Raw genomic sequence first — 252,300 nt, 5'->3', positions numbered from 1 at the left:
GTGGTGTTGGTGATGATGAGGGCGGTGGAGGAGGTGGTATCCTCTTAAGCAACAGGTGCACTTCATGCACCAACAGTCAAAGCATTATACAAGGTTTCACTAACTCCCAGTGCAGTGTAATGCTTGATCACGTACTGTATCTACATAGTAGATTACACATAACACTTTTACGCACGTAATCTCCTTTTGACACTTGTAGAATGATTTGAGGTATTCTTATATTTAATGTTTTGTGTTGCATCATAAGTGAAAGAGGTCTGGTACCCACTCCTATAATCCAATGGGCATTGATTTGAATCATGGTAATGTAACTCTGTGTTACATTGCTGTTTCTGGGAAATGTTAAGTGGATGACATTCATTTGTTAATGTGTTGAAGGCCGAACAAAGTTTTACAGAACAAAGCAGCTGCAGTTGCGACACTCAAAAACATTTGATTAAGTTAGGACAAATGCCACAGTGAGTCCTCTGTTTTGAATAATATACAAACTGCTTCTGTGATGTTATTATTAAAATATATCACTGCTGTAGATCACAAGCACAGTTTTTAGTTACATCAAAACATATGTCCATGTGTCACAGTGCTGACTTTTTCCCAATACCTGCAGCAAAAGCCTCTACCCCGTCCTCTGGCTAGGCAGAGTACTTTAGGATTTTAGTTACTTCGGTGTAACAAGGGCCTTGCCGTGTTGGGTTTGTTCCTTCTTTCAGTTGTCACTCCCTTATTTTCCGGTCTAGTATGAGGCCTTGGATAGATATACTCCTATTTAAATATTCTTAAGCGTTACAATTCAATGGTTATACAGTTTCTCAATACAACAATAATGCTCAATCAATCCTTAATGCTTTAAGCTATGCCAGATAATATTGCAAAACTTTAAATGCGTTAACACTTCTAACAATATTGACTAAATAGCAAAAATAGTTCAATTACCTTAAATGCTCAGCCCCTTGGTCACTTTCCCGTAATCGGTATTCTTACAGCTATGACGCTAGATTCCGAATTCCAATATCTCTATACACTTCCAACTCTGTGTATGGACTCAATATATTGTAACTGGTACTTGGCTATTTTTCCTTGAATTGCTAATCACATCTGGTTTCTGGTGTCAAAAATGCGAACGCCCGCTTTGCCTGTGTGATCAAGAGGTGGTTAGACCTCTGTTTTTCGGAGACTCAGTCGGGTTCACAAGATTCAACCAGCTTCTTCAGAGTATGACCCAATAAGTACTTAAGCACAATTATCCGGTTCTCAAAATATTGTTTTACTCTATCAAAAAGTGTATAGTGCAATAGTAAATTTACCTATGATGATTCTCCATATGAAGTCTGTTTCATATGTTAGTGAGGATCATGCTGTCTTATGATCTCTGTTCTCTTTATATACCTTTTGTCACGTTCTGACCTTTATTTCCTTTGTTTTGTCTTTATTTAGTATGGTCAGGGCGTGAGTTGGGTGGGCAGTCTATGTTTGTTTTTCTAGGTTTTGGGTATTTCTATGTTTCGGCCTAGTATGGTTCTCAATCAGAGGCAGGTGTCATTAGTTGTCTCTGATTGAGAATCATACTTAGGTAGCCTGGGTTTCACTGTGTGTTTGTGGGTGATTGTTCCTGTCTTTGTGTTTGTGGCACCAGATAGGACTGTTTTGGTTTTTTCACGGTTCTTGTTTTGTAGAATTGTTGTACTTTCATCTTTATTAAAGATGCACAAAACTAACCACGCTGCATTTTGGTCCGCCTCTCTTTCCCCAGAAGAAAACCATTACACCTTTTTACAGGGGAAGTTCCCACTGGTGCTGTAGACCTACATAACCTTAGGCCTGTGTGTTAAACGGAAGCTTCCTATTATTACCATTTAAGGTCATGCACTACTGACTCTCACATTGCTGCTTCCGTGTTACTGTTGGCTGATTCTACTCAATCATACCAGCTGGTTGTTTCTACCACTGGAGGTGGCGTAGGTGGTATGTCAAGCGTCAGCTGGGAGAAGTCTATGATAGGTATGTCAAGCGTCAGCTGGGAGAAGTCTATGATAGGTATCTCCTCTGCTTCTCCCTGTTGTCTAGTTTCTGCAGGTGCGGTCCATGGTTCCATGAGGTCGCGGCAGAGTAGCCTAGTGGTTACAGCGTTGGACTAGTAACCGGAAGGTTGCAAGTTCAAACCCCTGAGCTGACAAGGTACAAATCTGTCGTTCTGCCCCTGAACAGGCAGTTAACCCACTGTTCCCAGGCCGTCATTGTAAATAAGAATTAGTTCTTAACTGACTTGCCTGGTTAAATAAAGGTAAAAAATAAAAAATAAAAAAATAAAATGGTCCCGTGAATGCCCTATGTTGTTGTCCCCATTGCTTGATGGAGTGGGCAGATTCTTTTCATCTCTTGTCACACATGTCTTTGAAGTAGTGTATTCTGCTGTAGATCGCGCCGAGTGTGCGGCGGGTACAGTAGCCTAATAGTTAGAGCGTTGGGTAAGTAACCGAAAGATTGCTGGTTAGAATACCTGAGCCGAGAAGGTGAAAATGCGTCGGTGCCCTTGAGGAAGGCACTAAGTCCTAATTTGCTCCAGAGGTGCTGTACTATTATGGCTGGCCGTGTAAAACAACACATTTCACTGCACCTATACAGTGTATGTGACAATGCAACATCATTTTTTGTATTATTATTTACAGGTTATGTACTGTACCGTAAAGGGCCCATATTACATTGCTATCTGATTAAGGTTATACATTGTGTGGAATTCAAGAAAGTAGCTGGCATCTTATAGTTAACAGATATTTTTGTTCTCGACTATTCACTTATCCATGTTACAGTATTGGAAGTAAGAATGTGTTCACATTCTTATTTCCAATGCAGGCCTGGCAAAGTATTTGTTTGGGAAGGCATACTGTTTAAAGAGAATAACGTTTTCTCTTTATTCATTATGGCTAGTGTTAATTAGTATTTTAAATAGAACAAATTATATTTGAACCAAGGTAGAGCCCTCAATAGAGCGCTATTAGTGAAGATCCATTGAGATTGAAATTACAGTATGTCCTATGGAGATTCACTTTTAGGAGCTTCAAAAGCATGCCTCAAGCATCAGATTGGAACCGTGGTCTTCCTTAACAATATAGACCATATTGTTCTCTTGACATTTAATTATCTTCAAGTAATGTATTCTTATTCAGTTAAGAGGTTTGCTGTTTGATGTTTGACTAGGTTTTCAATATGGCTAAGACATAAAAAATGAGATTGTAATGTCCATTTGACATTTTGGTCATTTAGGAGACACTCTTATCCAGAGCGAATTACAGTCAGTGCATTCATCGAAGGTAGGTGTAACAGCCACATATCAATTGGCCTTTTAACCCAACTCCCTGAGAAAAACACACGCACACACACATGCACACGCACGCGCACACACACGTGCACACACACACACACACAACCTGAGCAGTCGGAATGTAGGTTTTATTATCATTTTTTACAGCTCAGTGGACCAATCCCAATCGATTAGAGACTTTTACAAAAACACATACAATTGACAAATGGAAACATGAGAATGTCATGAAACTGTAAATAAGTTCCTTTCTCAAGGTAGGTGGCATCTAGGATACAATTGCTAGCAAACTTTCCACACCAGATTTGGGATCTCTAACCTCTAGGCTAAATACAGTGCCTAGAGTATTCAGACCCCTTGACGTTTTCCACATTTTGTTACTTTACAGCCTTATTCTGAAATTGATTCAATTGTCTTTTTCCCTCATCAATCTACACACATCTACACACAATCATGATAAAGCAAAAACTGTTTTTTAGGAACGTTTGCTAATTTAAATAAAAAAACTGAAATATTACATTTACATACGTTTTCAGATCATTTACTCAGTACTTTGTTGAAGCACATTTGGCAGTGAATACAGCCTTGAGTCTTCTTGGGTATGATGCTGCAAGCTTGGTACACCTGTATTTAGGGAGTTTCTCCCATTCTTTGCAGATCCTCTCAAGCTCTGTCAGGTTTGATGGGAAGCGTTACTGCACAGCTATTTTCAGGTCTCTCCAGAGATGTTTGATCTGGTTCAAGTCCAGGCTCTGGCTGGGCCACTCTTGGACATTCAGAGCCTGGTCCCAAAGCAACGTTGGGTCGTTGTCCTATTGGAAGGGGAACCTTTGCCCCCAGTCTGAGGTCCTGAGTGGTATGGACCAGCTTTTCATAAAGTATCTCTCTGTATGTTGCTCCGTTCATCTTTGCCTCGATCCTGACTAGTCTCCCAGTCCCTGCCGCTGAAAAACATGATTCTGCAACCACCATGCTTCACTGTAGGGATGGTGCCAGGTTTCCTACAGACGTGACGCTTGGCATTCAGGACAAAGAGTTCAATCTTGGTTTCATCAGACCAGAGAATCTTGTTTCTCATGGTCTGAAAGTCTTTAGGTGCCTTTTAGCAAACTCCAAGCGGGCTGTTATGTGCCTTTAACTGAGAGGGGCTTCCATCTGGCCACTCTACCATAAAGGCCTGATTGGTGGAGTGGTGCAGAGAGGCCACTGTGTTCTTGGGGACCGTCAATGCTACAGACATTTTTTGGTACCCTTCCCTGATCTGTGCCTCGACACAATCCTTTCTCGGCGCTCTACGGACAATTCCTTCGACCTCATGGCTTGGTTTTTGCTCTGACATGCACTGTCAACTATGGGATCTTTTATAGACAGGTGTGAGCCTTTCCAAATCATATCCAATCAATTGAATTTACTACAGGTGGACTCCAATCAAGTTGTAGAAACATCTCAAGGATGATCAATGGAAACAGGATGCACCTGAGCTCAATTTAGTGTCTCATAGCAAAGGGTCTGAATACTTATGTAAATAAGGTATTTCTGTTTTTATTTTATGTAAATTAGCAAAAATGTCTAAACCTGTTTTTGCTTTGTCATTATGGGGGTATTGTGTGTAGATTGCTCAGGATTTTTTTATTTACTCCATTTTAGAATAAGGCTGTAACGTAACAAAATGTGGAAAAAGTCAAGGGGTCTGAATACTTTCCGAATGCATTGTATATACCTACATTTAAACCATTTAATTAATTAAAATGGTAGTGTTTTTCTCCTTCTGTGTAATGACAGAACAGAGCAAATACCCATTTTGTGTGTCAGTACAGATATAGGATCTGAATTTGAGCCAGTTTGCTACAGCAGGAAAATTATCCTGAAGCAACAGGAAATGTGAATTATTATTTTGATGATAGTTCATGAAAATATTTGTCGGGGTTGATACATTTTTCATAAGGTAAAATCCAGAAGCCTTTTTAAACCTCAAATACACTACAATTTTAAAATGTCATGCAATGGACAGTTCTCCTGCAACAGGGTGATCAAATTAAAATCCTACACCTGTACAATCATGGATCGTTCAATGCAAGTGTCACGCCCTGACCTGAGATATCTCTGTTTTCTTTCTATTTTGGTTAGGTCAGGATGTGACTAGGGTGGGTATGCTAGTTTTGTATTGTCTATGGTTTTTGCATTGTCTAGGGTTTTTGTATGTCTAGGGTTTTGTAGGTCTAGGGGGTTTTGTAATTCTATGTTGGCCTGATATGGTTCCCTATCAGAGACAGCTGTTTATCGTTTATCCTCATTCATACGACGAACGTGACAGCAAGAATGAGGATAATGTACAGGTTAACCACATTTTTTGGAGCTCCACACTGTTACCTTTTGATTGTCATTCTGTGGGTTGTTGACTATAACTCTACCTCTTATCAGCTCACTCTGCATACCAGCTGTTGGCATAGAGAGGCTTGCACAAGTAGCTAGTCATCCACACTAAATCAAAGCTAGTCATCCACACTAAATCAAAGTCTTACAGATCTCCTCACACACAATGCAACATGATCCATTACAAATCAGTGATCTGTTTCTCACATCTTGATCTGCAGTACTTAAAACACAACTCTACTGTTTGCTTTTGTTGTTGCTCTTGTACTGTTTGTCAGAATGTGCTAAAAAGTCCAATAGAATTAGACATTTTAATGCATTCAATCTCTAGATGCAGTTATATGTAGTTCATTCTATGTACTGCCTGTAATGAGGGGGTGATTGAAAGTCTAACTGGTTCCAGTTATCCATGAATAATAGAATGTGTACTCATGGAACATAGTTTATTTTCCTCTTGTTCCTCCACTGTCTCTCTCTGATGCCACACACACACACACACACACACACACACACACACACACACACACACACACACACACACACACACACACACACACACACACACACACACACACACACACACACACACACACACACACACACACACACACACACACACACACACACACACCTCATACATACACACACACACCTCAAACACACACACTTAATATACCCACACATCAATCACACACACACACACACACACACACACACACACACACACACACACACACACACACACACACCTCATACACACACATATACACACACACACCTCACACACACACACACACACACGAACCTCATACATACACACACACACACACACCTCAAACACACACACTTAATATACCCACACATCATACACACACACACACATACACACACACACACACACACACACACACACACACAGACACACACACACACACACACACCTCATAAACACACACATCATACACACACATAAACACAGACTCATGTTCTCATATATACACTCGCACACACTTTTTCTAGTTTTTTCATATTATTATTTGTGTACTGGTTTGACATTTTTACTGCATTGTTATAACATCTGCCAAATTGTGTACACGACCAATAAACTTTGATTTGATTTGACACACACACACCCTTATGAAAAAAAACATCAAATTTGCAGTTTCACATGTGAAATAGCTGTTTTCACATGTTGAGCCTAAATTTCACGTGTTACATTTAGAGTTCACATTTCAACACCAACATGTTTTCACCTCACATGTGAATTGCAGTTTCACATCTGAAATTTGTGGTTTCACTTTTCACATTTGAGAATTAGATATGCAGTTTCACATGTGGAATTTGTAAGGGCACACATGCACCTGTGAACACACACAAACAAACTCTCTCTCTCTATTCTCTCTCTCTCTCTCTCTCTCTCTCTGGGTTTTTCACCTCTGTGTACTAAAGAAGCACTTACAGAGACATATAGATTATCCTCTTCTACATTGCATTACTTGCTGTTTGGGATTTTAGGCTGGGTTTCTGTATGAGCACTTTGTGACATCTGCTGATGTAAAAAGGGGTTTATAATTAAAGTTGAGTTGAGTTGATTTGATTTGATCCTCTTAATTTCCTTGCACCGATAATAGGGGACACTAGGGGAAATTGTATTAGTTGCATGCTCGCTATTAGTAAGAGGGGACCGGCGGAAATGGTAAAATATTTAGATTTTTTTAATCTGTTATTCAGAGACCAGCTTTGGCCATGCATTTTTTCATCATACTGAATGACTAAAGAATCCATATGTTCTGAAATATGAACACAGAATCCATATGTTCTGAAATATGAACACAGAATCCATATGTTCTGAAATATGAACACAGAATCCAAACATAAACACAGAATCCATATGATCTGAAATATGAGCACAGAATCCATATGTTCTGAAATATGAGCACAGAATTCATATGTTTTGAAATATGAACACAGAATCCATATGATCTGAAATATGAGCACAGAATCCATATTATCTGAAATATGAACACAGAATCCATATGTTTTGAAATATGAACACAGAATCCATATGTTTTGAAATATGAACACAGAATCCATATGATCTGAAATATGAGCACAGAATCCAAACATAAACACAGAATCCATATGATCTGAAATATGAGCACAGAATCCATATGTTCTGAAATATGAGCACAGAATCCATATGTTCTGAAATATGAGCACAGAATCCATATGTTTTGAAATATGAACACAGAATCCATATGAGCACAGAAATACAACTCTTATTATAGTAGAAATCTGACAAAATTACAATCATGATCTTTGATTGGACTTGCATTGTTCTGGTCTTGACTCTGTCTCCCTCCAGTCTCGATTAGCTCCGGTCCTGGTCTTGAATTGGTCTCGATTTGCTCCGGTCTTGGCCTTGACTTGGGTGTTGCTTTGGGTGGTCTTCTAGAGAACACAACACTGCATGTTTGTAACCCTAATCCCAGGGGTGCTGGAGAACCTGCCTTTTTGCCCTCCTATGAAAAATGTTGGTGGCGCTAAAACAATAATGACCTTTCTCTTTTAGTTTATTTTTTTTCTTGTAACAGAACAGGTTGAAATCTATGAATGGAATTATGGTAATTGTTTAGAGGTGGGGATTTTGTCCTTTTTCACTTTGAGCACCTGCCCCACCAAAGCTCTGTGCACAGCACTGACTCATGCTAAACTATTTAAGGAATGTTATAGAGGAAGGGCAACTACTTTCAATAGTTTCCCCTGTCCAGCAGATCGAACTTAAAGACGCTGCAAATGTTGTCCTCAGTTCAAATTGAGTTCAAGGAACCTGTGTGGAAAAGCAATTTAGGAGACTCAATGAGCCTCATTACAGCAAATTCAAAAAGTCTTCATTTTTACAATAGAACATCCTCATGAATGGAGTTCTCGTTATTGTCATATTCTATTTAGTCTGTGACTGAAATGCAATGTTAATTTGACTAACAACAGCTTAATAAAAAAACATTTTATTACTAGATATTTTAGACATAATACTCTCTTATGTTATTCTCATTACATATACTGGGGTGTTATGTCTGACCATTTTAAATAAATCAGATCTACTTTCAAGGTCCATAAATTCAATTATCACTTTTCCCAAGTTAGAGAAAAGCAATCTTAAAAAGTTGGTCAGCAAGCATGTAGACAGGATTTTTTATCTATCCGTGACTACTTCTTTCTTCTTCACACTATAGTTTTAAATGACAAGGGTTGACAGCTCCAATTTGTCAGTCTGCTGTGTTATAGCTTTACCATGTATCACACAACCCCTTTGGTAATATTCTGCCCTGGGTTCTCACTATTACCACTGTCATTGAGTTCTTCAAAGTGCTCAAAGGTTAAGTCCAGCAGGAGCAGCAGTCCTGGATATGGAGTATGAGTTAGTGCTAACAAGGTCTCCATGATCACGATTCACAGAAAACAGAGCACAATGTTCTTGTTGCCACATTAAGCTGGTCACCTGACTGTTTTTAACAACCTTTGAGGTGAATGCGGTTGGATGACCAATTAGATGCTAAAATAATTTTGGTGCCTTTTCTTTTGTTTCCCCGGTGAACGTGATGAGGGTGACAGAGTTCAGATCACAGCTTTAAATTCTTCCATTCCACATTGTTCCAAACAATCTGCAGAGTGTTCTGAGTTTACTCATCTTGGACAGAAGTCTTTCTGTTTAAGTAAATATTTAGTGGAAAAACTGGCGTAATAACAACATCATGTCATGTTCATTGTCTAAATACAGTCAAACATTTTATAAAACAGACTAACAGACCCACAATGACTTTGCAGCAAATCTCCTCAGCCTCATGGTTTCTAAACTCTAGTCTTCCTCTATTTTAACCAACTAAATGGTGTTGCAAAAGTTGTATTGCTATTTTTATAGCTGGATTCATATAAGCAAGTCATGCTGTCATGCTTCCCCAACTATATTATGGGAAAGTAATGGCAACCAGCACTTCAGAATGCTTCCTTTGCATGTAGGCTACTGTATAGTATTGCGAAGTTAGTATGTAAAGGATCATGCTTTGCTTCAATGGTAGAGAAATTGCTGTGTTTTTCCCTGCCGGGTACATTCATCTTCAGTGCTTTCATTTGTCACTACTGTGCTGCCTGGTTGATAAAACATTACATGTGGTGCTCATCTAATGCAGACTGGCCAGGGAAAGAGGACGCTGCACTTCAGTGTTCCAAGAGACTGCACACACTGCACTGCTTAGAGAAACAATCATTTTGATCCAATGGATGGACAGTCCTTGCTCTGTCTATGAATTTGAGAGTGGTTACATTTCTCCAACCCAACCCCATCCCTCAGTGTTTACCAAAACAGTGGCTGGATGAACGCTTTGTTGTTGTTTGAACAGCAGATTGCACTTTTAATGATAGATCGTTATTACAGTATTGCTATTATGTATTCATGACTTGCACAATGGCTAAATGCGTCTGATTAATTCAATCTTTCACTCAATGTCATAGGAATAATTATCTTGAGATACTGCCTGAACCCAGGCAAGAGTATATTCATTCAAATGAAGTCTTTGGATTATTATTTAAGATTACAGTAATACAAGGAGTTACGCTATTCAGCAACACAGAATGAAAGCCTTGGAGGCAACATTCTGGACAGTAACTACAGTACAGAGGCAAATCAGAAGGAACTGGCAACCTAATCTAATCCACCTAATTTAGACTAAACTCATATACTGTGTGTCATTTTTCCTATCAAACAAACAGGTAAGGGATGATAATGTTGTTCCTGTTGGCCATTGTAAAACATTGTTCACCCTGCTTAGAAGCAATTTATGAATGATGATGATAAAAGTTAGCTATACTGTATATCAAGAATACATATGAATGGAAGGTGTGTGTGAGTGAGTGAGTGAGTGAGTGAGTGTGTGTGTGTGTGTGTGTGTGTGTGTGTGTGTGTGTGTGCGCGCGTGTGGGCCATGTGTTCATTAGTCTACTTAGTTACAAATGCCCTCCATCTACAGTATATTACTCTAATCAGTGTGTCATTACTGAATGTCCCCCTTGAAACACACACACACCCACAGACACACACACACACCCACAGACACACACACAGACACACACACACCCACAGACACACACACACACACCCACAGACACACACAGACACACACACACACACACACACACACACACACACACACACACACACACACACACACACACACACACACACACACACACACACACACACACACACACAGACACACACACACACACACACACACACACACACACACAGACACACACACATGGGCATCATGCACCCATTATTTTAGAGGACAACTGTGTCCTGTCGTACCAAAGCCCATGAAGTCTTTTAAATACATACAGTTGAAGTTGGAAGTTTACATGCACTTAGGTTGGAGTCATTAAAACTCGTTGTTCAACCACTCCACAAATTTCTTGTTAACAAACTATAGTTTTGGCAAGTCAGTTAGGACATCTACTTTGTGCATGACACAAGTAATTTTCCAGCAATTGTTTACAGACAGATTATTTCACTGATAATTCACTGTATCACATTTCCAGTTGGTCAGAAGTTTACAGGATGTCATGGCTTTAGAATCTTCTGATAGGCTAATTGACATGATTTGAGTCAATTGGAGGTGTACCTGTGGATGTATTTCAAGGCCTACCTTCAAGCTCAGTGCCTCTTTGCTTGACATCATGGGAAAATCAAAAGAATTCAGCCAACAAATTGTAGACCTTCACAGGTCTGGTTCATCTGTAGAATTAATAGTACGCAAGTATAAACAGGAAGGAGATACATTCTGTCTCCTAGAGATGAACATACTTTGGTGTGAAAAGTGCAAATCAATCCCAGAACAACAGCAAAGGACCTTGTGAAGATGCTGGAGGAAATAGATACAAAAGTACCTATATCCACAGTGAAACGAGTCCTATATCGACATAACCTGAAAGGCCGCTCAGCAAGGAAGAAGCCACTGCTCCAAAACCGCCATAAAAAGCCAGACTACGGTTTGCAACTGCACATGGGGACAAAGATCGTACTTTTTGTAGAAATGTCCTCTGGTCTGATGAAACAAAAATATAACTGTTTGGCCATGTTTGGAGGAAAAAGGGGGAGGCCTGCAAGCCGTAGAACACATTCCCAACCGTGAATCACGGGGGTGGCAGTAAAGGTCGACTGATTAATCGGAATGGCCGATTAATTAGGGCCGATTTCAAGTTTTCATAACAATCGTTAATCAGCATTTTTGGACACCGATTATGGCCGATTACATTGCAGTCCACGAGGAGACTGCGTGACAGGCTGACTACCTGTTACGCGAGTGCAGCAAGGAGCCAAGGTAAGTTGCTAGCTGGCATTAAACTTATTTTATAAAAAACAATCTTAACATAATCACTAGTTAACTACACATGGTTGATGATATTACTAGTTTATCTAGCTTGTCCTGCGTTGCATATAATCGATGTGGTGCTCGTTAATTTATCATCGAATCACAGCCTACTTCGCCAAACGGGTGAGGATTTAACAAGCACATTCGCGAAAAAAGCACTGTCATTGCACCAATGTGTACCTGACGATAAACATCAATGCCTTTCTTAAAATCAATACACAAGTATATATTTTTAAACCTGCATATTTAGTTAATATTGCCTGCTAACATTAATTTATTTTAACTAGGGAAATTGTGTCACTTCTCTTGCGTTCTGTGCAACAGAGTCAGGGTATATGCAGCAGTTTGGGCCGCCTGGCTCGTTGCGAACTGTGTGAAGACAAATTCTTCCTAACAAGGACTGTAATTAATTTGCCAGAATTGTGCAATGTAACAGCAACATTTAGACTTAGGGATGCCACCGTTAGATAAAATACGGAACGGTTCTGTATTTCACTGAAGGAATAAACGTTTTGTTTTCGAAATGATAGTTTCCGGATTTTACCGTATTAATGACCTAAGGCTCGTATTTCTGTGTGTTATTATATTATAATTCTGTCTATGATTTGATATTTGATAGAGCAGTCTGACTGGGCGGTGGTAGGCAGCAGCAGGCTCGTAAGCATTCATTCAAACAGCACTTTCGTGCATTTGCCAGCAACTCTTCCCTGTGCTTCAAGCATTGCGCTGTTTATGACTTTAAGCCTATCAACTCCCGAGATTAGGCTGGCAATACTATAGTGCCTATAAGAACATCCAATAGTCAAAGGTATATGAAATACAAATGGTATAGAGAGAAATAGTCCTATAATTCTTATAATAACTACAACCTAAAACTTCTTACCTGGGAATATTGAAGACTCATGTTAAAAGGAACCACCATCTTTCTCACGTTCTGTTCTGAGCAAGGAACTTAAACGTTAGCTTTTTTACATGGCAAATATTTAACTTTTACTTTCTTCTCCAACACTTTGTTTTTGCATTATTTAAACCAAATTGAACATGTTTTATTATTTATTTGAGACTACATTTATTTTTATTGATGTATTATATTAAGTTAAAATAAAAGTGTTCATTCAGTATTGTTGTAATTGTCACTATTACAAATATATATATGAAAATCGGCGGATTAATCGATATCTGATTTTTTTGGTCCTCCAATAATCGGTATCGGTATCAGCGTTGAAAAATCCTAATCGGTCGACCTCTAGGTGGAAGCATTATGTTGTGGGGGTGCTTTGCTGCAGGAGGGACTGGTGCACTTCACAAAATAAATAGCATCATGAGGCAGGACAATTATGTGGATATATTGAAGCAACATCTCAAGACATCAGTCAGGATGTTAAAGCTTGGTCGTAAATGGGTCTTCCAAATGGACAATGACCCCAAGCATACTTCCAAAGTTGTGGCAAAATGGCTTAAAGGACAAGAAAGTCAAGGTATGGGAGTGGCCTTCACAAAGCCTTGACCTCACTCCTATAGAAAATGTGTGGACAGAACTGAAAAAGCGTGTGCGAGCAAGGAGGCCTACAAACCTGACTCAGTTACACCAGCTCTGTCAGGAGGAATGGGCCAAAATTCACCCAACTTATTGTGGGAAGCTTGTGGAAGGCTACCCGAAACGTTTGACCCAAGTTAAACAATATAAAGGCTATGCTACGAAATACTAATTGAGTGTATGTAAACTTCAGACCCACTGGGAATGTGATGAAATAAATAAACGCTGAAATAAATCATTTTCTCTACTATTATTCTGACATTTCACATTCTTAAAATAAAGTGGTGATCCTAACTGACCCAAGACAGGGAATTTTTCCTAGGACTAAATCTGTGTATGTAAACTTCAGACTTCCACTGTACATTCTTGGCATTACAAATGATCATAAACACAATTAGATGCCTTCTCATTTCTCTTCACAACTGTGTCTTAGGGCTCTTACATTATTTATCATGACAAAGGGCTTAAAAGGCACAGTGTAGTTCAAATTCAGTTTTGTAAACAAGATCAAATGTCTGCCCTGCGAGACCTGCCCCGGTCAACCGTAAGTGCTGTTATTGTAAAGTGGAAAAGTCTAGGAGCAACAACGGCTCAACCGCTAAGTGGTAGGCCACACAAGCTCACAGAACGGGACTTGCGAGTGCTGAAGTGCGTACCGTGTAAAAATCCTCTTTCCTCAGTTGTAACACTCACTACCGAGTTCCAAACTGCCTCTGGAAGCAACATCAGCACAAGAACTGTTAATCGGGAAATCAATGAAATTGTTTTCCATGGCCGAGCAGCCACAAACAAGCATAAGATCATCATGCGTAATGCCAAGCGTTGGCTGGAGTGGTCTAAAGCTCACCACCATTGGACTCTGGAGCAGTGAAAATGCGTTTTCTGGAGTGATGAGGGACAATATCTGGGTTTGGCGGATGCCAGGAGAATGCTACCTGCCCAAATGCATAGTGCCAACTGTAAAGTTAGGTGGAGTAGGAATATTGGTCTGGGGCTGTTTTTCATGGTTCGGGCTAGGCCCCTTAGTTCCAGTGAAAGGAAATCTGAATGCTATTGCATACAATGATATTCTTGACAATTCTGTGCTTCCAACTTTGTGGCAACAGTTTCAGGAAGGCCCTTTCCTCTTTCAGCATGACAATGCCCCCATGCTCAAAGCGAGGTCCATACAGAAATGGTTTGTCGAGATCGGTGTGGAAGAACTTGATTGGCCTGCACAGAGCCCTGACCTCAACCCCATCGAACACCTTTGGAAAGCTGACTGCGAGCCAGGCCTATTTGCCCAACATAAGTGCCCGACCTCACTAATGCTCTTGTGGCTGAATGGAAGCAAGTCCCAGCAGCAATGTTCCAATATCTAGTGGAAAGCCTTCCCAAAAGAGTGGAGGCTGTTATAGCAGCAAAGGGGGGATCAACTCCATATTAATGCCCATGAATTTGGAATGAGATGTTCGACGAGCAGGTGTCCACATACTTTTGGTCATGTAGTGTACATACTGTATAAATAGGTAGAACGTGGAGTATCCCTGAGGTAAATTTATTGAAAAATAGAAGCAAAGCTTAATACTTGTCAGATAATGGCCGATGTCACTCATTGATACTTGTCATTGGTGTCTACTGGATTCCAGCACTAACAGAAAATTAAGTCAATGGCCCTCCCAGTCAACACCACATAATATTGCCTGCTGCAGTTGTTTGAGAGGTGTCCAGTTTGCAGCCGACCAGCAGCATAGAGAAGACCAGCAAGGGGGCCCTCATCAGCATCATGCAGACATGCCCTCGCTGTGAGCATTCCTATGAATGGGACAGTCAGTCACATGTTGGCAAGTATCTAGCCAGCAACCTTCACCTCAGCCGCAACAGCTTTCACAGGCTTATCATTTGTACAAATACAGAAGGTAGACAACTTAATTAGTTTGATACATTTGATAACCCAATTCTGAAACATAATTTATGTAAACTGACATTATTTGTTTCTTATTTCCTACTTATTAGATGTATATAATGTCCAGGGCATCACCTAGCCTGGTGGAACGAGTCTGATCGCAAGTGAAATAGAAAGGTGAACACAGGATCAGGTTGGTTCCACTAGGCTAATCAAAGCCACCATTGATAATGTATTCAGTGTTCTGTGTCTGTGTGTGTGTGTGTGTGTGTGTGTGTGTGTGTGTGTGTGTGTGTGTGTGTGTGTGTGTGTGTGTGTGTGTGTGTGTGTGTGACTGACCAGTAGCTGATCTACACTGCCATGCCCATCAATGGGGCTCTGGCAAGACCTTACCTCCATTCATTCTACTAAGCTAACATATATCATTGTTCTAAGGTCAGATTTACAGATTCACTACATGGAACAACAGATAGTAAAGATATATATAATGTCTGCCCTATATCTAAGGTATATAAGAAAGATCAGGAAACTATATATATATTTTTTACATGTATTTAACCCCTTATTTTTAGTACTAAACTATCTCCATATATACTTCCATTCATATTTTTAACTGTTAACTGGGTACCTTCAGACAAGTCTTGTGAGGCTTGTGGGCGTTTGTGAGCGTCTCACCTTTCCACTGAGGGGTCGTATTAGTGTGTAGTCCAAAGTAATGTGCCAGAGGGCACGTATTAGTGTGTAGCCCAAACTGTTAGGATGCTACAGACAGAAGTTGGCAGATCGGCTGTACCGACTTCAGACAAGTCCAAAGATGCTTGTGGGGGTCGTAGAGCAAAACGCAAACACCATCGTGTTCGTGAGATTCTCATCTTTCCATAGATTAAATAGTTTGTTGGCTTGGTAAGAAGACCAATTTTCAGGATGTCTCGTGATTTGGCAAACACCGCTCTAGCTCTGTCACCTTTCACAGCAGATGTGGAAGTGCGACATCTGCGGATGTGGTGGATTGAGACAAAAAACAGATATCTCTAGTTTAAACTGGCAGATTTTGATGAGGATGTTTTTATTATGCTAATTCGATTCCCACAGGGCAAACTTTAGGGGGTTTTAAGGTTAGATAATAAACCATGTGTGGTTATGGTCAGGGTATGGTTAGGTACAGGTTAAATAAACATTCTGAAGCCAAAACTAAAACTCAACTAAAACATGTGTATGGCTGTTACCTCACGATGTAGAACATCTTGGGCAAATGTTTAACGGAGAGCTGCACTTCCTGATTTGGCCTAGTTTTTTGGCTTGATCATTAACCCAACAAGGTTTTTAGTATCTGGATATATCCTGAGTATCCTAATTTTGATGAGTGAATGTACTCATTTTGACAAGCTTTGTCTCCTCTAAAGAATGTACTATTGCAACGTTACAAAATCCGATGTGTGCGGCCATTGGATAAACATTCAATATCAGCCAGAGCTTGTGTGATTAAGCTGTTCTCAGAGGATTCTGCTGTAAACTATTTCTAATTGATATGTCTTTGTCTTTTTTTATTTGGATTCAGCCTGGTTAAATAAAAACCCAAGGCTGCTTAGTGAGTATTTGGCATGGATCCTGGAATGAAAATGAAAGAGGCAATCAGAAAAAAGTGATGACACACTAATCAGATACGCTCCCATTTCTCCAGTGACTCCGCAAGGCCTCAAGCAAGAAGCCCTTTTCAAGGTCAATGGGAGAAATGGGAACACCATCAAGATCACCTGGGGTGCGTTCGATAGGTTAAACTTTTTGCTACTTGTTGCAACTGTATGTACAGAATATCAAATTTTCCTAAAAAATGTGCACTTCAAAGAAATGTTTACCAAAATAAAGTGACTGGGTGACTGTTTTATTGTTATTTGAATTACAGACTGCAGCTTTAAGATTCTAAAGTGTGAAGCTTAAGAAATCAGGACAGTTTCACTAACTAAGCATTTGCACGCAAGCAAAATTTGCATCTAATATTTCAGATGGAAAAAACAAACCAAACGAATGGCACAGTCTGTTACTTCTCAGAGCTTATCAAGGCCTGCACTGGGTTTTCTTTGTCAGTACTGAATAATATGAATACATTTGGGGGAAGCCATAGTCTGTTGAACAAGAAGGAAAAAAGGGAAAGAGTGTAGGATTAAACACCATATTTGGGCCTCTCTAGCGAGGCTTTAGATTCCGACTTTGTATAATGTAATGATACAGGGATTCAATCACATCAGCCATGCTGTACAGCCCATTTTTGGAAAATTGGATTATATCCTTGGGAATTAGCCTCCCAATCAATTACACATTGCTCAGCAATTTAACCGCCCCCCTTTTTATCTGGTTGTCTCCATGGAAACAACACTGTGGTTCATTGCACTCATATGCATCTACTTCAGCTAAAAATGTAAATAAAAGGAGTATTGTGAAGTATTTCATGATTTCTAGGAAGAATCCTTATGAAGACAAATGCATGTAATGGGTAGCAGATGGTCTAGTAATAACTTTACAATTGGTGTCTTGCAGGCACTTCAACAGATGGGGCTCTCAATTAGGCAGTCTGACTGGTGAAGTTGGCTCTTGTAAACTGTAAATTTGTCAAGGAACCTATCACTCTGAGGATGGAGACCATCTTTATCCATCCACCAGGGGGAGTCTCAATCCACACATTTGCCGATGTTGCACTTCCGCCTCTCCAGTGAAAGGTGACAGATTTGGAGCGATGTTTGTCAAACCATGAGACATCCCAAAAATCATTCTTCTCACAAAATCGTATGTAGTGTCCGAACGGTTTGGCCTACAAATTACTATGACCCCTTTACGACCCCCACAAGCGTCTTGCTATTCTACCCACAAGCAAGCATACAAGGCCCTCCCTCATCCGCCATTCGTCATTTCCGATCATGACTCTGTTCTCCTGCTTCCTGTTTACGAGCATAAACTCAAACAGGAAGTACCCGTGACTCCAATGAGACATGGTAATCAGAGATTATGCTACAGGACTGCTTTGTTAGTTCTGATTGAAATATGTTTAGAGACTCCACCGATAACATTGACTAGCTAGCCCCAACCGATCCATGCGTGACTTAATATCAATTGCTCGCCACAGTGCCCTCACCCACCTAGATAAGAGGAAAACCTACGTGAGAATGCTGTTCATTGACTACAGCTCAGCGTTCTACACCATTGTCCCCTCCAAGCTTGTCCCCAAGCTTAGGACTCTGGGTCTGAACACCTCCCTCTGCAACTGGATCCTGGACTTCCTGATAGGCCGCCCCCAGGTGGTAAGGGTAGGTAACAACACATCCGCCACACTGACCCTCAACACGGAGGCCCCTCAGGGGGGTGTGCTCAGTCCCCTTCTGTACTCCCTGTTCACTCATGACTGCACACTCCAACACCATCATCAAGTTTGCCAATAACACAGCAAAGTTCTGCTTTTCTGATGTATCAAATACTTATGTCATGCAATAAAATGCAAATGAATTACTTAAAAATCATACAATGTGATTTTCTGGATTTTTGTATTAGATTCCGTCTCTCACAGTTGAAGTGTACCTATGATAAAAAATGACAGACCTCTACATGCTTTGTAAGTAGGAAAACCTGCAAAATCGGCAGTGTATCAAATATTTGTTCTCCCCACTGTATTACAACAACAAAAATACCATGCTATTGTTTGAGGATAGTGCACAACAACAAAACACTTTTATCACGGTAACTGGTTTGATACATTCACCTCCGAAGGTAAATAATGTACTTACATTCAGTAATCTTTCTCTGATTTGTCATCCTGAGGGTCCCAGAGATGAAATGGAGCGGCAGGTAGCCTAGTGGTTAGAGCGTTGGACTAGTAACTGAAAGGTTGCAAAATCGAATCTCCGAGCTGACAAGGTAAACATCTGTCATTCTGCCCCTGAACAAGGCAGTTCCTAGGCCGTCATTGAAAATAAGAATTTGTTCTTAACTGACCTGGCTAGTTAAATAAAGGTTTAAAAAATGTCGTTTTGTTTGAAAAAATATATTTTTATATTCAAATGTAGGAACTGGGTTAGTGTCTTTTCTGTAAGGAAGCTAATGATCCATCATGTATGACATTCCTGGGAGTGTGTAAACTTAAATCTTTCATTACCATGACATTTTTGTATGTTCTCTATATTGACCAATTCTGCACTTTTGGGCAAACTCCTGGCAGACTTGATACAAAATGTTGTGTGGTGAAGTAATTCTTCACAGGACTAGTCTGAAACTTTGCACATACATTGATACCATCTTGTGGACAACATAACTAAATTACACATAAATCCTATCTGAGTGTATGGCCTTTCACTTCCATTTCAAGGATGAATAGAAAACACATGTTTTTTGTTTGTATGATCTATTTCCAGATCTAATGATTTATATTATCCTACATTAATTTCACATTTCCTCAAACTTCAAAGTGTTTACTTTCAAATGGTATCCAGAATATGCATATCCTTGCTTTAGGTCCTGAGCTACAGGCAGTTGGATTTGGATATTTTGGCGAAAATTGACAAAAGGGTCTGATCAGCAACTTTACTTTGATACATTTTTCACTGTTTTTCCATGTATGAATCTGTTATTCAATGCATTTCTATTGGCTAGTAGCAGTAAAGCCAAATGTTATGTTTCATCAAATCATTTTGTAATCTTTTTTGTATACCTAAAGGGGTCCTAAAATTCTAAATCAAATAGCAAAATTATCCTTGATTTGACCATTTTAAAACAATTCTATATGTTAGCTATACCCCCCCCCCCCCCCCCTTGCTTAGACTCAAGGATTAAATCAAAACTGTAACTCAGACACTCAGGAACATTCACTGTTTTCTTGGGATCCAACTCCAGTGTAGATTTGGCATTGTGCTTTAGGTTATTGTCTTGCTGAAAGGTGAATTTGTCTACCAGTGTCTGGTGGAAAGCAGACTAAACCTGATTTTCCTCTAGGATTTTGCCTGTGCTAAGCTCCCATCCATTTATTTTTCATCCTGAGAAACTACCCAGTCCTTAACGTTCACAAGCATACCCATAATATGATGCAGCCACCACCATGCTTCCCCCCAAAAAATTATGAAGAGTGGTATTCAGCAATGTGTTGTTTTGGATTTGCCCCAATCATAACACTTTGTACTCAGGACAAAAAGTGAATTGCTTTACCACATTTTTACAGTATTACTTCAGGGCCTAGTTGCAAACAGGATGCATGTTTTGGAATATTTGTATTTTGTACAGGCTTCTATTCACTCTGTCAATTAGGTTAGTATTGTGGGGTAACTGTAATGTTGTTGATTCCTCCTCAGTTTTGATCCTATCACAAACATTCAACTCTGTAACTGTTTTAAAGTCACCATTGGCCTTATCGGGAAATCACTGAATGGTGTCCTTCTTCTCCGGCAACTGAATTAGGAAGTACACTACCATTGAAGTGACTGGGTGTATTGATACACCATCCAAATTGTAATTAATAACTTCACCATGCTCAAAGAGATATTCAATGACAGTTTTTTTACCCATCTACCAATAGGTGCCCCTCTTTGTGAGGCTTTGTAAAACTTCCCTGGTCTTTGTGGTTAAATCTCTGTTTGAAATTCACTGCTCGACTGAGGCATCTTACAGATAATTGTATGTGTGGGGTACAGAGATGAGGTAATAATTTTTTTAATCGTGTTAAACCACTATTATTGCACAGAGTTCATGCAACTTATTATGTGACTTATTAAGATCTTTTTTTACTTTTGAACTTATTTCAGCTTGCCATAACAACGTGGTTGAATACTTATTGATTCACAACATTTCAGCTTTTAAATGTTTTATTAATTTGTAAAAATTCAGAAAAATATCATTCCACTTTGACATTATGGGGTATTGCGTGTAGGTCAGTGACTAAAAGTTTAATCCATTTGAAATTCAAGCTGTAACACAACAAAATGCGGAAAAAGGGGGTCAAGGGGTGTGAATACTTTCTGATGGCTCTGTATACACAGGAAACACTGAAGGTTGACTGCACTGGGCATTTAAGCCCATTGTCTTGATAAATAATGCAGAGCCCTCAGCAGATACAGGTTGGGTAGGCTACCTACATGATGAGATTCCTATCATTCCTATTATTTGTCAAATGGCAGCCAAGCATCAATCATCATGTCACCAGAATAAGAAATAAGACGTACCCTCAATATTTATTGGAAAGCAGCATCTAGCTCATCACCTTTCCCTTTCACCACCCTGTGGTTATTTCATCTGTATCCTGATAAACTCCATATTTGTTCATCCGACATGTACTTTACTCGCATAAAAAGGTTGGATGGAAACCTAGTTATTGTTGTAGATTAGGTTAGAGTAAGACCAAAATGATGGAAACGCCATGCCCGCGTCACCCCTGTAGGGGATAGATCCAGAATCTCCTCATATCCTCATTAAATTGGCTGTGTACCGAGGGTGCTTACTGCACTCTCCTCCCCCGTAACCCCAGCCACACCGCTCACTCACTTGAGTGGACCACCCTGTCCGGCAGTCATGCCCCACATGCCAGCGCTATCTTGGACACTTAGCTGGAAATTCTCCCTCAGCTTAACCACAACGCAATGTTCACCATCTCAGGGCTGCTGAGCTGTCACCCATCCCTACCCCTACCACTCCCAGGACCACCAGACTGCACACAAACACAGTACAAAGAGCAAAAGCAAACAAAACCTGCCTGTGCTCCACAACTGCCGACTCAGTGACCCAGATCTTGCCGACTACGCAAAATGTCAAGAGATGGAAAAGTGACAGGTTCTTTTAGATCTGAGTTGAGTAGGCAGAGTGAAGTAGAGACCAAACAAAGGACCAGTTTCAGCATTTAATAAATAGGGTTTACAAGTTCCCTTTTTTAGCAGTGGCCTTTCTCACTGGCCCAGGAACATTCACAAACCATGCAATCTTCAATGAAAATAACAAAAAGGTCGGTGCAGCTCAGGAGACAGGGGTCCATCTTGTTTCGCTCATTAAACTCACAAGACTCCATTTCCCTCATACTCCCGGAAACCACCATACCTCTGGACTGCATCACCTCCCCTAAAACATAAAGAAACAGGGGTTTAATACAAGTCAGAAACCACAATTAACCAATGAGATTACTTTGTTAGAGTTAATGAGGCAATCAGTCACACCTGTGAAAGTTACCTATTATCTTTATAGTGTATTACTTTTTATCAGCGCCCTGTGAAAAGTAGTGCCCTACACAGGGAATCGGCTGCCATTTGGAACACAGTGTTGTATTGTAAGGAAGGCTACTGGCTGACCAAGGGAGTAGCAGCATCATAACGAGTGTTGTGAATTATAATTTTTTTGCCATTTCTCTAGGTTTGTTTACGTGGCTACCCATCCACATCACCAATTGCCACGCCCACTAACGTTTCTTCTCCATGATGAGTCTGGACTTGCCTCTCTCCCCGACGACTTCTGGAACGCGAACACATTCTAACCGTTCTGATTGGTCCCAGAAACCAATGAGTTTGCAAGAACTGGCCTACAGGATGACGTTATCAACTTTGATACTCTGATTGGATGGATTTTTTAGAGACGATCCAATTACTGATGAATTTGTTTTGTACAACGCTCATCATTTTGACATCACACAAACGACTTCTAGGGTGGCAGGTTCAGACTGAATGTAAATAAAGATCAATAGATCAGTGGAATTAAATTCAGGATGAATTGTCAGGCAATAGATTCGTAGAATTCAGGTACATAATGTCAATTCGGCTATCATTGTCCTTAAGATGCAGTTCTATGTTTGTCAACACAATTCATGAGGAATTTATACAATCCTTTGATAGAAGCTAAGCTAATAGGGTTTCTTATCCTAGAGGACTAATATCAGCAACAGAGAAATATCTGCCTATTAGAGATTACAGAGGACAGAACATTTGTAGAAACATTTGCCTTTATACACTGAACAAAAAGTCTTGGTCCTATGTTTCATGAGCTGAATTAAAAGATCCTGTAAATGTACCATAAGTACCAAAAGCTTATTTCTCTCAAATTTTGAGCACAAATTTGTTTACATCCATGTTCGTGAGCATTTCTCCTCTGCCAAAATAATCCATCCTCCTAACAGATGTGGCATACCATGAAGCTTATTAAACAGCATGATCATTACACAGGTGCACCTAGTCCTGGGGATAATAAAAGGCCACTCTAAAATGTGCAGTTTTGGCATGCGGGCTGCAGAAATTAGAGGTCGACCGATTATGATTTTTCAACGCCGATACCGATGCCGATTATTGGAGGACCCCCAAAAAAAGCCAATACCGATTAATCTGCCAATTTTTTAAATGTATTTGTATTTGTAATGACAATTACAACAATACTGAATGAACACTTATTTTAACTTAATATAATACATCCATAAAAATCTATTTAGCCTCAAATAAATAATAAAACTTGTTCAATTTGGTTTAAATAATGCAAAAACAAAGTTGGAGAAGAAAGTAAAAGTGCAATATGTGCCATGTAAAAAAGCTAACGTTTAAATTCCTTGCTCAGAACATGAGAACATATGAAAGTTGGTGGTTCCTTTTAACATGAGACTTCAATATTCCAAGGTAAGAGGTTTTAGGTTGTAGTTAATATAGTATTTATAGGCCTATTTCCCTCTATACCATTTGTATTTCATATACCTTTGACTATTGGATGTTCTCATAGGCACTTTAGTATTGCCAGTGTAACAGTATAGCTTCTGTCCCTCTCCTTGCCCCTACCTGGGCTCGAACCAGGAACACATCGACAACAGCCACCCTCAAAGCAGCGTTACCCATGCAGAGCAAGGGGAACAACTACTCCAAATCTCAGAGCGAGTGACGTTTGAAACGCTTGTAGCGCGCACCCCGCTAACTAGCTAGCCATTTCACATCGGTTACACCAACCTAATCTCGGGAGTTGATAGGCTTGAAGTCATAAACAGCTCAATGCTTGAAGCATTGCGAAGAGCTGCTGGCAAAACGCACGAAAGTGCTGTTTGAATGAATGCTTACAAGCCTACCATCGCTCAGTCAGACTGCGCTATCAAATATCAAATCATAGACTTAATTATAACATAATAACAAACAGAAATACGAGCCTTTGGTCATTAAAATGGTAGAATCCGGAAACTATCATTTCGAAAACAAAACGTTTATTATTTCAGTGAAATACGGACCTGTCAGGTATTTTATCTAACGGGTGACATCCCTAAGTCTAAATATTCCTGTTACATTGTACAGCCTTCAATGTTATGTCATAATTACATAAAATTCTGCCAAATTAGTTCGCAATGAGCCAGGCTGCCCAAACTGTTGCATATACCCTGACTCTGCGTGCAATGAATGCAAGAGAAGTGTCACAATTTCACCTGGTTAATATTGCCTGCTAACCTGGATTTCTTTTAGCTAAATATGCAGGTTTAAAAATGTATACTTCTGTGTATTGATTTTAAGAAAGGCATTGGTGTTTATGGTTAGGTACAGTCGTGCAACGATTGTGCTTTTTTCACAAATGCGCTTTTGTCAAATCATCCCCCTGCGTTGCATCGATTATATGCAACGCAGGACACGCTAGATAAACTAGTAATATCATCAACCATTTGTAGTTAACTAGTGATTATGATTGATTGATTGATTGTTTTTTATAAGATAAGTTTAATGCTAGCTAGCAACTTACCTTGGCTTCAACTGCATTCGAGTAACAGCCAGGCTCTTCGTGGAGTGCAATGAGAGGCAGGTGGTTAGCGCGTTGGACTAGTTAACTGTAAGGTTGCAAGATTGAATCCCGGAGCTGACAAGGTAAAAATCTGTCATTCTGACCCTGAACAAGGCAGTTAACCCACCGTTCCTAGGCCGTCATTGAAAATAAGAATTTGTTCTTAACTGACTTGCCTGGTTAAATAAAGGTGAAATAAAAAATAAAAAATACAATAAAGGTCAAGACCCTGGTGAGGATGACGAGCATGCAGATCAGCTTCACTGAGCTGTTTTCTCACAGTTTGTGCAGAAATTCTTCAGTTGGTCAAACTTAGAAATTCATCAGCTGTCCTGGTGGCAGGTCTCAGACCATCCTGCAGGTGAAGAAGCAGGATTTGTAGGTCCTGGACTGGTGTGGTTACACATGGTCTGTGGTCGTGAGGCCGATTGGACTTGCTGCCAAATTCTCCTTAACAACTTTGGAGGCTGCTTATGGTAAAGAAGTTAACATTAAATTATCTGGCAACAGCTATCGTGGACATTTTGCTAGAAGTCGACCGATTAATCGGAATGGACGATTAATTAGGGCTGATTTCAAGTTTTCATAACAATCCATTTTTGGACACCGATTTGGCCAATTTTTTTTTTACACCTTTATTTAACTAGGCAAGTCAGTTAAGAACAAATCCTTATTTACATTGATGACCAACCAAAAGGCAAAAGGACAAAACACACATCACACTACATAAAGAGAAACTTAAGACAGCAACATAGCAAGGCAGGAAACATGACAACACAGCATGGTAGCAACACAAAATGACAACAACATTGTAGCAACACAACATGGTAGCAGCACAAAACATGGTACAAAAATGAATGGGCACAGACAACAGCACAAAGGGCAAGAAGGTAGAGAACAATACATCACACAAAGCAGCCACAACCTGACTGCAGCTGTTGTAACCGACTTCAGTGGGCAAATGCACCTCCAATGGCCACTGGCACGCTGGAGAAGTGCGCTCTTCACAGATGAATCCCGGTTTGAACTGTACTGGGCAGATGGCAGACAGCATGTATGGTGTTGTGTCGGCAAGCGGTTTGCTGATGTCAAAGTTGTGAACAGTGTGCCCCATGGTGGCACTGGGGTTATGGTATGGGCAAGCAAAGGCTACGGACAATGAACACAATTGCATTTTATTGATGGCAATTTGAATGCACAGAGATACTGTGAAGAGATCCTGAGGCCCATTGTCGTGCCATTAATCTGCCACCATCACCTCATGTTTTAGCATGATAATGCATGACCCCATATTGAAAGGATCTGTACACAATTCCTGGATGCTTAAAATGTCCCAGCTCTTCCATGGCCTGCATACTCACCAGACATGTCACCCACATATAATATAAAGAAAGGTAGGGTTGTGGATCAGAAAACCAGTCAGTATCTGGTGTGACCACCTCATGGAGCATCACATATCTCCATCACATCGACTTGATTAGGCTGTTGGTTGTGGCCTGTGGAATATTGTCCCATTCCTCTTCAATGGCTGTACGAAGTTGCTGGCTATTGGCGGGAACTGGAACACGCTGTTGTACACTTCGATCCCGGGGCTAAGGTGGGGCTTGACCGATACGTGGGGGTGCTAAGAAAATAGTTGATTTTCATGACTTCAGAGTTATAAGAAAGTTCTAGTTTTTTCAATAAAAGCAGATATGGCACACAGCACATGTAGTTTAATTGAATTTGGCCAAAGAATATTTAACAAAATAGCTATAAGCCTAATACAAGTGACCACAAGTGCAAGAAGTGCAATGCATTTACCCTATGCCTGTTAACTGTGCACTCACTTGTAAAACAAACAGGCTATCATCACAAACTTAGTGATTATATTTCTATTGCAAACAAAAATAGGCCAAAGATATACATGCGTCCTGCTATGAATTGGTTATAATGTTACGGATTACATGTCTATCACAACATCGGAAATGAAAGGGGTAATATCCACAGTGCAGCCACATCGAGAAGTGCATTTACCCTATGACTGTCAACTGTGTTCACACAGTGCAAAACGAGCTGGCTGTCATCACAATCTTAGTGATTATATTTCTATTGCAAAAATACTTGTAGGCCGACTGGTCGACAATATGCATGCCGTCTTCTTATTCCATCCAGATCCAGATCAGATTGAATCATGTTCCCACCACCAGACAGGCGCTCTGTCAATAAATTAAAGGCCTTTCAGTTACTCACCAAGTGTTGTTTTATAGAAGGACGATGCGTCTGTTGTTGTGGTTCAGTGCAAATGAGTGTATAATCTTCTGGACATCCAGGGCCTTGGTTCATTCTGTGTGTATGTGACAGGCAGGCAAGGTTGCTGAGTCGAGGGTGTGCCCAGTATTTCATTCTGTATATCATGACGCGTGTACATAGCATCCCTAGTCTTATCTGAGATTTTCTGTGCAACTGTTTTGTCGAATTTGCCTATGACCTGTAAAAGTTCAAGGAACTATGTCTTTTCTATGTCTCCTCTCTGTGAAAGTCCCTGGTATTCAGTGTAACACAATGACTCCACAACTGCTCTCATATACTCTCTGTTCTCTCAGACTATTTTCGAATGTCCATCACTTAGAGCATTGCATATTGTTGAGCCAGACTCTTTCTGAATAGTCCACTCATTCCACGCTCTCATTGCATATTTATGCTCTTGAACGAACTTGTCGCATTCTTCCAGTTCTGGTAGCCATCGTGGGTAAATGCCGCCTTCCCTCCACCATGGTTTCCTGGACGTTGAAAGTGGCGGTAGGCAAAGCAGATAGAAGGGTCCTTTGAAATAGAATATTCCAGCCATTTGTAATCCTCATACCATCTACGATTGAAGTAGCTAGATAACGCTGAAGAAGAGGGCGTCTTGGTTCTTCAACAGGTGACTGGCTTAAATCAGAGGGAACGGTGGCTGTGCTAACAGTGCAGCTAACATTGGCTGTGGAGCAGCTAGCAGCAACGAACCGCTCTGGTGCTCCCTCACGTCATGGCTCACGAGTTTCTCTCTTTGACTCATCTTTCTTATCTCTTTCTTCTTATTTGGCCCCCTTGGAGACATGGTCTGGGTCTGGATTTTCAATTTCTACCCACACTCTTCTCTCGATCAGAAAACGGTCCAATACAATGGGGCGAGATGGGCGACAAGCTAGCTTGAAGTTAGCTCACATAACGTAGTAGCCTACCGTGCGCGAGCACACATGTTGTTGTATTACAACCTGAATTACAATTGATTAAATTTAGATTTTTTTTGTCACTGGCCTACACACAATACCCCATAATGTCAAAGTGGAATTACGTTCCTCAATTTTGGGGAAAATTACAGTGTATTCGGACAGCATTCAGACCCCTTGACTTTTCCCACATTTTATTATGTTACAGCCTAATTCTAAATGGGATTAAATTGTTTTTCCCTCATCAATCTTTTTTTTATTTTACACACAATACCCCACCCATAATGAAAAATCAAAAACAGTTTTTTTCGAAATATTTGCAAAAAAATAAGAAATATTACAAAGAAAATCACATATACATAAGTATTCAGACCCTTTACTCAATACTTTGTTGAAGCACCATAGGCAGCGATTACAGCGTCAAGTTTTCTTGGGTATGAGGCTACATGCTTAGCACACCTGTATTTGGGGAGTTTCTCCCATTCTTATCTGCAGATCTTCTCAAGCTCTCTCAGGTTGGATGGGGAGCATCGCTGCACAGCTATTTTCAGGTCTCTTCAGAGATGTTCGATTGGTTTCAAATCCGGGCTCTGGCTGGGCCACTCAAGGATATTCAGAGACTTGTCCCGAAGCCACTCCTGCGTTGTCTTGGCTGTGTGTTTAGGGTCGTTGTCCTGTTGGAAGGTGACCCTTTGCCCCAGTTTGAGGTCCTGAGCGCTCTGGTGCAGGTTTTCATCAAGGATCTCGTTGTACTTTGCTCCATTCATCTTTGCCTCAATCCTGACTAGTCCCCCAGTCTCTGCCACTGAAAAACAGCCCCACAGCATGATGCTGACACTACCATGCTTCACCGTAGGGATGGTGCCAGGTTTCCTTCAGAAGTGACGCTTGGCATTCAGGCCAAAGAGTTCAATCTTGGTTTAATCTTTTAGGTGCCTTTTGGCAAACTCCAAGAGGGCTGTCATGTGCCTTTTGCTGAGTGGCTTCCATCTGGACACTACCGTAGAGGCCTGATTGGTGGAGTCTTACAGAGATGGTTGGCCTTCTGGAAGGTTCTTCCATCTCAACAGAGAAACTCTGGAGCTCTGTCAGAGTGACCATCAGGTTCTTGGTCATCTCCCTGACCAAGGCCCTTGTCCCCTGATTGCTCAGTTTGGCCAGGCAACCAGCTCTAGGAAGAGTCTTGGTGGTTCCAAACTTCCATATGAATGATGGAGGCCGCTGTATTCTTGGGGACCTTCAATGCTGCAGACATTTTTTGGTATCCTTCATCAGGTTAGTGCCTCAACACAATCCTGTATCGGAGCTCTACGGACAATTCCTTCGACCTCATGGTTTGGTTTTTGCTCTGACATGGACTGTCAACTGTGGGATCTTATGTAGACAGGTGTGTGCATTTCCAAATCATGTCCAATCAATTTAATTTACCACAGGTGAACTCCAATCAAGTAGTAGAAAAATCTCAAGGATGACCAATGGAAACAGGATGCACCTGAGCTCAATTTCGAGTCTCATAGCAAAGGTTCTGAATAATTGTGTAAATAAGGTATTTCTGCTTCTTATTTTTAATACATTTCTAAACATTTCTGTTTCCGCTTTATCAAAACGGATTACTGTGTGTAGATTGATGAGGAACATTTTTTATTTAATCCATTTTTGAATACGGCTTTAACGTAACAAAAAATTGAGAAAGTCAAGGGGTCTGAATATTTTCAGAATAAACTGTATGTCTTTATAGGGATGTTGGGATTACTGCAGTTTCTCAGACCAATGCATGGGTCACCATGGTTAGAAGCAAAATAGGTACAAATGGGAAAATCTGGCCTGGTTCCACGAAGGGACTAAAGGGGGCTTAGCCCCCTTAGTTCAAACTTGAGCCACCTTAGTTTTAGTTTTATGTCCCTTTATAAAAATGGCAAAAAAGTTACAAGGATTTAGTGACAGGTTGGCGCAAAAAATGTATATATCTCCGTGACAGGGCACACTGAAGTGTGTTCAGGGGGTTATGGAAATCCAGTGATTACTCCTTTGGGTATCCATAAAAAGCTGAAAAAAACTATTCTCATCTGGGGGGGCCCTATGTAACTGCAAGGGTAAGGGCTAAGCATATAAAATCTAGGGGTTCCCCTAACGTAACTGCAAGGGTAAGGGCTAAGCATATCAAATCTAGGGGGGCCTGCTAAGGTAACTGCACGGGTAAGGGCTAAACATAACAAATCTAGGGAGGCCCTCTAACTTAACCGCAAGGGTAAGGGCTAAACATATCAAATATAGGGGGGCCCCCAAAGGTAACCTCAAGGGTAAGGGCTGAACATATAAAATCTATGGGGCCCCCCTAAGGTTACTGCAAGGGTAAGGGAGGGCTAAACATATCAAATCTAGGGGGTGTCCCCTAAGGTAACTGCAGGGTTAAGGGAGGGCTAAAAAATCAAATCTTGGGGGGCCCACTAAGGTAACTGCAATGGTAAGGGCTAAAAATATCAAATCTTCCATAGGAACCTTTGACTTGAAAAAATTATATTTTTCAGTGGTCTGAGCCCACTTACTTTAGAGCTGATTACAACAACAATACAAAACATAAAAAACCTGTGTTACTGTATGCATTTTTGAACAGTTACCAAAAAGTAAAGTTGATATTGATAGTTGATATTTCCCACTATCTCTATATTTCCTAAATGCTTTAAGATAATATAATGCTGTGTGTGTATGTGGTGCAGACAATTGACTAATTGTATTGCACATTTTTGCAATATCAGAGCAAGCAATATTGTGCTACATGAGCGTGCCATGTAGCATCATCGGTGTGCCATGAAGACGTTGCTCTCTGACCAAATACGGTGTCCTATAGAATATACTACACCCCTAATGATATAGTGAAGTCTTGTTAAGTTCTAGAATCTCTGAGGAATACATACGAACGTGATTTGACTCGTTGAAACAACGTTTAGGTTGAGATTTTCACAGAAGATTCCTTTCTTTGCAAATGGACGAGTGGAAATACAAAATCGATTGTGCATGCAATATGGACCTTTTTAACATATGAAAAAGGATTTTTATCTCACAAAACGATACTTCATGTTATCTCTGGGATCCTTTGGATGATAAATCAGAGCAAGATTTTAGAATGTAAGTATACATTTCATCTTCATAGGTGAATTTATCCACCTATTGTGGTGAAAAAGTGTTTTTTGTTTTTAGGAGCTCTCCTCAAACAATAGCATGGCATTTTTTTTCTCAGTAATAGCTACTGTAAATTGGATGGTGCAGTTATATTAACAAGAATTTAAGCTTTCAGCTGATATAAGACACTTATATGTACCGACATTTGTTGTTTCTCTAAAATCTGCGATGGTGACACAAGATGCTGCATGATTTACAACTGTCCCTTTGACGGGACGCCAATCCCACTGTTCCTAGGCCGTCATTGTAAATAATAATTTGTTTTTAACTGACTTGCCAAGTTAAATAAAGATAAAATAAACATGCAGTACACTCTTAATACACTGACACATACAGAACACACTGACACATACAGTACACGCTTAATACACTTACATTAACACTAACACTGAAACATACAGTACACTCTTAATACATTAACACTGACACTCTTAATACACTCACATTAACACTGACACACAGTACACTCTTAATACATTAACACTGACACTCTTAATACACTCACATTAACACTGACACACAGTACACTCTTAATACATTAACATTGACACATGCAGTACACTCGTAATACACTCACATGAACACTGACATTGACACATACAGTACACTCTTAACACATTAATATTGACACATACAGTACACTCTTAATACACTCACATGAACACTGACATTGACACATACAGTACACTCGTAATACACTCACATGAACACTGACATTGACACATACAGTACACTCTTAATACACTTACATGAACACTGACATTGACACATACAGTACACTCTTAATACACTCACATGAACACTGACATTGACACATACAGTACACTCTTAATACACTTACATGAACACTGACATTGACACATACAGTACACTCTTAACACATTAATATTGACACATACAGTACACTCTTAATACACTTACATGAACACTGACATTGACACATACAGTACACTCTTAATACACTTACATGAACACTGACATTGACACATACAGTACACTCTTAATACACTTACATGAACACTGACATTGACACATACAGTACACTCTTAATACACTTACATGAACACTGACATTGACACATACAGTACACTCTTAATACACTTACATGAACACTGACATTGACACATACAGTACACTCTTAATACACTTACATGAACACTGACATTGACACATACAGTACACTCTTAACACACTTACATGAACACTGACATTGACACATACAGTACACTCTTAACACATTAATATTGACACATACAGTACACTCTTAATACACTCATAGGAACACTGACATTGACACATACAGTACACTCTTAACACATTAATATTGACACATACAGTACACTCTTAATACACTCACATGAACACTGACATTGAGACATACAGTACACTCGTAATACACTCACATGAACACTGACATTGACACATACAGTACACTCTTAATACACTTACATGAACACTGACATTGACACATACAGTACACTCTTAATACACTCACATGAACACTGACATTGACACATACAGTACACTCTTAACACATTAATATTGACACATACAGTACACTCTTAATACACTCACATGAACACTGACATTGACACATACAGTACACTCGTAATACACTCACATGAACACTGACATTGACACATACAGTACACTCGTAATACACTCACATGAACACTGACATTGACACATACAGTACACTCTTAACACATTAATATTGACACATACAGTACACTCTTAATACACTAACATGAACACTGACATTGACACATACATGGAAAGCCAGTGTCAGGTAGCAGTAAATGTGAATTACTGAGGGGAGCAATTTTCTCTAGTGAGGGATGTTATGGGTTTTTAATCTGTGTTTGTTTTGTGTAATATAATTATGTAGAGCTAATAAATGTGTTGTACTTTCACTATTTGTCATCTCAATTAACTATTCAATCAAGTTGGTAATTACAATGTGATATTGTTGATCCCAGCCTTTCATATCTATAGCCCATGTTGTGATGCGGTTGAGTAATGTTATGTTTTACAGCCATTTAAATAATTATGGAGATCATTTCGATTAAATTTCAAACTTCTTTCCAAGAAATTACTTTTCCGTTTCAACTGCTAATTGGTATTTTAGAATTTGATAAAGCGAGAAAGTGGCTATGATGACAGACACACCAGAGTGGATCTGGCCTCCAGGGAGCACACGTCGTTTGTCAGTCATCTGACAGCTAGAGTCAACAGGTTTCCCATGGCTGCTCAACACCCTCCCTCCCACCCCCTGTGGGGGCAGCTTAGCCCCATTGGAAGAGGATTTTCAGAGTTTTAATCAGTGTTTTTAATTAGGCTTTTTAATCACAGAGCCACTTTTCACAGAGAGTCCATGAGTGAGGTAACTCTTGAATGGAGACGATAGGGGAAGTTGAGCACTTGTCAATGTTGCCCTTTCTCTCTCTCTCTCCCAAATGGGATTCCAAATGCAGGAATGTTTTCTAGTTTTTGTGAACGCATGGATGCTTTGAGCCAAGAACTGAGTTTTTGTGAACGCATGGATGCTTTGAGCCAAGAACTGAGTTTTTGTGAACGCATGGATGCTTTGAGCCAAGAACTGAGTTTTTGTGAACGCATGGATGCTTTGAGCCAAGAACTGAGTTTTTGTGAACGCATGGATGCTTTGAGCCAAGAACTGAGTTTTTGTGAAGGCATGGATGCTTTGAGCCAAGAACTGAGTTTTTGTGAACGCATGGATGCTTTGAGCCAAGAACTGAGTTTTTGTGAACGCATGGGTGCTTTGAGCCAAGAACTGAGTTTTTGTGAACGCATGGATGCTTTGAGCCAAGAACTGAGTTTTTGTGAACGCATGGATGCTTTGAGCCAAGAACTGAGTTTTTGTGAACGCATGGACGCTTTGAGCCAAGAACTGAGTTTTTGTGAACGCATGGATGCTTTGAGCCAAGAACTGAGTTTTTGTGAACGCATGGGTGCTTTGAGCCAAGAACTGAGTTTTTGTGAACGCATGGATGCTTTGAGCCAAGAACTGAGTTTTTGTGAACGCATGGATGCTTTGAGCCAAGAACTGAGTTTTTGTGAACGCATGGATGCTTTGAGCCAAGAACTGAGTTTTTGTGAACGCATGGATGCTTTGAGCCAAGAACTGAGTTTTTGTGAACGCATGGATGCTTTGAGCCAAGAACTGAGTTTTTGTGAACGCATGGATGCTTTGAGCCAAGAACTGAGTTTTTGTGAACGCATGAATGCTTTGAGCCAAGAACTGAGTTTTTGTGAACGCATGGATGCTTTGAGCCAAGAACTGAGTTTTTGTGAACGCATGGATGCTTTGAGCCAAGAACTGAGTTTTTGTTTTTGTTGGAGGGATTTTCTTTCTAATTTGAAGCTTCTTTTGCATTTCCCTTGATAGCTAAGAAGTTAATACAACAATGGCTTTTGAATGCATCCGTATGGTTTCAAGTTATATGCTTGAATTGGGTGAGAATAACTGTCCAGACATGATATCCACAAGAAAAGGATAAGTATCAATGATTAAGGACAAATCTTTTGTTTACACAAGGACATTTAAAAGTGAGATATATTGATTTGCAACAGAGGGATGGTATATTATAAAGCAATGCATTTGAATGCTTTGGTTTTGTTGTTAAACAAATACATGGTTATCATCTCTGCTCACATTTGGGAAGAGCCAATAGTGGCAGTTTGAGAAGACCCAATAGTGGCAGTTTAGGAAGGGCCAATAGTGGCAGTTTGGGAGGGACCAATAGTGGCAGTTTAGGAAGAGCCAATAGTGGCAGTTTTAGAAGGCCCAATAGGGGCAGTTTAGGAAGGGCCAATAGCGGCAGTTTGGGAAGGGCCAATAGTGGGGGTTTAGGAAGGGCCAATAGTGGCGGTTTGGGAAGGGCCAATAATGGCAGTTTGGGAAGGGCCAATAGTGGCAGTTTGATCTTCAGTTTCTTGGCAATTTCTCTCATGGAGTAGCCTTCAGTTTCAGAAGAAATTTCTTAATTTCTGGCCATTTTGAGCCTGTAATTGAACCCACAATTGCTGATGCTCCAGACACTCAACTACTCTAAAGAAAGCCAGTTTTATTGCTTCTTTAATCAGAACAACAGTTTTCAGCTGTGCTAACATAATTGCAAAAGGGTTTTCTAATGATCAATTAGCCTTTTAAAATGATCAACTTGGATTAGCTAACACAACATGCCATTGGAACACAGGAATGATGGTTGCTGATAATGGACCTCTGTACGCCTATGTAGATATTCTATAAAAAAATCTGCCTTTTCCAGCTACAATAGTCATTTACAACATTAACCATGTCTAAACTGTATTTCTGATCAATTTGATGTTATTTTAATGGACAAAAAATGTTGTTATTTTTAAAACAAGGACATTTCTAAGTGACCCCAAACTTTGAATGGCAGTGTAGGTCTCTTCTCCACATTCCTCTTTCAGTTTTGGCTGCATATAGGCAACTTACAATAAGCCCATAAAACAGATAAGGACTTCACTTAGTGTATGGGTCGCACAGGTGGGTGTCTAAGGTATAGGGTTGGGGACCGTTTCATCATGATAGGACAATAAATAAATAAGATGTATAATTTCTTTTAATATTGAAAGCTCTCTCTCGCAAACCCTGCTCACAGACACACATTGGTTCTGGGATACGCGAACATATCCTTTCTGACTCACTTAATTCCACACTTTTCCAAACACACAAAAAACCACCACACCTTCCATCACAATACATCCACACATACTGTGCCTTCTATGTCTTCTGTTTGCTATGTTTTTATCTCCACCATTTTGGTTGAGTACTTTTGTGTTCCAATTTGTTATTTTTGAAGATGTATTACTTTGCTGGTTATCCTTTCTTCTAATGCCATCTTATCCATTTATAAAATACTGTAAATGGTAAGTTAAAGAATTATTTTACAACACTCCCCATCTTGAATGGTATAGTGTAGTTGTAGTTTAACAATTGTTGAATTCTATTGATGTTCTATCTATAAAAAAAAAAAACATTATTACAATCCCTACCACAGCTAGTATTTGGTGTTCCATTATTTGACTACTCTATGAGAACTTTGTAATTTTTAGAATAGCCATGGAGTAGTCTTTGTGTCTCGGAATATTTGGTTGTCAATATACAGTTTATGGACAACGAGAGCTACACACTTCCCTTTTAATCTATTCTCTTTGAAGATTGTGTACAGAACTTTGCTCCCTTGTGCACACTGCACTTCTGATGATTACCATATTACCAGATGTGCAACGTTCAGCCACATGACCAACAACCACAATTTAAACTGGATCCAAAACCACAGAAGATGCTGGCGCTGTGTCGGAAACCACCAGGCTTGCAAATGTAATTTAATCACCCCATGGACATTGTAACGATTCTCATTGGTGGAAGGAGAGGAGGACCAAAATGCAGCGTGGTAAGTGTTCGTCATATTTTAATTGAAAAAAACGGAACACTACACAAAATAACAACAAAGAGAAAACTAAACAGTTCTGCCAGGTGAACAGACACTAAACAGTTCTGCCAGGTGGACAGACACTAAACAGTTCTGCCAGGTGGACAGACACTAAACAGTTCTGCCAGGTGAACAGACACTAAACAGTTCTGCCAGGTGGACAGACAGTAAACAGTTCTGCCAGGTGGACAGACACTAAACAGTTCTGCCAGGTGGACAGACACTAAACAGTTCTGCCAGGTGAACAGACACTAAACAGTTCTGCCAGGTGAACAGACACTAAACAGTTCTGCCAGGTGAACAGACACTAAACAGTTCTGCCAGGTGGACAGACACTAAACAGAAATTAAACACCCACAACCAAAATGGGGAAAATAGGCTACCTAAGTATGATGCTCAATCAGAGACAACGAACGACACCTGCCTCTGATTGTGAACCATACTAGGCCAAACACATAGAAATATAACAACATAGAAAAAAGAACATAGACTACCCACCCCAACTCACACCCTGACCAACCTAACACAAAGACATAAAAAAGGAACTAAGGTCAGAACGTGACAGACATGGGGTGATTAAAGGTTGTCACCCACAGATCTTCTGCTAATCCATCGCCAAGCCCAAGAACCAAGTCAAACCCATTCTAGACCAAGTCCATGACACTTTCAAGAAGGTGGCTGTTGTGAAGGCTCATGCCCTCACCCCTAACCACATGTTCTCCAACAAATAAAAGGGACTCGCACACCCTCTCTCTCTCTCTGTCTCTCTCTGTCTCTTTCTCTCACTCTCTTTCTTTCTATTTCGTTCTCTCTCTCTCTGAAAGTGGAAAAATGAATAATAGATAAGACAATGTGTTAATGCAACTCATATATTTGAAAAGGGGATTGGATTTGGCTAGTCAGAGAAAATCTGCAAGAAGAAATTGCATATCAGAAGAATGTTGTTGTTTAAAGCACAGAGAGTGTCCTCAATAATAAATGATGTTCTCACCATTAGGGGACATGCCCAATGATGAGAAGGATGTATATTAATGAGGTGTAGGAAGAATCAAGAGATCATTATGTAAACAGGGGATTTATGCTAAACATTCAAATGTTTTTAAGGCAGAATGAGTGCAAATGGGAGGCTGCAAAATGTGTTGTCGTGTAGTTGTGTTATCATGCGGTCATGTCATATAGTCATGTAGGCATGTAGTCATGTTGTCATGTAGTCATGGTGCCATGTAGTCATGTTGCCAAGGGGATGATGGACACCACTCAGTAAAACCAAGGGGATGATGGACGACACTCAGTAAAACCAAGGGGATGATGGACGACACTCAGTAGAACCAAGGGGATGATGAACAACACTCAGTAAAATCAAGGGAATGATGGACGACACTCAGTAAAACCAAGGGGATGATGGTCACCTCTCAGTAAAATCAAGGGGAGGGATGTTGGACACTCAGTAAAACCAAGGGGATGATGGACGACACTCAGTAAAACCAAAAGGATTATGGCAAAATAGAAACTTGTTAGCTCTACAATAATAAAAAATGAATAATAGTTTTTAGTTTGCAATCTTTAGCATTTACTCAGCTTGCATTCAACTGTTTCTCTTTAATTTTGAATCAATGTGTTCAGAAAAATGGATGACTCTCAGAGAAAGAATCGCTGAAGGAAAGTTTTGAAATGCCCAAGTAATTTAATTTACAGTACTTGCTTCATTTCAAAACAATTCCTTCAGTGAGTCTGAGTCATTGAACAATAGGAGTTGTTAAAGATGATGGACATTAAAGACGATGTCACTGAGGAGATGATGTCACAAGTGATCTTTAATGTCATCGAATGTCCTCGTCAGGATGCTCTCATGCAGAACTATTCAGGTCAGGATGTTCGGGTTATGGAGGGACCATGGTTAATGTCAGGCAGTCTGCAGTTCAAACATTAAAAAAGCTGTCACACTGCAACTGTTTTGGTAAATAGCTGAGGGATGAGGCTGGATAAATGTAACCAATCTCAAATTCATTGACAGAGCTATGGATGCAAGAACTGGCCATCTATGTAATCTAAATTAAAGTTTAAATAGCTTTTGAGGCTATACCATTGGTGACCGGAGCATAGAACAGGTGGAGGAGTGTAAGTACCTCACTACAATAGTTGACAACAAGCTGAACTTTGTGGGGGAGTGTTATCTAAATGTCAGTCCAGACTGTACTTCCTGTTATCTAAATGTCTGTCCAGACTGTACTTCCTGTAATCTAAATATCAGTCCAGACTGTACTTCCTGTTATCTAAACGTCTGTCCAGACTGTACTTCCTGTAATCTAAATGTCAGTCCAGACTGTACTTCCTGTAATCTAAATATCAGTCCAGACTGTACTTCCTGTTATCTAAACGTCTGTCCAGACTGTACTTCCTGTAATCTAAATGTCAGTCCAGACTGTACTTCCTGTTATCTAAACGTCTGTCCAGACTGTACTTCCTGTAATCTAAATGTCAGTCCAGACTGTATTTCCTGTTAACTAAATGTCAGTCTAGACTGTAGTTCCTGTTATCTAAACGTCTGTCCAGACTGTAGTTCCTGTTATCTGAATGTCAGTCCAGACTGTACTTCCTGTTATCTAAATGTCTGTCCAGACTGTACTTCCTGTAATCTAAATGTCAGTCCAAACTGTAGTTCCGGTTATCTAAATATCAGTCAAGACTGTACTTCCTGTTATCTAAATGTCAGTCCAGACTGTACTTCCTGTTATGTAAATATCAGTCAAGACTGTACTTCCTGCCTAAACTTAGGCTGAGTATTAGTATATGTTTTACAGTCCTTTTATAGATGTTTTATTGAACCTGTCTTAACATTTATTGTAGTTGCCTGGTTTGGCTCCCTCACTTGGACAAGTCACAATACCGCAGGTCAGTGGTAAGATTGTAGGGAGAAATCAACAGGTTCTCCGAGACATTACAAAGACCGCACACGTAAGAGGGGTAAATAAATAATTGTGGATCTTACACATTCACTAAACAACCAATGTAGTAGGTAAGGTAGCCTAGCGGTTAAGTGCATTAGGCCAGTAACCGAGAGGTTGCTGGTTTGAATCCCTAAACCAATTAGGTGAAAAATCTCTTGAGCAAGGCATTTACCCTAACCGCTACTGTAAGTCGCTCTGGATGAGAGTGTCTGCTAAAAGACTCAAATGTAACCGCCATCAGGGAGCAGACTCATAAAACCAAGAGAGCCACTAACAGTTCTATAGTGGTATCAGTATGGCTTTTAAATGAACATATACAGGTATTGTGTGACCTACATTTATCTTGCATTGCACAGCTTTTAAATTAAACAGATTTGTGTGACTTTATATTGTATATATCTTGTCAGCATTAGCATCTGTCATGTATGAATGTTGCTGTTCATATGTTTACAATATATATCTTTATTTTTATCCTATCCGACTTGCCCCAACTGAAGTTCCTTCTGGAAAAAATTAATAAATCAAGTCCTTCCTACATCATCATAATGATGCAAAAAACATCATATGATCCAAAACACATAATCATGGTGATGTGGCTGGTGATACTTTGGTTCTTGAAATTCCAATATCTTGAAAACTTAACTGCTGATATGCAAAACATTTTGGGACTAATCACTGAAAACATCCCTATAGTTTTTGAGTGGATTTCCCCTTTGAAGTTAAGTTATAAAGGTGTGATGAGCCACTGGAAATCTGCTGCCTCTGTCAAATAGATAATCCATCATGTGTTGTCATTTAATCTGCCAAAACAGCAAGTAAGACAATATCAACATTTTTTGGGAAAACTATTACTAATTTAATTTCTCTCTTTGAACACATTATCCTATCTCCTCAATGTGTAACCTTCTGAAAAAGAGTCCATGATGTCGTTTTATGTGCTGCATTGTACGTTTGTGAAAGTATTGCAAAGTGCAGGGATGTTGGTCTGTACAGCGGAGTGCAATTTTGTATTTCAAGTGAAGTTTGTTTTCAATAAAAATCCATTCAGTGCTATAATGGATTAACAATTATGCTTTCAATTTTATGCAGCTTAAAATGGTAATGAGTGGGCTTTAGGTGCCAGCGTTGTCAAGGTGACAGCTTCATCAGACTGAAATAAATGTGAGATGTTCATGAAGGAATAGCCAAAGCAAAACATAGAAATCAGAGTTATCTTATATTTTGTTAGAGAGTTGAAAGATATTTAAAATTCTGTTTGCTAACTGCATTGCTAAAAGCAATAAAGGCGACTTGTGTTTTGTACTAAGCATCCTTAGTATTTCATTTTCATCGACTTGAAACAAATCCATCCTTTATTCCTCTTTCATTGTGAGTACTTACCAGTTATGTGATACATTTGATGCATCAATTAATCCATATATTAATAAAGTCTTCCATACAGTGCATTTGTAAAATATTCAGACCCCTTGACTATTTCCACATTTTGTTACGTTACAGCCTTATTCTAAAATGGATTTTAAAAAAGAAAACTCAGCAATCTACATACAATACCCAATAATGACAAAGTGAAAACAGGATTTAGAATTTTTTGCAAATTTATTACAAATAAAAAAACAGATATCTTCTTTACATAAGTATTCAGACCCTTTGCTATGAGACTCGAAAATTGGGTTCAGGTACATCCTTTTTCCATTCATCATCCTTGAGATGTTTATACAACTTAATTGGAGCACCTGTGGAATATTAAATTGATTGGACATGATTTGGGCTCCTGAGTGGCGCAGTGGTCTAAGGCACTGCATCTCAGTGCAAGAGGCGTCACTACAGTCCTTGGTGCAATTCCAGGCTGTATAACATCCGGCCGTGATTGAGAGTCCCATAGGGCGGTGCACAATTGGCCCAGCGTTGTCGTCGTCCGGGTTTGGCCGGGGGAGGCCGTCATTGTAAATTAGAATTTGTTCTTAACTGACTTGCCTAAAACATTGGAAAGGCACACACATGTCTCACCTGTCCCATAAGGTCCCATAGTTGACAGTTCATGTCAGAGCAAAAACCAAGCCATGAGGTCGAAGGAATTGTCCGTAGAGCTCAGAGACAAGATTGTGTCGAGGCACATATCTGGGGAAGGGTACCAAAATATTTCTGCAGTGTTGAAGGTCCAAAAGAAAACAGTGGCCTCCGTCATTCTTAAATAGAAGAAGTTTGGAACCACCAAGACTCTTCCTAGTGGTGGCCGACCAGCCAAACTGAGAAATCGGGGGATTAGGGCCTTGGTCAGGGAGGTGACTAAGAACCCGATGGCCACTCTGACAGAGCTCTGGAGTTTTTCTGTTCAGATGGGACAACCTTCCAGAAGGACAACCATCCCTGCAGCACTTCACCAATCAGGCTTTTATGGTAGAGTAGCCTGATGGAAGCCATCCTCAATAAAAAGGCACGACAGCCCGCTTGGAGTTTTCCAAAAGGCACCTAAAAGACTCTCAGACCACGAGAAACAAGATTCTCTGGTCTGATGAAACCAAAATTGAACTCTTTGGCCTAAATGGCAAGAGTCACGTCTGGAGGACACTTGGCACCATCCCTACTGAGAAGCATGGTGGCAGCATCATGCTGTGGGGATGTTTTTCAGTGGCAGGGACTAGGGGACTAGTCAGGATCGAGGGAAAGATCAAATCAAAGTATAGAGAGATCCTTGATGAAAACCTGCTCAGGACCTCAGACTGAGGCAAAGGTTCACCGTCCAACAAGACAATGACCCTAAACACAAGGTCAAGACAACGCAGGAGTGGCCCAGCCAGAGCCCGGCAGCAACGCTCCCCATCCAACCTGCCAGAGGTTTAGAGGATCTGCGGAGAAGAATGGGAGAAACTCCCAAAATACAGGTGTGCCAAGCTTGTAGCTGTCACGTCACACCTGGACTCCATCACTTCACTGATAACCTCCCCTATATCTGTCACTTCCTTAGTTCCATTCCCCAGGCAATATTGACTATGTGTTTCATGTCTATACACTACTCGTGTTTCTTTTATTGGTCTATGTTCCATTTATTATTAAACTCACCACCTGCACTTGTTTTCCGACTCCCAGCGTATACGTTACAGTAACGTCATACCCAAGAAGACTCAAGGCTGTAATCAAGGCTGTGCTTCAACAAAGTACAGAGTAAAGCATCTGAATACTTATGGATATTTCAGTTGTTGTTTTTTTATATAGTTTTGCAAACATTTCTAAAAGCCTGTTTTTTCTTTGTCATCGTGGGGTGTTGTGTGTGTAGATAAAAACATGTTTTAAATCCATTTTAAAATAAGGCTGTAACCTAACAAAAGGTGGAAAAAGTCAAGGTGTCTTAATAATTTCCAAAGGTACTGTATATGAAGAAATGCTGTATGCCTCATTAACAGTTGTCGTGGAATAATCAGAATTTGTTGGTAACATATGTAAGATGTTTTATATTCATCAAATGTGTGTAAGTTACTTCTCATCAGAATGGTATTTTTGTATAATACTGTGGCGGGGTTGCAGTTATCTGTTCTATGTCAAGACTAAGTTGCATGGGCCGCAGAGAGGGGAGAGGTCAAAGTGTCATCATGTGTAAACATATCTTTTACTCCCTACCTTTCCCAGCGGGGAAAGGAGGGTGGCAGTGTCTGGAATCATTCTATGCTGCCTCTAATGTTGTTTCTATCTTAACCTATAGCCTCATTCTCCTCTCCGTGAGTTTGTCCAGGATTGGTTGTATTTAGAATTGGTTGTATCTAAATGACAATTTGATATATGCCTGTTGATATGGAGGGTTGGTTTATGGTTCTGAGTTTGAGAGAGGAGACAAAGCTGAACAATGAATTATGCCGATGCTGTCTTATCCTGTGTATCTTTGCTATAAAGGATCCCATTTTGCCGTTGTGTGGGGACTCTCAACTTTTCATTAGAGATACTGAACTGTTGAAAGTCAAAAGGCTATTGCAATGTGGAAGGGGCTCTCAGAGAATTCATTGAGAGACACTGAATTACCTGAGAGTCACCGGATTGTGATAGAGCTGATATAATTAAAGATGGACTTTGATAACTAACTCTGACTTGTGTGTGTGGTTTGCTCCCATGATTTGGTAAATAGAGGAAATTTCCACGACCCAGTGTAGATAGGTAGATCTACACTGAGTGTACAAACATTAGGAACACCTCCATGACATAGACTGACCAAGTCAATCCTAGGTGGATCCTTCTTAAAAGGCTGGAAGACAAAAAGGAAAGTCAACCACAGAACATTTGAAATGGTTTTGTTATGTGTATCGAAAATGACATCTGAATCAATCGAAATGACAAGGTCTTTCACAACTCTGCAGCCATGCAGAGTAACTCCCGACAGCTCCATATGGATTATCTTTCTTAGCCTAAAATCGAAAACTCTAACAAGGGTGTGGCCTGGGGTGATATTTCAAGATACAGAGGATAAATTGCTGTCTCAAAATGTATTCTAAGGTCAATGTCTTAGGAAAACATTTGTGAGGCTCTCCTATCTAATAGGCATTCAGCGAACAGAATCAGGACCCATGGTTAAACATTTCTCAAGGTCCACTCCTGGATCTGAATCAATGTAAAAAAAGATATATATATTATTTGTATCAGTAGGCTTTATCTTTATCTAAGTGATGGTTGAACTGGGAACTTCTGTGAAAAAGTTATATGTGCAAAAAGCTCAATTTTTCCGTTCTTTAGCAGCCAACAGCTGACTAGTTTTCACCATTTGGTTTCAATGGCTACCAGCCTTCACCAGCATGAGTGTCACACCCTGACCATAGTTTGCTTTGTATGTTCTATGTTTTGTTTGGTCAGGGTGTGATCTGAGGGGCATTCTATGTTGGATGTCTTGTTTGTCTGTTTCTGTGTTTGGGCCTGATATGGTTCTCAATCAGAGGCAGGTGTTAGTCTTTGTCTCTGATTGGGAACCATATTTAGGTAGCCTGTTTTGTGTTGGGTTTTGTGGGTGATTGTTCCTGTCTTTGTTACACCAGATAGGGCTGTTTTTGGTTTTTCTCTGTTCTTGTTTTTGTATATTGTTCTATTGTCATCTTTATTAAAGATGTATCAAAATAACCACGCTGTGTTTTGGTCCGCCTCTCCTTCAACAGAAGAAAGCCGTGACAATGAGAGCATACAACAATTATGAACCTCTTCTTACCTCTACTGCAATACCTCTAAGTTAGGAAATATGAACCATTATAGCCCCCTGGTATGCATACCACTGTATTTCATATCAAATAAAACATTAATTAATATGTCATGTATTGTGGATGGAACAAACTGAGTGAGATGTTTAACAGCTTCATATTGAATCTTCTGTCTAAGTTTCACACACTACAGAGCCGGTCTTGAATAGGATTCATACAGTACCCTTGTAGCTGAAGGGAATGTTTGATCCAGGCCCAATTGAATAGTTTTAACGAATGTATTTATATAGCCCTTCGTACATCAGATATCTCAGAATGCTGTACAGAAACCCAGCCTAAAATCCCAATCAGCAAGCAATGCAGGTGTTGAAGCACATAATCTAGTGCGTTTATCACAGTCAACACATCCATATTTTACATTTTTTAATTAGCTTTAAAAATGAAAGATTTTCTCTCAGCTTCATGGCAAAATGTGTAGAATAGCATAAGATTAGCTATAAAACTGCAAATGTTCCTCTTTGCCCCATGGCACAATGTGTAGAATTGCAGGAAGTTAGTTGTTTTCCCCCATCATAAAGAAATATAATTTGAAGGTAACAATGCACATTATTACTGGGTCATGTTGGGCCTTGGATCTTATTGTGTCTGCACCCAAGTCATCATGTAGGTCAAGTGATTATCTTATGATATTAGAGGGGTTCTGGTGTGGGATGGAGTGCTTTACCGTGGAGTGTCTGTAAGAACACTACCCTCCGAGCACACTATGTCATTTCAGCATAGATAATTGGGTAATAATGGTTGTGACTTTGATTTGATTACAACCTATATTCATCCACTCAAAAAGACAGCCAAAAGTTAGTTGAATTTCCAATGTGTCACTATGCTTTCAATCATCTAAAAGCACAACCGAATTCCAATGGAAAAACAAACATCTAAGTTAAAGAATAAGACTAAATAAATCAAACTTTAAATGCACTATCAATAAAGTGTTGATTTGATTTAGTCCTATTATTTAACTTAGATTTTGGTTGAGATGGTGATATGAATCCAACATATCAATGATTAATTTGTAGACATGCTAGAATTAAAGCCAGACTAAGTCAGTAGCACAGATGTAACTATCCAAGACATCCATACTGCTGGGTGTCAATCTGGCGTAGGATATAGGTAAGATCCCATTCAGTGATAAAGCTCTCTTTGCTCAGAAAGTTAGTGAGATGTCTTGGATTCAGGTAAGGGGACCTCTATAGCTTATTTTCATTCGTCAGGAACAATGCCCTCTTGTAGAGATAAGTTAAGAATGCCAGCCAGTAGTCCAAGCTCAATTCATTTGCAAACTCCTTTATTAGCAAACCCCGTTAAGCCTTTCAGGTTTTCACCTTCTGTAGCTTTTTGTAGACTTCCCAGGGTTGGACCGTTGGAGCAGGACATGCTGGTAAAAAGGAGGGCAGCAGTGCTGGGTTGATGGGTGGTAGGGACTGTTTTACTTTTGATAGTGTTTTGTTTATTTAATTTGCTGTACCATGCCTATCGTCTGGTCTAAGACCCTCTTTGTGGAAGGTTTCCTCAGTTTGGGAGAGGAAGGCTAAGTCTTTGATGTTCTTATGCCACTTGGCATAATGAAACAATATTCACTGTTACTTAACTACTGTATTGTTTACTCTATATTAGGCTTTAAAAATTAAAAAATGTATTATAAATATAATAATGCTTCTATAATTGCCTCTTTGAGTTGCACAAAATATATAGGCTGTTCTTTAAATGAGTCACATTATATAGTAACACCATGCACTTTAGAAGATAATTTCAATTGCCCTCCATTCAACAACAGGCATGATTCACCAGTTGTATTTCTCGGAATGAGAAGGCAACATGGTTTTGATGCCTCCCAGTGGAGGATTAGAGCAAACATTTGTTGCACTTCCCATCTCTCACAAGGTGAAACTGTAATGTCCACTGGCAATGATACCTCATACCCAGATATTAGACTACCAGTCAAGTGTGATGGAGGGCCTTGAAAACACACATGGCTCTTATTTATCTCCAGTGTAGAAAACTCTCATTCCCATTTATATCCAAATTATTACAAACACCCCCTGCAAATAGAGATAAAATACAAAGCAATTATGTTAAAGGTGGGAATACTTCATATTTTGCTACAGCTTAACAATTGGCCAACTTGGCTCAGAGAAAGTATTGCATATATCCCATACGCAAACACATGTTTTTGTTTCAGATCCCTGAACTACGACGAGCCAATGCTTAGTAAGATCAGAATTACCTTCTATCTTTCAGGCTACATCAAGGCGTACCAAGGAGAACCCTAAAAAATAGAACAACCAACAAATTACAGAAAATGTGTGACAGAATTAAAGCCTCTGCAGCTTTAGGAGTAGGCAGCAATAGCCACTCTTCATATTTATTATGGCAATTAAGAATACTTAAATTATGGGATATTTATAATGGAATACTGTATGTTAAATATATTTAAAATGACCTAAAACAACATATTGTGTAAAAGTGCTGAAGGCTGTGCCCAACAGAGTGATGATGATCTTGCATGGCATCAAAACATGTTCCAACATACACATACCAAGCCCACTTTTTCCAGTACTTGATAAAGAATTTAAGTAACCACTTATGTTACAAGAAACATGTGATATAACACATGACGTGTCATTCGTCCTCATTTACAAAGTCGCAATTTTTTAACCGGGGACAGTGGCTGTCTATGTGGCAAAGACACTAGGAAACGTACAATAAATGCTTCAATATTACTACCTCCATCTTTGAAAAATCAATGTAGCAACTCAGTTTTCCCCACCCTGCAGCCTGGCCAGCGTGAGTTGACAGTGACAGCAGCACGCTTGCGCAGTATGTCCACTGGCTCGGAGTCGGTGCTGAAGTTGGGCGGATGGAAGAAAAACACCGCCGATGGAGATTATAAGGCAGGATGCATCTTTACTGTGCGATTTAACAAGCATCAACATAAAACACGTATAAATGAACCACTACAGAATACTGACAACCAGAATTAAAAGGGTAAGATTATGGATATTCTTCATTCTTCTGTTAAATGTCCCACGAGCTAGCACTAGCCATGCTAGTTTCATAGCTAGCTCTTCATAGCTCTTCTTCGCAGCACAGAAAATGAGAGAACGGTCTAATGTTAGCTAGCTATACAGAAATTGGGGGTTATTCTTATTTTTGTTGATGTGACAATAAGGCACTATCGTAGTTTTCTATTAGTTTTGCATTATCATGCGGTGTCTTGCCAAGCAGAATCAGATTGTCTTTGCAGCTAACGTTACATGCAATGTTTTAGCTAGCTAGTTAGTGCAGAATCACAGCTGCAGATGCTTCGAATCACAGAGAACCACGCACAACACCCCAGGAGCTGCAGGCAAGGACAGCTATGATGCGAATGTTTTAGCAAATTATGGCAAGCATGTGATATGCTGTTAAGTGTATTTAGTTAGCTAGTTCTAAAATGTACGATTTTACCACTGCTCACTAGCTAACTATGTCATACATTTCAATTGGCAGCGAGTCAGTTTGCTTGGTATGGCTGAACTAGGCTACCGCTCCAGCCTGCCGTTTTCCATATGGAATATAAGGGGAGAATCTCAATTGGTTGTGAAGAGGGAACTTGGAAACATTAGAAGTCATTAGAAATGACTCCTCCACTAGCACATGATCAGGCAAATTACCTTTACAGAGGTGGAATGCCAAACTACATGTGTAAAGTGGTAAAAATAAATGCGGAGGTGTGCTAGACATTTTATTAGATAAAACAAACCATAAGTAGCATATACTTTTTAAATGTGTATATGCTTTTCTCCTTAGAGGAAACAGCTGGCACTGTTTCCGCATGCTAACATTTTAGCATTTGTGGCACAAATCCAATTTAATTCATGGGACCAATAATAGCATGTTTTTCATGTATCATGTCCAAATCATCCGAAAGTACACTACATGACCAAAAGTATGTAGAAACCTGCTCTTCGAACATCTCATTCCAAAATCATGTGCATTAATATGGAATTGGTCCCCAAATTGCTGCTATAAAAGCTTCCACTTGTCTGGGAATGCTTTCCACTAGATGTTGGAACATTGCTGCAGGGACTTGCTTCCATTCAGCCGCAAGAGCATTAGTGAGGTTGGGCACTGATGTTGGGCGATTAGGTCTGGCTTTCCAATTCATCCCAAATGTGTTTGATGGTCTTCCACACCGATCTCAACAAACCAATTATGTATGGACCTCACTTTGTCATGCTGAAACAGGAAAGGGCCTTCCCTAAACTTTTGTCACAATGTTGGAAGCACAGAATCGTCTAGCATGTCATTGTATGCTGTAGTGTTAAGACTTCCCTTCACTGGAACTAAGGGGCCTAGCCCGAACCATGAGAAACAGCCCCAGACCATTATTCCTCCTCCACCAAACTGTACAGTTGGCACAATGTTTTGGGGCAGGTAGTGTTCTCCTGGCATCCCCCAAACTGAGATTTGTCAAACGGACTGCCAGATGATGAAGCGTGATTCATCAATCCAGAGAACACGTTTTCACTGCTCCAGAGACCAATGACAGCGAGCTTTACACCACACCAGCCGACGCTTGGCATTGTGCATGGTAATCTTAGGCTTGTGTGTGGCTGCTCAGCCATGGAAACCACACAGGCTTACAGAACGGGATGCAACCTCCGCACAAGAACTGTACTTCAGGAACCTAATGAAATGAAATCGCAGCTGAGCTGTTGTTGCTCCTAGACAATTCACAATAACAGCACTTACAGTTGACCGGGGCAGCTCTAGCAGGGTAAAAATCTGACTGACTTGTTGCAAAGGTGGCATCCTATGATGGTGCCATGTTGAATTCACTGAGCTTTTCAGTAAGGCCATTCTACTGCCAAAGAGGTCCATACAGAAATGGTTTGTTGAGATCGTTTTGGAAAACCATCTAACACATTTGGGATGATATAATATGTGTATCTTACGTTGATTGTGAAGCTCCCGAGTGGCGCAGTGGACTAAGGCACTGCATCTCAGTGCTAGAGTAACACACCCTGCATCTCAGTGCTATAGACACCCTTGTTCGATTCCAGGCTGTTTCACAACGGCCATGATTGCGAGTCCCATGGGGCGGCGCACAATTGGCCCAGCATCACCCGGGTTTGGCCGGTGTAGGCCGTCATTGTAAATAGTAATTTGATCTTAACTGACTTGCCTAGTATAATTTAGGTGAAGTATCTCTTTAACAAATTGACAATTGAATTAGAGCACTAGCCTAATCTTTGTATCGGAGTCATTATGGCGACTGTGACCGCATGGGCAGTGACATTGAGGCTACCTCAATTTTTTTTAAAGTAGATTTGTGCATTTGAAAAAAGTATAAAGCTAATATTAGTGATTTACCTCCACCTGCAGTGCTGGAAACCTGAAACAAATCTTCTGTATCAGTCATTTACTGTGGCCACTAGATGTCGGTAATATAGCTCAAAGCCATTTACTATCTAGGCAAACCAATTTAAAGAAGGCAATGCTATGATCCATTGACTGATCAAACCAAACCATAAGAATTAGAGGTTGACCGATTTATGATTTTTCAATGCCGATTATTGGAGGACCAAAAAAGCCGATACCGATTAATCTGACGATTTAAAAAAAAATATTTTTTATTTGTAAAAATGACAATTACAACAATACTGAATGAACACTTATTTTAACTTAATATAATACATCATTTAAATCTATTTAGCCTCAAGTAAATAATGAAACATGTTCAATTTGGTTTAAATAATGCAAAAACAAAGTGTTGGAGAAGAAAGTAAAAGTGCAATATGCGCTATGTAAGAAAGCTAACGTTTCAGTTCCTTGCTCAGAACATATGAAAGCTGGTGGTTCCTTTTAACATGAGTCTTCAATATTCCCAGGTAAGAAGTTTTAGGTTGTAGTTATTATAGGAATTATAGGACTATTTCCCTCTACCATTTGTATTTCATTAACCTTTGACTATTGGATGTTCTTATAGGCACTTTAGTATTGCCAGTGTAACAGTATAGCTTCCGTCCCTCTCCTCGCTCCTCCCTGGGCTCAAACCAGCAACACAACGACAACAGCCACCATCGAAGCAGCGTTACCCATGCAGAGCAAGGGGAACAACAACTAGAAGGCTCAGAGCGAGTGGCGTTTGAAACGCTATTAGCGCGCGCTAACTAGCTAGCCATTTCACTTCGGTTACACCAGCCTCATCTCGGGAGCTAAATAGGCTTGAAGTCATAAACAGCTCAATGCTTGACGCACAACGAAGAGCTGCTGGCAAAACGCACGAAAGTGCTGTTTGAATGAATGTTTACGCGCCTGCGTCTGCCTACCACCGCTCAGTCAGATACTTAGATACTTGTATGCTCAGTCAGATTATATGCAACGCATGACATGCTAGATAATATCTGGGAATATCATCAACCATGTGTAGTTAACTAGTGTTTATGATGAATTGTTTTTCATAAGATTAGTTTAATGCTAGCTAGCAACTTACCTTGGCTTACTGCATTCGCGTAACAGGCAGTCTCCTTGTGGAGTGCAACGAGAGAGAGGCAGGCCGTTATTGCATTGGACTAGTTAACTGTAAGGTTGCAAGATTGGTTCCCCCGAGCTGACAAGGTGAAAATCTGTCGTTCTGCCCCTGAACAAGGCAGTTAACCCACCGTTCCTAGGCCTTCATTGAAAATAAGAATGTGTTCTTAACTGACTTGCCTAGTTAAATAAAGGTATAAAAAAAAATCGGCACCCAAAAATACCGATTTCCGATTGTTTGAAAACTTGAAATCGGCCATTCCGATTAGTCGGTCGACCTCTAATAAGAATCCCAACACAGTTAACTACTTTAAAATGATGGCAATGTCCATGCTAAAGTTAATTATATCCATCTAGAGTCCTATATATATCTCAATGGTATTGACACTCCTACAATATAGCGACTCCGTTTCTGCGCAACAGAGGATAGAAGGACGGAGGAGCCAAGGAGAGGACGGACTTATGCCCAATTGAGAAAATGCCATAGGCTTTCACACAAACAGCCATGATGTAAAATTGCCATGCATTCATTCCAGTCTAGCTATTTAATTGACAGGTACTGTAGTGATGATGGACTATACCTTGTCAATTTCCTGGGAATGTCAACCCGATCATGCAAAATAAAATGTGTTTACATTTAATTTTTAATTTTTATTATCCTTAATGTCTAAATGTTGGAGTACAGACTTTATTTGACCAGTTAAAGTAGAAAACTGCATGCATTTTGGACATTACGAAGTAGGAGGCCAAGTCTCAAATACGTTTTTTCAGTCAGTCATATTTCATGGCTTGCCTGAAAGGGCTCCCAGAGCTTGTTAGGGCTGGGCTAGTCGATTGTTTTAGTTGATATGCTGTTGGTCAACAGATAAAAAAATAAAAAAATAATAATAATTACATTAAATTGTAGAGTAGACACTTTTTTTTTCATGGCTCAGGAGACTCCAGCCTTATTTGTGCTTGGATGGCACAGTCCATCACTCTAAGACTGGCATCTGACAAGTAAGACAGTATTTGCCTTGGCACGCCAAGCAATTTGATAAAGTTGATAAAATAAGTGAAATTGCATTTGTTTAAAAAAAATAGCTACTGCTTTGGACATGACACCTTTTGTAAGTGTATTCCTTAGGCCTACAGTATGTGTGAAGATAATGTGTCTTTGAAATGTCAGGTCAAGTAGAAGGGGATAAACAAGTTGTCTAATGCGCTCTCTCCCACCAATTCATGCGCACCAATTCAATTTCATTGTGTGAATTGTATGCTCTTTGATTATTAGTCTATCAATTCCTCATCACCAGTAGTACATTTACTGTTAATCCCCATTTCCAATCTACAATGTTTGTTTGGTTAGGGTCATTTCTGTTAATGCTTTAATTATTTTATTATACCAGTATTTTGCGGTTCTCATTGTCAGACTGGACATGTGTTTTTGCAGAGCTCACAACCTATGCTACACTTGTGATGAACAAGTTTTAGTTTATTTCATTCCATTTACTCATTAGCTTTTGTTTGAAGCACTCTTGTCAGTGTTGAGCAAGGACACGCACCTGATTTATGCATAGAAGTAGGCATAGGCTACCTAGACTGCGCGCAAATGTATAATTGTGCCCATTTGTGGATCTACTTTTACATTTAGCAGATGCTCTTATTCAGAGCGGTCCTCTATTGGGACTGAGGAGAGTCCTGGGGATGAGTCCTCTGTTGGGACTGAGGAGAGGTCCTGGGGATGAGTCCTCTGTTGGGACTGAGGAGAGGTCCTGGGGATGAGTCCTCTGTTGGGACTGAGGAGAGGTCCTGGGGATGAGTCCTCTGTTGGGACTGAGGAGAGGTCCTGGGGATGAGTCCTCTGTTGGGACTGAGGAGAGGTCCTGGGGATGAGTCCTCTGTTGGGACTGAGGAGAGGTCCTGGGGATGAGTCCTCTGTTGGGACTGAGGAGAGGTCCTGGGGATGAGTCCTCTGTTGGGACTGAGGAGAGGTCCTGGGGATGAGTCCTCTGTTGGGACTGAGGAGAGGTCCTGGGGATGAGTCCTCTGTTGGGACTGAGGAGAGGTCCTGGGGATGAGTCCTCTGTTGGGACTGAGGAGAGGTCCTGGGGATGAGTCCTCTGTTGGGACTGAGGAGAGGTCCTGGGGATGAGTCCTCTGTTGGGACTGAGGAGAGGTCCTGGGGATGAGTCCTCTGTTGGGACTGAGGAGAGGTCCTGGGGATGAGTCCTCTGTTGGGACTGAGGAGAGGTCCTGGGGATGAGTCCTCTGTTGGGACTGAGGAGAGGTCCTGGGGATGAGTCCTCTGTTGGGACTGAGGAGAGGTCCTGGGGATGAGTCCTCTGTTGGGACTGAGGAGAGGTCCTGGGGATGAGTCCTCTGTTGGGACTGAGGAGAGGTCCTGGGGATGAGTCCTCTGTTGGGACTGAGGAGAGTCCTGGGGATGAGTCCTCTGTTGGGACTGAGGAGAGTCCTGGGGATGAGTCCTCTATTGGGACTGAGGAGAGTCCTGGGGATGAGTCCTCTGTTGGGTCTGAGGAGAGGTCCTGGGGATGTGAGTCCTCTGTTGGGACTGAGGAGAGGTCCTGGGGATGTGTAACAGCATGTTATTGGTAGTGGAATTATTTTATTTTCTATTATTATTATTTTCTATTTGAGATTCTTCAAAGTAGCCACCATGTGCCTTGATGACAGCTTTGCACACTCTTGGCATTCTCTCAACCAGCTTCATGGGGTAGTCGCCTGGAATGCATTTCAATTAACAGGTGTGCTTTGTGGAATTTCTTTCCTTCTTTATGCGTTTGAGCCAATCAGTTGTATTGTGACAAGGTAAGGTTGGTATACAGAAGATTGCCCTATTTTGTAAAATACCAATTCCATATTAAGGCAAGAACAGCTCAAATAAGCAAAGTGAAATGACAGTCCATTGCTTTAAGACATGAAGGTCTGTAAAATTTCAAGTGCAGTCGCAAAAACCATCATGTGCTATGATGAAACTGGCTCATGAGGACTGCCACAGGAAAGGAAGACCTAGAGTTACCTCTGCTGCAGAGGATAAGTTCAATAGAGTTACCAGCCTCAGAAATTGCAGCCCAAATAAATGCATCGCAGAGTTCAATTAACAGACACACCTCAACATCAACTGTTCAGAGGAGACTGCGTGAATCAGGCATTCATGGTTGAATTGCTGCAAAGAAGCCACTACTAAAGGACACCAATAAGAAGAAGAGGCTTGCTTGGGCCAAGAAACATGAGCAATGGACATTAGACCAGTAAAAATGTGTCCTTTGGTCTGAGTCTAAATTTGAGATGTTTGGTTCCAACCGCTGTGTCTTTGTGAGACGCAGAGTATGTGAACGGAGGATCTTCGTATGTGTGGTTCCCACCATGAAGCATGAAGGAAGAGGTGTGGGGGTGCTTTGCTGTTGACACTGTCTGTGATTTACTTAGAATTCAAGGCACACTTATCTAGTATGGCTACCACAGCATCCTGCAGCGATACACCATCCCATCTGGTTTGCGCTTAGTGTGACTGTCATTTGTTTTTCAACTGGACAATGACCCAAAACACACCTCCAGGCTGTGTAAGGGCTATTTTACCAAGAAGGAGAGTGATGGAGTGCTGCATCAAATGACCTGGCCTCCACAATCACCCGACCTCAACCCAATTGAGATGGTTTGGGATCAGTTGGACTACAGAGTGAAGGAAAAGCAGCCAAAAAATGCTCAGCATATGTGGGAACTCCTTCAAGAATGTTGGATAAGCATTCCAGGTGACTACCTCATAAAGCTGGTTGAGAGAATGCCAAGAGTATGCAAAGCTGTCAAGGCAAACAATGGCTACTGTGAAGAATCTCAAATATAAAATATATTTAGATTTGTTTAACAATTTTTTGGTTACTGTTATTTAATAGTTTTGATGTCTTCATTATTATTCTACAATGTAGAAAATAATACAAAATAAAGAACAACCCTTGAATGAGTAGGTGTGTCCAAACTTTTGACTGGTACTGTAAGTCTATTTTTTGTTTATTGGATAGGACCTGAAGTATAGAGGAGAGGGTGCTGAAATAGCAGTGGGCCAGATTGGAGGGTACTATACAGAGGATCAGAAATAGCAGTGGGCCAGATTGGAGGAGAGGGTGCTGAAATAGCAGTGGGCCAGATTGGAGGAGAGGTTGCTGAAATAGCAGTGGGCCAGATTGGAGGAGAGGGTGCTGAAATAGCAGTGGGCCAGATTGGAGGAGAGGGTGCTGAAATAGCAGTGGGCCAGATTGGAGGGTACTATACAGAGGATCAGAAATAGCAGTGGGCCAGATTGGAGGGTACTATACAGAGGATCAGAAATAGCAGTGGGACAGATTGGAGGAGAGGGTGCTGAAATAGCAGTGGGCCAGATTGGAGGGTACTATACAGAGGATCAGAAATAGCAGTGGGACAGATTGGAGGAGAGGGTGCTGAAATAGCAGTGGGCCAGATTGGAGGGTACTATACAGAGGATCAGAAATAGCAGTGGGCCAGATTGGAGGAGAGGGTGCTGAAATAGCAGTGGGCCAGATTGGAGGGTACTATACAGAGGATCAGAAATAGCAGTGGGCCAGATTGGAGGGTACTATACAGAGGATCAGAAATAGCAGTGGGACAGATTGGAGGAGAGGGTGCTGAAATAGCAGTGGGACAGATTGAAATTCCTAGGCCAGTAGACACTTTTTCCTGACAGAGTTAACTTTGACTTGTAAGTATATGGAATAAAGTGTTTATTGTGAACCTCCTGATCCTCTATAGTACCCTGCCTTGCTGAGGTCTGTCAGTGGCTCTCCCCAGGCCATGTTAGGAACCAGATGAGAAAGGATCTCTGTAGTTGTCATGGATATGACCATCTAGACCTCTTCAGTCATGTGTTTGCAGTAGTTCTGCAGTATAGGCCCAGGCTATAGCTAGCCTAAAACTGTGAAACACAACTCGCATGTGGGAACAGTCACTTTTGAAAAATGTTAGACTATTGCCTCCATTATGCACAGTTTCATTTTTGGAGGTGTCGAATAAGAGACCAACCAGGATTTGTGGTGGAGTTCATCAACAGAGTGAAAAGTAGGCCTAATGCAGGGGTGGCAAACTCAAATCCTGGAGGGCCATGTTTCCACTTTTTATTTAATTTTGAATTTTTAACCAATTAAGACCTAGACTACTAGGTGAAGGGAGTTCCTAACTAATCGATGACCTTAATTAATCAATCACCTGCAGACACATGGTCCTCCAGGAATTGAGTTTGACACTCCTGGCCTAATGGTCAAAGGTTAATATAAACCTACTATCTGTCTGTACAATATTACTATGCACTGTATTTCTGTTCTTTTTCTCAGATGGTATATTTTTGCTCCCCTTGCACGCAACACTGCAAATGGTCCACCCACTGAGTCCCTGAGCTCTGCTGAGACCCAGGGCGGAGACTGCTGTCCTCCTCATCCCTCCTCACCACCTGGCCCTCCATCAGTGATGGTGAGAACAACGATACTACTCTGTAGACACACCCTAGTGCTTTACTTCTGAACCCACCCAAGTTCAACCAACCATTTACCTCAGCGCCATGACTCTCCTGCAGTGTCTGTCTGTGGAAACAACTGACTAATTCTCATGGTAGGTTACTTAGGGCAGAGTTCCATGTCCTTATAGTAGTGAATGTGAATGTGAATGCTAAGTTTCATCCTACATATATCTGTCCACCATTTAAGGAAATTCAGTATGCTCCTATTGGAATTCTCAAAATTCTATTCAGCTGTATGCATCTGACAGACTCCTATAAATTGCTCTGGAATAGTGTTTGCATTATGGGTAGAAACTGGAGTGGCAGGAGGGCCGGGACCCTTGGAGGCTGCTTTAGATCGGCCCTATTAATTAAGCCTACAGTACCCTATTAACCATATTAAGTCTACATTACCCTGCTAAGCCTATTAACCCTATTAAGCCTACATTACCCTGCTAAGCCTATTAACCCTATTAAGCCTACATTACCCTGCTAAGCCTATTAAGCCTACATTACCCTACTAAGTCTATTAAGTCTACATTACCCTACTAAGCCTATTGAGTCTACATTACCCTGCTAAGCCTATTGAGTCTACATTACCCTGCTAAGCCTATTGTGTTTACATTACCCTACTAAACATATTGAGTCTACATTACCTTACAAAGCCTGTTGCGTCTACATTACCCTGCCAGGCCTGGCTAGGATCACCAGCTGTTAATAATGAGTAAATTAGCTGTAGATTTAAAATAAAATCATATTTGCCATTGAACAAAATAATTTGTACTGAGTCACCAGTACTGAGAGCACACTATTAAGGAATGGCAACCACAAAATGCTTTCTGGATCTTCCCACTGAAACAACCAACCAAGGCCCATTGAAGAAAGTAACTCCAATACCACTCCTCTGCTGTATTTTCTACTTAGAGCTGGGCGATATGGACAGCAAATGTACCCTTTTATTTTCAATCATTCTGTATTTTCTACTTAGAGCTGGGCGATATGGACAGCAAATGTACCCTTTTATTTTCAATCATTCTGTATTTTCTACTTAGAGCTGGGCGATATGGACAGCAAATGTACCCTTTTATTTTGTTTTGCGATAACTATAATTCAGCAATAATTAACAATACCATTGTTTTGGGGGGGGGGGGGGGGGGGGGGTGCTTAAGCTGGACAATATGGACCAAAAAAAAAAATGTGATAAAGGTTACTATTTGACTCGATAGCAATGCCACGATATAACAATCAGTATTTTAATGGACCGTTACCTTACATTAGCGGCAGGGCTCAAGACAAAAGTTTTCAGTGCCAAGTAAGATAACAGATGGTAGCCTCAAAGTTAGCTATTTCATGTAACATATCCAGGGAAATCAGGATTTATGTTTCGATGTGCAACCTGTCAAAAATAGGATCCAGAATTTGAATATTTAATTTCTGGTTCTATAGAGAATTTGCCAACCTCTTTGTCGTTATTGGCCTAAAGGCTGTTTTATTCACCACCTGAAGAAGGGGGAACTCAACACTTATCTAGACTACTAACTCTGAATATGATATTGTTGCTGTATAGGCATGTAGGCTAATTGATTAATCAATCAGTAAATGTAGGCTAATGTCCTACAAAAACGTTGTAGGACTGCATCTCTCCCTACACTGTGTGCACAAGTGGAGGGGGAGTGAGAGTAGCTCTCACACAGCAGCCAACAGCGAAACAGGCACAGGCAGATACTCTCATAGCAGGAATCAACATAATGCATAAGTTATTACTTTTGACCAAATAATGGTTTTCGAAAAATCTATAAGAATGTTGTGTACGAAAATCACTCAAACTTTTGCGACGTACGCAAAATGAGGAAGGCAATGTTAGTGTCGGTAATTTTCTCTTTATCGTCCTATAGCAAGATCAAAGACAGTACATTTCCCAAATGGCTAATGAAATATAAATTATCCTCACTGTAGTTTGACAGTAGAAATACAGTAAAAAATTAATCCTGGCCAAAATGTGATGGAGTTGCAGAATGAAAAGGAGGTTCTTTGGCTAAGCCTATATTTGTGTTTCCACATGGAGAGTTTATTTGCATTTCTTTTCAGTGGAGTGGACGTGTCCCCAGCTAGAACAAAGGTGTTTGTCACTGTATTTTGCATCAATGTGCATGTTTTCCACCGGTGGAAGGTGAATAAACCGATGGCTGCTCAAGTGGTCAACTCAGGATTTGCATATTTGGCCTATTGGTCCATGTGTCATCATGGATGTTAAAGTTTAGGCTACTCAGAGAGACAGGGAACCTCCTCACTGATCATTGATAGTGTCCATAAATAAGGAGCAAAAGTTGAATGATGACTTTGCAGGTAAGATGATCCTTTATTTAATAGTTTTTGGATTCAAAAGAAAAGTTTAAAAGTAGTGAAGTAGAATCACAGGAGAGATTAAATGAGGGCAGAGAGGAAATGTATTTTTAAATGTTAGCCTAAATATATATTCTCTATTAATACTTGGTGCTCGTGCTCCACACCCAGATTATGATTATTATAATTATAATCTGTTCTTTGGGATTGATTTGAAACAAGCATTATTGTACCATTCAGCACCAGGATGTTAATAATAGTGGTGATTGTACCAGAATGTTTTCATTGTTGGCTCACATCTTTTTACGTTTGCTCGTCTTATTTACTAGGGATGTTCCCAATAGGCTCCTAATTTTTTTGGTTGATTGACCGAATGTGCTTGATAGGAAGTAAAACATTTGACTTTGTATCCTACTTTTGTTGGCTCTCACAATGGAGATATTCAAATCAAATTGTATTTGTCACATGCGCCGAATACAACAGTTGTAGGTAGACCTTACCGTGAAATGCTTACTTACAAGCCCTTAACCAACAATGCAGTTCAAGAAATAGAGTATAAAAAAATATTTACTGAATAAACTAATAAATTTTTTTTTTTTTTAAATCTTCTTTTTTTATCAATCAAGAAGTAACACAATAAATGTACATAACAATTACAAGGCTATATACAGGGGGTACCGGTACCAAGTCAATGTGCGGGGGTACAGGTTAGTGGAGGTCATTTGTAAAGTGACTATGCATAGACGATAAACAGCGAGTCGTGACTGGGGGGGTCAGTCAATGTAAATAGTCTGGGTGGATTCATATTTCAGGAGTCTTATGGCTTGGGGGTAGAAGCTGTTAAGAAGCCTTTTGATTCTAAACTTGGTGTTCCAGTACCACTTGCCATGAGGTAGCCCATAGAACAGTCTATGACTTTGGGGACTGGAGTTAACTTTTTGGGCTTCCTCTGACACCGCCTAGTATATATGTCCTGGATGTCAGGAAGCTTGCCCCCCCCCCCCGGTGATGTACAGGGCCATACGCACTACCCTCTGTAGTGCCTTAGATGCCGAGCAGTTGCGGTGATGCAACCGGTCAGGATGCTCTCGATGGTGCAGCTGTAGACCTTTGGGACTCATGCCAAGTCTTTTCAGTCTCCTGAGGAGGAATAGGTTTTGTTGTGCCCTCTTCACAGCTGTCTTGGTGTGTTTGGACCAACTTAGTTTGTTGGTGATGTGGACACCAAGGAACTTGAAACTCTTGACCTGCTCCACTACAACCCCGACGATGTTAATGTTCGGCCCTCCTTTTCCTATAGTCCACGATCAGCTCCTTCGTCTTGCTCACATTGAGAGCGAGGTTGTTGTCCTGGCACCACACTGCCAGGTCTTATCGTTGTCGGTGATCAGGCCTACCACTGTTGTGTCGTCAGCAAATTGAATGATGGTGTTGGAGTCGTGCTTGGCCATGCAGTCGTGGGTGAACAGGGAGTACAGGAGGGGACTAAGCCCAAGTGTTAAGGACCAGCGTGGCAGATGTGTTGTTATCTACCCTTACCACCTGGAGGCGGCCCGTCAGGAAGTCCAGGATCAAGTTGCAGATGGAGGTGTTTAGTCCCAGGGTCCTTAGCTTAGTGATGAGCATTGTGGGCACTATGGTGTTGAACGCTGAGCTGTAGTCAATTTCACACAGCTATTGCGCTGCAACCTTTTAGGCTAGCTTATTTTCTTCCCCATTACTCACATATAGGCCTAGTAGGCTATAGAGCCCTCAAACTACACCTTGGAATTCGAAGCCAGTTCCACTGCATTTTTTTCATTGTTCCCCTCTAATCAGGGTCTGATTTAGACCTGGGACACCAGGTGGGTGCAATTCATTATCAGGTTGGCTCCGGACTTCGTAGGGTAAGTATTGAAAACCCTTTATCCACATATAGACCTAGTAAGCTATATAACCTTTACTCACATATAGACCTAGTAGGCTATAGACCTTCTAGTCACATACAGGCCTTGTAAGCTATATAACCTTTACTCACATATAGACCTAGCAAGCTATACACCCTTTACTCACATATAGACCTAGTAAGCTATACACCCTTTACTCACATATAGACCTAGTAGGCTATACACCCTTTACTCACATATAGACCTAGTAAGCTATACACCCTTTACTCACATATAGACCTAGTAGGCTATACACCCTTTACTCACATATAGACCTAGTAAGCTATACACCCTTTACTCACATATAGACCTAGTAAGCTGTACACCCTTTACTCACATATAGACCTAGTAGGCTATACACCCTTTACTCACATATAGACCTAGTAGGCTATATAACCTTTCCTCACATGTAGACCTAGTAGGCTATACACCCTTTACTCACACATAGACCTAGTAGGCTATATAACCTTTACTCACATACAGGCTTAGTAAACTCTAGACAGTACCTCCTAGACTTTGTGGAAATACAGAACATTATTCTTTGCTCATGGTCACGTCTTTGCATGTGGAGGTAGTGACAATGATATACTTACATTCTTATACTTACTTGCCTAGTGTAATTTAGGTGAACAGCCTGGAAAGCCTGGATTCGAACCAGTGACTAGTGACGCCTCTTGCACTGAGATGCAGTGCCTTAGACCGTTGTGTGTATCTATTTAACTGTACTGGAATGCTTAAAAGGCCGCTAAAATGTTCAATATCGGTTATCGGTATCGGGGTTGTTTTTTTTTGGCAAGGAAAATATCGGATATCGGTATCGGCCAAAAATGTGATATCAGTGCATCACTATCCCTTACCAATGTTGTGATATTCATCCATCTATTAGGAAGATAGGATTGTCCCTAACCAACTTGTTTGGGTTTCCTCCACAGCCCCGAAGTTTAAGCGGAGTTGACATGAGAAAACGGCAGCAGCCACACATTGAAGGACGTCCCCAGGCGCCTGGCCACCCACGACCCAACAACTGCTGCATGTGCTGGTGTGGTTGTTGTAAATGCCTCTGGTACGTCTGTCCCCATGTCTCCTCCATTTTCAATAGGTCAGGGTTCTCCAAATAACCTGAAGTCCCTGCTATAGACTGAATAAGAAACATTACTTTCATGACCACATCCCTTTCAACCTCACTCTAAAAATGTTTTGATATAAGTGGGGGAAGAGTAGTGTAAACTAGAGGCAGTTTTCCCCCCTTTAAGTCAAAATGACCAATATTTATACATTATTGCCTTTATCCACCAAGTATTAAGGCCAATCACATTGTGTAGAGATCAAGGTAATGAATGCTGAAATACTGTAGGTCTTTTTTCCCCTCAGTGTTTTCAGTACTATGGGTGCATAAACAATGTTTCAGACCAATTATCTGCTGCATGGGGAAATAATTTAATAAGACACTCCCATATACTACTGCTTACTAGGGCCGGGAATTGCCAGGGCCCTCACGATACGATATTATCGCTCTACTTAGGTGCCGATACGATACTGTATTTATTGCGACTCACTCACGACTCACGACTTTTACGATTCTATGTACAGTACTAGTCAAAAGTTTAACTATTTTCTACACTGTAGAATAATAGTGAAGAGTATGAAATAACACATATGGAATCATATAGTAACCAAAAAAGTGTTAAACAAATCAAAACATATATTTTAGATTCTTCGAAGTTCCACCCTTTGCCTTGATGACAGATTTGCACACTCTCGCCATTCTCTCAACCAGCTTCACCTGGAATGCTTTTCCAACTGCCTTGAAGGAGTTCCCACATATGCTGAGCTATCCAGCTTCATTCTGCGGTCCAACTCATCCCAAACCATTTTTTAATTTTATTGTTATTATTTTTTAAATTTGACCCTTTTTCTCCCCAGTTTCGTGGTATCCAATTGTTTTAGTAGCTACTATCTTGTCTCATCGCTACAACTCCCATACGGGCTCGGGAGAAACGAAGGTTGAAAGTCATGCGTCCTCCGATACACAACCCAACCAAGCCGCACTGCTTCTTAACCTCTAGTGACACCCCATCCCGTGAACGGGACCGTTGTCATCATCTGACTCTAATTAGCATAACGCAACGGACATAAATATTCCTAGAAAATATTCCTATTCATGAAAATCACAAATGAAATATATTGTATATTATATATACAGCTTAGCCTTTTGTTAATCACCCTGTCATCTCAGATTTTCAAAATATGCTTTACAGCCAAAGCTAGACAAGCATTTGTGTAAGTTTATCGGTAGCCTAGCATAGCATTTTGTCCAGCTAGCAGCAGGTAACTTGGTCACGGAAATCAGAAAAGCAATCAAATGAAATCGTTTACCTTTGATGAGCTTCGGATGTTTTCACTCACGAGACTCCCAGTTAGATAGCAAATGTTCCTTTTTTCAAAAAATATTATTTTTGTAGGCGAAATAGCTCCGTTTGTTCTTCACTTTTGGCTGAGAAATCGCCTGGAAATTGCAGTCACGAAAACGGCAAAAAATATTCCAAATTAGCTCCATAATATCGACAGAAACATGGCAAACATAGTTTATAATCAATCCTCAAGGTGCAATTCGATTTTTGGAAAATACTGTGTTAACAAAAGGGGGGACCGTTGCATCCAACCCGGAAGCACCAATGTGTCGGAGGAAACACCTGGCAACCTTGGTTAGTGCACACTGCGCACGGCCTGCCACAGGAGTCGCTGGTGCGCGATGAGACAAGGACATCCCTACCGGCCTAGCCGTTCCTAACCCGGACGACGCTAGGCCAATTGTGCATCGCCCCACGGACCATCAGAGCCTGTGCTGTTGGCACAGCTGGCGCTGCAGTACAGCGCCCTTAACCACTGCGCCACCCGGGAGGCCATCCCAAACCATCTTAATTGGGTTCAGGTCGGTTGATTGTGGAGGCCAGGTCATCTGATGCAGCACTCCATCACTCTCCTTGGTCAAAAAGCCCTTACACAGCCTGGAGGTGTGTTGGGTCATTGTCCTGTTCCACTAAGCGCACACCAAATGGGATGGCGTATTGCTGCAGAATGCTGTGGTAGTCATGCTCGTTAAGTGTGCCTTGAAGGCAAAGGGTGGCTACTTTGAAGAATCTCAAATATATATTTTGATTTGTTTAACACATGATTCGTTATGTGTTATTTCATAGTTTTCATGGGGTCACTATTATTCTACAATATAGAAAATAGGAAAAATAAAGAAAAACCCTTGAATAAGTAGGTGTGTCAACTTTTGACTGGTACTGTATATTGTGATTCGATATTGGGATCTCTGTTCCAAACATATTGCTCACTGTGTGTCTGCTGCAGGGAGACGAGAGATATGTTGTCCACAAATAATATTGCAATATGTAACTCGTTTTTTTTTACCATCACTAATGCTTAATACTCTTCCTCTTTCTGTGGAGCTAATGTGAATTGAACATTGTACATTTTACTGGACATCATTGGTTGTAGTTTGCACATCATCCCATTATTGTATTCATAAGCCGTCCTTTTCATTTACATAAAGGGGGTGAAGTTTACGATGACAAAATCAGCAAACAGTAATTTAATACATTTACAAACTGATCAAAGGTTATAAACAAAGCTCTAATACTACAAATGATATAATATTTGATATCATATTTTAGGGCTTAGAATAAGTCTGTTCTCATATTAGCCTGGAGTAATACATCCATCAACATCCATGATCTATTGTGAAGACTCTGGGGTTTTGAGAAACTCTTTGATGTCCTGGATGTAGAGGGAATATGTCATGTGTTTGGAGGCAACTGATGTTTGGAACACAACTTCTGAGAGTTCTACCAGTCAGTTGCATTGCACATTGTCCCTAGTGTGCATTACTGACCTGAGAAAGGCAAAGGCAGAACGACTTGAGAAACACTATAGTTTTGAAACTGTCATTCTACACATCAGGACAAGTTCCTCCTGTCCATATAATTAGGATCCAAAAGGATCCTAGGTTTGCACACTTGCACTAAGACGCTTCAATGGGAAGCGGTGCTCAATAAAAACTCAATGCGGAGATGGGCTACTATAAGGATGTGTTATGCTGTAAGGCTACTATAAGGATGTGTTATGCTGTAAGGCTACTATAAGGATGTGTTATGCTGTAAGGCTACTATAAGGATGTGTTATGCTGTAAGGCTACTATAAGGATGTGTTAAGCTGTAAGCCTACTATAAGGATGTGTTATGCTATAAGGCTACTATAAGGATGTGTTATGCTGTAAGGCTACTATAAGGATGTGTTATGCTGTAAGGCTACTATAAGGATGTGTTATGCTGTAAGGCTACTATAAGGATGTGTTATGCTGTATGGCTACTATAAGGATGTGTTAAGCTGTAAGCCTACTATAAGGATGTGTTATGCTATAAGGCTACTATAAGGATGTGTTATGCTATAAGGCTACTATAAGGATGTGTTATGCTATAAGGCTACTATAAGGATGTGTTATGCTATAAGGCTACTATAAGGATGTGTTATGCTATAAGGCTACTATAAGGATGTGTTATGCTATAAGGCTACTATAAGGATGTGTTATGCTATAAGGCTACTATAAGGATGTGTTATCCTGTAAATACAGTACTTCTATTGGGTAATAATGTTATATTCTATAACTACATGGTATCTGTCTTTAAAACTACCATGATGTAAGTAAATGATTTCAGCAGCACGTAATATCACGTAGGGCTGGCCGGTATACCGTATTTTACGATATACCAGTATTAATGCATGGACCAGTTTGGGTTTTTACTTTACCTTCTACAGAGGTATTTGAATGTTTGGTTTGTAAAATGTGATACGCTGTGTGTAACGTCCATTTTTATAGTTCTCTACTTGAGTCATCTCTCTCCGCTCTCTCTGTGTCCATGATGCTTTACACACAGACTGATTTAACTAGGCAAGGCAGTTAAGAACACGTTCTTATTTTCAATGACGGCCTAGGAACAGTGGGTTAACTGCCTTGTTCAGGGGCAGAACAACAGATTTTCACCTTGTCAGCTCAGGGGATCCAATCTTGCAACCGTACAGTTGCAACCGCACAGTTAACTAGTCCAATGCTCTAACCATTGCACTCCACGAGGAGCCTGCCTGTTGCGCGAATGCAGTAGAAGCCAAGGTAAATTGCTAGCTAGCATTAAACTTATCTTATAAAAACAATCAATCATAATCATTAGTCAACTTCTAATCCAGTTTAGCAGGCAATATTAACCAGGTGAAATTAACCATTTCAAACGTCACTCGCTTTTAGATTTGGAGTAGTTATTCCCCTTGCGCTTTTGTGGAGCACGATGCTTCGAGTGTGGCTGTTGTTGATGTGTTCCTGGTTCGAGCCCAGGTAGGGGCGAGGAGAGGGACAGAAGCTATACTGTTACACTGGCAATACTAAAGTGCCTATAAGAACATCCAATAGTCAAAGGTATATGAAATACAAATGGTATAGAGAGAAATAGTATTTATAGGACTATATTAACTACGACCTAAAACCTCTTACCTTGGAATATTGAAGTCTCATGTTAAAAGGAACCACCAACTTTCATATGTTCTCATGTTCTGAGCAAAGAACTTAAACGTTAGCTTTTTTGCATGGCACATATTTTACATGGCACACATTTTTACATGGCACATATAGCATATTGGCAAATATTACTTTATTCTCACACTTTGTTTTTGCATTATTTAAACCAAATTGAACCTGTTTATTTATTTGAGGCTAAATGGATTTTATTGATGTATTATATTAAGTTTAAAAAAGTGTTCATTCAGTATTGTTGTAATTGTTATTATTACAAATAAATAAATAAAATCGGCCGATTAATCGGTATCGGCTTTTTTGGTCCTCCAATAATCGGTACCGACGTTGAAAAATCCTAATCGGTCGACCTCTAGTCTGCATGGTCAGTGCAGCACATGCAACAATGTTCATGACAACGATGCTGTTTCCACTTCGCTTCTTAATTAATGAACTACACTATTAGTCTGTTTCTTACATCTGCAAACAGCTAGTTTGTCTTTTCTTAGCAAGTTGGGCCAAAATTGTGTTAGCCACTAATGCTAGCTAATGTACTGAGTCAGAGCAAACGTACTTCGCTGAACAGCCTGATTATACCACTGATGGTGTAGACCTAAATCAGCATTTCTGTGCAACAGTATCTTCGATATCATAGAGGAATACAAAAAGCATGAATATTTTAATTACATGAAGTAGCATGAGAAAACATTACATTTAGCCAAAGATTATAGGGTCACCAAGGAAACACTTATGAAAACTTTGGTTCCTACCATGTCACAGTAACTCCTCCCTGGCATTTTCATTCATTGTCATGTCAAACACTATTCAAAGTGCCCACTATTATATTCTAACTATAGAATTATTCCAACAGTTCACCCAAGTATTTTGATCTAAATCGCAAGTGGATAAAAACAAGGCCTAGATTGTTTGCCCATATCGTGCCACCTCCAGATTATCTGAAATTAGTGCTGGAAATAAAGAAATTTATGAAAATGCAGAAAATTATTTTGGGTTGAAAAAACAATCAGAATGAAGAAAGACTCATTGAAATCACTTAGAATGTGTTGCCACTCTAGGATCACTCACTACTCATAAAGCAAATTTACAACTTATTATTCAAAAGCATAAAATACCATCATGCCGTCCAATTTTGTTTTTAATACCTTTATGATATTTTGGGCATATCGCCCAGCCCTAATATGAAGTGGGCCCAACTTATGAAGTAAACTTGTAGTGACTAGTTTGAATCTTTTGAACCTACTGTAAGCGGAAGATGGGGGCTGAACAAAGCAAGCTTGAGGACTCCACCGCAGCCAAGTCAGTCTTAGACAGTGAACCCACAATATAGGTCTACAGAACTATGGCCCTGTTTCTAACATGCAGCCCCCACAAATCTCCCCAATAATATGGAGGCCTCATCTAGTCTAGGAACAGCCAGCCTATTCCTATCTTCACATCACATGCAAAACAGTTGTGACGAACATGTATATTTAGAGTCAGCTCAGCAAATGTAAGAGCCTGTGGCTGGTGAGCTCAATTATATCAGCACAAAGGATACTTTGATGAAGATGCTAATATTGACCACTGTGCGACTTGCAGTTAAATGGGAGATAACAAATGTAGGAAGAGACATGCCATATATGGGTACAGATGAAGATTAAGAGGGGTTTTCTGAATGCTTTGTGCTCAACCTGGAACCTAGCTGCATGAAGGGCTCAATTCAATTGATTGGTGGGGGGGTTCCTGTGGTAATTTCCTGTCACTGGTAGATGCTTTCAGAATAACATACACTACCGTTCAAAAGTTATGGGTCACTTAGAAATGTCCTTGGCAGCTTCATTAAATAGTTACCCGCAAAACACCAGTCTCAACGTCAACAGTGAAGAGGCGACTCCGGGATGCTGGTCTTCTAAGACAAGAGTTCCTCGGTCCAGTGTCTGTGCTCTTTTGCCCAACTTAATCTTTTCTTTTTATTGGGCAATCTGAGCTATGGGATTTGGTCCAAACTCTTAAAAGACACCCTGTCCTCTCAGCCCTCAAATGAAGTGGACACTTCTGATGATGTATCATGACGTCTGACGAGTATACACTTGCAGGTCAAGGGGTGAGGAAGGAATGAATGATTTTTAAATGGACCGCCATTGGCCGGAAATTCGTTACTCGTTCATCCCGTGATGATTGTGTTTTCAGCCACCTGTAGCTTGTGGTTGCTTTAGATGCGCTACAGTCAATTGAGTGCATGTCTACTTATATTAAATATAGAATTATTAATATACGTCTACTGTATGATAGCTAGCAAATTAATTGGCTAAATAAAGTTAGCCTGCCTAGCTGGAACTTGACTTCTTACGAGACCGTGTTTGTGCCGTTATGTGCATTAATAGCACAATTTCTAACTTATTTGCATACATTTTTACTTACACTTGTAGGTTGACTTCTACATTCATGTTGTTTTAAGTTTTCGTGGACTTTTCTTAGCGGATGTACATTCTTCGCAAATTGAATTATGGAGGGTTTCATGTCCCGACGTGAACATAATTGTACACTCGCAAGCCGACTAAAACCGAGTGCTGAGGGGCTTACGTTGCAAACGTCCCTTGTTTGACTAATAATTTGGACCACCCTCCAAGATGGAGACGGGGATTCCCCCAAGGGCATAAGTGGACGAGGGTGTGTCTTTTTAAGTGTTTGGACCGCATCCATAGCTTTTTCTTTGCAACTCTGCCTAGAACGCCAGCATCCCGGAGTCGCCTCTTCACTGTTGGCGTTGAGACTGGTGTTTTGTGGGTCTATTTAATGAAGCTGCCAGTTGAGGACTTGTGAGGTGTCTGTTTCTCAAACTAGACACTAATGTACTTATCTCTATTATATTCTGGTTAGGGCCAGTTTGCGGTGTTCTGTGAAGGGAGTCGTACACAGCGTTGTACGAGATTTTCAGTTTCTTGGCAATGTCTCGCATGGAATATCCTTCATTTCTCAGAATAAGAATAGACTGACGAGTTTCAAAAGAAAGTTATTTTTTTCTGGCCATTTGGAGTCTTTACTCTAACCCACAAATGCTGATGCTCCAGATAGTGGGGCAAAAACGATTTAGTCAGCCACCAATTGTGCAAGTTCTCCCACTTAAAAAGATGAGGCCTGTAATTTTCATCATAGGTACACTTCAACTATGACTGACAAAATTAGAAAAAAAATCCAGAAAATCAAATCAAATGGCTTGTTTGTAGGTGACCAAATACTTATTTTCCACCATAATTTGCAAATAAATTAATTAAAAATCCTACAATGTGATTTTGGGGATTTATTTTCTTCTCATTTTGTCTGTCATAGTTGAAGTGTACCTATGATGAAAATTACAGGCCTCTCTCATCTTTTTAAGTGGGAGAACTTGCACCATTGGTGGCTGACAATACTTTTTTGCCCCACCGTAGCTGTGCTAACATAATTGCAAAAGGGTTTTCTAATGATAAATTAGCCTTTTTAAATGATAAACTTGGATTAGCTAACACAATGTGCCATTGGAACACGGGAGTGATGGTTGCTGATAATGGGCGTCTGTACGCCTGTGTAGGTATTCCGTTAAAAATCTGCCTTTTCCAGCTACAATAGTCATTTACAACGTTAACCATGTCTACACTGTATTTCTGATCAATTTGATGTTATTTGAATGGACCAAAAATGTGCTTTTCTTTAAAAAACAAGGAAATTTCTAATTGACCACAAACTTTTGAATGGTAGTGTAGGTCCACAAAGTACACAGGCTGTAGTTTGTAAACAAATATGTCTAGTAGTCTAGGTTTATTAGGTTTGACTGGACCATGGCTAGTTTAATTTATACAATTTGATATAAAGAAGAGGAACTACTCATCACTTAGAGAAACGCTGCTGTTACAAGAGACTGTCCCTGAGGCGGTAGCACATAAGAAGAACTCGTCATCTGAAGCTCTTGGAGAGACGCTGCTGTGTCGAGGCTATACCTGAAGTGGAAGCCCATGAGGATTATAGGAGCAGTTAGCAGCATGGCGCTAGGAATCTGCTATTAGAGATGGAGAAGTCAATCCAATCTGACTATGGCTATGCCCTGTGTTTGTGTCAACCGCTGTACTTCCCTGCTGCTATGTGATTTGGCACCTCCCTTAAGCCAGTGTCTGTTGGAATTCCCATATATTAGATGGGGATCCAAGATCATATTCTGCAGGCCCAGCTTCCTGTGATTGGAAGAGCCAGGCTAATAAGAGGAGATACTTTTTTTTATTGGTTTAGGCCGTGGTCTCCCCAGCCAGTCAGTCAGTTCATTTGATGACATCATTTCCCCCCATTTGAAATAAAGATACAGTACATCTTTGTTTGGGGATGAGAGCTGAAAGCTCAGTTGGTATGAAACATGTATTGATCCACACACCTGTGTGGATTTTTACTGTAGCTTCTCTAAGGGTATTTTAATGTTTGATTTGTTACATTAAATAATGCAGTTATGGCAGTCATCCGTTGTTATTGCCAGTAAGAAACTGCTAACAGCTGAGAACTGCTAGCTAACTTTCTAACACAATAACTTCTGGAAAGCAAGCTTTCCAAATGGAGACCCTCAGAAATCACTGAGAAAAATACTGATTAGGGACCAGTATCATTTTTGCAAGCAAAAATAAAATATATATATAGGCCTATTTTAACACTGAAAGGCTTTTTCTAAATGAAATAAAACGTTCCTTGTGAAATTGTTACATACAGTGCATTCGGTAAGTAATATGGCTTCTTGACTTTTTCCACATTTTGTTACATTACAGCCTTGTTCTAAAATTGATTAAATAAATGTTTTTCCTCACCAATCTACACACCCATCATGATGAAGTGAAAACAGGTTTTTAGACATTTGAAAATGTATAAAAAAAATTAACTGAAATATCATATTTACATATGTATTCAGACACTTTGCTATGAGACTCAAAGTAGAGCTCCGGTGCATCCTGTTTCCATTAATCATCCTTGATGTTTCTACAACTTGATTGGTGTCCACCTGTGGTAAATTCAATTGATTGGACATAATTTGGAAAGGTGCACACGCCTGTCTATATAAGGTCCCACAGTTGACAGTGCATGTCAGAGCAAAAACCAGGCCATGAGGTCGAAGGAATTATCCATAGAGCTCAGAGACAGGATTGTGTCGAGGCACATATCTAGGGAAGGGTACCAAAACATTTCTGCAGTAATGAAGGGCCCCAAGAATACAGTAGCCTCCATCGTTCTTAAATGGAAGAGGTTTGGAACCATCAAGACTCTTCCTAGAGCTGGCTGCCCAGCCAAACTGCGCAATTGGGGGAGAAGGGCCTTGGCCAGGGAAATGACCAAGAACCTGATAGTCACTCTGACAGAGCTCCGGAGTTCCTCTGTGGAGTTGGGAGAATCTTCCAGAAGGACAACCATCTCTGCAGCACTCCACCAATCAGGCCTTTATGGTAGAGTGGCCTGACGGAAGTCACTCCTCAGTAAATGCACGTGACAGCCCGCTTGGAGTTTGTCAAAAGGCACTTAGACTCTCAGACCAAGCAAAGTACAGAGGTCCTTGATGAAAACCTGCTTCAGAGTGCTCAGGACCTCAGGCTGGGGCAAAGGTTCATCTTCCAACAGGACAACAATCCTAAGCACACAGCCAAGACAATGCAGGAGTGGCTTCAGGACAAGTCTCTGAATGTCCTTGAGTGGCCCCGCCAGAGCCCGGACTTGAACCCGATCAAACATCTCTGGAGATAGCTGTGCATCGATGCTCCCCATCCAACCTGACAGGGCTTGAGAGGATCTGCAGAGAAGAAATGGGAGAAACTCTCCAAATACAGGTTTGCCAAGCTTTTAGTGTCATACCCAAGAAGACTTGAGGCTGTAATTGCTGCCAAAGGTGCTTCAACAAAGTAGCATGTAAAGGGTCTGAATACTTATGTAATGTGATATGAGCCTTGAATTTAAAAAAACATTTGTTTAAAAAGCTCAAATTTCTAAACCTGTTTTTGCTTTGTCATTAAGGTGTGTTGTGTGTCGATTGAGGGGGGGAAACGATTTGCTCCATTTTAGAATAAGGCTGTAATGTAACAAAATGCGGTAAAAGTCATGGGGTCTGAATGCTTTCTGAATGCACTGTACAAGGATATACCATGCCATTTTAGTTTTTTTTATTTAATAACACAAACATTTCAATGTAGTTTTTATGACGTGCACTGTATGCCCCATTAAAAAGACCGGTAACCTTCGTGTAGCTTGTTGTTTGTTAGCCAATCAAAGCCACAAATATGCTCTGTGGAGTGAAAGTTCACTAATGCAATGCAAGATGGAATGAAATGAAAAGTTAGTGAAATGAGAGTGTAGGCTACACCGAGCAACCAACTGGTAGGCAGTTGTTTTATTGGAATGGGGTTGGGGAGAAAGCGCAGCATGTGGCCTCAATTAGCCTAGATGGCTATAGCTTCTCCAGTCAAGACAAGCACTGTTATTTGGGATGATAAATAACATTGTAGCTGCTACAAGTTAGCTAGTCTTGGCTGTAGCCAAGTTGCCTTGACATCCCTCTCGCCCTCTGTCTGTTTGCTCCCATCTCATCCCCTCCACAGTGGCAGCATTAGAGTGCCAGACTCCCTCATGCCCTCTGTCTGTTTGCTCCCATCTCATCCCCTCCACAGTGGCAGCATTAGAGTGCCAGACTCCTTCATGCAGCAATATAAGTAAAACAATCAAAATAACACAGCCAACAAAAATTCATGATACTATTAAGTGTTTTTTTAAATGTTATTATTATAATCTCCAATACATCCCTATCTGAAATTTGCTATGCGTACATTCTGTTTGCATGGCATGTGAAATGACTTGATTACCTCTTTCCAATACATTTGTAAACTATTTAGGAACAAAAAAAATGCACCTCCAAACTAGCTTTTCAGGTTTTTGTGAAAGGAAAGACCGGCGGAATGCATTGTTAATGTGTTGCAATTAAATTTGTGTTACAATAGTTTGTTATTGTTTATCCAACATGTGTTTAACATGTACATTTCCTGCATAGGGATTTCGTAAAGGTTTTGTGAACTGTAAATAGCAGGGAGCCTCACTCCCCACACAGATTGTTTTCATGTCAAGCTTTCACTGGTTTTTAGAAGAATGCATACCTGTTCTCAGGCAGTAGTTTCAACAAAGATACCACATTTAGACTGCCATATGAATAAGTATGTTTGAATATGGAAACTGTTTGAAAGCATTAGTAATCTCTTTCTGCTTCTCCTGTTCCAGGAATGAGGACCTCATGGAGGGTTCCGAACGGACATGCACTAAAATGGATAGTATTGAAGCCACGGAAGAGCAGTACGTTGCCAGCTATGCCTTTTTCCTTAGGTTGTCTCTGAGAAAATACCAAATTGTTTTGATATCGTTTCACATTTTTGGTCATTTAGCAGACACTCTTATCTAGAGCAATTTACAGTCATTCAACTGAAAGTAGCTGGGTGAGACAACCATGTGACAGTAAAAACAGTCCGGAACATACAAGTTAAAGTGTTAGTGCCAGACAGGGATAACAGTTTTTTTGTTGTCACATAAGTTAATGGCCAATGGTCACTTCTGTTCTTCCTTGTTTTTGCAGGCATTGTACATAGACATTAGGACAGGTTACCTCAAGAAAGGATGCCAGAAATGATTTTATTATTGCATGCAAAACATTTGCCAGAATCCATGCCAGTAATGTTGTAGTCTAATTATTTTGCCCAATTTACTGCTTTGGCCCATTTAATTTTCTCTCCTTACGTTGCTGCTGTGTCAATATCTATTCCTGTGTGTTGCTCACTCGTTTGCTGTGTTAGCCAATTAGAGCATGAGTTTTATTTTCTCTCCACCTCTCCCATGATTTCAGTTATTTGACTGAAACAGCTGTTAACTGAGGACATAATTTCCATCCACCCCAAAGGAGCAGGTCCATTTATATAGAGTATAGTGTTCAGCTCTGCAGTGTTTTGTGTGCTTATTATTTCTGTGATATGTAGTATTGTTGGATTTCAGCATTCAACCGGATTTACACGATGTAGTCTTTCTGGCTGCTCAGACAACTGTGAGCCAAATACTGTTCTCACACGGCTGGGGCCATGGCACGGGATTCAACCTTAGGCTCTACCTTGGAACACTCATTCTTCATGTTGTTGTTCTTCTAGCTAGATGGATTTCTGGTCCGATCACCTGATCCTACTGTAATAATATAAATCATGTTTTGTTGATTAAGACATGAATATAACAGAAAGACCTGCACATAATTGCTCCTAATTACCAACCTTTAATGACATTTCAATGGGTCCCTGTAGCCATGACTCTCAGGTCAAACAAGTCCTGACAAAGATGCTCCCGTTCAAACTGATAATTAGTAAGGCTAGGAACTGCCAGGGACCTCACGATATGAAATGATCACCATGCTCCGGTGCCGATACGATATGTATTGCAATTCAATACTGTGAGTTTTGATCAGTCATGGAAATGAAAGTGCTGAAACTTGTTGACTCACTATTTAAAAAGAAGATGGAGAACAAGCTATAGGATAAAAATACATATGGGTACTTGGAGTCAAATATCGTCCAAAAATAATATTTGCCAAGTGCAAGTCATTTCAAAATGTTCACGCTATAACAATGGATTTTTCCAAATCACTCCACCTGGCTATCAATCTTCAGGTTGAGACGACTTGCAGACGTGTCATCTTACAGTACAATATGTAACCCTGGAGTATAAACTGTCATGCTCAACTTATTGATGCAATGGTAGCTAAGCTGGGGAGAGGACTGTCCATAATAAGCGCTGCTCTGCTTTCTTGATATTGCTATCAATAAAGCAAATTGTCACAACTGGACTACTGCCCAGTTGTAAAATTAAGTGCCCCATAGAGGGACATACAATTGGCCCAGAAGAGGGCAGCACGGCTGGTCCTTAAATGTACACAGAGAGACAACATCAATGACATGCATGTCAATCTCTCCTGGCTGAAAGTGGAGGAGAGATCGACTTCATCTTTGTGGAAGGTATTGACATGTTTTATTCACTGTAATTGGGAAGAAGTTAGGTAATAAAATAAGTATGGGGAATAACAGTTCTGACATTGTTGCTGACAAGCACACTAATCTGTTTGTTTTGCTGTGTATCGTGAGAGTCCAGACTGCTGACACTGGGTTCCTGGTATCGTGTGTTTAGGCAACCCACTCTAGACGAGGTGGTGGCCTGGGCCCGTAGCTTCGAGCTGGTGATGCGCTCCTCAGAAGGCAGGGAGATTTTCCGAGAATTTCTGCGCTCTGAGTACAGCGAAGAGAACCTGTTGTTCTGGCTGGCCTGTGAGGAGCTGAAGAAGGAGACGGACCCGACAGCGATCGATGAGAAAGCCAGGATCATCTATGAGGACTACGTCTCCATTCTATCACCGAAAGAGGTAGGAGGCATCAGGTTGGAAGCAGTTTGACTGGTACCTAGTATTACTCAGTATCACATTGTTTCTTGATTTAGCTTTAGGGTTACTTTAGAGTTGCACTTACGGGACTTCCATTGGTTCCGTTGTGGAAAATGAAAGCAAGTACACCCAAGTATTTTGACTATATTTGACATGCATGTATTTGACCCAGGTCTGATTCCAAGACATATTGAAACCCCCATCTCAAAGTGGGTGAGGAGGAGGTGGGAGGTGAGCTTATCTCCATTGATAACATGACCGTGTAGCTCTTTGAGTGATTGCATTGTCACTGTTCTCTCCCCCTCCTCTGCTCCCAGGTGAGCCTAGATTCACGGGTGAGGGAAGGCATCAACCTGAGCCTGGCGGAGCCTAACAACGTGATGTACGAGGAAGCCCAGCTGCAGATCTACACCCTGATGCACAGAGACTCCTACCCCCGTTTCCTCAACTCCTCTGTTTACAGAGACCTTCTGGACAGCAAGAGAAGCTCCTGCCTAGACACCTAAAGTAACCCAGCCCCCCAACAAACAAAACAGAAAGACAATCAGGTGCCAGAACTGGGTTAGATATTTTCCTTTTTTTTGAAAACCAGAAAATAATGAATAGTTTAAGCAATTTCAATTGTCTGCTCGCAGGTGGCCCTGAGGGTTAGTTCCTGGTTTAACTGCAGATAAGAGCTCCTCAGGCTACTGTTACAAAGACAAACAAAAGGAAGGGTAGACCCATTGTTCCTGTACTGTACTTTTGAGAGTTCTCCTTTTGCTCGGCCTCTTTCATTCTCTCTCTTGGTCTCTCCTTTTCTCAAATTCTGTCCCATGCCTCAGACTTTTTACAGTACAAAAACAATGCCCTTTTTAAGATAGCTGTAGAGTTGACTGTGGTGAGCAGGAAAATCACTGACTTTGCATGTGACACGGTAATGGAATTAGCTCTACACTGGCTTGGTATGTTAGCAGTGGACAGCAAAGGTTCTTGAATATGAGATGTATTTTCTTCTGTTCTAGGGATTTCCCTGTCAAGCTCTTGATGTTTTATGTGAAGGGAATATCGATATTTGCCAATTAGCTTGCAGTTGTTGATTTTGAGAAGGTTGAAAGTTTTACAGCAGTGTTAATATCCAAGCACTTGCCTTCTTTACAACTCTAAAAGAGAAGGAGGCCTGGAATTGTGGTCGGGCAGCTAAATATCTAATGAACATGACTTTCCACGGGAAATCACAATGCCTTGACGAGAAAAGGCGGCACAAGCGCTGCTTGTTATGGTAACAACCACAGTTTAGTAAACACAGTACAGTTCTACCTGTCTTTCCCTCACCATCTCAACCTAAGAGAAGCACAGGTTATGTCAGAGGTTGGAAAAAACAAATCAAACATTCAATTAGTTTCAGACAATAAATCATGAATACTTTCAAGCTCTCAAATGAAAGAGAACTGTAAACTTTTTCATTTTTCTACTGCATATAATATAAATGGTAGTAATCAAGCCTTGGTTTGGAAGGTCAAGTATGAGATGGTGGTATGTCTGATGCATAGCCATGAGGTCTAAGAGGGGTCTGCATTGCAGAGACATGGAATTATGAAGTATGCCTATGTGGCTTCTGGTTTTAAAGCTGTAGCTAGTTCTAGACTGAAGGGGGTCAGTGCCAGCTAAGGAACAGCCCAGCTGAGAGCAGAAGAGGCCTGGTGGAATCGTGTTTTCTATGGAGGTGGTTTGGAGGTTTACAGTCCTGTTCACCAGATGTATGTGTGTCTGTCTTTAAAGGGGCAATCAGCAATTGCTACATTAATTTTTGGACTTATAAATTAATGATCATTGCTTCTTGAAGAATATAATTTATAAATGCCTCATGAGCTTAGTTCAACTGTTGTCCACCATCAATACCCAAAATAGAAGCTTGTTTAACTCCAATGTTTGTAAACAATGTAAACAAACACTGTATAGCCTCCAAACATGGTTCATACAGCCTCAAACATGGTTCAAACTGTCATGTTGGTATCATGCATGGTCAGTCCTTGCATCTATTGCTCTTGTTTATGAATTTGAGTGGTTAAATTTATCCAGCCCAATCCCTCAGCTTTTTACGAAACGGGTGAGGAGAACACTTTGCTATTTTGTTTCTACTGCTGATTGTCCATTTCAGCCTGGCTAGCGAGGTGCCAGTAAGATGCTTGGAACATCACTGAGCCCCATGCCTTTAACAGTCTCTCTGCTTCCCAGGGATGGCCAAGGGAGGTGAATAGAGACTTGAGACAATTAGTTATTTTTCCTAAAATTGCCGGCATGCATTAATGTGTGTAGCTGCCGTCCAGATACACACGTATCAAACATTTTAAATATGGTAAAGGTAGACTCAGCGAAATGACATCGCCACCGTAGATATTGCAATGAGCGAGATGCAAGATGTTCTCCTACACAGTCATACACAGTATCTGCGCATGTGCATGGGTTCAGTTCCCTCTCTTATAGCCTGGTAGCCAGGGGACCAAAACAGTGGGGAAGTTGAGCCTCGCGCTTCAACGCTCTTAGTTGTTGTGGAAATTAACCCACTATGCTGTTTACTTTCTGTGTCGACATCATATCGCTGAGTCTACCTTTTTAATGTCCCATGAGCATATACTGTAGGTCTAAAATATATAGTACCAGTCAAAAGTTTGGGCACACCTACTCATTCAAGGGTTTTTGTTTTTAGAATAATAGTGAAGACATCAATACAATGAAATAACACATATGCAATCATGTAATGAAATCAATATATTTTATATTTGAGAATATTCAAAGTAGCCACCCTTTGCCTTGATGACAGCTTTGCACACTCTTGGCATTCTCTCAACCAGCTTCAAGAGGTAGTCAACTGGTTTGCATTTCAATTAACAGGTGTGCCTTGTTAAAAGTTAATTTGTGGAATTTCTTTCCTTAATGCGTTTGAGCCAATCAGTTGTTGTGACAAGGTAGGGGGGGGGGGGCATAGAGAACATATCCCTATTTGGTAAAAGACCAAGTCCATATTATGGCAAGAACAGCTCAAATAAGCAAAGTGAAATGACAGTCCATCATTACTTTAAGACATGAAGGTTAGTCAATCTGGAAAATTTCAATAACTGAGTTCTTTCTTCAAGTGCTAAAACCATCAAGCGCTATGATGAAACTGGCTCTCATGAGGACCGCCACAGGGAAGGAAGACCCAGAGTTACCTCTGCTACAGAGGATAAGTTCATTAGAGTTAACTGCACCTTAGACTGCAGCCCAAATAAATGCGTCACAGAGTTCAAGTCAAACACATCTCAACATCAACTGTTCAGAGGAGACTGCATGAGTCATTGTTGAATTGCTGCAAAGAAACCACTACTAAAGGACACCAATAATAAGAAGAGACTTGCTTGTGCCAAGAAACACAAGCAATGGACTTTAGACCGGTTGAAATCTGTCCTTTGTTCTGATGTGAGATTTTTGGTCCCAACTGCTGTGTCTTTGTGAGACACAGAATAGGGGAACGGATGATCTTCGTATGTGTGGTTCCCACAGTGAAGCATGAAGGAAGAGGTGTGGGGGTGCTTTGCTGTTGACACTGTCTGTGATTTACTTAGAATTCAAGGCACACTTATCTAGCATGGCTACCACAGCATCCTGCAGCGATACACCATCCCATCTGGTTTGCGCTTAGTGTGACTGTCATTTGTTTTTCAACAGAACAATGACCTAAAACACACCTCCAGGCTGTGCAAGGGTATTTGACTAAGGAGAGTGATGGAGTGCTGCATCCAATGACCTGGCCTCCACAATCACCCAACATCAATGGTTTGGGATGAGTTGGACCGCAGAGTTAAGGAATAGCAGCCAACAAGTGCTCAGCATATGTGGAACTCCTTCAAGACTGTTGGAAAGCATTCCAGGTGAAGCTGGTTGAGAGAATGCCAAGAGTGTGCAAATCTGTCATCAAGGCAAAGGGTGGCTACTTTGAAGAATCTCATATTAAATATATATATTTCATTTGTTTAACTTAACTTTTTTTTTTTTTACCCTACATGATTCCATATGTGTTATTTCATAATATTGATGTCTTCACTATTATTCTAAAAAATAAAAACCCTTGAAGGTGTATCCAAACGTTTGACTGGTACTGTATTTTCAATTCAAATTTTGTGCATTCTTTTTTCTTTCTTTTTTTAAAGATAGACAAATTATTGTAGGCCTTTGTCACCTGTTGATGTGCAGAGGTCTGTGAGTAAAGTATATTGTGAGAGTTGTGTGTATTATCACCACTGGTGGGTAATGATATTCAGGTGTCATGGAAACCACTGTTTTGTAAGAACATCATTCTGCCATCAGGTCTTACTACCTGAAGTTCATGTGCCAAGGCCAGTTTTAATAAAGCCCATATACTGTAGGTTATTGAAGTGCAATTGGATCAGATGTAGAGTATTTCCATTTTTGTAGTCATAAAAATGAACATATAGCATAGCCTAATGATATCAGCCATTTTGAACATCCAACTATATTCTAACATTCCCTATATTTAGTTCACATTCAGCTACCTTTATAGAAATATTTCAACAGTGTTTGCATACAGTGCAGAGAACATGTTATATTTTGAGTGAATGACACAGTAAAAGTGATCCAGTATGCATGCACCACAGTGGTTAGAAGATACCTTTTTATGTCGCTCTATTAATGACAACTCACATTTTACAAAATAATTACTTGCTCAGTTTAGATGTTATTTCAGCTGTAACTTCACAATGTTTGACCAAGCAGACACTGAAATTATGGTGCAATCAAACCAAGTTTACATTTGTACGGTGAGCAATTGTTCCGCAAGAGAAGCCAATAGCAGATTTTTGGGGGGTAGGAAAATGGTTCTGAATGATTTGAAAATGAACATTTTACGATGGGTGAAGAGTAGTATTGTGTTGTCTGGGTGTACTGTCTTGTCTTGACTCTGAGTAACTAATTATTTTCACTCCATGGAAGGAAATGGTTGTTCATTTTACTGGCATTTCAACAAGGATTTAACTATTCATGACGAGGCGGTATCATAGCCATAGTGTCATATCTGTTCAAATGTTGACTTCAATGCAGAATGAATGGCTTTGAAAGGTGGCAGAGGTTTGTTGACAGAGAATGAATTTGATCTAAAGTGTCATATTTGATGTGATTTAGAGAAGCATTGGCCTTATTTGCTTTGTTTCTCCTTTGAGTGTCATTAGTGTTTTCACTACCTCTCATATTGGTTCCTTTATTTCACATCTAGTTGTCAATGTACACTTTGTTTTTAGATCTACTTGAAGCCTAAAACACTGTAAACAAAATGTGCACAGGAAATATGTATTGAGCGTTAGGATGATTAGCCTAGTTTACTTTTATGTTTGTTTGATTGTTTAATTGTGTTCAACTGGAAAAAGATTTTTAGATATATAAAGAATTCAGGAAATACACTGTTAAAAGGGCTAATCTCATTTTGCCTATGCAAATATGTTACTGTTGAAATGTGGGAAAGGGTAGGTTAAGTTACCTTTTTAGCTAAGTTTGATGGAACATGGTTTACATTGCCCTTTGCTGGTATTCTTCAATCTTATTCAGCAAAAATGTACCCGTTATTTTTGTTTCTATATAAATATATAACAAGTAATATACAGAGAAAATAGTATATGCCTTCGTGATGATAAAACAACACTTGATAAATACAAATAAATATGTGTGTTGTCAGACCTGTGGCTGTGTTATGAGATGACAGTTCACTCTGTAAGATACACCTGTTGACTGATCGACTAGTCAGAGACTTCATCCATAGAGGCTTTATTATCCATTCAGTGTTTTCTTTCAGGCCCATGAGCATCTCTTTATCCAAGGAGCCCTTCAACGTCCTCATTGCTGTACGTAACCCATTTTGTCATTTGCAGTACAACCGTTTCTACAATCAAGAGGCAGTTTCTGTCTTGTTTCCAAGTGTTCTTCATAGTCAAGTTCAAAGGTTGAAGGGCTATTTTAGGAACTTGAACAAATATGTAAAAATCACAAGAACAGAAACATCTACCTCTTGGTTGCTTTCCCAATGAACCCGATGAACAAGAGCCAGGTTGTCGTGGTAAAACATTAGATATAACGTTATGTGACTGCACACAACATTAACACCTTAATAACACATGAATAATGATATTTTGAGCTTAACTGATATTACGACTGACTGGCTGACTATAACATTCTCAATAATTATGTTCAGTAATAACAAGACACCTGAAATGTGTTGTCAGTGTTCCCTTTTAAGATTAAATGTGGTACTAAATCACTATGTCCAAGCAGGGCATAATGGTGACTTGTGCCATGACTGAGGGATAACCAGAAAACAGGTTGTCCACTGGGTATGCTTTATATTGAGATACTGAGAGAGCTTGGGTACTTGCTTTCAGAGGGCCATGCCTATAAACACTGTCTTGTTCATTTGCTCATTGCTCCATTTTCTTTCCCTCTAAAACTGTTTAATAATTCTCTTTCCTCAAACTCCATCATAACCATTTGCTATGTTCACGGGGGGACATTAGTGGTGACTCACGGTCACCCTGCCACACAAACATTGATTGAAATAAATTCTATAACTGAACATGCTTTGCTGGGTTTGTGCAGTAGTATAGAGTACTACTTCTATTGTCAAAATAAATTGTAGAATGATTTGGGGTATTGGCAATGACAGAGTTTTCTGTCACAGGTATATTATATGCGTCCAGATTTGACAATTAGGCAGTGTAGTTGTCCAAACGGATACAAACTCAATACTGTCTTCATCAAATTACATACAATTGACTTCACCTTTGAGTTTATAAAGACTGTTTTAGAGCGTATGAAGCAAAGTGTCATCTACCATGTCTTCATAAAAAACTATTTAGAATTATTCTGTAAGATTGTCTCCAGACCAACACTCACAATAAGGCATATGTTGATTACTTTCCCACATTAGTGTAATCATGTTGACAAAATTATATTGAAATAATGTGGTAACAGCATTAGATTCCACCTGTTTGTCTATTGACCACACATATGTTGTGTTCTATTGTGTCATCCATACCTCACTTCCATCTCATCTTTCAATTGATTTCCAATATCCATTCATCTACAAAGATACAGTACATTGATGAGGCTTTTCAGGGATTACCAAAGAAACAAAGGCTATTTTCAACCCAAAATATTATTGGTCAATATTACCACCACAGATGACCGTCAGTGATTCAGACCCTGATCTCGACTGAGAGTCACTAACTGCTAGACTAGTTAATCAGGTATTGTACTATTTTGATGATTTAATGTCTGCTTAACTGAACACCATTAGTTTAACATGATCCTGTAGGCCTAAATCTTGTTCCCGGCCACAAAGGTCTATTATATAGTCTTTTTGGCTCCCATCAAAACTATTATTTTGCCCACGGGATGTGTAACCAGTCCTGATGCTCTGTCTAAATGGGGAATGTAACCAGTCCTGACGCTCTGTCTAAACATTAATTATCCCTGCTTGTGATGTGGTTTTGGAAACGTTTGGAACTTTACTTTCATATCATTGAGAAATTATTTTACAAATACCAAAGATTACACTTACTGTACAGCATTTTAACACAGTTGCAGCCAACAGTATTTTTCAGTAAACTTTTCTTGCTTCCTCCTCCTGTTATAAACAGATGTTTGCAATGCTGGATAGTTAATTAAAACAGATCGTCGCCTGTCACATATACAAGCCAGACAATTGCTGTAAGATGGATCCCACACTGCCATGTTAAAAATGGGTCTAGTAATTTTGCCTTATTTTTGTATGTTTATAAAGAGTGTTGGGACTGGTTACCTATTCTCCGCTAGCAAAATAATAGTTTGGACAGGTTCCCAAGGGTTGTATAAAAGCACTCTGACTCAGGGCAAGCCATAATCATGAGATTAGTTGCATGATATGGGCTATTTGGAGGCAGCATTTCAGTTCACTGTAAGTGGCAGGTTTTCTCCATCATTTAATGTCCATAATGTTTTCTAAGGTTTTTTCCCTTTTTGTCCTTGCTCTTCTACATCTTCCATACATCTCTTACCTCACTTTATGGAACTGGCTGTGACCAGACCGAGAAACCGTCATTGATATAGAACGGCATAGATATAAACCGGTCTCTCACTACAGATAGTTAGCAAAAGAGTAGGAAGGAGGACCCTCACACACACATTTTACCTCAGAGGCATTCATGACAATTGTGTCTTGCTTTGGGGTGATAGGGATAACCTTGTACAGATATTTGTAGAATGTATTTTCAATGTATTGATTTAGAATGCGAGAGCCTTCTTTTGACAATGCTTTTGTAGATACCATCAATGATCTAGAGGTAAAACAACTATTTTAAAGGTCACTTGTGGAATTAAAAGTCATATTTTATATTCAGCATAATTGTTATTTACCATTAACAATAATGTTTGAGTATATATTAAAGTATTGCAATATGCAGACAATTAGTAATGCCAGAGGGATAAATTATTTTACTTTGAGTATATTTCACTAATATTGACATTCTAAATCTGTCTTTTCTTAGTGTATTCTCATTAATTGCCTGAATGACTGACTTAAAGTAACTGCCCAGTGTAAATCTAACTTTTATAAATTCATATACTATTAACTCATACCCAAATAATGTTGTTGACTCATCCACCCACGTTGTTGACTTGTCCATCTACGTTGTTGACTCGTATTTGTGGCCAAAGCATACATTGGAAAATGGGTATTTAATTTTTTTTAAACACCTCAAACTTGTGTCTCAGACAGTAAAAAAAAGAAAAGCTTGTTATTTCCTCAGAGGATGAGCTGGTAAATCAGCGGTCTACTCATGAATATTTTTTTTATGACCGGTATATGCCCACACCATTCTAACACAGAAAAGCAGTTTTTTTACATACTTAATTACCAATCTTTTGGAAGGAAAATTATTTAAATCATATTGTAGTTAATTATAGGTCATATTTGATAGAAATCTGGAAACACTGGACCGTTACTTTAAATCCTCTCCATACAGTATTCATGAAATTAGGTTATGGTAGAGTTACAAAGCCAGCTAGCTAGCCTACTGATTACTACACTCGCTAAGTCTAGGGGTCCTAGGCCTAACTATATGGTCTGTAACCTGATTTAATGTGTTCATTTAAGACTTAGCGAGTGTAGCAATATCATTAGGCTAGCTAGCTGGTTTCGTAACACTAGTCAGAGTTTGTGGACCATGTTGTATATGACATCAACCTTACCTGGGGTCCAGGGCCAGCTCCATCTTGACTTCTTGGTTGTTCAGCCCAGGCAGATTGTTGTTCAGTTTATGGTGCTAAAAATAAATATTTACAAAAAGGCCTGTCCAAAACTAAGGACACTAAACACTGGCCGGCCAAGAAGCTCCTGTCCACTTCTCTCTCACCAATTGTCGATCCCTGATTGCTCGCACTTGTGTGCTTATCAAGGCTTGGCACAGCACCTGGCGGAGTTGCTGCTGCCACATGGGGATAGGGAGTGGAAATGGTAGTGTGCTGTAACAATAAACTGGCTCCCATATCATAACATTAGGTCACTAACTAGCTCCCATATCATAACAGTAGGTCACTAACTAGCCCCCATCTCATAACAGTAGGTCACTAACTAGCTCCCATATCATAACAGTAGGTCACTAACTAGCTCCCATATCATAACATTAGATCACTAACTAGCCCCCATATCATAACAGTAGGTCACTAACTAGCTCCCATATCATAACATTCGATCACTAACTAGCCCCCATATCATAACAGTAGGTCACTAACTAGCCCCCATATCATAACAGTAGGTCACTAACTAGCTCCCACATCATAACATTAGATCACTAACTAGCCCCCATATCATAACAGTAGGTCACTAACTAGCCCCCATATCATAACAGTAGGTCACTAACTAGCCCCCATATCATAACAGTAGGTCACTAACTAGCTCCCATATCATAACATTAGATCACTAACTAGCTCCCATATCATAACATTAGATCACTAACTAGCCCCCATATCATAACAGTAGGTCACTAACTAGCCCCCATATCATAACAGTAGGTCACTAACTAGCTCCCATATCATAACATTAGATCACTAACTAGCCCCCATATCATAACAGTAGGTCACTTCAGATGATTTGACACTTCAGTTGTATGACTCCTATCTAAAAGCCATTTACCATGTGTTTGGGAACGTTCAAATGAACTTTCGAGTGCATCAAGAGGGATTGTTGTGCGATATCGTTGATGATTGTGAACGCTATCACTTTTTAGATTGTTGCCAGGGCAAGTCAATAATGATTTCTACAAGTCACATTTGCTGTATTTCCATGTAACAACTTATCAAGCTGTTGTGTGACATTCTTTTGTCTGAGCTGTTGAAAGATCTCGCTATGGATTAGTAATGAAAGCAAATATATGACCTGAGTAATGTAAATATTTAGATGCGTCATATATTCAAGAAAGAGCTTGACCAACATTTAAACTACAAATTGGATCCAGTAAGTAGTATACACCCTTTAGTGAGCCTGAAGTTTGATATGATCTGTGCTATTGTAGCTGCTCCCTTTCAGTGACATATCTTCTTCAAAAGGTGCATAGCCTACTATAATTCGAGTGGTTGTGTTTAGGAAGCCATGAATGGACTCAAGCATTTTGTCGGTCACTATTTTCCTCTTTCAACATGACAATTTGAAAAAATTACACCAGGCTATTGGTTTAAATTAACAGTGGGCTGCTTGATTCTATGTGGTTGTTTATAGGCTAACATTTTGACCTGATATAATTTGGTCATGAAAATCTCATCTTATTCTATGGAGTGCATGTGAAGTTGCCAAACGTCTCCTGTTGCCTGTAGTTGCTTTCTCTGCTAGAATGTGCCACAACATTTACAGGAGGCTTAAATGTCCCTCTCCATCCATTTCTAGACATGCAGGGAAAGAGTAACGTTGTTGGAGTTGGATGGTGTTGGTCCTTGCACTAATGTTGTTAACAAACACAGAATAGCCTGTTAGAAACCCTCCCTATTCACTTAACTGCGGCGGCAGGGTAGCCTAGTGGTTAGAGTGTTGGCAACCAGAAGGTTGCAAGTTCAAACCCCTGAGCTGACAAGGTACAAATCTGTCGTTCTGCCCCTGAACAGGCAGTTAACCAACCGTTCCTAGGCCGTCATTGAAAATAAGAATTTGTTCTTAACTGACTTGCCTAGTTAAATAAAGGTGTAAAAAAATTAACAAATTAAATGCTGTAGGGCCATGTGAAAAATGCAGAAAATGTACGTCACTTTTCCTCCTCAAAATTCATTTTCAAGCTAAACCTTGACATTTCCATTTGTCATTTGAGAAAACATTAAAGTTATACATATTAGAAGAACATAATGTTTGAATTGTTGTCAACAAAGGTCAACATTTTCTAATATTTCAGATAACCTGTGCTCCCACCCTAAACAGAATTGAAAAATATAATTTTGAAAGAGTATGTGGTATATCAGGTAATGTTGAAATTGTAAAGTTTGTGTAATCCAATTGACATTTTCTGTTTAATTTATTTTAACTGGTCTATATTTCATCAATTTTATTTATATATTTCAATTACTTTTTTTACTCTACAGTGTTTATTAATCCTGAACTTATTTTTTAAAATATGGAACACCTTTGTTAGAAATTGTGAAACTGTGGTTAGCATATTGATGTAATGTTGTCTTTTTCTTTGTTTACAAAACATCTTGCATAAGAAACAAAGTCCAATCTATTGTAACTGCCCTTGAATAGCTGTGTCATTTAAATAGTGCTGCTAGAGAGACATTCTAAATGTAACATCTTACAATAAACACTTTTTAGACTTTTCCCATACGTGATGAGTTATTTAGTACTACGTTTCCCCTCATATTGTATCACTTAGTAGGACTGAGTAGTACACTAGCATTAATATAATGTATATTGTATCACTTAGTAGGACCGAGTAGTACACTAGCATTAATATAATGTATATTGTATCACTTAGTAGGACCGAGTAGTACACTAGCATTAATATAATGTATATTGTATCACTTAGGACTGAGTAGTACCCTACTGTATGTGTGACATGCTAGTGGACTAATCAGTACCAGAAGTACTGTAAAGTAGGCATATTCTACACTTACTAAATCTATCTGTCTCACTGTCTATGTATCTGTTTTGTGTGTTCATTTTTTTGTCTATTTTAATTTCATGCTGTGATCATTCGGGGCGTGACGTGCTGTGATCATTCGGGGCGTGACGTGCTGTGATCATTCGGGGCGTGACGTGCTGTGATCATTTGGGGCGTGACGTGCTGTGATCATTTGGGGCGTGACGTGCTGTGATCATTTGGGGCGTGACGTGCTGTGATCATTTGGGGCGTGACGTGCTGTGATCATTTGGGGCGTGATGTGCTGTGATCATTTGGGGCGTGACGTGCTGTGATCATTCGGGGCGTGACGTGCTGTGATCATTCGGGCCGTGACGTGCTGTGATCATTCGGGGCGTGACATGTGCTGTGATCATTCGGGTGGGACATGTGCTGTGAATGCTGCTAGCATGAGTTTGAATCTGACCCACTGCTCTAGCACTAGCACTATCTCTCCTCCTATCTACTTTTCTCTCTTCAATCCAATAAACACAAAAACTGTGCAAGGAGTCTGCCCGAGCCACTAAGTGACCACTTAGGGCCCCAGGCCTGCTAGGGAGCCCCTGACCAATTTTACAACCACTTAGGGCCCCAGGCCTGCTAGGGAGCCCCTGACCAATTTTACAACCACTTAGGGCCCCAGGCCTGCTAGGGAGCCCCTGACCAATTTTACAACCACTTAGGGCCCCAGGCCTGCTAGGGAGCCCCTGACCAATTTTACAACCACTTAGGGCCCCAGGCCTGCTAGGGAGCCCCTGACCAATTTTACAACCACTTAGGGCCCCAGGCCTGCTAGGGAGCCCCTGACCAATTTTACAACCACTTAGGGCCCCAGGCCTGCTAGGGAGCCCCTGACCAATTTTACAACCACTTAGGGCCCCAGGCCTGCTAGGGAGCCCCTGACCAATTTTACAACCACTTAGGGCCCCAGGCCTGCTAGGGAGCCCCTGACCAATTTTACAACCACTTAGGGCCCCAGGCCTGCTAGGGAGCCCCTGACCAATTTTACAACCACTTAGGGCCCCAGGCCTGCTAGGGAGCCCCTGACCAATTTTACAACCACTTAGGGCCCCAGGCCTGCTAGGGAGCCCCTGACCAATTTTACAACCACTTAGGGCCCCAGGCCTGCTAGGGAGCCCCTGACCAATTTTACAACCACTTAGGGCCCCAGGCCTGCTAGGGAGCCCCTGACCAATTTTACAACCACTTAGGGCCCCAGGCCTGCTAGGGAGCCCCTGACCAATTTTACAACCACTTAGGGCCCCAGGCCTGCTAGGGAGCCCCTGACCAATTTTACAACCACTTAGGGCCCCAGGCCTGCTAGGGAGCCCCTGACCAATTTTACAACTACTTAGGGCCCCAGGCCTGCTAGGGAGCCCCTGACCAATTTTACAACCACTTAGGGCCCCAGGCCTGCTAGGGAGCCCCTGACCAATTTTACATTTTTATATATATATTTGTTTAGGAGCTCCGTCATGGACTCAACTTACTGTTGACAGTTAGAAATAGTAGAATACACAAGGTGCAATTTCGAAATGTGGTTGTGCATCAGCAGTTTCTCATTATGTAACCTACCCTTCTCCACTTTATCAGCGAACTGTTGTCTAAAGAGCATGCGCCTGTGTCTAAAGAGGATGAGCACATCGGCGTCATTTATGATGGGAGCCAAAGATGCACAGTGTGCAGCAGTGGAGGCTGCTGAGGGGAGGACGGCTCATAATAATGGCTGGAACGCAGCAAATGGAATGGCGTCAAGCGCATAGAAACCATGTGTTTGATACCATTCCACCTATTCAGCTCAAGCCATTACCAAGATCCCGTCCTCCCCAATTAAGATGTCACCAACCTCCTGTGGTGTGCAGAACAAACAAGGAGGTGGGCAGAGCCAAGCACAAGCTAGCGAGTTCCTATTTACAGGTTTTTGCATATTTCTGTTTGGGAACCACATCTGCAGCGTTTCCCAAAAATGGGGTCGCGAGTGAAACTCTGGAGAAAATGAAAATGGTTCATAGAACCGTGGTTATGTAAGTAACCTCCGATATCCCCTAAATGCGGTTGTGACAAACAGCTGTTTTCTTCCAACAAATGTGTCTAACTTTTGAAAGGTTGGAGTTATAAGCTATTATGACCCTGTTCCTGAAAGTTAAGACTCTCGGGACTTGTTAGAACACAGTGTGCAGGACTAGGCATCAAATCAGACAGGGGGGAAATGAATATCATCATTGAAAGCAATAATGGTGTTCTTTCCTACACAGAAGATAATGCACAGTTATTGGATGCTAATCTTCTGAAATTTCCAATACCTTTCTGATGCATTTCAGTCACTTCAAACCATACTGTCTTCAGATTGACAAACTGTCAAAAGTACTGTCAGACTGATTTGTAATAGACTGTCATAGCCCAACATTGGCTGTTGATAACATCAATAATTTTTTTCAAAATGTGGTCACGGGTGAAAAACGTTTGCAAACCCCTGGCCTAACGTCTTGCACTCCTAAACAACACAATGTTTAGAACATTTGGCAAAGGGTCAGGTAGACACAACTTTGTAGAAGTAACAGATTTTAGTTTAGGGACCTGAAAAATGTATTGAGATTGGATGTTTCGTATATGAGCGTCTATTTCATCTTGCTCCATCTATGTCTGCAACTAGACATCCTCTCATCACCATATATGGTGGTGAGTGGAAGTACCAACCGGAAGCTTCTGGTTTTCACCCCATGTGACCCATCTGGGTTTCCCCTTTCACCAGTGTTGTAGCCTGATACATTCTACTAGATGGCACTAATGAGCAGGAATTAACCCTGGAGTATATTTGAGCTCTGTTGGTATCTTGTGAGTGTCTGAACTAGATATCAAATCCTTGCCTCTCTTTTTGCTTTTTTGCTTTCCTTGCCTCTCTCTTTGTTTCATTCCATTCAGTAGCCTGGGCTTTTGCTGTAGATGGTGGAGTTCTCATCTCTGGACCGCAGGATCGTAAGATTGCATTCCACTACATTGGTGAACAGGGTGGGATCCTTTGGATACCTCTATGGGGCACGTGAATGCTCCTAGAGAGGCATCAGAGCAAGATGTATAATACTGTACATCACAAGATGTACGTTACTAAACGTCCTCAAATTCGTATGATATTGTAAGACTGCTATTCCATTGGTAACATTATGTAACATATCATACTAAATGGAGGGATACAAAGAAACATCCCAAATTATACAAATTGCCCTGAGGTCAGGTTGGACAAGGAGGAAGGGAGGTATGGTATTACTAGGAAACATCAAGAGACTTGTTGTTGTTACTAAGATGGCCATCTGCTCACCTATTACCACGAAAACAACACCCCCTGCGATTACCATTTCCCCCTGAAAATGCTTATTGTCTGGCCCGTTTGCCCAGTAACTCGATCACTAGCCCCTTGTAAACTGATAACATGTTAGCAAATCGTCCCCCCCTCTGTGTCTGCACTAACATGTGTTCTAGATGGCCAGGGAGCATGCTCACTGGTCCTGAGAGGGCAGAAAGAAGAGTAGGGAAATCTGGGACTTCTCCTGAGGCAATTTAAGGGGCGGCAGGTAGCCTAGTGGTGAGACTAGTAATCAAAAGGTTGCAAGATCGAATCCCCGAGCTGACAAGATAAAACTATGTCATTCTGCCATTGAACAAGGCAGTTAACCATATGTTCCTAGGCCGTCATTGAAAATAAGAATTTGTTCTTAACCAACTTGCCTAGTTAAATAAAAGGTTAAAAAATATGTATATATATATATATGAGATGGAGCCTGTATGTTACACTCCTGCAACTGATAACTCTGCAGAGGCAGACAGGAAGGACGGTGGGTCTCAGTGTTCTTCACTGTATGAACAATTCACCTCAGGACATGTGAGAAAGAAGGTACAGACAGTGGGGTTGGAGGCCACCTAAGAATAATTTTATTCTAATGAAAAAATCTGATTTAGAGTTCCACTTACTGCACTACATCTGGAAATTTGAAATAACTTGACTCAATAATATCGAAGACAATATCATCTGTCACTGCTTCTACTGAACATTGCCCTACAGTATATTGCATGACCCTGGGTCTGACTGTGGAAGCTAGGTAGAGTGTTAATTAATACACACAGCTTGTCTTTTCTGTCCCCTGTACAAAGCAGGTGTTGTTTTAATGCGATGCTCCCAGACTTGTTAGTTTGGTGAGGGCAGGCCTGCTAATGACTGCCCAGGGGGTACCTGACTGTGCCCATACACAAACTCGAGTAAGGCGTTGTGAGACTGACAGCTGAACCCAATGAAGGCCGCTCACAGTGGTAGCCGTGAAGACACAATACCAGAAACCCAACTACGCCATCAACAGACCGTGGGCAATTTGGGAAGAATGAGGGGTGGGTTTTTTAGGCTTATGCCTCCCTGTCCTCAACTCTGAAAGCATCAACACTGCCAGAACTAGAGTAAATAAACATAATCTAAATTAAAAGATTCTGTACATTCTAACTAGATCATGTGACACATACAGTTAACCTGAACTAGAAGCTGGTGTCTACCATTTACACTGATGTGCTAGATACCAAAAAACATTTTTTTTACCCCTTTTCCTCAAATTGGTAGTTACAGTCTTGTCCCATCGTTGCAACTACTGTAAGACTCGGGAGAGGTGAAGGTCGAGAGTCATGTGTCTTCCAAAACACGATCCTGCCAAGATGCTTCCTCTGCTGGAGTAGGCAATCAAGGAGAGGAGGAAACTCCTTTTCACATATTACCAAAATTGACACTCCTACATATGGTGACCAAATGTTTCCGTGTCATGGAGGAGAGGACAGAGGAATCGAGGAGAGGAGGTACTTTTGCCAATTGAGAAAAGACCTACGTGTTTTACTTTCCCAAAGTCTGCATCTCTACTCCAGAGGTGCAACCTTTAGAACATTACCAAACATTCTCCAATTTATTAACCCTACAAACGTTGTTTCAAGCACCTATTTGTTGGATTTGTTTTATTGGTACGCTGGGTGTGTTGTGAAATGAACATCAGTCCATAAAAGCCGTCCATATCTCATGCACCAGATATCCTTGAAGTGATCTGTTTGTGGTGCAAATAGCAGAAGTGATTCTTGTCCACACTCCAGTGTGGAATGAATCCAGTGATCCAACGACACCGTGAACATGACTCAATCTTTGAATGTGTTTAACAGTGGTGTAAGGTACTTAAGTAAAAAATATTTAGAATACTTCTTAAGTAGTTTTTGGGGTATCTGTACTTTACTATTTATATTTTTGACAACTTTTACTTCACTATATTCCTAAATAAAATAATGTACTTTTTACTCCATACATTTTCCCTGACACCAAAAAGTACTCGTTACATATTGAATGCTTAACAGGGCAGGAAAATGGTACAATTCACACACTTGTCAAGAGAACATCCCTGGTCGTCCGTATTGTCTCTGATCTGGCGGATTCACTAAACCCAAATGCTTCATTTGTAAATTATGTCAAGTGTTGGAGTGTGCCCGACTATCCGTAAAAATTTTTTTTAAATTGTGCCGTCTGCTTTGCCTAATATAAGGAATTTGACGTTATTTTTTACTTTCAATACTTAAGTATATTTTTGAAATTACATTTACTTTTGATACTTAAGTATATTTAAAATCAAATACCTTTAGACTTTTACACAAATAGTATTTTACTGGGTGACCTTCACTTTTTCTTGAGTAATTTTCTATTAAAGGTATTTTTACTTTTACTCAAGTATGGCAGTCGGGTACTTTTTCCACCACTGGTAATTAATCTGTTGTGTTGGAGATTTTAGAACACTATTAACACATAATTCATAACCGTTTGGACAACCCTCCCTGGCGTAAGATAATGAACAATGTGTTTTTCATAAAAATTCTTTATTTTGTCACTGGAGCAAAGGACATTGTTGTTTACATTCAGAACACTGGGGCTGAACATGCTGCGGAGTGAGGCATGTGTTGGTGCTCTCAGATAGTCATTTGCTCTGGGAGTTTATGGGTTGCAGAGGCTGTTGTGTCCTCCTGGCTCTTATCCGCGCCCTGTGTGCAGCCTTTATCTTTTGACGGTGTGTTGTCTTTCACGCCATTGGGAGTGTTGGAGTAGGTTGCATCTATACTCTCGTAGGGCTCTGATGTCCACTGGAAAAACATTGAAAATAATGTATTAATACAATCTGAAATCTGATACATTATACCAGCTAAAAAGCACATTTTTGTAGAGGTTGTCCTCAACTGTTGACATTAAATACCTACATAGATAACCATAACATTATTAAATGGTAATATAATTTCAAGTATTAAGCTTAATAAATGCTACTAAATATATTCTGGTGCAGGAGCTCTGGCTTATACCTGCGCGGCTCTGCTGGTGGACCGGCAGGAGGGTCCACCCATGGAGGGTCCACCCATGGTGATGTTAATGCTGCTGGACGACTGCGTGTCCGTGGTGTTACCACCCTCGGCTGCCGACAGGCCAGAGATGACAAGGCCGCTGGAGAAGCTCCTCTTGCCGAACAGTAGACTAAGGGTGGAGCTGGAGGAGGACACCTGGCTTGAGCGGTGGTGGGCTGCAGCCTGGAGCTGGGAGCTCAGCTGGCCCCCGGCCGTGGAGAGTCGTGGAACCTGGGAGAAGACGGAGGCGATGGAGGTGTTGCAGGACAGCTGGCTGTTGGAGAGGCGCTGCACCAGGCCATTGGCCGAAGCTGACACCTGCTCGCTATCCAGGATGGGCCGGCTGGTGACTGGAGGCCGCTGGCTCTGGGGCTGCACTGAGCGGCTCCGGTACTCTCTCCTCCCTGGATGGATGCACATACAGATAAAATGACCCAGTCTGTCAGAACCTAACATGACAGAACCGTGAACATAGCTGTCAGAACCAACATGGGAGAACCATGAACATAGCTGCGCAAGGCTCTACTTAGACGTGTAATGCTTTCCTGGTAAGGAAACCAATTTAATGTTGTAACTTGGGTGAACTATTCCTTTAAATGTATCATGTGTGCCTCTCCTGTAGAGGACCAAACCTGCAGTGTGCTGCCTATTGGCCTGAGAGGTCCTGTTGGGCCTGGCCTGGTACAGACTCAGGCTCTGGGAGGTGATGGAGTTTGGGTTGTGGCTCAGAGAAGAGGAGCCCCCTGCACAGTCCACATCCTCCATGTTCACACCACTGTTACAGCTGGTCAGGTTATCCTTCCGCACCCTACAACACAAACACCCAGTAGGCCTATGTTACCTTTCTAAACACCTTGACAGCTTTATTAAAATGGAGTTAAAACATTTAACTATAACTAAAGGGCAATGAATCTGGATAAAACATCTAAATCTGATCTCAAATGAAAACATGTCCCTATAAGTGGTTTACAGTGCAGGCCACGCCTCACACTAAACATAAAAAAGGCCCATAAGCCTAACAGTACATGGCAGTTATTCAAATGCGCTGGATGCAGCTGAACACGTCGCAGCACTTTAGCCCTATATGGTTTGGGAAGAGTGGTGCTGTCACAGCAGGAAAGGCCCTGATTGGATTCCATCCATAGGGGAGCAGAACACAGGCAGATTGACTGACTGACTGACTGACTCCAGCAGCCAGAACTCACCGCAGCCACTTGGACAAGAGCCAGGTCTTGATGCCGTCCAGGCTGAGAGGGCCGCCCCAGATGCTCCTCAGCTGCTTGTGGGTGCCCATGTAGGAGGTGGTGAGGGGGGACACGTACATGGGGTAGCCCAGCGGCTGGTCGCACGATGAGTTGATCATGTTTCGGAGGGCCTGCTTGGAGTTCTGGATGCTGCCGCGCTCTGGGTTGCGGTTGCGTAAGAACACCAGCTCCTGCTGCTGGCCGGCCCACAGGCCCCTTACACACTCCTTATTGATCTAGAAGACAGAAGAGAATGAAGAGGGTAGTATTACTGACATCTGAATACACATTACACACCGTCCAACTCCACATTTCTTTACTCTGATTAAATCACCATTTTAATCAACTGGATATGGCAGAACCATTTGGATCAAGTTTCTTTATGTATTAATCAAACCAACAACTCATCCACCCCACACATCCACCCCACACGCTAAACTCGTATCAATATGTAGAGTTGATCAGAGTAACTTCATCTCATGTTCCAGACAGCTTGAACAGACAACAATGCTGAATAATTCCTGTTTGACCTATAGTAACAGAGCCCCTTCTGTAGATCTGAGATGACTGGATAGATGCAAGAAATATGGTAATAACTTCTGGATAGATGTAAGAAATATGGTAATAACTTCCAGATAGATGTAATAACGCCATATTTATCCAATCCTCTCAGATCTACAGAAGTGGATATGGAGTAGGGGCTTGGAATTCAGCATGTATTCAGCACAACTGTACAGGTCTAGGATCAGGTTCCCCTTCCCCAATCCTAACCTTAAACATTGGTGGGGGTAAATGCAAAACTGACCCAAGATCAGTGTCTAGGGGCAACATCACCCTACACCAGTCATCTCACACACACCTTGATGACCTTGAAGCTGAGGTGGCGTTTGTAGAGCATGATGATCTTGTACTCGTCCGTGCCGTCGTCCACTATGTGTCTCAGTGTGAGAAGAGTGTCCCGGCTGGACAAAACTGCCTTCCTCCAGGCTGGGTCACTCTCATGGCAGATCACCAGACTGATCTTGTAGTTACTAATGGCCTTGTACAAGATGGCTGGCTCCTCTGTCTCCTCCAGACATGTAAAGTGGTCCTGAGAGCAACCAAGGAACAAAAGCAGTAAATATATCACCCTGAGTAAAAGCTTTACAACAGGGATTAACTGAACCACTTTAAGAACAGGATTCAATTAATGGAGCACTGTCGACAAATTATTGACCTTTAAAATGTAATTTATGCTTGAGCCTATATCCGCAGCGTTTACAGCACAGGTGGCGCCTTAATAATGAGAGGACCGGAATAGGATAATGGCTGGAATGGCATAAATGGAACAGTATCAAACACAGTTTCCATGTGCTCCATTCATTCCATTACAGCCATAAATATAATCAGTCCAGCCCTCACTAGCCTCCTGTGGTTTACAGTGAATTGCACCTTCTAAAGGCAATTTTCCCAGATATTTGCGGGAATCGTATTCATAATAAAAGCAGCTCAAGGGTAAATGACCTTTTAAAAGTCAAGTGCAGTGCACTTATCCACAATGTGCCTTTGATTGCCACCTGGCTTATATTTGCAGCTCCACTGTACATCAAGGTACACATGCAGTCCACTGAGAAAGCACAGGAAGAGCGCAAGGTTAAATGTACAGTTACCTACATATTCTACTTCAATAAGGGAGAAAGTGAGCAAATGCTATTGTCTTCAAGGTGGAATATTGTGAATACCTGATGGAGCTTGAGACTCATCCTCACGCCTGGGACCACCACTTTCTGCAGCAGATCCATGTCTGTGAACACCCACTCATCTTTAGTAGCGATACGGAAGTCTCCTTTGAACAGAGTGTTGAACCCATACAAGAACGACTCCAAACTGAATTAGAGACACAGAGAAAGGGAGCATTGTCAAGGTTTTTAACACATTACAGCAACAGATGGGTAGAATTTGGAGACTCACATCACGTATCACTGTGATACAACAGAGAGCCATAGCTGCCCCCTTATGGAATATCAATGAAACTACAGCTCTGTGGATTGATGTGTTATTTCGTTCCTGGAGGGTAATAAAACCCCATATATAACATAACACAACCTGTCTGGAGGGTAATAAAACCCCATATATAACAAAACACAACCTGTCTGGAGGGTAATAAAACCCCATATATAACAAAACACAACCTGTCTGGAGGGCAAGAATTATTAGATTTTTTTTTTTCACCTTTATTTAACCAGGTAGGCTAGTTGAGAACAAGTTCTCATTTGCAACTGCGACCTGGCCAAGATAAAGCATAGCAGTGTGAGCAGACAACAAAGAGTTACACATGGAGTAAACAATTAACAAGTCAATAACAAAGTAGAAAACAAAGGGGGGAGTCTATATACAGTGTGTGCAAAAGGCATGAGGAGGTAGGCAAATAATTACAATTTTGCAGATTAACACTGGAGTGATGAATGATCAGATGGTCATGTACAGGTAGAGATATTGGTGTGCAAAAGAGCAGAAAAGTAAATAAATAAAAACAGTATGGGGATGAGGTAGGTGAAAAAGGGTGGGCTATTTACCAATAGACTATGTACAGCTGCAGCGATCGGTTAGCTGCTCAGATAGCTGATGTTTGAAGTTGGTGAGGGAGATAAAAGTCTCCAACTTCAGCGATTTTTGCAATTCGTTCCAGTCACAGGCAGCAGAGTACTGGAACGAAAGGCGGCCAAATGAGGTGTTGGCTTTAGGGATGATCAGTGAGATACACCTGCTGGAGCGCGTGCTACGGATGGGTGTTGCCATCGTGACCAGTGAGCTGAGATAAGGCGGAGCTTTACCTAGCATGGACTTGTAGATGACCTGGAGCCAGTGGGTCTGGCGACGAATATGTAGCGAGGGCCAGCCGACTAGAGCATATAAGTCGCAGTGGTGGGTGGTATAAGGTGCTTTAGTGACAAAACGGATGGCACTGTGATAGACTGCATCCAGTTTGCTGAGTAGAGTGTTGGAAGCCATTTTGTAGATGACAAAAAAAAAACATATATAACTCAACATCCCTGGAGGGTAATACAACCCCATATATAACACAACATCCCTGGAGGGTAATACAACCCCATATATAACACAACACAACACAACATCCCTGGAGGGTAATACAACCCCATATATAACACAACATCCCTGGAGGGTAATAAAACCCCATATATAACACAACATCCCTGGAGGGTAATAAAACCCCATATATAACACAACATCCCTGGAGGGTAATACAACCCCATATATAACACAACACAACACAACATCCCTGGAGGGTAATACAACCCCATATATAACACAACATCCCTGGAGGGTAATACAACCCCATATATAACACAACACAACATCCCTGGAGGGTAATACAACCCCATATATAACACAACATCCCTGGAGGGTAATACAACCCCATATATAACACAACACAACATCCCTGGAGGGTAAAAAAACCCATATATAACACAACATCCCTGGAGGGTAATAAAACCCCATATATAACACAACACAACATGTCTGGAGGGTAATAAAACCCCATATATAACACAACACAACCTGTCTGGAGGGTAATAAAACCCCATATATAACACAACACAACCTGTCTGGAGGGTAATAAAACCCCATATATAACACAACACAACCTGTCTGGAGGGCAATAAAACCCTATATATAACACAACACAACCTGTCTGGAGGGTATTAAAACCCCATATATAACACAACACAACCTGTCTGGAGGGTAATAAAACCCCATATATAACACAACACAACCTGTCTGGAGGGTAATAAAACCCAATATATAACACAACACATCCTGTCTGGAGGGAAATAAAACCCCATATATAACACAACACAACATCCCTGGAGGGTAATAAAACCCAATATATAACACAACACATCCTGTCTGGAGGGTAATAAAACCCCATATATAACACATGCTGTCTGGAGGGTAATACAACCCCATATATAACACAACACAACATTCCTGGAGGGTAATAAACCCCATATATAACACAACACAACATCCCTAGAGGGTAAAAAAACCCATATATAACACAACACAACCTGTCTGGAGGGTAATAAAACCCAATATATAACACAACACAACCTGTCTGGAGGGTAATAAAACCCCATATATAACAACACAACATGTCTGGAGGGTAATACAACCCCATATATAACAACACAACATCCCTGGAGGGTAATAAAACCCCATATATAACAACACAACCTCCCTGGAGGGTAATAAAACCCCATATATAACACAACACAAACTGTCTGGAGGGTAATAAAACCCCATATATAACACAACACAACATCCCTGGAGGGTAATAAACCCCATATATAACACAACATCCCTGGAGGGTAATAAAACCCCATATAAAACACAACACAACATCCCTGGAGGGTAATAAACCCCATATATAACACAACATCCCTGGAGGGTAATAAAACCCCATATATAACAAAACACAACCTGTCTGGAGGGTAATAAAACCCCATATATAACACAACACAACCTGTCTGGAGGGCAATAAAACCCCATATATAACAAAACACAACCTGTCTGGAGGGTAATAAAACCCCATATATAACACAACACAACCTGTCTGGAGGGTAATAAAACCCCATATATAGCAATACAACATCCCTGGAGGGTAATAAAACCCCATATATAACACAACATCCCTGGAGGGTAATAAAACCCCATATATAACACAACACAACATCCCTGGAGGGTAATAAACCCCATATATAACACAACATCCCTGGAGGGTAATAAAACCCCATATATAACAAAACACAACCTGTCTCGAGGGTAATAAAACCCCATAAAACAAAACACAACATGTCTGGAGGGTAATAAAACACCATATATAACACAACACAACCTGTCTGGAGGGTAATAAAACCCCATATATAACAAAACACAACCTGTCTCGAGGGTAATAAAACCCCATAAAACAAAACACAACATGTCTGGAGGGTAATAAAACACCATATATAACACAACACAACCTGTCTGGAGGGTAATAAAACCCCATATATAACACAACACAACCTGTCTGGAGGGTAATAAAACCCCATATATAACACAACATCCCTGGAGGGTAATAAAACCCCATATATAACACAACACAACATCCCTGGAGGGTAATAAAACCCCATATATAACACAACATGTCTGGAGGGTAATAAAACCCCATATATATAACACAACACAACATCCCTGGAGGGTAATAAACCCCATATATAACACAACATGTCTGGAGGGTAATACAACCCCATATATAACAACACAACATCCCTGGAGGGTAATAAAACCCCATATATAACAACACAACATCCCTGGAGGGTAATAAAACCCCATATATAACAACACAACATCCCTGGAGGGTAATAAAACCCCATATATAACACAACACAAACTGTCTGGAGGGTAATAAAACCCCATATATAACACAACACAACATCCCTGGAGGGTAATAAACCCCATATATAACACAACATCCCTGGAGGGTAATAAAACCCTATATATAACACAACATGTCTGGAGGGTAATAAAACCCCATATATAACACAACACAACCTGTCTGGAGGGTAATAAAACCCCATATATAGCAATACAACATCCCTGGAGGGTAATAAAACCCCATATATAACACAACACAACATCCCTGGAGGGTAATAAACCCCATATATAACACAACATCCCTGGAGGGTAATAAAACCCCATATATAACAAAACACAACCTGTCTGGAGGGTAATAAAACCCCATAAAAACAAAACACAACATGTCTGGAGGGTAATAAAACCCCATATATAACACAACACAACATGTCTGTAGGGTAATAAAACCCCATATATAACACAACACAACCTGTCTGGAGGGTAATAAAACCCCATATATAGCAATACAACATCCCTGGAGGGTAATAAAACCCCATATATAACACAACATCCCTGGAGGGTAATAAAACCCCATATATAACACAACACAACATCCCTGGAGGGTAATAAACCCCATATATAACACAACATCCCTGGAGGGTAATAAAACCCCATATATAACACAACACAACATCCCTGGAGGGTAATAAACCCCATATATAACACAACATCCCTGGAGGGTAATAAAACCCCATATATAACAAAACACAACCTGTCTGGAGGGTAATAAAACCCCATATATAACACAACACAACCTGTCTGGAGGGCAATAACACCCCATATATAACACAACACAACATCCCTGGAGGGGAGTAAAACCCCATATATAACACAACACAACCTGTCTGGAGGTTAATAAAACCCCATATATAACACAACATGTCTGGAGGGTAATAAAACCCCATATATAACACAACATGTCTGGAGGGTAATAAAACCCCATATATAACACAATACAACCTGTCTGTAGGGTAATAAAACCCCATATATAACACAACATGTCTGGAGGGTAATGCAACCCCATATATATAACACAACACAACATCCCTGGAGGGTAATAAAACCCCATATATAACAAAACACAACCTGTCTGGAGGGTAATAAAACCCCATAAAAACAAAACACAACCTATCTGAAGGGCAATAAAACCCCATATATAACACAACACAACATCCCTGGAGGGTAATCAAACCCCATATATAACACAACACAACCTGTCTGGAGGGTAATAAAACCCCATATATAACACAACATCCCTGGAGGGTAATAAAACCCCATATATAACACAACACAACATCCCTGGAGGGTAATAAAACCCCATATATAACACAACACAACCTGTCTGGAGGGTAATAAAACCCAATATATAACACAACACAACCTGTCTGGAGGGTAATAAAACCCCATATATAACAACACAACATCCCTGGAGGGTAATAAAACCCCATATATAACACAACATGTCTGGAGGGTAATACAACCCCATATATAACAACACAACCTGTCTGGAGGGTAATAAAACCCCATATATAGCAATACAACATCCCTGGAGGGTAATAAAACCCCATATATAACACAACACAACATCCCTGGAGGGTAATAAACCCCATATATAACACAACATCCCTGGAGGGTAATAAAACCCCATATATAACAAAACACAACCTGTCTGGAGGGTAATAAAACCCCATAAAAACAAAACACAACATGTCTGGAGGGTAATAAAACCCCATATATAACACAACACAACATGTCTGTAGGGTAATAAAACCCCATATATAACACAACACAACCTGTCTGGAGGGTAATAAAACCCCATATATAGCAATACAACATCCCTGGAGGGTAATAAAACCCCATATATAACACAACATCCCTGGAGGGTAATAAAACCCCATATATAACACAACACAACATCCCTGGAGGGTAATAAACCCCATATATAACACAACATCCCTGGAGGGTAATAAAACCCCATATATAACACAACACAACATCCCTGGAGGGTAATAAACCCCATATATAACACAACATCCCTGGAGGGTAATAAAACCCCATATATAACAAAACACAACCTGTCTGGAGGGTAATAAAACCCCATATATAACACAACACAACCTGTCTGGAGGGCAATAAAACCCCATATATAACACAACACAACATCCCTGGAGGGGAGTAAAACCCCATATATAACACAACACAACCTGTCTGGAGGTTAATAAAACCCCATATATAACACAACATGTCTGGAGGGTAATAAAACCCCATATATAACACAACATGTCTGGAGGGTAATAAAACCCCATATATAACACAATACAACCTGTCTGTAGGGTAATAAAACCCCATATATAACACAACATGTCTGGAGGGTAATGCAACCCCATATATATAACACAACACAACATCCCTGGAGGGTAATAAAACCCCATATATAACAAACACAACCTGTCTGGAGGGTAATAAAATCGCCCCATAAAAACAAAACACAACCTATCTGAAGGGCAATAAAACCCCATATATAACACAACACAACATCCCTGGAGGGTAATCAAACCCCATATATAACACAACACAACCTGTCTGGAGGGTAATAAAACCCCATATATAACACAACATCCCTGGAGGGTAATAAAACCCCATATATAACACAACATCCCTGGAGGGTAATAAAACCCCATATATAACACAACACAACCTGTCTGGAGGGTAATAAAACCCAATATATAACACAACACAACCTGTCTGGAGGGTAATAAAACCCCATATATAACAACACAACATCCCTGGAGGGTAATAAAACCCCATATATAACACAACATGTCTGGAGGGTAATACAACCCCATATATAACAACACAACATCCCTGGAGGGTAATAAACCCCATATATAACACAACATCCCTGGAGGGTAATAAAACCCCATATATAACACAACACAACATCCCTGGAGGGTAATAAACCCCATATATAACACAACATCCCTGGAGGGTAATAAAACCCCATATATAACAAAACACAACCTGTCTGGAGGGTAATAAAACCCCATATATAACACAACACAACCTGTCTGGAGGGCAATAAAACCCCATATATAACACAACACAACATCCCTGGAGGGGAGTAAAACCCCATATATAACACAACACAACCTGTCTGGAGGTTAATAAAACCCCATATATAACACAACATGTCTGGAGGGTAATAAAACCCCATATATAACACAACATGTCTGGAGGGTAATAAAACCCCATATATAACACAATACAACCTGTCTGTAGGGTAATAAAACCCCATATATAACACAACATGTCTGGAGGGTAATGCAACCCCATATATATAACACAACACAACATCCCTGGAGGGTAATAAAACCCCATATATAACAAAACACAACCTGTCTGGAGGGTAATAAAACCCCATAAAAACAAAACACAACCTATCTGAAGGGCAATAAAACCCCATATATAACACAACACAACATCCCTGGAGGGTAATCAAACCCCATATATAACACAACACAACATCCCTGGAGGGTAATAAACCCCATATATAACACAACATCCCTGGAGGGTAATAAAACCCCATATATAACAAAACACAACCTGTCTGGAGGGTAATAAAACCCCATATATAACACAACACAACATGTCTGTAGGGTAATAAAACCCCATATATAACACAACACAACCTGTCTGGAGGGTAATAAAACCCCATATATAGCAATACAACATCCCTGGAGGGTAATAAAACCCCATATATAACACAACATCCCTGGAGGGTAATAAAACCCCATATATAACACAACACAACATCCCTGGAGGGTAATAAACCCCATATATAACACAACATCCCTGGAGGGTAATAAAACCCCATATATAACACAACACAACATCCCTGGAGGGTAATAAACCCCATATATAACACAACATCCCTGGAGGGTAATAAAACCCCATATATAACAAAACACAACCTGTCTGGAGGGTAATAAAACCCCATATATAACACAACACAACCTGTCTGGAGGGCAATAAAACCCCATATATAACACAACACAACATCCCTGGAGGGGAGTAAAACCCCATATATAACACAACACAACCTGTCTGGAGGGTAATAAAACCCCATATATAACAACACAACATCCCTGGAGGGTAATAAAACCCCATATATAACACAACATGTCTGGAGGGTAATAAAACCCCATATATATAACACAACACAACATCCCTGGAGGGTAATAAACCCCATATATAACACAACATGTCTGGAGGGTAATACAACCCCATATATAACAACACAACATCCCTGGAGGGTAATAAAACCCCATATATAACAACACAACATCCCTGGAGGGTAATAAAACCCCATATATAACAACACAACATCCCTGGAGGGTAATAAAACCCCATATATAACACAGCACAAACTGTCTGGAGGGTAATAAAACCCCATATATAACACAACACAACATCCCTGGAGGGTAATAAACCCCATATATAACACAACATCCCTGGAGGGTAATAAAACCCTATATATAACACAACATGTCTGGAGGGTAATAAAACCCCATATATAACACAACACAACCTGTCTGGAGGGTAATAAAACCCCATATATAACACAACACAACCTGTCTGGAGGGCAATAAAACCCCATATATAACACAACACAACCTGTCTGGAGGGTAATAAAACCCCATATATAGCAATACAACATCCCTGGAGGGTAATAAAACCCCATATATAACACAACACAACATCCCTGGAGGGTAATAAACCCCATATATAACACAACATCCCTGGAGGGTAATAAAACCCCATATATAACAAAACACAACCTGTCTGGAGGGTAATAAAACCCCATAAAAACAAAACACAACATGTCTGGAGGGTAATAAAACCCCATATATAACACAACACAACATGTCTGTAGGGTAATAAAACCCCATATATAACACAACACAACCTGTCTGGAGGGTAATAAAACCCCATATATAGCAATACAACATCCCTGGAGGGTAATAAAACCCCATATATAACACAACATCCCTGGAGGGTAATAAAACCCCATATATAACACAACACAACATCCCTGGAGGGTAATAAACCCCATATATAACACAACATCCCTGGAGGGTAATAAAACCCCATATATAACACAACACAACATCCCTGGAGGGTAAATAAAACCCCATATATAACAACACAACATCCCTGGAGGGTAATAAAACCCCATATATAACAACACAACATCCCTGGAGGGTAATAAAACCCCATATATTACACAACACAAACTGTCTGGAGGGTAATAAAACCCCATATATAACACAACACAACATCCCTGGAGGGTAATAAACCCCATATATAACACAACATCCCTGGAGGGTAATAAAACCCTATATATAACACAACATGTCTGGAGGGTAATAAAAACCCCATATATAACACAACACAACCTGTCTGGAGGGTAATAAAAACCCATATATAACACAACACAACCTGTCTGGAGGGCAATAAAAACCCATATATAACACAACACAACCTGTCTGGAGGGTAATAAAACCCCATATATAGCAATACAACATCCCTGGAGGGTAATAAAACCGCATATATAACACAACACAACATCCCTGGAGGGTAATAAAACCCCATATATAACACAACACAACATCCCTGGAGGGTAATAAACCCCATATATAACACAACATCCCTGGAGGGTAATAAAACCCCATATATAACAAAACACAACCTGTCTGGAGGGTAATAAAACCCCATAAAAACAAAACACAACATGTCTGGAGGGTAATAAAACCCCATATATAACACAACACAACATGTCTGTAGGGTAATAAAACCCCATATATAACACAACACAACCTGTCTGGAGGGTAATAAAACCCCATATATAGCAATACAACATCCCTGGAGGGTAATAAAACCCCATATATAACACAACATCCCTGGAGGGTAATAAAACCCCATATATAACACAACACAACATCCCTGGAGGGTAATAAACCCCATATATAACACAACATCCCTGGAGGGTAATAAAACCCCATATATAACAAAACACAACCTGTCTGGAGGGTAATAAAACCCCATATATAACACAACACAACCTGTCTGGAGGGCAATAAAACCCCATATATAACACAACACAACATCCCTGGAGGGGAGTAAAACCCCATATATAACACAACACAACCTGTCTGGAGGTTAATAAAACCCCATATATAAACACAACATGTCTGGAGGGTAATAAAACCCCATATATAACACAACATGTCTGGAGGGTAATAAAACCCCATATATAACACAATACAACCTGTCTGTAGGGTAATAAAACCCCATATATAACACAACATGTCTGGAGGGTAATGCAACCCCATATATATAACACAACACAACATCCCTGGAGGGTAATAAAACCCCATATATAACAAAACACAACCTGTCTGGAGGGTAATAAAACCCCATAAAAACAAAACACAACCTATCTGAAGGGCAATAAAACCCCATATATAACACAACACAACATCCCTGGAGGGTAATCAAACCCCATATATAACACAACACAACCTGTCTGGAGGGTAATAAAACCCCATATATAACACAACATCCCTGGAGGGTAATAAAACCCCATATATAACACAACACAACATCCCTGGAGGGTAATAAAACCCCATATATAACACAACACAACCTGTCTGGAGGGTAATAAAACCCAATATATAACACAACACAACCTGTCTGGAGGGTAATAAACCCCATATATAACAACACAACATCCCTGGAGGGTAATAAAACCCCATATATAACAACACAACATCCCTGGAGGGTAATAAAACCCCATATATAACACAACCTGTCTGGAGGGTAATAAAACCCCATATATAACACAACACAACCTGTCTGGAGGGCAATAAAACCCCATATATAACACAACACAACCTGTCTGGAGGGTAATAAAACCCCATATATAGCAATACAACATCCCTGGAGGGTAATAAAACCCCATATATAACACAACACAACATCCCTGGAGGGTAATAAACCCCATATATAACACAACATCCCTGGAGGGTAATAAAACCCCATATATAACACAACACAACATGTCTGTAGGGTAATAAAACCCCATATATAACACAACACAACCTGTCTGGAGGGTAATAAAACCCCATATATAGCAATACAACATCCCTGGAGGGTAATAAAACCCCATATATAACACAACATCCCTGGAGGGTAATAAAACCCCATATATAACACAACACAACATCCCTGGAGGGTAATAAACCCCATATATAACACAACATCCCTGGAGGGTAATAAAACCCCATATATAACAAAACACAACCTGTCTGGAGGGTAATAAAACCCCATATATAACACAACACAACCTGTCTGGAGGGCAATAAAACCCCATATATAACACAACACAACATCCCTGGAGGGGAGTAAAACCCCATATATAACACAACACAACCTGTCTGGAGGTTAATAAAACCCCATATATAACACAACATGTCTGGAGGGTAATAAAACCCCATATATAACACAACATGTCTGGAGGGTAATAAAACCCCATATATAACACAATACAACCTGTCTGTAGGGTAATAAAACCCCATATATAACACAACATGTCTGGAGGGTAATGCAACCCCATATATATAACACAACACAACATCCCTGGAGGGTAATAAAACCCCATATATAACAAAACACAACCTGTCTGGAGGGTAATAAAACCCCATAAAAACAAAACACAACCTATCTGAAGGGCAATAAAACCCCATATATAACACAACACAACATCCCTGGAGGGTAATCAAACCCCATATATAACACAACACAACCTGTCTGGAGGGTAATAAAACCCCATATATAACACAACATCCCTGGAGGGTAATAAAACCCCATATATAACACAACACAACATCCCTGGAGGGTAATAAAACCCCATATATAACACAACACAACCTGTCTGGAGGGTAATAAAACCCAATATATAACACAACACAACCTGTCTGGAGGGTAATAAAACCCCATATATAACAACACAACATCCCTGGAGGGTAATAAAACCCCATATATAACAACACAACATCCCTGGAGGGTAATAAAACCCCATATATAACACAACCTGTCTGGAGGGTAATAAAACCCCATATATAACACAACACAACCTGTCTGGAGGGCAATAAAACCCCATATATAACACAACACAACCTGTCTGGAGGGTAATAAAACCCCATATATAGCAATACAACATCCCTGGAGGGTAATAAAACCCCATATATAACACAACACAACATCCCTGGAGGGTAATAAACCCCATATATAACACAACATCCCTGGAGGGTAATAAAACCCCATATATAACACAACACAACATGTCTGTAGGGTAATAAAACCCCATATATAACACAACACAACCTGTCTGGAGGGTAATAAAACCCCATATATAGCAATACAACATCCCTGGAGGGTAATAAAACCCATATATAACACAACATCCCTGGAGGGTAATAAAACCCCATATATAACACAACACAACATCCCTGGAGGGTAATAAACCCCATATATAACACAACATCCCTGGAGGGTAATAAAACCCCATATATAACACAACACAACATCCCTGGAGGGTAATAAACCCCATATATAACACAACATCCCTGGAGGGTAATAAAACCCCATTTATAACAAAACACAACCTGTCTGGAGGGTAATAAAACCCCATATATAACACAACACAACCTGTCTGGAGGGCAATAAAACCCCATATATAACACAACACAACATCCCTGGAGGGGAGTAAAACCCCATATATAACACAACACAACCTGTCTGGAGGTTAATAAAACCCCATATATAACACAACATGTCTGGAGGGTAATAAAACCCCATATATAACACAACATGTCTGGAGGGTAATGCAACCCCATATATATAACACAACACAACATCCCTGGAGGGTAATAAAAACCCCATATATAACAAAACACAACCTGTCTGGAGGGTAATAAAACCCCATAAAAACAAAACACAACCTATCTGAAGGGCAATAAAACCCCATATATAACACAACACAACATCCCTGGAGGGTAATCAAACCCCATATATAACACAACACAACCTGTCTGGAGGGTAATAAAACCCCATATATAACACAACATCCCTGGAGGGTAATAAAACCCCATATATAACACAACACAACATCCCTGGAGGGTAATAAAACCCCATATATAACACAACACAACCTGTCTGGAGGGTAATAAAACCCAATATATAACACAACACAACCTGTCTGGAGGGTAATAAAACCCCATATATAACAACACAACATCCCTGGAGGGTAATAAAACCCCATATATAACACAACATGTCTGGAGGGTAATAAAACCCCATATATATAACACAACACAACATCCCTGGAGGGTAATAAACCCCATATATAACACAACATGTCTGGAGGGTAATACAACCCCATATATAACAACACAACATCCCTGGAGGGTAATAAAACCCCATATATAACACAACACAACCTGTCTGGAGGGTAATAAAACCCAATATATAACACAACACAACATCCCTGGAGGGTAATAAAACCCCATATATAACACAACACAACCTGTCTGGAGGGTAATAAAACCCAATATATAACACACACAACCTGTCTGGAGGGTAATAAAACCCCATATATAACAACACAACATCCCTGGAGGGTAATAAACCCATATATAACAACACAACATCCCTGGAGGGTAATAAAACCCCATATATAACAACACAACATCCCTGGAGGGTAATAAACCCCATATATTACACAACACAAACTGTCTGGAGGGTATAAACCCCATATATAACACAACACAACATCCCTGGAGGGTAATAAACCCCATATATAACACAACATCCCTGGAGGGTAATAAAACCCTATATATAACACAACATGTCTGGAGGGTAATAAAACCCCATATATAACACAACACAACCTGTCTGGAGGGTAATAAAAACCCATATATAACACAACACAACCTGTCTGAAGGGCAATAAAAAACCCATATATAACACAACACAACCTGTCTGGAGGGTAATAAAACCCCATATATAGCAATACAACATCCCTGGAGGGTAATAAAACCGCATATATAACACAACACAACATCCCTGGAGGGTAATAAAACCCCATATATAACACAACACAACATCCCTGGAGGGTAATAAACCCCCATATATACACAACATCCTGGAGGGTAATAAAACCCCATATATAACAAAACACAACTGTCTGGAGGGTAATAAACCCCATAAAAACAAAACACAACATGTCTGGAGGGTAATAAAACCCCATATATAACACAACACAACATGTCTGTAGGGTAATAAAACCCCATATATAACACAACACAACCTGTCTGGAGGGTAATAAAACCCCATATATAGCAATACAACATCCCTGGAGGGTAATAAAACCCCATATATAACACAACATCCCTGGAGGGTAATAAAACCCCATATATAACACAACACAACATCCCTGGAGGGTATAAACCCCATATATAACACAACATCCCTGGAGGGTAATAAACCCCATATATAACAAAACACACCTGTCTGGAGGGTAATAAAAACCCCATATATAACACAACACAACCTGTCTGGAGGGCAATAAAACCCCATATATAACACAACACAACATCCCTGGAGGGGAGTAAAACCCCATATATAACACAACACAACCTGTCTGGAGGTTAATAAAACCCATATATAACACAACATGTCTGGAGGGTAATAAAACCCCATATATAACACAACATGTCTGGAGGGTAATGCAACCCCATATATATAACACAACACAACATCCCTGGAGGGTAATAAAACCCCATATATAACAAAACACAACCTGTCTGGAGGGTAATAAAACCCCATAAAAACAAAACACAACCTATCTGAAGGGCAATAAAACCCCATATATAACAGAACACAACTCCCTGGAGGGTAATTCAAAACCCCATATATAACACAACACAACATCCCTGGAGGATAATAAAACCCCATATATAACATAACACAACATCCCTGGAGGGTAATAAAACCCCATATATAACACAACACAACCTGTCTGGAGGGTAATTAAAACCCATATATAACACAACACAACATCCCTGGAGGGTAATAAAACCCCATATATAACATAACACACCATCCCTGGAGGGTAATAAAACCCATATATAACACAACACAAATGTCTGGAGGGTAATAAAACCCCATATATAACACAACACAACATCCCTGGAGGGTAATAAAACCCCATATTAAACAAACCTGTCTGGAGGGTAATAAAACCCCATATATAACACAACACAACCGTCTGGAGGGTAATAAAACCCCATATATAACACAAACAACCTGTCTGGAGGGTAATAAAACCCCATATAACAACACAACATCCTGGAGGGTAATAAAACCCCATATATAACACAACACAACATCCTGGAGGGTAATAAACCCCATATAAACACAACATCCCTGGAGGGTAATAAAACCCATATATATAAAAACACAAACTGTCTGGAGGGTAATAAAACCCCATAATAACAAAACACAACATGTCTGGAGGGTAATAAAACCCCATATATAACACAACACACAACATGTCTGGAGGGTAATAAAACCCCATATATAACACAACACAACCTGTCTGGAGGGTAATAAAACCCCATATATACAACAAAACATCCCTGGAGGGTAATAAAACCCAATATATAACACAACATCCCTGGAGGGTAATAAAACCCATATATAACACAAAACAACATCCCTGGAGGGTAATAAAACCCCATATATAACACAACATCCCTGGAGGGTAATAAAACCCCATATATAACACAACACAACATCCCTGGAGGGTAATAAACCCCATATATAAACAACAACATCCCTGGAGGGTAATAAAACCCATATATAACAAAACACAAACTGTCTGGAGGGTAATAAAACCCCATATATAACACAACACAACCTGTCTGGAGGGTAATAAAAACCCATATATAAACAACACACATCCCTGGAGGGGAATAAAACCCCATAATAACACAACACAACCTGTCTGGAGGTAATAAAACCCCATATATAACACAACATGTCTGGAGGGTAATAAAACCCATATATAACACAACATGTCTGGAGGGTAATAAAACCCCATATATAACACAACACAAATCCCTGGAGGGTAATAAAACCCCATATATAACAAAACACAACCTGTCTGGAGGGTAATAAAACCCCATATATAACAAACACAACCTGTCTGAGGGTAATAAAACCCCATATATAAAACAACACAACACATCCTGGAGGGTAATAAAACCCCATATATAAACAACACAACCTGTCTGGAGGGTAATAAAACCCCATATATAACACAACATCCCTGGAGGGTAATAAAACCCCCATATATAACACACACAACATCCCTGGAGGGTAATAAAACCCCATATATAACACAACACAACCTGTCTGGAGGGTAATAAAAACCCATATATAACACAACACAACCTGTCTGGAGGGTAATAAAACCCCATATATAACAACACAACATCCCTGGAGGGTAATAAAACCCCATATATAACAAAAAATGTCTGGAGGGTAATAAAACCCCATATATAACACAACACAAGTCCCTGGAGGGTAATAAAACCCCATAATATAACACAACATGTCTGGAGGGTAATAAAAACCCCATATATAACAACACAAATCCCTGGAGGGTAATAAAACCCCATATATAACAACACAACATCCCTGGAGGGTAATAAAACCCCATATATAAAACACAACATCCCTGGAGGGTAATAAAACCCCATATATAACAACACAAAATGTCTGGAGGGTAATAAAACCCCATATATAACAACAACACAACATCCCTGGAGGGTAATAAACCCCATATATAACACAACATCCCTGGAGGGTAATAAAAACCCTATATATAACACAACATGTCTGGAGGGTAATAAAACCCCATATATAACACAACACAACCTGTGGAGGGTAATAAAACCCCATATATAACACAACACAACTGTCTGGAGGGTAATAAAACCCCATATATAACACAACACAACAGTCTGGAGGGTAATAAAAACCCAATATAACAATACAACATCCCTGGAGGGTAATAAAACCCCATATATAACACAACACAACATCCTGGAGGGTAATAAAACCCCATATATAACACAACACAACATCCCTGGAGGGTAATAAACCCCATATATAACACAACATCCCTGGAGGGTAATAAAACCCCATATATAACAAACACAACCTGTCCTGGAGGGTAATAAACCCCATATATATAACACAACATCCCTGGAGGGTAATAAAACCCCATATAACAAAACACAACCTGTCTGGAGGGTAATAAAACCCATATATAACAAACAAAAACTGTCTGGAGGGTAATAAAAACCCATATATAACAAACACAACATGTCTGGAGGGTAATAAAACCCCCATATATAACAACACACATCCCTGTGGAGGGTAATAAAACCCCATATATAACACAACACAACATCCCTGGAGGGTCATAAAACCCCAATATCAATAAACACAACATCCTGGAGGGTAAATAAACCCCATATATATCACAAACACAACATCCCTGGAGGGTAATAAACCCCATATATAACACAACACAAACCTGTCTGGAGGGTAATAAAAACCCATATATAACACAACACAACACCCTGGAGGGTAATAAAACCCCATATATAACACAACACAACATCCTTGGAGGGTAATAAAACCCCATATATAACACAACACAAAATCTGGAGGGTAATAAAAACCCCATATATACCACAAACACAACATCCTGGAGGGTAATAAAACCCCATATATAACAACACAACATCCTGGAGGGTAATAAAACCCCTATATAACATAACACAACATCCTGGAGGGTAATAAAAACCCATATATAAACAACACAACATCCCTGGAGGGTAAATAAAACCCCATATATAACACAACAAAACATCTGGAGGGTATAAAAACCCCATATATAACACAACAACCATGTCTGGAGGGTAATAAAACCCCATATATAACACAACACAACATCCCTGGAGGGTAATAATAAAACCCCATATATAAACAACACAACATCCCTGGAGGGTAATAAAACCCCATATATAACAACACAACATCCCTGGAGGGTAAATAAAACCCCATATATAACACAACACAACATCCCGGAGGGTAATAAAACCCCATATATAACACAACATCCCTGGAGGGTAATAAAACCCCATATATAACACAAAACAACATCCCGGGGGGTAATAAAACCCCATATATAAACACAACATGTCTGGAGGGTAATATAAAACCCCAATATAACAAACACATGTCTGGAGGGTAATAAAACCCATATATAACACAAACACCTTCCTGGAGGGTAAAAACCCCATATATAACACAACATGTTGGAGGGTAATAAAACCCCATATATATAACACAAACAACATCCCTGGAGGGTAATAAAACCCCATATATAACACAACACAAACATCCCTGGAGGGTAATAAAACCCCATAAATAACAAAACATCCATGGAGGGTAATAAACCCCATATTATAAACAAAAAACATCCCTGGAGGGAATAAAACCCCATATATAACACAACACAACCTGTCTGGAGGGTAATAAAACCCCATATATAACACAACACAACCTGTCTGGAGGGTAATAAACACCCCATATATAACACAACACAACATCCCTGGAGGGTAATAAAAACCCCATATAAATAACAACACATCCCTGGAGGGTAATAAACAACCATATATAACACAACACATCCCTGGAGGGGTAATAAAACCCCATATATAACACAACACAACCTGTCTGGAGGGTAATAAAAACCCCATATATAACACAACATGTCTGGAGGGTAATAAAACCCCATATAAAACACAACACACATCCCTGGAGGGTAATAAAACCCATATATAAACACAACACAACCTGTCTGGAGGGTAATAAAACCCCTATATAACAACAACACAACATCCCTGGAGGGTAATAAAACCCATATATAACACAACACAACCTGTCTGGAGGGTATAAAACCCATATATAACACAACACAACATCCTGGAGGGTAATAAAACCCCATATATAACACAACATGTCTGGAGGGTAATAAAAACCCCATATATAACACAAACATGTCTGGAGGGTAATAAAACCCATATATAACACAAACAACCTGTCTGGAGGGTAATAAAACCCATATATAACACAACATGTCTGGAGGGTAATCAACCCCATATATAACACAACACAACATCCCTGGAGGGTATAAAAACCCCATATATAACAAAAACACAACCTGTCTGGAGGGTAATAAAACCCCATAAAACAAACAACAACCTCCCTGGAGGGTAATAAAACCCCATATATAAAAACAACATCCTGGAGGGTAATAAAACCATATATATAACAAAAACAACATCCTGTGGGGAGGGTAAAACCCCATATATAACAAAACACAACCTGTCTGGAGGGTAATAAAACCCATATATAACAAACAACAACCTGTCTGGAGGGTAATAAAACCCCATATATAACACAACAAAACATCCCTGGAGGGTAATAAACCCATATATAACACAAAACAACATCCCTGGAGGGTAATAAAAACCCATATATAAAACAACACAAACTGTCTGGAGGGTAATACCCATATATAACACAACACAACATCCTGGAGGGTAATAAAACCCCATATATAAACAACACAAAACATGTCTGGAGGGTAATAAAACCCCATATATAACACACACAAATCCCTGGAGGGTAATAAAACCCATATATAACACAAACAACATCCCTGGAGGGTAATAAAACCCCATATATAACACAACTGTCTGGAGGGTAATAAAACCCATATATAACACAACACAACATCCCTGGAGGGTAATAAAAACCCCATATATAAACAACACAAACATCCCTGGAGGGTAATAAACCCCAATATAACAACACCACCATCCCTGGAGGGTAATAAAACCCCATATATAACACAACACAAACTGTCTGGAGGGTAATAAAACCCCATATATAACACAAAACAACATCCAGGGGAGGGTAAAAACCCATATATAACACAACATCTGGAGGGTAATAAAACCCCATATATAACACAACACAACATCCCTGGAGGTAATAAAAACCCCATATATAAACACAACATGTCTGGAGGGTAATAAAACCCATATATAAACACAAACATCCCTGGAGGGTAATAAAACCCCATATTACACAACACAAACCTGTCTGGAGGGTAATAAAACCCCATATATAACACACATGTCTGGAGGGTAATAAAACCCCATATATATAACACAAAACAACATCCCTGGAGGGTAATAAAACCCCATATATAACACAACACACATCCCTGGAGGGTAATAAAACCCAATAAATACACAACATCCCTGGAGGGTAATAACACCCATATATAACACAACACAACATCCTGGAGGGTAATAAAACCCCATATATAACACAAACATCCCTGGAGGGTAGTAAAACCCCATATATAACACAACACAACTGTCTGGAGGGTAATAAACCCCATATATACAACACAACATCCCTGGAGGGTAATAAAACCCCATATAACACAACACAACATCCTGGAGGGTAATAAAAACCCATATAAAAAACAAAACAACATTCCTGGATTGTCCCCTGGAGGGTAATAAACCCCATATATAAACAACACAACCTGTCTGGAGGGTAATAAAAACCCCATATATAACACAACACAACCTGTCTGGAGGGTAAAAAACCCCATATATAACACAAACAACATCCCTGGAGGGTAATAAAACCCCATATATAACAACACAAAACATGTCTGGAGGGTAATAAACCCCATATATATCACAACACAACATCTGGAGGGTATAAACCCCCATATATAACACAACACAACATGTCTGGAGGGTAATAAAACCCATATATAACACAACATGTCCCTGGAGGGTAATAAAACCCCATATATAACAAACACAAACATCCTGGAGGGTAATAAAAACCCCATATATAACACAACACAACCTGTCTGGAGGGTAATAAAACCCCATATAAACACACAAAACATCCTGGAGGGTATAAAACCCATATAACACAACACACCTGTCTGGAGGGTAATAAAACCCATATATAACACAACACAACATCCCTGGAGGGTAATAAAACCCCATATATAACACAACTGTCTGGAGGGGTAAAAACCCCATATATAACACAAACACAACATCCCTGGAGGGTAATAAAACCCCATATATAAACAAAACACATCCCTGGAGGGTAATAAACCCAATATATAACAACACAACATCCCTGGAGGGTAATAAACCCCATATATAACACAACACAACCTGTCTGGAGGGTAATAAAACCCCATATATAACACAACATGTCTGGAGGGTAATAAAACCCCATATAAAACACAACCAAAATCCCTGGAGGGGAGTAAAACCCCATATAAAAAACACAACACAACCTGTCTGGAGGGTAATAAAACCCATATATAACACAAACAACATCCCTGGAGGGTAATAAAACCCCATATATAACACAACACAACCTGTCTGGAGGGTAATTAAAACCCCATATATAACACAACACAACATCCTGGAGGGTAATAAAACCCCATATATAAACACAAACAATGTCTGGAGGGTAATAAAACCCATATATAAACAAACATGTCTGGAGGGTAATAAAACCCCATATATAACACAACACAACCTGTCTGGAGGGTAATAAAACCCCATATATAACAAACACATCCTGGAGGGTAATAAAACCCCATATATAAACAACACAACATCCCTGGAGGGTAATAAAACCCATATATAACCAACACAAACATCCCTGGAGGGTAATAAAACCCCATATATAACACAACACAACATCCCTGGAGGGTAATAAAAACCCATATATAACAAACAACAACATCCCTGGAGGGTAATAAAAACCCATATATATATAACACAAAACAAATCCCTGGAGGGTAAAAAACCCCATATATAACACAAACACAAAATCCCTGGAGGGTAATAAAAACCCATATATAACACAACCTGTCTGGAGGGTAATAAAACCCCATATATAACACACACAACATCCTGGAGGGTAATAAAAACCCATATATAACAACACAACATCCCTGGAGGGTAATAAAACCCCATATATAACACCACAACATCCCTGGAGGGTAATAAAACCATATATATAACACAACACAAAATGTCTGGAGGGTAATATAAAAAACCCATATATAACACAACACAACCATCCCGGGAGGGTAAATAAACCCCATATATACACACAACATCCCTGGAGGGTAATAAAACCCCATATATAACACAACACAACATCCTGGAGGGTAATAAAACCCCATATATAACAAAAACATGTCTGGAGGGTAATAAACCCCAATATAAACACAAAATGTCTGGAGGGTAATAAAACCCCATATATACACAACACAACCTGTCTGGAGGGTAATAAAACCCCATATATAACACAACATGTCCCTGGAGGGTATAAAACCCCATATATATAACACAACACAACATCCCTGGAGGGTAATAAAACCCCATATATAAAACACAACACAACTCCCTGGAGGGTAATACAACCCCATAAATAACACAACATCCCTGGAGGGTAATAACACCCCATATATAACAACAACACAACTCCTGGAGGGGAGTATAAAACCCCATATATAACACAACACAACCTGTCTGGAGGGTAATAAAACTCCATATATAACACAACAAACCTGTCTGGAGGGTAATAAAACCCCATATATAAAACAACACAACATCCTGGAGGGTAATAAAACCCCATTATAACACAACACAACATCCCTGGAGGGTAATAAAAACCCCATATATAACACAACACAACTGTCTGGAGGGTAATAAAACCCATATATAACACAACACAACATCCATGGAGGGTAATAAAACCCCCATATATAAACACAAATGTCTGGGAGGGTAATAAAAACCCCCATATATAACACAACATCCCTGGAGGGTAAAAAACCCCATAATAAACACAACACAACCTGTCTGGAGGGTAATAAAACCCATTATAAAAACATGTCTGGAGGGTGGGTAATAAAACCCATATATAACACAACACAACATCCTGGAGGGTAATAAAACCCATATATAACAAAACACACCTGTCTGGAGGGTAATAAAACCCCATATAAAAAACAAAACACAACCTGTCTGGAGGGTAATAAAACCCCATATATAAAAAAACATTCCTGGAGGGTAATAAAACCCCATATATAACACAAACACAACATCCCTGAGGGTAATAAAACCCCATATATAACACAACACAACACCTGGAGGGTAATAAAACCCCATATATAACACAACACAACATCCCTGGAGGGTAATAAAACCCCATATATAACATAACACAACACCTGGAGGGTAATAAAAACCATATATAACACAACACAACATCCTGGAGGGTAATAAAAACCCCATATATAACACAACACACATCCCTGGAGGGTAATAAAACCCCATATATAAACAAAACCTGTCTGGAGGGTAAAAAAACCCCATATATAACACAACACAACATCCCTGGAGGGTAATAAAACCCCATATATAAACAACACAACATCCCTGGAGGGTAATAAAACCCCATATATAACAACACAACATCCCTGGAGGGTAATAAAACCCCATTATAACACAACAACACAAACTGTCTGGAGGGTAATAAAACCCCATTATAACAACACACAACATCCCTGGAGGGTAATAAAACCCCATATAAACACAACATCCCTGGAGGGTAATAAAACCCCATATATAACACACACAACATCCATGGAGGGTAATAAACCCCCATAATAACAACAAACATGTCTGGAGGGTAATAAAACCCATATATAACACAACATGTCTGGAGGGTAATAAAACCCCATATATAACACAAAACAACATCTGGAGGGTAATAAAACCCCATATATAACACAACACAACATCCTGGAGGGTAATAAAACCCCCATATAACATAACACAACATCCCTGGAGGGTAATAAAACCCCATATTAAACAAACAACATCCCTGGAGGGTAATAAAAACCCCATATATAACAAACATCCCTGGAGGGTAAAAAACCCCATATAAACACAAAACACAACTGTCTGGAGGGTAATAAAACCCCATATTAACAACACAACATCCCTGGAGGGTAATAAAACCCCATATAACACAACACAACATCCCTGGGAGGGTAATAAACCCATATATAACACAAAACAACATCCCTGGATGTCCCCCTGGAGGGGAGTAAATCCCCATATATAACACAACACAACCTGTCTGGGAGGGTAATAAAACCCCATATATAACACAACACAACCTGTCTGGAGGGTAATAAAACCCCATATATAACACAACACAACATCCCTGGAGGGTAATAAAACCCCCATATATAACACAACACAACATGTCTGGAGGGTAGTAAACCCCATATATATCACAACACAACATCCCTGGAGGGTGATAAACCCCATATATAACACAACACAACCTGTCTGGAGGGTAATAAAACCCCATATATAACACAACATGTCTGGAGGGTAATACAACCCCATATATAACACAACACAACATCCCTGGAGGGGAGTTAAAACCCCATATATAACACAACACAACCTGTCTGGAGGGTAATAAAACCCCATATATAACAACAACACAACATCCCTGGAGGGTAATAAAACCCCATATATAACACAACACAACCTGTCTGGAGGGTAATAAAACGCCATATATAACACAACACAACATCCATGGAGGGTAATAAACCCCATATATAACACAACCTGTCTGGAGGGTAATAAAACCCCATATATAACAACACACAACATCCCTGGAGGGTAATATAAAACCCCATATATAAAACAACACAACATCCCTGGAGGGTAATAAACCCATATATATACAACACAACATCCCTGGAGGGTAATAAAACCCATATATAACACAACACAACTGTCTGGAGGGTAATAAAACCCCATATATAACACAACATGTCTGGAGGGTAATACACCCATATAAAAACAAACACAACATCCCTGGAGGGGAGTAAAACCCCATATAAAACACAACAACTGTTGGAGGGTAATAAAACCCATATATAAACAACAAAACATCCCTGGAGGGTAATAAAACCCCATATATAACAACAACACAAACCGTCTGGAGGGTAATAAAACGCCCATAATAACAACAACAACCTGTCTGGAGGGTAATAAAAACCCCATATATAACAAACATGTTGGAGGGTAATAAAACCCCTATATAAACACATGTCTGGAGGGGTAATAAAACCCCATATATAACACAACACAACCTGTCTGGAGGGTAATAAACCCCATATATAACACAACATTCCTGGAGGGTAATAAACCCCCATATATAACACAACACAACATCCCTGGAGGGTAATAAAACCCCATATATAACACAACACAACATCCCTGGAGGGTAATAAAACCCCATATATAACACCAACACAACATCCCTGGAGGGTAATAAAACCCCATATATAACATAACACAACATCCCTGGAGGGGTAATAAAAACCCATATATAACACAACACAACATCCCTGGAGGGTAATAAAACCCATATATAAACACAACACAACATCCCTGGAGGGTAATAAAACCCCATATATAACACAACCTGTCTGGAGGGTAATAAAACCCCATATATAACACAACACAACATCCCTGGAGGGTAATAAAACCCCATATATAACAACACAACATCCCTGGAGGGTAATAAAACCCCATATATAACAACACAACATCCCTGGAGGGTAATAAAACCCCCATATATAACACAACACAAACTGTCTGGAGGGTAATAAAACCCCATATATAACACAACACAACATCCCGGGAGGGTAATAAACCCCATATATAACACAAACATCCCTGGAGGGTAATAAAACCCCATATATAAACACAAACACAACATCCATGGAGGGTAATAAAACCCCATATATAACACAACATGTCTGGAGGGTAATAAAACCCCATATATAACACAACATGTCTGGAGGGTAATAAAACCCCATATATAACACAATACAACCTGTCTGGAGGGTAATAAAAACCCCATATATAACACAACATGTCTGGAGGGTAATGCAACCCCATATATATAACACAACACAACATCCCTGGAGGGTAATAAAACCCCATATATAACAAACACAACATCCCTGGAGGGTAATTACAACCCCATAAATAACACAACATCCCTGGAGGGTAATAACACCCCATATATAACACAAAACAACATCCCTGGAGGGGAGTAAAACCCCATATATAACACAACACACCTGTCTGGAGGGTAATAAACTCCATATATAACACAACACAACCTGTCTAGAGGGTAATAAAACCCCATATATAACACAACACAACATCCCTGGAGGGTAATAAAACCCCATATATAATAACACAACATCCCTGGAGGGTAATAACCCCATATATAACACAACACAACCTGTCTGGAGGGTAATAAAACCCCATATATAACACAACATGTCTGGAGGGTAATACAACCCCATATAAAACACAACACAACATCCCTGGAGGGGAGTAAACCCCATATATAACACAACACAACCTGTCTGGAGGGTAATAAAACCCCATATATACACAACACAACATCCCTGGAGGGTAATAAAACCCCATATATAACACAACACAACCTGTCTGGAGGGTAATAAAACGCCATATATAACACAACACAACATCCATGGAGGGTAATAAAACCCCATATATAACACAACATGTCTGGAGGGTAATAAAACCCCATATATAACACAACATGTCTGGAGGGTAATAAAACCCCATATATAACACAACACAACCTGTCTGGAGGGTAATAAAACCCCATATATAACACAACATGTCTGGAGGGTAATGCAACCCCATATATATAACACAACACAACATCCCTGGAGGGTAATAAAACCTCATATATAACAAAACACAACCTGTCTGGAGGGTAATAAAACCCCATAAAAACAAAACACAACCTGTCTGGAGGGCAATAAAACCCCATATATAAAACAACATTCCTGGAGGGTAATAAAACCCCATATATAACACAACACAACATCCCTGGAGGGTAATAAAACCCCATATATAACACAAACACAACATCCCTGGAGGGTAATAAACCCCATATATAACACAACACAACATCCCTGGAGGGTAATAAAACCCCATATATAACATAACACAACATCCCTGGAGGGTAATAAAAACCCATATATAACACAACACAACATCCCTGGAGGGTAATAAAACCCCATATATAACACAACCTGTCTGGAGGGTAATAAACCCCATATATAACACAACACAACATCCCTGGAGGGTAATAAAACCCCATATATAACAACACAACATCCCTGAGGGTAATAAACCCCATATATAACACACAACATCCCTGGAGGTAATAAAACCCCATATATAACACAACACAAACTGTCTGGAGGGTAATAAAACCCCATATATAACACAACACAACATCCCGGGAGGGTAATAACCCCATATATGACACAACATCCCTGGAGGGTAATAAAACCCCATATATAACACAACACAACATCCATGGAGGGTAGTAAAACCCCATATATAACACAACATGTCTGGAGGGTAATAAAACCCCATATATAACACAACATGTCTGGAGGGTAATAAAACCCCATATATAACACAATACAACCTGTCTGGAGGGTAATAAAACCCCATATATAACACAACATGTCTGGAGGGTAATGCAACCCCATATATATAACACAACAACATCCCTGGAGGGTAATAAAACCCCATATATAACACAACACAACATCCCTGGAGGGTAATTACAACCCCATAAATAACACAACATCCCTGGAGGGTAATAACACCCCATATATAACACAACACAACATCCCTGGAGGGTAATAAAACCCCATATATAACATAACATCCCTGGAGGGTAGTAAAACTCCATATATAACACAACACAACCTGTCTGGAGGGTAATAAAACCCCATATATAACAACACAACATCCCTGGAGGGTAATAAAACCCCATATAACACAACACAACATCCCTGGAGGGTAATAAAACCCCATATATAACACAAAACAACCTGGTCTGGAGGGTAATAAAACCCCATATATAACACAACACAACATCCCTGGAGGGTAATAAAACCCCATATATAACACAACACAACATCCCTGGAGGGTAATAAAACCCCATATATAACACAACACAACCTGTCTGGAGGGTAATAAACCCCATATATAACACAACACAACATCCCTGGAGGGTAATAAAACCCCATATATAACACAACACAACATCCCTGGAGGGTAATAAAACCCCATATATAAATAACACAACATCCCTGGAGGGTAATAAACCCCATATATATCACAACACAACATCCCTGGAGGGTGAAAAACCCCATATATAACACAACACAACCTGTCTGGAGGGTAATAAAACCCCATATATAACACAACACAACATCCCTGGAGGGTAATACAACCCCATATATAACACACACAACCTGTCTGGAGGGTAATAAAACGCCATATATAACACAACACAACATCCATGGAGGGTAATAAAACCCCATATATAACACAACATGTCTGGAGGGTAATAAAACCCCATATATAACACAACATGTCTGGAGGGTAATAAAACCCCATATATAACACAACACAACCTGTCTGGAGGGTAATAAAACCCCATATATAACACAACATGTCTGGAGGGTAATGCAACCCCATATATATAACACAACACAACATCCCTGGAGGGTAATAAAACCTCATATATAACAAAACACAACCTGTCTGGAGGGTAATAAAACCCCATAAAAACAAAACACAACCTGTCTGGAGGGCAATAAAACCCCATATATAAAACAACATTCCTGGAGGGTAATAAACCCCATATATAACACAACACAACATCCCTGGAGGGTAATAAAACCCCATATATAACACAACACAACATCCCTGGAGGGTAATAAAACCCCATATATAACACAACACAACATCCCTGGAGGGTAATAAAACCCCATATATAACATAACACAACATCCCTGGAGGGTAATAAAAAACCCATATATAACACAACACAACATCCCTGGAGGGTAATAAAAACCCATATATAACACAACACAACATCCCTGGAGGGTAATAAAACCCCATATATAACACAACCTGTCTGGAGGGTAATAAAACCCCATATATAACACAACACAACATCCCTGGAGGGTAATAAACCCCATATATAACAACACAACATCCCTGGAGGGTAATAAAACCCCATATATAACAACACAACATCCCTGGAGGGTAATAAAACCCCATATATAACACAACACAAACTGTCTGGAGGGTAATAAAACCCCATATATAACACAACACAACATCCCGGGAGGGTAATAAACCCCATATATGACACAACATCCCTGGAGGGTAATAAAACCCCATATATAACACAACACAACATCCATGGAGGGTAGTAAAACCCCATATATAACACAACATGTCTGGAGGGTAATAAAACCCCATATATAACACAACATGTCTGGAGGGTAATAAACCCCATATATAACACAATACAACCTGTCTGGAGGGTAATAAAACCCCATATATAACACAACATGTCTGGAGGGTAATAAAACCCCATATAACACAACACAACATCCCTGGAGGGTAATAAAACCCCATATATAACACAAAACAACCTGTCTGGAGGGTAATTACAACCCCATAAATAACACAACATCCCTGGAGGGTATAACACCCCATATAACACAACACAACATCCCTGGAGGGTAATAAAACCCCATATATAACATAACATCCCTGGAGGGTAGTAAAACTCCATATATAACACAACACAACCTGTCTGGAGGGTAATAAAACCCCATATATAACAACACAACATCCCTGGAGGGTAATAAAACCCCATATAACACAACACAACATCCCTGGAGGGTAATAAACCCCATATATAACACAAAACAACCTGTCTGGAGGGTAATAAAACCCCATATATAACACAACACAACATCCCTGGAGGGTAATAAAACCCCATATATAACACAACACAACATCCCTGGAGGGTAATAAAACCCCATATATAACACAACACAACCTGTCTGGAGGGTAATAAAACCCCATATATAACACAACACAACATCCCTGGAGGGTAATAAAACCCCATATATAACACAACACAACATCCCTGGAGGGTAATAAAACCCCATATATAAATAACACAACATCCCTGGAGGGTAATAAACCCATATATATCACAACACAACATCCCTGGAGGGTGAAAAACCCCATATATAACACAACACAACCTGTCTGGAGGGTAATAAAACCCCATATATAACACAACATGTCTGGAGGGTAATACAACCCCATATATAACACAACACAACATCCCTGGAGGGGAGTAAAACCCCATATATAACACAACACAACCTGTCTGGAGGGTAATAAAACCCCATATATAACACAACACAACATCCCTGGAGGGTAATAAAACCCCATATATAACACAACACAACCTGTCTGGAGGGTAATAAAACGCCATATATAACACAACACAACATCCATGGAGGGTAATAAAACCCCATATATAACACAACATGTCTGGAGGGTAATAAAACCCCATATATATGCCTTCGCGGAGCCCCACCGGGCCTTCACAACTGGACTGCCGACGTTATCTACCCGAAGGAGTTATTCGGCTGGCTCCTCCGTCGCGACGTTACCTGAACGCCATCTGCGGCCTGCTAACCGTTAGCTGTCTTACCGGCTGCTATCTGAATAGACAATCGGACAATTTTTTTTAATTTTTATTTAATTTAATTTTTTATTATTTTTTATTATTATTATTATGTTTTCTTCTTGGGCCTCTATAACTATATCTATTGTTTTTATTTTTGTTGTTGTTGTGTGATTTGGATTGATCCCCTCTACCACACGGAACCCCACTAATCTACTGACGGAGCGCAGGAGGTGGCTAACAACAGACCTCCATCCTATGCTAGCTTGCTACCGATGCCCTGGCTAGCTGTCTAAATCACCAACCAACCTCTCCACTCACCGGACCCTTTTGATCACTCGACTAAGCATGCCTCTCCTTAATGTCAATATGTCTTGTCCATTTCTGTTCTGGTTAGTGTTTATTGGCTTATTTCACTGTAGAGCCTCTAGTCCTGCTCACTATACCTTATCCAACCTATTAGTTCCACCACCCACACATGCAATGACATCTCCTGGTTTCAACGATGTTTCTAGAGACAATATCTCTCTCTTCATCACTCAATACCTAGGTTTACCTCCACTGTATTCACATCCTACCATACATTTGTCTGTACATTATACCTTGATGCTATTTTATCGCCCCCAGAAACCTCCTTTTACTCTATGTTCCAGACGTTCTAGACGACCAATTCTCATAGCTTTTAGCCGTACCCTTATTCTACTCCTCCTATGTTCCTCTGGCGATGTAGAGGTGAATCCAGGCCCTGCAGTGCCTAGCTCCACTCCTATTCCCCAGGCGCTCTCTTTTGACGACTTCTGTAACCGTAATAGCCTTGGTTTCATGCATGTTAACATTAGAAGCCTCCTCCCTAAGTTTGTTCTATTCACTGCTTTAGCACACTCTGCCAACCCGGATGTTCTAGCTGTGTCTGAATCCTGGCTTAGGAAGACCACCAAAACTCAGACATTTTAATTCCAAACTACAACATTTTCAGACAAGATAGAACTGCCAAAGGGGGCGGTGTTGCAATCTACTGCAAAGATAGCCTGCAGAGTTCTGTCCTACTATCCAGGTCTGTACCCAAACAATTTGAACTTCTACTTTTAAAAATCCACCTCTCTAAAAACAAGTCTCTCACCGTTGCCGCCTGCTATAGACCACCCTCTGCCCCCAGCTGTGCTCTGGACACCATATGTGAACTGATTGCCCCCCATCTATCTTCAGAGTTCGTGCTGCTAGGCGACCTAAACTGGAACATGCTTAACACCCCAGCCATCCTACAATCTAAACTTGATGCCCTCAATCTCACACAAATAATCAATGAACCTACCAGGTACCTCCCCAAAACCTTAAACACGGGCACCCTCATAGATATCATCCTAACCAACTTCCCCTCTAAATACACCTCTGCTGTCTTCAACCAAGATCTCAGCGATCACTGCCTCATTGCCTGCATCCGTAATGGGTCAGCGGTCAAACGACCTCCACTCATCACTGTAAAACGCTCCCTGAAACACTTCTGCGAGCAGGCCTTTCTAATCGACCTGGCCGGGGTATCCTGGAAGGATATTGATCTCATCCCGTCAGTAGAGGATGCCTGGATATTTTTTTAAATGCCTTCCTAACAATCTTAAATAAACATGCCCCATTTAAGAAATTTAGAACCAGGAACAGATATAGCCCTTGGTTCTCCCCAGACCTGACTGCCCTTAACCAACACAAAAACATCCTATGGCGTTCTGCATTAGCATCGAACAGCCCCCGTGATATGCAGCTGTTCAGGGAAGCTAGAAATCATTATACACAGGCAGTTAGAAAAGCCAAGGCTAGCTTTTTCAAGCAGAAATTTGCTTCCTGCAACACTAACTCAAAAAAGTTCTGGGACACTGTAAAGTCCATGGAGAATAAGAACACCTACTCCCAGCTGCCCACTGCACTGAAGATAGGAAACACTGTCACCACTGATAAATCCACCATAATTGAGAATTTCAATAAGCATTTTTCTACGGCTGGCCATGCTTTCCACCTGGCTACTCCTACCCCGGACAACAGCACTGCACCCCCAACAGCAACTCGCCCAAGCCTTCCCCATTTCTCCTTCTCCCAAATCCATTCAGCTGATGTTCTGAAAGAGCTGCAAAATCTGGACCCCTACAAATCAGCCGGGCTAGACAATCTGGACCCTTTCTTTCTAAAATTATCTGCCGAAATTGTTGCCACCCCTATTACTAGCCTGTTCAACCTCTCTTTCGTGTCGTCTGAGATTCCCAAAGATTGGAAAGCAGCTGCGGTCATCCCCCTCTTCAAAGGGGGGGACACTCTTGACCCAAACTGCTACAGACCTATATCTATCCTACCGTGCCTTTCTAAGGTCTTCGAAAGCCAAGTCAACAAACAGATTACCGACCATTTCGAATCTCACCATACCTTCTCTGCTATGCAATCCGGTTTCAGAGCTGGTCATGGGTGCACCTCAGCCACGCTCAAGGTCCTAAACGATATCTTAACCGCCATCGATAAGAAACATTACTGTGCAGCCGTATTCATTGATCTGGCCAAGGCTTTCGACTCTGTCAATCACCATATCCTCATCGGCAGACTCGACAGCCTTGGTTTCTCAAATGATTGCCTCGCCTGGTTCACCAACTACTTCTCTGATAGAGTTCAGTGTGTCAAGTCGGAGGGTCTGCTGTCCGGACCTCTGGCAGTCTCTATGGGGGTGCCACAGGGTTCAATTCTTGGACCGACTCTCTTCTCTGTATACATCAATGAGGTCGCTCTTGCTGCTGGTGAGTCCCTGATCCACCTCTACGCAGACGACACCATTCTGTATACTTCCGGCCCTTCTTTGGACACTGTGTTAACAACCCTCCAGGCAAGCTTCAATGCCATACAACTCTCCTTCCGTGGCCTCCAATTGCTCTTAAATACAAGTAAAACTAAATGCATGCTCTTCAACCGATCGCTACCTGCACCTACCCGCCTGTCCAACATCACTACTCTGGACGGCTCTGACTTAGAATACGTGGACAACTACAAATACTTAGGTGTCTGGTTAGACTGTAAACTCTCCTTCCAGACCCATATCAAACATCTCCAATCCAAAGTTAAATCTAGAATTGGCTTCCTATTTCGCAACAAAGCATCCTTCACTCATGCTGCCAAACATACCCTTGTAAAACTGACCATCCTACCAATCCTCGACTTTGGCGATGTCATTTACAAAATAGCCTCCAATACCCTACTCAACAAATTGGATGCAGTCTATCACAGTGCAATCCGTTTTATCACCAAAGCCCCATATACTACCCACCATTGCGACCTGTACGCTCTCGTTGGCTGGCCCTCGCTTCATACTCGTCGCCAAACCCACTGGCTCCATGTCATCTACAAGACCCTGCTAGGTAAAGTCCCCCCTTATCTCAGCTCGCTGGTCACCATAGCATCTCCCACCTGTAGCACACGCTCCAGCAGGTATATCTCTCTAGTCACCCCCAAAACCAATTCTTTCTTTGGCCGCCTCTCCTTCCAGTTCTCTGCTGCCAATGACTGGAACGAACTACAAAAATCTCTGAAACTGGAAACACTTATCTCCCTCACTAGCTTTAAGCACCAACTGTCAGAGCAGCTCACAGATTACTGCACCTGTACATAGCCCACCTATAATTTAGCCCAAACAACTACCTCTTTCCCAACTGTATTTAATTTTTATTTATTTATTTATTTTGCTGCTTTGCACCCCATTATTTTTTATTTCTACTTTGCACATTCTTCCATTGCAAAACTACCATTCCAGTATTTCACTTGCTATATTGTACTTACTTTGCCATCATGGCCTTTTTTGCCTTTACCTCCCTTCTCACCTCATTTGCTCACATTGTATATAGACTTGTTTATACTGCATTATTGACTGTATGTTTGTTTTTACTCCATGTGTAACTCTGTGTCGTTTTATCTGTCGAACTGCTTTGCTTTATCTTGGCCAGGTCGCAATTGTAAATGAGAACTTGTTCTCAACTTGCCTACCTGGTTAAATAAAGGTAAAATAAATAAATAAATAAATAAATATATAACACAACATGTCTGGAGGGTAATAAAACCCCATATATAACACAACACAACCTGTCTGGAGGGTAATAAAACCCCATATATAACACAACATGTCTGGAGGGTAATGCAACCCCATATATATAACACAACACAACATCCCTGGAGGGTAATAAAACCTCATATATAACAAAACACAACCTGTCTGGAGGGTAATAAAACCCCATAAAAACAAAACACAACCTGTCTGGAGGGCAATAAAACCCCATATATAACACAACATTCCTGGAGGGTAATAAAACCCCATATATAACACAACACAACATCCCTGGAGGGTAATAAAACCCCATATATAACACAACACAACATCCCTGGAGGGTAATAAAACCCCATATATAACACAACACAACATCCCTGGAGGGTAATAAAACCCCATATATAACATAACACAACATCCCTGGAGGGTAATAAAACCCCATATATATAACACAACACAACCTGTCTGGAGGGTAATAAAAACCCATATATAACACAACACAACATCCCTGGAGGGTAATAAAACCCCATATATAACACAACCTGTCTGGAGGGTAATAAAACCCCATATATAACAACACAACATCCCTGGAGGGTAATAAAACCCCATATATAACACAACACAACATCCCTGGAGGGTAATAAAACCCCATATATAACACAACACAACATCCCTGGAGGGTAATAAACCCCATATATAACACAACATCCCTGGAGGGTATAAAACCCCATATATAACACAACATGTCTGGAGGGTAATAAAACGCCATATATAACACAACACAACCTGTCTGGAGGGTAATAAAACCCATATATAACACAACACAACCTGTCTGGAGGGTAATAAAACCCCATATATAACACAACACAACATCCATGGAGGGTAATAAAACCCCATATATAACACAACACAACATCCCTGGAGGGTAATAAAACCCCATATATAACACAACATCCCTGGAGGGTAATAAAACCCCATATATAACACAACACAACATCCCTGGAGGGTAATAAACCCCATATATAACACAACACAACCTGTCTGGAGGGTAATAAAACCCCATATATAACACAACACAACATCCCTGGAGGGTAATAAAACCCCATATATAACACAACATCCCTGGAGGGTAATAAAACCGCATATATAACACAATACAACATCCCTGGAGGGTAATAAAACCCCATATATAACACAACATCCCTGGAGGGTAATAAAACCCCATATATAACACAACACAACATCCCTGGAGGGTAATAAACCCCATATATAACACAACATCCCTGGAGGGTAATAAAACCCCATATATAACAAAACACAACATGTCTGGAGGGTAATAAAACCCCATATATAACACAACACAACCTGTCTGGAGGGTAATAAAACCCCATATATAACACAACACAACCTGTCTGGAGGGTAATAAAACCCCATATACAACACAACATCCCTGGAGGGTAATAAAACCCCATATATAACACAACACAACATCCCTGGAGGGTAATAAAACCCCATATATAACACAAAACAACATCCCTGGAGGGGAGTAAAACCCCATATATAACACAACACAACCTGTCTGGAGGGTAATAAAACCCCATATATAACACAACACAACCTGTCTGGAAGGTAATAAAACCCCATATATAACACAACACAACATCCCTGGAGGGTAATAAAACCCCATATATAACACAACACCCCTGGAGGGTATTAAAACCCCATATATAACACAACACAACATGTCTGGAGGGTAATAAAACCCCATATATAAATAACACAACATCCCTGGAGGGTAATACACCCCATATATAACACAACACAACCTGTCTGGAGGGCAATAAAACCCCATATATAACACAACACAACCTGTCGGGAGGGTAATAAAAACCCCATATATAACACAACATGTCTGGAGGGTAATACAACCCCATATATAACACAACACAACATCCCTGGAGGGGAGTAAAACCCCATATATAACACAACACAACCTGTCTGGAGGGTAATAAAACCCCATATATAACACAACACAACATCCCTGGAGGGTAATAAAACCCCATATATAACACAACACAACCTGTCTGGAGGGTAATAAAACCCCATATATAACACAACACAACATCCATGGAGGGTAATAAAACCCCATATATAACACAACACAACCTGTCTGGAGGGTAATAAAACCCCATATATAACACAACATGTCTGGAGGGTAATAAAACCCCATATATAACACAACACAACCTGTCTGGAGGGTAATAAAACCCCATATATAACACAAGATGTCTGGAGGGTAATGCAACCCCATATATATAACACAACACAACATCCCTGGAGGGTAATAAAACCCCATATATAACAAAACACAACCTGTCTGGAGGGTAATAAAACCCCATAAAAACAAAACACAACCTGTCTGGAGGGCAATAAAACCCCATATATAACACAACATTCCTGGAGGGTAATAAAACCCCATATATAACACAACACAACCTGTCTGGAGGGTAATAAAACCCCATATATAACACAACACAACATCTCTGGAGGGTAATAAAACCCCATATATAACACAACATGTCTGGAGGGTAATGCAACCCCATATATATAACACAACACAACATCCCTGGAGGGTAATAAAACCTCATATATAACAAAACACAACCTGTCTGGAGGGTAATAAAACCCCATAAAAACAAAACACAACCTGTCTGGAGGGCAATAAAACCCCATATATAACACAACATTCCTGGAGGGTAATAAAACCCCATATATAACACAACACAACATCCCTGGAGGGTAATAAAACCCCATATATAACACAACACAACATCCCTGGAGGGTAATAAAACCCCATATATAACACAACACAACATCCCTGGAGGGTAATAAAACCCCATATATAACATAACACAACATCCCTGGAGGGTAATAAAACCCCATATATATAACACAACACAACCTGTCTGGAGGGTAATAAAAACCCATATATAACACAACACAACATCCCTGGAGGGTAATAAAACCCCATATATAACACAACCTGTCTGGAGGGTAATAAAACCCCATATATAACAACACAACATCCCTGGAGGGTAATAAAACCCCATATATAACACAACACAAACTGTCTGGAGGGTAATAAAACCCCATATATAACACAACACAACATCCCTGGAGGGTAATATACCCCATATATAACACAACATCCCTGGAGGGTAATAAAACCCCATATATAACACAACATGTCTGGAGGGTAATAAAACGCCATATATAACACAACACAACCTGTCTGGAGGGTAATAAAACCCATATATAACACAACACAACCTGTCTGGAGGGTAATAAAACCCCATATATAACACAACACAACATCCCTGGAGGGTAATAAAACCCCATATATAACACAACACAACATCCCTGGAGGGTAATAAACCCCATATATAACACAACATCCCTGGAGGGTAATAAAACCCCATATATAACAAACACAACATGTCTGGAGGGTAATAAAACCCCATATATAACACAACACAACCTGTCTGGAGGGTAATAAAACCCCATATATAACACAACACAACCTGTCTGGAGGGTAATAAAACCCCATATACAACACAACATCCCTGGAGGGTAATAAAACCCCATATATAACACAACACAACATCCCTGGAGGGTAATAAAACCCCATATATAACACAAAACAACATCCCTGGAGGGGAGTAAAACCCCATATATAACACAACACAACCTGTCTGGAGGGTAATAAAACCCCATATATAACACAACACAACCTGTCTGGAAGGTAATAAAACCCCATATATAACACAACACAACATCCCTGGAGGGTAATAAAACCCCATATATAACACAACACCCCTGGAGGGTATTAAAACCCCAAATATAACACAACACAACATGTCTGGAGGGTAATAAAACCCCATATATAAATAACACAACATCCCTGGAGGGTAATAAACCCCATATATAACACAACACAACCTGTCGGGAGGGTAATAAAACCCCATATATAACACAACATGTCTGGAGGGTAATACAACCCCATATATAACACAACACAACATCCCTGGAGGGGAGTAAACCCCCATATATAACACAACACAACCTGTCTGGAGGGTAATAAAACCCCATATATAACACAACACAACATCCCTGGAGGGTAATAAAACCCCATATATAACACAACACAACCTGTCTGGAGGGTAATAAAACCCCATATATAACACAACACAACATCCATGGAGGGTAATAAAACCCCATATATAACACAACATGTCTGGAGGGTAATAAAACCCCATATATAACACAACATGTCTGGAGGGTAATAAAACCCCATATATAACACAACACAACCTGTCTGGAGGGTAATAAAACCCCATATATAACACAACATGTCTGGAGGGTAATGCAACCCCATATATATAACACAACACAACATCCCTGGAGGGTAATAAAACCCCATATATAACAAAACACAACCTGTCTGGAGGGTAATAAAACCCCATAAAAACAAAACACAACCTGTCTGGAGGGCAATAAAACCCCATATATAACACAACATTCCTGGAGGGTAATAAAACCCCATATATAACACAACACAACCTGTCTGGAGGGTAATAAAACCCCATATATAACACAACACAACATCTCTGGAGGGTAATAAAACCCCATATATAACACAACACAACATCCCTGGAGGGTATTAAAACCCCATATATAACATAACACAACATCCCTGGAGGGTAATAAAACCCCATATATAACACAACACAACCTGTCTGGAGGGTAATAAAAACCCATATATAACACAACACCACATCCCTGGAGGGTAATAAAACCCCATATATAACATAACACAACATCCCTGGAGGGTAATAAAACCCCATATATAACACAACACAACCTGTCTGGAGGGTAATAAAAACCCATATATAACACAACACAACATCCCTGGAGGGTAATAAAACCCCATATATAACACAACCTGTCTGGAGGGTAATAAAACCCCATTTATAACACAACACAACATCCCTGGAGGGTAATAAACCCCATATATAACACAACACAACATCCCTGGAGGGTAATAAAACAACACAACATCCCTGGAGGGTAATTACAACCCCATAAATAACACAACATCCCTGGAGGGTAATAACACCCCATATATAACACAACACAACATCCCTGGAGGGTAATAAAACCCCATATATAACATAACATCCCTGGAGGGTAGTAAAACTCCATATATAACACAACACAACCTGTCTGGAGGGTAATAAAACCCAATATATAACACAACACAACCTGTCTGGAGGGTAATAAAACCCCATATATAACAACACAACATCCCTGGAGGGTAATAAAACCCCATATATAACACAACACAACCTGTCTGGAGGGTAATAAAACCCCATATATAACACAACATCCCTGGAGGGTAATAAACCCCATATATAACACAAAACAACATCCCTGGAGGGGAGTAAAACCCCATATATAACACAACACAACCTGTCTGGAGGGTAATACAACCCCATATATAACACAACACAACCTGTCTGGAGGGTAATAAAACCCCATATATAACACAACATGTCTGGAGGGTAATACAACCCCATATATAACACAACACAACATCCCTGGAGGGGAGTAAAACCCCATATATAACACAACACAACCTGTCTGGAGGGTAATAAAACCCCATATATAACACAACACAACATCCATGGAGGGTAATAAAACCCCATATATAACACAACACCCCTGGAGGGTAATAAAACCCCATATATAACACAACACAACCTGTCTGGAGGGTAATAAAACCCCATATATAACACAACATGTCTGGAAGGTAATACAACCCCATATATATAACACAACACAACATCCCTGGAGGGTAATAAAACCCCATATATAACAAAACACAACCTGTCTGGAGGGCAATAAAACCCCATATATAACACAACACAACATCCCTGGAGGGTAATAAAACCCCATATATAACACAACATCCCTGGAGGGTAATAAAACCCCATATATAACACAACACAACATCCCTGGAGGGTAATAAAACCCCATATTAAACACAACACAACATCCCTGGAGGGTAGTAAAACCCCATATATAACACAACATCCCTGGAGGGTAATAAAACCCCATATATAACACAACACAACCTGTCTGGAGGGTAATAAAACCCCATATATAACACAACATCCCTGGAGGGTAATAAACCCCATATATAACACAAAACAACATCCCTGGAGGGGAGTAAAACCCCATATATAACACAACACAACCTGTCTGGAGGGTAATACAACCCCATATATAACACAACACAACCTGTCTGGAGGGTAATAAAACCCCATATATAACACAACATGTCTGGAGGGTAATACAACCCCATATATAACACAACACAACATCCCTGGAGGGGAGTAAAACCCCATATATAACACAACACAACCTGTCTGGAGGGTAATAAAACCCCATATATAACACAACACAACATCCATGGAGGGTAATAAAACCCCATATATAACACAACACCCCTGGAGGGTAATAAAACCCCATATATAACACAACACAACCTGTCTGGAGGGTAATAAAACCCCATATATAACACAACATGTCTGGAAGGTAATACAACCCCATATATATAACACAACACAACATCCCTGGAGGGTAATAAAACCCCATATATAACAAAACACAACCTGTCTGGAGGGCAATAAAACCCCATATATAACACAACACAACATCCCTGGAGGGTAATAAAACCCCATATATAACACAACATCCCTGGAGGGTAATAAAACCCCATATATAACACAACACAACATCCCTGGAGGGTAATAAAACCCCATATTAAACACAACACAACATCCCTGGAGGGTAGTAAAACCCCATATATAACACAACATCCCTGGAGGGTAATAAAACCCCATATATAACACAACACAACCTGTCTGGAGGGCAATAAAACCCCATATATAACACAACACAACCTGTCTGGAGGGTAATAAAACCCCATATATAACACAACACAACCTGTCTGGAGGGTAATAAAACCCCATATATAACACAACACAACATCCATGGAGGGTAATAAAACCCCATATATAACACAACATCCCTGGAGGGTAATAAAACCCCATATATAACACAACACAACCTGTCTGGAGGGTAATAAAACCCCATATATAACACAACACAACATCCATGGAGGGTAATAAAACCCCATATATAACACAACACCCCTGGGGGTATTAAAACCCCATATATAACACAACACAACATCCCTGGAGGGTAATAAAACCCCATATATAAATAACACAACATCCCTGGAGGGTAATAAAACCCCATATATAACACAACACAACCTGTCTGGAGGGTAATAAAACCCCATATATAACACAACATGTCTGGAGGGTAATACAACCCCATATATAACACAACACAACATCCCTGGAGGGGAGTAAAACCCCATATATAACACAACACAACCTGTCTGGAGGGTAATAAAAACCCATATATAACACAACACCACATCCCTGGAGGGTAATAAAACCCCATATATAACATAACACAACATCCCTGGAGGGTAATAAAACCCCATATATAACACAACACAACCTGTCTGGAGGGTAATAAAAACCCATATATAACACAACACCACATCCCTGGAGGGTAATAAAACCCCATATATAACATAACACAACATCCCTGGAGGGTAATAAAACCCCATATATAACACAACACAACCTGTCTGGAGGGTAATAAAACCCCATATATAACACAACCTGTCTGGAGGGTAATAAAACCCCATTTATAACACAACACAACATCCCTGGAGGGTAATAAAACCCCATATATAACACAACACAACATCCCTGGAGGGTAATAAAACAACACAACATCCCTGGAGGGTAATTACAACCCCATAAATAACACAACATCCCTGGAGGGTAATAACACCCCATATATAACACAACACAACATCCCTGGAGGGTAATAAAACCCCATATATAACATAACATCCCTGGAGGGTAGTAAAACTCCATATATAACACAACACAACCTGTCTGGAGGGTAATAAAACCCAATATATAACACAACACAACCTGTCTGGAGGGTAATAAAACCCCATATATAACAACACAACATCCCTGGAGGGTAATAAACCCCATATATAACAACACAACATCCCTGGAGGGTAGTAAAAACCCCATATATAACAACACAACATCCCTGGAGGGTTAGAAAGCCCCATATATAACACAACATGTCTGGAGGGTAATACAACCCCATATATAACACAACATGTATGGAGGGTAATACAACCCCATATATAACAACACAACATCCCTGGAGGGTAATAAAACCCCATATATAACAACACAACATCCCTGGAGGGTAATAAAACACCATATATAACACAACACAAACTGTCTGGTGGGTAATAAAACCCCATATATAACACAACACAACATCCCTGGAGGGTAAAAAAACCCATATATAACACAACATCCCTGGAGGGTAATAAACCCCCATATATAACACAACATCCCTGGAGGGTAATAAAACCCCATATATAACACAACACAACATCCCTGGAGGGTAATAAAACCCCATATTAAACACAACACAACATCCCTGGAGGGTAGTAAAACCCCATATATAACACAACATCCCTGGAGGGTAATAAAACCCCATATATAACACAACACAACATCCCTGGAGGGTAATAAAACCCCATATATAACACAACATCCCTGGAGGGTAATAAAACCCCATATATAACACAACACAACATCCCTGGAGGGTAATAAAACAACACAACATCCCTGGAGGGTAATTACAACCCCATAAATAACACAACATCCCTGGAGGGTAATAACACCCCATATATAACACAACACAACATCCCTGGAGGGTAATAAAACCCCATATATAACATAACATCCCTGGAGGGTAGTAAAACTCCATATATAACACAACACAACCTGTCTGGAGGGTAATAAAACCCAATATATAACACAACACAACCTGTCTGGAGGGTAATAAAACCCCATATATAACAACACAACATCCCTGGAGGGTAATAAACCCCATATATAACAACACAACATCCCTGGAGGGTAGTAAAACCCCATATATAACAACACAACATCCCTGGAGGGTTAGAAAGCCCCATATATAACACAACATGTCTGGAGGGTAATACAACCCCATATATAACACAACATGTATGGAGGGTAATACAACCCCATATATAACAACACAACATCCCTGGAGGGTAATAAAACCCCATATATAACAACACAACATCCCTGGAGGGTAATAAAACCCCATATATAACACAACACAAACTGTCTGGTGGGTAATAAAACCCCATATATAACACAACACAACATCCCTGGAGGGTAAAAAAACCCATATATAACACAACATCCCTGGAGGGTAATAAACCCCCATATATAACACAACATCCCTGGAGGGTAATAAAACCCCATATATAACACAACACAACATCCCTGGAGGGTAATAAAACCCCATATTAAACACAACACAACATCCCTGGAGGGTAGTAAAACCCCATATATAACACAACATCCCTGGAGGGTAATAAAACCCCATATATAACACAACACAACATCCCTGGAGGGTAATAAAACCCCATATATAACACAACATCCCTGGAGGGTAATAAAACCCCATATATAACACAACACAACATCCCTGGAGGGTAATAAAACAACACAACATCCCTGGAGGGTAATTACAACCCCATAAATAACACAACATCCCTGGAGGGTAATAACACCCCATATATAACACAACACAACATCCCTGGAGGGTAATAAAACCCCATATATAACATAACATCCCTGGAGGGTAGTAAAACTCCATATATAACACAACACAACCTGTCTGGAGGGTAATAAAACCCAATATATAACACAACACAACCTGTCTGGAGGGTAATAAAACCCCATATATAACAACACAACATCCCTGGAGGGTAATAAACCCCATATATAACAACACAACATCCCTGGAGGGTAGTAAAACCCCATATATAACAACACAACATCCCTGGAGGGTTAGAAAGCCCCATATATAACACAACATGTCTGGAGGGTAATACAACCCCATATATAACACAACATGTATGGAGGGTAATACAACCCCATATATAACAACACAACATCCCTGGAGGGTAATAAAACCCCATTTATAACAACACAACATCCCTGGAGGGTAATAAAACCCCATATATAACAACACAACATCCCTGGAGGGTAATAAAACCCCATATATAACACAACACAAACTGTCTGGTGGGTAATAAAACCCCATATATAACACAACACAACATCCCTGGAGGGTAATAAACCCCATATATAACACAACATCCCTGGAGGGTAATAAAACCCCCATATATAACACAACATGTCTGGAGGGTAATAAAACCACATATATAACACAACACAACCTGTCTGGAGGGTAATAAAACCCCATATATAACACAACACAAACTGTCTGGAGGGTAATAAAACCCCATATATAACACAACACAACATCCATGGAGGGTAATAAAACCCCATATATAACACAACACAACATCCCTGGAGGGTAATAAAACCCCATATATAACACAACATCCCTGGAGGGTAATAAAACCCCATATATAACACAACACAACATCCCTGGAGGGTAATAAACCCCATATATAACACAACACAACCTGTCTGGAGGGTAATAAAACCCCATATATAACACAACACAACCTGTCTGGAGGGTAATAAAACCCCATATATAACACAACACAACCTGTCTGGAGGGTAATAAAACCCCATATATAACACAACATCCCTGGAGGGTAATTAAACCCCATATATAACACAAAACAACATCCCTGGAGGGGAGTAAAACCCCATATATAACACAACACAACCTGTCTGGAGGGTAATACAACCCCATATATAACACAACACAACCTGTCTGGAGGGTAATAAAACCCCCATATATAACACAACATGTCTGGAGGGTAATACAACCCCATATATAACACAACACAACATCCCTGGAGGGGAGTAAAACCCCATATATAACACAACACAACCTGTCTGGAGGGTAATAAACCCCATATATAACACAACACAACATCCATGGAGGGTAATAAAACCCCATATATAACACAACACCCCTGGAGGGTAATAAAACCCCATATATAACACAACACAACCTGTCTGGAGGGTAATAAAACCCCATATATAACACAACATGTCTGGAAGGTAATACAACCCCATATATATAACACAACACAACATCCCTGGAGGGTAATAAAACCCCATATATAACAAAACACAACCTGTCTGGAGGGCAATAAAACCCCATATATAACACAACACAACATCCCTGGAGGGTAATAAAACCCCATATATAACACAACATCCCTGGAGGGTAATAAAACCCCATATATAACACAACACAACATCCCTGGAGGGTAATAAAACCCCATATTAAACACAACACAACATCCCTGGAGGGTAGTAAAACCCCATATATAACACAACATCCCTGGAGGGTAATAAAACCCCATATATAACACAACACAACCTGTCTGGAGGGCAATAAAACCCCATATATAACACAACACAACCTGTCTGGAGGGTAATAAAACCCCATATATAACACAACACAACCTGTCTGGAGGGTAATAAAACCCCATATATAACACAACACAACATCCATGGAGGGTAATAAAACCCCATATATAACACAACATGTCTGGAGGGTAATAAAACCCCATATATAACACAACACAACCTGTCTGGAGGGTAATAAAACCCCATATATAACACAACACAACATCCATGGAGGGTAATAAAACCCCATATATAACACAACACCCCTGGAGGGTATTAAAACCCCATATATAACACAACACAACATGTCTGGAGGGTAATAAAACCCCATATATAAATAACACTACATCCCTGGAGGGTAATAAAACCCCATATATAACACAACACAACATCCCTGGAGGGTAATAAAACCCCATATATAACACAACACAACCTGTCTGGAGGGTAATAAAACCCCATATATAACACAACATGTCTGGAGGGTAATACAACCCCATATATAACACAACACAACATCCCTGGAGGGGAGTAAAAACCCCATATATAACACAACACAACCTGTCTGGAGGACAATAAAACCCCATATATAACACAACACAACATCCCTGGAGGGTAATAAAACCCATATATAACACAACACAACCTGTCTGGAGGGTAATAAAACCCCATATATAACACAACACAACATCCCTGGAGGGTAATAAAACCCCATATATAACACAACACAACCTGTCTGGAGGGCAATAAAACCCCATATATAACACAACACAACATCCCTGGAGAGTAATAAAACCCCATATATAACACAACGCAACATCCCTGGAGGTATAAAACCCCATATATAACAGAACATCCCTGGAGGGTAGTAAAACTCCAATAATATAACACAACACAACATCCCTGGAGGGTAGTAAACAGCCATATATAACACAACATCCCTGGAGGGTAATAAAACCCCATATATAACACACATCGCTGGAGGGTAGTAAAACCCCATATATAACACAACATCCCTGAGGGTAATAAAACCCCATATATAACACAACACAACATCCCTGGAGGGTAATAAACCCCATATAACACAACATCCCTGGAGGGTAATTAAAACCCATTATATAAAACAACACAACATCCCTGGAGGGTAATAAACCCCATAATATAACACAACACAAACGCGGTCTGGAGGGTTAATAAAAAAACCCCATATAGAACACAACACAACCTGTCTGGAGGGTAATAAAACCCCATATATAACACAACACAACCTGTCGAGGAGGGTATAAAAACCGCCATATATAACACACAAATCCTGAGGGTAATAAACCCCATATATAACACAAACAACATCCCTGGAGGGTAAAAAAACCCCATATATAACACAACACAACCTTCTGGAGGGTAATACAACCCCATATATAACACACACAACCTGTCTGGAGGGTAATAAAACCCCATATATAACACAACATGTCTGGAGGGTAATACACCCCATATATAACACAACACAACATCCTGGAGGGGAGTAAAAACCCATATATAACAAACACAACCTGTCTGGAGGGTAATAAANCCCCATATATAACACAACACAACCTGTCTGGAGGTAATAAAACCCCATATATAACACAACACAACCTGTCTGGAGGTAATAAAACCCATATATAACACAAACACATCCCTGGAGGGTAATAAACCCCATATATACACAAAACAACATCCCTGGAGGGTAATAAAACCCCATATATAACACAACACAACCTGTCTGGAGGTAATAAAACCCATATATAACACAACACAACCTGTCTGGAGGGTAATAAAACCCCATATATAACACAACATTCTGGAGGGTAATACAACCCCATATATAACACAACACAACATCCCTGGAGGGTAGTAAACCCCATATATAACACAACACAACCTGTCTGGAGGGTAATAAAACCCATATATAACACAACACAACATCCTGGAGGGTAATAAAACCCCATATATAACACAACACACCCCTGGAGGGTAATAAACCCCATATATAACACAACACAACCTGTCTGGAGGGTAATAAAACCCCATATATAACACAACATGTCTGGAGGTAATAAAACCCCATATATATAACACAACACAACATCCCTGGAGGGTAATAAAACCCCATATATAACAACACACAACCTGTCTGGAGGGTAATAAAACCCCATATATAACACAACACACATCCCTGGAGGGTAATAAAACCATATATAACAAAACACAACATCCCTGGAGGTAATAAAACCCCATATATAACACAACACAACATCCCTGGAGGGTAATAAACCCCATATTAAACCAACACAACATCCCTGGAGGGTAGTAAAACCCCAATATATAACACACAATCCCTGGAGGGTAATAAACCCCATATATAACACAACACAACCTGTCTGGAGGGTAATAAAACCCCATATATAACACAACACAACCTGTCTGGAGGGTAATAAACCCCATATATAACACAACACACAACCTGTCTGGAGGGTAATAAAACCCCATATATAACACAACACAACACCTGGAGGGTAATAAACCCCATATATAACACAACATGTCTGGAGGGTAATAAACCCCATATATAACACAACACAACCTGTCTGGAGGGTAATAAAACCCCATATATAACACAACACAACATCCTGGAGGGTAATAAACCCCATATATAACACAACACCCCTGGAGGGTAATAAAACCCATATATACACAACACAACCTGTCTGGAGGTAATAAACCCCATATTATAACACAACACAACATCCCTGGAGGGTAATAAAACCCCATATATAACACAACACAACCTGTCTGGAGGCAATAAAACCCCATATATAACACAACACAACATCCCTGGAGAGTAATAAAACCCCATATATAACACAACGCAACATCCCTGGAGGGTAATAAAACCCCCATATATAACATAACATCCCTGGAGGTAGTAAAACTCCATATATAACACAACACAACAGCCTGGAGGGTAGTAAACCCCCATATATTAACACACCATCCCTGGAGGGTAATAAAACCCCATATATAACACAACATCGCTGGAGGTAGTAAAACCCCATATATAACACAACATCCCTGGAGGGTAATAAAACCCCATATATAACACAACACAACATCCCTGGAGGTAATAAAAACCCCATATATAACACAACATCCCTGGAGGGTAATAAAACCCCATATATAACACCAACACAACATCCCTGGAGGGTAATAAACCCCATATATAACACAACACAACCTGTCTGGAGGGTAATAAAACCCCATATATAACACAACACAACCTGTCTGGAGGGTAATAAAACCCCATATATAACACAACACAACCTGTCTGGGAGGGTAATAAAACCCCATATATACACAACATCCCTGAGGGAGATAAACCCCATATATAACACAAAACAACATCCCTGGAGGGGAGTAAAACCCCATATATAACACACACAACCTGTCTGGAGGGTAATACAACCCCATATATAACACAACACAACCTGTCTGGAGGGTAATAAAACCCATATATAACAACAACATTCTGGAGGGTAAATACAACCCCATAATACACAACAACAACATCCCTGGAGGGGAGTAAAACCCCATATATAACACAAACACAACCTGTCTGGAGGGTAATAAACCCCATATATAACACAACACAACATCCATGGAGGGTAATAAAAACCCCATATATAACACAACATCCCTGGAGGGTAATAAAACCCCATATATAACCAACAACATCCCTGGAGGGTAATAAAACCCCATATATAACACAACACAACATCCCTGGAGGGTAATAAAAACCCCATATAAACACAAACACAACATCCCTGGAGGGTAGTAAACCCCATATATAACACAACACCCCCTGGGGGTATAAAACCCCAATATTGAACACAACACAACAGTGTCTGGAGGGTAATAAAACCCCATATATAAATAACACTACATCCCTGGAGGGTAATAAACCCCATATATAACACAAACACAACATCCCTGGAGGGTAATAAAACCCCATATATAACACAACACAACCTGTCTGGAGGGTAATAAAACCCCATATATAACACAACATGTCTGGAGGGTAATACAACCCCATATATAACACAACAAACATCCCTGGAGGGGAGTAAAACCCCATATATAACACAACGCAAACATCCCTGGAGGGTAATAAAACCCCATATATAACATAACATCCCTGGAGGGTAGTAAAACTCCATATATAACACAACACAACATCCCTGGATGGTAGTAAACCCCATATATAACACAACATCCCTGGAGGGTAATAAAACCCCATATATAACACAACATCGCTGGAGGGTAGTAAAACCCCATATATAACACAACATCCCTGGAGGGTAATAAAACCCCATATATAACACAACACAACATCCCTGGAGGGTAATAAAACCCCATATATAACACAACATCCCTGGAGGGTAATAAAACCCCATATATAACACAACACAACATCCCTGGAGGGTAATAAACCCCATATATAACACAACACAACCTGTCTGGAGGGTAATAAAACCCCATATATAACACAACACAACCTGTTCTGGAGGGTAATAAAACCCCATATATAACACAACACAACCTGTCTGGAGGGTAATAAAACCCCATATATAACACAACATCCCTGGAGGGTAATAAACCCCATATATAACACAAAACAACATCCCTGGAGGGGAGTAAAAACCCCATATATAACACAACACAACCTGTCTGGAGGGTAATACAACCCCATATATAACACAACACAACCTGTCTGGAGGGTAATAAAACCCCATATATAACACAACATGTCTGGAGGGTAATACAACCCCATATATAACACAACACAACATCCCTGGAGGGGAGTAAAACCCCATATATAACACAACACAACCTGTCTGGAGGGTAATAAAACCCCATATATAACACAACACAACATCCATGGAGGGTAATAAAACCCCATATATAACACAACATCCCTGGAGGGTAATAAAACCCCATATATAACACAACATCCCTGGAGGGTAATAAAACCCCATATATAACACAACACAACATCCCTGGAGGGTAATAAAACCCCATATTAAACACAACACAACATCCCTGGAGGGTAGTAAAACCCCATATATAACACAACACCCCTGGAGGTATTAAAACCCCATATATAACACAACACAACATGTCTGGAGGGTAATAAAACCCCATATATAAATAACACTACATCCCTGGAGGGTAATAAAACCCCATATATAACACAACACAACATCCCTGGAGGGTAATAAAACCCCATATATAACACAACACAACCTGTCTGGAGGGTAATAAAACCCCATATATAACACAACATGTCTGGAGGGTAATACAACCCCATATATAACACAACACAACATCCCTGGAGGGGAGGTAAACCCCATATATAACACAACACAACCTGTCTGGAGGGTAATAAAACCCCATATATAACACAACACAACATCCCTGGAGGGTAATAAAACCCCATATATAACACAACACAACCTGTCTGGAGGGTAATAAAACCCCATATATAACACAACACAACATCCCTGGAGGGTAATAAACCCCATATATAACACAACACAACCTGTCTGGAGGGCAATAAAACCCCATATATAACACAACACAACATCCCTGGAGAGTAATAAACCCCATATATAACACAACGCAACATCCCTGGAGGGTAATAAAACCCCATATATAACATAACATCCCTGGAGGGGTAGTAAAACTCCATATATAACACAACACAACATCCCTGGAGGGTAGTAACCCCATATATAACACAACATCCCTGGGGGTAATAAAACCCCATATATAACACAACATCGCTGGAGGGTAGTAAAAACCCCATATATAACACAACATCCCTGGAGGGTAATAAAAACCCCATATATAACACAACACAACATCCCTGGAGGGTAATAAAACCCCATATATAACACAACATCCCTGGAGGGTAATAAAACCCCATATATAACACAACACAACATCCCTGGAGGGTAATAAACCCCATATATAACACAACACAACCTGTCTGGAGGGTAATAAAACCCCATATATAACACAACACAACCTGTCTGGAGGGTAATAAAACCCCATATATAACACAACACAACCTGTCTGGAGGGTAATAAAACCCCATATATAACACAACATCCCTGGAGGGTAATAAACCCCATATATAACACAAAACAACATCCCTGGAGGGGAGTAAAACCCCATATATAACACAACACAACCTGTCTGGAGGGTAATACAACCCCATATATAACACAACACAACCTGTCTGGAGGGTAATAAAACCCCATATATACACAACATGTCTGGAGGGTAATACAACCCCATATATAACACAACACAACATCCCTGGAGGGGAGTAAAACCCCATATATAACACAACACAACCTGTCTGGAGGGTAATAAAACCCCATATATAACACAACACAACATCCATGGAGGGTAATAAAACCCCATATATAACACAACACCCCTGGAGGGTAATAAAACCCCCATATATAACACAACACACCTGTCTGGAGGGTAATAAAACCCCATATATAACACAACATGTCTGGAAGGTAATACAACCCCATATATATAACACAACACAACATCCCTGGAGGGTAATAAAACCCCATATATAACAAAACACAACCTGTCTGGAGGGCAATAAAACCCCATATATAACACAACACAACATCCCTGGAGGGTAATAAAACCCCATATATAACACAACATCCCTGGAGGGTAATAAAACCCCATATATAACACAACACAACATCCCTGGAGGGTAATAAAACCCCATATTAAACACAACACAACATCCCTGGAGGGTAGTAAAACCCCATATATAACACAACATCCCTGGAGGGTAATAAAACCCCATATATAACACAACACAACCTGTCTGGAGGGCAATAAAACCCCATATATAACACAACACAACCTGTCTGGAGGGTAATAAAACCCCATATATAACACAACACAACCTGTCTGGAGGGTAATAAAACCCCATATATAACACAACACAACATCCATGGAGGGTAATAAAACCCCCATATATAACACAACATGTCTGGAGGGTAATAAAACCCCATATATAACACAACACAACCTGTCTGGAGGGTAATAAACCCCATATATAACACAACACAACATCCATGGAGGGTAATAAAACCCCATATATAACACAACACCCCTGGAGGGTATTAAAACCCCATATATAACACAACACAACATGTCTGGAGGGTAATAAAACCCCATATATAAATAACACAACATCCCTGGAGGGTAATAAAACCCCATATATAACACAACACAACATCCCTGGAGGGTAATAAAACCCCATATATAACACAACACAACATCCCTGGAGGGTAATAAAACCCCATATATACACAACACAACCTGTCTGGAGGGTAATAAAACCCCATATATAACACAACATGTCTGGAGGGTAATACAACCCCATATATAACACAACACAACATCCCTGGAGGGGAGTAAAACCCCATATATAACACAACACAACCTGTCTGGAGGGCAATAAAACCCCATATATAACACAACACAACATCCCTGGAGGGTAATAAAACCCCATATATAACACAACACAACCTGTCTGGAGGGTAATAAAACCCCATATATAACACAACACAACATCCCTGGAGGGTAATAAAACCCCATATATAACACAACACAACCTGTCTGGAGGGCAATAAAACCCCATATATAACACAACACAACATCACTGGAGAGTAATAAAACCCCATATATAACACAACGCAACATCCCTGGAGGGTAATAAAACCCCATATATAACATAACATCCCTGGAGGGTAGTAAAACTCCATATATAACACAACACAACATCCCTGGAGGGTAGTAAACCCCATATATAACACAACATCCCTGGAGGGTAATAAAACCCCATATATAACACAACATCGCTGGAGGGTAGTAAAACCCCATATATAACACAACATCCCTGGAGGGTAATAAAACCCCATATATAACACAACATCCCTGGAATGTAATAAAACCCCATATATAACACAACATCCCTGGAGGGTAGTAAAACCCCATATATAACACAACACAACATCCCTGGAGGGTAGTAAAACCCCATATATAACACAACACAACATCCCTGGAGGGTAGTAAAACCCCATAGCATGAAAGGAATTCATATTTGACAGTTATGGAAGGTTCACCTGTTGAACATGTTGTGAGATGCTGTCCCCAAGGATCTCCTGCCCAGCACAGACAAGGCATAGCACAGAGTGACCAGAGGGGAGTCCTCGTCACAGTCCACAGGCTGGCAAAACACAAGGGTCAAAGGCCATCAGTGTTCACATCCTCTGAAATGACCAGCAGCAAGGAAACCAAAGGTACAACATGGGGTCATCAAGACTGCAGGTCATGCTTCTATCAGGAAGCATGAACTAGTTCCTAGAGTTTTCTTGACCATGAATAATAAACTAGACTTAGGCATGGAGTTTTCCTGACAAGGAAAAATGAACTAGACAAGGGCGTGGAGTTTTCCTTAACACATGCATTATTGTACTGTACATTGCAATCTCACATCTCCACTCACCTCCTCCAGTTTGTTGGCACAGTACTGGATCCACTCCAGATAGATGTTACAGAAGCTGGCCCTGGTGACGCCCTGGAGGCAGTGGACGTAGTCCTCGTCTATCTTAATGCTGAACACGGCCGGGTCTCTCTCTATGTGGTGCCACTTGGTGTAGGAAACCAGAGCCTTCGTGATAGAGGGATCCTTGATCCACGTCTGTAGCTTCAGGGACTCGATCAGGTAGTAGATTATGCTCTAGAGGTGAAACAATAGGGAATAAGTATTGATGATGAAATATATATTTTTATTGCCTACTCCTCGCTTGCAAAGGTTTTGAAGCTCAGCAGTTAAGCTCAGACTTAATTGCTTTTGAAATAAAAGCAGTAATGAATTACAAAGATGTTGAAAGTATAAAAATAAATGAATATTAAACTGCTTAGATCATAGGTTAAATTCAAATTCAAGTCTTTATTGTCTGTTACATTTCCATAAGACGTCAAAAGGTCTACAACCTTCAGATAGTAGCTGACGAGCAGTTTGCGCAGGTCGTACACCTGCAGCATGGTGGCAGCGTTGTTCTCGCTGATGCTGTAGCCCTCCAGCAGGTACTTGGTGGTGGTGACCTCCCAGGCCAGCCATCGCAGGTTGAAGGCCGCGTTGCAGGACAGGACGTTTGGTAGGTGGCCCGGCTCACAGCAGCAACAGGAATCGTCCTCCTCCACACCCTCAGTGATGGCCTCTACCTCCCTCTGCTGGCAGTATGTACCTGGGGAGGAGGACAAGGGGAAGGGAGATACCTAGTCAGTAGCACAACTGAATACATAAAACCGAAATGTGTTTTCCACATTTAACCCAACCCCTCTGAATCAGAAGGAGAAGGACCACAGACCATCATGTTAATGGTGATTGTACGTCAGTGGTCGAGATGTGGGGCTTATGATTATTAGAAAACAATTTCAATGAAAATGTAATACATTTTTAAGAAACTTGTAACATTCAACACAGTCAAGATATTTCCCATATCAGTAGAATGATCATAGCCACAGAGTACTTACAGGTATATACAGTGCAACAGGAAAATAGGAAAATATTCAGACCCCATGACTTTTTCCACATTTTGTTAGGTTCTAAAATTTATGAAATTGTTTCCCCCTCATTAATCTACACACAATAATAACAAAGCAAATTTATAAAAAAAAAAACTGAAATATCACATTTACATAAGTATTCAGACCCTTTACTCAGTACTTTGTTGAAGCATCTTCGGCAGCGATTACAACCTCAAGTTTTCTTGGGTACAACGCTACAAGCTTGGCACACCTGTAATTGGTTTCTCCCATTCTTCTATCCAGATCCTCTCATGCGCTGTCAGGTTGGGAGCGTTGCTGCACAGCTATTTTCAGGTCACTCCACAGATGTTCGAGCTCTGGCTGGGCCACTCAAGGGCATTCAGAGACTTGTCCTAAAACCACTCCTTTGTTGTCTTGGTTGTGTGCTTATGGTCGTTGTACATTGCTCCGTTCATCATTCCCTCGATCCTGAAGAGTCTCCCAGTCCTTGCCGCTAAAAAAAATTCCCCACAGCATGATGTCGCTACCACCATGCTACACAATAGGGATGGTCCAGTTTCCCTCCAGACTTGACGCTTGGCATTCAGGCCAAAGAGGTGCATTTTGGCAAACTCCAAACTTTAGGTGCCTTTTGGCAAACTCAAAGCAAGCTGTCATTTGCCTTCTGGCCACTCTACCATAAAGGCCTGATTGGTGGAGTGTTGCAGAGATGGTTGTCCTTCTGGAAGGTTCTCCCATCTCCACAGAGGAATCCATCTCCCATCTGCACAGAGGAACTCTAGAGCTATGTCAGAATGACCATCGGGTTGTTGGTCACCTCCCTGACCAAGGCCCTCCCCCGATTGCTCAGTTTGGCCCGGGCAGCCAGCTCTAGGAAAAGTCTTGGTGGTTCCAAAGTCTTCGTACCCTTCCCCAGATCTGTTGTCAGCACAATCCTGTCTTGGAGCTCTATGGACAATTCCTTTGACCTCATGGCTTAGTTTATGCTCTGACATGCACTGGCAACTGTGGGACCTTATATAGACAGGTGTGTGCCTTTCTAAATCATGTCCAATCAATTGAATTTACCATAGGTGGACTCCAATCAAGTTGTAGAAACATCTCAAGGATGATCAATGGAAACAGGATGTACCTGAGCTCATAGCAAAGGGTCTGAATACTTATGTAAATAATAAATTATACATTTGCAAAAATTTTGAAAAACCAGTTTGCACTTCGTCATTATGGGGTACTATGTGTAGATTGCTGAGGATTTTTAAAAATGTAATCCATTTTGTAACTAAATGTGGAACACTCAAGCGGTCTGAATACTTTCCGAAGGCAGTGTAGGTGTATATGGCTCTGGGTGTGGTATAGTGCTCCTCATTGTGTATTAGTCAGTATCTGACCTCTGAACTCCAAGCCTCGGAGCTGGAAGGTGACCAGGCCGTTGCCAATCTCGATGAGGTGAACGAAGGCGTTGAGGTAGTCAGAGGCCAGGATGAAGCAGTCTCCAGAGCTGTAGTTCCCCCAGCGGCCCAGCATCAGGTCACCACACAGAGAGTGCTGCAGAGAGCGTGTCAGATACTCATAGAAGATGGAGTTCAGGTTGTTGTCGTCACATCCTGGAGGAATAAAAGTTGATGTAAAATACACTGATTGACATGACCAACAAAAACAACATGTATTAACCATGAGAAAATCATTGTCGAGTTGTGAAATTCGAAATCAGCTTCTCCGGTTAATGTTAATTAGGGAGGATAACATGATCATGTTTATTAAATAAATTTAATATTTTACCTGTCTCTTTATCAACCTGAGATACCAGTCTGCTATTGGCGTTGTCAATACGTTTGGTGCTGCAAAATGGTACCAAACCAAGATTAGGGAGACAGTACATTCATTTACAGTGCCTTGCGAAAGTATTCGGCCCCCTTGAACTTTGCGACCTTTTGCCACATTTCAGGCTTCAAACATAAAGATATAAAACTGTATTTTTTTGTGAAGAATCAACAACAAGTGGGACACAATCATGAAGTGGAACGACATTTATTGGATATTTCAAACTCTTTTAACAAATCAAAAACTGAAAAATTGGGCGTGCAAAATTATTCAGCCCCTTTACTTTCAGTGCAGCAAACTCTCTCCAGAAGTTCAGTGAGCATCTCTGAATGATCCAATGTTGACCTAAATGACTAATGATGATAAATACAATCCACCTGTGTGTAATCAAGTCTCCGTATAAATGCACCTGCACTGTGATAGTCTCAGAGGTCCGTTAAAAGCGCAGAGAGCATCATGAAGAACAAGGAACACACCAGGCAGGTCCGAGATACTGTTGTGAAGAAGTTTAAAGCCGGATTTGGATACAAAAAGATTTCCCAAGCTTTAAACATCCCAAGGAGCACTGTGCAAGCGATACTATTGAAATGGAAGGAGTATCAGACCACTGCAAATCTACCAAGACCTGGCCGTCCCTCTAAACTTTCAGCTCATACAAGAAGACTGATCAGAGATGCAGCCAAGAGGCCCATGATCACTCTGGATGAACTGCAGAGATCTACAGCTGAGGTGGGAGACTCTGTCCATAGGACAACAATCAGTCGTTTTTTGCACAAATCTGGCCTTTATGGAAGAGTGGCAAGAAGAAAGCCATTTCTTAAAGATATCCATAAAAAGTATCGTTTAAAGTTTGCCACAAGCCACCTGGGAGACACACCAAACATGTGGAAGAAGGTGCTCTGGTCAGATGAAACCAAAATTGAACTTTTTGGCAACAATGCAAAACGTTATGTTTGGCGTAAAAGCAACACAGCTCATCACCCTGACCACGCCATCCCCACTGTCAAACATGGTGGTGGCAGCATCATGATTTGGGCCTGTTTTTCTTCAGCAGGGACAGGGAAGATGGTTAAAATTGATGGGAAGATGGATGGATGGAGCCAAATACAGGACCATTCTGGAAGAAAACCTGATGGAGTCTGCAAAAGACCTGAGACTGGGACGGAGATTTGTCTTCCAACAAGACAATGATCCAAAACATAAAGCAAAATCTACAATGGAATGGTTCAAAAATAAACATATCCAGGTGTTAGAATGGCCAAGTCAAAGTCCAGACCTGAATCCAATCGAGAATCTGTGGAAAGAACTGAAAACTGCTATTCACAAATGCTCTCCATCCAACCTCACTGAGCTCGAGCTGTTTTGCAAGGAGGAATGGGAAAAAAATTCGGTCTCTCGATGTGCAAAACTGATAGAGACATACCCCAAGCGACTTACAGCTGTAATTGCAGAAAAAGGTGGCGCTACAAAGTATTAACTTAAGGGGGCTGAATAATTCTGCACGCCCAATTTTTCAGTTTTTGATTTGTTAAAAAAGTTTGAAATATCCAATAAATGTCGTTCCACTTCATGATTGTGTCCCACTTGTTGTTGATTCTTCACAAAAAAATACAGTTTTATATCTTTATGTTTGAAGCCTGAAATGTGGCAAAAGGTCGCAAAGTTCAAGGGGGCCGAAAACTTTCGCAAGGCACTGTACATACAACAAACAAAGTCTAACATACAATAGAGAGAATTCTGTTTTCGTCTTAGGACCGGTGTTAGTTATAGTTAAAATAGTTATATAAATCCTCAACAATAACTCAGTGACTGGAGTAGAGGTGCTAGACTATGTGTCTACGCCGAGACCACTTCGCTGATAGCTGAGTGTATGACATCATCTCTGACACGGAAATGTCCTTATATGGATGTCAACAGGGGCTCTAGGATGCCACTTGCATATTTTCTGAGTAGATTAGAAACAGACTAACAATTGATTATTGACAGTGACCTCACTCAATGGTTTGGTCATAGACTCAAACTGATTTGGACGTCCCTCATCTTGTCCCATCTCTGAGGCTGGATAGATGGGGGGCCATCGACACACTGTGGTCGTTTAAGGGCATATTGCCAGATTCAGACAATAAGCTGTTTTTCTACTTACCCAGTGTCAGATGAACTCATATGCTACAGTACCTGTAGACTTTCAGTCATTGCTCTAACACTAGTCATACTGCATGCAGAAACATTAAAATGGTATCCACAGGTTCATCGGACTCTGGGGAAGTAAATAATCTTGCAGTATCCCTTTAAGGTAAATGTTTTAAAGGGCTTAATTGTGCTTTATCTCATGCTGTGGGCGATGAAAGGTCATTACTTGTAGTTCCTCTCCCAGAACTTGACGGGCCGCGGGTAGGAGGTGATGAAGATGGCGCTGCCCAGGAAGGGGCTGAGAGGGGTGTAGAACAGAGTTGTGATGAACGTCTGCAGCAGCAACATAGCTGAGTCTGAGTTGCATCATGAAGGAGAACCCCCACAACCAAGGTACAACCAACAGGTTTACCATACTCACATACCTGCTGTCAAATTCGCTGTCACAGTTTCAGTCAGAGCAACGTCAAAACATGTGGAAGCATGTGTAGTTCATACACACGTCAAAACCAAAGGATACGAGGCACAGCGAAGGGCTGAGCGAACGCGTGGAAGGCACTGCCCCATGAGATCTGCCACGGTGCGATGTAAACCATGATGAAGTTGAGCTTGTGAAGCAGATCGCTGAGCTGTAGAGGAACAAATACCTGCTGTGAGTCACTGACAGACAACAAAGACAGTTATTTTTTAGATCCTAAAAATAAATCCAAGATAATCAAAAGAAAGAAGGCCACTCTACATACAGAGGAGCTGTGTCCACTGCTTCACAGACCCCGAATAATACTGTAATTTTTTAAAATCAATTGTAGGAAGTTTGGGAACCGCAGCCATAGTGAGTTGCATTAATTTCCCTATTTTATGGTATTCAGAGGTCTTTATTGGGAGAGTGTGTACCAGTCTCTGGTCACGTCACAGACTGACCTTGTGGAAGACAATGGACATAATAAAAAAGTCCAGCAGAAAGGTTTCAGAGGCTCTGCTGCAGTCAAACTCGAAGAAGACGATAGTGAAGATGAGAGTGACGAACTGGAAGCTGGGATTGCAGAAGGAGGTGCGGAGGAGCTTCATCCCAGCAACTGTCATCAACAAGACATCACAGCTGGAGCGAGACACAGAGACTTGAGCAACTCAGGCGCACAGACGGGACACAGCAGAGCAAAGCAAAGGGGTGACATGGAGGGAGAGGGAGGCAGGGGAGACAAATGCACCAATACTAGCTAATACTGTATATACAACACACATTCTTCCCTAGCAAAGATCATGCATAGTGACTGACAAAGTGATATTTCTTTGATTGATGAAGGTACTCAGGGTTTTGCTGCACCTCCAACATGCACAGAGGGGAGTGGTGGAGACCAAGGTTACTATAGTAAACAAAAACTTACACTGAAATGAAAAAGAATCATGAAAAAACAATTTGTAATCGGAAATAAAATCATTAACAAACTAAAATGATACTGAAACTATTATCTTCGACTCGAAAACGAACTCAAATGAAATAAAACCATAATTTCTTCTTTTTTTTTTTTACTTTGGGCAAAAATCAAATAGGTTTTTCAAGCTTTTTCTAATGGGGTTTTTAAGCCTCTGAATCTGGCAGGTAAAAGCTGGTGGCGATGTTTCAAATAGGCCTAGCATCACTATATATTTTTTATTTTACCTTTATTTAACTAGGCAAGTCAGTTAAGAACAAATTCTTATTTTCAATGACGGCCTAAGAACAGGGGGTTAACTGCCTGTTCAGGGGCAGAACGACAGATTTGTACCTTGTCAGCTTGGGGGTTTGAACTTGCAACCTTCCGGTTACTAGTCCAACGCTCTAACCACTAGGCTACGCTGCCGCCCCAACTAGCTTTCACTAGTTAGGGAAGAAATCTTCCACTTTCTAAACACTAAAACTGAAACTAAATCATATCAAAACAGCTTTTTATCCAACTCAAACTAAGTAAAAACTAGTAAATCAGGATGAAAGACTAAGAGAAAAAAACACAAAACTATAATAACCTTGGTGAAGACTATATAGTATAAACCTGTGAAGAACTGTGTGATTCTGGACAATGGTTTCCCCAGGTGCTACAGTACATGAAGATTGGCATTTTAAGCTAATCGAATAAGTGGGACAGAGGCAAGTTTAAAGTATTTCACACTGTCTACCTGGAAAAACATTAACTCTACATTCTAAACTGAATGTTAGACAGATTATCTAAACAAACTGGTTTTAAACTGAAAAGGGTTCTTAGAAGACCTGGGTCAAATACTTGATTTAGTCTCGGTACAATAGAACCCCTGGAATAGTTCCAAAAGTGGAAACCCCAAGCTAAACCCAGAGCACCTCAAAAACGGGTTTGTTCTGACATTCGTGATTTATTGTTTCTAGTGTTTGATTATAATAGTATATGTTTGACATTTGTTATGCACTGTTGGAGCTAGTAACACAATTATTTCGCTGCACCCTCATCTGCCAAACTGTGTATGTGACCAATAAACCCTCTGTAACATCTGCCAAACTGTGTATGTGACCAATAAACCCTCTGTAACATCTGCCAAACTGTGTATGTGACCAATAAACCCTCTGTAACATCTGTCAAACTGTGTATGTGACTAATAAACCCACTGTAACATCTACCAAACTGTGTATGTGACCAATAAACCCTCTGTAACATCTGCCAAACTGTGTATGTGTCCAATAAACCCTCTGTAACATCTGTCAAACTGTGTATGTGACTAATAAACCCACTGTAACATCTACCAAACTGTGTATGTGACCAATAAACCCACTGTAACATCTGCCAAACTGTGTATGTGACCAATAAACTTTGATTTGGATTGGTTTTACTTTCAATTTGACCCAGGTCTGGGCCTTGGTGTCAGGAGTATGTGTTGAATTTGACCCAAGTCTGGGTCTTGGTGAAAGGAGGGAGTGTGTGTTGAATTTGACCCAGGTCTGGGTCTTGGTGAAAGGAGGGAGTGTGTGTTGAATTTGACCCAGGTCTGGGTCTTGGAGTCAGAGACAGGGACAGGAGGCAGTATGTGTATAGGAGAAAGGAACTCACTGGATGCCTAGCTTCTTGCGGTGACTGAGTGAGAAGCCATCATTGGTGAGCGCACTCAGAATGATGGCTGGGTAAACAACGTATTTCTCAAAACACAGCAGGCCAACGTACAGACGCTCAAACCACATCAACTGAGCATTGTCTGGAAAATGAAATCAACTTTAATCACAAAACGCAAGAGCTGTTCATTATATTTGAAGCATTTGACACATATTTATAGTCCTTCTTGGCATGTGAATATGGATCAATGACTACACTGCATTCCTTGGTTTTGGATTTTAAGAGGGGGAATGAAAACAGATATAAATGGGAAATAACCTAAAAGCAACTTCAGACAAAGATGAAGGCACAGAGAGGAGGTGCCCCAAATAACTGGGCCCACATATGTGTATAGAACTGTAGGCTATTAAATGTGTTTCATCAAATGTTCTATAAAATATGCTAGAGACACAAAAGGCCTACTGTAGGAAAGAACACATTGTGTCAGAAAACATTTCAAACATCCAATAAATAAGCCAGGACTGACCTCTGGGCTCATACTGGGAGTACTCATTGCTCTTTAGTACTGGGTGAGAGATCCAGAGCCAAGGGTGGTGCTTCCGTAACTGAGGTATGAGATAATGGGTGACAAAGCCCACAGTCCCTGCCAGAGCATACAGTACTATGGTCACAAAGGGCTGTGGAGAGAAAGGGAGAGAGGGAGAGAGAGGGAGAGAAGGAGAAAGGGAGGGTGAGAGAGGGGGAATGAGAGAAAGAGAGAGATAGAGAAAGAGAGAGAGGTAGAGAGAAAGGGGGAGAGGGAAGGGAGAGAAAGGGGGAGAGTGAGAGGGGGAGAGGGAAGGGAGAGAAAGGGGGAGAGTGAGAGAGAGAGAAGGGGGAGAGAAAGGGGGAGAGTGAGAGAGAGAGAAGGGGGAGAGAAAGGGGGAGAGTGAGAGAGAGAGAAGGGGGAGAGAAAGGGGGAGAGTGAGAGAGAGAGAAGGGGGAGAGAAAGGGGGAGAGTGAGAGAGAGAGAAGGGGGAGAGAAAGGGGGGAGTGAGAGAGAGAGAAGGGGGAGAGAAAGGGGGAGAGTGAGAGAGAGAGAAGGGGGAGAGAAAGGGGGCGAGTGAGAGAGAGAGAAGGGGGAGAGAAAGGGGGAGAGAGGAAGCGAGAGGAAAATAGAGGGAGAGATAGAGAGAGGGGGAGACAGGGAGAGAAGAGAGAGGGAGCGAGAGAGAGAGAGAGAGAGAGAGAGAGAGAGAGAGAGAGAGAGAGAGAGAGAAAGAGAGAGAGAGAAAATGGAAGAGAAAGAGGGAGAAAGGGGGAGAGAGAGAGCGAGAGGGGGAGAGAGAGGGAGAGGGACCGAAAGGGAGAGAGAGAGGGGGGAGAGAGGGAGAGAAGGAGAGAGAGGGAGCGAGAGAGGGAGGGAGAGAAGGAGAGAGAGGGGGGGAGAAATGGGGAGAGGGAGAGAGATGGAGAGAAAGTGGAAGAGAGAGAGAGAGAGAGAGAGAGAGAGAGAGAGAGAGAGAGAGAGAGAGAGAGAGAGAGAGAGAGGGAGCGCCAGGGTGGTTGACTGAATACCAAACCGATGCCAAAATACTTTATTTACGACACCACAGTAATTATTTCCTGATGAAACAACATTGTTTTATGACGCAAGACATTTATGATACATAGTTTAGGGATGGTGTTTGGCGGTAGGAAACCCACCTTTAGGGACAGGAAGACAGTGCTTGAAGTAATAGCAAAGGTTAAAATGAAGGCAATGGAGCAGACCACAAGATCCGAAAGAAGAATCTCCTTCTGCAAAAGCAAAACCAAATAATCCAATATCACAACAGGATGTAATAGTGTGTTAAAGTCAAACTAAAACGGGGGACAGTGTTTGAGTGGAACAAATCCATTTAGAAGTATAGGAGACAATGCAAGTCTCTTGACTTACCACTGAATTCATGAGCTTCTCGGGAAGAGGGTCCTTGATGTCTTCTGAGTCTTCCCCCTCTTCCTCACTGTCCACAAGAGTGGGCATCAGTTTGGACTTGATCAGAGACCTGTCGTGGTCAACAAAGGAGAATGTCTTTGCACTACCACCTCTCATAAAGTCAGCATGTTAGCAGGCATTACATTAGGAGGAGGATTAGGCAGCTTACATCAGTACAGTCGGGTCACTGTTCTGCCTACTCAGATGGTAGGAAAGAGCCACCAGCAAGCCACAGAACCCAGAGAACAAGGCTGGGGTGTGCTGTTCATCCCAGGGCTCCTTCAGAATAGAATAGAATCCAATAGAAATATTGATAATGGCACCTAGGCAGAACATCTATTTTAAAATGTTGACGGCCAACCATCCTCTATAAAAACAGAGAACTGTAAATGGTTGCCTCATTCAGGCCTAATATTTGTAAGGACGAATATGGACCCGTTGCTTTCCTGCAGGCATAGTGGCATACCTTTTCCCATCAGAGAGCCTTCTTAAGTCTATTTACAATGTTTGACTTAAACCCGTCTTACCAGCAGTTTGGAATACTAAATCATCACCCAAGCAGAACAGCGCTTTCACTAGCCTGGAGGAAGAGAGAGCTGCTACCCCAAAAGCTATTTGATTTCTCATGCTTGACTTAGCGGCCTCTGCAGCAAGAAACTGTTCTGTCGCAGTACAAAGCATATCCTCCAAGTTATCATACACACGCTTCTCAACAATGAATTCAATCCTACCTTCAGAGCTCCAAAACAGAACCCGTACAGCAAAGATAATGCCGTCAGACTACGGAATATGCTGTACACTGCTGAGTGGAGTCCAGTTGCAGCTGACACAGGAAGTGGATACACAGGCATCAGGTTGAGGCGTAAGACTTTGGTGGTACAGTATGCATTAGTTCATGATATTATGAAGATCAACGTTAACAGAGAAGAGAGTGCCACTCACCTGTTCCACCAAAGAAATGAATGTCTATTTGTTCTAGCAGGTAAATCATAAAGGTGTTGATTTGTGGGAACAGGCCAAGGAGAAATGTGATAGGAAAGCAGAAAGTGAGGCCTGTGAAACATGAAACAGACAGGACTTTACAATTAAGATTTTATAATGAAAAAAAAACCCACCTCATCTAAAATAATTTCCTTGAGGTGACTGGAAATGGTAATAGAAATTATTTACTGTATGTGACTAACCCACTAAAATGTCTCTCAGGAATGTGAGAGCATCTGCTAATACTATGGTGATGCCATATACAGTGGACACAGGCAGGTCCTTCCTTCTTAACATCTGTTCCAGAATCCAAATAAGGCCACAGAAGATACAGAAATAAGCTGCCCGGCTGTAGACAACAATCTGATTGTGTCCCTGGAAAACATCAAGAGGGGACAGAAATGAAACAGAGAAACCTCGAACCGTCTACTTGGAAAAAACGTGGATACTAAACAACCAGAGAAAATGTTCCACTTAGACTCACATGTGTTGGCGAGGCTGCATCAGGTTGCACACTCTGTAATACAAAAAATTTGTTTCAAGCGTTATTAATGTGACTAACTGATACAGTCGATGACTGACAGAGAAATGTTTCCATCAGTAATGTGTCAGATAAGAAGTGCTTAGCTAAAGTGAAATGGGTGGGGCAGTGAAATGGGTGGGGCAGTGAAATGGGTGGGGCAGTGAAATGGGCGGGGCAGTGAAATGGGCGGGGCAGTGAAAGTATGTGGTAGGGCAGTGACAATGGCATGGTCTTATCACACCCTGTCACTGATCTGAATTCTGTCAACACAGATACGCAATGATTACAGTTGATTAGGCCTTATCCCTTGTTACAAAAATAGATACCTTCCTTACCTTTAACAACGAGTACTGGCAGCTAGCGATGACCACGCAGAACTGGAAAACCCAGATGTCTTTGAAGCAACCGTGGTTGAGCAGGATAAACCCCAGGAAGGCCACCAGGAAGGCCAGGAACACAGCCACTATGTTCTCCACCACATCTTGGTTCCTAAGGGCAAAAATCTAAGTAAAGTCTCCGTCAACAAGTTGATCAATCGCTGAGAGACGGAAAAGGAAAGATAGAATAGGGGCCTTTTCTCTTACCTGTCCAATAGCGCCAACAAGGTCAGCCGGTCATACAAGATGTTCACCCACTTCCCAGGAAAAAGCTTAAGCTTGTAGTACAGCTTAGGAGAGGGCTTTTCCTGTGTGGAGGTCTCTGACGACTCACCGATCGAGTCCTCCTCCTGTCAGAGGTGCAGTTCAGGTTGCAGTGTAAAAGCGATCTCAATAACACTTTAATGTAATCTTTAGTCATAAGGGTTACATAACATTGACATAATAGATGAAACTGTCATGACTGTTTGTTTCAGCTTATGACAACTGATTACACACTGTCAAGGCACAGATAATGTTTAGATCAGTTCTCATACAGCTACAACATTTCCGTAATAATCATCAGTGCATTTCACCCAATGTATTTCCTGTCTATCAATCAACTTTCATTATATCCCTTAACGGCCATCCGATAACTCAAACGCGTGTGCATGTTCTGTGAACCATATACTGTGAATTAGCTGCTGAGAGGGACGGTGAGCTATGTGATGTCTGAGCCAGGCAGACAGATCCTGTTCTGCTCACAGAGTCACTATAGTGTAGGATACCCCAACTGGAGGCACGCGGGTTTCAAGCAATTTGAAATGATTATGTTTTAGTCAAATATTAGATCTGTTTGGGCTTCTTGTGGTCAATTTGTATTTGTAATTATGTTCTGGCCTGCTGACCATCTGCTCAAGAAACAATCAGCCCGTGGCTGAATCCCTGCTATAGTGTGATGAATGGCCAGCACTCTGATTTGCAGTGCTGAGTCAGACCACTGCTTGGCCTTGGCTGTCTGCACCCACTGTCTGGGACGAATAGTGGTTTATGGGTGGAGTGGGAAGAAGAGGGGAGGGGGGGATGAAGGGGTGGAGGATGGGTAACGTCACTTGGAAGATTGTGTAAGGGGGAAGGGGAGGAGCAATGGGTGGAGGGGAAGAAGGGAGGGGGAGAAAGAGGTGTGGTCACCTGAAAGATTTCGGGGTGCGTTCTCCGAGGCCGGAGCCTGTGTGCAGGGATGATGCGGCGCTGGAAGGGGCAGTCTGTGTGTGGGCCCGCCAGCTCGTCCTGGTACTCCGAGTTGGAGGAAGTGGACAGGAGATCACTGGGTACACGACAAGGACGACATGTAAAGGCAAATTAAGTTTTAAAATACTAACATGTCAAATATGGATAGAACACAACAACAACTTTATACAAATATGACATATCAAATAAAATTGTGCACCACATGTTGCCTGTGATAAGTTCAGCTCCCAGGGGTAGGTTTAGCGCTCTCTCAGCATACAGCTTACGAGGTCTGTCTCCTTGAATAGAGAACAGACAGATCTTCAAGTTTTAAAACCCTTACCTGATGTCACATAAGTCATATACACCATGTTATACAATAACTGGGCAATAATAGCACAGACAATTCACTACTACATTATCCAGGGTTTGTAACGAGTTTGTAGTCACACCACAACATTTTGCACTTACTGTGGACTGTATGGAAAGTATAGGCGTCCTCCTTGTTAGTGGCCTCTGGTCTGCATATAACCTGGAGCATGGAGCTCTCTGACTGAGATGTTTGGGAGGGCAAGGAGTCGTAGTCTGGCTCTTTATCCTGGTCTGTCTGGGGACTGAGAGTAGAGGACAAACTGTACAACAATCCAAATATTTATTCATTTACAATAAAGATCAGATTAAAGAACAAAAGAAAGTCAATTGTGATGATGGCCTTTTATATCTAAGACACATTTGAAAAGGTTTACCTGTCTGGAGACACAATGGGGATCCGTGTTTCAGGGATGGTGTGGAGGGTTTCTGTTGTGGCCAGAGTATTGGGAGGGATTGGACGCTCTTGCTGGCTCTCTGTCTCTGAGTTAGCGTCAATGACGTCCTCTGAAAAAACAACTTCCCTTTTCAATTTGACCAGTAAAGAATGATTAAAACACAACAGAGACAATAGCTTCTCTCCTAAAAATGTTATTTACATTTTAGCAGACACTCTTATCCAGAGCCACTTACAGAAAAAACTGAAATAGCTTATTCACATAAGTATTCAGACCCTTTGCTATGAGACTCGAAATTGAGCTCAGGTGCATCCTGTTTCCATTTATCATCCTTGAGATGTTTCTACAACTTGATTGGAGTAAACCTGTGGCAAATTTGATTAATTAGACATGATTTGGAAAGGCCACAACTGTCTATATAAGGTCCCTCAGTTGACAGTGCATGTCAGAGGAAAAACCTAGCCATGAGGTCGAAGGAATTGTCCGTAGAGCTCCAAGACAGGATTGTGTCGAGGCACAGATCTGGGGAGGGGTACTAAAAAATGTCTGCAGCATTGAAGGTCCCCAAGAACATAGTGGCCTCCATAATTCTTAAATTAAATAAGTTTGGAACTACCAAGACTCTTCCTAGAGCTGGCTGCCCGCCAAACTGAGCAATCAGAGGATAAGGGTCTTGGTCAGGGAGGTACCAAGAACTCAATGGTCACTCTGACAGAGCTCCAGAGTTCCTCTGTGGAGATGGGAGAACCTTCCAGAAGAACAACCATCTCTGCATCACTCCACCAAGCAGGCCTTTATGGTAGAGTGGACAGATGGAAGCCACTCCTCGGTTTGGCACCGCTCATCACCTGACCAATACCATCCCTACGGTTAAGCATGGTGATGGCAGCATCATGCTGTGGGGATGTTTTTTAGCGGCAGGGACTGGTTGATTAGTCAGGATCGAGGGAAAGATTAACGGAGGAAAGTACAAAGAGATCCTTGATGAAAACATGCTCCAGAGTGCTCAGGACCTCAGACTGGGGCAAAGGTTCACCTTTGAACAGGACAAAGACCTTAATCACACAGCCAAGACAAAGCAGGAGTGGCTTTCGGACAAGTCCCTGAATGTCCTTGAGTTGCCCAGCCATAGTCCGGACTTGAACCCGATCGGAGATGTTCGGAACATCTCTGGAGAGACCTGAAAATAGCTGTGCAGTGACACTCCCCATCAAACCTGACAGAGCTTGAGAGGATCTGCAGAGAAGAATAGGAGAAACTCCCCAAATACAGGTGTGCCAAGCTTGTAGCGTCATACCCAAGAAGACTTGAGGCTATAATCGGTGCCAAAGGTGCTACAACAAAGTACTGAGTAAAGGATCTGTGTGAACCAGACTTGTGGAGGTCTAAAATATTTTTTCTGAGGTCTTGGCTGATTTCTGTATTTTTAATTTTTAATACATTTGCAAAAGTGTCTAAAAAACTGTTTTTGCTTTGTCATAATGGCTTTGTCATAATGGGGTATAGTGTATAGATTTTAAAAAACGATGTAATCAATTTTAGAATAAGGCTGTAACCTAACAAAATGTGGGAAAAGTCAAGGGGTCTGTCACGCCTTGGTCTTAGTATTTTGTGTTTTCTTTAATTATTTGTTCAGGCCAGGGTGTGACATGGGGTTATTGTATTGTTTGTTGGGTTTTTTGTAGGCATTGGGATTGTGGTTGATTAGGGGTGTGTCTAGTGTAGGCTTGGCTGCCTGAGGCGGTTCTCGATCAGAGTCAGGTGATTCTCGTTGTCTCGGATTGGGAACCGTATTTAGGTAGCCTGAGTTTCACTTTGTATTTCTTGGGTGATTGTTCCTGTCTCTGTGTAGTGTTCACCAGATAGGCTGTATTAGGTTTCACGTTCCGTTTGTTGTTTTTGTATTTATTAGTTATTTCATGTATCGTTCCGTTTTTTCATTCATTAAAGACATGAGTAACCACCACGCTGCATTTCGGTCCGACTCTCTTTCAACAAACGAAGAACGCCGTTATAGAATCACCCACCACACTCGGACCGAGCAGCGTGTTAACAGGCAGCAGCGAAGGGAGGACGTTATGGACAGCAGAGGCTTTGAGTATACGACGTGGGAAGAAATAGACAGGTGGGCGGCCGACCCAGAGAGAGTGCCTGAGCCCGCCTGGGATTCGCTGGAGCAGTGCGAAGAGGGCTATAGACGAATGGAGTCGAAAAGAAAGACACGGCGGCGCGGAGCAAAAACCGAAAAGCAGCCCCAAAAATGTATTGGGGGGGGGGCTCAGAGGGAGAGTGGCTGAGTCAGGAGATAGACCTGAGCCAACTCTCCCTGTTTATCGTGAGGAGCCAAGGAGGAGACCAGAACCAGAGCCGGTGTTGGAGGTGAGCGAAACAGAGACTGTGAAGGAGTTAATGGGGAAATTGGAGGAGAGAGAAATGAGGGAGTTGCTGTGTTGGTGCTTTTTGCATGGGATTCGCCCGACGGAACGTGTTGGGGATTTGATGGCACCTGGGTTAGCGCTCCATACTCGTCCTGAGGTGCGTGTTAGTCGGCTGGTGAAGTTGGTGCCAGCCTCACGCACCAGGCCTCCTGTGCACATCCCTAGCCTTGCACGTCCTGTGCCAACACTGCTCTCAAGATCTCCAGTACGCCTTCACGGTCTAGCCCATCCTGTGCCACCTCCACACTCCAGTCCTCCGGTAGCAGCTCCCCGCACCAGGCTTCCTGTGCGTGTCCTCGATCCAGTACCACCAGTTCCAGCACCACGCATCAGGCCTACAGTGCGCCTCGCCTCTCCTGCGCTGTCGGAGTCTCCCGCCTGTTCAGCGCTGTCGGAGCCTTTCACCTCTCCTGCGCTGCCGGAGTCTCTCGCCTGTTCAGCGCAGCCAGCGCTTTTCTCCTCTCCTGCGCTGCTGGAGTCTCCCGCCTGTTCAGCGCAGACAGAGCTGCCAGCCTGCAGGGCGCAGCCAGAGCTGCCAGCCTGCAGGGAGCAGCCAGAGCTGTCAGTCTGTAAGAAGCCACCAGAGCTGTCAGCCTGCATGGAGCAGCCAGAGCTGTCAGTCTGCATGGAGCAGCTGGAGCTGCCAGCCTGCATGGAGAAGCCAGAGCAGCCAGCCTGCATGTAGCAGCCAGAGATGTCAGTCTGCATGAAGCAGCCAGATCTGTCAGTCTGCATGGAGCAGCCAGAGCTGTCAGTCTGCATGAAGCAGCCAGAGATGCCAGTCTGCAAGGAGCTGCCAGTCTGCAAGAAGCTGTCAGTCTGCAAGGAGCTGTCAGTCTGCACGGAGCTGTCAGTCTGCACGGAGCTGTCAGTCTGCAAGGAGCTGTCAGTCTGCAAGGAGCTGTCAGTCTGCAAGGAGCTTCCAGTCTGCACGGAGCCGCTAGAGCTGTCAGTCTGTAAGAAGCCGCCAGAGCTGTCAGCCTATATGGAGCAGCCAGTGCCGCCAGTCTGCCCAGCGCCGCCAGTCTGCCCAGCGCCGCCAGTGCCCCCAGTCTGCCCAGCGTCGCCAGTCTGCCCAGCGTCGCCAGTCTGCCCAGCGTCGCCAGTCTGCCCAGCATCGCCAGTCTGCCCAGCACCGCCAGTCTGCCCAGCGTCGCCAGTCTGCCCAGCGTCGCCAGTCTGCCCAGCGCCGCCAGTCTGCCCAGCATCGCCAGTCTGTCAGGATCAGTTAGATCCACCAGTCAGCCAGGATCCACCAGTCTGCCAGGATCCGCCAGAAGTGCCAGTTAGCCAGGATCCGCCAGGAGTGCCAGTCGGCCAGGATCTGCCAGGAGTGCCAGTCGGCCAGGATCTGCCAGTCAGCCAGACTCTTCCAGATCCGCCAGTCAGCCAGACTCTTCCAGATCCGCCAGTCAGCCAGACTCTTCCAGATCTGCCAGTCAGCCAGACTCTTCCAGATCTGCCAGTCAGCCAGACTCTTCCAGATCTGCCAGTCAGCCAGACTCTTCCAGATCTGCCAGTCAGCCAGACTCTTCCAGATCTGCCAGTCAGCCAGACTCTTCCAGATCAGCCTGTCAACCAGTCTCTTCCAGATCTGCCAGTCAACCAGAATCTTCCAGATCTGCTAGTCAACCAGAATCTTCCAGATCTGCTAGTCAACCAGAATCTTCCAGATCTGCTAGTCAACCAGAATCTTCCAGATCTGCTAGTCAACCTGAATCGTCCAGATCCGCCAGCCAGCCAGGATCTACCGGAGCCTACTACCTACCTGAGCTTCATCTCAGTACTGGGCTTCCTCTCAGTACTGGGCTTCATCTCAGTACTGGGCTTCCTCTCAGTACTGGGCTTCCCCTCAGTACTGGGCTTCCCCTCAGTTCCGGGCTTCCCCTCAGTTCCGGGCTTCCCCTCAGTTCCGGGCTTCCCCTCAGTCCCGAGCTGCCCCTCAGTCCCGAGCTGCCCCTCAGTCCCGAGCTGCCCCTCAGTCCCGAGCTGCCCCTCAGTCCCGAGATGCCCCTCAGTCACGAGCTGCTCCTCAGTTCTGTGGGGTTCTGGGTGAGGACTATTAGGCCGTGGTCGGCGGCGAGGGTGGATTATCCCAGGACGCGAAGGGGAGAAACTATGACATTTATGGAGTGGGGTCCACGTCCCGAGCCGGAGCCGCCACCATGGACAGACGCCCACCCGGACCCTTCCTATGGTTTTGAGGTGCGTCCGGGAGTCCGCACCTTGGGGGGGGGGGTTCTGTCACGCCTTGGTCTTAGTATTTTGTGTTTTCTTTAATTATTTGTTCAGGCCGGGGTGTGACATGGGGTTATTGTATTGTTTGTTGGGGTTTTTGTAGGCATTGGGATTGTGGTTGATTAGGGGTGTGTCTAGTGTAGGCTTGGCTGCCTGAGGCGGTTCTCGATCAGAGTCAGGTGATTCTCGTTGTCTCGGATTGGGAACCGTATTTAGGTATCCTGAGTTTCACTTTGTATTTCTTGGGTGATTGTTCCTGTCTCTGTGTAGTGTTCACCAGATAGGCTGTATTAGGTTTCACGTTCCGTTTGTTGTTTTTGTATTTATTAGTTATTTCATGTATCGTTCCGTTTTTTCATTCATTAAAGACATGAGTAACCACCACGCTGCATTTCGGTCCGACTCTCTTTCAACAAACGAAGAACGCCGTTACAGGGTCTGAATACTTCAGAATGCGCTGTATATGAAGAACCCTCCGTGAAGATACATTTCAGGAAAGACATGAAACCATGCATATGGCTAAACTCACCTTCCTTCTCTGCTCTGTCCCCCTCCTCTGTCGCCTCCTCTGGTGGGTTTCCACTGGCTCCCCTGGTGCTGTTAATGGACTCCAGCAGCGAAACAAACTCCACAAAGTTGGTCTCATTGGGGATCTGACCCTCCTTGGCCTCCAGGTCTGACTTAGACGAGGTCATGGTAGTCTGTCTGTTCTGTGATCTGTCCGCAATGAGGACTGCATCTTTCCCACTGTCCATGCTCAGGCCTCGCACGTGTGTCCTGCCCCCTGGGCCGTACTTCCTGAACGTAGACGGGATTCGCAGGAAGCCATCTGCATCCACATTGAGGTCTGGAGGGTCGTTCTCATCAGGGTGGGAGTGGATGTCGATGCCAGAATTGCTGTTGTCGGGTGTGGTCGACAGGGGGGTGGGGTCCCGGCAGTCCAGAGCGGCAGAGTCAGAGCTCATCAACTCTTTGGTAATCTGGCCATCTGGGCTTGGAGTCTGCAGCTGAGCAGGGTCAACCTTAGATAACGGTTCCCCTTCATTCTCTGCACCACTCTGTTCATCATCCTCAGGCGAGTCAAAGGTGATAACAGGAATTTTGTTGAGGCAGTTGCCAGCAGCCCCTCCATGGTGGCCGATGACCATCTGTGCCTGGGCAGACTCCAGGATGCTCTGTTTGACCGACTCCTCCAGCTCCGCAGCCGTCTGGGCATCACAGCTCATTGTGATGATGATCTTGAATGTGTCGTTCTCGTCCAGGCGGTCTGATGGGCCAGAGTTGTCAACCAAGACAACAGCTATCTCGTCCGAGCAGTATGTCTCCTCTGGTTGGTCATGCTGAGGAGGAGGTGGGAGGGGGTCATCATGCTCCTGAATGTAATCTAGAGAGTTGTTGTTGGGGTCCTGTTGGGGCTGTTTCTCCAGTTCCTTCTGCTCGCTTCTTTCTTCATCACTCCCCTTGGAGGAGGGCAATCCTTCATCAGCAATCTCCCTATGAGCCACATGCTTCTGCTCCCCCAGCAGGAGAGGGGTGGCCTGGTCAGGGTTGGGGCTAGACAGGTCCTCTGGGGAGAACTCCTCCTCAGGCTGCAGTCTCTCTGTGGGTTGTTTCTCCTCATGGATACTGTCACTCTGGTCTGCAACAGATATATTAACGTTACAAAGAGCATATTGACAGGAATTACATCTCAGTCATTACAATTTCTGCTCTAACTAACAAAAGGATATTGATCTTCGCAGCAACACTTTGCAAAACCAACATGAGACAACATTTACTGGAAGCTGATGGCATGTTTATCTGAGCATATTTGAATTTGAATAATGTGCTAGACTAGCATAAAGAGTGCTAATCAATGCATCACTACATCCATACAATGCATTCCAGGAAGAACATTTCATTCTCACAGTGAGATTTGAGAATAGAAAATCAGTTTCCTGTTGTAAGGGGAATCAGACCAGTTTTAAAAACATGAGAGTACAGTACCTTCAGTATTCTTTAAGTTTTCTGATTTTGGGCACTCCTGTAAGGGCAAGAGATATGGATGATGGTGGAAAGAAAAACCGGGAAAATGTCTATTCCATAATATATACTGAACACCAATATAAACACAACATGAAACAATTTCAATGATTTTACTGAGTTACATTTCATATAACTAAATCAGTCAATTGAAGTACATTCATTAGGCCCTAATCTATGGATTTGACATGACTGGGCAGGGGTGCAGCCATGGGTCGGCCACCCACTTGGGAGCCAGGCCTACCTACTAGGGAGCCAGGCCCGGCCAATCAGAATGAGATTTTCCCCACGAAAGGGCTTTATTACAGACAGCAATAATCCCCAGGTGACTGGTCTCAGATGATTCCGCTGGTGAAGAAGCCGGATGTGGAGGTCCTGGGCTGGTGTGGGTACATGTGGTCTGCAGTTGTGAGCCTGGTTGGACATACTGCCAAATTCTCTAAAATGACGCTTATGGTAGAGGAATGAACATTCAATTATCTGGAAACAGCTCTGGTGTACATTCCAGCAGTCAGAATGCCAATTGCACGCTCCTTCAAAACTTGAGACATCTGTGACATTGTGTTGTGTGACAAAACTGCACATTTTAGTGTATTGCCCCCAGCACAAGGTGCACTTGTGTAATGATAATTTTTATGGTGCCCAGCACAAGGAGCACCTGTGTAATGATCATGTTGTTTAATCAGCTTCTTGATATGCCACAGCCATCAGGTGGATGGATTATCATGGCAAAGGAGAAATGCTCAGTAACAGGGATATAAACAAATTTGTGCACAAAATTTGACAGAAATTAGCTTTTTGTGTGAATGGAACATTTCTGGGATCTTTTATTTCAGCTCATGAAACATTTATTTCAGCTCATGGACTAACACTTTACATGTGGCATTTATATTTTAGTTCAGTATAAGAAGTGGTAGAATGTAGCTCAAGAGTAGTTAAAATGGTACACTAACCACTCCAATCAACCCAGGGTCCGTCTCTGTCTGTTTTACTGTAACCTGGATGACTGGATTCGGCCTGTTTCTGGTCAACATTGTCATGGCAACACTGTCAGGAACAGTGCTGCTTTTCCTATTTGGAAAGATGTAGAGAGTATGTGGTCATCTGTGGTAGTTCCTTTATCAAATGATGACATGTTTTTCAAGACAAAAGCACTACTTCAAACTATATATACTTCGGAATATATTAGTTATACATTTTGTTTTATTTAACATGCTCACCTTAATTTAGCTGGAAGACATGCATCTGAGGTGTTGTTTTTATTCTCTGCACCTTGGATGACATCAGAGAGACTGCTTGGGGTCACAACGTCGCCTTCATCAAACATCACATGGAGGCGATAGTTGACCATCTTTATGATGATGAAGAAGATGGTGACTGAGGTGCAGTATATACTAAGTGCCATGGTGGTGGGCGGAAGAGCCTGAGGAAAAAAACACACCAACTCCCTCAATATCTCAAAACACCGATCTTGACCAAAACATTATAATTATTCAAAAATACTTCTTATTCATCACATTGGGCAGAGTGCATCCCCCCTTTCCTCAATAATATGTCAAGAAGTCTGAAACATAACCCTTCATCTTGGGTGAAGACTTAACACCAGAGGAGCTATTTGAGGCTGTAATGTAATGTACAGTTGTAGTCACATAGGTTCAAGGTTCACATACACCTTAGCCAAATACATTTAAACTAAGTTTTTCACAATTCCTGACATTTAATCTGAGTAAAAATGCCCTGTCTTAGGTCAGTTAGGATCACCACTTTATTTTAAGAATGTGAAATGTCAGAACAATAGTTGAGAGAATGATTTATTTCAGTTTTTATTTCTTTCAACACATTCCCAGTGGGTCAGAAGTTTACATACACTCAATTAGTATTTGGTATGCTGCCACCCCGTGCTTCACGGTTGGGATGGTGTTCTTCGGCTTGCAAGCCTCTCCCTTTTTCCTCCAAACATAATGATGGTCATTATGGTCAAACAGTTCTATTTTTGTTTCATCAGACCAGAGGACATTTCTCCAAAAGGTACGATCTTTGTCCCCATGTGCAGTTGCAAACCGTAATCTGGCTTTTTTATGGTGGTTTTGGAGCAGTGGCTTCTTCCTTGCTGAGCGGCATTTCAGGTTATGTCTATATAGGACTCATTTTACTGTGGATATAGATACTTTTGCACCTGTTTCCTCCAGCATCTTCACAAGGTCCTTTGCTGTTGTTCTGGGATTGATTTGTGCTTTTCGCACCAAAGTACGTTCATCTCTAGGAGACAGACCGCGTCTCCTTCCTGAGCGGTATGACAGCTGCGTGGTTCCATGGTGTTTATACTTGCGTACTATTGTTTGTACAGATGAACGTGGTACCTTCAGCCATTTGGAAATTGCTCCCAAGGATGAACCAGACTTGTGGAGGTCTACATTTTATTTCTGAGGTCTTTGCTGATTTCTTTTGATTTTGATTTTATTTTGAATTCGCCTTTATTTAACCAGGTAAGCTAGTTGAGAACAAGTTCTCATTTACAACTGCGACCTGGCCAAGATAAAGCAAAGCAGTGCGACACAATCAATACAGAGTTACACTCTATATACAGTGTGTGCAAATGGCGTGAGGTGGTAAGGCAATAAATAGGCCATAGTAGCAAAGTAATTACAATTGAGCAAATTAACCATGGAGTGATAAATATGCAAATGGTGTGCAAATGAGCAGAAAAGTAAATAAAAACAATATGGGGATGAGGTAGGTAGATGTGATGGGCTATTTACAGATGGGCTATATACAGCTGCAGCGATCGGTTAGCTGCTCATATAGCGGATGTTTAAAGTTAGTGAGGGAAATATAAGTCTCCAGCTTCAGCGATTTTTGCAATTCGTTCCAGTCATTGGCAGCAGAGAACTGGAAGGAAAGGCGGCCAAAGCAGGTGTTGGCTTTTGGGATGACCAGTGAGATATACCTGCTGGAGCGCGTGCTACGGGTGGGTGTTGTTATCGTGACCAGTGAGCTGAGATAAGGTGGAGCTTTACCTAGCAAAGAGTTAAGGATGACCTGGAGCCAGTGGGTCTGGCGACGAATATGTAGCGAGGGCCAGCCAACGAGAGCATGCAGGTCGCAGTGGTGGGTGGTGTATGGGGCTTTGGTGCCAAAACGGATGGCACTGTGATAGACTGCATCCAGTTTGCAGAGTAGAGTGTTGGAGGCTATTTTGTAGACATCGCCAGAGATTTTCCCATGATGTCAAGCAAAGTGGCACTGAGTTTGAAGGTAGGCCTTGAAATACATCCACAGGTACACCTCCAATTGACTCAAATCATGTCAATTAGCCTATCAGAAGCTTATAAAGCCATGACATCATTTTCTGGAATTTTCCAAGCTGTTTAAAGGCACAGTCAACTTAGTCCACCAACTTAAGTGTATGTAAACTTCCGACTTCAACTGTATGTAACATTATGCTCAAACAGCCAAGGGCGATACTGAACAATTATTTCCTATGGATGATCTGATTGAGAAGTCAATTCTCCACCCATATAATGTGGTCATTTGGCTCTTCAGCTACATCTGCTTGAAAATGGTTAATGTGGGACAATATTACACCATTACATAACAATGACAGTACTCCATCACTTTAACATCTGCACAATAACCAGAAGGCTTTTGGTCTTCAGAACAGTTCATATGTTGTTGGACCTTTTTATATCAAATGTATTATTCTAAATAAACTATGAAACAAGCTTTGTTGGGTTTTTACTAATTGAAACCACTCATGTATTTAAGCAGACAAGAGGTACTATTCTGAAACACAGTAGGTCTGATAAGTGTATAGCATTCCTGCAAGATAATAGATGCAATTCCATTACGATGGCAATAAAGGGACACATTAAAGAGCCCACATCTGGTGCTCGAAATAATTGTATAGGCTATCTTGACTAAATTAAACCAAACCGAAACAGCATTCATGACCTAGGCCTACTAGACACTAGTTTGCTCAAATGCGAATGAGTGCCTGAAGTAGGCTTACTATCACATCCAAAAGGGATAGACGGTTTAGCTGTGTTACAATGCCTGGAATTCTCTGCTTTTTCATCGCCGTGGCAGACCCACGTCCCAAATGCGACAATTCAATTTTCTGCCAATACAATGAATTAATAAATACGCGGAAAAGTTTCAGTGCTGAAGATAAAAATATCGCTCTAAATAAAAAATGAGACTGGAATGTTTCTCCAAGAGAACCGTGTTTGTTAACTAAAAGGGCTCTTCGTGATGCGGCGGCGCACTAAAACCTTATAGCCTAGACTACACATGATCTGGGCCTTTGATTTAATTTACTCACCAAATGTAGTAACAGTGGCAACATCAGAAGGAACATCCACAAATAGAGGTGACAGGAGTTATTGAATTTGTTCTGGTCCGGGTCATGGTACCATCCTCCGGTCAATGATGCCCAAACCCCTTGACGCAAAGTCTGTACCAGTTGCGAGCCCATCCTCCTCAACTGCGATGGATTCTACAAACGATGTAGATGCATATGTAGCCCATTTATTACGCCTCTACCATGTTGAAATTCTAGGTCTTCGTGTTCTATCAAACTATCATTCGCGATTTGCTTTCCGCATCATTCCATCCGAATGTCAGGTCTCACATGGTGGACGGCTGTCTCTAATCCTCTGTTCGTGGGTCCAAGATCCGTAGATCCTGAGAGAGCACGAGCAGTTATACAGCGCTGCATCACTAACCCATGCGGTTTATGAGCTGATCCTGAATCGAATTGAATCTACGTTATGGTTATTGACGGAATTTCCCATTTAAAATTGACTGTAAATCAACATTAAATGTTTTTCACTTCTTTGGGACGAACATTATACAAACAATATGGATTTTTTTTAAAGTACTATCCTGATGATTGAATATAAAGCATAAATAGTCCATGAATCACGCAATGTCCCCATGGACAATTCGTGCATATATGTACATAATGCATTTCAGCAAATTTCGTGCATTTTTGCGCGGCTTAATTCGTGGAACGTGTCAATGACAGTAGCCTTGCAGTGATGCAAATCAAAATTAACGCATGAGTTCTTATAATAATAATAATAATAATAACAATAATAATAGGATTACATAATGTATATAATATACAGTACTGGTCAAAAGCTTGGACACACTTACTCATTTAAGGGTTTTTCTTTATTTTTACTATTTTCTACAATGTAGAATAATAGTGAGACATCAAAACTATGAAATAACACATATGGAATCATGTAGTAACCAAAAAAGTGATAAACTAATCCAAATATATGATATATTTGAGATTCTTCAAAGTAGCCACCCTTTGCCTTGATGACAGCTTTGCACGCTCTTGGCCTTCTCTCAACCAGCTTCATGAGGTAGTCACCTGGAATGCATTTCAATTAACAGGTGTGCCTACTTAAAAGTCAATTTGTGGAATTTATTTCCTTCTTAATGCATTTGAACCAATCAGTGTGGTACACAGAAGATAGCCCTATTTGGTAAAATACCAAGTCCATATTATGGCAAGAACAGGAAAGGAAGACCCAGAGTTACCTCTGCTGCAGAGGATAAGTTCACTAGAGTTAACTGCACCTCATCTTGCAGTACAAAAAATAAATGTTTTGCATAGTTCAAGTAATAGACACATCTCAACATCAACTGTTCAGAGGAGACTGCATGAATCAGGCCTTCATGGTCGAATTGCTGTATAGAAATGAGTACTAAATGGACACCAATAATAAGAAGAGACTTGCTTGGGCCAAGAAACACGAGCAATGGACATTAGACCGGTGGAAAGTATTGAGAAGGTGGTGTGATGGTGTGGGGGTGTTTTGCTGGTGTCACTGTCTCTGATTTATTTAGAATTGAAGGCACTTAACCAGAATGGCTACCACAGCACTCTGCAGCAATACGCCATTCCCATCTGGTTTGCACTTAGTGGGCCTATCATTTGTTTTCCAACAGAACAATGACCAAAATCAAACCTCCAGGCTGTGTAAGGGCTATTTGACCGAGGAAAGTGATGGAGTGCTGCATCAGATGACTTGGCTTCACCCGACCTCAACCCAATTGAGATGGATTGCGATGAGTTGGACCGCAGAGTGAAGGAAAATCAGCTAACAAGTGCTCAGCACTTGTGGGAACTCCTTCAAGACAGTTGGAAAAGCATTTCAGGTGACTACCTCATGAAGCTGGTTGAGAGAATGCCAAGAGTGTGCAAAGCCTTCATCAAGGCAAAGGGTGGCTACTTTAAAGAATCTAAAATCTAAAATATATTTTAATTTGTTAATCACTTGTTTGGTTACTACATGATTCCAAATGTGTTATTTCATAGTTTTGATGTCTCACTATTATTCTACAATGTAGAAAATAGTAAAAATAAAGAAAAACCCTTGAATGAGTAGGTGTCTCCAAACTTTTGACTAGTAATGTATATACGAAGTAAAATAATAAACTAAAATGTTATTTGTCACATGCGCCGAATATAACAGGTGTAGACTTTACCATTAAATGCATACTTACAAGCCCTTAACCAACAATGCAGTTCAAGAAATAGAGTGAAGAAAATATTTTTTTAATATCCTAAAGTAAAAATTAAATAAAAAGTAAGATAATAAAATAACAATACCAAGGCTAGATACAGGGGGGGTACAGGTACCGAGTCAATGTGGTACAGGTCCAGGTTAGTCCAGGTAAAATGTACACGTAGGTAGGGGTAAAGTGACTATGCATAGATAATAAACAGCGAGTAGCAGCAGTGTAAAAACGAAGGGAGAGGGGGTGTCAATTTATCACTCCAGTGTTAATCTGCAAAATTGTAATTATTCACCTACCTCCTCATGCCTTTTGCACACAATGTATATAGACTCTCTTTTTTCTGTGTTATTGACTTGTTAATTGTTTACTCCATGTTTAACTCTGTGTTGTCTGTTCACACTGCTATGCTTTATCTTGGCCAGGTCGCAGTTGCAAATGAGAACTTGTTCTCAACTAGCCTACCTGGTTAAATAAAGGTTAAAAAAAAAAAAAAAAGGTAAATAGTCCATTGTTCAGCAGTCTTGTGGCTTAGGGGTAGAAGCTGTTAAGGAGCTATCACGACTTCTACCGAAGTCGAAGCCTATCCTTGTTCGGGCGGTGCTCGGCGGTCAACGTCACCGGTCTTCTAGCCATCATTGATCCATTTTTCATTTTCCATTGGTTTTGTCTTGTCTTCCTACACACCTGGTTTCAATCCCATGCATGACCTGTTGTGTATTTAACCCTCTGTTTCCCCTCATGTCTTTGTCAGAGATTGTTTGTATTTCAGTGTTGTGTTGGTATTGGTGCGCGACGGGTCCTCGTACCCACATAATTTATTGTTACATTTAGTGTTTGTAGTATGTTGCTTTTATTTGTTATTAAAAACTCAATTTCACTCAGTTTGATTCTCCTGTGCCTGACTTCCCTGCCACCTATACACACGACTATGACAGGAGCCTTTTGGACCTTGACAGTACCGCTTGCTGTGCAGTAGCCGAGAGAACAGTCTATGACTTGGGTGACTGGAGTCTTTGACAAGTCACCCAAATCCAATGAGATATGCCTACAATATATAATTGTATGTATGCCGTTATGAAGCCATTTGTAGGTATGAATGTCTGGGTTCAACTCCAGGTACAGTATGTCAAATAAAATTGTATTTGTCACATGCTTCATAAACAACAGTTGTAGACTAGTGAAATGCTTACTTATGGGTCCTTTTCCAATAATGCATTTTTATTTTATTTTGTACTTTTACCACTTTTTTTTCTCTCCAATTGATAGAGTCTTGTCCCATCCCTGCCACTCCCCTACGGACTTGGGAAAAGCGAAGGTCGAGAACCAATCGTCCTTCGAAACACGACCGCAGTGCTTCTTGACACACTGCTCACTTAACCCAGAAGCCAGCCGCACCAATGTGTCGGAGGAAACACCTTCCAGCTGGCGACCGAAATCAGCTTGCAGGCACCCGACCAGCCACAAGGAGTCGCTAGAGCGCGATGTGACAAGGAAATTTCGCCCCCTTATGTGTCTCTGGAAACAGCCGGGTGTGACACAGCCTGGGATCAAACCCGGGTCTGTAGTGACGTCTTTAAGCACTGTGATGCAGTGTCTTAGACCACTGCGTCACTCGGGAGGCCCCCAACAATGCATGGTTAAGATAAAGATATAAAATAGAAATGTGCACGAGGAATAAATACACAGTGAATAATGAATAATTGAGGTAGCTATGTACATATGGGTAGAGGTAAAATGGCTAGGCAACAGGATAGATAATAGAGAGTAGCAGTAGCATATGTGATGAGTGGGAATGTGTCTGTGAGTGTGCGCGTGTGCGTGAGTATGGCGTCAGTATACATGTGTATGTTGGGGTGTCAGTGTAACTATGTGTGAGTGTGTGGGTAGAGTCCAGTGTGTGTTAATAGAGTCGGTACAAGAGAGAGAGAGTGCAAAAAAGGTCAATGCAGCTAGTCCGGGTATCCATTTGATTAGCTCTTTATCAGTCTTGTTTAGTAGTCTTATGGCTTTGGGGTAGAAGCTGTTCAGGGTCCGGTTGGTTCCAGACTTGGTGCACCGGTAATGCTTGCTGTGCAGTAGCGGAGAGAACAGTCTATGGGAAACAGTCTATGGCTAGGGTGGCTGGAGTCTTTGACAATTTGGGCCTTCCTCTGACATCGCCTGGTGTAGAGGTCTTGGATGGCAGGGAGCTTGGCCCCAGTGATGGGGCGGCAGGGTAGCCTAGTGGTTATAGCGTTGGACTAGTAAAGGTTGCAAGTTCTTATCCCCGAGCTGACAAGGTACAAATCTGTCTCCTGCCCCTGAACAGGCAGTTAACCCACTGTTCCTAGGCCGTCATTGAAAATAAGAATTTGTTTTTAACTGTTTTAATTTGTTTTTAATTGCCTCGTTCTTAACTGACTTGCCTGACTTGCCTTGTTAAATAAAAATGTACTGGGCCGTACTCACCACCCTCTGTGGCGCCTTGTGGATAGGTGCCTTGCAGTTGCCTTACCAAGCGGTGATGCAGCCAGTCAAAATGCTCTCAATGGTGCAGCTATAGAACTTATAGAATATCTGAGGGCCCACGCCAAATCTTTTCGGGAAAGAGGAACTGACGTGCCCTCTTCACAACTGTGTGGGTGTACAGTGTATGCGGACCATGTTAATTCCTTAGTGATGTCGATACCGAGGAACTTGAAGCTCTCAATCCGCTCCACGACAGCCCCATCGATGTGGATGGGGACGTGCTCTCCCCGCCATTTCCTGTTGTCAACGATCAGGTCCTTTGTTTTGCTGATGTTGAGGGAGAGGTTGTCCTGGCACCACACTGCCTCATCGCCGTCGGTGAGCAGTCCTACCACCACCGTGTTGTCAGCAAATGTGTGCCACAGGCCTGTGTTAGCTTTCTGAGCTAAAGCCTAGCTCTTGGCCCTATTTATAACTGGTCATTTTTGGTGGTTATAAAACACGAATATATAACTACTTGACATTCAATGGATTTTTTTTACAAGGCTATTAGAACCAACTAAGCTATTTCAGGTCTTAGCCATATTCTTTAAAACCCACGAAAAAAAACGTCTTACTGGCCCTAAAAAGTACATGCAATTGTTGAAAAGTATGATCTAAAAGGGTTAATAAATAGGCCTAGACAGTTAATTACTGGCCTAAATTATAGGCCAATTAATGTAGGCTAGTTTATGAATCATTAAATAAGTTATTACTCGTTTGTTTATGATGTGATTGTCGTGTTGGTGCTTGTAAAATAATGAGTTTACGCACGGCTGCACAGTAATTCATTATTAGCCTACTATTGCTATCATCGATAATATTGCATAATTTTCCATCACAGCGCGCCCTCTTCTGCACACGGAGGCTACTCTCCCAACTGCTCCTCCTCGTTTTTCTATAGGGACAGGCATGTCACGTCAGGCTAAATTCACCAATCTGCGTGTAGAACAGAACAGCTCGAGCAGCGTTCGCAAACTTCCCAGGACCAGCCAGACGCTGAATAGTGTGTCAGACAGTTCGGATGAGTCTAGTTGGAGAGATGGCGGTGCCGTACGGGTTGTTTTGAGGGAAGTTGCTGAAACGTTTGATATCTTTCGGATCCTGGCGAATCATTTCAACGCAACAAAACGTTCCATTGTTTGTTACACGACAAGACATTAGCAGAATGTATGCTCCAAATGTTCCAAGTGTCAGTGCAGTCAATGGGCTGACCTAACGTTAGCTAGCTACTATAGTAGTATAGCGAATGGGTTAGCTAGCCAGCTAAAGGTTTTAGAGAGCGATTCAACTAACGTTAGCTAAACTTGCCAGCTAAAAGCTAACTGAAAACTTAGCTTGGCAATAGCATAGTTACCAACAATAATATAGCTAATCCTGATGTTGGGGTATGTTTCTGGTGTTTAACCCAAGTTTATTTCGATAATGTGACTGCAGGTACTGTTTTAGCACTTGATAAACGTCAGCCTGAAAATTCAGGAGCTAACGTTTGCACGTTCAGCTATGCCCTTTTTTGCTAGCTACTAAATTAGGTAGCTGCTAACGTTAGCACATTTAGCTATGCACTTTTTGCTAGCTATTAAGTTAAGTAGATGTAATGGGCTTATTTTTCACTCTGTCCGTGTTGGGACTGGGTAAACTTTCATGTACACTTTCTGATAAGTAGCTCGTTAGCTACATAAATATGCATAGTTTTTTCCAACTAGCGTAACTTTATCAAAAGTTGACCCACAAAGAAACTCCCTGTGGCAACGCGGAGAGATGAAAGTAGCAAACGCGTTTTACCGGGACGTTGGAATACCGTGCTGGAACCGTCTTGCCCATTTGTGATATCGTTCTGAACGATTCACGAGCATTCCAGTTAGAGGTCCTTTGATCGTTTGCTTTTTCGTCAACAGTTTGCACCCTATATGGTACGGCTACAGCCACCGAGAAATGGATGTTTCCAAGGGCGGTTTCCCAAACGGTGAGGGGCAACCGAAAGATACGGGAGAGCATGCCTGGACAGATTCCCCCACTGCAAGAGCTTGGGCTCATTGCGGTCCCCTGTCCCGATCGCTGTGGACGGCAGTGTTTGACTATGGAAGTACTGGAGAAGACGAACTTAGTCTGCGGCGGGGGGACGTTGTTGAGGTCCTCTCGAAGGATGCTGCCATCTCGGGAGATGAAGGATGGTGGACGGGTAAAATTAACCATAGAGTCGGGATTTTCCCTGCAAATTATGTTACCTATCAACCTGCCATTTACAGACTTCCAGGCGGTAGCACGGTAGGGGTGAGGGAGCGTCCGAGTACTCCCATCCAAATAGATTTTAGCGAACTCGTTTTAGAGGAAATAATCGGTGTCGGGGGATTTGGTAAAGTTTACCGAGGGACATGGAAAGACCAAGAGGTCGCTGTGAAGGCAGCGCGACAGGATCCTGACGAAGACATCACTGCAACTTCAGATGGTGTTAAGCAAGAGGCCAAGCTCTTCTCTATGCTACAGCATCCCAATATAATAAAACTTGAAGGTGTTTGTCTTGAGGAGCCGAACCTGTGCTTGGTGATGGAATATGCTCGTGGAGGGACTCTTACCCGGGCTTTGACTGGTCGGAGGATACCCCCACACATTCTTGTCAACTGGGCTGTTCAAATCGCCAGGGGCATGCACTACCTACACGAGGAGGCTGTTGTGCCTATTATTCACCGCGACCTGAAATCCTGCAACAGTAAGAAACATATTAATATTACCATCTGCTAAAAATAACCTTGCATCACTTTTAGAACAGATTAAAACAGAGCATGGCCATAGGTGCACTTGTTTCCAAAAATGCACCTGTGCATGCACTTATTACCTTTGAGCACACCCCTCTTGAAACAGTGTGAAGGATGCCGGATCTGGAATGGTCCACAATGTCCTCTACCAACTAAAAAATAATCCTAAAGCTTATGAATACACTTTTACTATTACTAAACTAATGCATGAGGATACAGTTGATATTCTACACAACTGAAACATCCATCACTAAGTAATGTGTTCTGCACATTGGGTAAGCTGCCATATATTAGCCTAGAATGCAAGTGCAGGATAGTGGGTTCAATTCCCGGGACTACCCATATATAAAATGTATGCACCTATGACTAAGTTGCTTTCAACAGAAGCGTCTACTAAATGGCATCTATTATATGACATTGCATGCATGTTGTTGATAGGCCCACTAGCAACTGAGTGTTGAGGTTGGCATTTGAAGGAATGATTAAGACGAGGGCTTCTCTGCCATGAATTTCCCTGTTTTAAATCACTGAAACCCTCTTGGGCTAGCCTCACATTAGTGATATGCTAAATCACGATTATGATCATATTCATCAGTCACCTGGCCCAGTGGCATGTTAAAAGAGAACTACTTCAAATCAAATGTATTTATATAGCCCTTCGTCTCAAAGTGCTGTACAGAAACCCAGCCTAAAACCCCAAACAGCAAGCAATGCAGGTGTAGAAGCACGGTGGCTAGGAAAAACTCCCAAGAAAGGCCAAAACCTAGGAAGAAACCTAGAGAGGAACCAGGCTATGTGGGGTGGCCAGTCCTCTTCTGGCTGTGCCGGGTGGAGATTATAACAGAACATGGCCAAGATGTTCAAATGTTCATAAATGACCAGCATGGTCGTATAATAATAATAAGGCAGAACAGTTGAAACTGGAGCAGCAGCACGGTCAGATGGACTGGGGACAGCAAGGAGTCATCATGTCAGGTAGTCCTGGGGCATGGTCCTAGGGCTCAGGTCCTCCGAGAGACTTCATTTAACTAGGCAAGTCAGTTAAGAACAAATTCTTATTTTCAATGATGGCCTAGGAACAGTGGTTTAACTACCTTTTCAGGGGCAGAACAACTTAATTTTTTTTATTTGTTTAATTAAATTTTTTTATATTTATAAACTTTGTCAGCTCTGGGATTCGATCTTGCAAATTTCGGTTAGTAGTCCAACGCTCTAACCACTAGGCTACCTGCTGCCTAGGTATTGTTGACATATCTGTCCCATCTTGCCTGATTGCGTGACAGTACATTTAAGTTAATTTAAGTTTGCAAAGCAGTAATGTTTGCCATTTTGGGAAGTGCAGATTCAATTTTGAGAAGTGCAGATTCATTGTGACTGCGATGAAATTGCACCATCTGCATTCCGTTCCTTTTCCGCAGTCATTCAGCACAGACAACATTCCCTCTTTCAACTCTGTTGTTTTTCGGTCACCCGTATAGACTCCAGAGGCCTGTACAAGCAGCTGAGACTGAGCTCTCTCCTCCATCTGTTTGTCGGTCTGTTTGGCATGTGGCTGATCCCCACAAACACAGATCCCCTTCAGGGCATGTGAAAACCAGGCAGGACCCTAGAGAAGGATCTGTGTATGCAGGGGGGACCCTCGAAAGGATGTGAAATAATGTCTATGTTTGCTCAGCTGGGTTCCCTAACCCCCACCACCCTGAAATGTTGTCTCAAATATAGCCCCTGCTTTACTAAACACTCAACTTCAAACCATGTCATCAGTGTAGGCTATGTGCTCCTAAATTTCCCAAAGCATCTCATATTAGGCCAATATGGCCCATGTGGAAATCAAACCCACAATGCCGGTGTTGCAAGAACCAACCGAATGGGTCACTGGAAAAAATCCTGATGATTTTAGAACAAACATGCTACAGTTAACTTTTAGGCCTGTTTCAATAGGTGATAAGATTTCCGGACTCAAATTTTTATGTGGCGTTGTTTACTTTTTGATACTCCCTTGGAGTCGTCCCTCTGAATAATGCATGAGAAGGTTTCAGAGTGGACTATGACTGTGGCTACATACTTCAAAGTGTGACCTCTGTGTTGTGTGAAACATGATTTTGGCGACTGTCTGTTCTCTGGTGTGTCTCATCAGGCTGTGCTTTCACCGAAGGTGAACCTTGTTCGGCAATCCATCTGGCCGCATTTTATTTTTCACCAGGGAATCGTTCACATGTCTACATAATCAAATCAAATCAAATTTATTTATATAGCCCTTCGTACATCAGCTGATATCTCAAAGTGCTGTACAGAAACCCAGCCTAAAACCCCAAACAGCAAGCAATGCAGGTGGAGAAGCACAGTGGCTAGGAAAAACTCCCTAGAAAGGCCAATACCTAGGAAGAAACCTAGAGAGGAACCAGGCTATGTGGGGTGGCCAGTCCTCTTCTGGCTGTGCCGGGTGGAGATTATAACAGAACATGGTCAAGATGTTCAATGTTCATAAATGACCAGCATGGTCGAATAATAATAAGGCAGAACAGTTGAAACTAGAGCAGCAGCACAGTCAGGTGGAAGTTGAAACTGGAGCAGCAGCATGGCCAGGTAGACTGGGGACAGCAAGGAGTCATCATGTCAGGTAGTCCTGGGGCATGGTCCTAGGGCTCAGGTCAGTTGAAACTGGAACAGCAGCATGGCCAGGTGGACTGGGGACAGCAAGGAGTCATCATGTCAGGTAGTCCTGGGGCATGGTCCTAGGGCTCAGGTCCTCCGAGAGAGAGAAAGAAAGAGAGAAGGAGAGAATTAGAGAACGCACACTTAGATTCACACAGGACACCGAATAGGACAGGAGAAGTACTCCAGATATAACAAACTGACCCCAGCCCCCCGACACATAAATCACTGTCAGATGGGGGTGTGGGCTAACCAAACAAACCCAGCCTCTTTTTATTGAACAGGGTAATTCCATGGTAAGTTTTTTTTCCCGCTCACTTCATAATGTATGCCAAATAAAACCATTAATTTCAAAGTTTAACAAACCATGCAACTCTATGTACAAGGACTACTTTGAACAATTCAAACAGAATATTTCTCAAAAACACATTTACTGGTAGAACTGTGGAGGTGCAATGTTTGGTAACAGAATTATGGTCAAATCTCCCTCTGTTTTTTTATGCGACCACTCGTTCAAAAAACTGTTAAATATTAAGATTCAAAGATGTCTGCAGAAAGAACGGGGTGTCAGCTATGACATGACACCTTGAGTTAGAAATGATGTTTTTTGGTTATTGAACTACAGTAGGTGAAGTGGATTTATATCCGGTAACAGAATTAGCATAACTGCACTGCTAACACAATGTCGTGTGTTTTATTTTTCCACATTATTGTGTCAAATGACACTTGTAGCTGACTTTAATTGGAAAATATAACATGCACTGAATTCACTGACCTCCCCCACCCACCGGGAACTATACACTTTTTCTTGTTTCATACTTTTAAACCAGTTACTCAGGACACCAGCCACAAATAAGGCAGCCTAAAGGACAATTCATCTGTGGGATATCATTGTGAAGGTTTCTCTGGAGCATGCATTGTGAGAGGAGGGCTAATGCAGTGCACAAACTTTCACAACCGACGGACTACCTATTATACCTTCAGAAGTGATCAACCCACAATTGACTTCGTGTGGTATAACACACACTGATTTGGTCAATGATTATCTTAAGGGAATATCAAAAAGTCTGTGAAATTGTGTCTTTGTGTTCCCTAATCTTTTAATAACTCGCAGTCCGAAGGAGGAATGCTGCTAATGAGGGGCAAAAGCTTAACATAAGTTTGCACAATGGAGTGGTCAAGCACTAGTTGCTAGGTGACGGCAGCCACAAGAATGCCCAGACTCCAGGGTCTGAAAGGCTTATTTTGATTATATTTAATCTCTATTTTTATTTTAACACAATAGCTTGTTCCTTCCTGCGGATTGCAGCTGTAGAGTAGGGAGGTACTGTAGTTGGAAGCAATGTTCATTTGACAGACAGGGCACAGCACATTGAAACGTGGCCTCTTGCCAGCCCTCCTAACACTTTCATTTTGTAGTTTCGGCTACAGAGATGTGAAGGTTAAAGAATTTCAAGATTCTTGCTCCAGAAGGCATGCATTTGAAATGAAACCAGGGAACCATAGTGTCCTGTTAGAAGTCACAGTGCTATCCTGTGGATCCAAGTCATGGTTATTGTGTCTAGCTCTCACGTTTACACCCCAACCGATAAAATGGGTACTGAAAATATATAGGCCCATTCAGAGGAGGGCATAACCATAGATTGCAAGGCAACTTTTTTTGTCCCTTCATTGAAATGAACCACATTAATGCTTAGCCTACTACAGGCGTTTTCTGAAAGGAGAACTGTAAATGCTTTGAATATTAGTTTTATTATGGCCACTTAGGAACCGCCTATTGTCAGGCACCTTGCATAGCCCAACAGTTGGTGAAAACCTGACTGACTCAACCCAGTATTCTGTCTACAAATGAGGCATTATCACCTTGAGCTGGTACATTTACGGCTAACTTTTTGTATATAGTGTGGTAGAAACACACAAGATTAAGCGACGGGAAATGGAGATGGGCTTAAACTGCTGTATTTTATAGGCTCATTAAACCAGTGAAACATGTTTGAAATGGAAAAGGCCTTGTTTCTTCCTAGAAGCTTGTTTTGGATATTGCACCACTGGGGAGTATTTGTTTTAATCTAAGTGAAGGTAGATGCTATGTCTGTTACAGTATAATGTTTATCTACTACAAATAACAACAGATGACACAGTCCTCCTACACTGCCATAGCTCTCCACAATATTGTTGCTGTTCTGCTCTAGTGATTCTGTTTCATTACCCTCCTCCAGATGTAGCCTATTTGTTACATTACCCTCCACCAGATGTAGCCTATTTGTTACATTACCCTCCACCAGATGTAGCCTATTTCTACATTACCATCCACCAGATGTAGCATATTTGCTACATTACCCCCACCAGATGTAGCCCATTTGCTACATTACCATTCTCCAGATGAGGCCTATGTTTGAGTTCTGTTGTCACCCTCCCATTTGGCAAGTTCGTGACTGTGACCTGGCAGTAGAGTCAAGCCTGCCCACAAGACCGTATCTACTGTAGGCTCTCTTCTGGAGTAGATGATTATTAAATATCAACACTAAGGACATGGGAAAGTTTAAGGGCTCACCTGTAAAAATGAAATATGTGTTTAGTCTTTGGATAATGGCTTTTTGTTAGTTTGGCCAAGTTGGCTATGGTGTTGATATGGAGTAGTGATGCATCGATATTACATTTTTGTCCGATATCCAATATTTTCCTTGCCCAAAAAAAACTATACCAATAAGCGACATACAATTTTTTTTATTGGCCTTTTAAGCATTCTTGTACAGTTAAATAGTTAACACACACACATGGATGCAGCGGTCAAAGGCACTGCATCTCAGTGCAAGAGGTGTCACTACAGTCCCTGGTTCGAATCCAGGCTGTATCACATCCGGCCTAGATTGGGAGTCCCATAGGGCAGCGCTCAATTGGCCCAGGGTCGTCCGGTTTTGGCTGTCATTTTAAATAAGAGTTTGTTCTTCGCTGACTTGCCTAGTTAAATAAAGGTTATACACACACACCACACTGACCAATAAGTTATTTTGTTGGCATTCACGTATGTCCCAATTACCAGTAAAACATAATCAAAACCTATTTCTTTCACTTACATGCTGTGCTGTTTTGTTGTTCATTTGTTTGGACGTTTCATTCTCAACCAGGATTTCTCATACTATGGGACACGGTTTGGGTCTTTGCGTGTCAAATAACACTATTTGACGTGTCAAATAAGCTTGTTGACCAATCAGGACCTGAATATGACTGCGCATCACATAATAATTGAACGCGTTCATACATGTTTTACGTAGTTATTACACATTGATTACACTTTCACTCGTATTTCATATGTCACAATGATTAATCGATACATATGCTATGAACTGGTAAAGTTGTCTCACTCACATACAGTGGTGGTCATAAAAAATAGCTAGCTAGCAAAACGACATCTGTTTCAGTAGCTATAGTTAGCTAGCTAACTATATAGTTACGTGTCATCTAAAATAACTCTACTTTATAAGACAGTTCTTATTTGATTAATGGTGGTCGGATCCGTCTGTGAAGCTAGACACAATAAGGATTAGCCACAATAGTGGACTTTGCGGTTAGCCTTCAAAATAAAAGAATGTCATTGACAGTGATACAAATGAATACACATAGTAGAATTTTGCCATAATTGAATAGATCATGCTAAACGTGGTTGGAATGTTGTTAAATAAAATCAACAAAATACAATAATTTGTTAATTTGACAAATCTGTTGAAATCACACTGGATGTATTTTACTTTAGAATTGCACTGGGGGCATACTTACAGTGCCTTGCAAAATTATTCATCCCCCTTGGTGTTTTTCCTTTTGTTGCATTACAACCTGTAATTGAAATGGATTTTTATTTGGATTTCATGTAATGGACATACACAAAATAGTCCAAATTGGTGAAGTGAAATAAAATAAAAAATATTCAAAATATTCAAATAAATGGAAAAGTGGTGCGTGCATAATTATTCACCCCCTTTGCTATGAAGCCTCTAAATAAGATCTGGCAACCAATTACCTTCAGAAGTCACATAATTAGTTAGATTGCACACAGGTGAACTTTAGTTAAGTGTCACATAATCTGTCACATAATCTCATAATATATACATACACCTGTTCTGAAAGGCCCCAGAGTCTGCAACACCACTAAGCAAGGGGCACCATCAAGACCAAGGAGCTCTCCAAACAGGTTAGGGACAAAGTTGTGGAGAAGTTCGGATCAGGGTTGGGTTATAAAAAAATATCTGAAACTTTGAACATCCCACGGAGCACCATTAAATCCATTATTAAAAATGGAAAGAATATGGCACCACAACAAACCTGCCAAGAGAGGGCTGCCCACCAAAATTCACGGACCAGGCAAGGAGGGCATTAATCAGAGAGGCAACAAAGAGACCAAAGATAACCCTGAAGGAGCTGCAAAGCTCCACAGCGAAGATTGGAGTATCTGTCCATAGAACTGCTTTAAGCCGTACGTTGCACAGAGCTGGGCTTTACGGGAGAGTAAAAAAGAAAGAGGGACTGAGAAACTGGTCAGAATTGAAAGAATGATGGATGGTGCTAAATACAGGTAAATTCTAGACTGGAAACCTGTTTCAGTCTTCCAGAGATTTGAGACTGGGACGGAGGTTCACCCTCCAGCAGGACAATGACCCTAAGCATACTGCTAAAGCAACACTTGAGTGGTTTAAGGGAAAACATTTAAATATCTTGGAATGGCCTAGTCAAAGCCCAGACCTCAATCCAATTGAGAATCTGTGGTATGACTTAAAGATTGCTGTACACAAGCGGGAACCCATCCAACTTGAAGGAGCTGGGGCAGCTTCGCCTTGAAGAATGGCCAAAAATCCCAGTGGTAGATTTTTTATTTTTTATTTCACCTTTATTTAACCAGGTAGGCTAGTTGAGAACAAGTTCTCATTTGCAACTGCGACCTGGCCAAGATAAAGCATAGCAGTGTGAGCAGACAACAAAGAGTTACACATGGAGTAAACGATTAACAAGTCAATAACACAGTAGAAACCAAAGGGGGAGTCTATATACAATGTGTGCAAAAGGCATGAGGAGGTGGGCAAATAATTACAATTTTGCAGATTAACACTGGAGTGATGAATGATCAGATGGTCATGTACAGGTAGAGATATTGGTGTGCAAAAGAGCAGAAAAGTAAATAAATAAAAACAGTATGGGGATGAGGTAGGTGAAAAAGGGTGGGCTATTTACCAATAGACTATGTACAGCTGCAGCGATCGGTTAGCTGCTCAGATAGCTGATGTTTGAAGTTGGTGAGGGAGATAAAAGTCTCCAACTTCAGCGATTTTTGCAATTCGTTCCAGTCACAGGCAGCAGAGTACTGGAACGAAAGGCGGCCAAATGAGGTGTTGGCTTTAGGGATGATCAGTGAGATACACCTGCTGGAGCGCGTGCTACGGATGGGTGTTGCCATCGTGACCAGTGAGCTGAGATAAGGCGGAGCTTTACCTAGCATGGACTTGTAGATGACCTGGAGCCAGTGGGTCTGGCGACGAATATGTAGCGAGGGCCAGCCGACTAGAGCATACAAGTCGCAGTGGTGGGTGGTATAAGGTGCTTTAGTGACAAAACGGATGGCACTGTGATAGACTGCATCCAGTTTGCTGAGTAGAGTGTTGGAAGCCATTTTGTAGATGACATCGCCGAAGTCGAGGATCGGTAGGATAGTCAGTTTTACTAGGGTAAGCTTGGCGGCGTGAGTGAAGGAGGCTTTGTTGCGGAATAGAAAGCCGACTCTTGATTTGATTTTCGATTGGAGATGTTTGATATGAGTCTGGAAGGAGAGTTTGCAGTCTAGCCAGACACCTAGGTACTTATAGACGTCCACATATTCTAGGTCGGAACCATCCAGGGTGGTGATGCTAGTCGGGCATGCGGGTGCAGGCAGCGACCGGTTGAAAAGCATGCATTTGGTTTTACTAGCGTTTAAGAGCAGTTGGAGGCCACGGAAGGAGTGTTGTATGGCATTGAAGCTTGTTTGGAGGTTAGATAGCACAGTGTCCAAAGACGGGCCGAAAGTATATAGAATGGTGTCGTCTGCGTAGAGGTGGATCAGGGAATTGCCCGCAGCAAGAGCAACATCATTGATATACACAGAGAAAGGAGTCGGCCCGAGAATTGAACCCTGTGGCACCCCCATAGAGACTGCCAGAGGACCAGACAGCATGCCCTCCGATTTGACGCACTGAACTCTGTCTGCAAAGTAATTGGTGAACCAGGCAAGGCAGTCATCCGAAAAACCGAGGCTCCTGAGTCTGCCGATAAGAATATGGTGATTGACAGAGTCGAAAGCCTTGGCAAGGTCGATGAAGACGGCTGCACAGTACTGTCTTTTATCGATGGCGGTTATGATATCGTTGAGTACCTTGAGTGTGGCTGAGGTGCACCCATGACCGGCTCGGAAACCAGATTGCACAGCGGAGAAGGTGCGGTGGGATTCGAGATGGTCAGTGACCTGTTTGTTGACTTGGCTTTCGAAGACCTTAGATAGGCAGGGCAGGATGGATATAGGTCTGTAACAGTTTGGGTCCAGGGTGTCTCCCCCTTTGAAGAGGGGGATGACTGCGGCAGCTTTCCAATCCTTGGAGAGGTTGAACAGGCTGGTAATAGGGGTTGCGACAATGGTGGCAGATAGTTTCAGAAATAGAGGGTCCAAATTGTCAAGCCCAGCTGATTTGTACGGGTCCAGGTTTTGCAGCTCTTTCAGAACATCTGCTATCTGGATTTGGTTAAAGGAGAACCTGGAGAGGCTTGGGCGAGGAGCTGCGGGGGGGGGCGGAGCTGTTGGCCGAGGTTGAAGTAGTCAGGCGGAAGGCATGGCCAGCCGTTGAGAAATGCTTATTGAAGTTTTCGATAATCATGGATTTATCAGTGGTGACCGTGTTACCTAGCCTCAGTGCAACACTAACTCAAAAAAGTTCTGGGACACTGTAAAGTCCATGGAGAATAAGAACACCTCCTCCCAGCTGCCCACTGCACTGAAGATAGGAAACACTGTCACCACTGATAAATCCACCATAATTGAGAATTTCAATAAGCATTTTTCTACGGCTGGCCATGCTTTCCACCTGGCTACTCCTACCCCGGACAACAGCACTGCACCCCCAACAGCAACTCGCCCAAGCCTTCCCCATTTTTCCTTCTCCCAAATCCATTCAGCTGATGTTCTGAAAGAGCTGCAAAATCTGGACCCCTACAAATCAGCCGGGCTAGACAATCTGGACCCTTTCTTTCTAAAATTATCTGCCGAAATTGTTGCCACCCCTATTACTAGCCTGTTCAACCTCTCTTTCGTGTCGTCTGAGATTCCCAAAGATTGGAAAGCAGCTGCGGTCATCCCCCTCTTCAAAGGGGGGGACACTCTTGACCCAAACTGCTACAGACCTATATCTATCCTACCGTGCCTTTCTAAGGTCTTCGAAAGCCAAGTCAACAAACAGATTACCGACCATTTCGAATCTCACCATACCTTCTCTGCTATGCAATCCGGTTTCAGAGCTGGTCATGGGTGCACCTCAGCCACGCTCAAGGTCCTAAACGATATCTTAACCGCCATCGATAAGAAACATTACTGTGCAGCCGTATTCATTGATCTGGCCAAGGCTTTCGACTCTGTCAATCACCATATCCTCATCGGCAGACTCGACAGCCTTGGTTTCTCAAATGATTGCCTCGCCTGGTTCACCAACTACTTCTCTGATAGAGTTCAGTGTGTCAAATCGGAGGGTCTGCTGTCCGGACCTCTGGCAGTCTCTATGGGGGTGCCACAGGGTTCAATTCTTGGACCGACTCTCTTCTCTGTATACATCAATGAGGTCGCTCTTGCTGCTGGTGAGTCCCTGATCCACCTCTACGCAGACGACACCATTCTGTATACTTCCGGCCCTTCTTTGGACACTGTGTTAACAACCCTCCAGGCAAGCTTCAATGCCATACAACTCTCCTTCCGTGGCCTCCAATTGCTCTTAAATACAAGTAAAACTAAATGCATGCTCTTCAACCGATCGCTACCTGCACCTACCCGCCTGTCCAACATCACTACTCTGGACGGCTCTGACTTAGAATACGTGGACAACTACAAATACTTAGGTGTCTGGTTAGACTGTAAACTCTCCTTCCAGACCCATATCAAACATCTCCAATCCAAAGTTAAATCTAGAATTGGCTTCCTATTTTGCAACAAAGCATCCTTCACTCATGCTGCCAAACATACCCTTGTAAAACTGACCATCCTACCAATCCTCGACTTTGGCGATGTCATTTACAAAATAGCCTCCAATACCTTACTCAACAAATTGGATGCAGTCTATCACAGTGCAATCCGTTTTATCACCAAAGCCCCATATACTACCCACCATTGCGACCTGTACGCTCTCGTTGGCTGGCCCTCGCTTCATACTCGTCGCCAAACCCACTGGCTCCATGTCATCTACAAGACCCTGCTAGGTAAAGTCCCCCCTTATCTCAGCTCGCTGGTCACCATAGCATCTCCCACCTGTAGCACACGCTCCAGCAGGTATATCTCTCTAGTCACCCCCAAAACCAATTCTTTCTTTGGCCGCCTCTCCTTCCAGTTCTCTGCTGCCAATGACTGGAACGAACTACAAAAATCTCTGAAACTGGAAACACTTATCTCCCTCACTAGCTTTAAGCACCAACTGTCAGAGCAGCTCACAGATTACTGCACCTGTACATAGCCCACCTATAATTTAGCCCAAACAACTACCTCTTTCCCAACTGTATTTAATTTTAATTTATTTATTTATTTTGCTCCTTTGCACCCCATTATTTTTTATTTCTACTTTGCACATTCTTCCATTGCAAAACTACCATTCCAGTATTTTACTTGCTATATTGTATTTACTTTGCCATCATGGCCTTTTTTGCCTTTACCTCCCTTCTCACCTCATTTGCTCACATTGTATATAGACTTGTTTATACTGCATTATTGACTGTATGTTTGTTTTTACTCCATGTGTAACTCTGTGTCGTTTTATCTGTCGAACTGCTTTGCTTTATCTTGGCCAGGTCGCAATTGTAAATGAGAACTTGTTCTCAACTTGCCTACCTGGTTAAATAAAGGTAAAATAAATAAATAAAATAAAAAGTGCAGTGGGCAGCTGGGAGGAGGTGCTCTTGTTCTCCATGGACTTCACGGTGTCCCAGAACTTTTTGGAGTTGGAGCTACAGGATGCAAACTTCTGCCTGAAGAAGCTGGCCTTAGCTTTCCTGACTGACTGCGTGTATTGGTTCCGGACTTCCCTGAACAGTTGCATATCACTGGGACTATTCGATGCTATTGCAGTCCGCCACAGGATGTTTTTGTGCTGGTCGAGGGCAGTCAGGTCTGGGGTGAACCAAGGGCTGTATCTGTTCTTAGTTCTGCATTTTTTGAACGGAGCATGCTTATCTAAAATGGTGAGGAAGTTACTTTTAAAGAATGACCAGGCATCCTCAACTGACGGGATGAGGTCAATGTCCTTCCAGGATACCCGGGCCAGGTCGATTAGAAAGGCCTGCTCACAGAAGTGTTTTAGGGAGCGTTTGACAGTGATGAGGGGTGGTCGTTTGACTGCGGCTCCGTAGCGGATACAGGCAATGAGGCAGTGATCGCTGAGATCCTGGTTGAAGACAGCGGAGGTGTATTTGGAGGGCCAGTTGGTCAGGATGACGTCTATGAGGGTGCCCTTGTTTACAGAGTTAGGGTTGTACCTGGTGGGTTCCTTGATGATTTGTGTGAGATTGAGGGCATCTAGCTTAGATTGTAGGACTGGCGGGCTGTAGGACTGTTAAGCATATCCCAGTTTAGGTCACCTAACAGAACAAACTCTGAAGCTAGATGGGGGGCGATCAATTCACAAATGGTGTCCAGGGCACAGCTGGGAGCTGAGGGGGGTCGGTAGCAGGCGGCAACCGTGAGAGACTTATTTCTGGAGAGAGTAATTTTCAAAATTAGTAGTTCGAACTGTTTGGGTATGGACTGCAGTAAACTGCAACTCCTCCCCCTTTGGCAGTTCTATCTTGACGGAAGATGTTATAGTTGGGTATGGAAATCTCTGAATTTTTGGTGGCCTTCCTGAGCCAGGATTCAGACACAGCAAGGACATCAGGGTTAGCAGAGTGTGCTAAAGCAGTGAGTAAAACAAACTTAGGGAGGAGGCTTCTGATGTTGACATGCATGAAACCAAGGCTTTTTCGATCACAGAAGTCAACAAATGAGGGTGCCTGGGGACATGCAGGGCCTGGGTTTACCTCCACATCACCCGCGGAACAGAGAGGGAGTAGTATGAGGGTGCGGCTAAAGGCTATCAAAACTGGTCGCCTAGAGCGTTGGGGACAGAGAATAAGAGGAGCAGGTTTCTGGGCATGGTAGAATATATTCAGGGCATAATGCGCAGACAGGGGTTTGGTGGGGTGCGTGTACAGCGGAGGTAAGCCCAGGCACTGGGTGATGATGAGAGAGGTTGTATCTCTGGACATGCTGGTAGTAATGGGTGAGGTCACCGCATGTGTGGGAGGTGGGACAAAGGAGTTATCAGGGGCGTGAAGAGTGGAACTAGGGGCTCCATTGTGAACTAAAACAATGATAACTAACCTGAACAACAGTATACAAGGCATATTGACATTTGAGAGAGACATACAGTAATCACAGGTGTTGAATTGGGAAAGCTAGCTAAAACAGTAGGTGAGACAACAGCTAATCAGCTAGCACAACAACAGCAGGTAAAATGGCGTAGACTAGGCAATGGGGCCAACAGATAAAACAAACAAGCAGAATGGAGTACCGTGATTAATGGACAGTCCAGCGTGCATCAGCTATGTAGCCAAGAGATCAGTGTCCAGGGGGCAGCGGTGGATGGGGCAGGGAAGCTGGACTGGCGAGTGTTATCCAGGTAAAAAAAAACGAACAATGACTAATTAGCTTGTAGCTAGTTAGCTGGTTAGCTTCTGGAGGTTCTTGAGTGTGTTCTAAAAATAAATAAAAAATAATAGCGATTCCGTATCACATTGGGTGAGGCAGGTTTCCGGAAGGTATAAACAAATTAAAAGTCAAAAGAGATAGAAAGTAAATATGGGTCCGGTGAGCGTTTGGTACGCGGCGATTCAGGCTCTTAGCAGGCCTGTGCTAACAAGCTAACAGTTTGTAGGCCCGGGCTAAACAAGGTAGCAGTTAGCGGACCGGAGCTGGACAAGCTAGCAGTTAGCAGGCCGAATTAGCAAGCAGGGAGATAGCGAGGGCTAGAGAGTTAGCCTTTGGGGGACGTCGCGATGGGGTGAGTCTGTTTATTCCTCTTCATGCGATGACATCGGTAGACCGGTCGTGGGCCCGGGTATTGTAGCTCAGGAGTATGCTACGGTGGTAGCACAGGTGCTACGGCCGGGCTAGCTTCAAGCTAAGTGGGTGGAAACGCTAGCCAGGAGTAATCCGGGGTTGCGGTTTAGCTAGATAGCTAGTTGCTTAAAAATCCAGCTGAAAGATGTTCCGTTTGCGGTGGGAATCCGGGGATGAATCCGGGGATGAAAAATAAATAGGTCCGTTGTGCTCTGGTTAAAGTCGCGTTGTACGAACAGGCGAGAGCTTTCCGAACTACAGGTTAGCTGATGACCGGTTAGCTGAAGACCGCTAGCATACCCGCTGGTTAGCTGGCTAGCTTCAGTTGAGGGGTCCCGAAGTAAATATAAATACTTTAGGAAAAATAGCTCGGGTCGGGTTGCAGGAGAGTATTTGGAAGCTTAGGGTTTAGCAAAATGTTTTCAAAGAGATATGTGGAGAAAATATGTAAAAAACGAAAAATAAACGATATATACAGGGACACGACAGGACAGGACGACCTACTGCTACGCCATCTTGGGCAGTTGTGCCAAGCTTATAGATATACCCCAAGAGACTTGCAGCTGTAATTGCTGCAAAAGGTGTCTCTACAAAGTATTGACTTTTGGGGGGGGGGGGGTGAAATTGCAGAGCGCCAAATTCAAAATATAGAAATAGGAGTGTTATACATCGGCTTAAAGATTAACTTTTTGTTAATCCAGCCGCTTTTTCAGATTTCAAAAAGGCTTTACGGCGAAAGCATACCATGCGATTATCTGAGGACAGCGCACCGCTTACAAACATTTTACAACCAAGTAAAGGAATTAAAAAGTCAGAAATAGCAATAAAATGAATCACTTACCTTTGAAGATCTTCATATGGTTGCAGTCACAAGAGTCCCAGCTATACAATAAATGTTTGTTTTGTTCGATAAAGTCCCTCTTTATATCCCCAAAAAGTTTTGTTGGCGCGTTTTGTTCAGTAATCCACTGGCTCAAAGGCGGTCAAAACATGCAGACGAATACGTCCTAGTAGTACAGGTAAATTTCGTCGAAACATGTCAAACGATGTTTATAATTAATCCTCAATTGTCTAAATAATTGATCATATTTGAACCGGACAATAGCGTATTCAATAGAAAGGAAAAACAACGAAGGGCGCTCACTCGCGCAAACCAGCACTGCATGATTTTACAGTCCACTGACAGAAAGGTCTCATTCTTCTTCATTTTTCAGAAAACAAGCCTGAAGCAATGTCTAAAGACTATTGACATCTAGTGGAAGCCATAGGAACTGCAATCTGGGTCCTAACACATAGATACTCTAAAGGCATTCAATTGAAAACTACCCACATCAAAAACATCCCACTTCCTGGATGTATTTTCCTCAGGTTTTCGCCTGCCATATCAGTTTTGATATACTCAGACATTATTTTAACAGTTTTGGAAACTTGAGAGTGTTTTCTATCAAACTCTACCAGTTATATGCATATCTTAGCATCTGGGCCTGAGTAACAGGCAGTTTACTTTGGGCACACTTCTCATCCAGACGTCGAATAAAGTATAGGTATGCACGTCAGCTTTGACATCGGTTTTGCACATCGGCATTAAACTAAACATCAGGCCGATACCGATGTTGGAATCTTTAGCTAATAACGGACGATTCCAATATGTCCACCGATATATTGTGCGTCCCTAATTGTTAGCATTGTTAAGTATCTTGCTAGCCGTATTGAATTCTCCGTTAGCTAGCCAGGGAAATGTTGAGCAACATTAGCCAACTTAATTGATCAAATTATTGAGTTTATGGTGTGAGAATTAGCAGGCTAATAAAGTCAGACAGCTAACGTTAACGTTACAAAATCCGATGAGCTGACGTTTGTAACATAACCAATTTTCTGAAGACATCCTCTTCCCTCATGTGGTACCCTTCCTGCAGGCTCATCCTGACCAAACCCTCCAGCATGACAATGCCACCAGCCATACTGCTCGTTCTGTGCGTGATTTCCTGGAATGTCATTGTTCTGCCATGGCCAGTGAAGAGCCCGGATCTCAATCCCGTTGATCACGTCTGGGACCTGTTGGATCGGCGGGTGAGGGCTAGGGCCATTCCCCCCCAGAAATATCTGGGAACTTGCAGGTGCCTTGGTGGAAGAGTGGGGTAACATCTCACAGCAAGAACGGGCAAATCTGGTGCAGTCCATGAGGAGGAGATGCACTGCAGTACTTAATGCAGCTGGTGGCCACACCAGATACTGACTGTTACTTTTGATTTAGACCGCCCCCCTTTCGTCAGGGAAATATTATTCAATTTCTGTTAGTCACATGTCTGTGGACCTTGTTCAGTTTATGTCTCAGTTGTTGAATCTAGTTATTTTCATGCAAATATTTACACAGTTGACAGTGAAAGGATGTTTCTTTTTTTGCTGAGTTTACATGTACAGATTACCTCAACTAGCCTCTTCCCCTGCACACTGACTCGGTACCGGTGCCCCTTGTATATAGCCTCTTTATTGTGTTACTTTTAATTGTTACTTTTTATTTTAGCCTACTTGGTAAATATTTTCTTATTCTTGAACTGCACTGTTGGTTAAGGGCTTTTAAGTTAGCATTTCACGGTTATGTCTACACTTGTATTCGGCACATGTGGCAAATAAAGTTTGATTTGATTTGCACAATCTATAAATTCAAGCTCTGTGAAGTTGGTTGTTGATCATTGCTAAACAGACATTTTCCAGTCTTTGCCATTTAATTCAAAACTGTAACTACACCACTCAAGAACATTCAATGTCGTCTTGGTAAGCAATTCCAGTATATATTTGGCCTTGTACATGTTATTGTCCTGCTGAAAGGTGAAATTTCTCCCAGTGTCTGTTGGAAAGCAGTCTGAACCAGGTTTTCCTGTATGATTTTGCCTGTACTTAGCTCTATTCCGTTTCTTTTTATCCTCAACCCAATTGTCCTTGCCGATGACATACCCATGATATGCTTGAAAACATGAAAATGGTACTCAGTTAAGTGTTGTATTTGCCCCAAATATAACACTTTTTATTCTGGACATAAGGTACATTTCTTTGACACATTTTTTGCAGTTTTACTTTAGTGCCTTATTGCAAACAGGATGCATGTTTTGGAATATTTTTATTCTGTACAGGCCTCCTTCTTTTCACTCTGTCATTTTGGTTAATTGTGGAGTAACTATAATGTTGTTATTCTAAGTTTTAAAACATTCTTTAATTTTAAAAGTGTATTTTTCCATATGTAGACACACCCTGTGTGTTTTAATAAAATCAACTATATGCATTGAGCTTGTCTGATGCTTTAAGCTCACTGTTAGATGAAATAAGACGCAAATGACTCCAGAGGGAGCCAGAGATCTCTGACCCGACCATTTTCCTTCCACTCCTACTGGCTTTTGCAGATTCTGCCGTTACTCTCCTAAAGTTGCCAGTAATAGGCTACATCCCGGAGTTGCCTCTTCACTGTTGACGTTGAGACTGGTGTTTTGCGGGTACTATTTAATGAACATTGCAGGATGCAATGTTTTATTTGTTGGATGTATTAGCTTTTTTTACATAATTGGCAATGGCAACAGAAGTAACTTTTTAGGTTTGTAACATTTTAATATTGATAGAAATTTGATGCGTCAAGGGGGGTGAATACTTTCTGAAAGCACTAGGTATACAGCATGTTTAAGACCTGGGGACAGATCTATTATAATGCTATCAATTTCCCCATTTGATCATCATGAATGATATGAATTTTTATTTTGTTTTCTATATTTTCAAGATATCCCATTGTGGTTCACCAAATACCTAACCAACCCACTCCTCTCCTTCTAGTTTTATTACTTGAAAAAATTGAGAACGATGACATTGGAAGGAAGACCTTGAAGATCACAGACTTTGGCCTGGCCAGAGAGTGGCACAACACAACCAAGATGAGTGCTGCTGGCACGTACTCATGGATGGCCCCTGAAGTCATCAAGTCCTCTCTCTTCTCCAAAGGCAGCGATGTCTGGAGGTAAAACTAACAGCCCGCCCCTGGGAAATTCCATGGTAACGGAATTACGCTGAGACTTATTCACTTTAAAATGTATGTCAAACAAAAACCATTGATTTCAAAGTTTTAACTAACCATAGAATTCTATGCACAATAACTACTTTGAACAATTTACAAAAACACATTTCCAGGAAGAGTTGTGCAAATGCAAAGTTTGGTTACAGAATAAAACTGAGGTCAATTTTACTGTGATTCTGTTACCAAACTTTGCATCTGCACAATATTTACAGTAAAAAAAAAAAATTGTGTTACTGTGTAAATTGTTAAAAGTATTCATTGTGCATAGAGTTGTATGGTTTGTTAAACTTTGAAATCAATTGTTTTTGTTTGACATAAAAAGTGAAAAATCGAGTCTCTGTGTAATTATGTTACCATGGATTGCTCTTCCTCTACTCCCTGTTCCAAACAGGCCCATGTCAGACAGGAATCAATAGGCTTTTAGGAGATGAGGATTTGGAAAGGTGGCACCATGATACTCCTTTTATTTCAGACATTTAGAAACATTTGTCCTGACCTATTTCTGATAATATGTGCTTTCGTTGTTATTTTGTACAAACCAAAACTGTTTTTGTCAGATCACAACTGTCGGTACATTCTGTGCTACTAGGATGTGCAATATAGCCTACAGTAGCCCTGAACACCCTCCACTGGTAACTACAATCTGCTGCATCCAGAGCTTACGTTAATTACATGATAAATGATGACTGTAGGCTTGGTGCTTAATCAAAACAGGATCATTGTTGCACTGTACTGGTAAACAACATTTTACTGCCATTATTTAGCATTCAACACGTCCATTATTCAAGACCAAGGTCTTCTAAATGGCAGCCTTAGGCACAACAAAGGTTTAGGCAATGTGAATTTGAGTGTTATCATGTGTTATAATAGTGGGAATGTATACTATACTATCGCTGTACTATCACAATGGTGTACTATCTAGGGCTGGGCGATATGGCCAAAATATTATATCATGATATTTAAAAAAATATATAATAATTAAATGACGGTATTTTTAGTTTTTGAATAATCAAAGTTCTACGTTTGCTTTATGAGTTGTGAGTGATCCTAGGGTGGCAACACATACATTCTTAGTGATTTCAATGAGTCTTTCTCTATTCTGATTGTTTTATACTGTTCAATTCAACTTCAACCAGAACAAATTTCAGCACTTTTATCATTTCTGCATTTTCTGCAATCAATTGCAGTGGTGGAAAAAGTATAGCAAAAAAGTGCAAATCAATCCCAGAAGAACAGCAAAGGACCTTGTGAAGATGCTGGAGGAAACATGTTCAAATGTATCAATATCCACAGTAAAACGAGTCCTATATCGACATAACCTGAAAGGCCGGTCAGCAAGGAAGAAGCCACTGCTCCAAAACCGCCATAAAAAAAGCCAGATTACGGTTTGCAACTGGACAAAGATCGTACTTTTTGGAGAAATGTCCTCTGGTTTGATAAAACAAAAATAATGACCATCATTTTGTTTGGAGGAAAAAGGAAGACCTTGAAGCCGAAGAACACCATCCCAACCGTGAAGCACAGGGGTGGCAGCATCTTGTTGTGTGGATTCTTTGCTGAAGGAGGTGCACTTCACAAAATTGATGGCGTCATCAGGAAGGACAATTATGTGGATCTATTGAAGGGATTTTTTACCAGGATTAAATGTCATGAATTGTGAAAAACTGAGTTTAAATGTATTTGGCTAAACTTCTGACTTCAACTGTATAAATATATATTTTTTTTTACCCCTTTTTATCCCCAATTTCGTGGTATCCAATTGCTAGTTACAGTCTTGTCTCATCGCTGCAACTCCCGTACCGACTCTGGAGAGGCAAAGGTAGAGAGCCGTCTGTCCTCCGATACACAACCCAACCAAGCCGCAATGCTTCTTGACACAGTGCCCACTTAACCCGGAAGCCAGCCACACCAATGTGGTGGAGTAAACACTGTACACCTGGCAACCGTGCTCGGCCCGCCACAGGAGTTGCTAGTGCGCGATGGGACAAGGACATCCCTGCCAGCCAAACCCTCCCTTAACCCGGACGACGCTGGGCCAATTGTGCGGAGCCCCATGGGTCTCCCGGTCATGGTCGGCTGCAACAAAGCCTGGATTCGAACCCAGAATCTCTAGTGGCGCAGTTACTACTGAGATGCAGTGTCTTAGACCACTGCATCACTCGGGAGGCCTACTATCACCATCCTATACTGTCACCATGCAATACTATCACCATGCTATACTACCACCATGCTATACTACCACCATGCTATACTATCACCATGCTATACTACCACCATGCTATACTACCACCATGCTATACTATCACCATGCTATACTGTCACCATGCTATACTGTCACCATGCTATACTGTCACCATGCTATACTACCACCATGCTATACTACCACCATGCTATACTATCACCATGCTATACTACCACCATGCTATACTACCACCATGCTATACTGTCACCATGCTATACTGTCGCCATGCTATACTGTCACCATGCTATACTGTCACCATGCTATACAGTCACCATGCTATACTGTCACCATGCTATACTGTCACCATGCTATACTACCACCATGCTATACTGTCACCATGCTATACTACCACCATGCTATACTATCACCATGCTATACTATCACCATGCTATACTGTCACCATGCTATACTATCACCATGCTATACTACCACCATGCTATACTGTCACCATGCTATACTATCACCATGCTATACTACCACCATGCTATACTACCACCATGCTATACTACCACCATGCTATACTACCACCATGCTATACTATCACCATGCTATACTATCACCATGCTATACTACCACCATGCTATACTACCACCATGCTATACTACCACCATGCTATACTATCACCATGCTATACTACCACCATGCTATACTATCACCATGTTATACTATCACCATGCTATACTACCACCATACTATACTATCACCATGCTATACTATCACCATGCTATACTGTCACCATGCTATACTACCACCATGCTATACTATCACCATACTTAAGAACCTCACCATACTATACTATCACCATACTATACTATCACCATACTTAAGAACCTCACCATACTATACTATCACCATTCAATACTGTCACCATTCAATACTGTCACCATACTATACTATCACCATACTTAAGGACCTCACCATACTATACTATCACCATACTTAAGGAGTTCACCATACTATACTATCACCATACTTAAGGACCTCACCATACTATACTATCACCATTCAATACTTTCACCATTCAATACTGTCACCATTCTATACTATCACCATACTTAAGGACCTCACCATACTATACTATCACCATTCAATACTTTCACCATTCAATACTATCACCATACTATACTATCACCATTCAATACTTTCACCATTCAATACTTTCACCATTCAATACTATCACCATACTATACTATCACCATTCAATACTTTCACCATTCAATACTGTCACCATTCAATACTATCACCATACTATACTATCACCATACTTAAGGACCTCACCATACTATACTATCACCATTCAATACTATCACCATACTATACTATCACCATACTTAAGGACCTCACCATACTATACTATCACCATTCAATACTATCACCATACTATACTATCACCATTCAATACTTACACCATTCAATACTGTCACCATTCTATACTATCACCATACTTAAGGACCTCACCATACTATACTATCACCATTCAATACTTTCACCATTCAATACTTTCACCATTCAATACTTTCACCATACTATACTATCACCATACCTAGGTGCCGATACGATATGTATTGCAATTCTCACAATTATATATGTATTGCGATTCGATAATGTGATTTTATTGTAATTAGATTTTTCCAAACATATTGTTCACTATATCACTATCACAGTGCAATCCGTTTTATCACCAAAGCCCCATATACTACCCACCATTGCGACCTGTACGCTCTCGTTGGCTGGCCCTCGCTTCATACTCGTCGCCAAACCCACTGGCTCCATGTCATCTACAAGACCCTGCTAGGTAAAGTCCCCCCTTATCTCAGCTCGCTGATCACCATAGCATCTCCCACCTGTAGCACACGCTCCAGCAGGTATATCTCTCTAGTCACCCCCAAAACCAATTCTTTCTTTGGCCGCCTCTCCTTCCAGTTCTCTGCTGCCAATGACTGGAACGAACTACAAAAATCTCTGAAACTGGAAACACTTATCTCCCTCACTAGCTTTAAGCACCAACTGTCAGAGCAGCTCACAGATTACTGCACCTGTACATAGCCCACCTATAATTTAGCCCAAACAACTACCTCTTTCCCAACTGTATTTAATTTTAATTTATTTATTTATTTTGCTCCTTTGCACCCCATTATTTTCTATTTCTACTTTGCACATTCTTCCATTGCAAAACTACCATTCCAGTGTTTTACTTGCTATATTGTATTTACTTTGCCATCATGGCCTTTTTTGACTTTACCTCCCTTCTCACCTCATTTGCTCACATTGTATATAGACTTGTTTATACTGTATTATTGACTGTATGTTTGTTTTACTCCATGTGTAACTCTGTGTCGTTGTATCTGTCGAACTGCTTTGCTTTATCTTGGCCAGGTCGCAATTGTAAATGAGAACTTGTTCTCAACTTGCCTACCTGGTTAAATAAAGGTAAAATAAAAAAAAATAAAAAAAAGATATGTCTGCTGCAGAAGGACAAGAGTCATGACAAAATTAGTTTGTATTAGTCATGGAAATTAAAGTGCTGAAAACAAATTGGCTCACTATTTAAAAATAGATGGAGAATAAGCTATGAAGGAAAATACTGGAGTTTTGGTGCAGGTACAGCCAACTAGTGCAAAAATGATATTGTCAAAACTATCAAATTTTTTGTCAAACATACATATCGGGATATTATCTATAGTTTTTTCCCCCATCACTATAATAGTGCTGTAATAACACTGGTGTTAGGACAGTGTACTCACTATATCTGTGTTCTCTTCTAGTTATGGTGTTCTTTTATGGGAGCTGCTGACAGGAGAGGTGCCTTACCGTGGGATTGATGGGCTGGCTGTGGCCTATGGTGTGGCTGTCAACAAGTTAACCCTCCCTATTCCATCCACCTGCCCAGAACCCTTCTCCAAGCTCATGGAAGGTGCAGTCAGACCATCCATCTGCAAGTCAGACCATCCATCTGCTGTTGCCATTCCTCAACCCACTTTTCAAGAACAATTAATGTTGCCTGAAGTAGCTGCATTCATTGGATGATATATTGTTGTTCAAGAATGTGTGTGTGTGTGTGTGTGTCAGTGTCACACAACTAGATAATGGTGTTCATTTACTTGTCAAAGTTTCAGAACATTGATCTGTCTTGGTTCCACCTTGTTGTGTATCTCAGAGTGCTGGGAGCAGGACCCCCACATCCGGCCGTCATTTGCCTCCATCCTGGAGCAGCTAACAGCCATAGAGGAAGCAGTGATGGCCACCATGCCCCAGGACTCCTTCCACTCCATGCAGGAGAACTGGAGGGTGGAGATCCAGGAGATGTTTGATGAGCTCAGAACAAAAGAGAAGGTACAGATGTAGGATCTTAATTTGATCACTCGTTTGTTGCTGAGAATTTTCCTACACCGCAGAAAATACAGATGAGTTTCGTGATCTACATAAATTCACTGAAAATCCACTCTAACACACAGTTATATTTACAGTATTGCACTTTTCATGTAACCTAATTTGGGCCAGCTAATAGCCTAACCTCCGATCAAACAACATTATGGACTAAACGTTCAAATCTTGTTGTTGCAAATGTCACCTCTCTCCCTGTATGTCTTTGTTCAGTTGATCAGCGTAGGGGGATGTATTCCCAAACACGCCTCTCAACATTCACATGGCATTTTCAGTACTCAGGACACATTGAGAGAAATTGTGCAATTTATTTTTTATTTTGCTTAAGTACATTTGTCCTGTTCATACCTTAGACTCATCCTTTGACTCATTAAGTAGATACGTTGTATAGGTAAACCTCCAATATGTGGGAACAAGACCTTTCCACTGTGTAAAGTACAAGGTTAGAAGCGCGTGGAAGGCAGCGGTGCAATAAACCTGTAGTTAAGGGAGTGCTTTGATTTTAATTGGTTACTTTCTGTAGGCGAGTTAATCGTATCTTTAAAAAAACAAGCTATTAGCGGTGATGGTTTTAAGTATTTCTCTTGGTAATGTGATAAGCTGCTTTCCTTGGTCCCTCCTCGTTAAATCAAATGGGATTTGTAATTACTGTATTGAGAATGCCCTTTCTTGCAACTTCAGCTGAATCGTTAAGCATCAAACTTGGCAAATGATGCAATATACCAAAGCTCTCCCAGGGATTGTCTAGTATGTCAATTCTTCATGTTGTTTCCCCATATGACACTGGTTCATTTAATTACCTCTAAAAGGATAACGATATAATGGAAGCACAGATAGCCACACACTGTTCCTACTGAGTGTGAGTTTCTACATTTCATTGTTAGGGGTTGCATATGATCTGACACACTTATCCATATATATTTTTGAGGGGCTTTAAGTCTGACCCTAGGCTTGTAGGTAGAGTGAGGTTCAGCTTGCTTCATGTATATTTCTGAGGGGCTGAAGTCTGACCCTAGGCTTGTAGGTAGAGTGAGGTTCAGCTTGCTTCATGTATATTTCTGAGGGGCTGAAGTCTGACCCTAGGTCTGTAGGTAAAGTGAGGTTCAGCTTGCTTCATGTATATTTCTGAGGGGCTGAAGTCTGACCCTAGGTCTGTAGGTAAAGTGAGGTTCAGCTTGCTTCATGCGCCATTTTGCAAAACCTTTTTCTTCTGTAACTACAAAGTGAAGTTTTGAGTCCAGATATAGGGTTATTGTTTTTCTGTTCTTTTTAACACTGAAATGATTGTATATTTTTTCTACCTCACAAGTTGCAAAGTTGTTACACAAAATATCTAATTTCACTCCAGTTGGTTTGTAAAGCTGCTTTGCAGAAGTTTAAGGATAATTATGTTTTCTGAGAAGAACCAAAACAAAAATCTAATGCTGCTCTACCGAATAGTTCAAGTGATTTTGTCAACCCTACTCATTCACAACCTAGTTGACGATCAAGCGATGGAAGCCCCCTTTAGCTTGTGATCTTTGGCTTAGTCATCCTCTCCCCGAGCACCACAACATTTCTGCAAAGCTCCATAAAGCCAGTTGAGATTTACAACTTGTGAGTGCTGGCCAGCCTCTCTTAAAGGAGCTTTCCTACAGTAAGGGCTATGCTTCAGGGCCATGCAGCACTACAATGGGCCCACCTTGCTGTTACTGCAGACAGAGGGCCTGGGACAGCTCTGTGGACTGAGTGGCTAGGGGTCACAGGCCACTCTAGCCTAAAGCTAATGCTTTGTTTTTCTACCACCCAGAGTAAGTTCACTGATTGTGAAGGTTGGGAGGGAAGAGCACTGATCACTGCTGTGTTTGCAGAGAACTTTGTTTCTTATCATTTACAAAGAGTTCAATCTGATAAAATACGTGAACAATGAAGGTATGCAAGTTATTTTTAGTAGAAATGACAGACAGAAGGGCTAAGGAAATAATGCACTGCCTAGAACCTGTGTGTGGATCATTATGGTAGTGTTTCCTCTACTATTGTTTGACAGGGGCGGGCACACCTGCCTGATAGGTAAAATACCTATCCGGGCGTTGTAAGATCTGGCATGCATCAGCAACGCCTGGGCAGAGGAATGCGGCCCTTATCATACAGGGTTGTCCATCTATTCGTCTGACCCTCCATGTGTTCCTGTAGGAGCTGCGTTCACGGGAGGAGGAGCTGACGCGTGCGGCGCTGCAGCAGAAGTCCCACGAGGAGCTGCTGAAGAGGAGGGAGCAGCAGCTGGCGGAGCGGGAGATCAATGTGTTGGAGAGGGAACTCAACATCCTCATCTTTCAGCTCAACAAGGACAAGCCCAACGTCAGGAAGAGGAAGGGCAAGTTCAAACGTAGCCGCCTCAAACTCAAGGACGGCAACCGCATCAGCCTGCCCTCAGGTGGGTGCTTCTGTCTGTCTGTCTGTCTGTTTCTGTCTTGTCGGGTTGGTTGATAGTCTGTCTTTCTCTTTGTCAAAGTCAGTGTTACCTTCGAGTTGGCAAAAAGTTAAATAGATTTACACCAATCTTTATTTGTTTAGAAGCTCCGTTAGAATCATAGACGTATGACAGCATACTAACAAGACATCATATAGGACAGCATACTGACAAGACATCATGTAGGACAGCATACTAATTAGATATCATGGAGGACAGCATACTAACAAGACATAATGGAGGACAGCATACTGACAAGACATGATGTAGGACAGCATACTAACAAGACATAATGGAGGACAGCATACTAACAAGACATCATGGAGGATAGCATACTAACAAGACATAATGGAGGACAGCATACTGACAAGACATCATGTAGGACAGCATACTAACAAGACATGGAAGACAGCATACTGACAAGACATAATGTAGGACCGCATACTAACAAGACATCATGGAGGACAGCATACTAACAAGACATCATGTAGGACAGCATACTAATTAGATATCATGGAGGACAGTATAGTAACTAGACATCATGGAGGACAGCATACTAACAAGACATAATGGAGGACAGCATACTAACAAGACATCATGGAGGACCGCTTACTGACAAGACATCAAACTAACAAGACATCATGGAGGACAGCATACTGACAAGACATCAAACTAACAAGACATCATGGAGGACAGCATACTAACAAGACATCATGGAGGACAGCATACTAACAAGACATCATGGAGGACAGCATACTAACAAGACATAATGGAGGACAGCATACTAACAAGACATCATGGAGGACAGCATACTAACAAGACATAATGGAGGACAGCATACTAACAAGACATCATGGAGGACAGCATACTAACAAGACATAATGGAAGACAGCATACTGACAAGACATCATGTAGGACAGCATACTAACAAGACATAATGGAAGACAGCATACTAACAAGACATCATGGAGGACAGCATACTGACAAGACATCATGTAGGACAGTATAATAACAAGACATAATGGAGGACAGTATAATAACAAGACATAATGGAAGACAGCATACTAACAAGACATCAAACTAACAAGACATCATGGAGGACAGCATACTGACAAGACATCAAACTAACAAGACATCATGTAGGACAGCATACTAATTAGATATCATGGAGGACAGCATACTAACAAGACATAATGGAGGACAGCATACTGACAAGACATCATGTAGGACAGCATACTAACAAGACATGGAAGACAGCATACTGACAAGACATAATGTAGGACCGCATACTAACAAGACATGGAGGACAGCATACTAACAAGACATCATGGAGGACAGCATACTAACAAGACATCATGTAGGACAGCATACTAATTAGATATCATGGAGGACAGTATAGTAACTAGACATCATGGAGGACAGCATACTAACAAGACATAATGGAGGACAGTATAATAACAAGACATCATGGAGGACCGCTTACTGACAAGACATCAAACTAACAAGACATCATGGAGGACAGCATACTGACAAGACATCAAACTAACAAGACATCATGGAGGACAGCATACTAACAAGACATAATGGAGGACAGCATACTAACAAGACATCATGGAGGACAGCATACTAACAAGACATCATGGAGGACAGCATACTAACAAGACATCATGGAGGACAGCATACTAACAAGACATCATGGAGGACAGCATACTAACAAGACATCATGGAGGACAGCATACTAACAAGACATAATGGAAGACAGCATACTAACAAGACATCATGTAGGACAGCATACTAACAAGACATAATGGAGGACAGCATACTAACAAGACATAATGGAAGACAGCATACTAACAAGACATCATGTAGGACAGCATACTAACAAGACATAATGGAAGACAGCATACTAACAAGACATCATGGAGGACAGCATACTGACAAGACATCATGTAGGACAGTATAATAACAAGACATAATGGAGGACAGTATAATAACAAGACATAATGGAAGACAGCATACTAACAAGACATCAAACTAACAAGACATCATGGAGGACAGCATACTGACAAGACATCAAACTAACAAGACATCATGTAGGACAGCATACTAACAAGACATGGAAGACAGCATACTGACAAGACATCATGTAGGACAGCATACTAACAAGACATAATGGAAGACAGCATACTGACAAGACATCATGTAGGACAGTATAATAACAAGACATAATGGAGGACAGTATAATAACAAGACATAATGGAGGACAGTATAATAACAAGACATAATGGAAGACAGCATACTGACAAGACTTCATGTAGGACAGAATACTGACAAGACATCATGTAGGACAGCATACTGACAAGACATCATGTAGGACAGCATACTGACAAGACATCATGTAGGACAGCATACTAACAAGACATGGAAGACCGCATACTGACAAGACATAATGTAGGACCGCATACTAACAAGACATGGAGGACAGCATACTAACAAGACATCATGGAGGACAGCATACTAACAAGACATCATGTAGGACAGTATACTAACAAGACATCATGGAGGACAGCATACTAACAAGACATAATGTAGGACAGCATACTAACAAGACATAATGGAAGACAGCATACTAACAAGACATAATGGAGGACAGCATACTAACAAGACATAATGTAGGACAGCATACTGACAAGACATAATGGAAGACAGCATACTAACAAGACATCATGTAGGACAGCATACTGACAAGACATCATGGAGGACAGCATACTAACAAGACATCATGTAGGACAGTATACTGACAAGACATAATGGAGGACAGCATACTAACAAGACATAATGGAAGACAGCATACTGACAAGACATCATGGAGGACCGCATACTAACAAGACATCATGTAGAACAGCATATTAACTAGACAGCATACTAGCTTTGACTAAGACTAGTCAAAGCGGAACTAGTTTCGCTCATTGGTCGTTGCATCCCAGTCTTTTGACAGACGTTACAATACCTTTTTATGTTACGTAGTCTGTCAATGAGATATTACACCAATGGTCAAAGTGACCAACCACCCTTACCTGTGTCTCTGTTTTCTAGATTTCCAGCACAAGATCACGGTGCAGGCGTCACCTTCCATGGACAGTAGGAGTCTGAACACCAGCCCCCCCAGCAGCCCCACACTCATACCCCGCCTCCGGGCCATCCAGTGTAAGTACACCTCAGACAATCCAACATACTGCAACACGACAGACCTGGGTCAGATACATAAGTATCAAATCAAGTGTGTGCCCAAGTGTGCTGTGAAACAAAGCTTTGTACGTGTGCTTTATCATGGCATCTAGTGCCTTCATAAAGTATTCATACCCCTTGATTTATTCCGCTTTTTGTTTTGTTACAGCCTGAATTCAAAAATTAATTAAATATATTATTTTTCCCATCTACACACGATACCCCTTGAGTCAATACATGTTAGAATCACCTGTAGCAGCAATTACAGCTGTGAGTCTTTCTGGGTAAGTTTCTAAGAACTTTTGTACACTTGGATTGTACAATATTTGCACATTATTCTTTAAAAAGTTGGTTGTTGATCATAGCTAGACAGCCATCATCAAATCTTGCCATAGATTTTCAAGACGATTTTAAGTCAAAACTCTATCTAGGCCAATCAGGAACATTCAATGTCATCTTGGTAAGCAACTCCAGTGTATATTTTGGCGTTGTGTTTTAGGTTAAAAAAGGTGAAAGGTGAATTTGTCTCCCAGTGTCTGTTGGATATAGGGCTGTCCCCATCCCCCAAAAATATTGGTTGACCAAAAGTTGTCTGTTCTTTCAACCAATTGATTGGTTTACATTTTTATATGTGTATTTTTCCATATATAGACACACCCTATGTGTTTTATTAAAATCAACTATAAGCATCGAGTTTGTCTGATGCTTTAAGCTTATATTTTGAGGCCTCACGAGGGCGCCAGGCAGCTAGGTAACCAGAAGAAGAAAAAAAATTCTCCAACCGTTCCTGCTTGCTTTCACAGATTCTGCCATGACTCTCCTGAAGTTGCTGGTAATAGGCTGCACGAGGAGTCGGCAACCTTTCTCATGTTGAATGTTGAATTTATCTTACCATTTCTACCGATATGCATACCAGTTATGGTTTTCATATGCACATTTTCGTGAAAGTTTAATTTTAATTTATAATAACGTCTTCATATTTCAAAATCATTGTCATGTGGTTAATCAAGATTCTATCCAAATTTAAATTAACATGATACAAACTTAAAAAGTAACTTCTATTGCCATTGCAAACTATGTAAAAGTAGCCTATATAAAGCCAACAAATAAAAACATTGTAGAAAATATCCTGATAAAAATAAATATCCTATTTATCACTTTGGATACACATGGCCTGTCTGCAACGAACTTGAATAATTCTATCAACTATTAAATTGAATCCAGCCCTGAAGCTTGCACTAGCTAACTTGCAACATTGTATAAAATATTCTGGCCCTAAGAGTTTCCCCAGGCCAGTGAGCTTGGGACAGACACAGCTGTAGGCTATTTCTGCAAGGGATAAGAAACAGGGCTTGACTTGGGCAGGAGCTCACCGGAGCTGAGTACCAGCACCTCAAATGTTCTACTCCTTTAGCTCCTGTTCCTCTTTATATAATATTAAATCCTGCACCTAAATAGAAACAGTACCAGCACCCAAAATGAGTACTGGAACCTATTTCAGTCCAAGTCGAGCACTGTTAAGAAGTAATCACGTAGGCCTATTTTATGACGTTTCCACTGGCATTTTTCGCTTTCATGCTGAGTGGTTATCGAAAGTGAGAGAGCTGGAAAGATTTTTCAGGTAGCCTATAGGCCTACTTCTATGCGTGTGCGTCGTTACTCAACATTGACAGGAGTGCTCCAAACAAAAGACAATGACTAAATTGACAAAACAAAACAAAAACATGTTACTCACAAGTGTAGCATAGCTTCAATGTGTCCACTCAAACAATGAGAACAGAAAGACTGGAATAATAATATTGAATGCATTAAAATAAATTACCTTAACCAAAGTAACAAACATTGTAGATTAGAAATTATAGGAATTAACTGTAAATGTAATGCAGGTGATTTATGTCATGGGGAATTGATATACACTAACAATCAAATGCAAACAATCATGCGGAGTTATAAAGAGCCCTCGGCATTGTTGCAGCCTAACAACCAAACAATCAACCATTCGACTAATTGGGGTCAACCTTAGTTGGAAAGCAGACTGAACCAGGTTTCCTCTAGGATTTTCTCTGTGCTTAGCTCGATTCTTTTTATTTTTATCCAAAAAAAGCATACCCTGTATTTTGAAAATAGAATATAATATTGATTTTTTTTATTGAAAGGTGGTGTGCTTTCTGGGGCCACGTAACTGCCGTAGCAGCATCCAAGTGGGTGCTTCATTTTGGTTGTAGTGAACGAGTAGCTAGCTAGCTATCTACTACGGAGACCAAACTTAATCTCAGTTCTACTACAGAAAAGCCAGAGACATCTTGATGACAGCGCACTACCTGCCTACCTCCCTCCGATGACCACAGAAGCCATAAACTTTCTAATGACTGTCATGATGTTGTGGTGGTGTTTTTCTAAATTGGTTATCTTTTTTTGTGATTTGAAACGCTTAGATATTCTTTGAAAAGTACTACATTAAGGCCTCCCGGGTGGCGCAGTGGTTAAGGGCGCTGTACTGCAACGCCAGCTGTGCCACCAGAGACTCTGGGTGTAGCGAAGTTGTAGCGATGAGACAAGATAGTAGCTACTAAACAATTGGATACCACGAAAATTGGGGAGAAAACGGGGTAAAAATTTTACAAAAAAAAAACGAAAATACAATAACAGCACTTACAGTTGACCGGGGCAGCTCTAGCCGGGCAGAAATTTGACGAACTGACTTGGAAAGGTGGCATCCTATGACGGTGCCATGTTGAATGTCACTGAGCTCTTCAGTAAGGCTGAAGTCAATGTCAATGTTCTATTGTCAATGTTTGTCTATGCAGATTGCATAGCTGTGTGCACGATTTGATACATCTGTCAGCAATGGGTGTGGCTGAAATAGCCGAATCCACTAATTTGAAGGGGTGTCCACATACTTTCACTGCTCAGCCGCGAAGTGTTAGGCCACACAAGCTGACAGAATGGGACCCCTGAAGCGCATTAAACATTGTCTGTCCTTGGTTGCAACCCTCACTACCGAGTTCCTAACTGCATCAGCACAAAAACTGTTAGTCGGGAGCTTCATGAAATGGCCGAGCAGCTGCACACAAGCCTAAGATCACCTTGCCCAAGCGTTGGTTGGAGTGGTGTAAAGCTTGCCGCTATTGGACTCTGGAGCAGAGGAAATGCGTTCTCTGGAGGAATGAATTAATCCCGTTTCACCATTTAGCAGTCCGACGGATGATTCTGGGTTTGGCGGATGCCAGGAAAACCCTACCTGCCCCAATGCATAGTGTCAACCTTAAAGTTTGGTGGAGGAGGAATAATGATCTGGGGATGTTTTTCATGGTTCGGGCTAGGCCCCTTAGTTCCAGTGAAGGGAAATCTTAACGTCACAGCATGCAATGACATTCTAGACGATTCTGTGCTTCCAACTTTGTGGCAACAGTTTGGGGAAGGCCTTTTCCTGTTTCAGCATGACAATGCCCCTGTGTACAAAGCAACGTCCATACAGAAATTGTTTGTAGAGATCTGTGTGGAAGAACTTGACTGGCCTGCACAGGGCCCTGACCTCAACCCCATTGAATACCTTTGGGATGAATTGGAACGCCAACTGTGAGCCAGGCCTAATCACCCAACATCAGTGCCCGACCTCAGTAATGCTCTTGTGGCTGAATGGAAGCAAGTCCCTGCAGCAATGTTCAAGTGTAAAGTCTTCCCAGAAGAGTAGAGGCTGTTATAGCGGCAAAGGGAGGACCAACTCCATATTAATGCCAATGATTTTGGAATGAGATGTTCATCGAGCAGGTGTCCACATACTTATATACACTACATAAAATAAGTATTATTATTTTTACCCATAACATGATGCAGCCACCTCCATGATTGAAAATATGGAGAGTGGTACTCAGTGATGTGTTGGATTTGCCCCAAACATAACACTTTGTATTTAGGACATGAAGATAAATTCTTTGTCAAATAAAGCACAGTTTTACTTTAGTGTGTTATTGCAAACGGGATGCATGTTTTGGAATATTTGTATTATTTACAGGCTTTCTTCTTTTCACTCTGTCATTTAGGTTAGTATTGTGGAGTAACTACAATGTTGTTGATCCATCCTCGGTTTTCTCATGTCACAGCCATTTAAATCTGTAACTGTTTGATCACCATTGGCCTCATGGTGAAATCGCTGAGCGGTTTCCTTCCTCTCCGGCAACTGAGTAAGGAAGGACGCCTGTATTTTTGTAGTGACTGGGTATATTGATACGCCATCCAAAGTGTAGTTAATAACTTCACCATGCTCAAAGGAATATTCAAGGTCTGTTTTTTTTATTTGTACCAATCTACCAATAGGTGCCCTTTGCGAGGCATTGGAAAACCTCCCTGGTCGAATCTGTGTTTGAAATTCACTGCTCGACTGAGTGACCTTACAGATAATTTTGTGTGTGGGGTACAGAGATGAGGTAGTCATTCAAAAATCAGGTTAAACACTATTATTGCACACAGAATGAGTCCAAGAAACTTATTTTGTGACTTTAAGCGCATTTTTACTCATGACCTTATTTAGTCTTGCCATAACAAAGAGGTTGAATACTTGCTTTACTCAAGACATTTCAGCTTACATTTTTTTATTAGTTTGTAAACATTTCGAAAAGCATAATTCCACTTTCAGATTATTGTGTATTGTGTGTAGGCCAGTGACACAATCTTAATGTAATACATGTTATATTCAGACTGTTATCAAATTCAAGGGGTGTGAATACATTCTGAAGGCACTGTAGCTGTTATGACTGGGTAAGCTTCCCTCTCTAACCTCTGTTCTGGTTCTCCATGAATGTTTTCTCCCTCTAGTGTGCGCCCGAATTGACAGTATCCGAAGGGACAGTATGTATGTGTATCACCAAGATGTGGATATCACCAGCGAGTGCCAGCCCTATACTGGGGTTAGGAAGAAAGGCAAGCAACTGGCATTGTTGGAATGTGGCCGTTCTGTCTGCTATGGGTGCACCGGCTAACGTGTTTCTCAACGTCTAGGGTTCTAACGGTTGCCTGTGCTTCTGGCTACTAAGACAATTTGATGGACTATCATCATCTCTGATTTCAGAAAATGTACTTGGGTTTATCCCTTGAAAAGCCCAGGATGTTTCAGGGTTTTTATTACTAATAATAATATAGGTTTGCTTTGAAATGAAGGACACGTTGGGATGCATCCGAGGTCATTTGTAACCTGTAATGTTTATCACCTGATCACATGTGTTCTCTTCATTTGCAACCCAACGTGTTCTTGAAATGTTCACAGATCTACATACAGAGTATTTTTGATTTCCTAACCAGTGTTCAGCTGCAGTGATTATATGAATATTTCCCTTTGCGGTTGATGGTGGAGGTTATCTTCTCAAATAATCCAGTCCACTAAATTCTACTCAAGTGGTTGAAGACTAAAATATATTGGCAGCCTTGTACTTTTCTTAAATAATTCCCTGTTTCTTCTCAAATAAGTTTCATTTTAAAAGTATTTGTCACCACACCTTGTTATTGGATTTTCCACTTATTCTAGGAGAAATAGGGAATTATTTAAGAAAGTGCAAAGGTGCCAATATATTTGGCTGCAACTGTATCTGCTGTTGGCCTTTACACTCAGATTTGTCACTGGTGTATTGGAGTACTCTGCCAGTTGTTGACTGATGTTCTCTCCTTCATCACAGTGACTCTGGACGAGAGCAACAGGACATGGGGACGAAGCACCATCTACAAGCCGGAGGAGTTTGATGACGTCAAGAAGGGGATTAAGAAGAAGGGGCGAACGTGGGGACCGAGCTCCGTTCAGACCAAGGAGCGGGGAAACTGTGCTGAAAGGTACAGGACATTAGTGTTTCTTTTCATCTCCGTTCAGTATTTCTTCTGTCATCTTCATGGTGTCTGTGTGGGTTGTTTTTTGAAACTGACTTGTCCTGGCAGAGTGAGGCCACTGTCTGATGGAAACAACCCCTGGTCCACCAGTCTGGGGAAGTCCCAGAAGTCCGTTCCGTTGGCTGCGTTGTTTGCAGAGCAGCAAGGTGAGGGGAAATGTGTCTTCTAATATAATCAGATGGAACACAACAAGACCATTTCTTAGTCCCTGTCAACAGCCTGTCTCTGTCCTCGTCCTTCATGTTCAGGGACCAGTAAAGAAGAGATGTGCTCGCCAGATGGATCGGACAACACCAAACCAAAGCAACTGAAGTTCCCCAATCAGGTGTACATCGATCTACCCCTGTGGAAAGATGAGAAGCAGCAGGGGGGCGAGGGGACGGCAGGAAGCTGCCCTGGGGAAAGCCTGGAGGACTCCAGTACCACCTCAGCCAGCTCCACCAGCACCACACCCCAGCACACCCCCACCAACAGCCTGAAGAGGACCTCCGCTCGCCGCCGGACAGAAACCGTACTCTACGGCTGTGCCTCTATGCTGGCCTCGGTAGCATTGGGCTTTGACCTGCGTAATGTGCTCAATGCCCCACCGGCAGATGACCCTGAGCCTCAGCCCAGTGTGGAGAAGAAAAAGAAAGAGGGTCTGTTCCAGCGCGCCACACGCTTCCCTGGTGGACGTTCTTCCCATAAGGATGAGGCAGCCTCCCAAGTCCCCATCAACCTCATCTCCATGTCTTCCATCTCAGAGTATAACTCTACCAAGAGCCTCCTGCGGTCAGCCTCGGAGGGGCCAGAGCCCAGCCCTGTGAAGGAAGTGGCCCCTATCAGCCTGTCGCACCCCACGCCACAGCCCAGAAGTGGCTCCCAGCCCCAGGTTCCAGAGGTGCCCGGCCGCAGGACTCCGGCCTCCCCCCTCCCCCAGCCTGCTGCCCCAGAGAAGACTCACAGTCAAAGCATGGGCTCTCACCTCCGGAGGAAGAAGTCGGCCATCGTTCAGGACAGTGAGTGAACGTGACATCAGGACCGTGGGTGACACAGAGAGACTGTATATATTTAATGCAGTAGTGTTTGATTGTGAGGTGACACCACTGTACAAATGATCCGTGAACAATGAAACAGTCTCTGTTTCTCCTTTCTGTCCCCAGCTAACGGTACATCTGGCTCTCTCACAACTTCATCGGGACTGTCTTCCACCACAACCTCTCAGAAGAAGAAGTCTGACAGGGAGGACACCCCTAAGAGAGCAGCCCGTGGGGAGACTGTCACCTCCAGGTCCCGGCCTTTGTCCCTCCGGGGCAAACCCCACTCTTGGGGTCTCCTGAGGGGCCACAACAAAAGCTACTCCCTGGGCCACTATTCTGGAGAGAAGAGCGCCAGGAGCCTCAACATCGTCCTCTCCTCCGCCGAGGTCAAGATGGACTGCTCTCTGCTGGATATGGACACGGAGGGGCAGAAATGTGACTGCACCGTGCCCCTCTGCCGAATTCAGAGCGGCCCCAGTCGCCCCTCCGTCTTCGAACTAGAGAAAAAATGATTGTCATAGCAGAAATAAGCTGCCTTTATTACCAGGATCCAGTCTCTAAGTAACGTTTATGAGTTGGATCAACAAGTCTTATTTGACATTCCAGGGCATTCCACTGCCCTCCTGTGGTTTTTACCTGAATGGAGGCCACTGCTGCTGAACTGTTTATTTATTCTGTCATATTTTGCTAGGTAATTTAATATTAGAAAAACGTGTTTCAATAGCATCAGGTTGATTGAACAACGAAGGAACACATTAAATGTTTTGTTGTTGCAGAAATGTTTACATTTTTGTGCGCACATACTAGTTAGGACCATGGCATCTTAAGTTACAAAATGATGCTTACGTTAAAATGTTAATTTGCTTTTGTCTGTGGATCTTTTATTCTCCGTTTTGATTTAATGCTGGTAATTATTTTGTATTGTATTGATTTTGTTTTTATATTGACATATACAACAGTGTTTATTTTAGGATGAGTTCTGTCCAATGTCTGAGAGGTAATATTGAAGTCAACATGTGGCGCAACTGACAGATTTACAAATGTAGGATCTTAATTTGAGCCAGTTTGCTAAAGCAGGAAAATAATCCTGCAGCAGGACAGTTCTTCTGCAACAGGGTGATCAAATTAAGATCCTACATCTGTAACAGTGCAACAAACAACACTGGAAAACCTAGTCTCAACTAGAGGTTGACCGATTATGATTTTTCAATACCGATACCGATTATTGGAGGACCAAAAAAGCCGCTACCGATTAATCGGCCAATTGTTTTGATTTTATTTGTAATAATGACAATTACAACAATACTGAATGAACACTTATTTTAACTTAATATAATACATCATTAAAATAAATGTAGCCTCAAGTAAATAATGAAACATGTTCAATTTGGTTTAAATAATGCAAAAACTAATTGTTGGAGAAGAAAGTAAAAGTGCAATATGTGCTATGTAAGAAAGCTAACGTTTCAGTTCCTTGCTCAGAACATGAGAACATATGAAAGCTGGTTGTTCCTTTTAACATGAGTCTTCAATATTCCCAGGTAAAACGTTTTAGGTTGTAGGAATTATAGGACTATTTCCCTTTATACCATTTGTATTTCATTAACCTTTGACTATTTGATGTTCTTATAGGCACTTTAGTATTGCCAGTGAAACAGTATAGCTTCGGTTACACCAGCCTCATCTCAGGAGTTGATAGGCTTGAAGTCATAAACAGCGCAATGCTTGACGCACAACGAAGAGCTGCTGGCAAAATGCACGAAAGTGCTGTTTGAATTAATGTTTACGCGCCTGCTTCTGCCTACCACCGCTCAGTCAGATGCTTGTATGCTCAGTCTCATCAACCATGTGTAGTTAACTAGTGATTATGATTGATTGTTTTTTAAGATAAGTTTAATGCTAGCTAGCAATTTACCTTGGTTTACTGCATTCATCTAACAGGCAGTCTCCTTGTGGAGTGCAACGAGAGAGAGGCAGGTCGTTATTGCATTGGACTAGTTAACTGTAAGGTTGCAAGTTTGAATCCCTCGAGCTGACAAGGTGAAAATCTGTCGTTCTGCCTCTGAACAACGGAGTTAACCCACCGTTCCTAGGCCATCATTGAAAATAAGAATGTGTTCTTAACTGACTTGCCTAGTTAAATAAAGGTATACATATTTATTTATTTTTATCGGCAAATCGGGGCTCAAAAATACAAATTTCCGATTGTTATGAAAACCTGAAATCGGCCCTAATTAATCGGCCATTCCGATTAATCGGTCAACCTCTAGTCTCAACACTAAACCAGGCCTGGTCAGCTTCTACTTTACCACTATACGACAAGCCTTACCAGCAGCTGGACCAGTACCAGTACTCTACATAAAGACTGTTCTGCATTAATAGCTGCTATGGTTTATGTGGAATATGACCATTTTGCTCGAAATCAGTTCACATGGGGGTTAGTCTACCTAGGTTCCTGTGAAAACACTATTTTGAAGAACAAAGAGATGGGAATTAAATATATTTCAATATTTGTTTGAGTAACAGTTAAATGCTGTATTCCTTAGCAATCATTTTCATATTAACATAAAAAGCTGACAGGAACTGTCTCTGATGCCACTAGACTACACACATTTTTATCATCTGAATATTCTGACCCCATTTAAGTACCATGCAAGTCATTAGTACCGAGCAACAAGTAAAACTGTCCATAAATATCCAATGTATTGTTGTTCGTCCCCGTTTACAAAGAATACCGAATGTTAAATCTCTGTTTTTGTAGTTCTGTTTAAATCATGAGCACTTTCTCTTTATTTAAATCGACATTCCTAACAGTACATCCCAGACAGCTGTTGAAGTCACTTTCTCTTTATTTAAATCGACATTCCTAACAGTACATCCCAGACAGCTGTTGAAGTCACTTTCTCTTTATTTAAATCGACATTCCTAACAGTACATCCCAGACAGCTGTTGAAGTCACTTTCTCTTTATTTAAATCGACATTCCTAACAGTACATCCCAGACAGCTGTTGAAGTCACTTTCTCTTTATTTAAATCGACATTCCTAACAGTACATCCCAGACAGCTGTTGAAGTCACTTTCTCTTTATTTAAATTGACATTCCTAACAGTACATCCCAGACAGCTGTTGAAGTCACTTTCTCTTTATTTAAATCGACATTCCTAACAGTACATCCCAGACAGCTGTTGAAGTCACTTTCTCTTTATTTAAATTGACATTCCTAACAGTACATCCCAGACAGCTGTTGAAGTCACTTTGTCTTTATTTAAATCGACATTCCTAACAGTACATCCCAGACAGCTGTTGAAGTCACTTTCTCTTTATTTAAATCGACATTCCTAACAGTACATCCCAGACAGCTGTTGAAGTCACTTTGTCTTTATTTAAATTGACATTCCTAACAGTACATCCCAGACAGCTGTTGAAGTCACTTTCTCTTTATTTAAATCGACATTCCTAACAGTACATCCCAGACAGCTGTTGAAGTCACTTTGTCTTTATTTAAATTGACATTCCTAACAGTACATCCCAGACAGCTGTTGAAGTCACTTTGTCTTTATTTAAATTGACATTCCTAACAGTACATCCCAGACAGCTGTTGAAGTCACTTTCTCTTTATTTAAATCGACATTTCTAACAGTACATCCCAGACAGCTGTTGAAGTCACTTTCTCTTTATTTAAATCGACATTCCTAACAGTACATCCCAGACAGCTGTTGAAGTCACTTTGTCTTTATTTAAATCGACATTCCTAACAGTACATCCCAGACAGCTGTTGAAGTCACTTTCTCTTTATTTAAATCGACATTTCTAACAGTACATCCCAGACAGCTGTTGAAGTCACTTTCTCTTTATTTAAATCGACATTCCTAACAGTACATCCCAGACAGCTGTTGAAGTCACTTTGTCTTTATTTAAATCGACATTCCTAACAGTACATCCCAGACAGCTGTTGAAGTCAGTACAACTGGAAGAATACCTTTTTTTTAACACTGCCTTTGAGATCAAATCTCATCACTGTCTAAGCTGGAGTCCTTGCTATATCCTGACATGTTAAGCATTCCATTAATTGAACGACAACTTAAGTTTTTTTTGTTGCCTTATCTTCCTTTTTATTAGCATTGTGTTAGCTCTGTGTGTGAGGAAATTGGTTCAAGTGATTGAGACGACAACATACAGTACATACTGATCAAACCTGTTTATCAGTGTTTTGGTTCGCACCACAGAATCCCAGCGTTGTTTTATCTTCATGTATCCCCATGTTAACAAATACGTCAGTTGACCTCAACCTTCTTACTTTTATACTCGCAGCATACTTAAACCACTTCAAGAATGGCCGTCTGATTAGAATGATAGGTCTTTGAACCAGTGTGAATCCTCAAACCCTCCACGTTCTTTCTGGAAATGTAAGTCAACTCAAGATCATACCAAACAAATGTGAATCCATACCCTCTTTACCTTGTGTAGTAGTGTCAATACCTAGAAATCAAGACCAAAATGCCTATTTTTGTTGTCTTAGTATCTTGGAATGAAAATGGTCTGCAATGCAGTAATTATAATGAAATAGTATTCTCTGAAATGTTTCATGTTGGGTCTCAAATCAATTAATGAATTATGTTGCAAGAAGTCTCACTGTGGGAGGCAAATATTATTTTGCAGACATGTAGTATGACATGTCTTCTCAATAACCTGCATGGACCAACAGCTGTAATAGTGCTGTGTAGATGTTATGCGGACAAGGTCAAAGAAACTCTGGTGACGTGACCACTTTTCGGACACCTCTCTGAGCGTAATAACCTGTAGTAGGATGACTAAGTGATGATGATATCCAGCCTCTGGAGGACCATGTAAGCCAATAGTTTAGTCTTATACAGTATGGCTCATGGTTTTGATAGAGTTTGCTACAGCACATATAGTATGAGACTAGGCTAGCAAGGCGATTGACAAAGCACAATCATTCAGACTTCCTGTGCACTGCGCTTGTGTAGTTAGAGTGGTGTTGCACTCAACAAGCTGCAAGATACACGAGAAGGAGCTCTGCTGTTGATCTGCAGACAGTCTCTGTTGAGGGACAAAATAATGTAATGTCTCCTGTTCCCAAAACTTTCACCAAAGCTCAAAGTTCATGAGACAGATTTTTTATACTGTATTTTTAACCAGCCATTTGGTTTGAAATTATTGAAGTCAAATTGACAAATGTATTTTATTTTTTTTAAAGTTTTTGTTACATAGTACCCATCTACATACTTTTATTTGGGGCCTAGTGTATGTTCAAGTATTGTAGTTTTATGGTCTCAGAATAAATCACCTGTATGGTGTTTTAAGAAACAATGTTTACCCCTCAGGAGTGGCTTCGGGATTAATCGATTTTTCTCCTACTACTTAGACGAGGTTAAATCAGTAAAGAAAATGTATGATTTTTAAAACAAAAAAATATATTATACATGTATAATACACATGGCAGCCCCCCGCACCTCTCTGATTCAGAGGGGTTGGGTTAAATGCAGAAGACACATTTCAGTTGAATGCATTCAGTTGTACAACTGACTAGGTACCTCCCTTTCCCTTTATTTTATGGTTATATGGTTAGTAAAAACCATAGTCTGAGAACATTGGCATTCTGTTACAAATCAATTCAAAACTAAGTCAGAGTTTAATTTCCCTAAATTGTGTGGTGTTAAAACTACTGATGTTGCATGTGTGACACTAAATAATTAAATATATTGTTTAAGTCTATCCCATGTCATGCTCCATATAGGTTGGTGAAAACGGAACCAAATCTACACTCTTAGAAAAAAAGGTTCTGGATAGAACCATAAAGGGTTCTATGCTTGCTTCATATGTGGCACCCCTAAAGGTTCTATATAGAACCCTCTTGTAGGGTTCTTTGGTCAGAACCCTGGGGGTTCTTCACTGAACCACAACTGGTACCATATAGAACTCTTGGGTTTTATATAGAACATTTAGGGGTGCCATATGAAGCAAGCATAGAACCCCTTTTGGTTCTATCCAGAACCTTCTGTTCTAAGACGGTATAGTGATGTTTAAGATACAGTATGAGGTAGAATGTAAAGAGATCAAATTCTCCATCTTACACAAAATTATTTATTGTAAGATCTAATATTTCAATTTAGGAATTGTAGATTTGAATCGTTTTTCTTGACACATGTCTCTTGTGTAAATAAAGATCTCCTCAAGGATATGTTGATCAATGCAAAATGAGTAGACTATTTGAATACAGAATTACAGAGTACAGAATTAGTCATTTACATTTTATTTTTTACATTTTGGACATTTAGCAGACACTTATCCAAAGTGACTTAGTCAGTGCATTCAACTAAGGTAAGTAAAACAACCACATATCAGTCAACTAAGGTAGGTAAAACAACCACATATCAGTCAACTAAGGTAGGTAAAACAACCACATATATATCAACTAAGGTAGGTAAAACAACCACATATCAGTCAAATAAGGTAGGTAAAACAACCACATATCAGTCAACTAAGGTAGGTAAAACAACCACACATCAGTCAACAGGTAGGTAAAACAACCACATATATATCAACTAAGGTAGGTAAAACAACCACATATCAGTCAACTAAGGTATGTAAAACAACCACACATCAGTCAACAGGTAGGTAAAACAACCACATATCAGTCAACTACGGTAGGTAAAACAACCACATATCAGTCAACTAAGGTAGGTAAAACAACCACATATCAGTCAACTAAGGTAGGTAAATCAACCACATATCAGTCAACTAAGGTAGGTAAAACAACCACATATATATCAACTAAGGTAGGTAAAACAACCACATATATATCAACTAAGGTAGGTAAAACAACCACATATCAGTCAACTAAGGTAGGTAAAACAACCACATATCAGTCAACTAAGGTAGGTAAAACAACCACATATCAGTCAACTAAGGTAGGTAAAACAACCACATATCAGTCAACTAAGGTAGATAAAACAACCACATATCAGTCAACAGGTAGGTAAAACAACCACATATCAGTCAACTAAGGTAGGTAAAACAACCACATATCAGTCAACCAAGGTAGATAAAACAACCACATATCAGTCAACTAAGGTAGGTAAAACAACCACATATCAGTCAACTAAGGTAGGTAAAACAACCACATATCAGTCAACTAAGGTAGGTAAAACAACCACATATCAGTCAACTAAGGTAGGTAAAACAACCACATATCAGTCAACTAAGGTAGGTAAAACAACCACATATCAGTCAACTAAGGTAGGTAAAACAACCACATATCAGTCAACTAAGGTTGGTAAAACAACCACATATCAGTCAACTAAGGTTGGTAAAACAACCACATATCAGTCAACAGGTAGGTAAAACAACCACATATCAGTCAACTAAGGTAGGTAAAACAACCACATATCAGTCAACTAAGGTAGGTAAAACAACCATCAGTCATTTCAAGTAAAAACAATTCAGTAAAGCAGCTATCAAAGGTAGTAAGACAAGTGCAAGAAAAATATTGATTGATACATTTGAATTATTGGTTCATTACATTCATTGATTACATATCAATGTAATCAGAACACAGGAGACTGCACATGAATCTCATTAAATTACTGTAATTTACTGGTATTCTATTTAATTCTATGGGAGACTGTAGGTTGTTCTGTCCCTCAACACAGAGACTGCAGATCAACAGCAGAACTCCTTCCCGTGTATCTTCCTGTGTAGCTTGTTGAGTGCAACACCACTCCAACTACACAAGACCTTTAGGCTATTAGATATATATATAAATCTAGACGTGTATACTTCCCGTACACTAAGTGCTTGTGTAGTTGGAGTGGTGTTGCACTCAACAAGCTGCAAGATACAGTGGAAGGAGCTCTGCTGTTGATCTGCAGACAGTCTCTGTGTTGAGGGACAGTCTTTGTGTTGAGGGTCTCCCCACCTAATCTCACACTGTGCTGTCATTGGTGTCTACTCATGGTTTTATGTACAACATCTGGCACCAAAGCAATTAGTGAAGGATCCTAGTGCAGTACCTGAGATAATAGTGGATATTTCAGTGTATACTTCCGGACCGGTTAGGTTGTCACAGTATCATGGGGCTACATTTTACCCTGCACGAGGAAATAACACAGAGGAGAGAAACTTTCCAATGTCCCAAAGCTAAACCCGAAAACAAATCCGTTGGCTTTACACATGTCAATGATCTACAAATAACGAAGAAGGTAGTTCTTAATTCAAAGGGAAGATTTGACAAAGCTAGGGCACAGCTCACGACTCACCCCATCTGAATATCTCTGGGGAGAGATTTCTCTCCCTGATGACAGTCAATACTTTCCCCTCAGTTTATCATCTGTTGTCCTGGCCGACAGGCTTTTTTTAACAGCCTTTCTCCCCTGACTCCCTGGGGTCAACACTGACTACAACCGGTCTACACACTAAGGCCAGACTCCCGTTTTGGTACTCACACTTTCCATTGGACAAAGTATTGTTGGTCGTTGGTAGAGTTGGCATGTTGCTTCCAGTACAAGACACTTCTGTAGTCCAGGGAGTGGAATTTCACCTCCTGTGGAGTGAAGACATCTAGAGGAGTCCCTGTTACGCACCACTCTGTGAAGAGGGAACGCAACACCCTGCTACAACTCAACTCCCCGTGAAGTGAAAGAGGTATGGGACTGTAGGTGCCAGTAAGGATGACAAAGGCAGAGAGAGTGGTACCGTTTACAACATCTAGAGGAGTATACTTTGCCTGAAATGGAGACCAGTGTCATGAAGCAAGACTTTTTCACCTAACTGTAAGAGAGATATACATTTAAGGCATTTGATATTCATTCAACATGGATCATGTTGAATATTAAGACAGGACTTACTCTGTGAGCAGTGACTGAGGAAGAACTGAAGTAGAACAGGGATCAGGACGAATGCATTTTGTGTATTGTTGTGAAGTTGTTAGATATTCATTGTTAGATATTACTGGACTGTTGGAGCTAGAAACACAAGCATTTCGGAACACCAGCAATAACTTTGCTAAACAGGTATCTGACCAATGAAATTAGATTTTGATTTGATTCCATGTTAGCTGTAGCAAGGTATAATGACATAAAGACCTGGCTCAGCACTGTGTCTGACATACAGACCTGGCTCAGCACTGTACCTGACATACAGACCTGGCTCAGCACTGTACCTGACATACAGACCTGGCTCAGCACTGTACCTGACATACAGACCTGGCTCAGCACTGTGTCTGACATAGAGACCTGGCTCAGCACTGTACCTGACATACAGACCTGGCTCAGCACTGTACCTGACATACAGGCCTGGCTCAGCACTGTACCTGACATAGAGACCTGGCTCAGCACTGTACCTGACATACAGACCTGGCTCAGCACTGCACCTGACATACAGACCTGGCTCAGCTCTGTGCCTGACATACAGACCTGGCTCAGCACTGTGCCTGACATACAGACCTGGCTCAGCACTGTGTCTGACATAGAGACCTGGCTCAGCACTGTACCTGACATACAGACCTGGCTCAGCACTGTGCCTGACATACAGACCTGGCTCAGCACTGTGTCTGACATAGAGACCTGGCTCAGCACTGTACCTGACATACAGACCTGACTCAGCACTGTACCTGACATACAGACCTGACTCAGCACTGTGTCTGACATACAGACCTGACTCAGCACTGTACCTGACATACAGACCTGGCTCAGCTCTGTGCCTGACATACAGACCTGGCTCAGCACTGTGCCTGACATACAGACCTGGCTCAGCACTCTGTCTGACATAGAGACCTGGCTCAGCACTGTACCTGACATACAGACCTGGCTCAGCACTGTACCTGACATACAGACCTGGCTCAGCACTGTACCTGACATACAGACCTGGCTCAGCACTGCACCTGACATACAGACCTGGCTCAGCACTGTACCTGACAGCTCTGTGCCTGGCAACAAACTGACATTGATTTTGTAGTTCATATTTACAATAAATCGTCTCACTTATGAAGATAGAGAAGAAACTTTGTGATAATATACATTAGCAATATGAATGAATGTAACCCCTACTGCACTGTCATATGTATTTACTCAATGCTACTGCACTGTCATATGTATATACTCAATGCTACTGCACTGTCATATGTACAGTGCCTTGCGAAAGTATTCAGCCCCCTTGAACTTTGCGACCTTTTGCCACATTTCAGGCTTCAAACATAAAGATATAAAACTGCATTTTTTTGTGAAGAACACAATCATGAAGTGGAACGACATTTATTGGATATTTCAAACTTTTTTAACAAATCAAAAACTGAAAAATTGGGTGTGCAAAATTATTCAGCCCCCTTAAGTTAATACTTTGTAGAGCCACCTTTTGCTGCGATTACAGCTGTAAGTCGCTTTGGGTATGTCTCTATCAGTTTTGCACATCGAGAGACTGAAATTTTTCCCCATTCCTCCTTGCAAAACAGCTCGAGCTCAGTGAGGTTGGATGGAGAGCATTTGTGAACAGCAGTTTTCAGTTCCTTCCACAGATTCTCGATTGGATTCAGGTCTGGACATTGACTTGGCCATTCTAACACCTGGATATGTTTATTTTTGAACCATTCCATTGTAGATTTTGCTTTATGTTTTGGATCATTGTCTTGTTGGAAGACAAATCTCCGTCCCAGTCTCAGGTCTTTTGCAGACTCCAATCAGGTTTAGCAATATGAATGAATGTAACCCCTACTGCACTGTCATATGTATTTACTCAATGCTACTGCACTGTCATATGTATATACTCAATGCTACTGCACTGTCATATGTACAGTGCCTTGCGAAAGTATTCAGCCCCCTTGAACTTTGCGACCTTTTGCCACATTTCAGGCTTCAAACATAAAGATATAAAACTGAATTTTTTTGTGAAGAACACAATCATGAAGTGGAACGACATTTATTGGATATTTCAAACTTTTTTAACAAATCAAAAACTGAAAAATTGGGTGTGCAAAATTATTCAGCCCCCTTAAGTTAATACTTTGTAGAGCCACCTTTTGCTGCGATTACAGCTGTAAGTCGCTTTGGGTATGTCTCTATCAGTTTTGCACATCGAGAGACTGAAATTTTTCCCCATTCCTCCTTGCAAAACAGCTCGAGCTCAGTGAGGTTGGATGGAGAGCATTTGTGAACAGCAGTTTTCAGTTCCTTCCACAGATTCTCGATTGGATTCAGGTCTGGACATTGACTTGGCCATTCTAACACCTGGATATGTTTATTTTTGAACCATTCCATTGTAGATTTTGCTTTATGTTTTGGATCATTGTCTTGTTGGAAGACAAATCTCCGTCCCAGTCTCAGGTCTTTTGCAGACTACAATCAGGTTTTCTTCCAGAATGGTCCTGTATTTGGCTCCATCCATCTTCCCATCAATTTTAACCATCTTCCCTGTCCCTGCTGTAGAAAAGCAGGCCCAAACCATGATGCTGCCACCACCATGTTTGACAGTGGGGATGTTGTGTTCAGGGTGATGAGCTGTGTTGCTTTTATGCCAAACATAACGTTTTGCATTGTTGCCAAAAAGTTCAATTTTGGTTTCATCTGACCAGAGCACCTTCTTCCACATGTTTGGTGTGTCTCCCAGGTGGCTTGTGGCAAACTTTAAACGACACTTTTTATGGATATCTTTAAGAAATGGCTTTCTTCTTGCTACTCTTCCATAAAGGCCAGATTTGTGCAATATACGACTGATTGTTGTCCTATGGACAGAGTCTCCCACCTCAGCTGTAGATCTCTGCAGTTCATCCAGAGTGATCATGGGCCTCTTGGCTGCATCTCTGATCAGTCTTCTCCTTGTATGAGCTGAAAGTTTAGAGGGACGGCCAGGTCTTGGTAGATTTGCAGTGGTCTGATACTCCTTCCATTTCAATATTATCGCTTGCACAGTGCTCCTTGGGATGTTTAAAGCTTGGGAAATCTTTTTGTATCCAAATCCGGCTTTAAACTTCTTCACTGTCACGCCCTGGTCTAAGTATTTTGTGTTTTTTCTTCATGTATTGGGTCAGGCCAGGGTGTGGCATGGAGTTTTTGTATTGTGCTGTGTTTTGTCTTGGGGTTTTGGTGTGTATATATTTGGGATTGTAGCTAGTGGGGTTTTCTAGCAAAGTCTATGGCTGTCTGGAGTGATTCTCAATCAGAGGCAGGTGCTTATCGTTGTCTCTGATTGGGAACCATATTTAGGCAGCCATATTCTTTGAGTTTGTCGTGGGTGATTGTCCTATTTGTCTTGATGTCCTTGTATATGTTAGTTGACACAAGTATAGGCTGTTTTCGGTTTTCGTTTCGTTTATTTGTTTTTGTAGTGTTCGTGTTTAGTTTGTGTGTTACGTTTGTCTAATAAATATGGATCGCAATCGACACGCTGCAGTTTGGTCTGACTCTCCTTCATCACCACTAGAAAGCCGTAACATTCACAACAGTATCTCGGACCAGCCTGGTGTGACCCTTGTTCTTCATGATGCTCTCTGCGCTTTTAACGGACCTCTGAGACTATCACAGTGCAGGTGCATTTATACGGAGACTTGATTACACACAGGTGGATTGTATTTATCATCATTAGTCATTTAGGTCAACATTGGATCATTCAGAGATCCTCACTGAACTTCTGGAGAGAGTTTGCTGCACTGAAAGTAAAGGGGCTGAATAATTTTGCACGCCCAATTTTTCAGTTTTTGATTTGTTTAAAAAAGTTTGAAATATCCAATAAATGTCGTTCCACTTCCTGATTGCGTCCCACTTGTTGTTGATTCTTCACAAAAAAATACAGTTTTATATCTTTATGTTTGAAGCCTGAAATGTGGCAAAAGGTCGCAAAGTTCAAGGGGGCCGAATACTTTCGCAAGGCACTGTATATACTCATTGCTACTGCACTGTCATATGTATATACTGAATACTACTGAATACTATATGCTATATATACAAAAGCATGTGGACACCCCTTCAAATGAGTGGATTCAGATATTTAAGCCACACCCTTTGCAGACAGGTGTATAAAATCGAGCACACAGCCATGCATTATCCATAGACAAATATTGGCAGTAGAATGGCATGTACTGAAGAGCTCGGTGACTTTCAACATGGAACCGTCATAGGATGCCACCTTTCCAACACGTCAGTTCGCCACATTTCTGCCCTGCTGTAGCTGCTCGCCAACTGTAAGTGCTGCTTCTGGAATCAACGTCAGCACAAGAACTGTTCGTCAGGAGCTTCATGAAATGGGTTTCCATGGCCGAGCAGCCGCACACAGCCTAAAATCACCATGTGCAATGCCAAGCTGGAGTGGTGTAAAGCTCACCGCCATGGGACTCTGGAGCAATGGAAACGCATTCTCTGGAGTGATGAATCATGCTTTGCCATCTGGCTGTCTGACAAATCTTGGTTTGGCAGATGCCAGGAGAATGCTACCTGCCCGAATGCATAGTGCCAACTGTAAAGTTTGGTGGAGGAGGAATAATGGTCTGGGGCTGTTTATAATGGTTTGGGGAAGGGCCCTTAGTTCCAGTGAAGGGATTTTTTACACTACAGCATAAAATGACATTCTAGACAATCCTGCTTCCAACTTTGTGGCAACCAGCCCTAATCGAGCCAGGCCTAATCGCCCAACATCAGTGCCCGACCTCACTAATGCTCATGGCTTGAGCACCGGGCCATGGAACAGATGAAAAGCTGACCTTTACCATACTTCCTCACTCCACATTTCAGCTTTGTAGTAATTACCATTTATGGCAATTTGTCCATACCTGTGACAAAGTATAAATGAATTAACCCCAATGACCTTGAGAGTCAAAGGAGACTTTGCAGTTGATCAAAACGTACTACCTTTTGCATTATCATAAAAATACCAATGATTCTATATAAGATGTGCTATGATTTGTTTTATGAAAGTATATAATATCCCATTCTGTTCTATATTATGAATATCCTTGTGTGAAAACGATGGTGATTCAGAAGTTTTCAAGAATAATCAAAGATTGTTAAGTTAAGAAGAATACTTTTGTTGAAGAATCCTGACAACCTTTGACCTGGTTGCCTTGGAGCCATTTTGGAGCGTCCCCAGCTGTTCTGTCCCACCACGGTTTCACGGCGGCCTTCCTTTCTACTCCTGCTTCCCCTGAGAGCCAAGCTTTCGTAGCGGCCCACTTCACATTGATTCTCAGAGCTAGAACAATGGGAATATCTGATTTACTTTTTCACTGGTAGGAATTAAAGGCAGTGGAATTGGCTCCTCTTACTGGAAGCTATTCTAGGGGCATCTTCTCCTGATGCACAGTTAGGCCATCCCATTTAGAGAAAACAGGTAGTGCTTGCTTAAATTGTAAAACAAAAGCAAACAGACATCCGGCATTTCTTCCTTATTTAGTAGTTGTGAGGTACTTTGTGAGGTAGCGAGAGACTGAAAAACAGCTTCTATCTCAAGGCCATCAGACTGTTAAACAGCCATCACTAACATTGAGTGGCTGCTGCCAACACACTGACTCAACTCTAGCCACTTTAATAATAGAGAAATTGATGTAATAAATGTATCACTAGCCACTTTAAACAATGGCACTTATATGTTTACATACCCTACATTACTCATCACATACAGTGGGGAGAACAAGTATTTGATACACTGCCGATTTTGCAGCTTTTCCTACTTACAAAGCATGTAGAGGTCTGTCATTTTTATCATAGGTACACTTCAACTGTGAGAGACGGAATCTAAAACAAAAATCCAGAAAATCACATTGTATGATTTTTAAGTAATTCATTTGCATTTTATTGCATGACATAAGTATTTGATACATCAGAAAAGCAGAACCTAATTTTTGGTACAGAAACCTTTGTTTGCAATTACAGAGATCATACATTTCTTGTAGTTCTGGACCAGGTTTGCATACACTGCAGCAGGGATTTTGGCCCACTCCTCCAGGACCTTCAGGTTTCGATGCTGTCGCTGGGCAATACGGACTTTCAGCCCCCTCCAAATATTTTCTATCGGGTTCAGGTCTGGAGACTGGCTAGGCCACTCCAGGACCTTGAGATGCTTCTTACGGAGCCACTCCTTAGTTGCCCTGGCTGTGTGTGGCAATACGGACTTTCAGCCCCCTCCAAATATTTTCTATTGGGTTCAGGTCTAGAGACTGGCTAGGCCACTCCAGGACCTTGAGATGCTTCTTACGGAGCCACTCCTTAGTTGCCCTGGCTGTGTGTTTCGGGTCGTTGTCATGCTGGAAGACCCAGCCACGACCCATCTTCAATGCTCTTACTGAGGGAAGGAAGTTGTTGGCCAAGATCTTGCGATACATGGCCCCATCCATCCTCCCCTTAATACGGTGCAGTCGTGCTGTCCCCTTTGCAGAAAAGCATCCCCAAAGAATGATGTTTCCACCTCTATGCTTCACGGTTGGGATGGTGATCTTGGGGTTGTACTCATCCTTCTTCTTCCTCCAAACACAGCGAGTGGAGTTTAGACCAAAAAGCTACATTTTTGTCTCATCAGACCACATGATCTTCTACCATTCCTCATCTGGATCATCCAGATGGTCATTGGTAAACCTCAGACGGGCCTGGACATGCGCTGGCTTGAGCAGGGGGACCTTGCGTGCGCTGCAGGATTTTAATCCATGACGGCGTAGTGTGTTACTAATGGTTTTCTTTGAGACTGTGGTCCCAGCTCTCTTCAGGTCATTGACCAGGTCCTGCCGTGTAGTTCTGGGCTGATGCCTCACCTTCTTTATGATCATTGATGCCCCACGAGGTGAGATCTTGCATGGAGCCCCAGACCGAGGGTGATTGACCGTCATCTTGAACTTCTTCCATTTTATAATAATTGCAGTTGTTGCCTTCTCACCAAGCTGCTTGCCTATTGTCCTGTGGCCCATCCCAGCCTTGTGCAGGTCTACAATTGTATCCCTGATGTCCTTACACAGCTCTCTGGTCTTGGCTATTGTGGAGAGGTTGGAGTCTGTTTGATTGAGTGTGTGGACAGGTAACGAGTTCAAACAGGTGCAGTTAATACAGGTCATGAGTGGAGAACAGGAGGGCTTCTTAAAGAAAAACTAACAGGTCTGTGAGAGCCAGAATTCTTACTGGTTGGTAGGTGATCAAATACTTATGTCATGCAATAAAATGCAAATGAATTACTTAAAAATCATACAATGTGATTTTCTGGATTTTTAAAGTGTACCTATGATAAAAATTACAGACCTCTACATGCTTTGTAATTAGGAAAACCTGCCAAATCTGCAGTGTATCATACTTGTTCTCCCCACTGTATGTTAGCACTTGTTGTGAACAAAAATATAGTTTAAAAGTCATCATGTATTAACCTATTACAACTGGAGCAGGCCAACCCTGCTGGGTGTGTAGGCCTCTGTTCCAGCCCAGCATTCAATTTATCAAACCTTAGATTAACCTTTTTTTGTTCACCTGAAATTATGCTTTAATAATAATGGCCTACTTGTTACTAAGATTTCTAACCTTTTCATATGAGTTAGCTTACTTGTACACTTTGAAGTGTTGATTCTTTGAAGTGAAGTGTTTAAACTTGTTTTAATTGTTAACTTAAAACTCTTATTCAAGATGAACTAGTGTCAGTTGATTAATCACAGCTCACAATCCTACAATAAAGAGGGGAATTGAATCTGTTTTAATAAAAAGGGGAAGGGAATCTGTCTCAATAAAGAGGGGAAAGGAATCTGTCACTAATTTGTTTGTGTTGTATTCTCAAATGAACATGACCTTTTTGTTCAGTCATAAGCTCTCCAATTAGTTTTATTTGATTATCACTTTTTTTGGGGGGATTATAGCCATGTGAACCCATTTCGCGGATGATAATGGCATGTAACGCCAATGCAGCCATAGGCCTACACACAGCAGTGGTTCCCAACTCCAGTCCTTGAGTACCTCCAACAGCACACATTTATGTTGCAGCCCCAGACAAGCATGCCTGATTCAACTCATTGAGGTCATGATGATTAGTTGACAAGTTGAATCAGGTGTGCTTGTCCGGGGCTACAATAAAACTGTCTACTGTTAGGGGTACTCGAGGATCGGAGTTGGGAACCACTGGCCTACAGTATGACGACATTAGCCTTATGGGCATTTGCAATGCCCCCCTTGACATTGTGTATCTGAATCAGAGAATGGCTTAAGTCACGCATTGTTTACATGTTGTTGACCTACAGTACGATATCGTATTGTGCCGTGGTGAAGTTCACCACGGTACAGATCTAGGATCAGCTTCTCTCAGGCCCTCCCCCAATCCCAACCTTAACTATTAGTGGGAAAATGCTAAATTGACCCAAGATCAGCGCCAAGGGGCAACTTCGCCCGGTCTACACCCACCACATTAGCTAGGTGAGCTTTATTTATCTTGGCCAGTGTGCAGCTAGGCAGGTCCACACAGTACGCAGGACAGGCAAGCTACCTACACACACAACAAACCTAATAAAAACTACAAGTACCATGCATATATCACCTCTACTGAAAGCGTGGGTTTATGGCATAAGAAATTCCCTAATCCTGACATCAAGAAAAGTTTATTCCAACTCCTTTTCCAGTTCTGTAAAAGCTGTCCAGTGGTGATTGCACGCAAGTCTGGTAAGTTATCTAATTTTTATTATAAACTGTGTGGTTCGAGCACTGAATGGTGATTGGCTGACAGCCGTGGTATATTAGACCGTATACCATGGGTATGACTGCTCTAATTACCTTGGTAACCAGTTTATAATAGCAATAAGGCACCAAAGGGGGTTTGTGGTATATGGCCAATAGACCACGGCTAAATCCAGGCACTCCACGTTGCGTCGCGCTTAAGAACAGCCCTTATCCGTGGTATATTGGCCAAATGCCACACACGCTCGGTCCTTGCCGCTTAATTATGCAGGCTTATGAATGTAATGTATAAATAAAAGTTATTTTTCACAAAGAAATGCACCACACCCCAAACAGCTGTTTTCCCTGTTAATAGGCTATTACTCAGTTTAAATTAGGTTACCATGTCTGGGAAAAGAGGGTGCATTTTCCTGTATCTCTTTTGTAGCCCTACCAGCAGCACTGACTTGTTCTAGGCCTAATACATTCTGACATTTCAGACATAAGTATGATGTTATCCGATTATTAACGTCCTCCTGATGAGCAAGGCACAACCCTAATTTGCTCCAGGGGCGTCAGACTACTATAGCTAACCCTGTAAACAACACATTTCACTGCACCTATCCGGTGTGTGACAATAAAACATTTTAAATTTATTTAATTTTATTATTATTGTTAATTAAATCAACATTTCAATTACAATTGAAAAGTATGTGAAATTCTTGCTTTTTGCTGTAACGAAATGGCGAAGGCCCTAGAATTGTGTCCTGGTGTCCTTCTCATCCCATTTACAGGAAACTTGCCCTTCCTGGCTCCATTACTCCATTGGAGGTATTGAATCTTCCTTTTGATTAGCTGATAAATAAAAACAATTGATCCTTTTGGAAACCTTAAACACTCAACTTAATTATCATCCAAAAATAACTTTACAACTACAAAATATACATGTACTGTAAACTGTAGTTATTGTTATTTCCTTTTTTTGATTTTATACTGAACAAAAATATAAACACAACATGCAACAATTTTATTGATTTTACTGAGTTACAGTTAATATGAGGAAATCAGTCAATTGAATTGAATTCATGTTCAGGTCTGCGGTTGTGAGGCCGGTTGGACGTACTGCCAAATGTTCTAAAACGACATCGGAGGCGGCTTATGGTAGAGAAAGGAACATTAAATTATCTGGCAAAAGCACTGGTGGGTATTCCTGCAGTCAGTATGCCAATTGCATGCTCCCTCAAAATTTGGGACATCTGTGGCATTGGGTTGTGTGACAAAACTGCGAGAAACACTCACTAACAGGGATGTAAAAAAAATTGTGCACAGAATTTGAGAGAAATAAGCTTTTTGTGCACATGGAAAATATCTGGGATATTTTCTTTCAACTCAAGAAACATACCAAGATGGCGTAGCAGTGAAGATGTGTGTTTGTCCTCTTGTGTACTTTTGTATTTTTGTATTTTTTTGTATATATTTCAATTTATTTTCAATCTCTTTTCGATTTTTAATTCGATTATACCTTCCGGTAACCTGCCTCACCCAATGTGATACGGAATCGCTATTATTTTCAATTTTAGAACACATTCAAGAACCTCCAGAAGCTAACCAGCTAATTAGCTACAAGCTATTTAGTAATTGTTAGCCACTGCTAGCGGCTTTCCACTACAACGCCAGATTCCTGCCGTAATCCCTGGACCACTACTTCTGATCTTCACAGCTAGCTTGCAGATAGCTAGCTCACAGCTTGCAGCTAGCTAGCTCACACCGTGGCACCCAGTACCGAAGCTATCCCTGAGGCCCACCTCCCGGCCTACTCAGCTGTTCACCCGAACCCCACTCATACAAGGCTAGAGCCCAATACTCCACCGGATCCTTGCTGTAAACTCTGGACCTTGGCACCGGGTCACCGCTGCTACCAAATGGATATAGTGGCTAACGCCACTGCCACGAAGCTAGCACCAGTTAGCCGTGAGCCGGGCACATCTCCAGGCTAGCAAACTAAATTCCACAATACCTCTTTCGCCATCTGGCTTGGATTCTCTGTTGACACGGCGCCCCGCCGCACCACCACGACTGGTCTGCCGACGAATACTCCATCCGCTGTGCCTTCATCCGGCCTCCGTCGGAGCAGACGCTCCTACTAGCCCAGGGCTACTAACTTTAAACGCCGTGTCGCTAACGTAGTGGCGGCTTCCCTGTTCCATCTACTGCTGCCCCCTGGACACTATGATCACTTGGCTACATAGCTGATGCCTGCTGGACTGTCCATTAATCACGGTACTCCATTCTGTTTATTTATTTTATCTTTCGGCCCCAGCCGTAAACTCAGGCTCTGTGTGTGGTTAATCCGACCCACTCTGTCTAGTCATCGCCATTTTACCTGCTGTGTTAGCTGATTAGCTGTTGTTGTCTCACCTGTTGTTTTAGCTAGCTCTCCCAATCAACACCTGCGATTACTTTATGCCTCGCTGTATGTCTCTCTCAAATGTCAATATGCCTTGTATACTGTTGTTCAGGTTAGTTATCATTGTTTTAGTTTACAATGGAGCCCCTAGTTCCACTCTTCATACCTCTGATACCTCCTTTGTCCCACCTCCCACACATGCGGTGACCTCACCCATTACAACCAGCATGTCCAGAGATACAACCTCTCTTATCATCACCCAGTGCCTGAGCTTACCTCCGCTGTACCTGCACCCCACCATACCCCTGTCTGCGCATTATGCCCTGAATATATTCTACCACGGCTAGAAATCTGTTCCTTTTATTCTTTGTCCCCAACGCTCTAGGCGACCAGTTTTTATAGCCTTTAGCCGCACCCTCATCCTACTCCTCCTCTGTTCCGCGGGTGATGTGGAGGTAAAACCCAGGCCCTGCATCTCCCCAGGCACCCTCATTTGTTGACTTCTGTGATCGAAAAAGCCTTGGTTTCATGCATGTCAATATCAGAAGCCTCCTCCCTAAGTTTGTTTTACTGACTGCTTTAGCACACTCTGCCAACCCTGATGTCCTTGCTGTGTCTGAATCCTGGCTTAGGAAGGCCACCAAAAATTCTGAAATTTCCATACGCAACAATAACATTTTCCGTCAAGATAGAACTGCCAAAGGGGGAGGAGTTGCAGTCTACTGCAGAGATAGCCTGCAAAGTAATGTCATACTGTGCCCTGGATACCATTTGTGAATTGATCGCCCCCCATCTAGCTTCAGAGTTTGTTCTGTTAGGTGACCTAAACTGGGATATGCTTAACACCCCGGCAGTCCTACAATCTAAGATAGATGCCCTCAATCTCACACAAATCATCAAGGAACCCACCAGGTACAACCCTAAATCTGTAAACATGGGCACCCTCATAGATATTATCCTGACCAACTGGCCCTCCAAATACACCTCCGCTGTCTTCAATCAGGATCTCAGCGATCACTGCCTCATTGCCTGTATCCGCTACGGGTCCGCAGTCAAACGACCACCCCTAATCACTGTCAAACACTTCTGCGAGCAGGCCTTTCAAATCGACCTGGCCCGGGTATCCTAGAAGGATATTGGCCTCATCCCGTCAGTTGAGGATGCCTGGTCATTCTTTAAAAGTAACTTCCTCACCATCTTAGATAAGCATGCTCCGTTCAAAAAATGCAGAACTAAGAACAGATATAGCCCCTGGTTCACTCCAGACCTGACTGCCCTCAACCAGCACAAAAACATCCTGTGGCGGACTGCAATAGCATCGAATAGTCCCCGCGATATCCAACTGTTCAGGGAAGTCAGGAACCGATACACGCAGTCAGTCAGGAAAGCAAAGGCCAGCTTTTTCAAGCAGAAATCTGCATCATGTAGCTCTAACTCCAAAAAGTTTGGGACACTGTAAAGTCCATGGAGAACAAGAGCATCTCCTCCCAGCTGCCCACTGCACTGAGGCTAGGTAACGCGGTCACCACCGATAAATCCATGATAATCAAAAACTTCAACCAGCATTTCTCAACGGCTGGCCATGCCTTCCTCCTGGCTACTCCAACCTCGGCCAACAGCTCCCCCCCCCCTAGCTACTCGCCCAAGCCTCCCCAGCTTCTCTTTTACCCAAATCAAGATAGCAGATGTTCTGAAAGAGCTGCAAAACCTGGACCCGTACAAATCAGCTGGGCCCTCTATTTCTGAAACTATCCGCATCCATTGTCGCAACCCCTATTACCAGCCTGTTCAACCTCTCTTTCATATCGTCTGAGATCCCCAAGGACTGGAAAGCTGCCGCGGTCATCCCCCTCTTCAAAGGGGGAGAACCCTGGACACAAACTGTTACAGACCTATATCCATCCTGCCCATCTAAGGTCTTCGAAAGCCAAGTCAACAAACAGATCACTGACTATCTCGAATCCCACCGTACCTTCTCTGCTGTGCAATCTGGTTTCCGAGCCGGTCACTGGTGCACCTCAGCCACGCTCAAGGTACTAAACGATATCATAACCGCCATCGATAAAAGACAGTACTGTGCAGCCGTCTTCATCGACCTGGCCAAGGCTTTCGACTCTGTCAATCACCATATTCTTATCGGCAGACTCAGTAGCCTCGGTTTTTCTAATGACTGCCTTGCCTGGTTCACCAACTACTTTGCAGACAGAGTTCAGTGTGTCAAATCGGAGGGCATGTTGTCCGGTCCTCTGGCAGTCTCTATGGGGGTGCCACAGGGTTCAATTCTCAGGCCAACTCTTTTCTCTGTATATATCAATGATGTTGCTCTTGCTGCGGGTGATTTCCTGATCCACCTCTACCCAGACGACACCATTCTGTATACTTCTGGCCCTTCCTTGGACACTGTGCTATCTAACCTCCAAACAAGCTTCAATGCCATACAACACTCCTTCCGTGGCCTCCAACTGCTCTTATACGCTAGTAAAACCAAATGCATGCTTTTCAACCGTTTGCTGCCTGCACCCGCACGCCCGACAAGCATCACCACCCTGGATGGTTCCGACCTAGAATATGTGGACATCTATAAGTACCTAGGTGTCTGGCTAGACTGTAAAGTCTCCTTCCAGACTCATATCAAACATCTCCAATCCAGAATCAAATCTAGAATCGGCTTTCTATTTTGCAGCAAAGCCTCCTTCACTCACTCTGCCAAACTTACCCTAGTAAAACTGACTATCCTACCGATCCTCGACTTCAGCGATGTCATCTACAAAATCGTTTCCAATACTCTACTCAGCAAACTGGATGCAGTTTATCATAGTGCCATCCGTTTTGTTACTAAAGCACCTTATACCACCCACCACTGCGACCCGTATGCTCTAGTCGACTGGCCCTCGCTACATATTTGTCGCCAGACACACTGGCTCCAGGTCATCTACAAGTCCATGCTAGGTAAAGCTCCGCCTTATCTCAGTTCACTAATCACAATGACAACACCCACCCGTAGCACGCGCTCCAGCAGGTGTATCTCACTGATTTGGCTGCCTTTCCTTCCAGTTCTCTGCTGCCTGTGACATGGACGAATTGCAAAAATCGTTGAAGTTTGAGACTTTTATCTCCCTCACCAACTTTAAACATCTGCTATCTGAGCAGCTAACCGATCGCTGCAGCTGTACATAGTCCATCGGTAAATAGTCCACCCTATTTACCTATACTGTTTTTATCTATTTACTTTTCTGCTCTTTTGCACACCAGTATCTCTACCTGCACATTACCATTTGATCATTCATCACTCCAGTGTTAATCTGCTAAATTGTAATTATTCGCCTACCTCCTCATGCCTTTTGCACACAATGTATATAGACTCTTTTTTTATTTTTTATTTTATTTTTAATACTGAGTTATTGACTTGTTTACTCCATGTGTAACTCTGTGTTGTTGTCTGTTCACACTGCTATGCTTTATCTTGGCCAGGTCGCAGTTGTAAATGAGAACTTGTTCTCAACTAGCCTACCTGGTTAAATAATGATGAAATAAAAATAAATAAAATAAAAATGAGACCAACATGTTGCGTTTATATTTTTGTTCAGTGAACAATACAAAACATACACATACAAAGACAACATACTAAAAAACATCAGCAACATCACTCCTGCTCAGGCCCACCTACTCTCACCCTTATCTCCATGCCTGCACCACTCTCCGCTATGTCTTCAAATTGCACCATTTTATTACTCTCTGTCGCCTATGCTTTTTCCATATTTAGATAATGAAGTATATGATCTTTCCATTGTCTTAACGATGGAGGATTGGTCCATTTACAGTTTTTAACTATACGTTTTTTCAAGATAATTGCCGAGAAGAGTATCGTCCAACCTATCGGGTATCTCACTGCACCCTCATATGACGTCTTCGAATATGCAGACAGATGGATTAAAAGTGAATTTACATTGTAATACTCCTGACAGCCAAATGTCTAACTCTACCTAACGCCATAAATCCTCGGCTTAGTCTGTCTTTCAATCCAAGGCCCTCTTGTGGTTTTCGGTTATTTTGCAGAATGAATATTCTGTCATCCCTCAAAGCAACACCTCCAGACAATCAGGTAATTACAGCAGGTATGAGGCTAATATCTGCCAATATGTCACCAGGTGGCCTGAAAAAACAAGCCTATGTGGAGAGACACAGGAATGCTACAAATATATAGATAAATGACTTGATAGATGTACTGTGGGAGTCATCTTTGAGTTCCAGGATGAACTGTTTGTATTTAGTGCTCATTCTGTTGTTGACAGATGTGACCCTGTGCTAACAAGGCTCCGGAGCCAATATCCTCCCTTCCATCTGGTCAGGACAGCCTCAAACAGCCAATTGAGCAGCTCAGTCTGGACGGAGCTATGAACATAACAAAGACAGTCTGTGATTGGACATTCTCTCTTCATCAGCCAAAAACTGCTTAGTTAGGTTTTAAGATTCCCTCAGTCTCTGGCTGGGGAACAGGATCCATTTCATAAAGGGATCAGAGGCACCATCTTGGCCTGACTTCAATGAGGTGTGCCTCCATCCGTTGGAGATGGAGATGTCGAACCTCAGGCACCTTAGTCAAGCTCTGTTGTCCTGCTTGATATGGATGGTGGTGTCCGGCCTCCTCGGGCCAGAGTTTAACTGACATATGTGACTGACCACAGCCTGTTATACTGTGCTTGTGTCCATGAGCTGGTGGCCTGTGGTGTCATCAAACCCAGAGTGTGTACCTGTAGGAACCACCTGTTCTCTGTGCTGCACCGGGCAGTCAGCTCCAGTTTAGATGGCACTAATGGCCAATGGCGCAGACTCAAGATGGCGCTGACAGAGAGGGCTGTCTCGCTTCTAGTCCTTAGGAAACTTTGCAGTATTTTGTTTTTTAATGTATTATATATTATGTATTAATCTCAAGTGTTATTACAAGCATTTCGCTATGCTACAAGCATTTCGCTACACTTGCAATAACATTTGCTGACCATGTGTATGTGACCAATAACATTTGATTTGATAGTGCAAATAAGACTCTTGACCGTCTGGTACACGTGCCCGCTCAACGTGGCCCTCCTGCTGAACAATGCAGAGGTGTGGCATCTCACACGGATCAAGTGCAAATCTGTAGGAGACAAGCCAGCCTTCTAGGACTCTTTCACAGTACAGCATCTGCAGAGGCTGACTGTGTCATACACCTTGTGGCTGTCTGGCCAGACACATGACATCATACTGGGGAGGGACGTGGGTGCACCTTACTACAAAGAGGCCAGGCTAGGGATCATCCACAGCTCAGTGCTGCTGGGAGAATCCAATGTGAAGGCCTATACCATTCAAACCAATATAGACAGCAATGAGTCCTCCCTTCCCCAGATCTCTAAAGTCAAGCTACCAGAGACTTCCTGTATATTTGAACTTTTATATACTAATGCAGATTCGTTTTTTCTTTGCTAACATTGCCAATGTACCTAACATTGCACACATTTGCAGACATAGGTAGTGGCAATCTTCATAATCACTGTTGACCAAACAGAATGTTTCTCCTTTTGGTCATTTCAATATGATAAGGTCACGATTCAATCATTGCAGATGGTGTATTTTCACAATTTCCATCTAGGAGTGGGTTTGATTTGCACAGCACAATGTCTCACATGGTGCTATTACTTCTTGTTATTTTCACAGTAAGGAAATCAGACAGGAAAACAGCCAAGTGGAAGAAACAGTGGGAAGGCTAGACACAGGGATTGAACCCTGTTGTTACCACTACACCACTGCTCTGCACAGATAGTCCCATGACTTTAAAGACCGTATGTTCTGCCGTTATTCCTCTAAACATCAACACACTTGAAGATGAGAGAACTGAGTTGTCCACCACTGGCTCACTGCCATACATGGACCCTGCTTTCCACTGGTGCCAAAAGTCCTGTTCCCCCAAAGGGAGACATGTATGCAGCTTGTCCTGTCTCTTTCTGCTTGACACTTCATCTTTCTGCTTGACACTTCATCTTTCTGCTTGACACTTCATCTTTCTGCCGGCATCTCTGTTCGGCGAGTTAAGTTTTTCTACCAGTCAAAAACGTGTGCCTGCTGAGTGCACAGTGCCAGCACATATGAGGGTAATATGATATATTGTTATATATTGTTTGATGACAATACCCATAAATTAAGCAATAGAAATCAGGCCATTATGACAGGGAACACATCCTGATTGTATACGGCTTTATAACAGGGAACACATCCTGATTGTATATGGCTTTATAACAGGGAACACATCCTGATTGTAAACGGCTTTATAACAGGGAACACATCCTGATTGTATACGGCTTTATAACAGGGAACACATTCTGATTGTATACGGCTTTAGAACAGGGAACACATCCTGATTGTATACGGCTTTATAACAGGGAACACATCCTGATTGTATACGGCTTTACGACAGGGAACACATCCTGATTGTATATGGCTTTATAACAGGGAACACATCCTGATTGTATACGGCTTTAGAACAGGGAACACATCCTGATTGTATACGGCTTTATAACAGGGAACACATCCTGATTGTATACGGCTTTATAACAGGGAACACATCCTGATTGTATACGGCTTTAGAACAGGGAACACATCCTGATTGTATACGGCTTTATAACAGGGAACACATCCTGATTGTATACGGCTTTAGAACAGGGAACACATCCTGATTGTATACGGCTTTATAACAGGGAACACATCCTGATTGTATACGGCTTTACGACAGGGAACACATCCTGATTGTATACGTCTTTATGACAGGGAACACATCCTGATTGTATACGGCTTTATAACAGGGAACACATCCTGATTGTATACGGCTTTACGACAGGGAACACATCCTGATTGTATACGGCTTTATAACAGGGAACACATCCTGATTGTATATGGCTTTATAACAGGGAACACATCCTGATTGTATACGGCTTTATAACAGGGAACACATCCTGATTGTATACGGCTTTAAAACAGGGAACACATCCTGATTGTATACGGCTTTATGACAGGGAACACATCCTGATTGTATACGGCTTTACGACAGGGAACACATCCTGATTGTATACGGCTTTATAACAGGGAACACATCCTGATTGTATATGGCTTTATAACAGGGAACACATCCTGATTGTATACGGCTTTATAACAGGGAACACATCCTGATTGTATACGGCTTTAAAACAGGGAACACATCCTGATTGTATACGGCTTTATAACAGGGAACACATCCTGATTGTATACGGCTTTATAACAGGGAACACATCCTGATCGTTTAAGGTTTTATAACAGGGAACACATCCTGATTGTATACGGCTTTATAACAGGGAACACATCCTGATCGTTTAAGGTTTTATAACAGGGAGCACATCCTGATTGTATACGGCTTTATAACAGGGAACACATCCTGATCGTTTAAGGTTTTATAACAGGGAACACATCCTGATTGTGTTTTATGAATAACAGTACATGCAGGGCTCCCATGTAAAATAGACCTTGGTCTCAATAGGACTCCCTGCTTAAATAATACAAATTATGATACACTTCCTAAACTTTCAATAGGATTGTGCTCCATCAATGTCTGAAAGAGAGTAATGGGTTGCAAAGAATCACCACTTGGTGGCAGTGTAGACTTATCTGAACTACGTGGCCAGTCGATACCTGATGGCAGACAATGTCTTAGTGTCAGGAACACAGGCAATCTGTTCCACCAGGGAGAGCAGAAGTCCCAGTACTCCTCTGCATGCCACTAGTCTCATCCATTTTGGTTCGCTCAACTGGGTTCAGTGACCACTTGATGTTTCTCCTTGTGGTCCTCTGTAAGTTATTTTACTGGAGAGTAACCATTCAAATAAGGGTTGTGTTTTTTCCACGTTTCAATTTCATGTGACACTTCATATTAAGTTTAGTTGCACAAACACCACATGGTTAAATTGGATTTCCTTTTTGTGGGGTGGATATTAGTAATGGTTTGTATTTGCACAGTTACTAAACTTTTATTACTGGTGACCTGCAAATCACTTATTCACGTATAATAGGGTCTTACTGTGTTATGGTGTCGATTACACCTGTAGATATATCATGGTATATCATGCTATAGCATGCTACAGTATATCATGGTATATCAATAATTTATGTCAAATTATAGGTTTTAAATCTATTTAGGCTATTTTTTTTCTTTTTCGAATCAAGTTATTGTCAAGTTATTGTCAGGGTATTGTGTCCTTTCTTATAGCATCTACAACCCACCAACATCTCCAACAGCAGGCCTTTCATATAGCATCTACAACCCACCAACTACAACCCACCAACATCTCCAACAGCAGGCCTTTCATATAGCATCTACAACCCACCAACATCTCCAACAGCAGGCCTTTCATATAGCATCTACAACCCACCAACATCTCCAACAGCAGTCCTTTCATATAGCATCTACAACCCACCAACATCTTCAACAGCAGGCCTTTCATATAGCATCTACAACCCACCAACATCTCCAACAGCAGGCCTTTCATATAGCATCTACAACCCACCAATATCTCCAACAGCAGTCCTTTGATCCTGACACGTCTTCATTAAGAGGTTTCTTCCACAAAGACATGGACATGTTGTGATATTAATGCCATTTCATAGATGTTTGTTGAGCGCTTTGCACAGCAGCATTCTTGTGTTGTTGCTATGGACGGGAATTGTTGAATATCATGTCACACATAACGTTACATTGACCCTCCCTGCTGGGCTGTGAACTGATTCCATGGTCACTGTGACATTTACCGTGGCAACCAGGGGCTGGGAAATAGACAGAGGCAGAAACAATTCATCCTGTCAGGCTTTAACTGCCTGACTACGTCTCCTTCCCTGGCTGTCACCTTGCTCTTTGAGAAACTATTCTGGTGTCATTGAGACAGCCCTCTTTTAAAGGGCCTAGCTGTATGGTGACCTTAAGTTTCTTTTCATATGTATTCCCATGATGTTATTGACATATCAACAAATTATATGTGAACATATCAGAAATTGTGGCAAATGTGACCAAATATTTGATGTCATTGCCATTATATATCAATAACAACAATTGTTGATAATGGTGTCTCCCCATTTACTAACAGTACAAAGCTGTACTGTCAAATGTTATTCTTTTCCAGTATGCAATTACTTATCCACAATTAATACAAAAAAATCTAGATGTCACACACTCACCTGCTCTGAAAAATGAGCAAGTGTATGTTGTGGATCTAGATGTGGACATTATTGCATTATTAATGCAATGGGACAATATCCCGCAACCAACCAAAAACTTGTTCAGCGAGAACTTGAGGGCTTAAGAACATCCCTTTAGAAACGGTACATCTAGTTTAACCAATGGCCAGTGCTCTTAATGTCCTGTTGGATAAGGTAGCTGGGAGGCCCAGGAGCCCTGTGGCTGCTCTGCAGACTTGGGGTGCCCTAGGATGTCACAATCCAACTTCCCTATCAGCTCCCCTGCCTGCTGGAGACAAAGGTATCTGCAGGCTCTGAGTGAAACACACAGACTTGCAAACTGTGGTGATTTTGTTCCCAAAGCCAGGGGATGTGGGCCGGGTGACAATGGGGCCCCAAGTAGAGGGCTGCCTCACCCTGGAGAGACGCTTCAGCCCTGTGGCGCTTCTGCCAAGCAGGACACTTGTGGCTGTGGGAGGGAGGGAGGGGTATGGAGGGAGGAGGATGGAGGATGGAGGGAGGGGGGAGGGTGATAAGATATTATGAGAAAGAGTAGAGTCATTAGGCAGCGATTTTGCATCAGGCTTTAAAAATAATGTTTCATACTATTTTAGCCACTTCATATGTATATACTGTATTCTAGTCAAGTCCATCCTATTCAATTATTGCTGTACATATACTATTCTATCCTGCGTATTGTTCAGATATACTATATATTATATTCACATACTGTCCATAATGTCGATACATCCCATCACACATATATAACCATAAACAATTAATGAACATGCACCTGTGGAACGGTCATTAAGACACTAACAGCTCACAAACGGTAGGCAATTAAGGTTACAGTTATGAAAACTTGGTACACTAAGGAGGCCATTCTACTGACTCTGAAAAACATCAACAGAAAGATGCCCAGTGTCCCTGCTCATCCGCGTGAATGTGCCTTGGGCATATTGTAAGGACGCATGAGGACTGCAGATGTGGCCAGGCAATAAATTGCAAAGTCTGTACTGTGAGACGCCTAAGACAGCACTACAGGGAGACAGGACGGACAGCTGATCGTCCTCGCAGTGGCAGACCACATGTTACAACACCTGCACAGGATCGGTACATCCAAACATCACACCTGCGGGACAGGTACAGGATGGCAACAACAACTGCCCGAGTTACAC

At 41.4% G+C, this 252,300-nt stretch overlaps 3 protein-coding genes across 8 annotated transcripts; 2 read left to right on the top strand and 1 right to left on the bottom strand.

Annotated features, from left to right (window-relative positions):
* Window positions 1-48,098: 48,098 nt before the first annotated feature.
* Window positions 48,099-79,234, top strand: LOC109875873 (regulator of G-protein signaling 17). Of its 2 annotated transcripts, XM_031835205.1 has the most exons (6): window positions 48,099-48,301; window positions 57,178-57,313; window positions 62,539-62,669; window positions 74,439-74,510; window positions 76,374-76,605; window positions 76,941-79,234. In XM_031835205.1, exons 2-6 carry the CDS (start codon window positions 57,311-57,313, stop codon window positions 77,127-77,129), a joined length of 627 nt encoding a protein of 208 aa, XP_031691065.1. In that variant the 5' UTR covers window positions 48,099-48,301; window positions 57,178-57,310; the 3' UTR covers window positions 77,130-79,234. The 2 variants fall into 2 exon arrangements, with proteins under 2 accessions (XP_031691065.1, XP_020323896.2); XM_020468307.2 differs by lacking the exons at window positions 48,099-48,301; window positions 57,178-57,313 and adding an exon at window positions 57,321-57,451.
* A 14,513-nt stretch (window positions 79,235-93,747) lies between these two features.
* Window positions 93,748-178,547, bottom strand: LOC109875866 (pecanex-like protein 2). The gene is made up of 34 exons (XM_031835204.1): window positions 178,144-178,547; window positions 175,043-175,245; window positions 174,776-174,893; window positions 173,787-173,823; window positions 172,330-173,439; window positions 167,104-167,233; window positions 166,829-166,971; window positions 166,578-166,656; window positions 166,319-166,454; window positions 165,356-165,498; window positions 165,107-165,260; window positions 164,733-164,765; window positions 164,452-164,623; window positions 164,210-164,320; window positions 163,999-164,090; window positions 163,437-163,546; window positions 163,229-163,337; window positions 162,997-163,089; window positions 161,837-161,987; window positions 161,311-161,452; window positions 159,179-159,356; window positions 158,778-158,886; window positions 158,484-158,613; window positions 156,086-156,144; window positions 155,695-155,910; window positions 153,749-154,002; window positions 153,258-153,491; window positions 152,875-152,978; window positions 98,143-98,287; window positions 97,281-97,511; window positions 96,383-96,657; window positions 95,810-95,985; window positions 95,139-95,581; window positions 93,748-94,925 (listed from the first exon to the last, which is right to left on the bottom strand). The coding sequence occupies exons 1-34, from the start codon at window positions 178,294-178,296 to the stop codon at window positions 94,755-94,757; spliced, it is 6,144 nt and encodes a 2,047-aa protein (XP_031691064.1). The 5' UTR covers window positions 178,297-178,547; the 3' UTR covers window positions 93,748-94,754.
* Window positions 178,548-183,753: 5,206 nt separating this feature from the next.
* Window positions 183,754-227,084, top strand: LOC109875869 (mitogen-activated protein kinase kinase kinase 21). Of its 5 annotated transcripts, none has more exons than XM_020468301.2 (11): window positions 183,754-185,556; window positions 203,442-203,622; window positions 208,687-208,835; window positions 209,079-209,254; window positions 211,478-211,718; window positions 214,851-214,961; window positions 219,798-219,902; window positions 220,652-220,802; window positions 220,905-221,002; window positions 221,105-221,854; window positions 221,999-227,084. In XM_020468301.2, the coding sequence occupies exons 1-11, from the start codon at window positions 184,782-184,784 to the stop codon at window positions 222,385-222,387; spliced, it is 3,126 nt and encodes a 1,041-aa protein (XP_020323890.1). In that variant the 5' UTR covers window positions 183,754-184,781; the 3' UTR covers window positions 222,388-227,084. The 5 variants fall into 5 exon arrangements, with proteins under 5 accessions (XP_020323890.1, XP_020323889.1, XP_020323892.1 ...); XM_020468300.2 differs by having other exon boundaries at window positions 221,075-221,854; XM_020468303.2 differs by lacking the exon at window positions 219,798-219,902.
* The last annotated feature ends 25,216 nt before the right edge of the window (window positions 227,085-252,300 follow it).

The sequence above is a fragment of the Oncorhynchus kisutch genome, linkage group LG11, assembly GCF_002021735.2.
Source record: "Oncorhynchus kisutch isolate 150728-3 linkage group LG11, Okis_V2, whole genome shotgun sequence".
Taxonomy (NCBI): domain Eukaryota; kingdom Metazoa; phylum Chordata; class Actinopteri; order Salmoniformes; family Salmonidae; genus Oncorhynchus; species Oncorhynchus kisutch.
This window is presented reverse-complemented; position numbering and strand designations above follow the sequence as displayed.

Coding starts and splice junctions, on each gene's coding strand:
- LOC109875869 (XM_020468300.2), top strand. CDS start 184,782: ATGGATGTTTCCAAGGGCGGTTTCCCAAACGGTGAGGGGCAACCGAAA. Junction 185,557..203,441: donor CGACCTGAAATCCTGCAACA/GTAAGAAACATA, acceptor CTCTCCTTCTAG/TTTTATTACTTGAAAAAATT. Junction 220,803..220,904: donor CGGGGAAACTGTGCTGAAAG/GTACAGGACATT, acceptor TTGTCCTGGCAG/AGTGAGGCCACTGTCTGATG.
- LOC109875873 (XM_031835205.1), top strand. Junction 74,511..76,373: donor ATTGAAGCCACGGAAGAGCA/GTACGTTGCCAG, acceptor TCGTGTGTTTAG/GCAACCCACTCTAGACGAGG. Junction 76,606..76,940: donor CCATTCTATCACCGAAAGAG/GTAGGAGGCATC, acceptor CTCTGCTCCCAG/GTGAGCCTAGATTCACGGGT.
- LOC109875866 (XM_031835204.1), bottom strand. CDS start 178,296: ATGGGCTCGCAACTGGTACAGACTTTGCGTCAAGGGGTTTGGGCATCA. Junction 156,145..158,483: donor TTCTGGGAGAGGAACTACAA/GTAATGACCTTT, acceptor ACCATTTTGCAG/CACCAAACGTATTGACAACG. Junction 155,911..156,085: donor TCAGGTTGATAAAGAGACAG/GTAAAATATTAA, acceptor TTATTCCTCCAG/GATGTGACGACAACAACCTG.